The sequence below is a fragment of the Eschrichtius robustus genome, chromosome 10 (assembly GCF_028021215.1).
Source record: "Eschrichtius robustus isolate mEscRob2 chromosome 10, mEscRob2.pri, whole genome shotgun sequence".
Taxonomy (NCBI): domain Eukaryota; kingdom Metazoa; phylum Chordata; class Mammalia; order Artiodactyla; family Eschrichtiidae; genus Eschrichtius; species Eschrichtius robustus.
In genome coordinates this window covers 50,183,094-50,448,526 of record NC_090833.1, presented here as the reverse complement: position 1 = coordinate 50,448,526, position 265,433 = coordinate 50,183,094, and the positions used below count along the sequence as shown (strand labels likewise).

Below are 265,433 nucleotides of genomic sequence, written 5' to 3'. Positions count from 1 at the left end.
TCTAAAATCAGGAATAAGACAAGGATGCCCACTCTCACCACTTCTATTTAACATAGTATTGGAAGTCCTAGCCACAGTAATCAGATAAGAAAAAATAAAAGGCATCCAAATTGCAAGGGAAGAAGTAAAACTGTCACTATGCAAATGATATGATACTATATATACAACCCTAAAGTTGCCACCAAAAAACTATTAGAACTAATAAACAACTTCAGTAAAGTCATAGGATACAAGATTAACGTACAGAAATCTGTAGCTTTTCTATACACTAATAATGAACTGTCAGAAGGAGAATTCAAGAAAACAATCCCATTTATAATTGTATTGAAAGGAATAAAACACCTAGGAATAAATTTAATCAAGGAGGTGAAAGATCTATACTCTGAAAACCGTAAAACACTGATGAGGGAAATTGAAGATGATACAAAGAAATGGAAAGATGTTCCATGTTCATGAATCGGAAGAATATTTTTTTAATGTACACACTACCCAAAGCAATCTACAGATTTAATGCACTCCCTATCAAAATACCCATGACATTTTTCACAGAACTAAAACAAATAATCTTAGAATTTATATGTAACCACAAAAGACCCCAAATAGCCAAAGCAATCTTGAGAAAAAAGAACAAAGCTGGAGGTATCACACTCCCTGACTTCAGACTATACTATAAAACTATAGTAATCAAAATAGTATGGTACTGGCACAAAAACAGACCCATAGATCAACGAAACAGAATAGAGAGCCCAGAAATAGGCCCATGCTCCTACGGTCAATTAATCTATGACAATGGAGGCAAGAATATACAATGGAGAAAAAACAGTCAATCCCTGGCGGGGGAACTAAGATCCTGCAAGCTGCAGGCTGCCAAAAAAAAAAAAAAAGGTGGGCGGGAGTGTTTGCATAAAACCTAAGCACATTCTCCTATATACTATAAATCATCTCTAGATTACTTATAATACCTAATACAATGTAAATGCTATGTAAATAGTTGCCAGCTCCCAGTAAATTCAAGTTTTGTTTCTTAGAAATTTCTGGAATTTGGGGGGGGAGGATTTTTTTTTTCTTGCCAAGCCATATGGTATGAGGCATCTTAGTTCTCCGACCAGGGATTGAACCCATGCCCCCTGCAGTGGAAGCACAGAATCCTAACCACTAGACCGCCAGGGAATTCCCCAGGGAAGAATATTTTCTATTCACAGTTGGCTGAACACATGGATGCTGGACCCATGGATGCATGGATGCTGGAGCCATGGATGCAAACAGCTGAATATATAGTTATTTATCATAAACTGTGTCATTAACATTAATAGGTCATGAGCTTATTATTTCTAAATTAATGAATATATTGAATATTAAATTAATAAGTACATAAAAATTTCTCAGTTTTTATTTTAAATACGGGGCTTCCCTGGTGGCACAGTGGTTAAGAATCTGCCTGCCAATGCAGGGAACACAGGTTCGAGCCCTTGTCTAGGAAGATCCCACATGCCTCAGAGCAACTGAGCCCGTGTGCCACAACTGCTGAGCCTGCACTGTAGAGCCTGAGAGCCACAACTACTCAAGCCTGTGCGCCTAGAGCCCGTGCTTCGCAACAGGAGAGGCCACCGCAATGAGAAGCCCACACACCGCAACAAAGAGTAGCCCCCGCTCGCTGCAACTAAAGAAAGCCCGCGGCACAGCAATGAAGACCCAACGCAGCCAAAAATAAATAAATATATATATAAATTTTTAAAATAATTTAAATATGGTAAAAATGAATAGATATAGTACACACAAACAAAAGCTCTTTGGAATCCTCGATAACTTGTTTTGTTAATAGACTTACCTGGGCCCCCTGCATTGGGAGCACAGAGTCTTATCCACTGTGCCATCAGGGAAGTCCCTAGAGCAGTTTTAGTTTTACAGCCAAATTGAGCAGAAAGTAGAGATTTCCCATAGGCCCCCTGACCTCACACATGCACAGCCTCCCCTATTATCAATATCCCCCAGAGACTGGTACATTTGCTATAATTGATGAACCTACATTGACACATCATAATCACCCAAAATGCATGGTTCACATTAGTTCACTGTCTTGGTGGTGTACATTCCAGTTTTTTGGACAAAATGTATAATGACATGTATCAATTATTATACTGAAGAAATTGAAGACATAACCTAAAATATGCTGCTTTGGCATACTGACTATTTTGAGCTGAAGGTACTTGGAAAAACGACAAATGCAGGGAGAGGCTTTCTTTGAACTCCCCTTATCTGTCACCTCCTTTGGAGGCAAAAGGAATTCACTTGGCATAAATCCCCTCTCCCAGGTAGTTTCACAGCCAGGGAAGATTGGATTTTTATCACACTCAGACAAATTTTGTCACAAACTATTGCTGGGAAGGAAATTTTTTCCTTCTAGTTTCTTCTGGCTGCTCTAAGAATTAAATTGACAGGAGACAGGTTAACAGGGGGAAAATCAAACAAAAGTTTAATAACGTCTGCACATGGGAGACACCCAGGAAAACTGTGTAACTTGCCAAAATGGCCAAAACCCTCCCCTTAAAGTACCATCTTCAGCTAAAGACACAAAGGATGTTGGTGGTAGTGTTTTGGGACTTCAGAGGGGAGGAAGACAATTCACATGGAGATGGAAAAGCCAGTGTTTGGTAAACAAGTGTTTGCTGGGGGTCAAGCACAGACAATGAGACAGAGGGGATTTTCAGCACCAACTGCTAAGTTCCTCTTTGTCTACCAAGCCTGATTCATATAATACTATAGTTATCTGCGGTGATAGTTCCTTTCCTGGAACAGGCTCTCTGTATCAATTATTTTAGGCAGGGGGAAATGTCAAAGTTTCTTCCTGAGGTTTTGGGGCCATGTTTGTTTTCAGCTTGAAATAATTCCCATGCCAAAGAGACATATTTGGGGTGGCAAATTTTGCTCCCCTACATTTTCATATCTCCCATCTATTCTTCTAAGGGCCCATTCATCTTTTCTAAAAATTATTTACTTTTCTCTAAATAGCCTACATCCTCCCAATAAAGATGTTATAACAACTCTCAAATATCACTGCTTTTTGAGGTATTCTCTTTTCTTCCTGTGACGTCCCTGTGCATATGATATTAAAAATTAATACATTTGTATACCTTTTCTCCTGTTAATCTGCCTGTTGTCAGTTTATTTCATAGACCCAGCTCTTGAACATAGGATGATAGAAGGAAAGTCTTCCCCCCCACACCCATAACTGTATCATACAGAGTAGTGTCCTAAAAGTTCTCTGTGCTCTGCCTCTATAACTTTTAAGAGTATAAGAGATCCTGAGATTTTTTTAAGTTTGGGAATCACTTCACCATCCTATCCCACTAGAGATCCGCAGTCCCACCCAGGTTTTCTGAATTTCTGGAATTGCTGTGAGACTCCAATTTTAGACCCTCAAAGGCCTCTCACAGCGTCTCCTAGCCATCGTCCAAGATGGCTCTCCCCATTTGGGCTTCCTATTTTTTCTTCCGCTTTTAAAGGCCTTTTGTCCTTTCATTCAATTTTGTGGTATGTCACCTGCAGGGTCCTGCTTCTTCGAGATCTGACAGCCAGTCCTTTGAAACCCCAAAGGACACATTTATAGGGCACAGGGGGATGAAGGAGGGGAGAAAGTGAAGAGCCTTTTCATTCATCTGCCCTCAGGGTGTGCTATCCACAAGATAATGGGACCTGACTCCTTTCTCCTAACTGAGATGTGCCCAACCCTGGGGGGGAGGAAGCAGGAATCAGAAACGTGAACCTTGCCTCCTGCTCTGGGTTGGAGCTCTCTGGATGGGTAGGGGGCTCTACCCTGCTGTATGCCCTGACATTGCTTCCAGTGCGGATTTCCTGCCTCTGTAGGCTCATAGTGGGAAAAGCCAGAGCAACTCTGGTAGGTGGGGTCTTGCAGAGCTTTTAGAAAGAATTAGTAAGGGGAAAGTTGAAAGACTGCAGGATGCCATAAAAACATCACAGTAGACACCTTTCCAGACACTCACTGGAATGTAAATGGGGCTCAGCCTCCATCCCATCACAACTGACCTGGTCTCATCTTTGTGGTTCACGACACTATGTGACTCTGTAGAAGAACTCCAGCTCTGGTCTGGCTGTTCTTTCCTCCCCCAGGATTTTTCACCAATGTTTACAAAACTTTTGCCCAAACTACGCCAAGCTCAAGGTAAAAAGTGCAAGCCATTCAAAAAGGTAAAATCATCTGACTCTCAGGGAGAGTTTTGTTCACTAAGCAAACTCCTGGACAAACTCCAGGGGCAGAGCAGAGATCTGCATCTCTGACCAACTCCCCAGGGGGATTCTTATGTAAACTGCAATCTCAGAGCAGAAGGAGAGAAATTAAGGGCTTTAGAGATGCTAAGCGCTTATTAGGAAAACCATAGAATAGGGTGGATTCTGAAAGGAGGAGAATCCAGACCTTTCTTTCTGCTCCGAGAGAAGCCTGAAAAGGGCAATTATTTCCTGGAGAAGTAGCCAACTCAGGTGGAAGGAAGTAGCCTGGGCTGGGAAGGGAGGGAGGAAGTTGGAAGCAGGGATTATTAACAACCCCTGCCTCACCCCTCGTCTCTTCCTCACTGTCCCCAAGACTGGCGCCGGGACCCAGAGAGTCGGAGAGGTGGGAGGCTGGGCAGGGGGACACGTTCACTGCCTGGCTCTAGGGGTGCCATTGACAAGGAGACCCAAAAGAAGAAGAATCCCCAGGGCAACTTGAAAAGGAGAGGAGTTTCCTAGGGGCTTTGGGAAGCGAGGTCAATATTGGGAAGGCGGAGACTACCAGCAGAAAGCATTCAGGGGGGCTTCTCTGGTGGCGCAGTGGTTAAGAATCCGCCTGCCAATGTAGGGGACACAGGTTTGAGCCCTGGTCCGGGAAGATCCCACATGCCGCGGAGCAGCTAAGACCCTGTGCCACAACTACTGAGCCTGCACTCTAGAGCCCGCGAGCCACAACTACTGAGCCCGCGTGCCACAACTACTGAAGCCCGCGTGCCTAGAGCCCATGCTCTGCAACAAGAGAAGCCACAGCAGTGAGAAGCCTGTGCACCGCAACGAAGAGTAGCCCCCGCTCTCTGCAACTAGAGAAAGCCCGCGCACAGCAACGAAGACCCAACGCAGACAAAAATAAATAAATAAATAAATAAATAAATAAAATTTATTTAAAAAAAAAAAAAAAGAAAGTATTCAGGGCTGCATTTGGCTGCAATCCTATAAATACATTCTTATCTCAGATCAGACACACGAGTATAGAAGACTGGCCATTAAAAAGATAAACAGTATTAATAATATTAATAATCATGAGTGCCAGTAGTGTTGAAATTTTCTGGAACCCTTTCCGGAGTTGCCTAATGCCCAGAGAAGGAAAATAACAGTGTTTAGTAGACATAAATTATAGGATCAGTGCACATAGCTATCAGTGCACATAGACGATGAGCCAAGGCTTGTAAGTTGGTTTTGTTTTGGTCTAATTAGATGTTTGTGGTGTGTGTGTGTTTAATTTCACGACTTTTTTTTTTTGCCTCTGACTCTTCCTGATTAAAAAAAAACTTTAAAATGGTAGGAAGTGACATACACCCTTGATGGATCTGTGTTTATGTTAAAATATTGGCTTAGTAAATTTAACTGAGAAAAGGAAACTGTTAAAGGCAGTGTTTCTGCCTTTACTTAATGATTCCTTTATTCAACTGACTTTTATTGATTGCTTATTTGATCCAAGCCACGTGCTAGGATACAAAGGTCAATGAAGGCATTCCCTCCTCTCAAGGAAGTCATGGTCTCCTGGAAGAAGTAGAAAAGTAAACGAATAAAATGCATTGTGAAAAGAGTGCGTACTATAGGCATACAGAGACCACCTTATGTTTATCCAAGAATATGTAAGACTGCTTTTTAAAATTATAAAAGGAAAAAAAATTAAAAATAAAATTATAAAAGATACTACATTGTACCAACAGTCCAGCACCTTGTTTTTTTTTTTCTTTGATTGACTGATTGATTCTTTTAATTCAAGTAGTTGATTTTGGGTTTGTGTGTGTGTGTGTGTGTGTGTGTGTGTGCACGCTTTGTTATTCACTGTACAGTGTTCCCTGGAGATGGTTCTATTGTAAAGAAAAAAATGTTGCCTGCCATTCCAGTTTTATAGGGATCAAGCCATTATCCACTGCAGTGTACCTTGGGGGAATTCAGAATAGAGAAAAACAGGAAGCATTCTGTGCTTTGGATATACCAGCCCCTAGATAGTTAAGATACATATCTAAGGAAATTTTTCAATGACCCCAGATTCTTGCATGTTTCCACACATAGAAAAGCACTAAAAAAGAATGAAATAATGCTATTTGCAGTAACATGGATGCAACTAGAGATTATCATACTAAGTGAAGTAAGTCAGAAACAGAAAGACAAATACCATATGATATCACTTATACGTGGTATCCAAAATATGACACAAATTAACCTATCTACAAAACAGAAACAGACTCATGAACATAGACAACAGACTTGTGGTTGCCAAGGAGGAGGGGATTGGGGGAGGGATGGAGTGAGAGGTTGGGGTTAGCAGATATACGCTATTATACATAGAATGGATAAACAATAGGTCCTACTGTATAGCACAGAGAACTATATTCAATATCCTGTGATAAGCCATAATGGAAAAGGATATTTAAAAAAACAGAATGTGGGCTTCCCTGGTGGCGCAGTGGTTGAGAATCTGCCTGCCAATGCAGGGGACACGGGTTCGAGCCCTGGTCTGGGAGGATCCCACATGCTGCGGAGCGACTTGGCCCGTGAGCCACAATTGCTGAGCCTGCGCGTCTGGAGCCTGTGCTCCGCTACAAGAGAGGCCGCGATAGTGAGAGGCCCGCGCACCGCGATGAAGAGTGGCCCCCACTTGCCGCAACTGGAGAGAGCCCTCGCACAGAAACGAAGACCCAACACAGCCATAAATAAATACATACATACATACATACATACATACATACAAAACAAAAAAACCAGAATGTATATATGTGTATAACTGAATCAATTTGCTGGGCGGCAGAAATTAACACAACATTGTAAATCAACTATACTTCAATAGAAAGAAAGAAAGAAAGAAAAAGAAAAAAAGAAAGAAAGAACTTGAGACGTCTGTTCAACAATATTTTTCTGCTTGACTACATGTTTTTCTCAGCAAAAAAGTTCGTATATATCCTGGCTCCTCCCTTCCAGCTTCAGAACAGTTTCCCCAGGCTATAGTTCTCAGTAAGACACTGAAAAATTCTACTTACAGCTCTTATGTAGTGCGTTTTTTTCAAGAGGACGCTACCGAGTAGCTGTGCATTTTGAATAGATTCTCTGGCCCTAGGTGAGTGGTGGGTAGGAGGAAATGGGACAGTGGAGGCTGAACCAGGGAGGAGAGGTAGCCACGGCGGGGCTGTTGCATTTTCATGGTTTGATGCCTGGTTGGGAGTGGAGGGCATCCGGGCTGGTGCTCCATCTAACGGGCACTTGACTCACCCTCTTGCATTACTTTACGGTTTCTCTAGTGGAAGAGAAAAGTGGTGTAACTGCTAGGGCAAAACTGAAAAGCTATTCTATTTATGCTGCAGATATGGTGGGCTAAGTGCTGTGCTGGTGTTCAATAATTATTGTGGTAAATACAATTTACTGTAAGGCTTAAGATCGAGGTAAGTCCATAGGAGGATATTAAGCATATGTAATTTTTTTTTGGGGGGGCGGGGGGGGGGGCAGCACGCCACGTGGCATATGGGATCTTAGTTCCCCACCAGGGATCAAACCCGTGTCCCCTGCAGTGGAAGCGTGGAGTCTTAACCACTGGACTGCCAGGGAAGTCCTGATCTCATCTTAATGTAACTACCTCTGCAATGACCCTACTTTCAAATAAGTTTACATTCTGAGGTACTAGGGGTTAGGGCTTCAATATATTTGGGGTGGGGGGGAGACACACTTCAACCTATCACAACCCCTCCCCCAATATCTAAACAACCCTAATTAATAAATCTTCACTCAGTGTTTCAGACATATAGGAGTTCTAAAACTTCAATCTGTTTTAAAGATTTTGCCATATACATTTGTAATTGAAGCATTAAATAAATAAAAATTTGCCAATTGTAGAATCCTCTGGCTCAGTTTAAAAATGCTTTGTTAGAATTATTTCTGGGTGGTGAGAATTGGGGGTAAATTGTAATTTTCTTTACTTGTACTTTCCTGTATTGCATTGTTTTCAAATAGTCGTATCATTTTTACATTGTGACAATTAACGATGCATCTAGATTTTCAGAGAAATGAAGAAACCCATGTTACTCTGTTTGCACTGAAAGGATAATGGCTGGGAGATGAGCCGATGGGACAAAATGGGACTCGTGCAAAATAAGGTAGAACACGACCAGAGAAGTCACAGTGAGGCCAGGCGTGGGAAGGGCAAGTAAGCTTGGAAAGGAAACTTAGAGATTCTCCATTCCAGCATCTACCCAAGTGAGTCCCAGGGGTTTATGGGAATAAAAGAGTTCTGTGGCCAAGGAAATCTGGGACACTCAGCACTTCTTTCCCTCTTGAAAAGTTACAATGCATACATCTGAGAAGCCCCGCAGTGCAGAAACCTTTCCAGCACAGAATTTCCCAGACATCTGGATTCAAAACCCTTTTTGGGAAAACCTATTAAATCTATTAGAACTGGCGTTTTATTCTGCTCTAGTCCACCTCTCCCATTTTATACATTAGAAAATTGAGGCCCAGAGAGGTGAATCGAGGTCACACAACTAGTCAGAGGCAGAGCTGGGACAAAAATCCAGGATTTGTCCCCATACCCGCTGTTTCCTGAATTTCTTCCTGCTCAGGGTTGCTGAAGTTCTGTCGGGAATGCTGGAGAAGAGAAAGATGAGTAGGACACCTCTGTCGGATTTAGGAAAGGAGGAGTCAGGCTGTAGCTAGAGCAACAGAAGTGTATTTGTTTGGAACGGTTGTTGAGTTTGTTTTTGTTTGTTCTGCTATCTATCATAATTCTCAAGTAACTTAAACAAAATTTTTAAAAATGTTTATTCTCCTTAGTTCATACTCCAGAAATCAGTCAAGTTTTGTGCATGAGTTTTGCAGCTTGCACATTGGTTCTCTAACTTAACTCCATCTAATCTTCCACTGGCCCCTGGTTGGACTCTCCCATGAGAGAGATGTCTGTGGTGACATGACCAGACCATGGGGTTTCCTGCAGGTCAACACGGATTTCTCCCTCCATGCTGCCTCAAAGGTAGAGGCTGACAAAGCTCTGCTTTCCACGGTTTCAGAATCCGCTTATCAGAAGCCCTTTTGTTCCTCTGATGAGATACAGTAAACATCTGCCCCGGTGACTCCCTCGGAAACTCCACCAGGCCTAAGGGCTCAGTCAGGTGGACGCAGACAGGGCTCTCTCTTCTCTCTGCCAGTGAAGTCGCTGTGTTCTGGCATCACCGTGCCCTGGCAGGACACAGCCACCAGCATCCATGCCTAAAGCTGATGGACAACAGCCTCATAGAGGGTCTAGCTGTGGAGAAGTGTAATGTCCTGGAGGCACACGTGACTAGAAGTCAATTCTGACAGATGCGCTTTGAGCACCTATTGTGTACCCTGCCACCCTCCTCTCAAAGTTTACAGTCTGGTCATGAAGAGAGGCAGAGGCATACAGGACCTTGATCGAAACTCAAAATAGTGCTTAATGAGAGGCTTAAAATACCAGATGGACTCAAGGAAGTCGGCAACTGCTTCCTGTCATGGTCCGAACGCGGGTTGGAAAAGAATTTCCAGACGCAAGCCAGAATGTAAAGAAGATAGAACTTATTAGAGGAAAGGGTCACTGCCAGAACAGCGGGCCGACTTCCAAGTAGTCTGGCAGAGTCAAGCCCAAATAATGTGCTATTGATCAGCTTTTATAGCCAGAAAACAAAAGAATGGTCCGAGGTGAAAATTTTGTTTACTGATTGGTCGAGGCAGATATACCTTCCTTCTATAGGGTGGGAGTGGGACAGGCCAGATGCCTTTCCTTATTTGGGACAGGTCCCATCGCCCATGTGGGCTCAGGAATTTCATAACCATCGCAACTTGGTAGGGAGAGCGGTTAAGAGTCCCGTACAGGGTGTAACGCTGAAACTTTTCAGGCAGGGTCGTCCTTTGTCCTTGAAGCACCATTGTCCTTGGAGCGCCACACTTTGATTGGGAGGAGAGGGTCTTGAAGGATGAGCACAACGGCGGCAGGTGGAGAGGGGAAAGGGGTACAAAGGGGTCAGCTGGAGGGGGACGTGGGGACGTTCTGGATACAGGGGAGGTCTGAGAAGAAGGAAGGGGGGAAGAACACGGGTGTGATAAAGTGAGTAGAAAAGTATACTCTTGCTGGGGTGTGGGGAGCACGGTGTGGGAGAGGAACAAATTCCTAAGTTTTTCTGGCTGGTCTGAGAATTAAATTAACATGAGGCAGATTAACAAAAGAAAAATCAAACAGAAGTCTAATAACATCTATACATGGGAGAAAGCCAGGAAAACTAACTCGCCGAAATAGCCAAAACCCTCACCTTAAATATCATCTTCAGCTAAAGACAAAAGAGGATATTGGGGGTAGTGGTTTGGGACGTAATGCACATGAAGATGGAAAAGCAAATGTTCGGTAAATAAATGTTTGCCGGCCGTGCAGAGACAATGGGACACAGAGTGGACGCTGATCGCCAGGCCCTGCCTCTCCACCACACTAGCCCATCATCTTTGCAGATGTCTCTGGTGATAGCTCTATTCTAGGAACAGGCTTTTTCTTTGAATTTTTGATTTTATTTTTTTATACAGCAGGTTCTTATTAGCTATCCATTTTATACATATTAGTGTATATATGTCAATCCCAATCCCCCAATTCATCCCACCACCACCTCCCCTCCCCCCCGTCACTTTCCCCCCTTGGTGTCCATACGTTTGTTCTCTACATCTGTGTCTCTATTTCTGCCCTGCAAACTGGTTCATCTGTACCATGTTTCTAGCAGGAACAGGCTTTTTATGAAAATTCATTTAGGTAGTTAAGGGGAAAGTAAGAAGAAAAACTTCCTGAGTTTTCCAGCCTAAATTAATCCTCATGCCAAAGAGGTATTCAGGGTAGCAAGTTTTGCTCCCCTACAATGGGGTGGAGAGGAGATGGAAAAAGACAGGTAGGGTCTAGATTGTAGAGGCCATGAATCTATAGATAAGGAGTTGGATTACGCTCCTGTATCCCTACTCCATGAAGTGATTTGGGGGAAGGAGAGACATGCTTATAAATTATATGGCTGTATTAATTATTGTACTGGGACTGTTACCTTCAAAGAAATTAAAATGTCATGCCATTTATTAAATTTTGAACTTCTACTACAGTTAGTAAAAAGCCACAGCTGGTTTGGGGAATTTTTTGTTGCTGTTATTCATGGTGTTGGTTTGCTTATGACCTAGTATCTTTGTTAACTCTTATATGAGACTTTGACAGGCAGAGAAACTAGATGATCTAGGTAACATTCTGTGGTTATCACTTGTTATTTCTTCTTCTCCTTTTAGAAATAGTATTTGTTTTTCTTCTAAACATGCAGAGTTTGAGAGCACGGGAATAGTAAGATCAGATCTATGTTTTAAAAAGAAAACCCAGGTAATTCTAGGGTCAATGTCTAAACTGGATTGGATTAGAAGGAGAGAAGCTAGAGATGGGAATACTAGTTTCAGACCTAGCTTGCTAGCTTGCTTTCATTCACTCACTCAGAAAATCTTTAGGAGTATCTACAATGTGCCAGGCACTGTTCTGGGCATCACAAATAAAGGAGTGAATGGACTTCCCTGGCGGGCCAGTGGTTAAAACTCCGTGCTCCCAATGCAGAGGGCATGGGTTCGATCCGTGGTCGGAGAACTAAGATCCCGCATACTTCATGGTGCGGCCAAAAAAAAAAAAAAAGGAGTGAAGAAAACAAATGAAGCATCAGCTCTCCTGGATCATCCTTTCATCTGGGAGAGTATAGATAATAGACATATGAATCTACAGTGCTGGGTATTGATGTGCTAAGAAGGAAAAAGAAACAGGTGGGAAGGATGAAGTGTGCTGCTGGGTGGAGCTATTTTTCTTCCTTTTTGTCTTTTTTTTTTTCTCATTGTGGTAAAATGTCCATAACATAAAATTTACCATGTTAACCATTTTAAAGTTACAGTTCAGTGGTATTAAGTACACTCACTTTGTTGTATAACTGAAACAGGAGGGAAGGGGGCAGGCCACAACCTTTAAAAGAATGACAGCTATTGGGGATACAATATAAACTGGTTAGAACCAACTAGGTCCAAGATGGCAGAAGATTTCGACTTCCAGTAGACCTTGAGCCTCATTATACGCTCATTGTAATATATCAACATGCTAAATGACACACCCACCAGCGCCATGACAGTTCCAAGGCTAACCATAAAGGGCCAAAAGTGGGCGGTGGCCCAATTCCTGGGAAATCTCCGCCCCGCCCACAAAATAGTTGGAATAATCCTCCCACTCGTTGGCTTATGAAATTACCCAGCCCATAAAAACTAACTTCCCCATATTTTGGGGCCGCTCTTGCCTTTTGAGACAGACCGCATTCTGTCTATGGAATGTGTATCTGTGAATAAATCCACTTCTTACCTATCACTTTGTCTCTCACTGAATTCCTTCTGCATTGAGACATAAAGAACCTGAGCTTCATTAAGTCCTGAGAATAGGTGTGCAAGATTTTAATTAAAAGACCGTGGGGGGCTTCCCTGGTGGCGCAGTGGTTAACAATCCGCCTGCCAATGCAGGGCACACAGGTTCGAGCCCTGGTCGGGGAAGATCCCACATGTCGCAGAGCAACTAAGCCCGTGCACCACAACTACTGAGCCTGCGCTCTAGAGCCTTTGAGCCACAGCTACTGAAGCCGGCGCACCTACAGCCCATGCTCCGCAACAAGAGAAGCCACCGCAATGAGAAGCCCGCGCACCGCAATGAAGAGTAGCCCCTGCTCGCTGCAACTAGAGAAAGCCCGCGCACAGCAACGAAGACCCAATGCAGCCATAAATAAATAAATAAATAAATAAATTTAAAAATAAATAAATAAAAGACAATGGGTTCAAGTCCCAGCCCGTGGGTTCAAGTCTCAATATGAGTTGTGAAGTTTCACAACTATAACCACCATCCCTCTACAGAACTGTCTTGGATGGAGCTCTTTTTGCTAGAGTAGTTGGAGACTTCACTAATACCCTAGCATCTGAGTAGCAGCCTCAGCGAAGTGAGAACAAGCTTTGTGCACAGCTTAGGTTAGTGTGTTCCACACCCTGGAAACAGTTAAGACGACATCAATAGCCCAGGTGAGAGTTGATATAATAAGGTTTGGTGTAGCTAAAACCCCACCTCCAGAGCTCAAAGAAGAAGGGACTTGGGAGTCACTTTTCTCCTGGAAGTAATGCATTTAGCAGAGATGTCAACCCAGATCCATGAAGAGACAGACAATTCAGTGCTAAGCACAAGCGCTTTAATCATGAAGAGGATCTTCATATTTTTCCTGGGATCCTGCATCAAAGAACATATGGTGGTTGTGAACACAATTCATGAGGCTGTGAAGTTTACTGAGTTTCCTTTTTGAGTTATAGAACTTTCTTCCATCAGATATGATTGAGGAGTCATGAGTTTCCTTTGGAATGTCCTTTAGCTTGTTGGTACAAGTTTCCCCTGGGCAGGAGCAATTCATCATACATTATTGAGTACATTCCATTTTTCTAGGTACAGAGGAAAACAGGGACATGCCTATATCTCCTCTACTTGGTCACCAGAAATACCTTTAGACCTTAATCTGTTCAGCTAACCTAATAATTTGTCATCCATGAAACCTTCATATGTTCTGCATTCTGCATCCGATTCTTCCTGTTCAATGAAAGATCCAAATCATGATTTCTGACTTAGCTGGATATTTGAAAGATTAACTTGCTGTGCTAATATCATACAGGAGTCGCAACACCAAGCCTTGTGCCATAGTCACATAAAGAAAATTAAGGGATACACAAAAGAAATTGAACATGTTGTCCTCCTTTGAGTTGCCCTTCAAATTTGCTTTCTTTGGAAACTTGCATAGAAACTTAAATATGTTTGCCCAAGGTGGGTGCTTGTTTTCTTATTGATATGAAAAGCAGTAAGAGGAAATGGAGTTGTTTTGCTTGTAAGGAGGAGCAATCCTTGTTAACAGAGGCCGAGTTAGTGAAAATTCACAGTGTAAGAATTCAGGGGGTATGTAGGGACTTCCTTGGAGGTCCAGTGGTTAAGACTTCACCTTCCAATGAAGGGGGTGCAGATTCGATCCCTGGTCGGGGAGCTAAGATTCCCACCTGTCTTGGGGCCAAGAAACCAAAACATAAAACAGAAGCAACATTGTAACAAATTCAATAAAGACTTTAAAAATGGTCCACATCAAAAAAAAATAAGAAGAAGAAGAAGAATTTGGGGGTGTGTATAATGAGTTTGCAAAATTTTCTACAGGGCTGATACAGCGTGCAATAGTTAGGGTTACATATATTGTGTGTTTGGGCAGGGAAAGCAGAGACTCTACAGTTTATAAAGAAGCTGCAAGTACAATGTGATGTGTTGAATAACCTATCACTAACTACACATCTCCCTGGGGTTTAATTTTACAAGTTCATAATCCTTTATCTGAAACTCTTGGGCCATATGTTTTGGAATTCAGAATTTTTTTTCAGAAATGTGGTGCATACACTACATAGCATTACGTGATACTTCCAGCAGAGTCTGGAATTATTTAAACCCATCGATATATTTCCCAGTGAAATGTATGATTATTTGTACTAGGTAGAATAAATAAGGATCATAAACAGACTTACATCAACAGTTCAGGTCAGATTTTGCTGCCAGATTAGTTTGAGCACCGAACCTTTGGTTTCAGAGACAAAACTCTGAAATTTCAGAATTGTGGCTAAGGGATTGTAGATTTATATACCCTTTCTCTGCGTAATTCTGAAAAGCAAGCAATTGCTTGAACCAATCTTATGAGTAGCTAGGATGCTATGAATCAACAATCTGGGTCTGGGCAGGAAGGAATTACTCAGCACCACATCCTTCTACACACTGCGGATGTGTCTGTAACAGGAGGTCTTTTGTTGGGGGGTATTTGGTATATATCAGTGGGACCTGAAAACACACAAGTAAGAACTAATAGACTTTTGCAGGGCGCTTTTTTCTGGCTCACCAGAAGGCAGAAACCCAATGAATCATATCCCGCTAGGCAGGTGCAGGCAACAGACAACTGATATCTCCCAAGTGTGTTTGAAAGGATCTTATTACCTAAGATCCTAAGGGGGTTGTTGCCTTGTTGCCTTGGGAACCATAGGTAAGGATAATGAAGTCAGCTCATTTTAGGCACTCTTCAGTTCTCAATACAGTTTCTCGCAGACATGGCTGCCTAACAGTTGCCAGACCTGCACTCAGGACATATTTCTTCTCCTGGAAGGTTCACGTGGCACCTGGGGCTGCTCCATCCCTGGGCGTGCTCGTGGACCATGCTCTCCAAACAGGCCACACGCTGGACAGCCTCTGGTTTCTGTCTCCTGGGTTTCAGATTAGCTAGCCCAACGCAAAGCAACCTGGACAATGTGGGTCGTAGGATGGCTTGGGAGCCAGGTGAGTAGCTTTTCATTTTTTCCTCACTGTGGGTATTTCCTAGTGAAGGAACATATAGAACTTTCTTGACAGGAGCCTTTACTCATATCAAGAAATTAATATTTTACTTTTGACTTACTATTCAATAAGGAATCATACCTTGATGAGGAGACTTTAATTTTTCAACTCAACACATTATTTTTTATTTTTGGCTGCATTGGGTCTTCGTTGCTGTGCGCGGGCTTTCTCTAGTTGCGGCGAGCGGGGGCTCCTCTTCATTGCGGTGCATGGGCTTCTCATGGCAGTGGCTTCTCTTGTTGCGGAGCACGGGCTCTAGGTGCACGGGCTTCAGTAGTTGTGACTCGCGGGCTCTAGAGCGCAGGCTCAGTAGCTGTGGCACACGGGCTTAGTTGCTCCACGGCATGTGGGATCTTCCCGGACCAGGGATTGAACCCGTGTCACCTGCATTGGCAGACGGATTCTTAACCCCTGCGCCACCAGGCAAGTCCCTCAACACATTATTGAGCACATATTATGTGTCACTGTGCCAGGTGTAAGCGGTATCTGCAAAGAGTTGAGAGGCTAGAGTAAGTGTGTATGAGTATGTGTGAGTGCGGAACTAGGAATAGCCTTAGGAGCTACGTTTGGCTTATGTAAGCACAAAAGCTTACAGGAAAGCTCATAGGCAGACTCAGCTGGTGCAGGCTTTTGCCTACACTATACACTAGATACCTGAAGGTGGAGGAACCATCTTGGACCCATGAAGATCAAAACCACAGGCAAAGGGCTTCCCTGCTGGCACAGTGGTTGAGAATCTGCCTGCCAATGTAGTGGACATGGGTTAGACCCCTGGTCCAGGAAGATCCCACATGCCGCGGAGCAACTAAGCCCGTGCACCACAACTACTGAGCTTGTGCTCTAGAGCCCACGAGCCACAACTACTGAACCCCGCACATCTAGAGCCCATGCTCTGCAACAAGAGAAGCCACCGCTATGAGAAGCCCGCTGCACCGCAACAAAGAGTAGCCCCCGCTCGCCGCAGCTAGAGAAAGCCCGCGCACAGCAACGAAGACCCAATGCAGCCAAAAATAAATAAGTAAGTAAATAAATAAATTTATTTAAAAAAACAAAAAACACAGGCAAAGATGGCAGAGCAGAAAGAATGGGAAAACCTTGTCCCCTGTGTTGTTGTTGGGTTTTTCTTGTCCCCTGCTTTAATCTTAGAATTGCTGTACAAAAACAAACAAACAAACAAACAAACAAAAACGGAACTGTTTGCCTCCAGATATTTCGTGATGTGAAACAAAATAAAGGCCTATCTTGTTTGGCCACTGTGGTTGAGATTCTGCTATCTATAGCCAATTATAATCCTGATACAATGTTCTTCTAGAGTTTTTCCTCTGTGTATGTAGATACATAAATTCTAACACTAACAACAATCTATGAAGCAGGTAATATTAGCCTTATTTTTAAAAGGGAAAACAGGTTCAGGTAAATCCAGTGAGCTTACCTCAGTCACTCAACTGGAAAGTCACCACACTGGGATGTATGCCCGGGTCTGGGGGACTCCATTACCCAATGCTCTTTCTCCTGTACCATGTGCCTCTCTCTAGAGTTCCTGGACTGGCAAAGGAAGATATCCCTCCAAGTCTCTTTTTAAAGTACACATTGTTACAAGACTTGAAGCAACAGATTAACATGCACTTGTTAAAAAGAAAGATGAGTTAGCTGAGATCCCATTGCTCTTCCTGATACTTTCCCTTTTTGCACAATTGTTTTCAATCCCTGTTCATCTGCATGCAGAGCTGCAGCTATTCTATCCATACTACTTATTATTCTGGGTTTTTTTTCAGCTAACAAAAGTAGCTCTTGATGTTTCTATATATCTCACAATATTTGAAATTAAAAAAATACTCAAGACAGTCTGTAAAATGATGAAGAAGGGGGAAAATCATCTGTGCCATTACTATCTCCCAAAACACCACAAAGTTTGTATTTTGGTTTATTTTGTTTCTGTCCTTTTGCCTATGCATTTCATTTTTGCGTTGGGGTACTCCTAGTGTGTGAATTTTGTAGTCAGTCATTTACACTGTATATTATATTGTAAGTGTTATCCAAAAGCTCCATGAGGACAACACTTTCTCCATTTTTTTGTTCATCATTGTATCACTTGTGCTTAGCACAGTATAGTAAAGCTGGCTCAATAAATATTTGTTGGCTGAATAAATATTGCTACATACTCTTCATACTTAATATACATATACCCACATAGTGTTCCTTTTAGTGGATATCCCTTAATTTACCCTACTTTCCCATAATTATTGGATATTTCTGTTGTTTTCATTTTTTGCTCTTATGAATAATATGTTGATGAAAAGTTTTGTGCATATAGTTTTCTCTGCATTTGTACTATTGGCTTAAGATAGGGGTCCCAGTGTAAAATCACAGGGTCAATGATTTTTTTTACAAATCTTTATGCGTGGGCTTCCCTGGTGGCGCAGTGGTTGAGAATCTGCCTGCCGATGCAGGGGACACGGGTTCGAGCCCTGGTCTGGGAAGATCCCACATGCCGCGGAGCGACTGGGCCCGTGAGCCACAACTACTGAGCCTGCGCGTCTGGAGCCTGTGCTCCGCAACAAGAGAGGCCGCGATAGTGAGAGGCCCGCGCATCGCAATGAAGTGGCCCCCGCTTGCCACAACTAGAGAAAGCCCTCGCACAGAAACGAAGACCCAACACAGCCATAAATAAAAATAAATAACTAATAAAAAAAGATTGACACCCAGTGGCCAAATTTAAAAAAAAAAAAAAAAAAAAGAAACCTCTTTAAAAAAAAAAATCTTTATGCGTTTTCTGAAAATACTTTTTAAAACAGCTGGAGCGGTTCACAAAGGTAATAGCAATGCAGCAGGGTCAACACACCCTCACCTGCCCCGGGGTTTTTGTTGTGCTTTTAAATTGTGGCTATTGACTTAAGCAGAAGAATCCCTCAATCAATTAACATGCTTATATAACATCAGTTTAGTGTCACAGGCATTCTATGCCAAATAAATACTCATTAAAATGTGAGCCCATTATTTTGGTCATGTCCCTAATACCCCTACAATTACCCGATGCATAATAAGCACAGGTGCAATTCAACTGTATCTCAGCCTCTAACTTCTATGATTGATCTATACATGTAAATACCAGTTGTAATTATTACAAAACTATTAGTTTATTGTTTTGAGCTTTTTGAGCATCATAGTGAGAAAAATGCTTTTTACACGAGACACTATAAATAATCACATCCTTGTTTTTCTACTAAGTTGTTCAATGAATTTATCCATAGCTATATATATTTCTATCTCCCTGGAAATTCCAGCACCAGGGAAAGTATGCTTTTCATGCATATTTAAAATTAATATTCACCAGAAGCTTAACTAAAACTATAGTGATCTTTGGACTAACAAGTAATCAAGACAAAGTACTATATTTTTATGAGCTGTTTGTCAAAGTCCAAATAATTAACATTGTTGAATGTCATAAAGCAGGCAGTGTGCCACTTACTTGAACTGATATTTTCTTAGAAAAACTTCCAAAGCTTTGGCCATAGGAACTATGAATCTAGAGGTACCTCCTGGCTCTAAACAGAGAATCATAAATTGGATGACTTAAGATGTCATGTCAAAGTAGAGTGACTACAAAGGGTGTTCACGGAGATCAAAGTAATCTTCAACCCAGTGATTGCTGAGCATGGCTCTTGACTTGCTTCTCAACACTGTGACGGGCAGCCACACATGGGGCGTTTACCTGCCCCATTCCTGCCTTTGCCCAGGGAGAAGGTGCGGCTGCTGCCTGCTGTGGCCCCATGGAGGAGGGCCTTGGCCCAGGAGTAACCCTGCTCTCAGGTGTGTCTGGGGATGAGGCCAGGGTAAGGACTGTTGAAAGAGCACTTAGCAGTCCTTTGACCCATGCAATCATAGCCTGATTCTCGGAGCTGCAGCTGGCCTTATTCAATCTTCAGAGAGCACTAGAGCCCCATGACCACGACCTCCCACCAAGTCCCCCTCAAGACAGCTGTGCTCCATCCCCCTAGGATCACTGCAAGTGTCAGTCGGAAGATGGCTGGCAGGTCTTCTAGGCCACCCCATGCATTCATTTTACTTTTGCTTTTAATTAAATTCAAAACAGTACCCCCAAAATTCAGGTCTGTCTTCACCACCATTCACCTCTCCCCCTAAATCACAGCTTCTCCCACTCACTTTTCCAGTTAACCACCGTTGCCAAGATGCAGAGCATTCTTCAGCCCTTTTTCTACTCATTTGCATATAGATATGCATGTATTTATTGCAAAAACAGGTTCATACCATATGTATTGTTCTGTGACTTGCCCTTTTTTTTTTTTTTTAGCAACGTGTCTTGAAGAACTTCGCATATTGGTTCATATAGATTAGCTCACTGCTTTTAACTGATGGAGAGCGCTCCTCAGAGTCGCTCAGCAGAAACAGCTTAAAAAGTTGTGACCCCCAAATCAGACAAAGCCAAGAAAGACATCAGAATTCAATTCAATCCCCCTCCCTCAATGTTTATACAGGAAAAAAATCAAACATACAAAATAGTGGAAAGACTAGTATAGGAAACACACACATAACGCTCCACTAGATTCAACAACTTTTACCACTTTCTCTGGCTGTCATTTTAATATCTGCTAGAGTTGTGTGGTTCTAAGTTGAGAGGTATATGGAAAGAAGCAGGATTCATTAAGTCCCAAGGTCTTAAGAATTAGGAAGAAAAGACATTTACAAATTGTAAGAGCCAAAGAAATATAAAACCTTCTCAAGTGGGTGGAAGGTGCACATTTCTATGAGTAGAAGGAAGAATTAGTAGCCTAGGGATGTGGGCTAGAAGGCTACCCCTTCGTGAAATTCTGGAGTGACTGGCATAAGTATAAATGATGTTTAGTGAGTTCCACCCAGATGCATTTTCTGGTAGCTATGCATCTCTGACATACTTAGGCAAAGTATGGGATGAAATATGTATTTATCCCCAAAGGCAGGGGATGATACATGTATTTCCTTGATGAGTGAAAAGAAGAGTCACTCTTCTTGCCTGCAAATTCTGATGGTCTGAAATGGTCTGAAATCTTTTCCTTAAAGTTCACTAAGAAAGCAATCATCTGCCTAGAGGGTGGGCATCCTTTTATGCAAAGGAAAACCTAAAATCAAATATACAAATGGAATATTATACAGGAATAAAATTGGATGAAATATAGCTATACTCAAGAAGCTGAATAAATCTTAGAAATATAATTTGCAGTAAAAAACAGCTGGTTGCAGAAGACTACATACAGTGGGACTCTATTCTTATAAAGCTCAAAAACTAGCAAATCCAAACAATATATTGTTTAGGAAGATGTACATGTCTTGGTAAAAAAAAAATTTTTCATGAATGCATAAATTAGGATAGTGATTACCTTGAAATGGATGGGGGGGCGAGTAGGATTTGCAAGCATGTGGCATAATCAAAAGCACTGGTAATGTTCTATCTCTTTTTTTAAAATTTTTAAATTTTTTGGCTGCATTGGGTCTTTGTTGCTGCGCATGGGCTTTCTCTAGTTGCGTAGAGCGGGAGCTACTCTTTGTTGCAGTGTGCGGGCTTCTTATTGTGGTGGCTTCTCTTGTTGTGGAGCATGGGCTCTAGGTGCACGGGTTTCAGTAGTTGTGGCACATGGGTTCAGTAGTTGTGGCTCGTGGGCTCTAGAGCACAGGCTCACTAGTTGCGGCTCACGGGCTCTAGAGTGCAGGTTCAGTAGTTGTGGCTCACAGGCTTAGTTGCTCCGTGGCATGTGGGATCTTCCCGGACCAGGGCTTGAACCCGTGTCCCCTGCATTGGCAGGCAGATTCTTAACCACTGCGCCACCAGGGAAGTCCAGGTAATGTTCTATTGATTAATAGTGTGGTGGATCACTGTATTCATTTTATTATATGCTCCCAAGCTTACATAGATGGTACTTATATTATTTTGTATGTATCAAATATAACATAATAAAATTTTGTAGGTGAAAATAAAAGCTAGACTTACAAAATAGAATAATAAAAATGTGTAAAATTAAAGCCTAAAGAAGAACTAGGGTTTGGGATCTGTAACTTTAATTAATTGAATACTCATTTTGGAACCAAAGCAAACCTCTGATTAGTTCATACAAAAAACTACCCTGAAAGGCACCAAAATACATTTAGCACATCATCCAGATGTACCATTGTTTATCTAGCCATTCTCTTAGTGGCATTTAATTTTAATTTTTTGCTATTCTAACACAGAGGAATAAGCATTCTTAAATATATTTCTTTCAATACGTGTGTAAATATTTGTTTTGGGGGGTAGATACCTAGATACCTAGAAATGGAATTGCCAGGTCAAAGAGTGAAAGACTGAAGTTGAGACTCAAGGAAATTAAATATAAATTTGCAGCCTGGGGGGTGGAGCATTGCAGAGGGAATTGGAGGAAGATGGCCAAAAGGTAACTTCCGGTTATATTATTATAAGATATTATAAGATAAATATTATAGCATAAATAAATACTAGGGATGTAATATACAACATGCTAACTATAGCTAACACTGCTGTATGATATACAGAAAAGCTGTTAAAAGGGTAAATCCTAAGAGTTCTCATCACAAGGAGAACACTTTTTTTTCCCTTTTCCTTTTATTGTATCAATATTCACGATGGATATCAATATCCAAGATAATGGACTTTAGCTGAACCTACTGTGGTAATCATTTCCCAATATGTGTAAATGAAACCATCATGCTGTACGCCTTAAACTTATACAGTCATGTATGATGATTATTTCTCAATAAAACTGGAAAAAAGTGCAAAACTCAAGATCACACAGGCAGCAAGTAGCAAAGTCAAAACTAGAAACAAGGCTCTTTTTGGGGCTCGATAATGCACCTATTGCCCATAAAGAAAACACCTATCTCACCAAGGCAAGTGCCCCACTTTAGACTGTGACTTGACCCTTTCCCCATCCTGTCTGTCCAGTCCGCAGGTGAAGCACAGTATTGATTTCAGAACCTCAGGACACAGAACACAAGAGCTCCCTGTCACGAGAGGCAGCAGAATAGGGCTTTGTCTCCCGGGAAGGCAAGACGGTTTCTGTGGGACTGACTTGGTGTCAGTGGTGGGAAGGGAACCTCTGCTGAGCTCTGAGTCAGAACCCAGAGTTCTTGTCCCATTTTTCAGAGTACTGTCCCTGTGGTCCATGGAAGTGTCTCTTTTTTATTTCTAAGAGCAGATTTTGCAATGTTTAGTCTTCAGAGTGGAAATATTTATTACTGAATATGCTGAAAATGCTGTTTTGCTGATTACAGGAAAGCACAGACAACGGCATACATACAGCCCATAACCAGAACGAAAAGAGTGGGTGGGAAAGACAAAGAGAATGTCAGTTACCAGCTGTGCCAGCCAGAGTCCCTTTCTTCCTACCTGAACACATTGAAAGAAAATCCAGAATCCAAGTCTTCTCTGAAATGTTCATTTCATTTCAGATACAGAAAGAAATTAAACAGGTGTTTTATTTTGTGTGTGTCTGTATATGTGTGTGTGTCTGTGTATATATATATATATATATATATATGGCACCCAAACACATGTAGTAGCAACACCAACTCCATATACTAGATTAAATCAGTGGCGTGTGATTAAAATATTTAAAAATTTTCCCTAAAATTTTACTAACTTAGGGACTATCAAGTTTCCCCAAATACCTCACCATTTTGAATCAGGACCCAAACAAGAAATACATGTTGTATTTTATTGGTATCACTTAAGTCTTTTAATCTATACGTTTCTTCCCCCATCATTTTTAATGCCTTGCTACTTTTTGAGGAAACCGGGTCATTTGTCTTTTTGAGTTTCTCACATTCTGGATTTTGTTGATCATGCCCCCTAGTAGTGTTAATACGTTCCTCTATTCCAGTAGTTCCTCTAAACTGGTAGTTGGATCTAGAAGCATGATCAGATTCAGGTTTGCTCTTTTTTGGCAAGAATGTGTCATTTGCAGTGTTGCGTATTTCTATCATATTGCACATAATGTCTGGTGATTTTTTCTATGAGATTAGTGGCCATTGATGACCATTGCCTTGATCCATTATTTTATAGGGTTTTGGAAAATGCTGATATTCTTACTTATTTGCTAGAATAATTTCCTCATCAACTATTTAGTTACCCTGAGATACAGTTTGTACAGGTCTTAGCTTGGGTTTCCCAGGAAGCAGAGTTCTTGAGACATGGGCTTTATTGGAAGCATGGTCCTAGGGAAAGAAGTGAGGGGTGGGGGAAGCCGAGAGAGCCAATTCAAGCCCGGTAGGCTGCGGCTTCAAGCACGTGATTGGTTGATTCTTTGTGACTTGATTTCTGAGAAGTGATATAGACTGAGTTTCAGGACAGTTCGTCCTGGGAGAAAAGGAAGGAATATTTATTTATCAGCTTCTATCCCCCACTGGTCTTAGGTTAGACCACGAAACATTAACTCACCCACCCTTCAGTGTGGTGTATGCATAGGCACCTAGATAGTTTCCATAGATCCCCACACTAGCATTAACAGGGAAGTGCTGGGGTGGAAGGTAGGAGATGAGGTTATTTGGGTTGTTTCTGTATGAAGGTGGAAAGAGCCCACGTAGAACTTACTGCTGCAGCAGTGGCTGCAATAAGAGACAGGTGAGGCAAAGAAGATCTGAAGTGGTACATATGAAGTGTTAGATACAGTCCAGAAGAGGCAGGTAAAATGTGTAATTCTCTCTTGCAATTTACCAGCTTTCAAAATAATGAATTAGTTCTACTGCATCTGCAAAGGTAACCAATCAGGTTTTTTTACCCCATTTTTAAGTATCCTTGTGAATCATGGAGATATACATATTTGATATGTCTCAATTCATTGCAGTTATTTTTCTTACTGATGCTCAAATTTATCCCACTTTAGCCAGTGGGTGCTTCTACGGGTTGGCTTCCGCTTCCATTTCATGTGAACCTATTAGTTTTTGATAGCTTCCTTGCTTTCTGAATTGACAAGATGCTCCAGTCTTATTTTGGGTACTTCTTACCTTTAACCTAAAATAAATCACTTCTCCAAGTAGGTCTAGTTCCTTTTAGGGAAAAATGCTATTTAGAGACTACAATCTGGGATCTAAGAGTGCTTATTCCTACTAGGTTGGTCACTGTTTGGTGGACATTTTGAGTAAAAGACCTTGGAAAAACATTTTTTAAGTAAAGTATATCATGAGTTCTAAATGATAATTCCAATTCAAATTTAATATTGCTTAACTTTGATTTTGTATTTATCTCTTTTATTCTGAAAAACTGATTCTTAAGAACACTAACATAAATTACTAATAACATTATGATTACTGAAAAGCAGTTTATGTTTTGTTTTTTAACATTCTCTTCATCCTTAGGGTATATTCCTAAGGGATGTAGAGTCAAATAATTGTGTTTTAAAGTCACCTCACATAATTTCCCTTTACATGGTTAAGCCACCAACTTGATACCTACATTCATTAGTTGCATTTTGCTTTTTAAATTTTTGATTTAATTTTTCATAATTATGTAAAATTTACATCATTCCGAAGTCAAATCTACAAAATAAGATATAGTCAGAGAAGTCTAGCCTCTATCCTTGTACCTTCCACCTTGTTCCATCTCTCCCAAATAAGTAGCCATTTTAATAATTTATCTTTCCATTTAAAAAATACATAAGCAAATGTATGTATGTGTTCCTGCTTTCTTAGATAAGCAGTAAGACACTATTTACACCTTTATTCATCTTGCTGTTCATCTTTTTAAAAATTGTACTGTCCTCTAGGCTCAATCTACTCACTTCTTGGAATAACTTGTTGATAGGTACCCCCCAAAGTCTAAACTAAATGAACTTTAGTTCTACTTATTCCATTACTTCTGGCAAACGTTTGTGTAAGGGAAGAGGGAAGGGGGGCTTGGCAATCATAAGCAAAGCTGTCTTGAATGAATGAGGGTATGATCTTCCCAGGATTTTTTTTTGGTGGTAAAATACACAACATAAAATTGACCATTCAAACCATTTTTAAGCACACTATTCAGAGGCATTAAGTACATTCACATAGTTGTGCAACCAACACCACCATCCATCTCTACAACTTTTTCATCATCCCAAATGGAAACTCTGCACCCATTAAACAATAAGTCCCCATAACCTTCCCAGGATTTTAAACAAGACTAAATGGAAGCGGCACCTGCTTGCCAGTTGCACGCTTGGGCACTAGGAGGATTCTGCCCTCCCAGCGGAGCAGAGATTCCCGTGGTGACTAAGCCAGCCCTCGGGTTAACGCTCCCGCCCTCACCTATTGTCCCAGCGGGAGGAACCGGTATTTCCGGATTGGGGCCTCAGACCCTGTGATCCGGCTAAGGGTGAGGTTGGTGGAGGAGGGGAACGGAAGCTGATCATATAAGTTAACTTTCCACCAAAATAATTAACCTGCCTTCCCATCCCCCCGCCGCCCCCCCCCGTCAATACCACCAATCAAACACCCACAAGGGTCCACAACGATCCTCCCGTAGTTTTTGAAAGGGGAGCGACGCTCACCCCTTCCTGGCTCACAGCCCTGGAAGGGATCGAAAAGCCGACCAGGTCACGAAGAAAGAAGGCAGCACAGCGAATTCCGCTCGCCCTTGGTGGGGTGGGGGTGGGGGGTGGGGGGCGGGGAGAAGAAAGCTCAGCAGCAGTTTTGCAGAGAAGTAAAGAGGCAGGGGAGTGGGCGCGCGGGCTGGAGTGACCAAGCGGTCCCTGCGGCCGCAGCCCCTACCCCAACGCTGGGTGGCGTGTGTGAGCCACCCTCCGTCCTTCCCAGTACCCCAAAGTAGCGCTGCAATAATCTGCATTTCTCCGCCGGCTCGCGCGCTAGGCACCCTCGGGGGCTCGAAGGAAGCAGGTGACGGCCGCTGCCCACCCTCGTCCCCTCCAGGCCGCCGCTCTCTGGCTCACCGCAGCCCCGATAACCCTGCCCCCACCCTGGATTTTTTTTTTTTTCTTTCTCCCAAACCTCCAAACAGGAAATAGCTTGAGTCACAATAATACACAGGAGCAGCGGCCGAGGCCACTCGCGCCCGCCCACTCCCTGGGCCGCCTCCAGCACTCCGGCTCCGCGAGGCGCCGCCGGCGACGCGCGCGGGGAGCGCAGTGGACACCGGCCCAAAAGCCGGCGCCGCGTCGGAGGCTCCCAGGCGCCCGTCAGAGCCGCCTTCGCCCTGCCGCCGACTGCGGCCGCCACCCGCCTCCAGGCGAGTACCCTCCTCCCTGTCCCTCGCCGGCCACTGAGCGCCCGCGGGCGTCCCGGCGCTGCCTTCCGCGAGGCCCGAGAAGAGCCGCCCCAGGCGCAGCCTGCGCGCTCCAGCAGCGCCCGGGATATCTCCCTCCGGTCCCGACTCTGGCGGGGGAGGGCTTTGCGGGCTGCGGCGGGGCGCTTGCGCCCTGGATCCGTCATGGGGGGCGGGGGTGGGGGGCAGCGTGAGTAAATGCTCTGTCACCCCATGCCCCTGTGGATTCGGGCTGGACTTTATTGGGCATCGATTATTTTCCCTTTCTGGGGATGCTTAACTGACTTTTGCCTCCCCATACCCCCCTCCGGGATGACCGTCACGGGGTTTCTCTTGGGGACTCATCTGGAAGTGGGTTTGGGCGCGCAGCTGGGGCAGCTACAGGTGACTGGAAGCCACCTTCTTTTTCCTACCTGGCCTGGAGCCTTCTCCGCCAAGGGATGGGAGCTGTTTCACTTTCTGTTGAGCTTCTCTTGAACCAGATGAAAAGGGCCTCTGAGTTTCTGTTGGCGCAGTCAACGTTTGCAGTATCTGGAGCGGGCAGGATCTGGGGCCTTGGATTTACGCGGGCCGAGGGAGACCTGGCTAGTTGAGAGCAGGTGGGCGCTGCCTGGGCTGCCGGCGGAGTTTCAGCCGCGGAGCCTGAAAAGTGCGCACACCTGAGAGCCCCGGAGATGCTTGTCAGCCCACGCAGCCTGGGAGCCGAGATCTGTGCTCCCAGCTCGGCAGAGTTCGGGAGAACTTTTTTTTTTTTTTTTTTTGGCACTTTCTGACCCATTTGTAAGGGAGGGGCCGAGCTTGTCAACATGCTGGGTGTTGTCAGTCTTCAGGGGCTACATTGTGAGGTTCTTCTATAGGGAACTCAGTCAAAACTGAGTTGGGGGCTTCCCTGGTGGTGCAGTGGTTGAGAGTCCGCCTGCCAATGCAGGGGACACGGGTTCGAGCCCTGGTCTGGGAAGATCCCTACATGCCGCGGAGCGGCTGGGCCCGTGAGCCGCAATTGCTGAGCCTGCGCATCTGGAGCCTGCGCTCCGCAACAAGAGAGGCCGCGATAGTGAGAGGCCCGCGCACTGTGATGAAGAGTGGCCCCCGCTTGCCACAACTAGAGAAAGCCCTCACACAGAAACGAAGACCCAGCACAGCCATAAATAAATTTAAAAAATTTAAAAAAAAAAAAGAGCTTTAAAAAAAAAAAAACTGAGTTGGACATCTTTATGTTGGATAAAGGCCACTGAATTCCAGGCATTCTTCGAGCTTGAGAAGGGTGTTTTCAAGACTGTTTTGAAGTCGGCTTGAGGGCTTTCTGCGAAACTGCCGCTCTCAATTATCCTTATCAGCTGCGGCTGCTTGCTAGTCCCGGAGGTGAGTGGGTTCTCTTAGAAGGCTCCGTTCAGTCAGGCCTTCTATCCAAGTTTCTCAGCGCACTTTTACAAACTGTGGTTGGTAGGTAAGTTAAGTCCTTAGCCAATTCTTCTGAAACACATGATCAACCCTCCGCGTTTCCCGGTGAGGGGACCGTGGTTCTAAAGGGTTAGATTGATAGGGTGACTGTCTTTACGTCAAGCGCGCTGGGGCCTTGCGGCTTTGAGTGAGGTTCACGGTCCAGCAACAGCGGTATCACCTGGGGGCCTGTTAAAAATACAGGACTTCAGACCTACCCAGAACTGCTCAGTCAAGGTCCCCAGGGGACCCTTTGCATATGATGGCTTGAGAAGCACTGGCAGACGGTTATGTTGGGGTGAAGTTTTTTGTCCAGTTTAAAGAAGTGATTTACATTTCCCTACATGTCCATCCAGTACTACATTTGAACCTTCGTTTTGCCAGACCAGGACAAACACACTACAGCTTTATGGGTCACAGCACCTCCACCCCAGGTGGCAGGCTCCTTAAACCTGTGGGTGTTTTGTTTCTAGGTACTTTTATTCTTTCATCGTTATTATTGTGATAAAATACACACAACATAAAATTTGCTATTTTAACCATTTTTTTTCTTTTTTTCTTTTTTTTCTTTTTTTCCTGCCCCTCTAGGCGTCTTGTGGGATCTTATTTCCCCCACCAGGGATTGAACCCAGACCCTCAGTAATAAAAGCTCAGAGTCCTAACCACCATTTTTAAGAGTACAATTCAGTGGCGTTATGTACGGTCACAATGTTGTGCAACCATCACCACTATGCTTTTCCAGAACTTTTTCATCGTCCCAAACAAAACTCTGTACCCATTAAAGAATACCCTATTCCCCGCTCTTCCCAGCCCCTGAGCTTCCGGATACTGTTAATGACATTTTCTGTAGGGTACAGAAAAGGTTGAACAGGAATGTAAAGTAAAAGTAAAATCATCTCCTCAGAATATGAATAAACGTTTGGAAATTCCTGGGTCACTGGCCTGGTGGACTTGGCATTTTAACTCCACATTCTTAAAGTGCATGTGCTTTCTTTTAATGGAGACAACCTGAGACTATGAGGGCTTCCTCTTTGGTTTGGTTGGAAAGGAATGGAACTACCCAGGGCTCAAACTGCACTAATTAACTAGGTGCAGATGACTGGTAAAATCTCTGTGCTGCTTTTTTTTTTTTTAATTTTTATTTATTTATATATTTATTTCTGGCTGTGTTGGGTCTTCGTTTCTGTGCGAGGGCTTTCTCTAGTTGCAGTGAGCGGGGGCCACTCTTCATCGCGGTGCGCGGGCCTCTCACTATCGCGGCCTCTCTTGCTGCGGAGCACAGGCTCCAGACGCGCAGGATCAGTAGTTGTGGCTCATGGGCCTAGTTGCTCCGTGACATGTGGGATCCTCCCAGACCAGGGCTCGAACCCGTGTCCCCTGCATTGGCAGGCAGATTCTCAACCACTGCGCCACCAGGGAAACCCTCTGTGCTTCTTTTAACTGGCTTTATTTTAGGGGTCGTGTTTACATTGAGTTTAGCATTTTATTTTTGTTTTTTAATACTGATCCAAACTCATTGTTGAAAGTAGTTGAAAGAAAGCTTAAGAAAACGTGTTGTTGCTTGGCGTATATATAGGAGGAAGTCAGAAAGATTTGAAATAATTTTCTAAAAGACCCCAAACTATTTTGTTACTGCTTTAATGTTAAGTGAGTCTAATGGTCCAAGAACATTATTTCTGGTTGTAAAAATGTTTGTATAATTTAGAAAAGCTTTGTTGTTGTTGTTTCAATTGAAGTATAGTTGATTTACAATGCATTAATTTCAGGTGTACAGCAAAGTGATGATTCACTTACACACATATGTATATTCTTTTTTTTTTTTAAATTAATTTATTTATTTATTTTTGGCTGTGTTGGGTCTTCGTTTCTGTGCAAGGGCTTTCTATAGTTGCGGCAAGCGGGGGCCACTCTTCATCGTGGTGCGCGGGCCTCTCACTATCGCGGCCTCTCTTGTTGCGGAGCACAGGCTCCAGATGCGCAGGCTCAGTAATTGTGGCTCACGGGCCTGGTTGCTCCGTGGCATGTGGGACCTTCCCAGACCAGGGCTCGAACCTGTGTCCCCTGCATTGGCAGGCAGATTCTCAACCACTGCACCACCAGGGAAGCCCCACATATGTATATTCTTAAGATTCTTTCCCATTATAGGTTATTACAAGACATTGAATACAGTTCACTGTGCCATACAGTAGGTCTTTGTTGTTTATTTATTTTGTAGATAGTAGTGTGTATCTGTTAATCCCAAACTCCTAATTTATAGAAAGCTTCGTAATACTGAAAGTAATCTGCTTGCATCTGCTCAAAATTATCCAGGTTGTGGTTTGAGAACATGCTTTTCAGTGAGAACAGAAATGTGAATTGGCAAGCTAATAAAAATGGTTTCATTCATGATCTAACAAAGGCATTGTTATAGATCAAGAATGTGGTTCAGAATACATAAGTGATCAGAGATATTGGGAAGATTTAATAAGTAGCTGAATAGTGGCAGATCCTTAAAATTCTTCCCAAATTCTTTTTTCTCTAAGACCCTTGACTTTTCTTGTCTTATGACTTTCATTAGAATGAGGCTATCACCTTGTAGGAAGGAACTTAGAGCTCCCTTTGATTGAAAAGTCTCTTTGAAATGATGAATGAAGATAATTCAGATAGGCAAGATTTGGCAGAAAATTCTTCTTTTTCAGGAGATTCTTGCATTCACAGAATTTCAGAATGTTATTATTATTATTTTTTAATTATGGTAAGGCAAAGAGAAAATGTTTCCCCTCCTCCACTATGTTCTCTTCTGAAATAGCAATATAGTTCAGTGTTTTACTTGGTGAACAAATGCTATTTTGTAGTCCACACAGGAGAAAAAATTCCTAGAAAGTGTTCAGTGAATGGATTTATCAGTAATTCAGTGATGCCTGGAGAATCACTTGGGGAGTTTAATAAAAATGGAACCTCTCCAACTACTCCAGACCTTCTCTGAGTGAGACTCCCTGCATTGGAATCTGTAGGTTTAATAACACCTTGGGTGATTCCGATATATAATTAGGTTTGAGAGTCACACACACACATGCAAACTAAGATGTTGAGAAATTAATCTGGAAGTACAAGAGAACACAATTTTATATTAAACATGAAATAAAATTAATGATGAATTCTTCCTTAAAATTAGGTAGTCATTGTTTCAGTTTGGCAAATCGAATAAACACTTTTTGATGTTGGTCTTCATTCTTGAGATCTGAGGTTCAGAATCCTGAATGTCCCGAAAAACCCCCTGGTCTCCCTAAGGTATCAAGGTATTAGACTATTTGATCCAGCATCAATGAACTTTTGTCGAGTGCCCATTTTGAATTGGACATTTTCATATATATTCTCAATAAATCTTTACAATGACTTTGAGAGAGGTGTTTCTTTTTTTATAATATTACAGATGAGAAGACTGAAGCCAACCTGGGTCTTCCTACTCTAGAATATGGTCCTTTCCATGGTCCTTCCATGGAGAATAATAAATCCCTGCCTACTAACTCCCTTTCACCTCCAAGAAACTATGTATTCATTAATTCTTTTTTTAAAAAATAAAATATTTACTTATTTATGGCTGTGTTGGGTCCTCAGTATTTTGCGTGGGCTTTCTCTAGTTACGGTGAGTGGGGTCTACTCTTCATTGCGGTGCGCGGGCTTCTCATTGTCGTGGCTTCTCTTGTTGCGGAGCCCTGGGCTCTAGGCGTGCAGGCTTCAGTAGTTGTGGCACGTGGGCTCAGTAGTTGTGGCTTGCGGGCTCTAGAGCACAGGCTCAGTAGTTGTGGTACATGGGCTTAATTGCTCCGCGGCATGTGGGAATCTTCCCGGACCAGGGATTGAACCCGTGTCACCTGCATTGGCATGTGGATTCTTAACCACTGCACCACCAGGGAAGCCCTCATTAATTCTTCATTCAAATCTTTTGGAACATCAGGTACTGGCTGCTCTAGGCTTTGAAGCAAATAAAAAATGAGCCCAAACTGAAATAAATTCCAAAAGAGCAAAGGAATCAACAGCAAAGGGTTCTTTCCATGGTACCACAAGACCTCTGATGAGTGATCAATTAGACTATACGTGGCTTGAATGTAGCATTAGCATAGCTAGTCCAGCTCCCAGAAAAAGCAAGTCATGGGCATTCTCCTTACTGAGACCGGTCAGCAGTACCATCTCTGCATATCAACCTGATGGTATTTACGAGGCACCCCAAGATGCTACACAGTGTGGAAGAAAGGGCACAGAATTCAGGTGCAAACGAATTGATATTTACCCTGACCAGCTGACTGAGCGGGAGTAAACCTCATAAACTCGGAGCCACCGTGTCCCTAAATGTAAAATTAGGGAAATAATTATCTCCCTCTAAGATTATAGTAAGGACTCAAAAAGACCTTTTTTATAAAAATGCTTGTAGACTGTAAAATGATAATAAAAATGTCTTACCTTCATTTGGGAGAAATTTACAATGCAAAGGAGACAGAAGAAGCCACACATCTGAGGTACCTCACACATTTTACTTAACTGAGTTTGTTGTTAATTCTCTTCTAGCTTCTAGGTCATTCTTTAAAGAACAGTTTTATTGAGATGTAAGTCACGTGCCATACAATTCACCTGTAAAGTGTGCAATTCATTGATTTTGAGTATATTCACAGAGTTGTGCAACCATCACCAGAATCAATTTCAGGACCTTTTTGTTGCCCTAAAAAGAGCACCATCCCTTCATGAAGCCCTTCCACCCCTTAGCTGGCACCTTCTAATCCCCTACTTCCCCCACCTTAAGCAACCACTAATCTACGTTCTGTCTATAGATTTGCCTATTCTGGATATTTGTTATAAATGGAATTATACAATATGTGGTCCTGTATTTCTGGCTTCTTTCATTTAGCATGTTTTCAAGGTTTATCTACATTGCAGCATGTATCAGAGCTTTCTTCTTTCTATTGCCAAATAATGTTCCATTGTGTTTATCACATTTTGTTTATCCGTTCATCTGTTGATGGACATTTGGGTTGTTTCTACTTTTTGCCTGTCATGAATAATACTGCTGTGAACATTCATGTTTTTATGTGGACATATGTTTTCATTTCTTTGGGGTACATACCTACAAGTGAAAAACATATCTAACTCTATATTTAACATTTTCAGAAACTGCCAGACTTTTCCAGAGTAGGTGCACCAGTTTACTATCTCATCAGCAATGTGTGAGAGTTTCAATTTCTCCACATCCTCATCAGTCTTTTTTATTTTAGCCATCCTAGTTGGTGTGAAGTAGTTTTAATTCACACTCCTCTGATGCCTTATGATGTTAAACATTTTTTCGTGAGCTTATTTATTAAGCCATTCTTTCCTGACCTTTTTTTAAATCCCCTTCTAGGGGAACACTAGATAGAGGAAGAGGAAAATCAATTTTGAATAAATTCCCTAGTTTCAATGGTTTAGAAAAATACTAAAAATGTAAATTGAGCCCTTTGCTCTTTTAAAATTTATTTTGGTTTTGGCTCATCTTTTTATTTGCCTTGGGGCCTAGTACATGTAGTACCTGATGTTCCAAAGGATTTGAGTGAAGAATTAATACATAGATTCTTGGAGGTGAAGGGGAGTAAGTAGGCAGGGACTTACTATTCTATATGCTGATTTAATGCCCACTAAAAAATCATGCACCTCTCAAATGTTAATACACCAAAAAATATGCTTATGCTGATGGTGCACAGTTTATTATTTATTTGTTTGTTTGTTTGTTTGACTGCGCAGGGTCTTAGTTGCTGCACGCGGGATCTTCATTGCTCCGTGCAGGATCTTTTAGTTGTGGCATGAGAACACTTAGTTGTGGCATGTGGGTCCTAGTTCCCTGACCAGGGATCGAACCCGGGTCCCCTGCATTGGGAGCGTAGAGTCTTAGCCACCTGACCACCAGGGAAGTCCCGATGGTGGCTATTTTAAACACTTGAACGAAAATATTGTTTGATATTTTGTTGGTTAACATCTGTCCATTCTACTGATTAAAATATGTAAGAATATACTTTACAAATCATGTTAATAAGTTGTTGATATCTTTTATTAGGGTACTCTTGATTTTATTTTCAAGTACTCCCAACAGGAGGGTAGGCTGATGGACATTTTGGTGTGAGTTTGTACATTTTTGTTCTTTCCCAAGCTGCGTGGCAGTGTTTTTTCTCTAGAGCCATATGGAGAATCATCTTCATGTTCTCCAGTTACAAATCAACCCTGAATTTTTAAAATACCTGTTGGCATTTCAGAGGCCCACTCTGCTGAACTTGGGTTGCGCTGTTTGGATCTTTTATTACTGGCAAATGTCTCTAGAGCAGTAAGAGAAACAGGGAAATCATCTGGATTGAGAAAACGAAAATTACTTCCATTTGAAAATTAAGACAGCCTTAGAATAAGCAAATGGAAGTGTGTGGTTCAGTGATCCTAACACATTGGGCTGTATCTGAATCACCTGGAAGCTTGTTAAGACACACATTACTGACCCCCTGAGTTTGGTTTCTGAGTCAGTCAGTCTGGGGTGGGGGCCCGAGAATCTGCCTCTCTAACAAGTACCCAGGTGGTGCTGATGCTGCTGGTCTGGGGGCCTCGCTTAGAGAACCAGGGGATTGGAGGCATTTGGAAGTGTAGGAGCGGAGCAAGAGTGAGGGAGGGGACGAGGCTAGAGGTGAGCTCACGCATCCTGTGTGTACAGGAGCTTAGTAGAGCTGAGGAAGTAGAGATGACCCAGGCTGGGCTGGGAACTGGGACATAGGGATTCTGTGGGGAGGGGTGGCTGGAAGAGAAGCCTCTGAGATGGGGGAGAGGTGGGGAGAGAGTTCTGAGGAGACAAAGGCCAGTGAGGCCCCCCAGCTCCATGTAAACAGGGGACCGAGGACACGCCTTTTCGCCACTTCTAGGAAGGCCAGCATTACCAGGTAGTGGGATGGGCTGCTTGGGGACAGGGCCAAGTGTGGACTTGCCTTCATAAGATAAGGGGTCCCTTTAGTCCTTCGGGCCACAGTCCTGGAGTCGTGACTGGCCCTCTCCCTCTCGCCTGTTACCATGAATCATAGTCAACCTAGAACCCGAGGAGCTTTGTAAGCCGGAGCAGGAGTCCTTTGTGCAAGTAGTGGCCATCGAGTTTTAGTTTTCTTCCTTTCACACCTTTGCCTGCTCAGCTTAATGGCTTAAAAAATCTGTGCTACCAGGTGTCTGGTCTCCTTAGCATAACTTGGTATAAGCCTATTCTGAGGGTGGATGCTGACAGCCCATGCTGTGAAGGTCAGAAGGTTTGCTACAGAAAAGAAATCCAGGAAGGGCAGCGGCCCACCGCTATTGGGTCCTGTGAAGGTGAGCTGTGTCCCACCCTCCCTGCAGTTTCACAGACGTGAGACAAACATCTCCTCATTTTATTTCTTATTTTTCTGAAAGGAATCCTTATTGTACCTGAGGATATAAAGCACTTCTCTTGGGCTTTGGAACAAGGCCAAAACCTGCCCCACAGTGTTCTGTGTTACCATCTGGGGGCACCTGCTGTCAGCAGAGGGAGAGGGTTTAGTATCAGTGGGTGTTAACCCTGCCCAGCTCTGCCTGTGACTTGCTGCTGAGCTCAGGTGCTGAATAGCCACCGCCTACTTTAGACTCACCTTTGTGTCCTCCATCCCACTCAGCCAGTTGCACAATTTTACATTCCTGTGGGCCCAGGGTGTGCAGTTCCTCTGGTAATGGTCAGAACTGGACAGGAAGTATTTCTCAGTCCTGCTTCTGGGAGAGATTGTGTCTCGGGATATTTAAGGTCACCTCCAGTTTCAATGATTCACTAGGAAGACTCACAGGCTTAGCATGTAGTCATAGTCACCTCTATGATTATTACAGTGAAAGAGCACAAAGCAAAATCAGCAGATGGAAAGAGTACACGATCGAAATCTGAGAAAACCAGGCACAAGCTTCCAAGTATCTTCTCTAGATAGAAGATCTATCTATCTTCTCAGTAGAGTTACGCAGGACATGCTTAATTCCAATAGACCACATGTGTGAAATGTTGCCAGCCAGGGAAGTTCATTAAAGACTCAGTACCCAGGGTATTTTTTCTGGGGACTTATTATGTTGGCATCCTCTGTGGAGCATGTACCAAAAGTTCAGACTCCCAGAAGGAAAGCAGATGTTTAGCCTAAACCGCATTATTTGTGTAAAGAGTTTACGGACAGAGAGCAACTCTAATCAGTCCTGAGAATGGTGGAAGATTCCTCAAATCCAAGTTCCCTGACACCATTCAAGGGCCAGGCTTGTAAGCAGGCCTCTCAAAGGATGTTAATGCTTTTGTGCACAGATGGGACGAGGATGGAAAGCAAGGACGGTGGCAGAAGCCCTTGCACTTGGAGGAGGGGTCCGTCCATGCAGCTTCAGAGGCTGGTTCTGTAGGAGTTTTTCTCCCTTTGACCAAAGCGGCAGAGGGTGGAAGTGAACTTGGGTTTTGCACTCAGATCTTGGCTTTAGGATGATAATAGGGACTCCTTCACTTCAGGGACAGAGAAGGGTGAGAGGGCACATTGGCAAAGAGTTCAAAGCCCTGTTCATTCATGTGTTCATTCATTCTCAGCATGCCCTATTGATGCCATACTCTGCCAGGCCCTGTGGCAGCTGCTAGGGGTACAGTGATCAACAGAGCAAAGTCTCTGCCATCATGGGATCCTAGAGGGAGACAAATCAGTAAAGAGGCAATTCCATTTCATTATCATGGGGACATACCAAGGGCCCCAGGGCACCTACCCAGCCTTAGTGGGTGTCAGAAAGTATGAATTTTGTAATCAGACCAACCTGGGTAGGAATCCCACCTCCACTGCTTCTTACCAGTGTGGCCCCAGGAAAGTTAACCTAGGCATTTGGTGCCTAAGTTTCTTCATCTGAAAACAGGGAGAATTTCCATCCACCTCTTAAGGTCCTTGTGAGAATTAAACAAGGTAATGCCTGTGGGGAGCACTTATCTCGGTGGCTGGCACAGAGGACATGTTCACTATGTAATGGTTCAGCCACATCTAGGCAAGGGGAAGGGTGTGTTAGCAGGAGGGGGTGCAGAGCCTAAGGTCAGAAGGCGTCTCTAGCCCTGAGCTCATGGGTGCACCGCAGGCTTCCTTCCTGCCAGCTCACCCTACTAACCCATCTGAGAACATTCTTCGCTGTTTTGCTTTTCTGGCTCTTGGGGATATTTTTCCCTCTGCCTGGGATGCCTCAGCTCCTTTTGCCGCCTCAGGAATGCCTACTCATATTATTAAGACCTAACTCAAGTACATTTTCTGTGAAGACTTTCCCAAGCCAAGCCCCTTGGACAGGATTGTCCCCTCTCTCCTTTGTCCCATCCCTGTTCCATGGTCACTCGCCTCCCTACTGCAGCATGCTGGGTTGCAGTTACTTGTTGCTCCATTCAACTGGATGGCTCTGGAGGGCGGGGACAGTTTCGTATTATTTGTATGTACAACATCCATCAGAGTGTTGGATAGGGAGCAGCTCAGTGGTTGTCCCAGGAGTGAATGAATGAATGGAGTATCGGGTTGGACTTAGAAAACCCAACAGGAAATGGATACAATGTCAGCAAAATAGGTATCTGCCTTCAGAGCAGAGCTTACAGTCTAGTGGGGGAGATAGATAGTACACAGGTATAATTAGAGAAGTGACACAAGGGAAACAGAGTCTGGCCCAGCAGCAGGTGCAAGGGGAGCGGGAACAGAGAGAAAGTGGCGGTCCAAATGTTGATGCCCTGGGCAGTGTGAGGTTATCTTCTGGATATCTTCTGGAGCGTGGGTGGCGTTGGAGGCTGGAAGGACTGGTCAGGCAGGGAGCCACCCCAGGAGACCCAAGAGTCCATCATGGATCAAAGGATACCAGCACCTCAGCTGCCAAAGGGCAGGAGATCTAAGTGGACACTTGGAAGGTTGAAGTGGTCCACTTGGGAGCATGGAAAACTGGGGTTGAGGAACGCAGGGTTGATTGAGGAAGTGGCACCCGGTGAGCTGAACAACCTGTGGGCTGGATCTCCAACCTTATTCTGCTCAGGCTTCCATAACAAATTACTGTAGCCTGGGGGGCTTAAACAACAGACATTTATTTCTCACATTTCTGGCGGCTGGAAGTCCGAGATCGGGGTGCCAGCATGGTCCGGTTCTGGGTGAGGGTTGTCTTCCTAGCTTGAAAAAGGCAACCTTCTCACTGTGTGCTCACATGGCCTTTCTTAAGTGCATGCGTGTGGAGAGAGAGCCATCTCTCTCCATCTTCTTATGAGGGCGCTTATCCCATCATGAGGATCCTACCTTCATGACGTAACCTAAACCTAATTTACCTCCCAACACCCCACCTCCGATTACCATCATGCTAGGGATTAGGGATTCGATTGATGCATTTTGGGAGGGCACAAACATTTAGTCCATAATAACCTGGGCCAATAAATATTTGCTGAGTAAATAATAATCATGGCTAGCGCTTAGATAGCACCTCAGATGGCTAAGACCCTAAGTGTTTTGCATATACTTATTCAATTTAATTTTCACACAACTTTAATAAGTAGGTGCCATTTTTATCCCCTATATACAGACGAGGAAACTGAGGCCCTGGAGAGGTATAGAGGCTTGACCAGGTCACACAGCTAATTAAATGTGAAGCTGGGATTCAAACCCAGGCAGTCTGGTTCTAGAGAGCAGGGTTTTAACCATTATACCCTATTGCCTCTTAGGAAGTAAACCCTAATATTATTGGGTATCTATCATACGCTGATTCCTGAGAGAGGAGAGATGCTGCAGATACAGGGTTGGGTATGACATCATATCTACCTTCTAGGCCATCATAGAATGCTGAGAGAGACAGAGCTGTGATTTTTGAAGTCAACTGAAATATACTGAGGCCAACAAGGAACTTTGTTTCACCTTTCTTTTGTAACTGTAGTACATAGAACCATTGGCAGAGGCAAGTGTTTTGCTATTTCAGATGTATCTGGTGGCTGAAGTGCTTACAAAATTATATATATTGTTTAGGAAATAGTGGGCTGACTCATCAAATTAAAACTATTTTTTTTTTTTTTTTTTTTTTAATTTATGACTGTGTTGTGTCTTCGTCTCTGTGCGAGGACTTTCTCTAGTTGTGGCAAGTGGGGACCACTCTTCATCGCGGTGCGCGGGCCTCTCACCATCGCGGCCTCTCTTGTTGCGGAGCACAGGCTCCAGACGCGCAGGCTCAGTAACTGTGGCTCACGGGCCCAGTTGCTCTGTGGCATGTGGGATCTTCCCAGACCAGGGCTCGAACCCGTGTCCCCTGCATTGGCAGGCAGATTCTCAACCACTGCGCCACCAGGGAAGCCCAAAACTGACTATTTTTACTAGAGTTTCTGAAGTACTGATAATAATTAAATGATGGTAACACATATCCTAAAATTTATAATACTATCAAGATACAATTTGAGAAAAAGTAGAACCACTTATATGAAAAAGTTTTTTTAACTAAAAATAAATATAGATAATTTAGAAATATTTTACAGGAAAATTTAAGACAAAATGACTTTAAAAACCTTGTGGTGTTTCAGGATCTTGACTATTCGGGAAGCTCATGTATATGTGGAAGCTCAGTAAACCCAGGAGGTAACTCACTTTTATTGTCTGGATGGGGGTGTCCAGGGGAAAACCCAGCCCATGAGGAGGAGAAGGAGGACAGTGACCCCTAGGTGGGAAGCCAGCTTGGTGATGGTTGTGGAGAGGCAGAGCTTCCTGGAGAAGGAGAGGGAAGAGGATGTCTTCTTGCCACAAACTCCACATTTGGATCCCCTGGAAATAGCAGATTTGGGAAAGAGGAGGTGAGGGAAGAGGAAAGCCTATAGCCAAGAGGGGGTTAGAGGGTAGGGGTGAGATATCCTTCTGTTTCAGAGGAAGCAGCACTTCTGCTAGGGATCAGGAAGCAGATGTTCTGTCTGAATCCTCAGTTGCATGGAGGTCCACTCAAGAAGGCACTAGAACAGAGTAGGAAAGAATCAGACGTGGGCTTGAATATCGGCTCTGCCACGTAGGAGCCGTGTGATCTAGGGCAGGTTTCTCAACTCTAAGCCTTAGTTTTCTCTTTGTAAAAGGGAGTCAATAATATTGCCTTCTCCCCGAATTGCTGTGGTTCAGGTTTCATTGCTCTTACGGTTATTTTTTGTCTCACGTCTGCACCCTTCTGTCTTGAGAGAAGGAGGTTTTGTCTAGCCTCCCACACTCAGCCAATGATCATAAGCTCCTTCTGAAGGAATAGAATTTGGCTTGAGAAGAACACGGGGTCATTGCAGCTTAGCTTCAAGGTCTCCAGCTCCTCACAGCCACAGCTCAGCTTGTTGTTTGCTTCAGACCTTTCCACCTCTTGCTCTGCCTCAACAGCTAATATCCCAACAGGCTGCATTTCTTTCTTGTGAAGGAGTCACATCATCTCATTTCCTCTCTCCTGAAGGTTTGGGGCTGCACTTTCACTCGAGGCTTGTTCAATCTGACATCACTAAGATGACCTGTTGAGTCTGCTTTTCTGTTCTCTTCTTCTGCAGCATTGGTATAAATTGATTTTTCTCTCCATCTTGGGTGGTGAGATGCATGCTTGGTTTTGGAACATTAGTTTCCTCCTGGGTCTTCATGCCCGGTCATCAACATTATTGCCATCCCCTGATTCCAATTTATTACCCTGTTCTCTTCTCCAAGAGAAGCTGATTTTTTTTAAAATTTTTATTGAGATATAGTTGATTTACAATGTTGTGTTATTTATATATACATGTATGTATGTATATATACTTTTAAAGATTCTTTTCCATTATAGGTTATTATAAGATACTGAGTATAGTTCCCTGTGCTATACAGTGGGTCCTTGTTTTTTTATCTATTTTATATACTTTATAGTAGTATAAATATGTTAATCCCAAACTCCTAATTTATCCCTCTCCTCCCCCCACTCCCGCTTCCCCTTTGGTAACCATAAGTTTGTTTTCTGTGTCTGTGAGGGGAAGCTGATCTTGAGTCATCAGTCCCACCAGACACTTGATCTAACTCCCCACACAAGCCCTAGAGTGCCGTTTAGAGATCCCAAGTCTTTCTCAGTTGCTCGTAATAGTTTTATATGGGATTTAACTTCTTCCTCTTTTATTTTATTGGATTCAGCTTCCAGAGAACAGATCTTTCTCACGGTATCAGACATTGGCTCATCTTGAACATGACGCATTTTCTTTTCCCAGCTGATTTGCTATAAAGCATGTATGCTGGATCAAATCACAGGCTGGACATGTCCAGGCAACTCGCCTCTTCTGGGCTTTTATCTTTTTCATCTCACTTGATGAGGGCTTTCCTTTTTTTTTTTTTTTTTCCAAGTTTAGGTAGCATTATGGATTGAATTGTATCCCCCCCCCACCCAAGTTCATATGTTGAAGTCCTAACCCCAGTACTTCAGAATGTGACCTTATTTGGAGATAAGGTCTTAACAGAAGTAATCAAGTAAAATTGAATTCATTAGGGTGGGCCCTAATCTAGTATCACTTGTGTCCTTATAAGAAGAGGAAATTTGGACACAGACACGTACAGAGTGAAGATGATGTAAAGACATAGGGAGAAGGTGGCCATCTATAAGCCAAGTAGAGAGCCCTGCCTCATGGGCCTCAGAACTTTTTTTTTTTTTTTTTTTTTTTTTTATTTATTTTATTTTTGGCTGCATTGGGTCTTTGTTGCTGCGCACGGGCTTTCTCTAGTTGAGGCGAGCAGGGGCTACTCATCGTTGTGGGGCACAGGCTTTTCATTGCAGTGGTTTCTCTTGTTGTGGAGCACGGGCTCTAGGCGCGCAGGCTTCAGTAGTTGTGGCACACGGGCTTAGTTGCTCCGTGGCATGTGAGATCTTCCCGGACCAGGGCCTGAACCCATGTCCCCTGCATTGGCAGGTGGATTCTTAACCACTGCGCCACCAGAGAAGTCCCTAGAACTTTGATCTTGGACTTCCATCCTCCAGAACTATGAGATAATAGATTTCTGTTATTTATGGCACCAGTCTGTGGTAATTTGTTACGTCAGCCCTTGCAAACTAATACAGTCAGAATAAGAAATTCTGCCTGGAACCAAGAGAGATGTTAACACAGCAGCTGTCATGCACACTCCACCATCTCCCACTGATGTCCCAGGAGAGCGAGACAGGGGCTCACATCATCAGGTTCTTCTGCCTTGAACTCTGAAGTGTCTCCTGGGTTTGCCAAAAGTACAGCATTGAGGCAGGATGAGGCTCCTCCAGGGGGGCCCATGCACTGAGGCTCTGTGGCCAGCTCGGCCACAACACTGTGATCACTAAACAGGCTCTGCCTGGGAGCAAACCTGTGTCTGACACCCAGGCAGACCACCACTGGGGTGGATTGGGGTGGAAGCCAAACCTGGATCAGTGTAGAAGCCAAACCCACCAACACTGCCCCAGACTCCTTCTTAACCTTTCATTAATCTTCTCCTTCCATGGCCCAGAGGACCCACCCTATCCTCTGCACATGCCTAAACACATAATTTAAATTCATTGTGGTTCTACTTTCTTTTTCTTTTTTTAAAATTAATTAATTTATTTATTTTTGGCTGCGTTGGGTCTTTGTTGCTGTGCACGGGCTTTCTCTAGTTGCAGCGAGTGGGGGTTACTCTTCATTGCGGTGCGCAGGCTTCTCACTGCGGTGGCTGCAGAGCATGGGCTCTAGGCGTGCGGGCTTCAGTAGTTGTGGCTTGCAGGCTCTAGAGCGCAGCCTCAGTAGTTGTGGCGCACGGGCTTAGTTGCTCTGCGGCGGCATGTGGGATCTTTCCGGACCAGGGCTTGAACCCGTGTCTCCTGCATTGGCAGGCGGATTTGTAACCACTGCACCACCAGGGAAGCCCTGTGGTTCCACTGTTGAGAGATTAAACAGAAAGTATTTGAGAGAGAGCAGAAGTAACCTAGCCAAGTCTAGGTGGTTCAACCAAGAAGAGCTTTCTGGAAAAAATGAAGACGTAACTAATTAAGAAGGAAAAGAAAATAACACACACACATGACATATATTTTATGCTGGACATTACATGTGCTAAGTGCTTTACAAGTAAAAACTGATTTGGTTTTTTTTTTTAATTTTCCCTGTTTATTTCTTTTTTTTCCCCTCCAGTTTTATTGAGATATAATTGACATACATACAGCACTGTATAAGTTTAATGTATACAGCATAATGATTTGACTTACATACATCATGAAATGATTATCACAAGTTTAATGAACATCCGTTATTTCATATAGATATAAAATTAAAGAAATAGAAAAAAAAATCTTTTATGATGAGCGCTTTTAGAATATACTCTCTTAACAACTTTCATATGTAACATACAGCAGTGTTAATTATATTTATCATGTTGTACATTACACCCCTAGTACTTATTTATCTTATAACTGGAAGTTTGACCTTTTGACCACCTTCATCCATTTCCCCCTCCCTCTACCCCCACCTCTGGTAACCACATATCTGATTTCTTTTCCTATGAGTTTGTTTGTTTGTTTTTGAAGTATAACTGGCCTACAGTGCTATGCTAGCTCCTGGTATACAACATAGCGATTTGGTATTTCTGTACATTTCAAAATGATCACCACAATATGTCTAATTATGATATGTCACCATACAAAGATATTACACAGTTATTAACTATATTCCCCATACTGTACATTTCATACCCATGACTCATTTATTTTGCAACCTAAAGTGTGTGCCTCTGATTTAGTTTTTAAAAGCCCTATGAGGTCAGTGTTATTATTAGCCCCACTTTACAGATGATGAAATTGAGGCAAAGAAACATTAAGTGACTTGTCCAAGGTCACACAGCTAGTTAGTGGTGGAGCTGGACTTCAGTCCTGGGCAGTGTCATGCCACAGTTCATGCTAAGGAGGTTGGGGGCTGGTGTCGGCAGGTGGGATGTGGGATTATGTGAACTTCTTCTCTCTAGCCACTGGCCACAGACTGCTGGATCTCAACACTTCACACCTTGTGTAGTCCCTACCAAGTTCCAGAGACTCTGTCCCTTTCCGAAAGTTGCAGAGCAGAGGTGACTGATATCCTCTAACCCAATGAATGGCCAAGCCCTTAGTGACTTAAACCAGCTCCTGTCAGTGTTCTAAATTCTGTGCATTGCCACTGCTTATCTGCTCCCAGGCAAGAGACCTGCCAGAATCCTACAACTCTGGGTTCAGAGTAGAAATGGAACATGAACACAGTTTCTACCAACAGTAATAAGGAGTGAATTTCCCTCACATAAGGAGTTGAAAGTTTTTTATTTCTTAGGAATGAGGGTACTTATAGAATTACTATGTATTCAAGTTATTTGGGAGGTACAGTCAAGTGATTTAAATTTTGGCTTTTAATTATTCAGTAGCAGAGATTAAAAATTTGTGAAATATGGTAAGGGAGAACTTCCCCAGTTGGTGAGTACCACCTGAGCTGGGACCCTTTCCTCTGCTCCCTATAGCAGGCCCGGAGACCCTACTTTCTCTTTTTGATGGTTTCCATCATTCACTTCAGCCCCTAGGTTCCTGTACCCTTCAGTCAGTCTCCCTATTTTCCCCACAAAATCACTCACCCTTGGGCTTTTCTGTAGCTGCAGGGGAGGGTCAGAAGTTTGTAAGTACTCCTTGTGCTTGCCTGCAAAGAAATGAGGATTAAGGAAGGTTTCTTACAGAGGTATTAGGAATGGAAAAAGAAGGACAGATGGGAGAGATGGAAGGAAGGGAGGGAGATGATATCCACTGACTAAAAGTACATCATCTCATTTATTATTTAAAGCCACCTCTGCACTGTGGTCTTCTTGCAGCTTTACAGATAAAGAAATAGGCTCAGAAGGGTCAAGTAACTTGTTCAAGGTCATATGGTGTTAAACAGCAGAGGTGGGATTCAAATCAAGTCTTCCCATTTAAACTCAGCTCTTTCCCTGTGTCACGGGTTTGGTATGACTGGGCACCCCAGGAATGTGTGAGGATGGCTTCAAGGTCTCATGCCAGGAGAGCCAGGAGGAGGATGCAAGAAACAGGAAAAGGCAAGAAGCAACTGCTGCTGGGGGCTGGGCAGTGGGTTCCTTCAGGTAGATATTGGGTTGGGTGGGAGGACAGGGTTGAAAGGACAGACTTGGTGACATCCAGTTGAAGGTAATAGTATAAACCCAGTAGTGAGTGCATTTTGAGACTGGCTATGAAGAGAGAAGACTAGTATGAGGTGACCGGGCGTTGGCGGGGGTGGGGGGAGAAATGGGGGTGTGTGTTAAATCTAGGAGATCCGCAACTAATCTTGAACTCTTTGTAATTCTCTTACACCATGTAGTCTGTTTTTCTTACAGTGTTCTAGTGGCTCATCTGAGTAGCAAACATGTAAAGATGTATTCTATATGAAGCTACTGGGGGTGGGGGGTGGGGATGAAATTATGCCTAAAGTCATATAATTTATCTTATGTGCAGTGGAGTTTAAAAAAAAAAAAAAAAAGGACTGTTTCCCCGACTCTTCTACTTTTAGTTAAGGCTTTTTTCAGCTCCCTGAAAAGCAGACCACACCCTGTATAACAGCCTGTTTGGGGCATTAGTTCATTTCCATTTTTATACTTCTAAAGCACAGGAACAGTTAGAATACCCCGTGAAGAAGGATGTCGACTGTTTTTCTCCCGCAGAAATAAGTAGAAATAATCAGTTCAAAGGGAAGGTCAGTCTTATCTGTGAATTTTTATATTCAATTTTGATTATTCAGAAAGAGAACTTGAGCATCCTGACTTAAAAGTTTTTTGGATCATGTATATTTAACAATTTTTAAAAAATAAATAAGTGATTTTTAAATCAGATAGTTGTAGTTATAAAGAATTTCTAGAACTCTAGAAATTGGAATTAACCAAGTTAATGAATATTTCCGAAGATGTTATAGAATTACAAAGAAAATAGCCTTATAATTACATATCTGGATGGAGTGTTTTGGCTAGATTTATTTTCTTCTGTGTTATTGTCCTCATGTACTATTATGAGGAAGTTCATACAAAGATGACAGTTTTTAAAAATAAATAAATAAATTAGAAAACTGAACAATCTTATTTGTGGAAGAAAAGCAAATTCTTTCTAATTACTTGCTAAAGCAGAAATTTTTTCCTAATGAAAGACCCAATTTTAATCTTGTATGACATCATCATAGATAAGAATCACTTTGTAAGAGTTATTACGTTAAATGCATCAGAAATTCCTACAGAAAATGAAACTAATACATGCCGATTGTAAAGTATTGTCACTTTCACTGTAGTAAAACAGCTTCCAACGGATAACAAGTTTAGCTTGATTTTTGTTGTTGGTAACTCAGACTTCATTTCTTGTTTGAGAGGGTTGTGTAGTAATTTTTATCACGTGTCATTAGAAATACAATTTGTTAGAACAAAGACTGTTGTGTAAGTATAATTCCATCGTCCTGTATGATTAAATGAGGGCTGTATTGGAGCTTTTTTTGGCAGTGGCAGCTGTAGCCAACCAAGTTCAGCCCATAAAAGAATTCCTGTGACTAACTGGTACTAATTGTTTGTAAAACAACCAGTGGGAGTAATATCATGAATGCTATGGAAATGGAATATTCCAAGATCAAATGGTTTGTCCTTTGTTTTCACCACTTACTTGTGGTCAGATTATATTACAGTATCCATGGGAGATTCATTCCAGGACCCCCAAGGATACCAAAACCCAGAGATGCTCATGTCCCTTATATAAAATGGCATAGTATTTGCTTACAACCTACACACATTCTCCTGTATACTTTAAATCATCTCTAAATTACTTATAATATCTAATATAGTATAAATGCTACATAAATAGCTGTAAATACAATGTAGATGCTATGTAACTAGTTGTGAGTACTATGTAAATGCTATATAAATAGTTGCCAGAGCTAGGCAAACTCAAGTTTTGCTTTTTGAAACTTTCTGGAATCCTCCCCCCAAAGGTTGGTTTTATCTGTGGATAGTAATCCTCAAATGTGGAGGGCCGACTGTAATTATATAATCGGGCCAAGTGAAGCGGGGGCTTTTAGCCTGTTGCTGGGGTTTTGGAAGATAACTTGGTGTTCATCTGTTCAGGCCTCTAATAAAGAGGGAAATTGAGGCTTAGAGAGCAGTTGAAGTGTTAAGTTACCGACCTTGAAACTTTTTTTGCTCACACACCCCATCAGATTTTTAAGCAGACTCTATAATATATATGAGTATATTACTTTATAAATTATATACTTTGGGAACTAAGATCCTGCATACTTCAAGGCGCAGCCAAAAAAAAAAAAGATATACTTTTATGTAATTTAAAATATACAGTAAGTTCCCTACATATGAACCTTCACATTGTGAACTTTCAAAGGTGCGAATGTGCATTCTCATGCCCAATCATGTAAGTTCGTTCCCATGTCTAGCATACATTGTCACATGCAGCTTGCCCTCCGTCTCCTATTGCTGACGATCCTTCAGCTCTACCATCTCCCACCTCCTCTCCCTCCTCCAGTCAGTAACTCTTCTTGCCTGTTCACTTGATGCCAGCCCCTGTATGCCAGCTGTTGTACTGTACTACTGTACTTTTCAAGGTACTGTACTGTAAGATTAAAAATGTTTTCTTTATTTTTTGTGGGGTTTTTTTATGTATTAGTTGTGTGAAAAGTATTATAAACCTATTACAGTACAGTACTATATAGCCGATTGTGTTAGTTGGGTACCTAGGCTAACTTTGTTGGACTTTGAAGAAATTAGACTTACAAATGCGCTCTTGGAACGGAACTCGTTCATATGTAGGGGACTTACTGTATTAGTTCCTAAAGTAAACATTACAAATATTTAATAACATAAATGCTTAAACTAAAATTTTAATAGACAAGAGACAAAAAAGAAATAGATGGTTTAATATTTTCTTCCCACACCCCAAAGATTGTTGGCATATGCACCTTACTTTGGAGACCACTGATTTAGGTCCCTTAAGTTAAAAAAGAAAAAAGAAACTTGCTGTTAAGGAAAGAGAGAGACTGTGGAAGAAGAGTTCAAGATTTGGGGGAATGTGGAAGGGTTTGGGACACTTATTCACTGTGAATATCTAGGTTAGTCAGAAGTATTACAGGGCGACTCTCTTTGATTTTACTTCCCTTCTGTATATGAGTTTGTTTAGACAAGGAGCAGTACAACTCGTATTGCAGTAAATAGAAAAGAGAAAATAGCTTGAAGAAGTGGTCAGGGAGGTGTATAAATCAGAACTCTTTCAGAGCGACAAAAACTCAACTAAAACTAAATTTCACAAAAATCAATTTATTATCTTAATAAAAGTGTACCTAGGATCTCCTAGGATGACAGTTATCTTAGGCACAGCTGGATCGAGAAACTCAAATGATGTCATCGCATTTCCCCTGGTGCTGTTTCTCAGCAACTAGTGGAGAGCCCTCTCTACCTGGCGGGGAACATGATTGCTAGCAGCTCTAACCTCCTATCAGCCCTGGTTACCAACTGCAGTGGAGAGAGGGCATTTCTCTCTGAATGTCTTATTTTCAGCCCCGGGGAGGACTGGTCTACCCAGGCTGGGTCATGTGGACTGTGGCCCCTTAGGTGGGCCGTGTGATGGACCATCCACCTTTACCCCATGAAAAGAGGGTAAGAAAAGTCCTTACAGCTGAGAGGAGACATTTATAAAAAAGGGAGAGGGGTTCGATTCTGAATATCTCCAAATAGTTATTATTTCCCTGCTAGCAGAGCTCACCTCTGTTGGGTTTTAGAGGTATTTAAAAAGATACTAAAAAAAAAAAAAAAAAAAAACAGAATTGTTTCTCTGTTAATTAATCTTTGCTTTGCAATTGACTCAAGCAAAAAGTTTATAGCATTTAGAAATGCATTGCCATAAATGACAACTGGAACTCCTTTTTCAGTGTCAAGCGCAGCCTTTTAGAGAGAGGTATTTATAGAAGGAGCAGATCTGCTTCTGATTTTAGTTCACCCAGAGGCACGCAGGCTTTTTGGACCAATTATTATTTTATTACTGGACCTTGAGATAAATCTCGTCCTGTGCCGTTAGTACTTGAAGGATTAGTGGCCTCAAGGATTTATGTGTGGATTAATTGGGGATTGTACGTTAGATTGCCGTGTTTAAAACCACCGTCATCCTGCAAATCATTTTCATTAGTGCTTTATTCAAAATCCTCTAGCCTTATATAATACTGACGTCGCAGGGAAGTTTATTTATTTATTCGTGGTTTGGCCTTGGCCTCGCCCCCATGCCTTACCCCCTACAGTGGAGTGTAATAGCTCTGCCTAGGGGTACGCTGAGCGTCTAAAAGCAGAGCAGCTTCCGGTATTGCAAAGATTACTTCATCTGCTTCAACGGAACAGTGCCCAAAATTTACTTGACCTTGTACTGAGAGAGACAAGATGAGGTACAAGAAATATACAGCTATTCTGGAAGCAGCAGTTGGTATCACCCCACTTAACAAAAGAGAACTTCTACCTGAGAGCAGAAGACACGTGAACCTTTGGCAGCACCCCGGGTAAGCAGTGGAGACCAGAAGATGCTTTGTGTGTTTCCGGGGCCTAGATGGAAGAAAGTGTCATCCCTGACATAAGGGTAATAGATGTTGAGTTCTTCGTTGAGAACTTGTTTCTTTCTTTGCTTTTCTTTTTGTGTAGTTAGCCTCCCATTTATTTTAGTTCTTATCAGCATTTTAAATAACATTGCTCCCCAAAGCAATTTATACATTTTATCTCGTTTATCATATTCATTTTCTAAGCACACTACCTTTTTATGGCTAAAGTTAAATTCCATTTCAAGTTCCATCTGAGCTCAGATTCCAAATTTGTGTCATCTCAGCAAATGAGAACTTGTCTCTTCCTGGCAGATATGGCTTTCCCAGACTGAATTAAAATAGTCAGTAATGAAATTCATGGAAATAATACTCTAAGAAAATTCCTGGTCTAGCAGTCAAGAAGATGAAGTAATGGGTGTGTCTAGAGCCCATTTTTACATTCAGATATTTTAATTTCATGATTTTGAAATTTTTTTTACATGGTCTACAAACGTAGCAGTTCTTAAAGATGAAGTAAATTGTGCCTTATTTTTTTTTTCCTTCAATGCAAGTATTTTTCTGACTGAAGTGTACATGCAGACTATGTTTCAGGTAAACACTTCTCTTGAAACAGCAGTCTTTGCTTCACATCTCTTTCTATAGCCCCACTGATTTACCATGTTGAAGAAGGGTTTCTGAGTGGTTAAGTGGCCTCAATCCTGACTTTATTCTCTGAAGTCCTTCATCTGTGTCTTTTATATGTTGAGAAGTTTAACTGAAGGTGTCTGTATGGTGCACAGTATTTTTAAAGACCAAATTCAATTTTTAAACTGAACAAGCCACACATTGGCACTCAAGGACCAACGTGAGGTATCTGTATAGCTAATGATATTTCTTTTTAAAAAATAGAAAGTCACTAGTTCATTTTATCATATAAACAACAGATATTCAGAAAAATAAGGAGGAAAAAAATCATCCATAGTCCCATCTTCCTGAAAGGATTACTGTAATCATTTAGGTCAGCAGTTCTCAAGGGAGGGGGTGCAGTGGCAGGAATTGTCCCCTAAAGGATATTTGGCAACGTCTGGTCACAGTTCTGGTTGTTCCAGCCCTTGGGGGTTGTGCGTGGTACTGGTATCTAGTGGGTAGAGGCCAGGTATGCTGCCTAACATCCTACAATGGACAGGACAGCCCCCGCCCCCCACAATAAAGAATTATCCAGTAAAAAATGCCCATGCTACTGCTGTTGAGACACTTGATTTAGGTAGATTCTCTTCGAATCTAAAAGGTAGTTTTTATTGGAAATAAATTAGGTATTTCTTTGGGAAGTTTCAGAGATGCTTTAGAATGGAATCCTGAGGCAGCATGATGATGACAAGGATGATTTTGCTGTTGTCTTGAAAGTCAAAGGAAGTGAGTATATGCGTAGAGGGTGCAAGAGGTATAGAGTGACCCTAGGAGAGGCATTGTGGGTCAGTGTTTAGTGATGACTATGGAAAACATGCTGTAATGACCAAAATGTGATTCCTCAAGTAGCCCCTAGAGATTCGGCATACCTTAGCCCGGCCCTTTGTCCCAGAATGACAGAAATTTAGAGCTGGGAGGACCTTTTGTAAGGGATGGCAAACAAGTTTCATAAGTCAGGCCAAGGCCTGCTGATGGGTGGACGACTTAGAGGGTCAAGTCAGGGAGGATCCCCAGGCCAAGTATGGAATATTGTGAATAATGAGGGATGTTTGTTCTGGACATATAATTTGGAGAATTGGGAAGCTGCAATACACATGGCTGATATCTTTACCATTCCTTAATTCTAATTTGGTCTTCGAATTTTACAAGTGTGAAACAGCCTCATTTGAGTCATCATGATCAAGGGCTTGGCCCTCAGACAGCAGCTGGATGTTCTTAGTTTCTGGCTCAGGACCATTCATTAAGGGATTAACCCTAAACAAACACACGTGATTCAGATGTGTAAATTGATTGCCACATTCTTTATTTCTTTTTGGAGATAACCTTTTCCGGCCATCAGAATGAGTAAGTACCCTAGGTAGAACCGCTTCTGGTTCTCCTCAATTCCCAAGTCTAGCCAGACAGAAGTCAAATTATTCATTCCAAAGTGATCCTTAATAAGGGAAGTTGAGTGTTCCTTTTTTTTTCTTAAGAGAACATTCCTTTAAGCCTGACGAAATAGCACTGCATCACAGGTCAAGATCTTCCTTATATCTGTAAAACTTTGAGTTCCTTGAATATACATGGACAAAACAGTATTTTGCTGATCCTCATTTTTTGTTTGCTGACTCTCTTATCACCTCACACAGCCTTCCTGTGGACATACAAATATCCCTTGCTGACCTTGTAGTAAACTCTCCTGGTATCCTAGGACGGATTATCTCCTACTGATCAATTTACTTAATGAGTTCTAAATCCTTCAGAGGCACCTTGATATCTTATTTCTCACCCTTTAATGTGCATATGAATCACTCTGTTAAATGCAGATTCTAATTCTGCACATGTGTTGGGGCCTGAGAGTCTGCATTTTAATATGCTTCCAGGTGATACTGTCAGTTCAGGTGATGCCCACACAGTGGATGGTCCAGATGATGCTGGTGCTTCAGTCATGAACCACACTTGGAGGAACAAGCATCTAGAGAGGCACTTTCCATGATATCCTACTTGTTCTCTCTTGACCTCAGAGTTCTCTGATCTTCCTGAAAACTTTCTGTCCCAATACCTTCCCTCCCTGCAGCTGTTAGACATCTCAGTGGTAAGAAGGTAGGTGGTTGGCTGTGCTTCTACAGAGGGAAATCTGCCCACCAGCATTCAGACTGGAGATTTCTATTGAGCTGGTTGACTGAATAGTGGGGCCAGTATTTCTTCCAAGAATTCTATCCCTTTCATACTTTTCAAGAAATATTCCAATTGCTGCAACTTACATATAATACTGCATAGTATTTAAGAGCAGCTCCTTTTGTGTTTTAAAACATAATTGGAAGTCAGGTCATGACTGAGTTTTCAAAACCTCAAGGAATTCTTTCACCACCAACCCCCTCCTCCTTTTAGTACTTTGTCTTGCTGTCTGCAAACAGGCCTGTGCTGGGGCTTCTACTCTGCAAAATGTAATCACATGGTAGGCCAGAATTGGCTGAACCAACCAATTGACTGAATATTGCAAGTTTATTGAAGCACAGATTGGATGTCTTACACATGTGTATATTGACCCTAATGCCCGGCAAGTGACAGGTGCACAGCAAATATTTTGCCAGTGCTTACTTGGTTTTAGCATAGCCACAAATGAAAAAAAAATTTTTTTTAAAGAATTGACATCCATTTACAAAAATACTGAGCCACTTATGGATTTCCCTTTTAAAATTTTGTAAAGTTTTCCAGCACTAACTCCTGTTACCTGATAAAAATTTGCATATTGAACACCAAGAGTATTATTTAGTTTTTTCTTCCAAGCTTATTATTGACAAGGTAGCCCTAGTCAATAATAGTGTATTTCAGAAATGGCTGATTGTTATTGGTGGTTCCTGCACATGTCAAAAACCTCAGGCAATATCATAAAAGAAAGTTAAAATCAGGATGTTGTCAAAATTCAGAAAACTGATTTAATTCAAAAGCAAGCCATTTCAGTAAAAGAAGCAAACTCTCTTTGGAACTGACACCTGTAGGAAAATTTCATATTAAGGCCAAAAGCATAACCAAGCCCACCTTGATCTGCTGGGCATTTATTTATCGTGGGAAGTAATAATAGAAACCATATATGGGCTGGGCTGTAATCCTGTTGCTTGCTTTGTAGGATATCCAGATGGCTCTGCTTTAGCCTGTGCCCACATTTCCTGCTGATCCTTGGAGAAGGGAAATGTGTCCCCTGCCTGTACAAATAGAATGGACACTATCTCTTATTTCTGTTTCATTGTGTAGGGAGTGTTTTGCACAGATGCCACAATATCACTTTGTCTAGCAAACAGAAGAGTGTGTCCAGAACTGGTGAGAAGCCACATTCCTCCTCCCACTGTTAGCGCTCTCTGCGATGCCCCACGTGAGGCTGCCGGGGCCCAGGCCCAGCCCAGAAATGAACTTGCCTCCTTGTGCTGTGTGAAAGGCACATGCAGGATTCATAAAAATGTCCGGAAAGGGTTTTCTCAGGTTTCCTTGGGATGAGGGGTAAAAAGAAAAAAAGTATATGCCATCTTTTCTGATTCGGGGCAACCCACACATAAATATATAGAGACGAGCCAGTATTGTAATTACCTTTTAGTTGAAAATGTTTTTTCTACTGTATATTTTAAAATGGTAAATTTTATGTTAAGTGTATTTTACCACAATTTAAAAAAAGTTTTCTCTAGATGTTTTCTCACCTGCTGAGTATTTTTTTTTTTTTTAACCTGAAAAGTGAATTCTTATAAGAGCTTGATCCTCAGGATGGTCCTCAGGTAGATTCATGGTGGATTCAAACTTCACATGATTACTCATTTTTTTTCTATTTTTTGAAGACTGGAAACATTAGGGGCAGCAATTTCACTCAGAGATATATTTCCAGGAGAAATGAAAACTAGGTCCATGTACACATTTGTGCATAATAGCTAAAAAGTGGAAACAACGAACCAAATGTCCATCAGCTGTAAAGTGGAGAAGTATGATATATCCATACAGTGGAGTGAAGCTCTGACACAGGCTACAATGCAGATGCAACTTGAAAACATTCTGCTAAGTGAAAGAAGCCAGTCACAAAAGGTCACGTATTGTATGAGTTCATTTGTATGAAATCTCCAGAAGGGGTAACTATATAGAAACCCAAATTAGATTGGTGGTTGTCTAGGGCTAGGGTGGGAGAGGGGAGGGAATTGGAGGATTAGGGAGTGATATCTATGGGGTCCTGGGTTTCTTTCTTGAAGTAATGAAAATATTCTAACATGGATTGTGGTTATGGTTGCACAAGTCTGGGAATATATTAAAAGCCATACTGTAAATGGGTAAATTGTACAGAATGTGAACTTCAGTGCATTTCGAAGATCTTGCCAAGCTGGGAATGACTGTGCTGGATTTTTAACAACACTGTCTTTTTCAGGGTGCGAAGTACCACATTATTATCGTCTCCCTGTGAGTGGGATTGGCACCCCAGCAGCACCTCCTGGCACAAGTGCTCCAGGAAACACAGACTAGTGCCGGTTGACAGCCTGCTTTACCAGGTACTTGCTTTTTCGTCTCTCATCGGCCTAGTTACTGGCTTTCCACCACCAAAAGTGTGATGTAAATTATGTCACATCCTAGAAGTCAAGGCCACCATTTTCGATGTTGCTGATAGTGAAACTGTTTAATATACAAGAAAATTTAATTGTAATGGCCTATTTCCCAAAGAACAGAAAGATCTTACCTGCATTTATGATCTGAATTGATAGGTAATTTTGGGCGAATGCCAACTGAGGTGCTTCCTGCTAAAGCATGTAAGTCCAACCCCCGTAGTTCAGAATAAATGCCTAGCAAGGTATTTTGATGTCTAGGGTTATAGGTCATTTTGGTAGGTCACGTTTGTTCTATTAGCTTTGAGGTAGCAGAATTATATAACAGTGGTAAGCACTTTGCTGAAAATAAAAAAGACAGCAGTCACACTGGCTTCTAAAGATTAATTATGTACAGGCTTTTAGCAAAATAGGTGAGTATTATCTATTTACTGATTCAATTTTAAGTACGAATTAAGTGGGATTTACAAGGTATTAAATTTTATTTTGACAGATGCTGGGATGTATTTGTTCTCAGTTACACTTTAACCACTGATTATAGGCCTGACCATGGATGGCAGGAATGGGGTTAGAATTTTTTCCGTGTGCTTGTTTCATAATTCCTGTCTGTTTAAGCTCGAGGACCCTGCTGGGGTGGATTCCAGCTGCATGTCAGCAGTGGAGTTTAGTGGCGTGTGAATAGCAGATAGCTGTTCAAATCCTAGTGTTCCTGCCTTCCGACTCTGTGATCTTGGGCACATCTTAATGTCTGAGAGCCCCAGATCTGTAAAAAGGGAGTGTTAGGGAATTCCCTGGTGGTCCAGTGGGTAGGCCGCTGCGCTTTCACTGCTGAGGGCATGGGTTCAATCCCTGGTCAGGGAACTAAGGTCCCCCAGGCCGTGCAGCGCAGCCAAAAAAAAAGGGAGTGTTAACATGGAGCTGAATGAGTTAACATATAGCAAGCACTGGGCACAAACTGAGGCCTTAACCGAGGCCTTTCTTGGAGTCTAGTTGTCCAAATGGGGACACTTGCGTGGGGAAGTCCTTAGTGTCCACTGAACTGACAGGGCTGGGAGTGGATTTTGTTTACTGAGATGTTCTCTACGGAGCTCGTAAAGGTTCCAAACATAAGACAGATGCTTGCCCAGACCCCGGAAGTGGTTTTCCTGAAAGTAGATTTCTAGGTAGGATCTGTTGCTTTAGTCAAATGACTTAGAGGGGCGGCATGGAGTATGGCAAAGGAGGGGTTGGAGCCGGCATTGTCTTTGGAGGGAAGGATCTTTCTGACTCAAGCAAGCCCTTTCTGATAAATATCTCCCTGGTCTGATTCCCTACACTAGTGACCACATTCCCTTCAACATCAGTTTGGTTTCCCAAGTCAGCGTCTTACTCCAAAGCTCTTTCATGTATAAACACTGAAGCTTGGGTTTCTGGGTAAATTAGCCTCAGGTGAGCTTGGGTGGTGAAGTTTTCCCCACATGACTGTAGTTTCAAATCCAGCAAACATTTATTAGGAGCCTTTGATTTGCCAGGCACTGGGCAAGGTGTTTTCACCCATCTTGTTTATCCTCAGAACATTCCTGAGGAGCTATTGCCAGCTCCCTTTTGCAAATAAGGAAACTGAAATGCAAAGATTTTAAGTGGTTTCTCCAAGATTGCATAGCCTCTGATTCCTAAGTTCAGTGAGATTCCTGTAGTAGCAGCTGTTTTCTATACTAACTTTACAGAGCTTGAAGACTTAACTCCTAAACTAGGATAGTAACAGGTTTTTCTCAAGGGCCAGTTCTGATCAACTGATAGTGGCTGCCTGGAGTTAAGGATTCCTAGGTGCTGTGCACGTTTGTTGAGTAAGAATGTTGTGATCCATAAGCAATGTCTGGTATGGGTGGAGGAGGGTCCCTGTAGAGCACACTCTTGACCTGAGGTTTCTGATCGTCAGCTTCTACCTGCAGCTGTCCTCCTTTACAATCTTGGAGTCTCTGGAGAGCACTATTTGCCTGGCACTTGTTTGTTGCTACTTTAAGGGGCTTTGGTGTTCACTTTTCTGATGTGGCAAAATCGCCTTTGCCTCTTTGCTCTCAGGAAGGATGCTAAGAGTCTGGGCGGAGACTCACTTCCTAGACATGGCTTCTCACTGTTAGGTAATTTAGATGCTTTAGGGTTATTACCAGCTCATCCCATAATATGGGCATAGAAAAGTGAGTTGAAGGTGAAAATTAAAAACTTTTACTTCTGTGCCCCTGGGAGCCCCTCTGCAGTGCCCTCTCCCCTGGGGGCTCCTCATCAGTAGGGATACCTGGGGAGCTCACACCAGCAGCCCAAGCTCTTCATATGGAATTGGAGACACTCATCACAGTAGCTCTCAAATTTTAACTGCATCAAAATCACCTGGAGGGCTTGTTAAACCACAGATTCCTGGGTCCCACCCCACGGAGTTGCAGCTTCAGTCAGTCTGGGGTGAGGCCCAGGAATTTGCATTTCTAACAAGTTCCCATTCAGGCTGATACTTCTGGTTTCCCAACCGTGCTTTGAGAACCACTAACTTGGACGGTACTTTTTTTTTTTTTTTTTTTTAATTTTATGGCTGCATTGGGTCTTCATTGCTGCGCACGGGCTTTCTCTAGTTGCGGCAAGCGGGGGCCACTCTTCATCGCGGTGCGCGGGCCTTTCACTATCGCGGCCTCTCTTGTTGCGGAGCACAGGCGCCAGACACGCAGGCTCAGTAATTGTGGCTCACGGGCCCAGCCGCTCCGCGGCATGTGGGATCCTCCCAGACCAGGGCCCGAACCCGCGTGCCCCGCATTGGCAGGCAGACTCCCAACCACCGCGCCACCAGGGGAGCCCTGGGAGTCTAATTTGGGATCAGTAATTACATTGCTGTGTGAAAAGGGCTGCACTCACCCTATACTGTAAGCAGAAGGCCTGAGGCAGTGATTATCTGACAGGAGGCCTCCTGGGGGAGGTGATATTCGAGAGGAACCTGAGGAGGGAAAGTTGTTGGCCAGGTATGCAAAGAGGGGAAAAGAAACGCGGGGAGCAAGGCTGTGCATCAGGGGCCTGGACATGCTGCACTGAGTGAGAAGAAAAGTTGTTTGTGGTGAGAATTCCATTGTAATTCTGATAGGAAGTGAAGTATCAACCTACAGTAATAAAGATGAAAGCTTTTTGTTTATTTGGATGCTTATTACAGTGTACTTGGTACTGTGCTGTTTTACCTGCATTGTCTTCATTGAAGTGGAAGAAAAATAAAAATAATAAGTGTTTATTTTTACTTTTGAATGTGTTAGTTATAGTCTACCATGTTTTCCAAACAAAAATTAGAGTGCATGGTTCACTTATGAATCAGCAAGACAGACTGGTGGCCATTGGCCTATCTCTGGAAATCTGAGATGTCTGGACATTTTAAGTATAGCACATAGATGAGTAATAGTCCATCTAGGTTCTGAAACATAAATTTAACTATACTCCTGCATGTTTTAGAGAGCCCAGAACCCAAGAATTCAAAGATGACTAGGGGCTTGTGAACCCAGAGCCCCACCTCTCTCTTACTTTTCACAGCCACATTTCTTAAAAGGAATCTGTGTACTTATCACCCTTTTTCCTCCCCACCACCTGCCTCTCTCTTCAGCACTTCATCCTCCATCTATTCCAGACACTCAGGGATCCAGTAACTGGCTTCAGGTACCCTCTAGGCTAAGCACAGCACTGCCTAAGGAAATTTTCATGGACAAGGGCTCTTCCGTGGCTGAGATATGCAGTTGAATTTTCAATCAGCGGTTACATTGTGTGTGTGTGTGTGCTGCCTTTATTGGGCCCCTGGTGCTGTGGCTGTGTGGGAAAGGCTGGAGTAAGCTTATTTTATGATTCCCATTATAATAAAATAATGCAATTAGCCTCTGGCTGGGAGGAGTGTCATCACTGGAGCCCTGATTTTGGTACTTCACATTTTCATTAGTTCAGTGGTTGATGACAGTGATTTTCAGTTCAGCCAAAATTTTGATTCATTTAGAGGTAATCTGATTGTAGGACGAGATTAGACAAAATACTCTGGACAGGAATTCCCCCACCTAATCCTAATTTTATTGATATTTGAAAAAATTTATTGAGTTTTGAAAAAATATACACGATTATTTGATTATAATTATTATTCATATTTGACATTGATATTTGCAATATAATTATTGATAGTCAAAAAATCAAAATAATTATATATGTATGATTATTTTTAGTTCAGATCTTAAGTCTGGTAACTAAAATAACTGTGGCAACACATTTTGAAAGAGGCTTCATAATACATTAAAGTTAAATTTGTCTCTTCTGATGGCTTTAGCTCAGTAGAATACATATGTCAAGATTAGAAAAAGAAACAAAATACTTTAGCAAGTGGAAGATGGCTCCAGCAAAGGCAGAACTAGATCAGGGAGAGAGAAGATAGGTAAAATATGAAATGTCATTGGAAAGAATAGCTATTGGGCTGGCTAAAAAGTTCGTTTGGGTCCAGCTTACGAAAAACCCGAACGAACTTTTTGGCCAGCCCAATGAAACTTTATGTGATTTAGTGTACAGAATATAAATCTAAGAGAGCTTTGAATCTCTTGGAAATAAATCTTGATTGATTTGTTTAAAAACTTAGATAATAACTATGGAGGCAGGAAAAGCTGAAAGCCCCACACATTCCTGAAATTGAATGAAAAATTTCACTCTTATGTTAACCTTGCCCTCATGGCCCAGATGAGCAAAAAATTTGATGTACCTTCTATGTACATAATTGTATTCATTAGGGTCCCCCACCCTGCTTGCTTCTCTCCATTACTCTAGGAATGTGGGAAATACCTTGATATGCAGTCTTAGCCTCCAAGGACACTGCCAGGCAAGCTCTCCCAGAGATTATGAGACAGAAAGGCTCAGACACCAAAGTCAGGTGTTGCAGTCACACGATTTATTCAATTTGAAAACATGCAGTGAGAAGCAAGGGGAAAAGATTCGAACATTTTAACATAGTTAGGTTAGGATATTAATAGGGTGAAAGGTCCATATTCTGGAACCTGTGCTTGCAATCTTTATATGTCCTGTCTCTGTGCGGTGTCAGCTTTCCCCAGCGATGGTGTGGTCACAAAGACCAGACCTGTGGTTGAACAGGGGTCTTAGCAGATAAAAGGTGTCTGAAGCCAGCATAGGCTTGCTCCATCGGAGGGGTGCAGGGCAAGTATACCTGGCCAATAGCTATAGCTCACTAGTAATTTCTCTGCGTTTTGGGGCAGAGTATACATGGAGCCAGAATTGGACATAATGGGTGTCACCAATGGGTGATCAATTTAGGATGATTTAGCTGTCAATCTGGAGGCAACATGAGCTGGGCTTTATTATGTATCATTAATATTTTATTAGATATGGAATATTTATTATTAACAATAATATAAAGTTATAAAAATATATTATTACATTATATTATATCTAAATAAATACAATTGTAAATTAGATATTATTACATTTATTAATATTTTATTCAATATGAATATTTACGATTTACTTTGTCCTTCCATCAGAGCCCTTCTATTTATAAGTGACATTCTTATTTGTTTCATTCTTTTCATCTATATTTAACATAAAAAAACACTCCATTTATTTTGTTTTTTAGCATATCTTACACGTTACTAACATACTACGTACACTATACACATCTTTTTTTTTTTTAAATTAATTAATTTATTTATTTAGGCTGCACCAGGTCTTAGTTTCATGCGGACTTCTTAGTTGTAGCATGTGAACTCTTAGTTGCGGCATGCATGTGGGATCTACTTCCCTGACCAGGGGTCGAACCTGGGCCCCCTGCATTGGGAGCGTGGAGTCTTACCCACTGGACCACCAGGGAAGCCCCGTACACTATACACATCTTATGAATTGTGCCTGAGTCTTACAAACTACTTGCTTTCTCATTGTCTATGGAAAATCTTAGGAGTTTCATCCATCTGATTTTTACCTTGTCCTCTATACCGTTTTTAAAAGAACTTTTAAGTATTTATTCAGCAAATTATGGTATATTCATACAAATGGAATATTATGCAGCTAGAAAAATGATAATATAGATCTATATTGCCATGAAAAAATTAGTCAAACAATATTCCTATGTAGAAATAACAGGTAGCAAAAGAGCGTATCTAGTATAGTCCCAGGTGTATAATGTTATGTATGATATCTACATGCTTACCTGTGCATGGAGGTACCTGGAAGGATGCTCATACAATTATTAACAGTAGTTTGCTCTGGATGATGACACTTTAGTTGTATTTTACTGTTTTTTGTGTGATCTACTGTATGGTTTGTGTAAATAAACAAGTATCATTTATTTAAAAATCACTGAAATCCAAACATATGTGTGTATACAAATACATATGCAAATCAACATACCAAGAGGATTATAAGATCAGACCCTTTCTTTTGTAAACCAAAGACGTTTTGCAAGTAGAGAATTATTTTCTGACCTTCGAAATGTTTTACCTCCCTTCAAAATGGTAACCTTCCTGTCTTGGGTCAGAGGATTGTAACAATGTCCCCTTAGCAGAATGTCCTAAACCTCCCTGATGATAAGACTCAGCCTGGTGGGTACCTGCTAAAAATGTAAATTTCCCCAGGGCCCTTCTCAGATCCACTGAATCAGTATCTCAGGGAGGGACCTGGGATGCCTCAGGTGATTCTGATCATCAGGAAAATTTAGGAAGCTCTTCTTATAGAAACAAATGCTACGAGCCATGTTTCAAGCTTTATCAAATGCCTCTAGGAAGTGCCTTTCCCAGGCCCAGCTTCCTTTGTTTTAAGAGGCCTGCACTGTTTTGTGTGGCTGCCCTGGAAAACTGTCTGTTTGCAGCTTTTTTCTAAGGCCCCTTTCAGGTCTGAGGATTCTTTGACAGTCAAGGAGACACTTCAACAATTTCCATCTGTGTCTATCAGGGTACTGAGTTCTTAGGGCTAGAGGATTCTGGTGATAATTTTTTTAAAAGAAATTCAGGTGTTGCCAGGGACCCCTCTGGTCTCCCTGGAGGACTTGTGTATCACGTGGACAGTCCCCTGGGCCTCTCTCACCTTAGATTCCCTCCCTTGCATGGGAGATGAGGGCATTTTTCCTTAAAAAGGAAAATTATTACCTTATTAAAGTGTTTTTCTTAAGGAACTTATTCTGGGAGAGGGACCGCTGGAATTCTTAGCACCAGAATCATGTTTGAATTGAGAATTCTAATTCCTGGCTCACTGGCTGGAGTCAAACGACATTTGCGGCATTTACCTTTCTAATATTGTACGGGAAGATTTTCACAAATATTCCTCAGCATTGTTTGTTCAGTTGTTGTGTCAGCAAAACCCCTCTTAAGTTCTGTTAAAAGGAGCCAAAAGGAAAACAACAATAATAACAACCAAAGACCTACCTCTACCCCAACCCTGTGCCATTGTTTTATTGCTGTAGAGGCAATGAACTGAGGGGCCGGAGAGCAGTGATGAGAATGGGCTTTGAGTCCAGTAGGTCTGGAGTGTTACCCACCATCTACTCGGTGATGACCTTGGGCAGGCTGTTTTCCTCCAGGAAGTTTGGTTTCCTCATCTTAAAGTAGGGCAATAATACCAAATGTACAGGCGCAATGGGAGGATTTACATTAAATGAATTAAAATAGTGTTTGAAAGATTTGCGGCACACGATGTGCATTTAATCAATTACTTTCTATCCAGGTTTTTTTTGTTTTTTAATGGAGGGTTAACAAGCGGCACCTGTCCCTGAAGAGTGTGGATTTTATATACTCTGCAATGTAAATAGTAATAAAATAATTTTTAAAAATGTCAAAACGCAGAGCACAGTGCCTCTAGGACCCAGGGCACCTTGCCAGGAGGGGAGGGTTCCCCCACAGGCAGAGCGCTCTCTCTAGCAGGGTCTGTCCAGATGAGACCATACCCCAGAAAGTGCTTCTAGGATCTCCAGGTTTGGAGTTGGATTATGCTCTATCTCAACTCCCTGTTAATCAGGCTGAGTACACCTTGCCTTGCCTGCCAGCCTGAGCACACCCAGACCAGCCCCATAAGTCTTCTAGAAGCCTGCCCATTGACAGCCTTGCACCCCAAGGTCAGACCAGAGCCCAGCCACCTCCTTCCAGCCAGAACTCCCCCTGTAACACCAGTCTGGGGCCTCCTCAGACTTATAAGCCATGCAGCTGACTCTGAGTTGCACAGCTAATTCTTTTGACAACTTTGTGGCCAGGTGAACCCATTGCCGAGTTCTTACACAGGGCGGAGCAGGTATGGGGGATGCTGGGGTTTGGAGTTTGTGCCACTGGCAGGGAGAGGAGAGGCGAATAGAAGGCAGCGTCCATTTAGAACTGAGAACTTTCTCTCCCAGTTAAGTCTGATTCCTGATGTTCTCATCCTTTTTGCTCTTACTCTAACACCTTTTCATTGTAGTGATGATAGCAGCAATGCCAACATGTTACCAATGGTGGTAATAATGATGATGATGATGATGATGTTTAAAAAGAGGGGGGCCTTTCTTGGGCTGTTCTCCCTTCCTGCTGTTGTTCCTCTCTGGTCTTCACTTCCCCTAAACAAACCCGCTACTGCCCCCACCCCCACCCTTTCACACCCCTGCACTGGGCTCTCTGAAACTCTTGATTCACAGTAAATGAAACACTCAGCTGGACTCCACCTCCTTGCTTTAATTTAGACTTGGCTTTCTCCTGAGGGCATTGCTTCCTGATAACCACCTCAAGGGATGCTTCCTATTTAGATGGAAAGAGAAATCTAAGCAGGAGCTGGCTCTGTGGTCCAGGCAGAGAAGCTCCAACAAAGGCTCTGGGGCAGGAATGAGCTTGGCAGGGTCTCAAGAGCAACAACTACAAAGAAAGGCCAGTGTAGCTCCAGGAAGTGAGGTTGGGAGTCTGCAGCCTGAGCTGTGCTCGAAGAAGGCAGCAGGGTCCACTCATATAGGACTTGGAGGCTGCCTTAGCGCAGGCTGCTATAACAGAACACCACAGAAAGGGTGGCTTAAACAAAAGACATTTACTTCTCACAGTTCTGGTGGCTGAGAAGTCCAAGATCAAGGTGCTGGCAGACTTGCTTCTTAGTGAGGGCCCTCTTCCTGGCTTGTGGACGGCCACCTTCTCGCTGTGTGCTTACAGGGCCATTCCTAGGTGCACGCACGTGGAGTTAACAGACTTTGAAAGTGAGCAAGAGTAACATTAAATAACAAAATGTGAAGGCATGAGGGGCAGAGCAAAACTTTGAATGCCTCTCTCCTGGATGTTCTTTTAGGGGCTGTGGGTGGCTGCTTATGGAAGAAGGAGTCCTTTAAGTGAATATACACAGTTATTGGTATGGTCCTTTGATTTGGAAAGTTAAGGGGATGCCGGGCCTTGTATCCTGAAAAGTGCCCTTCCCTCAGGCAGAGTTTTAACTGCCAGCACTTCAGTCATACATGTACTTGAGCAATTCTTGTGCCTTGTCATCGTTTGTTTACATGTCTTTCTCTTCATGCTGTGAGCAAGCCCCCTGTTTTATATTGCCTTTATCTTCTGTATACCTACGCCAGGGTACATGCTAGGCATTCAAGAAACGCATATTGAAGGAGAGTGTCTTTATAATTCTAATCTGCCATCCAGTGTACAGGCCAACTAAATTGCTCAGTTAGCCTGGAACTTTTCATGTCAGGTTCCTTTGCTCCCATTTAATGATACTTTATAATCATGTTGCAAATATGTATGTAAGTGCATGTGTGTGTGTGTGTGTGTGTGTGTGTGTGTATCCCCAAATCTTAACATTCTTGAGGAAATCTGATTAAAAGTGTTTAGTTTATTACATTTATTTGAGGTCTTCTGACTATAATTTAAGGATCTTACACTGTAATACATAATGACAAGTGTTGAAAAATTATCTATTGCCCAAACAATAACTACAATTTAAAAAGAAAAATACACACAATCCTATCCATTCATCAAACCATGTTCTCATATACTTTCCAATTCTTTTCTTTTGTAATTTCTTTGTTATTGCCATCAGGATAGATACTTTTTTTTTTTTTTTGGCTGCACTGCATGGCTTGCAGGATCTTAGTTCCCCAACCAAGGATCAAACCCGTGCCCCTTGTAATGGAAGCGTGGAGTCTTAACCACTGGACTGCCAGGGAAGTCCCAGACTTCTTTATATAATTTTAAATGATGGCTTGCTACGCCAATTAAGTTGATTTGCTGTAATTTAATAGCCCTCCATCCTTGGACACTGATGGTTTCCATCTTGTGTTATTATAAATAGGCATACAATGAAGTGCTGTCCCACCTCCCAGTCACCCTCTGCCATCTAACCTCCAGTCCCATCTTGCCATTGAAACAGCACCGGCCAGGATGAGCAGTGGTCCTCTTCCTGGTGCACGTCTTCTGTTCTTATCTTAGTTGAACTCCTCGAAGTTCCATGTTGGCTATTCTTCCCTTCTTGAAATTCATTCTTCTCTTGACTTCTTGGACACCATGCTCCAGAGGATTTTTTCCTTCCCCTTCTGGCAGTTCCTCTTTTATCTCTACTCTGAGGACTTAAGCTTGCCCCTTAAATATTGGCATTCTCAGGGATGGGTTCTATCCATATTCTTCTCCTGCCTCAGTCTTCACCACTTCTCTGAATAGTCTCATTATCTCCCATGACTTCAGCTTTCTTGATACATTGGTGATTTCCAAATCTCTTCCTCCACCTCAAATCTCTCTACCCAAACACTCATCGATACCTGGCATATAGTAGATACTTGAACATCTCCACCTGGAGAACTCACAGTCCTCAAAACTCAGTCAGTCCTTAGTCGAATTCACCATCCTTCCTCAAGCCCCTCTCAAAATCTGCTCCCACTCCTGTGTTTCCTATTTTGGCAAAAGGCACCGTCATCTACTTAGTTAAGCCAGGAACCTAAGAGTCACCGTAGACTCCCTTCCCTCTTCCTTACCTTGCATCTGATCAGGCAGGCACCCAATCTGCTGATTACACTTCCTTAATTTCTCTTGAAGTGGCTCCTTTTGTCTAACTTCATAGCCACATCATCTCTCACCTGCATTCCCACAAAAATCCTTTTTTTTTTTTTTTTGCTCGTCTTGTCATTCTTACTGATGCCCCTCCCCACAACTGCCACCCAACTCATCCATCTTCCAAGAAGCTGACAGAGTGATCTTTATAAAATGCCAGTCTAATCCCACTTCTATTGTGTCACAGTAGAACACTGTCCCTGCTTGCCTGGACAGCCTTACTTCCTGGCACCTCAAGAGCAAGCCCATGGTCTTCCTTCCTTGTTTCTCCACTTGTTATTTATTGCCTTCACCTGGAAAGCTCTTACCCCTCTTTTTGTCTCACAAACTCATTCCTACCTGTCCTTTAGAATGTGTAAGCTACCGCATTTCTGGAAAGCCTTCCCTAAACTCCATACCCCTAGTCTGGTGAGGAACACCTCTCCTGAAAGCCCCCAGACTACCCTGAGTCTCCCAGGAATGTCAACACTTACGTGGTTTCTTATAATTTACTGATTGTCTACTACAATAAACTGAACTCTCTGAGGATAGAGCCTAAGTCTTTTATGAGGGGGTTCTGACTTGACAGAAGGTGTTTGGTAATTACTTGTTGGATAGAAGTTCTTCAGAGAAAAAAATTCTAGGAGTGGGGTTCACATGTGCAAGCCCTCATGTGAAAAATATGTACTACTGTAACTTGTTTTTCCAAAGAGTTGTATTGATTTATACCGCCACCAGCAATGCTACTGTATCAATTGAATCACTTTTTTTCAACATCTATCTGAGTCAGAACTATGTATTGTGCCAGAATATTCGTATTTCTACTGTAAAAGTATGTCATCATTTGGAGTAGTGTGATGCAATAGAACTTTCTGCAGTGATGGAAATATTCTACATCTACACTGTCCAATGTAACCACTAGCCACATGTGGCTACTGATTGAGCACTGGAAATGTGACTAAGAAACTGAATTTTTTGTTTCCTTTAATTTTAGTTAATTTTTTAAAATAAATTTATCTTTTTATTTATTTATTTTTGGCTGCATTGGGTCTTCGTTGCTGTGTGCAGGCTTTCTCTACTTGCGGCGAGTGGGGGCTACTCTTTCTTGCGGTGCGCGGGCTTCTCATTGCAGTGGCTTCTCTTGTTGTGGAGCTCAGGCTCTAGGCACGTGGGCCTCAGCAGTTGTGGCACACGGGCTCCGTAGTTGTGGCTCACGGGCTCCAGAGCGCAGGCTCAGTAGCTGTGGCACATGGGGGGCTTAGTTGCTCTGCGGCATGTGGGATCTTCCCAGACCAGGGCTCGAACCCATGTCCCCTGCATTGGCAGGCGGATTCTTAACCACTGCGCCACCAGGGAAGCCCTAATTTTAGGTAATTTAAATTTAAATGTATTCAATACTCACATGTGGCAAGTGGTTATCATATTGGACAGTGGGACTCTAGAGAGAACAAGGAAATCATTCAGCAGATATAATTGCTCCATTCTGGGTTCCTTTGTTCCTTTTTAAATGCTTAGTGGTGTAAGCTCATGTCACTAAGGTGTGACCAGTTCACAAATGCTGCCATTGTTATTGTTTGCCCGCACTGCCTAATTTGGGAAACATTTTTTTTAAATGGCGCTTTCATCAGGAGAGTAACACCTTACATCAGGAATACAGCCAAAACGTCTAATTCTGGAGACTTGAAGGAAAATGGGAAATGTTACAGTGCTTTTTATTCAGAGGTAGGCACCTAGCCATTCCAAAGGAGGCCAGAAGCCTAGCACTTTCAGAGAGGCATCTGCCGTACTTGTTTTTCCACATAAACTGCCAAACTTGTTTTGATTAGGCAGGAAGTGAAGCAACTTTTCAGGGAGAGAGCCGGGCATCTGTATCTTGTCAGCTGGTCAGATAAGACCTTTTACCTTTTACCTTCTTGTGAGTCTAGGCCGAGTTTCGCTTTTCAACTTAAGAGCAGGATGGGCCATACTTTTTTCTCTTACCACATGGTTTCCTTAAGATTTCAAATCCAAGATTATATTTTTAATCAGTGTACCTGTTTTGATTCTCCAAATAATTTACATGCCCTTAAAATTAGGAAACGTTTATTTATCGTGCACAATTCTTTATACATAGAGGACTCTAAAACGAATAAATGTACTGAGTTGAATTCGATGAATCCTGCCTGATAAGCATTTGTGACCTACTTTTTTTAAAAAAGCCTTTGAAAAGCTGGTGATGGGAGAGGAGTTTTAATCTCTTCACTGGAGTTATTGGAAATGTGCCAAAGAGATAACCTGGAGTATATTTTTCTCAAAAGTCGTGTTTTAAACGTAGGGGTACAGTGTGTGTGTGTGTGTGTGTGTGTGTGTGTGTGTGTGTGCGTGTGCGTGTGTGTGCGTGTGTGTGTGTGTCCTGTAGGCAGGACAGAAAAAACTTTTCGGTTCCTTTTGGAAGAGAACTCGGAAGGAGGTTCTGCAGACCTCTCCAAAAAGGGTTCGTACAGGATGCGCACGCGAGCGTGAGGGAAGAACCCGTGGACAAACAGGCCTCCCAGGGCTCACTGCTACACGCAAACTTGCAGCGCTCCCCCGGCGGGCGCCCGGAGCCGGACCGGCTGCTCCCAGTGCTCGCCGCGGAGCGAACCATCAGGTCCGCCGGTGGGGGGGTTGGGTGTCGGGGCCGCGGGACGCTCTGTCCTCGGGGTCCCCCTGCTGCCGCCGCCCTCTTTCGTCCCCGGCCGGGAGTCGCGCGTGACACGGCCCTCTGCGGGGACCTCGAGGGCGCAGCGCCAGCGAACCCTCCCCTGGGTCGCGCGGGGGTGGTAGCGGCCCATTTGAGAGTTTCGCGGGCCAGGCGGCGGGCGCAGAGGCGCTGCCTCGGGCCGGGGGCGGGCCGACGCCGCGCTGAGGGGGGAGGGACAAAGCGGTGGGTTCCCGCGGGCCGGCACCTGGCTAAAACCCGGCTGCGGGGCGGAGGACTGACGTGCCGCCGGGAGGAGGAGGAGGAGAAAGAACCGGGCCCAGGACCCGCGCGCCCACGCGGGACCCGCGCCCGAAGATGCCGGTGCGAGGAGGTCGCGGGTTTCCACCTCGGCGGGAGATGTCAGGTTGGCTCCAAGTAAGTGCCGTCTTGCGTCCCGCTTGGTTGGGAGAAGGGTCGCGAGGACGGGGCATGGGAGCGCGTGGTGGGCTTCCCATATGCGCATTAGGTGGCTGGGATTCTCCCATCCGGTGGTGGGGTTGAGGGCAGGGAGTAGGTTTCACCGGACAGGGGTGGTGGCTCGTGGCCTCCAGGGCTCCTGGATCCTTTTCTCTGTTCTCTAAAGTCACTTGGATTTCAGGTTAAGTCGCGAGTAGGGAGGACTGTCTTGAACTCTGTCTTGGATTGCTGCTACTTCGGAGGCATCTCGTTGTTCCTGTTGTGTCGCCTGCCCTATGCCTTTGTGTTTTCCTTCTCTGTTTCAAACCGCACTCTCTACTTGATGCAAAATTACAGGCGTGTGTGCGTGAGACAAACTGACAGCTCTCTGGTGACCAGAATCCTCTCTTTCCCTTTTAATCAGTTGCCTCTGCAATGTAAGTAAAAGTTATTTGCAGTAGAGAATGGATATGTACTCTGGTATTATCTTACCTGTCACCAGTTCCTTTTCTTTTATGTCTTCATCTGTAAAGTTTCTGCCTTTACACAGTAGTTTATTTTAAGTTATAAATAATCAGGGTTTTGACTACAGGGTTTTAACATTCTTGAAATGTGGATGAACTTGGGAGTGAATACTCCAGGGCTTAGTAATGGAAAGGAATACAGCCTCCCACCTCTATTTTAGCTTCAGTTCTTAGGCAGCGCTGCTTCCTTGGCAGCTGTCTGGCCTGAGTAATGGTTGTGGTTTCCCTGCAGTTCCCAGCGTAGACTCATCCCATCCTAGAAATTGCCCTCCCTCCCTCCCTCCCTCAGCTAGGGGAATCCCAGCAGAGAAGAGGCCCTTTTCCTCAGATCTCTAGGTGGTCTGTGCTGGGTGTGCTGACAGTCACCTTGGGAGAACAGGTCCACCCGTGTCAGGATTATTCCTGGGAGAGACAGTCTACACGCAAACCTTGGAAGTGGACCATTTTCATTTTAAGTGAGGAGTTACTAGTAGTGATTGCATTTGTGGCAGAGTGCCATTTAATATCTTGCCTGAGAGAATGAAATATGGTTATTCAATAAATTTTTCATGAACAACTTCACTGTGGGGAATATAAATGTTAAGAGTGTGCCTCTACCACACTGTCTTGTTGGGGAAGAATGCAAATAATTAAGACTCTGATGCATTCCAATTAGAAGCATGAACAGGATACTGTAGTTTCCCCTCTCCGGGGAGACGAGAGAAGGAGGGTGCTTTACTAAGGCAACGGTGGCTTTTGAGGTGTTTCTTGAGCTTTTTCAGAGCTGCTGTCAGAGATTGATGAAGGGAGATTGTTTTCCCCCTGAGCTGCTGCTGCAGCTTTTTCAGGACCACGCAGCTAATAACTTAATGAGCACCCACGTGTGCCGGTCCACTGTGAGCAGGTGGGGTAGAAGATAAGCAAGACTCAACTTCTGCCGTCAAGAGTCTGTTCGATCTGAAAATTTTAGATGTTTTTTAAGACTCTGTAAACTCTCTCTGCTGGGATACCTGCGGCTTAAGGAGGGAGTATGCGATACAGATGCACACTCTGCAATACAGAAATGCAACAAAGTGTGGGTTTGTTCCGTGCACACTCCCTTCAGGGTTTCTTTTTGGGAAGAAAGTTTGCCCTTTGAACAGATACCTCACAGGGTAAGCCAATCTAGAAAATGGGGCTAACAACACGTCTCATAAGGCGAGGACTGAGCGGAATGACATAGGGTGCCTGGCTAGTGGATGCTACGTAGACAGTAGCTAGTATAGTCATCCCTCAGTATCCTGGGATGGGGGAAGAATGGTTCCGGGACCCCCCTCGGATACCAGAATCCAAGGATGCTCCAAGTCCTTTATATAAAATGGTGTAGTATTTTCCTATAACCTGGGGGCATCCTCCTGTACACTTTAAATCCTCTCTAGGTTACTTACAGTACCCGATACAATGTAAACATTATGGAAATAGTTGTAAATACAGTGTAAATGCTGTGTGAATAGTTGCTGGCGTGTGGCAAAGTCAAGTTGTGCTTTTTGGAACTTTCTGGAATTTTTTCCCCCCCTGTATATTTTTGATCCACAGTTGGTTGAATCCTTGGATATGGAGGGCCAACTGTAATAACCAAAACAGGTGCTGAAAACCCTTAAGTGCTGGGCTCTGGGTTACTGAGCACAAATAGGAGGTGCCAGGTATGTTAGGGCAGTTGCTGAGGGAAAGAGCAAGAGATGCTCACACTCTCTTGAAAGGCTTTAAATGCCAGGAAGAGAACTTTGAGAAAAAGGGGAAAAAAGTCACAGAAATCCCTAATGTATTAATGACTTGACTTTTCCTATAAAGAAGTGAACCAGTTTCCCAGTAAACAGGGCTACCCTCACACACCCTACACAGGGAATATTACTCTTTTGGGGGCTCTCATATGCTTAAGACCCCACATTTTTTAGCATCACCCCCTGGGGAGTTCCATTTGCAAGGGTTTCTGCCTACGTTTGTTTAACTTTTAATCTGATTCTTTGTACATTGACGAAAGGTCACAGCCAGGCATTGCTCTTATGCTGGAGAAGTGCCTGGGAATTCGAGGGAGATGATTAAATCCCTACTGTGACTTTTGAGCTTAGCAAGGCCTTCTCTTCTGAAGAAGGCTTTCTTTTTAGGAGACAGGTAAGTTTTTGAAACTAGGCGGGGCCACTGTAGTTCTGTGTACTGTCATATGTTTTGTAGTTAAAAGTTATGCAGATTTGGCAGGGGTGCGGCATGAAGTGCGGGAGGGGCTGGTGGGGTGAAGACTCAGGAAGGGTTAGTAAGCACGCTGAAACTTTCAACATACCTCTACCAAGAGTATGAGCCATCCGGGAATTCCTTGCCTAATCCCTAAAACAAATCCCATTGAGGAGTTGTGGCTGCAAACTAGCTTATCGAGGTTGAGAGCTGACACCCTATAAAATGCCTCATTGATCAGACTCTAAGCAGTAATCGGGGCCAACATGTGCTGGCTGGAATGGCCTTCGACCAGCCAGCCTTGGTACTGAGAGGCATTTTCCATTGAAAATTGGGTGGGTGCGGCAGAATGATTATCTCATGTGTTTTACTGAGTTGTTTCTTCATCCTAAATCCAAGGGGCAGGGTCAGAAACATACAGTCAGACAGAGGTCAGATTCAACACCTATTTAGTGGGTTAAAAACTTCGATGTTTTACATGGGCTTTTTTTAAAAAAATTTATTCATTTATTTATTTTTGGCTGTGTTGGATCTTCGTTGCTACGCATGGGCTTTCTCTAGTTGCAGCGAGCGGGGGCTGTTCTTCACTGGGCTGCATGGGCTTCTCATTGCGGTGGCTTCTCTTCTTGCAGAGCACAGGCTCTAGGCGCGTGGGCTTCAGTAGTTGTGGTGCGCAGGCTCAGTAGTTGCGGCTCGTGGGCTTACTTGCTTCGTGGCATGTGGGATCCTCCCGGACGAGGGCTCGAACCTGTGTCCCCTGCATTGGCAGGCGGATTCTTAACCACTGTGCCACCAGGGAAGTCCCTACATGGGCTTTTTTAAGGTTAAAAAAGAAATGTTCCCTAAAATGATTTAGAACCTACTTCGTCCCCACAGGAATTTTTATGACGACCCTTGTGAGAGAAAGCTCGTATAGCTAGCAAATTTATGAGGGTCTGAGGTGGTATTCCCATTAAAAATTTTGCAAAAACTGTATAACAGCAATGGAGAAAAGTTATCAGGCACTCAGTCCTAACATCCAGTATTGGCAATAGCTAGTTCCAGGTTTGAAGGTTACCTAGGAAAGCAGTCGATTAACTTTGTACACTGCTTATGGCACAGTGTGAGGAAGAGAGTTCTGAGTTGGAAAGTACCTGCTTCCGCTTTTGCAGCTTGATTAGGAAATGCCCTTCTTGGAACTTAGCGTCTGACTGCTAGAGCCTGGGCAGGCCTGCCTGGGCCTTCCCATGACGGTGACTGTTTCATTTGGGTTTTTTAAGGGGGCTCGCGCCTCCATCATCCAAAGCTGTGTCAGTCTCGATAATCTGTGAACTCAAAAGGGAGACTCAGGACTGTCATATTGAAAAAATGCCTATTAAATTAAACATTTTCTCTGCCTTTTTTGCTGTCTTCAAAACAGTGTTGTTTCCAAAGTGTGCTGTGCAGACAGATTTACAGGTGGCACAGGGAGGGACATAGCCCATTCTTTAATTACTGTGCATGACCCTTGTAGTTCAGGACTAAAAAAACATAAAGCCGGTCACCAAACTCATTTATTTCATGGATAGATTGCTTAGAATGAGGCAAAAATAAGTATTAAATAAAGCGGTGAGTTCGATTTAAGAAAAATAGTAAATTATCAGGATGAGTGGTATGAGAATAAGGCAAAAATTGTGAAGACAGCCCTTGAAATCTGAGATTTGGAAAATACTCTTAAAATATGTGTGTGATGTTTAGGTATGGAGAGCTAGGTGTACCTCAACCACACCTTCAAGAAAGTCGGACACAGAATGGCCCAGAAAAGCCAGGAAAGTTGAATTTGATGGACTTTGTGTCTTAATGTGTGCATCTTGCTCTTGTCCACCCAGTTTTCTTTTCTGTTGGCTGCAGACAATGTATTCGTGAAGCTATTTAATGTCTTCCCTAAGTCTCATTCCTTTCTTTGCTTCCCGCAAGCCATTCTGCAGTTTTAAAGTCTGTTGGTGTGACATTTGTGGTAGGATAGAGTGAAAAGGGGGGAAATGCCTTGGCACTCCTGGGGGACATCACTCTGTTACCAAGTGCATCTCAGTCACCATCTGTCAGCGCCTAAGAATACAGAGACCCAGGCAGCCTCACATGTAATGCATCTCACTCTTTAAAAATGGAGCTTTTATTGGGTCTGCAAAATAGGCTTTAACAAGGATTGTTGTAGGAATTGGAAGTCTTGAGGTAGGAAAAAAGAAACCCTGCCGTGACCTGGAGAAATGAGCAATTGAAGTTCATGTTCATGATAGGTGAATAAAACCACAATAGAAAACACTTTGCTTCAGTCAGCAAAATCCCTAATTGTGTGTGTGTGCACACTCTTTATGAGAAGTCCTAGGCCTTCAATTAGTAACTTGAGTCATTTAAAATCAGTACAGATATTTCTTTAGTGCCTCTGCCAGATGGTTAAAGTTAAATCAGGTCTTTAACCTTAAAAACATAATGCAGCTTTTCTTAGTCACTTATACACCATTGTGTGTTGCAAACCATAGCAGTATAAATTTCTGTAATAATGAATGTTTATTTTAACTTTCAAACTAAATATTTAGCCTGATTAGAATATTCATAGATTATAGGTTCTATCTGTGTTTCTCTTCCCCCATCATTGTGTGTGAGTGTTGAGGGGTTGGAGAGTTTGGAGGGTGGCAGGAATGGTAGTAGTGGTGAAAGACTCTTGATAGATCCTTTGAGAGTAAAATATTTGTTGGGTGTTACACAGGAAGCTCTACTGACCCCAGAATTTCAAATTATACCATTAATCATGGCAAAGACTTCATGTCACATCCTTGAATACAAATGTTTACTGAATTTTACCCATATGCATATGTAAACATGGATTTCAGAGTTAATGTGATAATTATTATTTGTATTGTAGACTTTACTCAGCCGTATGAAATACATACATTGTGTTCACAAGAGAAAATGACATCATCTTTGAAGACTTTAATTATAGTATGCTTCATCTGACAGACACCCTATATAAGCATGGGACTAAATATATAGCTATATATTTATAGTTAGTGACAATATAGTTAGTGACAAGTCAGAGGCATTTAGAGAGAATATATGTAATACATTGTGGGAGAGAATTATTGGGATAGTTTGCTGGTCGGTAAGAGTTATTAGGCTGTAATTAATAGATAATGATTAGAATCCAGTTGTATCTTTTTTCTTTTTTTGGGGGGGGAGCGGTGCCGTGCCACACAGCTTGTGGGATCTTTGGACCCTGGACCCCCTGCAGTGGAAGCCTGGAGTCCTAACCACTGGACAGCCAGGGAATCCCAGAATCCAGCTGTATCTTTGCCATTGTATGTGTTAGAAAAACCTTTGATAGAGATGAGAGAACACTGCAGATACTCTAGACTTTGTCACTTAGTTGAAGGTGAACCCGGGAAATAATGCATTCTAGTCATCAGTAGGATTTACTGAACTCCTCTTCTAAGACTTGTAGCTTCTTGGACCTTTGTTCTTCGGAGGAGGAAATAATGTTCCAAGTGTAGCTGTTTGTTTCCATTCGCTGCGAGCCATTTCTTATAAGGGAAGTGTTCCAAGTCCTAGGCTGTGGGGTTCCTTCTCTGCCTCCTCTTGCCCGGAGCACCTGAGAGCCTGTGTGGCGGGGAGGAGGGGTAATGTACCTGTGAGAGGCAAGTAGCCTGTTCTCAATCCTAGGAAGGCTGTTCCCAAATATACCTAGCAAAGCAGAATGAAATTCTTTGAAGGAGTTAGTATTAGCAAAACTCGTTGGGACTTCCCTGGTGGCGCAGTGGTTAAGAATCTGCCTGCCAATGCAGGGGACAGAGGTTCAAGCCCTGATCCGGGAAGATCCCACATGCCGCGGAGCAACTAAGCCCGTGTGCCGTAACTACTGAGCCTGCGCTCTAGAGCCCGTGAGCCACAACTACTGAAGCCCACGCGCCTAGAGCCTGTGTTCCGCAACAAAAGAAGCACTGCAATGAGAGGCCCGTGCACCGCAACGAAGAGTAGCCCCCGCTCCCCGCAGCTAGAGAAAGACCACGCACAGCAACGAAGACCCAACGCAGCCAGAAATAAATAAATAAGTAAAAGTAACAATTTAAAAAAACCCATCTTTTTAAAAAAAAAAAAACTCGTCATTTCTGCTTTTGAAAAGAATGAATAGTTTAGAAGAAACTTCCTGGTGAGCTCATTTTTAGAAGTCCAGTTCCTCCCTTACCCTTCTTCACTCAGGCTGAATCAGTTGCCGCCTGGCCTGTGACTGGTTGGTGTACACATTGCCAGTGTTTATTCGAGCCCTTATCACATCTGCCACATGCCAGTCATTTCCCATCAGCCGTGAGCCCCTCCCTGGTCTGAGTCATCTTGGTCACCCCAGAAGCTGACAGGGCACCAAGCACATGCACTACGTGTTGACCACATTGTACTGACTTGATCAGAAGGCTTGTTGCGTAAACTAGTAAGAATGGAAGACATCGAGAACTTAGAAAAGTGGATTCCTGACATTGATATAGTTAGTGGATGATAGTTTGTCCATAAGAAAAAAAAAGGTGTAGAATTTTATACAGACCCTTTCTTTAATGGTATATAAGCTATTCTACGAATTAGCTTGGTGACTTTAGCTAAGGCGTGTAATTCTAGTTCTCAGTTTCTTTATAGGGAAATGAATAGTTAAATTTGATCAACTCTGAAGTCTTTTACAGTGCTTAAGATTCTGAGTGTTTGGTATAAAGCCTAGAGAACATTCTAGGTAATTTCTGTTGGTTCATGCCATCTTTATAAGTGCTACCACACTCCTTAAACAATTTGTGTGTGTGTTTTCTTTCTCTCTGTTTTCTCTTTTAAGAAGAGAGCCAATGCATTCTCTCTGCAAAGCAATTTCCAAAGAGTGGCTGTCTTGTTTAGCTCATGAAGTGCTGGAAAGATCTATTATTCAGTTGCAGCTTAAATAATGTACCAGCTCAGTGGGTGCTGAGTTCTCTTCCTCACTCTGCAGCCCCAAGCCAGCAACTGCAACCGTCTCCCAGGGCTTCCTGAGAATCTTTCTTTCTCCTTCCTCTTTCCCTCCACCCTTCCTAGTAAAAGCTGCATCCTGGGAGCCTCCAGCACCCCTCCTTTCCCCATGGACTCCTCTCCCAGGGACCACATTGCCTGTAGCACGAGCACGGCAGGTAAGGCAGGCCTGCCACTGGGAACCCTTTCTGATTTGTTCTTCACAAATGCGCTGAAGACGAGCCTCCTGGTGACTGTCTCAAGACCTCATTCACTGTTACGGACTGATGTGAAGTCACTCTCCAGCAGCCATGTTTCAGGGTTACCTCAGGCACATCAAAGTTTTTCTGCCTAACTTCAGGGAGAGCACTTCGCCTGCCTTGGCCCGGTCTGTTTAGTGTCTGGGTGAGTTTTAAGAGGGGAGAGAGATTTGTGGCATCTCAGACACCCATTGAAATTTTCCAGAAATGGAACTGGAAACATTCGTGCTTTTCCTTCTGGAGTTATTGTTAAGTGTCTAAAAACAGTCAAGTGGCAACACATTGAAATGAAGAGGCAACGAGTTCATTTTGAACATTAGTGGCCTTCTTTCTAGCAGAACCTAATTCGGATTTTAATCAAAGGTCTGGGAGAAGTATTTGGTCTGCTTATACTGCTTAAGCACACAGTCTGCAGATGTCTTTACTCAAGAGTCAGGAAGAGGCAGGAAAGGTAGACTCAATGTACCAAAGAACTGAGGTGAAAAACATTTGCCTGAAACTGAGAAAAATTTTCCTGTGGGAACAGTGGTATCCCGGGTCTGTCCTCCAAAGCCTGCTTACTCACAATGGAGCTTTTTCTATATTATTATTTTTATTTTTTAAATTGAAGTATAATTTACAGACAGTAAAATGTACAACTCTCAAGTGGAGAGCTTGATTTTTTTTTACTGTAGTAAAACACAATAAGATCCACTATTTTAACCATTCTTTTTTTTTTTTTAACATCTTTATTGGAGTATAATTGCTTTACAATGGTGTGTTGGTTTCTGCTGTATAACAAAGTGAATCAGCTATATGCGTACATATATCCCCTTATCCCCTCCCTCCTGCGTCTCCCTCCTCCCTCCCTTATTTTAACCATTCTAAGCGTGCACTTCAGTGGCATTTAATTGTGCAGCCACCACCACTATCCAGTTGCAGAGCCAGATGAACTTTTACGTGAATGTATTCACCTGTGTGATTACCACCTAGATCAAAAAATAGAACTTTCCATCACTCCAGAAGGTTCTCTCTTGTCACTTTTCCGACTGTTCACCACGCCACCCACAAGGGAACCTCTCTTCTGACATCTCTCACCATCCTATAGTTTTGCTTCACCTTGAGAGGATCTGTATAAATGAAATCAGCATTTGGTGTCTGGTTTCTTTCCTCAGAGTAACCTTTGTGTTGTTGTGCAATTCAGTAGTTCTTTTTTTTTTTTTTTATTGCTGAGTAGTAAATACTCCGTTTGTATGAATTTACCAGTTTGTTTATCCATTCTTTTGTTGACGGATATTTGGGTTGTTGTCAGGTTTTTGTTTTGTTTGTATCATGGATGAAGCTGCTATGAAAATCACCTATGGTTTGTTCTGTGGGTTTACGCACCCATTTCTCTTGTGTAAATTCCTAGGAGTAGAATTGCTGGGTCATGGGTTGGAGGTACGCTTAACTTTCACTCTGTGTGTTTAACTTTCATTTTGTGATGTTGAAGTCAGGCAGACCTGGGTGTGAATTCTTTTTGTCCTGACGCTTGCTTGGCCTTAGGCAATTTACTTTTCTCAGGTTCGGTTTTCTCAGCTGTGACATGGACATTACATACCCTCTGGGTCAGGGTTCAGTGAAGAAAACAGACATCATTCTAGCTAGTTCAAGGAGAATGAAATTTAATGGAGAGAATTAGGTGCCTACAGAGCAAAAGGGCCCATCGCTAGTCTCTGATTTGCCCCCTAGAAAGTTAGAAAGCTGCTGCTGCCCTGAGCCAGGACCTCCAAAAAACCCTTTTACCATCTCAGCCTCTGTAGCCCAGAGGAGGCTGAAATGGTAGGGAGCTTGGAGGTAGCTGCAAAGCTCAGGTCTGGGAAATCAGTTTTTGCCTATGACTGCTGCTACAGGAAAATGAAAACAAATGGCATCTGCTTCCCTTTATCCTTTTAGATCTTAAGTAAATACTTGCACCTCATTGGTACCCTGTTGGCAAGGGGATTGGGGGCTTCTGGTCTCTGGGACTAGGGGAAGCTGAGTGCCAGCAAACAAAAAATGGCATAGATGGCTCCTGGGGTTGCAATGGCAATTTAATGGCAGTGGTTATAATTTACTCGTATCATCATTATTACTGAGGACTGCTCTCTATAATTCGTGTTCAGAATTATAGAAATCAGTCCTTTGACTTTATAATCACCTGCTGGAGTGTGGATGCCACCATAAGTCCTACCTGTCACATAAGGTATTGTTTCTCTGAAGGGCCTCAGTTTCTCAACTGCTCTGTGATTCTTGGTACTTTTCTATATGAGTAAGCTTGAGAAATTATAGTTTGCTAGCCTACAAGTTAATACAGACTGAGAAGTGACTTGATTCTAAGAGCTGCTGCTTTTACGTATAACTTTATGAAACTTGAGTATTTTCTTTTTGAAGTCATTTTGATTTTTTTTTTATTTTAATTTTTAAAAAATTTTATTGAAATATAGTTGATTTACAATGTTGTGTGAGTTTCAGGTGTACAGCAAGGTGATTCTGTTATACATATATATAAATATATATACTCTTTTTTTATATTCTCTTCCTTATACGTTATTACAAGATACTGAGTATTCCCTGTGCTATACAGTAGGTCCTTGTTGGTTATCTATTTTATATATAGTAGTGTGTATGTTTTAATCCCAAACTCCTAATTTATCCCTCCCCTGATTTGTTAGTTTTTAATAAAGTAAAAGGTGATATATAAATCTGGTTTATAGATGGGCTGAAGAGAATGTCCCCTTTTCCTCCCTCTGCCTTCTTTATCTTTTGACAGGTTAAATGGTAAGAGATTCGATCTTTATCCTGTTTTGTGCCTCAGATCTCATGCTGACAGCACGTTCTAGTCTACCAAAACATTGGCAATAGTGTCTGTCCCACTTCTACTTATTTGTGAAGTACGAGCTGTAATGTATTGTTCTTGAAACATTTCAAAATATCGGCTCAATTCTGGCAAAATCCTCCCTGTAATGATGTCTCATGTGGAAAGAACTGAGTTTTTCTTATTTTAGAATGTCTGTGAATCTTCTCTCTCATTCAAATAATTTTCCCTATGACCCTGACTGATTAGGGACCTTACTATTACTGCTTTCAGGTAAGTAGCTAGAAGCAGACTGGCCAAGCAATTTATTGATTAATATTTTATTTGAGGCTTCTATCTACAGTGCTACTTCTGAAGACTCCTTTCAGAGAAATTTGAAGCGATAAGGAAAGCATATATTCTAAGTGCCAAGAAAAGCATGAGCAGTAACTTCATTTCAGCCACTTGTTTAGCAGTTAGAGTGAGCTGGCTCTGTGCAAAGCTTGCTTAAATTTGAATGTGCTAGAAATATATTGACAGAATCGCCTGTTCTATCTCTTTTTCGCCAGACTTATCCAGTCGGCCAGGACTCACAATGGATGTCCAAACAGTTTACAGTGGCTAATACAATGCACAAAGGTTTTCTTTGTTTGGAGAGTGGAAAATAGAGCTGAAGGGGAGCTTCTTAAGGGCACTGACCTAATTCACTCCTTCAACAAAAATGATTGGTTGTAAACATATAGGTATTTCTGATCCAGGTGTCTATAAATATTTCAGCTAGTAGTGTTACAGCCTGAGGAAGGGCCGTGTGGTGCTGCTTTGTGTATTTTTGTAAAATAGCTTTATTTTTATTTGACAGTATCCTTTAAAATTAAGAAAAAAAAAAAAAAAGGTCAAGTTCTGGCATGAGCTGATATTCTGCAGAAGCTAGGGAATTAAGAAGGGCTGCTGGCATTGCATCATCACCCTCCTCAGTCCTTGAAACCTCATATTTGGGGACTGGTTAGTCATCCGCTTTTTTTTTTTTTTTTTTTTTTTAATTTATTTATTTTTATTTTACGGCTGTGCTGGGTCTTCGTTTCTGTGTGAGGGCTTTCTCCAGTTGCGGCGAGCGGGGGCCACTCTTCATCGCGGTGCACGGGCCTCTCACTATCGCGGCCTCTCTTGTTGCGGAGCACAGGCTCCAGACGCGCAGACTCAGTAGTTGTGGCTCACGGGCCTAGTCGCTCCACGGCATGTGGGATCTTCCCAGACCAGGGCTCGAACCCGTGTCCCCTACATTGGCAGGCAGATTCTCAACCACTGCGCCACCAGGGAAGCCCCTAGTCATCCACTTTTTAAAGATAAAGGTCTCTGTGGGCCATTCCTCTATAAAATGTGGGGAAACAGAGCTGGGTTAAAAATAAAATTAGTTCAGGCATTGCTAAATTTTCTGAATTTCTTACATTTCGTGTTTGTGATTTACTTTGTCCAGAAATCATACATCGGTGATGTTTTTATTTGCAGGCAGTATGCACTGCCTTAAAGAATCTCTCTCACTTATTAATAGAACAGGAGCCAAGGAGAGTACACATGCCACTGGGCGGGGGTGCAGAGAGGAAGCTCACTTGGCTTGAGCATAGTAATAAGCTCCAAGGAACAATGGCATTGTTGTTCTCAGTTGTCTTTGATCGTGATTGGATGATCACGTATAAATGTTGGCCTGATTGGATTATATCCCAGTAATGAACTGTCCTGAGAAAACAGCAGTCACATATCATTCCATTCACCAGACTTGTCCTTTTGGCTTTATATTCGGGGTAGTGATTTATGCAGCCAAGTGCCCTGGCAACTGGGGTGCTGTCATGTCCGTCTGTCTGTCTCTTTCATCTCTTCCAACTTGGGTATCTTGGCTCTATTTGTGTAGTCTGCTACATGGATAGGTCATTATCTTCCTGAGAAGCCACATAAGCTTTTTGATTGGGATGAGCTTAGTCAAAATGAATGCTTGGAAAACAGTGAACTGCCAAAAAAAAAAGTCCTCAATTAGATGTAAACTTCAGTGCATGTGTTTATCCTTTCGGAAGAGCAGTGTGTTTTCCACGAGGCCTGGATTCCGCCTAGTGTTGGGAGGAGGGTCACTTTTAATGTGGGGGGTTGATTGTGAGTTCTCAAGGGCAGGTCTGATTCTTGGCATTAGCAGTCCAGGCATAGAATAGTTGCTCATTAAATGAAGGAAGGTGAAAGGAAGAGAATGGAGACGGTAAGTCCTAAAAAACTGAAACGAGATTGGCCTGGGTGTGTTTTCTCTTGCCTTGCTCACTGTGTTCCCCACCCCCTGCCCCTGCCCCAAAAAAGCACTTTGTAGGTAGCTTGGAGACTGTTTGAAGCTGCAACATTCCATTCCATTATTGGACCAACAAATGTAAAATATGCATTAATGGAGTTTGTAGAAGGGCTCTGAAGCTGTGTCCTTGATTTTTGCAAATAGGGGTGTGTTGGGGGTTGGCTCACTCAGCTCAGTTCCCAAGTGTCCATCAGAACTCCTGATGTCTCTGTAAAATGCCTAATCGTGAGGGGGCCCAGGACACAAAGTAAGATGCAGTCAGACTTTCCTGAAGTGAAGTGGTTGATGCAGTGTTAGACCCTTGATACAGATCTCACTGAATCCTCCCAACCAATTGGGGGTAGGTGTTAAAACCCGATTTTATAGGTAAGGACGCTGAGGCTCAGAAATGTTAAGTAACTCATCCAGCAACACATAGCTTGTATGACAGGGAGGGAATCTGAGCCAAGGTCCCTTTAATTTGAAACCTATAGGTGCTTTCAACTCCCAGCCTCTGCTTTTCAGAATCAGATGAGCAGAGAAATAAGAGGGAGAAGCTAATGGCCCTCGGCTGATTTGAAGGATTTTACACATTATCACTGAAAGTATACAGAAATTTTTCCTTCAGGGCATCATGAGTCACAATGAAATATCAATGTTTTTAAGAGATGTTTTCATTCTTCAGTGACCCATGTGTGTCCATTACCGTAAGACGCCCAAAGACGCTGAGGTGTGTAAGACACAGCTTTATGGGGAAGTAGATTTCATAGACAACTAGTTAAAATCATAATTTTGTTATAGAAATATTAAGACTGTCTTGTCAAGTGAGAGAGAGTCCACTGTCTCAAGTCCACAGCCTCTAGTTAGAAATGACTGTGTAATCCCATCCCACAGAAAACAACAATTGTAATTAATGTCAAGAAAAACTCGTTGTGGCTACAAAGCATCTGGGTTGTGGAATTCGAAAGAATGTTCATCTTTGATGTGCTGTGTTTGTGAACTTGCCTGTTCAGGATCAGAATTCCATCACGAGTTTCATCAGGGTCAAAGTACATCTTTTAAAAAAACACCAAGAGGTGTAGGTTACCAGGCACTCACACTTTGGTGGGAAGTAGGTCATCTTTTTCTGTTATCTAGCTGAGACTGAAAGCATTGATACAGTGAGAGTTTGGGTTGGGGATAAAGATAGAGAGGGAATTTGGGAGCCAGAACATTTTGGTGATGGAGCAGACGTTATGTGTTGGGAGTTCACCTTTGAACGCTTTGGGGTACTAGGACGTTGAAAGCCAGAGCAACCAGCACAAGGGGTAGAAAGAGCTAGAAAGGCTCCAGATATAAACTTTGTTTCCTATTCCCCCTGGAGTCTTATTAAGGGTGCTTTTGTCTTTTCCTCATTGCCTCACTGCATGGCTTTCTTCTCCCAGGATCCAGAATTGATGAGTTTGATGAGCTTCCATGGACAGTCTAATAAGGTTGACATGATTTGAAATGCTGATTCTTGGTTCTAAGTTCAGCCATGACACAAGCTGGATATAGAATTCTGACCAGATTCTAAGTCAGACTTCATGGTGGGCAATGGAAACTTCTAGTGTTTTCACGTTCTCTTTAAAAAATTTCTTCTGCAGTGGCATTCGTCTTGGGTTGTGGGTGCCGCATCCTTATTGTCTTTTTGTGAGGGTACACAGACAGCAGCCCAGCTTGAGATCGGGAGCAAAGGTTTTTACTTCTCTGTGTCCAACACATTTCCTCACTCTTGCCCAATAAGCGTGTTGATAATGCTCCCACCTGTAGTTAATCATCCACTTGGAGGATTATCTGAAGCAAGATTTTGTTCTCAGGCCAGTTTCGCCTGTGGGTATGTGATTGGAAATTGTGAACAAGTTCAGATTTTTGTTTAGGTAAAACATAAGCAGAGAAGTTAAGTTGCTACCAAAACCAAGTGTAGTTCACTTTGTTTTGTTTTGCTTTTTAAAAAAATTTTGGCTGCATTGGGTCTTAATCGCGGCACGTGGGATCTTTGTTGAGGCATGCGAGATCTTTTCTTGTAGCGCTCTCTAGTTGTGGAGCGCGGGTTTTCTCTCTCTAGTTGTGGCGCACAGGCTTCAGGGCGCGTGGGCTCTGTAGTTTGCAGCACGCGGGCTCTCTCTTTGAGGCGCTCGAGCTCAGTAGTTGTGGTGCGTGGGCTTAGCTGCCCCCGCGGCACGTGGGATCTTAGTCCCCGACCAGGATGGAACCCGCGTCCCCTGCACTGGAAGGTGGATTCTTTACCACTGGACTACCAGGGAAGTCCCTAGTTCACTTTGAATTGACCTAACTTTTGGATTATGTACCCACTAAAAACTTATGCCTTATTAATTAAAAAAAAAAAAAAGAAAGAAACAAGCAAACAAAACAGGATTATCCCCAAATAGTGACTGGGTGCTGAGTATAATCCTAAGGCTTATTGAGGATAGAAGTGAAAACCAAGGTGAAGGAAAGCAGGAATCAAGAAGTGTGTGCACCTCCCTGTGTGCTGGTTGTGAGCACCTCGCTGGCTAAACATTGTGCCTTGCTTGGTGAACAGACACCTGCACATCTATTACTAGTCAGTTATTAAATTTTGCATAAGTGTGGACTAGGGGTTGGCACACTACAGCCGGTTGGTTGGTTGGTTGGTTTTTTGTTTTTTTTCCCGCCTGGTAGCTAAGAATTGTTCCTACCTTTTTTAATGGTTACATTTTAAGTTGTTATATAAGTATCTATTTAATATCCTCTACTTGCACAGCCTAAAATATATACTATGTGACCCTTTAAAAAAATGTTTGCTGGGCACTAGTTTAGAACTTCCAGAAGCAGGATGTTTGGTTTCTAGGTGGTTTTTCTGCCATCTGGGTATAGGTATGTCAGATGCTGACTTATGAAAGGTTCTGGCTTTATGAGGACACTCTTGTCTAAGGTCCCTCTTGGCTATGGGAAAGCCAGATGCAGAAGAGTGTGGGTCTTAGCACTGAAGGGCTGGTTTGCTTCTGGTTTCAGTCTCGGAAGGTGACTGGTAACAGGCCAGTTGAGAAGTTATGAGTGTAGACTTCCTCTGGTTAAGCAGTAACTTAAGTACAAGAAAGTGTGGGGAAAGTATATGTCAAAGCTCATCTTGGTTTTAAGATGTTGAAAGGCCATAAAACTGAGATGTCCCTCTACGATAAAACATTTGTCTGTGTTTTGGATGTTCTTATTTATGCTCTGGATTTCCAGCTTTGGAACAGATAATGTTTGTCGTATTTCTAAGTTGTTGGCTATTTCATTTCCAAACTATTCATTCTTTCCTGTCGGGGGGAAAACTTCAAAGATACGATAAACCACCATCATGGTCAAAGTCGTGAAGAAATGTAACGCAGAAGAGGAATTAATGTTGTTTTTCCAACTCAGGGTATTTGGAAAGTCTTGGGGCTGATAGATCAGTGACTGATACCCCAGTTCAGTACACATTCACTGCCGTTGTTCTCTAGACTATTCCAGGCCTTTCTATATCCTAAAAAAGGCAACCTTTGAGGGTGGGGACTGTGTACTACGTCGATAGGCCTTTGTTTTCAAAGCCTGAGTCATAGTAGATACTTAAATGCTGAATGACTAAATGCTATCTATTTCCAAAATCTTTTATTAAATGTATACCATACTGCCTTTTTTAGAGTGAGATTTATTTAATATAGGAAGTACCCCTCATTTGTGTGAAACTTTCTGGTTTGTAAAAACTTCCACATAAAATTCCACTTGATCTTCTTAAGAACCCTGTGAGGCGGGTATTAACACCTGAGATGTTCAGCGAACTTAGAGGATTTAGAGCTGCTTAGTGACAAACCAGGGACTCATCCACTGACAAACTAGAACAGCTGGAGAGAGCTCAGCGTGTTGTGTTGTTGTCTGGACCCTGGCCCCAGCCCTCCGGGGAAGCAGAAGCCTGAGTCTTCCTGGCAAATGCAGTAGAAGTCCTAACCTGAATTTTCTTTCAATAGACAGGTTTTGGTTGTTGCCTTTCTTCAGACGGGCACTCTTTTTTTTTTTTTTTTTTTTTTGGCCGTGTCTCGGGTCTTGTGGGATCTTAGTTCCCTGACCAGGGATTGAAACCTGGGCCCGCAGCAGTGAAAGCACTGAGTCTTAACCACTGGACCTCCAGGGAATTCCCCCTGATGAGTGCTCTTGATGGTGCAGTTCGTTCCCTTGGTCCTTTGGCTTATTCTGGTGTCTGCATCCATTTCTCAGAATGCCTGATAAACATTCCTGTTTCCTGCCCTGATAGCAGTTTCTCGCCCACTCCTAAATTATGTAGTTGCAAAGGTGGCTTTGGAACTTGGCTTAGAAATTATGGTTTGCTTTATTCTTTCCTCACAGTATAAGGGGAATTTGGCTGGGGCTTAAACCCTTGGGTGGGCCTGGGGGTTCAGCTGCCCTGAGAAAGCCGTTACTGCCCCGGAAATTCAGTGCACCTCTCCCTTACTTCCTTCTTCCCACCTCTTGTACCCAGTAATCTGCTGGGGCTGTCGACCTAGGCTTAGATTTCTTCCCTGCTTCTCAGTAAAATGAGGAATTTGGACTCAAATATATAAAACTGCAAATCCACTTGTGCCATTGATCTGCCTCAGACTTTTACTTACTTTACTCATAGATGAGACCAAGATCCTTCCTAAGACCCAGGCTCCCCCATCTGCCTCCCTCTTTGTGCCCCAGCCGTGGTGGTGGTCTCTCGTCTTGTCCTCCCTCAGTGGGTTGCATCCCCTATTTCCACGGGGTCACTAAGAAGGAAAGCCTTCCCTGATGTCCCTGGAGAGGCCAGTTCTTCCTATTCTAGACCTTTCTGTACTTGCCCTTTAAAGCACGTGTCACAGTTTTAGTTCTACAGTTGCTGACAGGCTCCTTGATTTACAGCTGGGCCCCCATTAGCCTGTAAGCTCCATGAAGGCAGGACCTTGTTTATTTTCCTCAGTTTAATCTCTAGTGCTCAGTACAAAGCCTGGCATGAAAAAGGTGTTTAATAAATATTTATTGAATGAACCAGTGAATGGACCCCACCTTCTACGTGAAACTCTAAATCCTGTAACTTTTTCTCCTGGAATATGTTCCACCATAACCAATTAGGTCCAGCGATTAACAATTAGAAAGTGCTGCTTTCTACCTTCCAGATGGTTTAAATTGCTTTGACTATCCCACAACCAGAGCAGGGTCAAAAACCTCATAGGGTGTTAATTGATTGTAATATGTATGCTCTAGTGGTTTTTTAAAAATATTAGTGAACGACAACTAAAAGTGCAATTTTCCGCTTTTAGTTTTCTCCCTCGAGTTGCAAATGTACCTTGCCTCTTATAAAAGCTATAATGGCGGGGTTTTATTGTAATTTTTAAAGTTTGTTTCTAATCTCCCCGAATTACGTTTTGAAATTTTAAATTTGAAAGGAAACAGCAATCTCTTTTTTATTTCTGCATCATTGCGCCACCTAGTGGTTTATATGTCTGTTACTATGCAGTGGCCTTTGCTGATTTCCTAATAACCACAAATTCCACAAAAGGGAAATGTTGGGTGCCTTTTTATGCTTTAAAATCACATACAATTTCTGCCAGAAATTTATGTTACTGGGCAAAGACAGGTTTTTTGAGAGGAGCTCAACATTGTTTAATTCAGAATTTAAAAAATAATATTGACCTATATCTGAAATTTCCCATGTCACCAATAAAGGAAAACAGTGGCAAAGAGTAGGGACAGGAGGGTGTCCTGCACATTTTTTTATGGACTGTCCATTTAACTCAGTTTATGTAATAATGCCATACAAGATACTAGATCAAAGAATGTGGTCTCTTTCTAAGTTTAGCAATAGGGCTGTTTCAAACATCAGAACTTTTTCTTTCAGTTTTGTCATGAGAAAAAAAAATTAGAAGCCTAACTATTTTGGTATAACTTGCTTCAATTTCATCTACTCTGTTTTCTTATTAAGTCAAAATCATTAGTAAAGCTTGCTGATGTGCATTATTTTTAATAGCTTGGCTTGGGCTCCCACCTTTCACTGGTATGGGAGCTGGATGTAGGAAACCTCACCTTTCCCCTTCCTGTCTCTAGTTTTTGCTGTCCCCTCCCCTGAATGGAGTGTGTTCTTGAATAACCAAGTGGGTCTTCGTTTTCCTCCGTTGATTCCCTGAGATACAGTGCACACTCATTATGCTGAATGTACCGTGCAAGTACACATTCCACTGTCAAGTTTATGATATTTAAAATGTACAACAAATATACAGCTCAACCACAACAACAAAAAACCCAGTCAAAAAATGTCGGAAGACCTAAATAGACATTTCTCCAAAGAAGAAATACAGAAGGCCAATAGGCACATGAAAAGATTCTCAACATCGCTAATTATTAGAGAAATGCAAATCAAAACTACAATGAGGTACCACCTCACAACAGTCAGAATGGCCATCATTAAAATGTCTACAAATAGCAGGGTGTGGAGAAAGGGAACCCTCCTACACTGTTGGTGGGAATGTAGGTTGGTGCAGCCATTGTGGAAAACAGTATGGAGGTTCCTCAGAAAACTAAAAATATGTAGAATTACCGTATGATCCAGCAATCCCACTCCTGGGCATATATCCAGACAAAACTATAATTCAAAAAGATACATGCACCCCTACGTTCATAGCAGCACTATTCACAATAGCCAAGACACAGAAACAACCGAAATGTCCATGGACAGATGAATGGATAAAGAAGATGTGGTACATATGTACAGTAGAATACTACTCAGCCATAAAAAGAACAAATGCCATTTGCAGCAACATGGATGCAACTAGAGATTATCATACTAAGTGAAGTCAGTCAGAAAGAGAAAGACAAATACCATATGATATCACTTACATGTAGAATCTAAAATATGACACAAATGAACCTATCTATGAAACAGAAACAGAATGACGGACATAAAGAACAGACAGGTGGTTGCACAGGGAGAGGGGGTTGAGGGAGGGATGGAGTGAGAGGGTGGGTTTAGGAGATGTAAGCTATTATATATAGAATGGATAAACAGCAAGGTCTGACTGTATAGCACAGAGAACTTATTTATTTTTGGCTGCACTATGTCTTCGTTGCTGCACGCAGGCTTTCCCTAGTTGCCACGAGTGGGCGCTACTCTTTGTTGTGGTGCCTGGGCTTCTCTTGTTGTGGAGCACAGGCTCTAGGCGCGCAGGCTTCAGTAGTTGTAGCATGCAGGCTCAGTAGTTGTGGCTCGTGGGCTCTATAGTGCAGGCTCAGCAGTTGTGGCACACGGGCTTAGTTGCTCCGCGGCATGTGGTATCTTCCCAGACCAGGGCTTGAAACCGTGTCCCCTGCATTGGCAGGCGGATGCTTAAACCACTGCACCACCAGGGAAGCCCTATGTTGCTCCTTTCTGTGTGAGCTATCCTCTGATGGTGCTTTGGATCTGGGAGGGACAGTTGACCTTGGGTATTTAATACAGGGCCAATCCTGCTGGCAGGATTTAGCTGAGCACACTAATTGGTTTTCTAACCTGCCTTTTGACAAAGCAGTTTATATACCTCGGTACCAGCATGGGTGGTGGTTTGTACGTATGTTTGTTTTTTTAAGTAAAGGTATATTTTAAAGTTTATGGGCTTAGATTTAAAATCATAGAGTAGACAGGGCTGTGTCTGTGTTGCCAAATGAGCTCCTTCTTTTTTGGCTTATTAATGGCTTCTTTGTGATTACAAATAAGAATGGCCTGTTAAATTATAATTATACTTCGTAACTTAATGTAGCAGAACTGTGAACATAGAGGTCTTAAATGTAATTATCTGTTGATGGTGTGTTTTTGTTTTTGCCTCATATCTTACTAAAATTGAACTTATGCAGATCTGGATTCAGATCGTGACCATCCACTTACTAGCTGTGGGGTTGTGTGCGAGTCCCTTAATATCTCAGGATATGTACATATATGTATATATAAAAACATATATATATATGTATATAAAAATGGGTTCCAGGACCCAAGGTGGATACCAAATTTCAGGGATGCTCAAGTAAGTCCCTTATGTAAAATGGCATAGTATTTGCGCATAACCCAGGCAGTTCCTCCTGTATACTTTCAGTTATCACTAGATTACTTATAATATCTAATAATATAATGTAAATGCTATGTAAATAGTTGCTTGCATGTGGCAAATTGAAGTTTTTTTTGTTTTGTTTTTGTTTTTTTATTACAGTATTCATATTTTATTTTTCTTTAGTGAAAAGATACTGGAAGTACAGAAATATAGCATCACTGTGAAGAAATTCTTTTTTTTAATTTTTATTTTATATTGGGGTATAGTTAATTTACAATGTTGTGTTAGTTTCAGGTGTACAGCAAAGTGGTTCAGTTATACACAGACATATATCCATTCTTTTTCAGACTCTTTTTCCATATAGGTTATTACAGAATATTGAGTAGAGTTCCCTGTGCTATAGAGTAGGTCCTTGTTGGTTATCTATTTTATATATAGTCATGTTTATATGTTAATCCCAAACTCCTAATTTATCCCTCCCCCCCAAAGTTTTGCTTTTTGGAACTTTCGGAAATTTTTTTTTTTTTTTAATATATTCAATCCATGGTTGGTTCAATCTGCAGAACCTGCAGATACAGAGGCCACCTGTAATATGCATTAAGGTTCCTCCATGTCTTTTCATGGCTCGATAGCTCATTTCTTTTTAGCACTGAATAATATTTCCTCTGTCTGGATGTGCCACAGTTTATTTATCCATTCACCTACTGAGGGACATCTTGGTTGCTTCCAAGTTTGGGCAGTTACGAATAAAGCTGCTAAAAACCACATGCAGATTTTCACGTGAACATAAGCTTTCATCTCCTTTGGTTAAATACCGAGGAGCATGATTGCTAGACCGTATGATAAGAGTATGTTTAGTTTTTTTAAGAGCCTACCAAACTGTCTTTCAAAGTGGCTGCACCATTTTGCATTCTCACCAACAGTGAACGAGAGGTCCCGTTGGCCCACATCCTCACCAGCATTTGGTGTTGTCATTGTTCAGATTTGGATCTTTCTAGTATGTATGTAGTGGTATCTCATTGTTACTTAAATTTGCATTTCCCCGATGACTTATGATGTGGAGCGTCTTTTCATATGATTATTTGCCATGTGTGTATCTTCTTGGTGAGGTATCTGTTGAAGTCTTTGGCCCATTTTTTAATCCAATAGTTTGTTTTCTTACTGTTGAGTTTTAGGAGTTCTTTTGTATATTTTGGATAACAGTCCTTTATCAGATGCGTGTTTTGCAAATATTTTCTCCCAGTCAGTGGTTTGTCTTCTCATTCTCTTGACATTGTCTTTCACAGAGAAGTTCTTAATTTTAATTGAAGCTTCTTAATTCCTTGTTTTGTGGATCATCAGGCCTTTATGTTTTCATATGTAAAAAGGGAGGAATTCTATAGTTTTTGGAAGGATCAGTAGTCAAGAGCCATAAGGCATTTAGCACAGTGTCTTGGCACATTGTAACGTTCAGTTAATAATGATGTATGTCATGCCCCCTCATTTAAACGTGTGTTCACAAGGGCACAGCCGTTAGGGAACTTATACCTAACTGGTTATTGAAAGAGCCAGAAATAAAATAAAGTCCGACCCTATTCCCTTCCTGCACTCTCTTCTTACCAAGTCACTGAGGAAGAGTTCATAGCTGGGTTGACTGAACCCAGGCCAACTGCTTGAAAGTGACCATCATGCTTTTTAAGATGTTCTGAGTTGTCAGAGTGATTGGATCCGTTGCAGGTTTGGTGCCCAAGCACCAACAACCATGGCTTTTTTTTTTTTTTTTTTTTTTTTGGTTGGTTGGTTGGTTTCAAGGCCAGGGACCAGTCATCACTCATGGGTAGGTTCTGAAAGGCACAATCGCTGTATAGTGAAAGAGGCAACGTACTTCAGTCGAAAGGATACAGGCTTTGTAGCCACACTGACAAGGGTTAGAATCTATCCTCTGCCACCTTTAACTTGTATAATCTCAAACAAGTTACTTTATTTCTCTGACTTCAGTCTCCTTTTCTGTAAAATGAGTCTAATAATTATGACAATGATGATAGCTGAAAATGGCAGAGCATTGGTTGTGTGTGGAGCACCGCCCTGAGTTCTGTACATGAATTACCTGATTAAATTCTCACAATAACTCTAGGGGAGTGGGTCTTGTGACTACCCCTGCTTTACAGACGGGGGAAACTGAGGCAAGGAGAAGTTAAGTAATGGAAGTGGTGGAGCAAGGATTAGAATCCCCACTTTCTGGGAATTCCCTGGCAGTCCAGTGGTTAGGCCTCTGCCCTCTCACTGCTGAGGGCCCAGGTTCAATCCCTGGTAGATCTCGTAAGCCACTAAGATCCCATAAGCCATGTGGCGCAGCCAAAAAAGAAAAAAAAGAATCCCCACTTTCTGATTGCAGAATCCATGATGCATTCTTTAAATTAAAAAAAAAAAAAAAAAGCTGTATTGATAGAGTTCACATATAGTTCACAAAATAGAAGTGTACAATTCAGTGGTTTTTAGTATATTCACAGAGTTGTGCAACCAACACCGTATCAATTTTAGAACATCTTTATCACCCCAAAAAGGAAACCCTGTACCCATTTAGCAAGTCACCCCCCATTTCTCTCCATATTCCCCTATTCCTAGGCAACCACTAGTCTACGTTTGGTCTCTATGGATTTGCCTCTTCTGGACATTTTACATAAATGGAATCATAATATTTTGTGATTTCCCAAAATATTATGCTTCTGGCTTCTTTAATAATGTTTTCAAGGTTTATCCTTGTTCGAGCATGTATTGGTATTTCTTTCCTTATTAGGCTGAATCATAGTCGATTATATGCATATACCACATTTTGTTTACCCATTTATTATTTGATGGACATTTGAGTGGTTTCCACTTTTTTGCTATGATAAGTAGTGCTGCTCTGAACATCTGTGTACGGGTGTTTGTGTGGACATATATTTTCATTTCCCTTGGCTTCCATATGTGTTCTTATTGTAGTTAATCATACTCTGGGAGAGTATGATTTCTTCTGGGAGAAAGAAAACAGTTTCTTCCTTGGGAGTGGTCACCTTACATTGCTGCTGCAGAAATAATGGTGGGGACCTTTACGGAGAGTGGTAATTGTGTGATGAGCACTGGGCAAGGCTCTTTACAAGCATTACTCCATTCAGTCCTCACAACAATTATAATAGGGTAGGGATTTTGAGCTCATTTTATAGATGAGGCAACTGAGCCTCAACAAGCAAACTGCTCAAGGTCACAGAGCTTGTAGAGTGTGTGGGAGATGAACTTGGACCCAGGCATGTGCAATGGCCTACAGGGCTATTCCCACCATGTTATGTGGCTGCCATTGTCCAGGGGTATTTATGACAACCCCACCTCCCCATTGAAGGTCTACTGGCCTGGATTTTACAGTGTTTTTGTGGGAGTTTGCTTCATTTCACCCTGTGAAACAGATGATGATATACTTGTTTTCACCAAGTGGCAATGGAATTGAGTGGGTGCCCAAGGTCATGGGTCAGTGGGAGGGGCAGAGTCTTGGCTGGAAGTGTCTTCCTGGGAGTCTGGGTTCATTGCTTTGTGCCTTTCAGCACAACTGCTTTCAAAACTGCAGATTGCACCCCCAGGAATACTGTCATCCTCTCCCAGTTCTCTATTATTTCCTTAAATGTGCACTGAAATTTTACCTTAGGTAGATACTCTGGTACCCATCAGCAATAACTCTAGAATCTAATCCTGTGAGTCCTGTGTTGAGCTATCAAGAATCCCTCTTTAAACTTCTGTGTGTAGCTTTTTTCTTTAACCCTGGTCACACTCAGGCTTTGTCCACTGTGAGTTGTGTGCTATGAGCACACCGTGCACACTAGTTGTTCCCTGTCAGCGCTCACCTTCATGAGTTGTGAAGGGAGGGTAAGAAGCTAGTGGTGACATTGTAATCGCATTTGAACGTGAAATACTTATGGAATAAACTATGAAAGATTTTTTTTTTGTAAACCAAGAATTACATCAGGGGTTGTTTAACTCACTGCTTACTAGTTTACTGCTACCAGGAAGGGTTTGGCTTTGAAGAGACACAGGCAGGTGCCTTGAAGCCAAAGACTTGGTTTATAATTTTAAAAACTACTCGTTTTAGGAAGAGCAAGAGTGGAGCTCATTTTTTGCCTTTTCTAGGGAAAAGGGGTTCCTGTTTACTTATTTGACAGGTGTTTCAAAACTGGGTCTGGTGAAGAGAATTTTGACTAAATAATTCACAGCCATTAAAATAAGACCAATTTCCTGGGGGAAGGGTGGGGGGAGGGTGAAACACAAAAGCCCTGTTATCAACTAGAGGTAGGTGGGCTATGGTTTGCCCACCCATCCTGAGGCTGGCTGGCTGTTTGTTTATACTCTCTCTTGAGATGCCTTCTAAAATGACATACTGGACACAGCATAAAAGCACCACAGGAATCCTGGTGCAGAAAACCATTAGCCCAGTTTATCCTGGGGGTGGTCTCCCAAGATTTCATATCTGCTGCATGGAGCCTCCTGGGAACCTTGATGATTTCACTTTGTGCTCCTTCTGTCTTATTTGCTTTCTTCCTCTCTCCTTTTATTTCCTTCCTTCGAGGTGTCCACATACCATTTATTAAGGGCTTAGTGTGTGCAAAGTACCCATCACATTCTACACATAGAAAAGGAATCAAATCTGGGGTGGGGCTCCAGCCTCACACCCGTATCTGACAGCGTTAACTGTGTGAATTACGGCTTCAGCTTTCCTGTTCGTAGGATGGAGACAGTCGTAGCTAACTCACAGGGTTGTGGACGTCAGTGAAAAACTGTACAGAGAGCCATGGGCGAGGTGCCTGCTGAGTGTTAATGGCTTCGTTCCGTTCCGGTTCCCATAGCCGTCTGGTCTCCTGTTTCCAGGGTGGCTGTGTGTTTTAAGACTCCCAAGCTGTAATTAAGTTATTTAACACATCTGTCCGTGCTGAGAACGTAGCATCCCATGTGTGTTATTAAACAGCTTACTTCCCAGGCACACCGAGTGCTTGCAGTGTCTTGCACACACCTTACAGGTTATCCCTCCTGCTCCGCCTGCGGTTCCCTCCCCAGGTCATCCACCCACCCGACAAGTTAGTCATCTTTCAGCACTGAGCTCGCGTAGAACGCAGGAGGGCCTCCCCTGCCACTGGGGCACACTTCCATCCACCCCAGACCTCCCATCCAGGTTAATAGCACGCATTCATGCCATCAACTTCACATTGTATATACCTGCCATTACTTCAGGGGTTGCCTTGCTCCAGCCCCATGTAGCCTTTTTTCTTTCATGATTATAAGCTTGTTTCTCACCTCATTGCCTTTGCATCTGCTGTTCCCTCTCCTTGGAGAGAGGTCCAGGTTTTCTTATGAGTCATTCTTTCCAGTGTCACATCCCATGGCACTTACTGCTACTGGAGATTATAATGTATGTTCACTTGTCTGTTATCTCCGTTAAAATCCTCCCTGTGAGGGGAGGACTCTGGCTTGTATTCCCCCCAGCATCTACAGCAGTGTCTGACACGTCCTGGGTTCTTGGGGAATATTCGTTGAATGAATGAGCCTTGTATATTCGTCTGCTGTTGTAGTTGCATTGACTTGTGATTACTGTTTACGTGTCCCAATTCCCCACTGGACTATGGCTGCCTGACGGTAATGATGTAGGGTAATTTTTCTTTTATCCACAGGGCAGGTGTCTAGTTGCTCGGTAGATGTTTCTCGAATATGTGACTATGGAAGTTAGGGATCTTGGAAAAGGTAAATCCCTAAACTATTGAGATCTTCTCATGGAGGCAGCTGTCCACCACAAAGTGTCCTTTTGATGCCACTGGTAGACTAGCTGCTCATCAGAACAGGCTGCAGTGGTTCCGATGGCCTTTTCGCTAGCGGCTCCTCCTGCCTTTCTTTTTTTTTTTTTTTTTTTTTTAAATTATTATTTATTTATTAATTTATTTTTGGCTGTGTTGGGTCTTCGTTTCTGTGCGAGGGCTTTCTCCAGTTGCGGCAAGCGGGGGCCACTCTTCATCGCAGTGCGCGGGCCTCTCACTATCGTGGCCTCTCTTGTTGCGGAGCACAGGCTCCAGACGCGCAGGCTCAGTAGTTGTGGCTCATGGGCCTAGTTGCTCCGCGGCATGTGGGATCTTCCTAGACCAGGGCTCGAACCCGTGTCCCCTGCATCGGCAGGCGGATTCTCAACCACTGCGCCACCAGGGAAGCCCCCTGCCTTTCTTTTTCAGGGTCTTTGTCCTGTGCTGTTCTCTGGGTCCTGCATAACCCCACCCCACCCCCAATTGTATTCATTCTACAGACATCATCTCAATGTCCCTTGCTCATGGGAAACACCTCCCACTCCCCACTCAGCCAAGTAGGTCAGGTGCTAGCTCCTGTCAGACTTCCTGAAGGCAGTGCCGTGTATGATTTGATCTTCATTTGATCCTCAAGGTCTGGCATATTGTACTTGGTAAACATTTGTTGAATGAATGAGTGAAGAATTAGTATATGTGCACACCTCTGTGCATAGCAGCATTATTCACAATAGCCAAGAGGTGAGAGTAACCCAAGTGTCCATTGGTGGATGAATAAGTCAAATATGGCATATGTATACAGTGGCATATTATTCAGCCTTAAAAAGGAAGGTCTGACACATGTTACAAGGATGAACCTTGAGGACATTATGCTAAATGAAATAAACCAGACCAAAAAAGTCAAATACTGTATGATTCCACTTACATGAGATATTCAGAGTAAATTCATGGGAACAGAAAGTAGGATAGTGGTTGCCAGGGGCTGAGAGGAGAAGGAATGAGTTGTTCAATGGGTATAGAGTTTCAGTTTTGCCAGATGAAAAAGTTCTGGAGATTGACAACAAAAAAGTTCTGGAGATCCACAACAACGTGAACGGACCTAACACTACTGAACTGAACACTTAGAAATGGTTAAGTTGATACATTTTATGTTATGCAGTTTTTTTAGCACCATTTTTTTAAAAAGAGTGAGTGATGGCAGAAACTGTGACTTTTGGAAATCATTGAAGAAGAATCTGGAATTCTTAACTTGTAGGATGCCTATGACTTCTGGGCAATATGCATAAATTTAAAGGAAAGAAGTGTGTATTTCCTCATCAGGGAAGCAGGAGTGTTTACCTAAGGGCAGTCACAGTAAAGGAGTGAGCTGCTTTGTGCCCTCCGTCCTTGCCCCTCTGCGCCTGGGGCCCTGGGCTGGTCCTGGCTGGTCCAGGGCTCCTGCTCACGTCCGCACAGCCGGGCTCGAGTCCTGGGCATCCCCTCAGCTTCTAAGGGTCCTGCTTCAGTAGGGCTCCTTTGTCCTCCCTGCCCTCCTCAGTGTAAGATTTGAAACAAACTTTCATTCATTTCCTATCCCATTTTGCTGTCCCAACACTTCTGAAGGACTTACTCTTGTAGAGTCCAAGGGAAGGACGTGAACATTTTCAAGTGCCCGTTCAGCAGTGCACTTTGTAGGGAAAGGTTGCCTCATTCCAGGCTGATATTGGCCCTCCAAGGTGTAGGTGTGTTATCCCCATTTTGTAAAGGAGACAGATTATCCCAGGCCCACAGCTAAGTGACGGAACAGAGATTGCCCCCAGATCGTCTACCTTTAAAACTCACGTCCTTGCCTCCGCTTCAAGTTGCTTCCTATATGGTCTGCATCTCATGGTCCACATTCATTTCACATCTCAACCTTAAATAAGTCAAAGGGCTCACTCTCACTCGCTCTGGCCCATTGGTGTCACATACACTGTGGTAGTGAGAAGGACCACCAGCTCCCTGAGACCATGCTTCCAAAATCCCAAGCCCAACTTTCAAACCCCTGGTATCCCATACAGTCTTTCTTAGCTGTTCAGAAACCCAAAATGTGCTTTTCCACCCCACCACCCCCCGCCAAGTGGTAAAGACAAAGAGAGAAATGGATAGCAGGGCTCTTTGTTATTCTTTTATCTTCAGAATTTACAGAAAGGGGAGAGAGAGGAGGAGTGAGCTGCTGAGTGAGCATTCTGTCCCTGCGGTGGCTCTGAGCTGCACCAACAGCCCGAGTACAGGTTTACTATCTCCAAGGATGAGCAGCTTCTTATCTTCGTGCCTTTTAATTTTCTAGGTAACAGTAACAATTCCATTCTTCTGAAACATTACCAGTAGCTGTTCAGCCAGCTTATGCTTTTCTTGTGTGTGTGTGTGTGTGTGTGTGTGTGTGAGCATCTATGTAAATAAAACTTCTCTACGTGTCTCTAGAATGCCCTACTTACTTAATAATTTCTACTTGCATAGTGAATCATTTTACACGTCTAAAAGGAATATTTACTCCAGTTCTCTGGTTCCCTGGCACAGGAGAGAGGGAGGAAAAGAAAGCCCAAAGAGCGTTGCAAATCCAGACTGCTTTCTTTTCTCCTCACAAGTGGTGCTTTTCAAAGCGTTTGGCATCCCTGCTGTATGGATGTGTCACTGAGAGATGACAACAGGATTTGCTGGGAATGTGGGCCACTATTGTATCTGCCTTACGTAACCACGTGGAGTGATGGCAATGGGTGAGCAGCCTGGGATGTAGGCAGTGGTTTGGTTGCTTAACCTCCAGAGGCCATGAAGACCACTAAGGTCCTCCAGAGGATGTGGATCCAGGCTGTTAAAAAGTTGGGGAGATTGAAAGTCCATGTGAGTCCCTCTATAAGCTCTCCCCCTTTTCTTTCCTGACCTTTCTTTTGTGGGAAGTTGGCGGGGGGGGGAGCCTTCTCACAGTGCTTCCTTTTTCCTCTGATTTATTTGTGCTTCTGGCAGCTTTCAGTAACAAATTGTGAGATTCATATTGTAGTCATTGGTGGGTTTTAAAATACTTGTATTATTTTTAGCAGATGTATGCAAAACTGATAGCTTCTTACGGGGTTTCTGAATCAAAGGCTGCTGTTTTCCATGTGTTGGGAATCTGCAAGCACGATGCTGCTTCCTGGGGATAACTTAATAGTTTGCCTATTAGATGTTTGTTTGTATTTGGGTAATTGTAATTTCTTGTTTGGGGAAAAAACTTTTTGCTTCCTTATCCTGCAGAAATGTATACTCTTATTCTTTTTTAAAATATTCTTATATCTCAGATTCTAAATGATAGAAAAAAAGTTTTTCCCTTGTTCTTTTTTTCCTTTTATAGTTTGAACATCTGTAGCACTATAACATGTATAAGTGTTTACTTTTATGGTGGGTGGGATTTTTATCAAACATGTCCCTTATGGGCAGATATTGATTAATCTTTAGCTTTGGCTCTGACCCTCCATCACTGGGAAGCAACAGTTTGCAGACAGAAAGCTTAAAGATTTCCTGTTGGGGCAGTGAAGACTTTTGGTGTTTGCCTTCTGGTTGGTTTTTAACACGTTTCCATATTCTTTATGTAAAATATGGAATTTACCTGTTTGGCCAAGATTTTTCAAAGGAAAGAAACTTTATAACAACTAGAGAATATTTTTTTAAAAGATCGAATAACTGTTTGTCTTTGTCCCTTTCTCATTCTTCATGTAAATACCTTACTGCTAACACAGTGTTTTATTTATGGTAAAAAAAAAGAAAAAAATTGGCCCCCTTTTATCTTCCTGTGTTGTCTAGGAATGAGTCATTACAATTTTGTGGGGGTGATTATTCACACTACTTACAGGAAAAGTGAAAGTGATGCGGGGAAGCGGAGGTCCTCCCTCACCAAAATGGACCCAAGGTCCCTTCTCACTCCTCTGCCTCATCCCAGGTCACGTACACATACATACACACAAACATCTCTAAACAAAAGATTGGTTTTGTTTGATTTTTTTTCCATTGTAGTAGAAAACACATAACATAAAACGTATCGTTTTAGTCATTCTTAAGTGTACAAGAATATTTTAAGAATGTTCACATTTTTATGAAACAGTGTTTGCTCTTTGAATTATATAAAACTGATAGCACGCTCTATAAATTCTTCTGGGATGTTTCTCACTCCATATTATGTTTGAGATGCATCTGTGTTGTGGATGTGTGGCTCTAGTTTATTTTCATTGCAGTATAACATTGCATTTTAATAGTATATCACAATTTATTTGTCAGTTTTGCTCTTGAGAGATCGTTTGGGTTGTCTCCAGGTTTGGGCTGTTGAAACATTGCTGCTGTGAATACTCTCTATGTGGATCTGTGTGCACATACTGGCACATTGTTCTTGGGCCTCTGCGCAAGAGAGGAATCACTGCGTTGTGAATACGCCTACCTTTACTCTGATATATGTGTGCTTGTAAAGCTCTCCAAAGGCTAAGCAGCTCCCTGCCGGCATTCATGCAGTCTAAATATTGACAGCAATTCTCTGATCTCTGCACAGCCCAGCACAGGTCGGGTGGGGCCCAAGCCCGTTGGCCCAGTTCGAAAGGCCTGATCTCAGCTCTCAGCTGAGTTGCTGCACGTCAGTAGGCTGTCCCCAGCCATGTACCCGGAGCTGATTTTCTGGGGAATATGTGTGATTGTGTGGGGTGTCTGTGTTTCTGGAAAGATCGTATATAGTTGAGGCAGACTCTCAGTGATTGGCTTTTTGGGGCACACCTGTGGTTGGTAAGCTCTACATGGGCTTTGGCTGTTTTTTTCACCAGTGTAGTCCAGGTGCGACAAACCACATGCTTGGCACATAATGGATGCTCAGTAAATATTTTTGAGTGAGTGAGTGAGTGAATAAGTGAATGAATGAATGAATAAAGGGTTTTCTCTGAGACTTTGTAAAAAGTCACAGCTTTGTGGGCTAAATACAGCATGGTGTACTTTTAATTCTCAAAGGCACTATTAAAATTTATTTCACTCTAATTTCCTCACCTTTAAAATTAAGATTTAGAATTTATCACTTAATATATTCTTTTAATATTACATTTAAGTAGTCAGTGGTTTGTGTCACAACCCATTAACCCTAGGTAAGAAGAAGTCACTTATAATCTGACCAGTTTCATGACAAGTTGGTGAAGTCTTTGGCACCTGGCAAGGTCTGATTGATTAAAAATTTGATTCAGTCCTGTTGGCATGGTAGTGGTAAGGGATTCATCCCTTCTCTGCCAAATCGAATTTAAATTACTACTGCAGGCAGCACAGGAATGCTTAAAGACAGTATAATCTTATTAAGGAAGAACAGTGAATTTCAAAAGCCAGGTGCTTGGACAACGTTTTGAAAATAAAATTTTGTAGTAATGCACTTATTTTGTTAAATGATAAAGAATTTTAAATCCAAAACTTTTAATGGAGAGTTTGCTGTTTTTATTTTTGACATATATTCTAAAAGCAATGTACTCATAAAAATATTCTCTGCCATACCACAACTCCTGGGGAAATTTAATATTTTTTGGTATTTACTCTTCCAGTCTTTTCCCTGTATGCTTATAAAAATAAATATATCAGGGAAATAAAAAACAGAAACAAACAATGATGTTTTGTGTCTTGATTTTTCCCCTCAATAGACATTTAAGTATAGATATGTATATATGTAACCAATCTGTTGTTGGACATTTCATTGATTATTAAAAATTATAAGCAGCTGTAAACAAATTTATATGTATATCTTTGTGCACTTGTGCAAATATTTCTGTAGAATAAATTCCTAGAAGTGGAATTGATTGATCAAACGGTATGTAGATTTTACATTTTGAGACATTAGTAATTTGCCCCCTGGAAGGTTTATACCAATTTATATTCCCACTGCTTCTACCAACAGCAGGCAGACCTGAAAATATAAAACAAATTCTCTCTTTCTAATTGAAAACACAGGTATCATAAGGACAAAACTTTAAAAATGGACAGAAGTTAAATGATTATTTCAGTGCCTATGTATTTCATCGTGTTGATTCATTTAACCTAAACATCGCTCTCTTTTTGGACATTGTGCTCCCCTCCACCCTATAGCACTGCCCAGTCCTAGGGGTCATTGTCATGGTACTGGTTCTTTTCTGATGGCTTTTAAATACATTTTTGGGCTGGGGTACTGTGTGCTGTTTTTCTTAATATATGGGAGTATATAGCTATATTCAAAGAGGAGTTGGCAACTGTATTTATTTTACCACAACTTACAGAGTAATTTACTTTGTTGAAATTTGTCAGCTTCAAGGTATGGTAAAGAGCAGAGAAGAAACTTGGAAAACATACATGCTAGTAAGGTCACTTCCGGGTGATAGTGGATTGGTTGTACAAAAGCCACTTTGAAAACCGAAGGTGCCAAGAAGTTAGGAGGTGTTCTCTGGAAATGGAAAGAGATGATCAGTTCTGATCAGCTGGGTTTCTGCTTACTATTTCCCTTTAAGAAAATATTCTTTTTTTGTTGTTTTAAATTTATTTATTTATGTATTTTTTTAAGTCACAATTTTTTTTAAAAATAAATTTATTTATTTATTTTTGGCTGTGTTGGGTCCTCGCGGCTGCGTGTGGTCCTTCTCTAGTTGTGGAGAGCGGGGGCCACTCCCCGTTGCAGTGCGCGGGCTTCTCTTCTCATTGCGGCGGCCTCTCTTGCGGCGCAGCACGGGCTCCAGGCGTGTGGGCCTCAGCAGCCGTGGCACCCGGGCCCAGCTGCTCCGCGGCACGCGGGATCCTCCCCGACCAGGGCCTGAACCCGCGACCTCTGCATTGGCAGGTGGACTCCCAACCACTGCGCCACCAGGGAAGCCCTATCTATGTTTTTATTTTTGGCTGCGTTGGGTCTTCATTGCTGTGTGCGGGCTTTCTCTAGTTGTGGTGAGCGGGGGCCACTCTTTGTTGCAGTGCGCGGGCGTCTCATTGTGGTGGCTTCTCTTGTTGCGGAGCACGGGTTCTAGGCGCGCGGGCTCAGTAGTTGTGGCTCTTGGGCTCTAGAGTGCAGGCTCAGTAGTTGTGGCGCACGGGCTTAGTTGCTCCATAGCACGTGGGATCTTCACCGACCAGGGATTGAATCCATGTCACCTGCATTGGCAGGCGGATTCTAAACCACTGCGCTACCAGGGAAGTCCCTCTTTTTTCAAAAAAAAAAAAAAAAAAAAGAAAACTTTATTAAAATCATCGAAAAGTTGTGTTATACTGGCACAAATTGGAAAATGCTGTTATAGACATAGACCACAAAATTCCAGAGAGGAATGGCTATAAACTATTCGTCTCTGGACACCAGACCACAGGCACCTGAGTTTCCAGCTAACCATCTCAGGTGTGCTATGAAAGAAGCGGAGGGCCACTGAATGTAATAGAAATCTCCTTTAAGAAAACTTGTAAGTAGTAGCAATCAGTGCCTTCATCATACTGATTGGGTGATGAATGAATAGTGTATCCATCTGTTAGTTTATTGAAAAGAAAACCTTTTTGAGTGCCTACTCTGTGTGCCAAACACTGTTCTAGGAGATATGGGACAAATGTGAGGGAGTGAGATATAAAAAGCTCACCTGAAAATCCACTTTCTTTTTTTTTTTTTTTTTTTTTTAATTGAAAAACAGTGGTCATGGTGAACAAACTTCAATAATTGGGGAGATTTACATAATTTAGACAATGACCCTTTTTGAATGTTTACATATTTCATTGTGTTGATGTGCCTTCATTTAACCTAAACATCACCTCTTTTTGGATGCTGATGATCCCGCCATCCCCCCACCATAGCACCCAGTCCCATGCGTGCTAGTAGCACAGATCCTAGTTCTCGCCTTTTCCAGGTACCATTTTTAAAATTCTTTTTAACCCTAGCGGTGATTTGAATTCTATTTTTAAATCTCTGAGAGTTCTTGGACCCAGATGGTATTAACCAGGGAAATGTCCCTAAAGTGAGTACATAGAGGGAGGAGGGAACTAAAAGACTATAAATTCCTCTCAATTTGAGTAATCAGTTATAGCTACTCAAGAGTGGCTGGCTCATCTTTCTTCTCTACGTACAAACAAAATTGCCTTTTCCTAATCCTGTTCTATCAAAGGATAAATTATCTGCTCCAATATATCAGTTGTTAGAATTGCCTTTTGTGCTAAACGTCTTTCCCCCCCCCCCAAGCCTAAGAGTTTGTTAACTGGGTAAAACAGGAGCACATTATCTGGACATGTTTTGATTCTTTTCTTTGTCATTAGTAGCAGTGCAGGAATGGCAAAGTTGATTTTTAAAAAATTTTAATGTAAAGGAATTTAGATAGTTTTTCTTAAATTATTTGTATGTAATAAGTACAGCAAGGCTTTTTATTCATATAATTAGATTCCTTTCCTTGGTGTCCTTATGTTTTAGATATTCTCTATTAAAAAAAAACATGTAACTGGATCTACTTGTTTTTAATCCATCTTGACTATCTGTCTTTATATTTATTGTGATTACTCTTCTATATTCTTCTATATTCATTTCTGCAGTCACAGTTTGTTTTGTATTTGCCCTGCTTTTTCTAAATTTCCCTTTTTGTCTCTTCTGCCTTCTTTTGGATTGACTTTTGTTTTGCTTTGTTTTCATTTTATTTTCCTCTCTGCTATCTTGGAAATTATATACGCCAGAAAATTTAACATGTGGATTTTACTCAGTGAAATTCAAAATTAATCTACAGTTTAACTCTACTCTTGAATAAAGTATTTAGAATAATTAAATCATGTTGAAGTCTTCTGGATTTACATGCTATGTTGCCCAGTGTTCTACTTCTGTCTTATTTAACTCTCACAAATCATACGTTATTATATTGATTAGTTGCATACAGCCAATATATGTCCAGGCTTACATTCCTTCTTGCGTCTTAGGTCTTCCTTCTGGGATTATTCCTTTCTTAAACTTATCCTTTGGAAGGTCTTTTATTGCTTGTAATAACCTTTCCCAATTTTTGTTTTTAAAAAAAATGTCTTTCTGCCCCCTAAATGAACGGATACTGTTTTAAAGATACTGTTCTACCGAGTTCAGCCTTTCATTATTGCTGTTTCAAAGTCGGCTGTTATTCTATTTGCTCTTTTGTAACCTCTTCTACCTATATGCTCTCATCTCTGTATCTTTTTCTACAGTAAGATTACCATGAATTTCAAAGTGTTTTTCTTTCTTTTTGAATTTACTCTGCTTGTGATGTGTAAGGCTTCTTGAACCTGAAAAATCATCAAGTCCTGAAGAGCTGTTGTGACCTTGAGTACTGCATCTCTCCCACACTCTCTTATCATCTCCTTCAGGAAATCTTAGACACATTGTAAGACTTTCTCACTCTTAATTTCTTTCATGTGTCCCACTTTTTTTTAATGCTTTGTGCTGTATTCTGGGTAATTTCTTCACATCTTTCTTCTAATTCATTATTGCCTTCAACCATGTGTTGTATGTGGTTTAATCCATTTTTTTAATTTAATACATTATTGACTGGGGGATTTTTGCAGAAACTAACGCCTGTGGCCATAATATGTCTCCCGTCAAAAATGTGTTAATTTTATTATCATATTTTTTTATTTCTAAAATTTTTTCTTTGGTCATTTTTTTAAAAAATAATTTTATTTATTTATTTATTTATTTATTTATGGCTGTGTTGGGTCTTCATTGCTGCACGCAGACTTTCTCTAGTTGCAGCGAGTAGGGGCTACCCTTCGTTGCGGTGTGCGGGCTTCTCATTGTGGTGGCTTCTCTTGTTGTGGAGCATGGGCTCTAGGCGCGTGGGCTTCAGTAGTTGTGGCACACGGGCTTAGTTGCTCTGTGGCATGTGGGATCTTCCCATACCAGGGCTGCAACCCGTGTCCCCTGCATTGGCAGGTGGATTCTTAACTACTGCACCACCAGGGAAGTCCGGCTTGGTTGTTTTTGATGTTCTCTTGTACTTTGATTATACTTTTAATTTCCCCTTTTAACTTCTTATAATAAGCAAACATATGAAACATTACACATCCTTTTTTCGGTCTATGGTTATATTTCCATGAAACATTATACATCCTTGTTTTGGTCTGTGGTTATATTTCCAATATTTATAGTCTTTGATTCTGCAGTTTTTTGTTTCTTTTAACTCTCACTTGCTTTGTGTGTGTGTTTAAATTGTGAACTCATGTTCCTCAAATGCTTATCTGAGGGATTCTCTGAAGCCTGTGTTTTAGTGTGTTTCTGGGGGAGAATTTCATTCTCCTCCATGTACCTGGGTGGTGCTACCAATGCAGAACCACTTTGAGTGTGAGGGTTTTGGAGGGGGGGGAGGGTGTGGTCACATCTGTAATATGAATTTCAGTCTCAAACCTGAATGAGTACAGGTCTATTGATACAGGAATTCTCCATGGAGATATTTTTAGTTATTTCCACTCTACCCAGAGCCAAGAATGAGGTAGGCGACTGTCCCTGCTGTCTCCATTGCCTGGTAGTGTTTTTGCCCCTAATACATTCACTCTGATCTGATCTCCACCCTGTTTGGCTCCTACAGTTTCTCTCTTTTCCTGGCCTCCTGTTGAAATGCCTGCCTCAGCGCTGCCTTATTTCTCTGGCTTTTTGAGCTTTCTTGGCATTTCTTGCCTTTAAGGATTTCCCCTCAAAGGCAGCCTGCATTTAATGGATTATTATTATTATTATTGAATGATATCCACTGTTTTCAGGTTTGTCTAGACATCTATTTTAGAATATTGTCAGAAACTGAAGCCCAGTGGTCTTTTATGCTGGCATCATCATCTTTCACACCCGCAATACTGGTGGAGAAAAGGCCAAGGGGTCCCACAGATTACACAAATTGGCAGTCTCTGTGATAAGGCCAAGGACTCCTTTAGACATAAAAATCCATAAAACTTGAGTTCCCTGGTGGTGCAGTGGTTAGGACTCAGCACTTTCACTGGCATGGCCCCGGGTTCAATCCCTGGTCAGGGAACTAAGATCCCGCAAGCTGCACAGCGTGAGCCTCCCCCCGCCCCTCCCCCCACACACAAAAATGCATGAAGCTTGCCTAGGAGGTCACCTTTGACCTGAGGAAGGGGGATTTTTTTTTTTTTTTTAAAGAATGAAAATATATCTGTTTGCAACTCTAGATAAGGGCTTTTATCATGACAGTGTTTTGGAGTGGTGATAATAAAAAAGCTTAACACTTAATATTCCATTCGTTCTTTTTTTTTTTTCTTTTTGGCCGTGCCGCACGGCATGTGGGATCTTAGTTCCCTGAGGAGGGATCGAACCCACGGCCCCTGCATTGGATGCACAGAGTCTTAACCACTGGACTGCCAGAGAAGTCCCTAATATTTCATTCTTTTTAGGGTACATCTCTCCCTATGTATTTCACTAATTTTCTAGTATTGTTAAGTTTGCCATTTCATTCAAGGAGAGTATATTTGAAAATATAATAGGTAGTATAATGTTCCTAAAAAATATCCACTCTTTGGTGTGTAGAATGTGTGAGCTGGCCTTTCTATGGAGACATTTTGAATTATAGCTTTATTTCTAACATTGAAATGTTTGTGTTTTTAATCAAATTGGTTTTGATTGTTCTAAAACAGGCCCCAGGCATGGAGGAGTTGATATGGGAACAGTATACTGTGACCCTACAGAAGGTGAGTACTACACATGTCATATCTGCTACAGTCTGTTCTTCAGTTTACAGATCATGGATCTTTTTTTTTTTTTAATTGAAGTATAGTTGATTTACAGTGTTTCAGGTATACAGCAAAGCGATTCATTAAAGACATACACACACACACACACACACACACACGCAAACACTTTTTCAGATTCCTTTCCATTATAGGTTACTACAAGATATTGAATACAGTTCCCTGTGCTGTTCAGTAGGACCTTTATCTGTTTTATATACAGTTGTGTGTATCTGTTAATCCCAAATTCCTAATTTATCCCTCCCTCCCCTTTCCCCTTTGGTAACCATAAGTTTATTTTCTATGTCTGTGTGTCTGTTTCAAGTTTGTAAATAAGTGCATTTGTATCATTTTTAGATTCCACATATAAGTGGTATCGTATGATATTTGTCTTTCTCTGTCTGACTTACTTCATTTAGTGTGATAATCTCCAGGTCCATCCATGTAGCTGCAAATGGCATTATTTCATTCTTTTTTATGGCTGAGTAATATTCCATTGTGTATGTATACCACAACAGATCATGGATCTTATTTATTTTTATGCAAACACAGTTATTGCATTAACAAGGATTTGCATGTTGTTATTTTTTTGGCTAAGGTCTGTATAATATAGAAAATTATGGAGGTTAATTAATGTATTCACCTGTCTCCAGATAGAATAGTTTATGAAAAAAGAGAGGAAAGGAAGGGAGGAATGGAAATAATCTGTTCTGTTTAAGGACGTTGAGGTAGCTTCTACAACTTTTGTAATTTTAATTATAGCATTTATAACTTATTCCCTCAGTGAGTTTTAAGTCCAAACTAAAAAAAAAAGATTTTTTAATTAAAAAAAAAAAAAGTTTTTTGGCTGCGCCACATGCGTGAGGGGTCTTAGTTCCCTGACCAGGGAATGAACCCGTGCCCCTGCAGTGGAAGCTCGGAGTCCTCACCACTGGACCGCCGGGGAGTTCCCCAAACTAAATTTTAAAACGTTAGTTTAACACTCAGGAGACATGGGTTGTAGTCTTTGTCCCACTCCTGATTATATTAATAGGTGCTGAATTAATCAGATTTTAAACAACAGCTCCCTCCCCACAGTGGGGTTGAAAGTAGAAGTAAGATCACATGTAAGTGTATTTTACTTAATTTTTAAAGGTATTTCACAGGTATTGCCCCTCTTGATTAAATTAGGTAATACAAAGAGCTTCTAGTACTTGGAGTCCAGCACATAATCACTGCTTAATAAATGTTAGCTCTGTTCCTTTTTATTCTGACAGCAGAGTTTGAGGTGGGCATGATAGGTGCTAGCCCCGCTCAAAACAAGCGCAGCCACCAAGCGTTTGTAAGTGACTTGCGTGCGGCCCGAGCTAGACATGCACTCATGATCCCAAAGGCTTATTCCATCAAACTGCCTTGGTCAGCATCTAGCTTTTCCTGGGCCCTGCATGGCTCTTTCTCCACTCTGAGTCTCTCCAGTCTCTGTCACCTCTTAGATGGATTGTAAGTTCCTCAAAGGGAGAGTTTTCCTTTGACCGTCACAACCATGAACTTCAACCCTTGACTTCAGTGCAAATTTGGTTCTTGAATAAATGTGTATTAAATCTATCCAGGTAGAGAAACACAGATTGGTGCTCAAGTGCTGAAACTTCTGGAGCAGTAATCATGGTTTCTTCAGTTGAGAGGCTTCCCCCTTTAGGTCTTATTTTTCACCTCTTGTCATCTTCTGACTCTTCTCTCTGCCCTTCCACCACATACCATTTGAGTTTGGACCCTGAACTGGCAAAGGTGAGAAACATTTTTGGCCTGGTATAGAGGATGGAGCTCTCTCTGTGTAAAACCAGGTACCAGGGGATAGCGCTGCCAAATTCAAAGCCGTGTGATTAAAGAACAACAAGCCAGCCTGTCTGTGTTGCTAACTGTTTGTTATCGATTGCCACAGTGGGCCCCACGTGGGAACTTATCTTGAGGTGAGGGTTCTTTCATTCTCTGAGAAGATTTTTGCGTAATGAAACCCGTATTTAGTGTGATAGTCACGTACATGCCCCTGTGATCTGGATGAAATCCGGGAGCTTAGCTTTTTAAACACCAAAATGAACTGGGATTCTGTATTATTTGGGTTCACTGTTATACATTTCTCTATTAATCTTGAATCTAATTAATCTGTATTTCCGTCTTATATGCATGTAGAAAAGAATTTAATGCTTTGCTCTCTCATGAGATCTCAAAACTAAGTTCGTCTTTGGATTTTATCTTTAAAATCCATTTCCTTCTTTTTGACCCTATATGAAGGTGAAACCACTTGCTCCCCTAACTTGGAAGTTAAAGGTATTCTTTAAAAATATGGTTTTAGCATAGATTCAGTTGTGACCAGCCCATCTGGCTCAGGCCTGGATATGAGAACAGGTGTGATTGGTGAATCCAATAACACATCCTTATTTGGACAGAAGATGTAATTTCCCATCCCCTGCCAGCTTCTACTGATAACTACAGTCTGTGCTATCAATCTTGTCCAGCTTTCACAAGGCTGTTTCTTTTAGATAAGGAATTTCCCTTTATAAACCTGTCAGCTAACCATGATGACGCTGTATTCTGTTTCTCACTTGTTTCTCTAAGCCTTCTGTTCCTGAGCTGTCTCTGGTTATTGGTTTGACCTTTATTTTATCGACTGCTTGTAATAAATCCTGAAAACCACTTATAGAAGGATTTTATTTTAATTTTTCTCTTAACCCCAATGAACAGGATTCCAAGAGAGGATTTGGAATTGCAGTGTCCGGAGGCAGAGACAACCCACACTTTGAAAATGGGGAGACATCGATCGTCATTTCTGACGTGCTCCCGGGTGGGCCCGCCGATGGGCTGCTTCAGTGAGTGTCCTAACTCCCTGCCCCCAACCCCTGCCAGCCCACTGGTTGGCCCTAGACAGGGGCCTCTGAGTGGTGTGCACTTTTAAAATTCAAAAAGAAAAGGAACGTTTATATATGTATATTGAAAAGTCTTCAGGCAGTAATGGAGACCATAACACACCATGTTTTAACAATCCCCAAACCTTTGGGAACATCCAGACTTTGAATAGAGGAAAGCAATAATTTCCACAGGAAGATGGTTATAACTATGTATCGTAACTATCATTCCTGGGTTTAGGAATCATTTATGAACATGGAGTGTAAAATTGGCATGCTCTTTTTTTCCCCTAATGCCTACCCACACTGTCTATATTTATTTTCATTTTTATTCATTAAGAATGAGGCTAATCTGCTTAATGATTATCTAATTTGTAAGAGGGATGTAGAAATTGGGAAAATTACCAAATGGAAACCCAAGTTTTCCAACTGCCAGGCTTCTGGTCTGAAGAGAAAATGCCATTGGAAAAGATGCATGTCTGAGTCCCCTTAAGATAATTTCTCAGGGCAGAATCTAAAGTTAATTACACGGCTGCCTTGGCCACATGGCTCCAAAATTTAGCTTCTCTTGGCATTTCATCTCAATGGTCCTCTCCAAGTGAGTATTCTTTCATACAGAGAGCATGGTAGAATTTTTACATGATTTTTTTGGATGAGACAAAGTAAGAGTTAGGGTTCTGTGACCTCAATATTTCTTTAAGAATCTGAGGCAAGCTCTTGATTTCATCCCCTCTAAAACATTAAGTGAATATCAGCCTCCTGTGGGGAGAGCTGTAGACTTGCTGAAGCGCACCGTGTACCATGGGTACGGAGGCCCTGACACACAAGTTCCATTTGTGCTCCAACCTCGCTGCCATCCAGTGCCTCCTGGAGGGACCCCGTGGGTTTGGGTCCTTCTCCCCAGGTGGTTTCCAGGAGACACTGTCCAAAGTGGGCTGAGTGGCTCCTGGGTTCCTTCCTCAGAAGAGCTCAGACCAAGTTGATGGATTAAGCCTCAGGAGTCATTAGACACTGAGCCCTTTAATAAGCATTTTGGGTCAATCTGCCACTTTTATTTGTTCCTAAATAAATGATTCAGAGGGACAAGATGGGAGTTTTTCACATTCTGTTTTTCTGTTTTATTTGCAGAGAAAATGACAGGGTGGTCATGGTTAACGGCACCCCCATGGAAGACGTGCTCCATTCATTTGCTGTTCAGCAGCTGAGGAAAAGTGGGAAGATCGCTGCCATTGTACGTTCTGGGTTTGTTTTCAGCTCACCTCGGTAGGACTTTGTTTTTATGCCCAGAAGAAAATTACTACTTGCTCTTCAGCCCTATCTAGGGACCACTATTTCCATATCCTCAGTACTTTGGGAGGGTGATGTTAAGGGTGATGTAAAGATGTATGTGAGTGATCCCTCCCTGCCTTCTCTTCATCCTACTCGTAACTTAAGACCAGTGCTTCTCTTGTCTGAGTGAATTTGCCTTGAGCCAGGTTAAACAATTATTCCCTAAGAGAATTAACTAGATTGAGAACAATGGTAAAACAACATTAATTTAGAGACTAAATTATGAGCTCAGAAACTCATTTGTAAAGGCCTTCACAGGATCTGTTCTATCTTCATAAACTCCTGTTTCTTAGGAGATACTGGCAATCTGTACCATTCACTCATTTATTAGCTCACTCAGTCATTCAGCAAACATGGTTGAAAATCAAGTTGGCCCTGAAGCAGGTCTGAGATGCAAGGAGTGTTCACTCCAGTGGGGCAGGTGGACACACTAAGCGAGAATTGGAACACAGTGTGTTAGGGGCAGTGCTGGGGGAGATGCATCAGGTGTGTGGTATTTGACTTTTTTTTCAACTTTATATTATGAAAATTTTCAAACAAAAAAGAAAAGTTCAAAGATTAGTATAATCAACACATATATCTTCTACAATGTTAATATTCTGCCATATTCACTTGATTTTTCTCTATGTATATATATAAAGACATACATATTTTTAGTGAACCGTTTGAGGGGAAGTTGCAGACATGACAGTTTAATCCTTCTTACTTCTCAAGTCTCCTAAATAAGGACATTCGTCTACATAATTATACTACCATTATCCTATTTAAGAGAAGTAGCTACAGGCTGTACGGCAGGGCTAATGGCGGTCTCTGGGAGGGCTCACGCCAGTGAGTACGTCCCAGAACTGCAGCTGCCAGTGTCCTTGTCCCCATGGTGGGCCTCAGCTGCCCGCCGCCTCTGCAGGAGACCCTCCAACACTAGCAGGCAAATGAAGATAAGACATTGTCAGCCAACCTAAAACACCTTTCCCTGGGAATTTTGGTCTTTCAGACTACCAGTTTGGTTCGAACAATGTGTTATTCTGGGACTTTAAAAGAGGAGGGGCCTCATTATCTATCATCTACAGCTGTGGCTGTTGCTGAACTTTTGAAGACAATGGCCTGCATTTTATTAGTCTACAAAGACAGCAAATGTAGTCTAAGAGCACTGAATTGAATACTACATGGTGAAATTCTTAACAAACCTATGGAAGCGCTTAAACTTGCTATTCCATCAGGGATATATACTCTTCAGAATAATTTACTCCATGTGGCACTGTCAAATCTAGATGCAGCTACTTATCAGGTCACATATCAGTTGAAAATTCTTACGACTGCATTATTTTCTGTGTCGATGCTTAGTAAAAAAATCAGGTGTGTACCAGTGGCTCTCCCTAGTAATTTTGATGACAGGAGTTGCTTTTGTACAGTGGCCCTCGGATTCTCAAGCGCTTCTTTTTTTTTTTTAATTTTTTATAAATTTATTTATTTATTTATTTTTGGCTGCGTCAGGTCTTCATTGCTGCACGCGGGCTTTCTCTGGTTGCGGCGAGCGGGGGCTTCTCTTTGTTGTGGCGTGCGGACTGCTTATCTCGGTGGCTCCTCTTGTTGTGGAGCACGGGCTCTAGGCACACGGGCTTCGGTAGTTGTGGCTCGCAGGCTCAGTAGTTGTGGCTCAGAGGCTTAGTTGCTCCGTGGCATGTGGGATCTTCCTGGACCAGGGCTCGAACCCGCATCCCCTGCATTGGCAGGTGGATTCTTAACCACTGAGCTGCCATCGAAGCCCCACAAGTGCTTAATTCTAAGGAACTTTCACCTGGCTCACAATTCGTAGGCCTCATGGCAGTTCGCACAGCATGTTTTTCAAGTGGCTTTGCTCGGTTTTACTTTGAGAAAATCTTAAAAGAAACCAAACAATCAGTGTGGATAAGAAACATTCAACTTGGTTTCTTTGGGAGTGTATTTGGATTAATGGGTGTATATGTTTATGATGGAGAACTGGAATCAAAGAATGGATTTTTTCAGGGGTATAACCGGCTGACCTGGATAGTTGTTGTTCTTCAGGCACTGGGAGGCCTTGTAATAGCTGCTGTTATTAAGTGCGCGGATAACATTTTAAAAGGATTTACAACCTCTTTGTGCATAATATTATCAACACTGATATCTTATTTTTGACTACAAGATTTCGTACCAACCAGTGTCTTTTCCCTTGGAGCCATCCTTGTAATAAGAGCTACTTTCCTATATGGTTATCCCAAACATGCAGGAAATCCCACTAAAGCATAGTGGTAATACTATCTTTATCTGGTTTTTCACATTGGTGCACTGGGGATCTCGACATTAATCCTGAACAGAGGACTTCTACAGAGTCTAAGAAAAAATCATCATGCTGAATCTGATTATAATGTTCAAATGGTTTGAAAATATAGAAGTTTCAGGATAAAATATATGTATCTGTAACAAAATGCCCATTGCATCTAGAAATCAAAATTTGAAAGTATTTCCAGGGATTAGAATAATTATCAGAGGAAACTTGAAATCTGAGTTTAAAAAGATTTTATGTTTTTGATTGCTGCAGAAATAACCTATGCAGTCTTTGCATGAGCACACAACAAATGTCAGACATCAATTTTGCAAATTAGATATATTTAATCTTATTAAATGTTTTTTATCTTACTCTTTCTGTACAGATATATCAAATAACATGGATATTCAAAGTTTGAAAATTATAATTACCTATAATTTTGCACATATAAAGCTGTGAAGAAATAGAAGTATGACTTGAAAAACATTTTCATGTATCTCAGATTTTTATAGTTATACTGAAGATTACTAAACAGAGGATTGCTATATGTTGCAAATGTTCAAATGCATAAAAATTGATAAAGTAACACTCTGGGTCTGATTTGTCAGAAAAAAATTCATATTTAAATTTAATGTAAAGAAATAAACACATCTATTTCTCCGTCTACATTTTAAGATCTTTTAGTGCTTCAAAACTGCTGGAAGCAATCCAGTTCTTCCTGTGCTAGATAGTAGCCAGTGACTTTTACACTAATGGAGTTTTGTCCTTAATCTCTTAATTGTATTTCTTTTCTGTAAATCAGATAAATCCTTGTTATTACTTTAAAATAAAAAAAAGTAATAATAACTCTACAATATCATTTAATATACAGTCCATACCCTAAGATGACTTTGGTAGATTATTTTTCTTCCCCATCCAGGATCCAATCAAAGTTCACTCATCATATTTGGTTCTAATCACTTTAGTCCATTTTAATCTTTTATTTTTTTAAAGAGACAGACTTTATTTTAAGGATTTTTACATTGAAGACTTCAAAAAGTGGTAGGTTTGTAGAACTTATTGACCTATATTTAAAAGGAACTGTTGGCAAAGATTCACCAGAAATAATCTGAACAAGCGGGAAAATACAGTTAATGCTACTGAAATCTACTAAAGTAATTCCAGGACATATGGTTTATCCAACATAACAATACCTCTAAATGCTGTCGCTGATATGAAACTGACTGCTTCTTTTCTAAACACACAGTGGTATAATTAACAATATTCAATCACTTCTGTTCTTTTCTGAATATATAAAAATTAAAATATCAATTAAAAAACTAATATATTCTTGTCTTTAAATGTTTCTTACAGATACAATTTCAATATTTTCATTCAATAGTGGTGTGGTTTAAGAGATTTTTCATTCACAAGTCAAACAACAATCCACCCAAAGGGAACTGATAGTCTGTAGGCTCATAGTGCAAATAAAGAGTTCAGGAATGCAGCAACTGACCTTTCTAAAATACAAAACAGATAAAATTCTTAGAAGATACATGCAATAAGCTCTACTAAGCAGCTGGCCGCAGAACTAGAACATTTGATAATTTTCCTGGTGATTTCAGTGGGACTCCAGATGTTTCCAGACTCAACTTGAACTCTCATCTTAGGCTTTGTACTTTGCTTTTCCAGTTTCGCTAATGACACAAACATGATTCAAATCCCTGAAGTATTCATTGTAGTCAAGGGCATATCCTACAACAAACTTGTCTGGAATTTCAAATCCAACAAAGTCTGGTCTATATCCAACACTTCAAGGGGTCCTTTTCACCAGCAAGCTTGAAGCCTTGACCATCTTTGGATTATGCTAAGGAAAGCAAGGTTTGCCTTGTTTTGCCAGTGTCAATTATATCTTCAACAATCAAGACATTCTTTCCAGTTAAAGTTGAGAGATCATCTCCACCAATTACTTTCTTTTTAACATTTTTATTAGAGTAAAATTGCTTTACAATGGTGTGTTAGTTTCTGCTGTATAACAAAGTGAATCAGCTATACGTATACATATATCCCCGTATCTCCTCCCTCTTGCGTCTCCCTCCCTTCCACCCTCCCTACCCCACCCCTCTAGGTGGTCACAAAGCAGCGAGCTGATCTCCCTGTACTTTGCGGCTGCTTCCCACTAGCTACCGGTTTTACATTTTCCACCAATTACTTTTACGTCACCTGTTGACTGGTCATTACAGTAGCTCTTCAGTCTGATAAAATCTACAGTCATAGGTGTAGATCTATCACTATTTCTGTTCAGTGCTTTGATGTAATCCAGCAGGTCAGCAAAGAATTTATAGCCCCCCTTGAGCACACAGAGGGCCACGATGTGATGGCCTCCCATCTCCTTCATCACATCTCGAGCCAGCCGTTCGGTCCTGTCCATAATTAGTCCATGAAGAATAAACACCTTTTCCAAATCCTCAGCATAATGATTAGGTTTACAGAATAAATCTAGGTCATAACTTGGTGCATCATCACTCATCACGACTCTGGGGCTGCGGGTCGCCATAGCGGAGCTGACTGGTGCGCGGGCCGAGGGCAGTTTGGGGAGGAAAAGCCGGGGGCGGGGCCGAACAGAAGGCGGAGGCGCAGGCGCGGGAGGCTGCGCGGCGCGGGAAAGCAGAGTGGTCCGCCCGAGCGCTCGAGCGCTCTTCGCTGCCGCGGCTCAGAGCCCAGGCGCAGGTCCATTTTAATCTTAAAGGATCCCTCTTTTACCTCCTCTCTCCCCTTACCTGCCCCCCCCCCTTTTGAATGACATTGACTTTTGGATGAACCTACGCAGTTGTATACAGAATGGCTCACTTTATGGATTTTCATTTTTGTAACTTAATGATTTAAAGCCCTTTGGTGCTTGTCACACTTTGAGTAGAAGCAGATTTTGGAGGCACTGTGCTGAGAGTGTTATACTCATTGTCTTATTTTATCCTTGACCCCCTGAGGGGTCCTCGTTTTCCAGATGAGGACCCTGAGGCTTAGCGACTGGGTGGGGACACAAGAGTTTTACTGGAAGGAGAACCCGGGCTCTTAACCACTGCATTCTCTATGTTTGGTTGTGATTGTCTTGCGTCCCCACTGTTTGTTTTGTGACAGGTGGTCAAGAGGCCCCGGAAGGTCCAGCTGGCCCCGCCGCAGGGCAGCCCTCCCGTCCACGGGCATGACCGGGCTTTCGAGCTGCTGGACGAGTTTGATGGCAGAAGCGCGCGCAGCGGGTACAGCGAGAGGAGCCGGCCCAGCAGCCGCGGAGGGCGCAGCCGCAGCTGGGAGGACAGCCCGGAGAGGGGTCGTCCCCACGACCGGGCGCACAGCCGGGAGCGGGACCGGAGCCGCGGCCGGAGCCTGGAGCGGGGCCTGGACCACGACGACAGCTATTACGTGCGAGCCCGAGAGCGCAGCCGTGGCCGCAGCCTCGAGCGGGGCCTGGACCACGACGACGATGACTACCGACGAGCCCGGCAGAGCAGCCGCGGCCGGAGCATTGACCCGACCTACGATCGCGCCTACAGCCCGGAGGGGGAGTATGGTCGCAGGGCCCAGCCCGATGCCCGGTACGGGGCGTCCCGGAGCCACAGCCGCGAGCACCTCCACTCCCGCAGCCCCAGCCCGGAGCCACAGGGGCGGCTGGACTCGGACAGGCCCATCGGGGTCCTTCTGATGAAAAGCAAAGCCAATGAAGGTAGTCATGCTTGATGAAGAAAAAGCACTCTAATAGCTAACTCTTACGTGGTACCTGCTATGTGCCAAGCACTGACCTAATAAATGCTTTGCACAGATTATCTCATTTTGTCCTCACCACCACCCCCTGTGGGAGTTAGTCATATCTTCATTTTATAGACAAGGAAACTAGAGGCACAGAAAAGTTCATTGACTTGCACAAAGTTGTATCATCAGTGGCTGAGCCAGGTGGTGGAAATCTGGCTTTAAACTGATAGGCCAGTGGTTCTCAGAGCAGCATAAATATCACCTGGGCACTTATTAGAAATGTAGATTCTCAGGCTCCTGACCAGCCCCCACTGAATCAGAAGCACTGGGGTGGCCCCTGGAGTCTCTGTGTTAACAAGCTCTCTTGGTGAACCCAGTGCAGCTTAAACTGACGAAACCACAGTAGGGGACAATACTCCAGCTAATCTTGATTGAGTTTTTGCTCTATGCCAGGGCCCTCTGTGGAATAAATACTTTCTTATTTAATCCTCACCAGAAGCCTTTGTGGTAGGTAGGAGACTTCATTCCTCTTTTACAGGTGGGTATAGCAAGGTGCAGAGAGGTTTTTGGTGTGTCCACAGATCAGGCAGGCTCTGGCCCAGGCTGCCCGTCCCATGTTGCATGCCTGGAGCACTTGCATACGCTTAAGCACATCCAGATTCACTAAACCCCTGTGTGGCAGCTGGACAGGCGAGTTGCACTTGCAGTTCAGGTGAGGCTTCTGAAACTCAGAGATGGGAGGTGACTTGCCCACATCTTGAAGCTGGTAAGTAAGTGGTGGAGTTGGAGCTCAAACTTCATCTCTTGGAAATAGATGGTAGGAAACAAGTAGGTGAATGAACAGGGATTTAGAGCCCCATGTTGAGCTATTCCTTGCATTGATTCTTGGCTTCCAACTTTTTGAATTCCTGGTAACATATCTTTTATCTCAGCTTGTTCTCTAATTGTCCTCCTTCCAAGAGGAAAAAAGATGAAGAGTACCCAAGAGTGCAAAGTGAAAGACCTCTTGCTTTTTAGGTTGGGAATTTGCATTTTAAAGAGCCTATCAGATGAGAGGGTTTGTTTTCTTTAGTTCTTCTAGAGGAGCATAAGGAGTTGAGTTATACAATTGGGTACCTATTGAAAGGCTATTGAGGTAACTGCAAGGATGCGAATAATGGGATACCTGGAGCCCAGGTCCAGAAAATAAAGGTGAAAGTTGAGATTGTACTATCTCTGAGGAATGTGCATCTTGGGAGATTTAAGAATTCTAGAAAATCTTTATAACCATGGATAATGACATATTAATTCATCAACCCCCAAGAATTGCAGAGTAAAAACCATTCTGCTTCCAGATTGTGGACTGTAGAGAAGTTTTGAGAAAGATAACTTGACACAAGGCCTCCTTCACAGAGGTCTGATGCATGTCCTGTAGGACTTGCACCCAGATTCTTGAGTTCCCCACTGCAGTGCTTTTCAGTATTTTCCTCCTCCTCTTTCTCCTCTTCCCCTCCTTCCTCTTTCTCCTTCTCTTCCCCCTCCTCCTCCTGCCACAGAAAGAACCACATCTTGCAAATAATCGTGGAGGAACCGATATGTGAAAAACTTGGCCAAGTGTTTCATGGAACGGTACTCACTCTGTGTGATGATTTTTGAGAGGTTCTGTTACATTAAATTAAAAAATACTGGTCACAACTCACTAAATTGATTTCAAGACTCACTCATGAGTTGTGACCCACAATTAAAAGGATGTTTGTCCTAAGAAACTGCCCACATCATGCCTGGTCTTAGTAATACTATTAAGGAACAAAGAGGGCTCATGCCCCTTTGCTGATACGACATTTTACGGCTTCTGGGCCATTTTGCTTTTTAAACTTAGAATTCAGTGTTTGCTTGTTTGTTTTTTCCAAAGTTATACTTTTTATAAGATTTTTTAAGCCACCTTTTGCTAAGATGACACAGTAGTTTAGCTATCACTGGCTAGAGCTGCATAAGAATTAATCTTTAAAAATATCTGGCTGTAGGCAAAACCTACATTTGATTAAGAAAAATAGGATCCATTCACATGGCCAGCTTTTACATGTTTCATGGGCATCAGATAGCCTTGTTGGTAAAAGTCTTAGAAGCTGGCCAACTGACTTTTTTTCCTCATTTGAGAGGTGCCCACAAACATACCAATAGCAACCTATTTGCAATTTTACAGTAAGAGTGCAGTTTTTAAGAGGATGGAGGAATTGTTGACACATGAGAAAGAAGTCATTGCTCAAGTTTGTCTCAGCCTTCTGTCCTGGGCTGTGAGGCTGTTTAACCTGTAAGGAATTGCCATCCCTGAAGAAAATGCTGTCTGTCTTACCTTTATTCTTTCTTGAGTATCAGCTCCCTAAAGGGTGGGGGTGGACCTTAACAGCATTAATCCTTGTGGTAAGATCTGAATCTAACTTACTATAAGTCACTTAAAACTTATCTTTAAATCTACTTCTAAGTGGCAGAAAGTTACTTTATTTTGAACTGATAAGTTTTTTTATTGGAGTATACTTGCTTTACAATGTTGTGTTAGTTTCTGCCGCACAGCGCCATGAATCAGCCGTATGCATACACACATCCCCTCCCTCTTGGACCTCCCTCCCCCCCCCCCCCCCCCCCCCCCGCCCACCATTCCACCCAACTAGGCCATCACAGAGCACCAAGCTGAGCTCCCTGTGCTATACAGCAGGTTCCTACTAGCTATCTGTTTTACACATTGTAGTGTATTTAAGTCAAACGTGATCTCCCAGTTCATCCCACCCTCCCCTTCCCCCACTGTGTCCACACATCCGTTCTCTACGTCTGCCTTTCTATTCCTGCCCTGCAAATAGGTTCATCCGTACCATTTTTCTAGATTCCACAAATATGCGTTAATATACGATACTTATTTTTCTGTTTCTGACTTCTCTGAGTCCATAACAATAATAATAAAATTTGAATGTGCCTCTTTTAAAACCTGCTAGGTTTAGGTAGCTTCCTAAAATAACCAAAATTCATCCTTAAAGTGTGTATTTTTACAAGTTTAATAAGTAAAATCAGAATAGTCTGAATAGTATTTAAAATATTTTAAAATATACATACTTAGTAAATACAGTGGTTTTTCTTGAGAGCAATGCAAAGTCCATAAATCCCCAGAGCTATGCCAGTTTTAGTTGAATACTTTATTTGTTGCTTTGCTGGCTTATTTACCCCTTTTCTTCACACAGTGACATTTTTTCAGTGCCAAATCCCACACAATCTAAATTGTTACAGATAGAGGGTTTGCTATTTGTGGTACCTTCCTGTAGGCAACTGTATTGTCAGTAGAACATGCCTGTTAAGATGTACTGAATTGTTTTTTTTTTCTCCCCAACATTTTGTTTTGAAAAGTGTTAATTTTGTGGCAGATAACTCAAATAGCCTTCACCTAGTTTTACCAATTGTTAACATTTTGCCACATTTGTTTTCTTTCTCCTTTTTTTCCCTTTCTGCCTCCCCCATCTTCCTCCCCTACTGCATCTCTCTGTCTCTAAATGGTGTTTTGGAACCACTTGAAGGTAAATTGCAGGCAACATGACCCTTTACCCCTAAATATTTCAGCAGGTATCTCCCAAGGATAAAAACATTGCCCTTCATAACCATAATGCCATTATCACTCTTCAGAAAGTTAGCATTAATATACCTTTTAATATATTATAGTGCAGTTCATTTTGAAGTTGCTCCAAAATAATGTGATCCACCCCTACCCCCCACCTCTACCCCATGTTGGATTGAGGATCTAGTGAAGTTTCATGCAGTGCATTTGGTTTTTGTGTCTCTTTGAATCTAGAACAGTCCCTCTGCCTCCTTTTGTTTTGTAATGACATCGACTCTTTTGACAAGTGAAGGCCAGTGGGCTTACAGACTGTCTCACATGCAAGATTAATTTTTCATACATATTTTTAAATTATCCTAAAAGCCAGCCTTAGTTTTCTGAACACGTTGATGAAATATGTGTTCGTTTGTGTGTTTGTCTTCTAGAGTATGGTCTCCGGCTCGGGAGTCAGATCTTCATAAAGGAAATGACCGGAACAGGTCTAGCATCTAAAGATGGCAACCTGCATGAAGGAGACATAATTCTCAAGGTGGGTGGAAAAGGGCAGAGAACAGCTGGGTTCATGCTCAGCTTCCTAGTCTGTATTTCCGCGTTCAAGTGCCAACTCAGTGAAACTTGGTTGAGATAGGAGTCAATAATAAGACAAAGCCAGGAAGAGCAGCAGAGAGATCGTTTTTATTAGGAAAACCAGACTTGGAGGTTTGTAATAGTGTAGTGTCAGTTTAAAAAAAAAAATCCTGGGGGTTCCCTGGTGCGGTGGTTAAGAATCCGCCTGCCAATGCAGGGGACATGGGTTCGAGCCCTGGTCTGGGAAGATCCCACATGCCGCAGAGCAACTAAGCCCATGCGCCACAACTACTGAGTCTGCGCTCTAGAGCCTGCAAGCCACAACTACTGAAGCCTGCATGCCTAGAGCCCATGCTCTGCAACAAGAGAAGCCACCGCAATGAGAAGCCCGCGCACCACAACGAAGACCCGACACAGCCAAAAATAAAATAAATTAAATAAAAATAAATTTAAAATAAATTTTAAAAAAAAATCTCAACAAAGTCTTTCTTCTTCCCTATTTATTAAAAGCTTAAGCTCCTGTTCTCTAAACGAAGGAAAGATGAGAGGGCAAGTTGGTGGTATATGAATGCTGAATATTTAATAGTTTTTGTAAACCTCTCTAGTCAGGAAACATGTTCCAGTAGTAAACCAAACCATCGTCTTGAGCTTGGAAGTTAAATAAATTAGCAGAGTAACTTAAGTACACTACAGCTTTCTCAGGCCTGTGTTTGGGTTCCAGGCATGCGGGGTTATATTTAGTTTAAAAGATAATTCATTTTTATTCAGTCAGTCATCCTAAAGCGCACATCTGTTTGAGTAACTGAGCAAAGCCTTTAACTTTTTAGAAGAGGAAAATAAGAATTTTCTGTTTTGCTGTGGGTAGTTGTATTGCATGGAACATTACTGTTCTTCATAAACACAGATAAATGGAACCGTAACTGAGAACATGTCTTTAACGGATGCTCGAAAACTGATAGAAAAGTCAAGAGGAAAACTCCAGCTCGTGGTGTTGAGGGACAGCAAGCAGACGCTCATCAACATCCCCTCATTAAATGACAGCGACTCAGAAATAGAAGGTAAAGAAAGGGGAGGCTGTGAGCTGAGCTGGAGGAGAGAGTAAAACTGTTGCTTCTGCATTGTCATCTCTACTTAGCATAGCCATTCACCGGGAAGTTAAATTTCTAACGGAAGCCTCTCTTTTAAACTTTAATTCCAGGTTTGGTTGTTATTTTTCTTATTACAGGGTCTGTTGAAATTAGGATTCCAGTATGAAATTCTGGTGTACTTGTGAATCCCAGTGGACTCTGATTTAGGCCACTGAAAACAAAACTTGTTAGTAAAAAAATGTATGTAGGAGTGGCTCACAGAACTAACCACATACATTTGTAAATTGCTCATTCTTGTGCTTTATCTTGTGATTTTTTTTTGAAGTGACTATTAATATTTCCAACAAAGAGAAGACAATGTAGAGGATAGTTAAACCTGGTAGACACTATAATAGACTCAATCAGAATGGCTGAATATTGTGGTATTCATTGGTTAGCAATCTGTGTCACCTCTTCTCTTATGAAGCTATAGTCGTTTCTTTATTTTTAATTTGAATATGAATTTTACATAAGATAACATTTATTTATTTGGTCTCTCTTCATTTATTTCCACAGCCAAATCCAACTTCTTGTCCTTCAAAATGGTCTTGTGTCTTCTTAGCCCTTTACTTTTTGGCGGGGTAATTGAAGTATAGTTGACATACAGTACATACGATAACATTTTAACCATGTAAAAATTACCAATAAAAATAAGTAGGCATGCTATTTCCTACTTAACCATCTAGTATTGGCTTTGCGCAGAAAAGTTTAGAAAATATTAAGTTCTAAAGTTTAGAAATGGACTTGTTGATTTTTAAAAGAATTACTTGATAAAACCTTAAAACTTGGCTTAATTTCTGTTATATAAAATGTCTAATCAGGTGGTTACTGCTCTGAATACGGGAAAACAAGTAGAGCACAGGAAATAATCCCAGCGTGCTAGGAGCTTACCGGTTATTTCCTTGTTACTCCAAGTGTACTCCTCAGCCCACTAGCAGCATCGTGTCATCCAGGAGCTTAATGGAATTGCAGAATCTCGGGCCCGGCCCAGAAGAGTTGCATTCTAACAAGATCCCAGGTGTTATGTATGCACATTAAAGTTTGAGAAGCACTGGTCTATGTGCACACTCAAAATGAGTGTGTGTGTGTGTGTACGTGTGTATACACACTAATATAGATTCACACATACACACACACATATATATTTTCCCATCATTGGATTTTTGTCTCTTCAGTGTCAGCTTTGATGGAAAGTATGATGAAAGAGGAACATAAAATTCTGGATTTAGAGCCCTCTTTGTTAATTAATGCCTTTCCTTTCAAACGATCAGATTCTTTTTTTTTTTCAACGAAAGACTATCAGACTAATAGCACATTTACTGCCTGCCCTCTCTTCCGTTTCCTCTGTTTCCTTGCCCAGAGAATAGAATAATTTCTGGCACAGGTCTGAAATGTTTTATTAAGAAGTCTTTTCTTATTTTTGAAATCAGATATCTCAGAAATAGAGTCAAACCGATCATTTTCTCCGGAGGAGAGACGACAGCAGTATTCCGATTATGATTATCATTCCTCGAATGAAAAGCTGAAGGAAAGACCAAAGTAAGATGATGAGTATTTTCCCTTGCACACATCCCTGTGAGTGTACGCACATACGTATTTGCAAATCTGTCACATGATGAGACCATTAACATGATGTGTGCTTAAGTTCAAGAGAGGACACGCATAGCAGATGGTCCAAGATGGGCGCCACACCCGCTCCCTTTAAGTCCACTGGGGATATTGCAGCTGCAGTGAGCACAGAGCCCAGCAAGGAACCCACATACCAAGAGGAAGCCCCAGGTGAGGCTCATTTTAAACAGTCATGTTCAGGTGTCAGTGCTTGGTAATTCCAGAGGGTGGCTGGAGAGAGAGAGAGAAATTATTTTAAAATCATTTTTATATATGGAAGAGGCACTCCTATCTCATTTAATATTGAAAAAAATATAAAGAATAACAGCTCTTTCTGTGTGCCAACAGGTTGGTCACCTTTTGTTATATTTCATTAGTCATGGTCCTTTTGTCTCCCATCCCTGATCCCAACCTGAACTGTTTTCTGCTCACAACACTTCTGACACCAACTGTGTGGGTTTTGTCCTCCGCCCAACTACCAGTTCTCGAATTCTCCAGACACCGACCGGGTGTCCTACAGTTCAATTCAGTTCTGACACTGACTACCCAAGTTCATGCAGACCCCACAGGTTAAGGGCTCAGTCTCACAAGATGCCCCCACTGCAGACGCCAGTCACGAGTCCCGGGTTGCCGCCTTCACTTCCGACCAACCAGCTCTAAACTGGCGGTTCCCATGACCCTCTCCTCAAGTTTGATAATTTGCTAGAATGACTCATAGAACTCAGGAAAGCACCTTATTTACTATTACTTTTTTTTTTTTTTTTTTTTTTTTTACAAATACAAGATACAATTTAGGAACAGCCAAATGGAAGAGATGCATAGGGCAATGTATGGGGAGAGGGTGGAGAGCTTTCCTGCCCTCTCCAGGCACGTCACCCTCCCAGCACCTCAATATTTTCACCCACGCTGAAGCATTCTGAATCCCCTTGTTTATGGTGGCTCTGTCGTGTGCATGGCTTCCTCTTCCTGGTGACCAGCCCCATCCTGAGGCTATCCAGGAGTCATCTCTTTAGAACAAAGGATGCTCCCATCACCCAGGAAATTCCAAGGGATGTAGGACCTCTGTGTCAGGAGCTGGGCTCAAAGACGGAGCGTTAGAGCAAAAGATACTCCTGGCACCCCTTTCACTCCAGAGATTATAGGGACTTTAGGATCTCTGAGGGTGGGGCAGAGACCAAACACATACTTCTAATTATGTCACAGTCACATTTTGTCAAATTTGATTAGTTGAAGTCCTTCTATGTCCCATTTCTGATCTCAACTCCATTCCCTACCCCTGCCCCCAACCCCATAAAATTATCATGATTTAAATGCATAAGTATTTATCCATGGAAAAAAACAGCATTATTACATGGCTTTTAAGTTATTTAAAAAATGCTACCTGCTTGTAAATGTGATTATGCACCTTGCATTTAAAAGGTTCATTTTCTTCTCACTTCTTTTGAGAAATCATTGACACCTACTAATGCCTCAGAATTAAACTTAAGACATTTTTGTTTGACGTGATAACATATTTGTAGCATAGGGTACAGACTTGAATTCTTTGTGAATTTTGTGATCTTCATATTTAGAGACAAGACAAAGCCTGTTAGTCCAGGTTGGTAATGATGTTTTTTAATCCACAGCTCCTCCACCAAAACCAGCCCCAAGAACTGTTCTTCGTCCGAGTCCTGAAGATTTAGCAGTATATGGGTATGTATTTCAGTCTTTCTTGCTTTCCCCCTTTCTTCCTCCACACAGCTCTGTCTCCTTAATGGAAATTTGGAAGAATGGTTCTCTTAAACTATAGATGGTGATTTTGCATATAATCAGCTGCCCTTTAACCAACCCCTATTGCTACTGTTTGTGAGAAAGAGAAATCATTTGTAGGACGAGTAAAATGTGGAAGTGAGTGAATGTTAACTTCGTCTGCTTGTCTGCTTACCTGGCTAGTTTTCCAGATGTTATTCTGAATACTTGAGTTTGCCAGATTAAGAACGCCCAGATGGATGAAGTATTGCTTAAGTATGGTGCCTCTGTAGGGGCTATAGTGACAGGTGATCCTGGCGTGTAGAGGGAGGGGAGAAGTGATACAGTACTCTGCACTTGACAGTGAGAACCCCTGCTTCCGTGGTGTTCAGGGGCAGTGGCCTCTGGTTTAGGATCCTGCTTCCCTGGACCCAGGCTGTGTCTCCATTTGACAGGATCCCTATAGGGTCAGCAGGCTTTCCTTTGAAAGAATCCTGAAGTAGGAATCAGATGGCCTTGATTTTTGCTCTAATCCTGCCCATTATTTGCTTTTAATCTTGAATGAGTTTACTTAAACATTCTCTATTTCTGTTCTTCACTGGTAAAGTGGCCTACTGATATTCATCTCACAGCCCCAAGGAAAATAAAATTATAGATTATATGAGAAAAATGAGAGAGAGCTTTTAAAAGGGTAAATCACTCTATAGATAGAATAAATTAAATTGCTCACTGCTAATGTTGGTTTCCCTTTACCCTGCCCCCCCCCAAAAAAAAAATCTCCCATCTTTCTTTCCTGAAACGGAACCCATTGCAGCCCCAGTACCAAAATGGTGAGGTTCAAGAAGGGAGACAACGTGGGCCTCCGGTTGGCCGGTGGCAATGATGTCGGGATATTTGTGGCCGGCATTCAAGAGGGTACCTCAGCGGAGCAAGAAGGTCTTCAAGAAGGGGACCAGATTCTGAAGGTAGGAAATCCCAGCCCTGTTTCTAAATGTTAGTGGGAAAGAGTGGGGTTTTCTGGAGGGTCTTACATAAGGGACAGGAAAGTGGTCCAGCTTGTGAAAATAGACCGACTGCAGGTTTGTTGCTGCCAAGCATCAGGTCTCTGTTTCCTTCGAATGGGTCCTGTCTCCTCAGTCCTGGAACCCAAGACTCATCCCTATGTCTGTGGGACTTTATAGTGTTCAAGACCCTCACAAAGATTTTTATTAGTTTGATTAACAAAAAAATTGAGACTTCAACTAAAGGCCTAGGTGGAAGAGCTTTCAAAAGATCTTGCTAATGGTTGGTTTTTAGTTGTTTCCCCTGCTTGATTGTCACTTTTCAGGCCGTGTGCTGTAACTGAACAAAGGTGGGTATTGGCATCAGATCATCTGATTTGAATCCTGTCCCAGCTTCATATTAGTCTGTGGCCTTGGCTTCGCCTCTGAGACTCGGGTTTCTGTATCCCTTCAATGGGGATAAGCATACCTGCCTCGCAGGCACCCTGGAAACATTAGAACAGATGATACTCGCAAGGCGCCCAGCAGAGTTCTTGGTACAGAGTAGGAAGGTCAGTGTCTGTTCTTTATCCTGTTGGAAACTAACGAGTTGCTGCCACTCAGTGTGTTACTTACATCTAAAATTGTCCAGGAAGGAGAATCCCTGGTTAATCAAATATTGGTACTTTTCAATTTACTATATATATGTTTGTATAATCTATTGGTTTAAAAAAACGATAACCAACTCATCTTTGACATTTTATCATGTATTTTCCACCGACTTCAGAATTAACTTCAAGAACACTGAGTACCTTGTGACTATAAAAATACAGAATGCTGGGGAATTGTCTACACCAGAATTTCTGCTTCTGTAAACTTGCATTTCTTATGCATACTAGGGGGTCTGGTAAGAGCATCTAGCCTCAAAGGAGAGTGGAGAAAAGCAGAATTCCCAAAGGAAGCAGGCAGAGCACAAAAAGAGGTGGTCCTTTTCCTTCTTGGCCCTTGGCCTCATGGTGGTAGTTCAGCTTTCATTTCTGGAGCCGATGAAGAGCAGACCTTGACCATGAGCTTTGCTGAAGCTTTCCAGTGACATTCTAGACCCTCTTTGGCTCTGGACAGGATCCTAGAAGACTAAGTGAACCCCAGGGTACCACATGATCCTAGGAAATACTACTTACCAAGTGCTACCGATAAGAACCCCATTTGAGCGCCAGCTCATACCAATTTACTTGTGGGCTGATGCCAAAGAAGAAGAAGCGTGTTTCCTAACTGATGTGGGACCGTAGGAAGTCAGGTAGGAATTTGGAAGCTTTTGCTCACGAAGGTTCAAGGATGACATATTTTTGTACCCTGGGGGGAAAAGGATTTTCAGAATTTTCATGAAAAAAAATAGTAAATTCACTTAAGGGCTTGACAGACCTCTCTAAGTCGTTAAAGATGAGGAGAGTCACTTCCATGTGTAAAAGTCGTGATACACAATGTTTTCTACTTGAGAAAGTGACTTGTTTCCTGTTATCACCTTGGTGACAAGGAAGAAACTGTGGGAACCAGCTTCTTTTGCAGTAGTCTCATCTGGAGGTCAGGCAGTAGATGGTCCTTATTCTTGGGTGTGTGGAAATTTTCTGTTGACTACAAAATGAGCCCTCAATTCTTCAAAGGGGTGAAAAAGATTGAGCTCACCTACTGGGGCAGAGAAGTTGCGACACAGCCTTAGCGTAGCTGATACAGAATGCTCTTCAGGCTCACAGCAGACACAGCTAGAGCGTGTAGACTACTAAATAGATAATGAAAGAAGATATTTATCGGGGAGGGCTGTACAACCTAACCAAAGTGCTGTCCTGGCCTTTTTTCCTTTAATTTGTTTCAGCACTCCTTTTCATGGTCAAATTGAATATATCAGGGTACAATGTACATACACTAAGCACTTCGCTCTGCTGTGGGTTTTTTAAGTGCAGCTCTTCCTTTTGTAAAGGTGACAGCTTGACATGTGGAACGAAAAAGTGAGTGTGCTGTGGCGAAATATGTGCCTTGTAAATAACAGAAGTACACATGCTTTAGTGCTTGGCTTACCTATCTCTTTGCTTATTTTTTTACCTGGTATGATTGTCATTTCTCTTTCAGAAACTATTAGAGGAAGGGAAAGAGAAAAAAAAGCTAAGTTTGGTTATTAACCATGTGGATTTTAGCTACCATGTGTTGCTTTAATTTTGACCATTATAGTTTTTGGCTTGACAGAAGGTCAGTCTCTGAACAGAGATGGACAGAGGGACCTCCAAGGTCTTCCCCCATGCCCTGTGGCCCTATCTTACTTAAATAAACAAATACAGGCATGTACAGTGCATATAAAAACATACACGTGGCCACATATAGACACAGACGTAGATCTGCAGATGGTGCGCAAGAAAGGATTAATTACCAAAGCGTGAATATCCCTAATTCAGGGACAGAGAGATGGGAATGAGCTGTCTTAAATGCAATAAATATTGTTTCAATGGAAAAGTTAACGTGATTGGTTTAGTAAATCACTCTATTTTAAAAGCACCAAGTAAATTTTAATCTCATCTCTATTTTCACTTAATGGTAAATTCCAACCTTAATTAAATTAGACTCAATTAATGATTTTTTTTTCAGTAGTAAGGCATTACTCTTTGATTAAAGGATTCTACAAGTCCTCAGTGACTGAAGAAAATATTTCAGAGGAATTCTGTATCTTCACTTCTGTAATACATTATTAAAATATTAGGTACTTTAAAATCATTTTTACATTTTACTTAATTGTGTAATTATTCTGTTTTAAAGTGGTTTTCAAGGTACAGGACAAAGATGTCAAAATGTCTTTTTCTTTGTACCACTTTTCAATTTTACTTGCTTTCTAACTTGTCTTCTGAGAGCTATTTACAGTGTACCCTACTCAGTGGGGAATAAATGTGAGCTTCTTGCCCATTATGTATCAGAAGCTTAAACCTAAAAGCCTATAGATTAGGCTAATGGTCTGCCACATAAGACTAATGTTCTTCAATTTCAGGTGCTAGAAGCTGTAAGAGAAAGGTGGATTTGGTCAGAATCCTTATTTGCAGACTTTTATTTGAATCAATTTGAAAAGTATTAATGCCTTAAGCTGGGCCAGCATGCTCATTTACCATAGACCCCACCACTCCTTATTGCATTACAGTTATTGGATTTGTAATTGTAATAATTGTACAGTTACCTTCCTGGCCACCTCTACAGGAGATTCAAAGAAGAGAGGGAAGCGGACACAACTACAAGAAATTCTAACCTGATCCAGTGTTGAGTCCTTGGTGGAATGGCGTAGTCCTAAGGGGTGGGCAGTGTGGGGAGGCAGGAGGGTATGCTGGTGCCCCCAGCCCAGGCCGGGTGCTAGGAGTCCCTGAGTAGGGCACTAAGGACCTCTTTACATCTGAGGTTTGCTCTGGGCAGGCCCTGATGAAAACAAACAGATCAAAAGCAGGTGGCACCTTTTTGAAAACAACTTCTTATTTCTTCTTGGTTTGTTTTTTCTGTTTGCCCCTCCTATCAGGTGAACACACAGGATTTCAGAGGGCTCGTTCGGGAGGATGCCGTTCTCTACCTGTTAGAAATCCCCAAAGGTGAAATGGTGACCATTTTAGCGCAGAGCCGAGCTGATGGTGAGCAAGTTTGGTTATGAGTTTAGTGGGCGGTAGGAGAGGGAGGTAGCTTGGGAGCACAATAGGAAAATCTGGGTATTAAAAATTCGAAGTGGATCCTGACACCTGATCTCTAGGTCATAGGTATGTGGAAAGAATTCGGGTACCATTTAACTTTCTATACACATGTTTTCTGTGCACCTACTGAAAGAATTTCACTAGTTGTGTGATTTTGGAGTAAAACTGCTTTTCTGGACAGAGATCCATCCTTAATTACTGCCTGAAGTTATTATTGAGTTTTTCCATGACAGATGGAAAGGGCCACACCTGCTGGTCAGCTCTAATGTTAACCCGTATCAGTCTGACAAGTTGCTTCACCTTTCCAAGCTTTATTGTTCTCATCTGTAAAATGGGGGTTAATAGAATCTTCTTGTCTGCTTCAACTAATACAGTTGATTGACAACTGTATTAGGGTTCTCCAGAAAAATGGAACCAATAGGATGTGTATGTGTGTGTGTGTGTACATATATATATCTTTCTATACATAGAAAGAGAGAGACAGAGACAGAGAGAGAGACAGGCAGACAGAGAAAGGGAGAAAGTGAGCTATTTATTGATATTGTGAGGAATTGGCTCACATGATTATGGAGCCTGGCAAGTTCCAAGATCTTCAGGGTGAGTTGGTGAGCTGGAGACCCGAAGAGAGCCAATGGTTTAGTTCCAGTCTAAGTCCAAAGGCCTGAGAACCAGGAGAACCAATGGTGTAGTTGCTGTCCAAAGGCGGACTGGCTCAAGATCCAGGAGGAGCCAGTGTATCTGTTTGAGTCTGAAGGCAGGAGAAAAACTGATGTCCCACTTTGAAAGCAAGAAGAGTTCATTTTTCTCTTACTCGGGGGACGGTTTACCTTTTTGTTCTGTTCAAGCCTTCAATGGACTGGCTGAAGCCCACCCAAATCAGGGAGGGCAATTGGCTTTACTCAGTCTGCCCAAGTTAAATGTTAATCTCATCCAGAAACACCCTCATAGATACACCTAGAATAATATTTGACCAAATGTCTGGGCACCCCATGGCCCAGTCAAGTCGATGCATAAAATTAACCATCACAGCAACTCGTGAACTTACTTACTTGTCCTTCTTCCTATTTGAACTATGGTTCACGTGGGGCCTGTGTGCTGAGTTCACTAAATGCAAAGAAAGTAAAGAGGGTGATCAGAGTTCAGAGAGCTGATAACCCTTCCAGAAAAGACCTCTGGCCAAGCTGAGTACCACATGCAATGATGCTTTTGTCTTTCAGTGTATAGAGACATACTGGCTTGTGGCAGAGGGGATTCGTTTTTTATAAGAAGCCACTTTGAATGTGAGAAAGAAACTCCACAGAGCCTGGCCTTCACCAGAGGGGAGGTCTTCCGTGTGGTAGATACGCTGTACGATGGGAAACTGGGCCACTGGCTGGCCGTGAGGATCGGAAATGAATTGGAGAAAGGCTTAATCCCCAACAAAAGCAGGTATCTGAGACTGCACACTCCCACGCAACCCCTTTAAGCCTTCCCCCCACAAGTAAACAACACCTCCCCCCCAAAGAAAGCCCCATATGACTTCATCATTTGTCATCACGACCTCTCCCATCATCCATTTCTTGTGTATGAGGAGACCTTGGAGATATTGCAGGTTTGGTTCCAGACCACCGCAATGAAACGAATATCGCAGTGAAGCAAGTCACACAAATTTTTTGGTTTACCAGCGCATACAGAAGTTATGTTTATATTTTACTGCAGTCTATTAAGTGTACAATAGCATTATGTCTAAAAAAAAAAATGTACATACCCTAATTAAAAATTCTTTATTGCCAAAAAATGCTAACCATCATCTGAACCTTCAGTTAGTCATAGTGTTTTTGCTGGTGGAGGCTTTGAAATTTTGAGAGAATTCCCAAACTATGACACAGAGGCACAAAGCGAGCAAATGCTGTTGGGTAAATGGTACCGATAGACTTGCTCGATGCAGAGTTGCCACAAATCTTTAATTTGTAAAAAAACCGCAATATCTGCAAAGCACAATAAAGCAAAGTACAGTAAGACAGGGTGTGTCTGTATATCAGCCTAAACAGAACAAGCCACGTCATCATGTTCATTACTGAGCTATTTCTGCTGGATTTTATGTGCACCTAGCCTTTCTCTGCCTCCATCCAGAAGAGAAAGGCCCTGTGTTTCTCACCACGTGAAACTTGCTCATTGTCAAGCTGCACCTCTAATCTAAGTCCATGAGTGACATTGACTGGATTTGATTAGTGACCCACACATTTGCGCATTTCCTGGCTTTAGAGCTTTACTTCCCCTGGTTTCTTCTCTCAGAGCAGAACAAATGGCCAGCGTTCAGACTGCACAGAGAGACAGCACTGGGGACAGGGCAGACTTCTGGAGGATGCGCGGCCAGAGATCGGGCATGAAGAAGAACCTACGGAAGAGTCGGGAAGACCTGACGGCCGCTGTGTCGGTCAGCACCAAGTTCCCGGCTTACGAGAGGGTTTTGCTTCGAGAAGGTGTGGAAGCCAAGTGGGCCAGAAAATAATCCGACTGGGCTCAGAGCCTGTTTTTCTTTGTTTTTTAACTTTAATGGTCACATTCCAACTTACCTGTATCACTTAGGCCAAGCCAGCTTACAGAGTTGGAATCATGTTTAAACATGAAATAAGACTTACCAAAAAGTGAGCTGTGCAAACTCATAGTTCTACAATCTCAGTTATTTTTTTTTAATACTACCATTCAAAAGTTTTTATATATTCCGTAGAGCAAAGCTTATCTTTAGTAATAGTGGGAGGAGTGAACTATAATAAAAGAGGGAGCTCTTTTATTTTTCAGAAAAGAGCTAGTCTGAATTGGAGGTGGGAGAACACACAGTTTCTTTCATTTAGTTGTGTTATCAATATATAAAATACTTTTGCTTCTTATCTTAACAGCTAAGGACATGTAGGTGTCTTCATGGCTTTTTTTCTTAATTGAAGTATAGTTGCTGTACAATATTATATGTTACAAGTGTACAATATAGTGAGTCACAATTTTTAAAGGTTATACTTCATTTGTAGTTATTATAAGATATTGGCTATATTCCCCATGTTGTACAATATATCCTTTAGCTTATTTTATACCTAATTTCATGGCTTTTCTTATCTCATTTCAGCTGGTTTCAAGAGACCTGTGGTCTTATTTGGCCCCATAGCAGATATAGCCCTGGAGATGTTGGCAAATGAGTTGCCTGACCTGTTCCAAACTGCTAGTAAGTCTGTCAGTGATATTTTTTTTCTCCACCAATTTTTATTTTGAAAGATATCTAACAGAGAGAAAAAATAATTAACACCCACATACCCTTCACCTGGGGTCACTGTCAACAGGTAACGTTTTGCCATCTACACTCTTTCCCCCATAGACACACACATGCACACACACAGGCGCACACACAAATTTTTATAATTTCTGCTGCACTGTTTGAAAGTTTAAGTTGCAGGCATTATAACACTTCCTACCTCTGTGAATCTCCCAATTCTCCTCTTATACAACCACAATACCATTATCACAGCCAAGAAATTTAACACTGATACAATAATTTTATTTAGTATATAGTCCTTTATTCAGATTTTCTTCAGTTATCCCAATTATGTCTTTCATAGCTTGTTGCTACTGTTTTTTTTTTTAATTCAGAATGCAACCAAGGAGCATGCAGTACATTTGATTTTTATGTCTTTCTGGTCTCCTGCTTTTTCTAAATTAGTTTGTAACGTGATATTTTGAACAGTCCAAGCCATTTGTCTCATAGGATGTTCCCTGTTGGCCTGGCCTGTTTCCCCTGGTTAGATTTTGGTTAAACAGGTAGTGTGGGTCCTTCCCATTGCCTCTCATTAGGAGACAGCGAATGTCAGCTGTCCCGTCCTTGCTGATGCTAGGTTGGTGTACTTGGTTGTCACTGGTTTCTAAAATTTTATTCAGTCCCTCCCCCTCCCTTTTTTTTTTTTTTTTTTTTTGCTTTTGCAGAAACGGAACCAAGAGACGCGGGATCTGAGAAATCCAGCGGGGTGGTGCGGTTAAATACCGTGAGGCAAATTATTGAACAGGTGAGGAAATTCACCAGAAGGCCATGCTGTCAGAAAGAATTGGGTCATGGATTGCTGCAGTCTTTTCAAGAATAGAATATATATATATATATATATATATTTTTTTTTTTTTTTTTTTTTTTTTTGGCTGCATTGGGTCTTTGTTGCTGCACGCGGGCTTTTCTCTAGTTGCGGCAAGCGGGGGCTACTCTTCGTTGCGGTGCGCGGGCTTCTCATTGCGGTGGCTTCTCTTGTTGGGGAGCACGGGCTCTAGGCATGCGGGCTCAGTAGTTGTGGCCCACAGGCTCTAGAGCGCAGGCTCAGCAGCTGTGGCTCACGGGCTTAGTTGCTCTGCTGCATGTGGGATCTTCCCGGACCAGGGATCGAACCCGTGTCCCCTGCACTGGCAGGCGGATTCTTAACCACTGCACCACCAGGGAAGCCCAGAATCTATATTTTTAATAATTATTAACTGTTAATGATAAAAGCTGAATATAAACATAAGCTGTTTCAGTGTGTGGAAACCAGCTGACGTTCTGTGGCACTGATATGTTGGTTCTCTCTGAGTTCTAAGCATTATACCAAATAACCTGTTAATTCATTTTCTCAGAAGTTCTCATAGATTGGTAATATTAAAGTGGAGGGAAGCATTTTCTGCTTTTTGATTTAAATTGGTACATTTTATCTGATGCAGCCTTTACTTATCAATACAAACTCTTTGATGCTATTTGGCTTTACATATCCATTCACATACCCATTTATGTAACTTTTTCCCATTTCTAACAGGAAAAGCATGCGCTCCTGGATGTGACTCCTAAAGCCGTGGACCTGTTGAATTATACTCAGTGGTTCCCGATTGTGATTTTTTTCAACCCAGACTCTAGACAAGGTGTCAAAACCATGAGACAGAGGTTGAATCCATCATCCAACAAAAGTTCTCGGAAGCTATTCGACCAGGCCAACAAGCTTAAAAAAACTTGTGCACATCTTTTCACAGGTAAGTGAAATACAGAATGTAGTCTCTTTGCTCAAGAGTGAGAAACAGAGAATTGTAGAATGGAAGGAATAGGAAAATAATCAGAATGGAGAATAGTAATCTGAAATTCTATTCATGACTCCTTGAAAAGTCGCTAATCCTGTAAAGTGAGTATACTAGACTCATGGCATTTGTACATTTAGCTTTGTAATTTTGACTGTTTGAAAATGATCGTAAAGACCCATAATACACAATACCTGGTCATTTTGATGAGGCTCAAATTTTGGGGTGGGACTACAAAGCTAGAGATTAAGCCTGGTGTAGCACCAAGTACCCATATCTGTTATGGATTGTGTCATTGTTCTCTGCTTACCATCCATGCGTGCGCTGACTTACAAGGTGATCAGAACGTGGTTTCATTATTTTTAAATGTCCTTGAAATAGAAACTTGAACACTCCGGATATTAGGTGATATTAAGGATTTATTACTCCTATTTTTAAGGTGAAAATGATATTGTGATTATGGGTTTTTTTAAGAGTTCTTATTTTTTAGGCATATATGCTAAATAAAATATTTATGGATGACCTAATATCATGTCTGGGATTTGCTTAAATAATCTTAAGTGGGACTATAGGCCAGACTGGCCAAGAGTTGATAGTTGTTGGGTGATGTGTACGTGGGAGTTTGTTAAACTGTTCTCTCCACTTTTGTGTATGTCTACAACTTTCCAGAATTTTTAAAAATATTTATTTATTTATTTGGTTGCACTGGGTCTTAGTTGCGGCTCATGGGCTCCTTAGTTGCAGCTCCAAGCCTCCTTAGTTGCGGCGCATGGGCTCTTTGGTTACAGCAGGTGGGCTCCTTAGTTGTGGCATGCATGTGGGATCTAGTTCCCTGACCAGGGATCAAAACCGGGCCCCCTGCATTGGCAGTGCGGAGTCTTATCCACTGTGCCACGAGGGAAGTCCCATAGAATATTTTTTAAAGTTCCTGAAATGAAGACCTACTGCCTACTGCTACTGTTATTCATGAAAGTAAAATGATTTAAGAATGTGACCTATTTTAGTAACTGAATATATGCACTATCTATGAAAATGACTAGTTCTGTGAATGTGGTATAATTAAGGGTCTAACAGGGTGGCATGAAGTTTTTGGTCATGCAGTTTTGTGGGAGCAACGTGAGGAGACTGTGTGGATGTAATTAATATCCTTAGGGTAATGATAACTCTTTTGAGTTCAGTGCCAGTCATCACCAACCTGTGTCATTTTTAGCTTATCTGACGCTGGGAAGGGAAGGGGAGGGGGTGAATGAATGATGAATGTCCACATTAGACCCTATTTTACTCTTACTGGCTTTTCTTGTTAAAGAGTGAGATGCACTACTTACCACTATGGTGAAGTACTCTAACTGAGAGGTAGGTAATCCAGCCAAATGCAAAGAAGGGAATGGTGTGTCATAAACTGGGTTTTTGTGAATGTAGCGTCTTAAGAGCTTGTGCTTTTGGTATGTTCATATATAATCTTTCCTCTGTTGTTTTTACTACTACTACTATAATTATTATCATCATTACTATTTGTATTATAGCAATGGCTAACAGTGGTACAGACTTCCATGTGCACTGTCTTATTAGGCCATAGGAAAGGCCAGGTGATTTCCACAAGGTCACGCATCAGTGTATGTCTATGTCTAAGCCCAGGCTAACACTGTGGTGTCTCTGACTGTGGGTCCAATGTTCTATATACTTTACAGCACAGACGTATTATCCTAATGCTGAAAGGGGTCATACCGTGCTGTTCCTCCATTTAATAGATAATTTGCCCATTGAACTGAGGTCCATATGATTGCGACTAAGCTAATCAGGAAGTTGAAGGTTTCGGGATAACTAAAGTTGGAGGCTGTGACACTGTGAGTGTCCAGTTTCATCTAGAACTTTGAGGTGATCCACTCTCAGCATAGGCTGGCAGGCTTCCGTGTGGAATTATTTGGTCATCAGGATGGAAGGAGCAGGGTGCCAGGTAACTTATCAAAAGGCCCCGGTTGTCTATGAGATGGCCTTTCGCAGCAATCTTCCAGGCTTCTAAGTTTAACTCTTGAGAGCTGTGTGAATGGCCCCACTGAGCGCTTTCTATGCCTCGTGTCCCACTCAGCCTGGCCAGGCTGTGATTTGATTGTGTGCACCATGGCCAAAATCCAAGGTTTTTTTATTATTCTGAATTTATGTCATCTTAATGAATTAACGATTGGGAAAAATAGAGCCACTATGACGAACAGTAATTCACAATCAAGGCTTATGTTGCAGGTGGTCTCACCAGGCTCAATATCCTTCTTTTTTCCTTGTTGCACAGTAACAAGAAAATCTTGTTTCCTGCAGGTGATTATTTAATTATGACGGTATGAAAATGGCTCTCCTTGAAGTTACTGTGTAGTAAACATGATTGAGTAGAAGAACTGAAGACTTGTAAACTGTTAGTGTGTTGGTAAATTGTTAGTATTTCAGATGTAGGACAAATCAGGGCTTAGTATGATAATAATAGTGGTTACAGGAAAAGCTAACATTGCTAGTGCTTGTTGATTTACCTTTTTTGTACTGATATACTTATTGTTATGTCTTGGTCATTTTTGAAAGGTATAATTTGTTTTATAAATTATTTGGTCTTTTGTTTTTTTACATATGTCCATTACTATTTTTACAATATAATAAATGCCTTTTACCTAAAAAATAAAAACTAAAAAAATTAAAATAAAGTGGCTCTTCTTGCAGACTCAAGATACTTCTTAGTTAAGTGGAGATGACCAGGGAAACTTCATTCTAAGATTTGCCCAAAAGCAAATTAACTTGTCAATGTAAATTAAAATATTAGGCTGCCCAACCCTCCCCCCTCATTTAAAAAATTTTCTTGTAGAATACATTTGCATGCACATGTTGCAAAAATTATTTTTTAAAACCTAAAGTTTAAGTTACATGCTTTCTTGGAATTTCTGAAGCACTCAGTTCATGGTTTAAATACCACGGAAATGGAATTGTGGATTTAGAGACCCACACAGGGCCACCCTTTGTATGAAACTGTGGGATTTTTAAAGTACCAAAGGATAGCACTTTTATCAGTTTTCTCAGATTTCATTAATGTGAAATTTGTATAATTCAGTCCTGAGACTTTGGAAATGCTAAACAAATGCTATTTATTAGTGATACTATTTTACGCTTTTTAAAAATCTTTAAACGTTGCATATTGTAAAAGAAATTTTCTATGCCATAATATAGTGTTTGAGAAAGCCTAGGGAGAGGAGTGAATCATGTACTAGTCAAAAGTACCCAAAACGCAGGAGGCAATTCTTGGTTTCCCAAGGACATGTAGGGACTCTGAGGGCCACAGGAAGCAGACGGAAGTTGCCACACTCCCTGGCCGGGCACTTCAGCTGATGCTTGTCCATTTAGAGAGGGTCCCTGCCACATGAACAGCTTTACTGAAATTTAATTTATATACCCTATAATTCACCCACTTAAACTGTACAATTTAGTAGTTTTTGGTATATTCAGAGATGTATAGCCCTCAGTTCCATCAATTTTAGAACTTTTCCATCACCCAGAAGAGAAACTTCATACCCATTGCAGCCACTCCCGATTTCTCCCCACCCCTCCAGCCTCACGTGTCACCTTTTGCTGTTGCTCTCCATGCTCCCCAACCTCCTTGGGTGGAGAAGGAGAAGGAGCACCGAGTGCACTCATGCGGGGGCTGGGAAGGGACGCCCGTAGAATCCCAGGACTCCCAGCCGAGATGGAGGCTGAGTGAAGCTCCTTTCAGTATTTCACTTTCTGGCGTTCTATCCAAGGGAACATGGGTCTAGTCCAGCGGTTGGGAACAACAGGGATTAACCAGTATTGCTTGTAGTCAAAGAATCTGAAAAAGTTAAGGAGCACAAGCCAATAGTGAACCAAAGGAACTTGATTCCAAGTGAAGGGAAGCATCATAGCTGTGCACCCACCTGTTAAAGAGAGGTCACGTGCATGAGTTGGATGTTACCAACTTAGTTGGAAATTACCTTTTTATGGGGCTTAGGAAATTAGTTACTGTGAAGGTCTTTTTTTTTTTTTTTCATATACTTGACTCAATGTGGGTTCAATAAGAGGTTTCTGACTTTTTTCATTTTATCAGGGGGCATGAACATATTTTCTGCGTTTCACAAATGCCCCTTTTAACTTTAGGTTTTCCTCATGATAAATACAAACTGTACTCATCTCAGATAGCTCCAACATAAAGCTTTAAAAGGCAGCTGAATGTTCTGTATACACTTAGTGCAAATCACTCATTTTGTCTATAGGGTGCCCGATCTCACTTCTGTTACCAAGAGGACAATAATCTTTTTAAAATACCATGATAAGGATACAAAAGTCCAAGGAATCAAGGTTAATTTTCCTTGAGTTGTCCAAGGTATCAGTTTATTCTAATGCTGTAAATAATTAATAACCAAGGAAACTGTAAGCTCATTCAGGATTTTCCAAGGTCAGTGTTAGGACTCTTTAAATGAAAGAACGCTATACGTTACTAGGAAGAAAACCTGAAGCATAATTGCTTATGAAATTTGCTTACTGGTTCTTTTTGGCTCTTTACAAAGAATTATGCAGACTTCAGGATAGGTGGGACAGGCTGCCGAACAACTTTTATCAACAAGTTCCAATTTTCTTTTGGGTGCCACGTAATGCAATACCCCTTAGTAACAGGCCATGGTGGTATAGTTTTTAAAAATCCTAATTTACCTTCAGTTTGTTCATTTTAGGCCCAATTTTGATCATCTGGTTTATCCCCATTAGGTCCATAAATATATATTGCTGAAGAACGAATCACATGTGTTTTACTTGGTTGGTATTTTATACCGGTGCTCTAAATTCATGTTTGTCATGCCGTGGCTAAGACCATAGACTCTAAAAGCAAACTTCTGAGTTTGCATCCAGGCTTTTCCACTGGCTTGGTGCGAGGCCTTGGGCTAGTTACTTTCACTACTGTGCTTCAGTTTCTCACCTGTAAAACAGGGATGATAGCAATACCCACCTTGTGAGGTTTGTTTAAGCATGAAATGAGCTAATCCGTGTAAGGTATTTGGAAAGCTGCTTGGCCAGTCATAGTAAGTGCCATTACATAAGATATACTTTGTTCTGAATAGAAAATGTATGTTCCGTAAATACACACCTGTACAGTTTGGCTAATCTATGTCTATATTCTAAAATGTTTAATCCTATCAAAATGATATTCATTTAAATGTTATCTTTAGTTTTTTATTGGAGATAACATGTACCTTGGTATATGTTTTTCTCACTTATAATGTTCCTGTCTATGTATTGATCTTTAAAATACAGCACATTTATATTTGGTTCAAATGTGTTATCTTTGCCCCTGAAAACACACTGTTTAAAAACATATTTGGGAGTTTCCTGGTAGTCTAGTGGTTAGTATTTGGCGCTTTCACTGCCGTGGCCTGGCTTCAGTCCCTGGTTGGGGAACTGAGATCCTGCAAGCCGTATGGCGTGGCCAAAATAAAAACAACAAACTTTTTAGAGGTAGCTTTTCTGAAAAATAGACATTCTTTAAAGAAATTAATCCATTTTTAGCTTTATAACATCCACCTGTAATGTAAACTCCAACAGCCAGATGGTAATAGGTTTTTTTTTTTAATATAAATTTGTTTATTTTATTTATTTTTATTTTTGGCTGTGTTGTATCTTCGTTGCTGTGCACGGGCTTTCTCTAGTTGCGGCGCGCGGGGCCTACTCTTCATTGCGGTACGCGGACTTCTCATTGCGGTGGCTTCTCTTGTTGCGGAGCACGGGCTCTAGAGCACAGGCTCAGTAGTTGTGGCACAAGGGCTTAGTTGCTCCGTGGCATGTGGGATCTTCCTGGACCAGGGCTCGAACCCGTGTCCCCCTGCATTGGCAGGAGGATTCTTAACCACTGCGCCACCAGGGAAGCCCCAAGATGGTAATAGTTTTAATTACATTCGACTAAAGGGATTTAGTGTTCAAATATTTGTAAACACTTTCTCTTTCATCTGCCAAAGTTTTAACTTAAATATGAAAGGGTAAATTATGTCCAATGGGATTTCTAATAAAAATTTCTCTGGAAATTGAGGCACACCTTTTGGTTTGCCTTTCTATAGCTACAATCAACCTAAATTCAGCCAACAATAGCTGGTTTGGCAGCCTGAAGGACACGATTCAGCATCAGCAAGGAGAAGCAGTTTGGGTCTCCGAAGGAAAGGTATGTGGCACAGATACTCTGCTATGAGGTGAGAGTCCGCGTTCTGAGTTTTTTCTCCAGAGGGTAGTGAATGTAGTAAAACCATGCCCATTTCAAGTGATCCCAACACGTGCATCAGTAGTTCGAAAATTTATAAATTCTCTGAAAAAGTAATAAAATGAAGGGACTTTTACAAGAAAAGCAGAATGGGATATATGCAGCCCTACATTCACTTCCCTTTTGCTTTTAACGTAGTAACTAGTGTTTTGTTCCAAGCACACTAATCAGAGCTTACAAGACCTTGTGTTGAGCTCCACAGCTTATTACAAAGGACTTGGGAAACCCAGAGTGGAGAGGTGAGGCTGAGCTATGTGGAGAACATGGTTAAAAATTAATAGAAAGAAGAAAAGCTAATGGAGTTTGAATCATTGGCTTAGAAAGAAGTTTGGCAGAGAATGTGTCCTAGGGATTTGAGTAGGTGATGAGAGAGCATTGGGTACTTGTATAGGCGCCTAACCTTGGCTCGCGTCTCATCTGTGGAGGCAGTTTACACACAGCCCTACTTCAGGGAGGAAGCAGAGAAACTATAGAATTCCCTGTGGTTCTAGGAGCCTTTGGTGCTGGTATTCTGTGGTCCAGATGAATTGAGGTAGTTTGTGAGACGTTAGAGGTACGATTTTTGTTGCGGAAGTGCCTCCATTACCAATTAGATGGTTGAGCCTACTCTTGCCCTTTAGGAACTGCGTGTTTAGTCAGAGTATCTAGTAGCGTCTACTGAGTGCTTATACCCACTATGGCTTTGTGCTAGCCTCTGTGGTGAGAACAAGTTGAACAGGACATAGCTTCTGCCCTCAAGGATTTGAGAATCTCATGGATGAGCGGAGAGGTGCGCAGCTCAAGGCAGCGTGCACTATTGCTAGGAGACAAATACAACAGAGACAGCTGGAGGAGGGCCAAATTCTGGAAGAAAAGTGCAACAATCTGAGGAAGGCCTGGCTCAGTAGTGGTATATAGGGTGGATGGTGGCAAGGAGAGATAGGGCGGAGGGTTTCTAATCCGAGTCTCTGCACAAAAATTAACATAGTAATTTAAAGCCAAGTGATTTCAGGAAGATAAAGGTGACTTCCCATTCTAGAACAAGTCAAGGTTTCAGTCACTTGGCTGTGCCCTTGGGAATTTTCTTGAGTCCTCACTCCCAGGAGCCATGTCAGATCCCACTGACCCTCCAAAACAAATTCCTCTAGATGGAAGGGATGGATGATGACCCCGAAGACCGCATGTCCTACTTAACCGCCATGGGCGCGGACTATCTGAGTTGCGACAGCCGCCTCATCAGTGACTTTGAAGACACGGACGGCGAAGGAGGTGCCTACACTGACAATGAGCTGGATGAGCCGGCTGAGGAGCCGCTGGTGTCTGCCATCACCCGCTCCTCGGAGCCGGTGCAGCACGAGGAGGTGAGGCGAGGAGGCCATGGGCTGCCCGGCCCTGGGCAGGAAAAGGAGGTTCTGGCGTTTCACTTGAATTCCTCTGGCCAGCTGTTTATTCAGGGTGCTGTGGCAGGTATTCCTAAGGGTTGGAGCGGATGATGTCTAGGGAGCCTCTCGTTCCAAGCCAATGCCTGTATGGTTGCGGACGTGGTCCATGGGGGAGTGGGACAGGAGCTAAGCGCTGGGAGAGCTTGAGTGATCAGCACTCATCACACAGATGCTGTCGGGCATGACGTCATGATATCGGGCCAGCTGTCCAAATTACAAGTGGGACATTATTCTTAAATACAGTATTGGTGTATTTACTTGTAACCTTTGATTAGGTCTCTCTCTGTACTCTTAGGTATCCGTGCTTTTTCTTCTCCACCCTACCTTTAACCTTTCTAATCTTGCAAAAACTCCTGTTTCCCCATCAGTTTCCTTCTCTCTTGTATTTCAATTTTTTGATTGAGTTCGCTGATTAATTATATGTCTGATCTCATGTACTATGCGTCCACTGACCAGCGAATAGACAGCTTCTGTGATCCTAGGAATCACATTGCCAGCACTAAGGACCAGAGCGATTATTAGTTACACCTCAGAGAACATTGGGATAATTACCTTTGTAGACAAGACTCTCCATATATTTGGATAATTAATACTGTGGACTTCTCTTTAGCAGTTTAGCTCATTTCAATGAATGATTTTATTCTTTACGAAGTATAAGTTCCAAAACTACAAGTTGAAAGGAGGAACAGCTCACCATGACAAATTAGTATATACTGCTGGACAAGTTGTAAAGAATAAATTAACTCATGAATGTCTGCAGATACAGCTGAGCTAATGCTTTAAAATGTTAACAGCTGTTAGTGACAAAAGAGATTTTAGACTTTAGGAAGACCTTTTGTTTTCATACTTTAAAGGGAGAGATGCAGCTAAGTTTTGGAAAAATGTATCTTAAGCACTTGCTAATGGGAGAATATGCCTACTATCTGCCTTTTCAGTAAAGAAGCACTGGGTCAGTAGCTCAACTTACGCAAGTTATGCACCTTAACGTCTGAATTCCCACAAGTTCGAAGAACTCCAGCAAAGCAGACCAGTGCTCTCTTCTTTCTGCTGGGATGTTCTTGTTATGAATGAACGTTTATGTCTTGTAGAGCATAAGGAAACCCAGCCCAGAGCCACGAGCTCAGATGAGGAGGGCTGCTAGCAGAGATCAACTTAGGGACAATAGCCCGCCCCCGGCATTCAAGCCAGAGCCGCCCAAGGTACGTGGCTGGGAAGCCCAGGATGGGAAGGAGAAGGAAGCACATGCCCCTGGAGCTCCTCGCATAGCCAGGGAGGAGCACGCACAATAATATGGCATTGGATTCTGGTTTTGACTCACCAGGTTCTCTATTAGAGCCTATCTTTTGGCCTTTTGGGTGAAACCAAAAATTACGAAAAGGTGAAAAAGTAGAATGGAAAGGCAGTTTTAGAAGAGTGTATAATTTTAGGACTATTAGTGTTTGTTTCCTTTTGTTTTGTTTTGTTTGTTTATTTATGTAGAAAGAATAAAAGTTTGATAAATACTGCATGCCCAGAATCACCTGTCTTAGAATCTGTTTTTCTTCTTCTGTCCAATTAAATTTTTCTGTGCACAATCTGATTTAGATGCACCTGAAAAATCCTTCCTGGTGAGTTGCTAAAGAAAACAATCACCACCATTGTTGACAATGCGTCTCATTATGAGGACCATTTAATTTCTTTTTTAAATAAACCATTGTCCAGAACAGAATCAATGCGAGGACACATGGGCGTATGTCATACGATGCTTTACCCCTCTCTGAATCAAAGCTATGACTATAGGCTTTTCCTTATAACCCAATAAAATTTCTCTCTCTAACTCAATACTTCAGATAAGAAGAAAGTAATACTTGATTGAGCTTTCAGAAGTAATTGGTGACCTCCTAAAATAGATCAGTGAAAATTGACAAGCAGGCCTAGGATGGAAGTATGAAGAAAAAGTGGCCATCAGCGTGATATGCTCCCTCCCCGCTCCCCACCCCAGTCTCCTGCACCTCTGGCTGGACCTCCGGGCCAGGGCACGCACCCTCGGTGTGGTGTGAACTCAGGAGCCACTATTCCATCCTGAAGCCTGACTTGTTCTGAGGTCTTCTCCAAAATTCTGATCTCCTCTAGTACAAAGTGAGGTCTGATCCACCTCTAGCACTTGCGGGCCTCCTAGCACGTCCCCAGCACCCTCTTGCTTTCCTGAGCACTTAATTCTCTTCTGTAGGGAGTGAGGTAGGGCTCCGGATGCCAGATCAGTGGCCGTGTGCCTTGCCGTATTTGATTCCTTGTCGGAATGGAATTTGTTGACCACCTTTGGAAACTGATCAGGAAATGGAGTGTATTAAATCACTAATAGAGATTTGAAAATAAACCGAAAGCTCACCGTTAAAACTATGTCATTGCTCTCTGCAGGTCAAAACCCAAAACAAAGAAGAATCCATTGACTTCTCTAGATCCTATGAATACAAGTCAAACCCCTCAGCTGTTGCCGGTGATGAAATTCCCGGGGCATCTACCAAAGGATGTCCACCTCCTATTGCAGCAAAACCCACCTTTGGACGGCCTATACTGAAGCCGTTCACTCCCGTCCCTCCCCCAGAGAGTGAGGAGGTGGGAGAGGGCAGTGAGGAGCACGACAGCGCCCCCAAGTCTGTCCTGGGCAAAGTAAAAATATTTGAGAAGATGGATCACAAGGCGAGATTACAGAGAATGCAAGAGCTCCAAGAAGCGCAGAATGCAAGGGTAATTCTTTTTCAACCACTAGGTCATCTTAGCATGTCATCAGTAAGAAGTTTAAAGAAGTTTCATTGCAGTATAATGATTTGCAGTCCTTTTGCCCCTGCCACAAACATGAAAGGATGTTCACACGCGTGATACAAAGGCACATCCTGTATGTGTGTCATTTCCAGATGGCCAGCTATCAGTGCATCCCTTGTTCTGCCAGTCAAGAAAACCTAACATTGTAGGCGAATAGGATTCTGCCCTTCATACTTCAGAACTTTATATCAGGTTCTAGAATGGGGAAGTGTGACAAGAGAATCAGTGGCCTCTTTGAAATGGTTTTTTGTTAAAACAGTTGATAACTGAGTTTTAATTTGCTCCCAGATTTGCCATAGAAACTGTGCACACCTTGGGTGCTAAAACTGAAAGGCCCGTAGATTGTCCTTTTTGATACTGTTTGAATTTTTGTGCCATATGTGCACAAAAGCCTTTCAGAAGCCAGAGAAAAATTTAAGCATATTGTGCCCAGTGGTTATGGGAGTTTTTTTCATTTAAGTTTGTCACAAGAGTGGCAGTGCTTCTGAGCCTTTTTCTGGTTTTCTTTTTTGTTTTTTTGGTGGTGGGGGCGGGAGAAGGAAGGATTTATTACTCACTGTAAGTAAGGATAACACTGGGGATCTTTTCTCAAAGTAGCGTCTCCCGAGCTGCAAAACCGGGGAGGTTTTAAACTAAGGGTACGTGCATATTCATCAGGGGGCTTGAGCAGAGAATTCAGCATAGAATTGGGGCAGAGCTTGACAGAGTCCAAGCTTTAGCTGATTGAAGTCAGGAGGGTCAACATCCTCATTCCATCCTCCACCTGGCTGGGGGCCTTAGTTCCTGGTGTCAAGACTTACTGAAGCTCATTTTTTTTTTTTTTAACATCTTTATTGGAGTATAATTGCTTTACAATGGTGTGTTAGTTTCTGCTGTACAACGAAGTGAATCAGCTATACACACACATATATCCCCGTATCTCCTCCCTCTTGCGTCTCCCTCCCACCCTCCCTATCCCACCCCTCGAGGTGGTCACAAAGCACCGAGCGGGAAGCTCAGGTTCTTTATGTCTCATCTCAGAAAGAATTCAGTGAGAGATAAAGTGATAGATAAGAAGTGGATTTATTTAGAGATACACATTCCATAGACAGGACACTGTTCATCTCAACAGGCAAGAGTGGCCCTGGGAGAAAACACTCCACAGAGAGAGTGTGGGCCATCTCAGAAGGCAAGAGGCCTCTTTTTTCTTTTCTTTCTTCCTTTTTTTTTTGGTGGTAAAATATACATAAAACTTACCATTTTAACCATTTGTAAGTGTTCAGGGCATTCAGTATATTCACATTGCTGTGAACCACCTCCACCATCCATCTCCAGAACTTTGTCATCCTCCCCAGCTGAAGCTCTGTGTATGTCAATATTAATGACCCGCATCACCTCCTGCCCCAGTCCCTTAACCACCATTCTACTGTCTGTCTCCATGAATTTGACAGCTTAGGAGCCTCATATAAGTGGAATCATACAGTATTTGTCTTTATGTGACTGGCTTATTTCACTTAGCATAGCGTCCTGAAGGTTCAACCATATTGTAGCATGCAGCAGAATTTCATTAGTTTTAAACATTTTTCCTGTTTGACATATACCACTAGGCATCACATACAACCCTGGAAACTAGAGATTTGCTTCTATTTTTCCTCTTCTCCTTGAAATGGGATTGGAAAATGGAACCAGCAGGAAATGAGCAAGCTGACTGTCTAGTCATTCATCCCTCCCCTCTTTTTTTTCTTAATCACCACAGATTGAAATTGCTCAGAAGCATCCTGATATCTATGCAGTTCCAATCAAAACACACAAGCCGGAGCCCGGCCCGCCCCAGCACACAAGGTAAGAGCTGCTCGGAAGGTATAGGTCTAAAAAAGGGGCTTGTCTAGGACTTGGATGCCTAAGAAAGAATTTTTTTCACCTACATTTCGAAGTAACAAGAAGGTTTTTCTTTTTTTTCCTGGTCAACTGCTTATTCAGTCAAATTTAATTGTCAAGATCATAGAGTCAAAATTTTATGGTAGTGTTGATTGTGTGCTAAAACTGACACAGTGTAATCATTGACATTCCAAGTCAGTCCCATTAGACCCATCGGAGCACAGATGTGTTAAATTATGTTAGGATAGCACATGAGCAAAATTCCTGCGGCTTAGATGCCAGTTGTTTCATTGCTAATATTTTCTAGCTCTTAGCCAAGCTCCTTAATTCCTTTGCGTCGCCTAGCAAAGTCAGGCCACTTGTGCTGAGCTGTGGTCTGAACGGAAGATGACATCAATCGACCGGTGTTGGTAAGATGCTTTATGTTTAAAGTGCTACATAAGCACTAGTAATTGTCACAGTGTCTTCCTGTTGAGGTTTTACGCTGGATCATTTCCTGCTTCTGAGAATAGGAAACAAAAGAAAAAAATCACATTTTCTTGCAGCCATTCTGACTGGAAACTAGAGTCTAGTTTTAACGCAACAGAAAACTAGAGGCAGATTTCTTCTTTACCAGTTGAACTGTGGCACAGCCTACCAGGTGGCCCCTGGCAACAGAGGGGATTTGGTATAATTGACTGAAACTGGCAAAGAACTTGCTCTGCTTGTGAGCTTTTAGCCAGTGAGCTTAGGAAGGCACCCACATCCGGCTGGAGAGCTCTTAGGTCAGGGAGCATGTGGCTGGCTTCCCCACTCGCTGCTCAAGTGGGCATTGGCCTTGACCTGTTATTCCCGTCCTCACTCCTACCACTCTGGGAACCTGGAGCCGGGCCAGGAGTGCCCTGGTTTGACAGCAGAGTGCGACTCAGGTGAGCCAGCCATCCTGGGCAGTTGACCACTGCATGCATCACGGGCGGGGAGGCCCGAGCTTTCGGCTTCATGTAACCCTCTCACTTTGTTAGTTCCAGGCCCCCCGAGCCGCAGAAAGGTCCTGCCAGACTTTATCAGGATCCCAGAGGAAGTTATGGCAGTGACGCCGAGGAGGAAGAATACCGGCAGCAGCTGTCGGAACACTCAAAACGCAGTTATTACGGCCAGCATTCCCAATACCGGGACACCGAATTATAGATGCCCGAGGATTGACTCTGGTGCGCCCCGCTGCCGCCCCCTCAGAGCAGCATTCCCACCAACCGTGGGAGGATGGTTCTTTGCAGTTTTGATGCACTGTGGAGATGTAGGGGCACTTCCTGGGGAGCCCAGGGGACTGAGTCTGGGGAGCTTATGGCTTTTGGCTCAGAATTCAGAGAAACACTACCGTCTGATACTGTTACCTGCTTCAGTGGACCAAAATCTGTATTAATTCTGTTTGCGTATTTTTAACATATATATTAAGAAATGATAACTATTTTTCCTCATTAATAGCTGCCTTCCAGGACCGTTTCAATGAGAGACAGAATGTGAAAAAAATAAATAAAAATACTGTCTGACTCAAACTGAATTCAAAGAAGTATTTTATTACAACTATGTAAGTGCCTTTGATGAGAAGTGTCTTAAATTTTCTTCTTTTGAAGCTTTATGCAAAGCCATAATGGACTAAAACATTTTGACTAAATTTTTATACCAGTTTAAGAGCTATGGTTTTCTCCGCACTGTGTCATCTTTTCAAGACATTTGTCTTTGTAATATTTTCCATAAATTCTGACTGTATATATAATAGCTATACTTGGTAGGTTGGCTACCAGTGCTAAATAGCTTGAAGACCAAGAAGTATTTTGTCTGTCTGTTTAAAACCACGTGTTCCACGAAAGCAGATACTTGAGAAAAGCACATTCCCAAAAGTGTGTGTATTGACTGCAGTCAGTTTTATAATTTAATAAAAAGGAGGACATTGTAATCAAGGTGCTTTGTGGTGGATTTCTACACTACTTCCTACTTTGAAGTGCAGCTTTTATTTCAATTACTGATCATAAAAGTGAGGACATTGCTCATCGCTGAACGTTGGAAAATAGAGACATATGAAAAAGAAAATAAAAATTACTTATAACCCCATCCCTCAGATAATTTTGGTGCATTTCCTCCGATTATATATTTGTGGATGTCCATGTGTGTAATAGCTGGGTGTACACTGTGCAGTTCTCTTTCCTACTTTTTCTGTTTGAGCGTTTCAGGTAGGTAAAACTCACGCAACATCATTGCTAATAACTGCAGAATAATAATATATGCCGTGACCGCTGCTGCATAAGTAGATAGTTCTGCTAGTGTTGGCCGTTTGGATTATTTCCTATTTTTTGCTTCTTTTTACATGAGATGCACCTTTTTATATATAATCCATTTTTGTATATCAGTGATCAGCATTCCAGTCCTCTTCTGTAGGTAGGTACTCAGAAATGGAATTACTGAGTAAAAGCAGAGGAACATTTTTAAGACTCTTGATGTTTACTGCCAAATTGCTTCCTAGAAAAGTTGCATCAGTTTATACTCCTGCATTCACTCTTAAAGGCTAAAATATGTTTAGAATTTTAAAAAAACAGCCTAGGAATTTAGGGCTGTGTGAATCAAAAGTACCCTGAATTTAGGAAAGGAGAAGAGTCTTGGTTCCATTAAGGGCTTTTTGTAATATGAATTCACACAGAGATGATAAGCGTGTGTTTAGCCGAGTTGGTAATTCAGCTTACTCATAACTGAGTTACATTATACATTTATCCTTGGTTGTATCTGTCAATTTGGTGCTGTAATTTATATACCATTCAGTGCAGTACCTTGAATTGAGCAGGCTTCAAGGCACTGACTCAGATCTGCATATTTCATAAATAAAAGCCACCTTTTGTGGATGGAGAAAAAAAAAAAAACAGGTTAAATATATGATGGTTTAGTTTGCTTGTGTTCTTTAAATGCAGGAATGAGCCCTTTTGCAAACTCAAGGAAGGGAGGAGAGGAAGCTTTTGATCAGGAGCTGGGCTGTCATCTGGCTCCAGCACTGTTTTGTGATGTGTGAGGTGGTGCAGGCAGGAAGGAAGGACCTCTGTTCCCTAGAATGTCCCAGTGGTGCCCAGTGGACCACCAGTGTCTGCCCCACACCTTTTTAGTTCATTTTCAGCTTTGTCCTAGGGAGGATTTAAGGCTGCCTGCAATGTATGTGGAGTATAAGGAAGAAAAAATGGTGCTAGGCAAATGAGGAAAGGGAAGAATATCAGAATAGGAAGGACAAACATGAGTGAGCATGGTGTTCACTCTACATGGAGGAAGGGGGGGAGTTGTCCCAGAATCCTCTCATCTCCCGCATTCTTCTTATTCTGTGGTGTCTCATTTTGCCTCATGCAATCATGACCACTTACTTGCAAGGAGGATTTTGGAGGTCCATTTCTTACTGTGTTTTTCTTTGTAGGGCAGTAGCATAATTCTGAGGACCATTCAGTAAATGTTCTGGAGAAAGCACCTAAAACTGCAGTGTAGAAACATCGCTCTGACTTCTGATCTAATGCAGAGAGCAATTCTAGAGCCTTCAGGGCCATTCCCTCTCAAATAGCAGCACGACATGCATGAAGCCCCAAGGAAAATGCGGTATCCATCTTTCTGCAGAATCCATTGTACTCAGAGTGGGTGGTGGGTGTTTAAAACACAGGGTAGATCATGCAGCAGAGTGCAAACCTCACACGAATTTGTAGGATAAAATGGGGGACTTATGTAAAGTGTCGTACCCTCAGCAGGTCTCTTTGGGGCACCTTCTACCCTCCAACCTGAGACTCCCCGAGGCTGCATGGTAGTCCTGCTTCATGAGCGGCGTGTTCAGCCTCTGCTGGTTAGAGAAGTGCAGCGTAACCTATCCATCCCTGACTTTACTGCTTCTGTCAACCGTGCTTTTTTTCTGGTGAAGGAAACGGCAGTAGTTGCGGGGTGGAGGCTGGGGGAGATGGCAATTTGGGTAGCAGACCCCAAGATCAGGTTTTGAGTTCAAGTAGTTGGTTTGGGAAATACAAGGAAACTACAATGGGAGACCAGAACTTAATCCCCCCCAGGAAATGCTGGTGAATGGTATGAAACACGTGCCTCAGAGTTTTCCCACCCAAATTGGGGGCAGGGGCTGGGCTGTTTGTTCACCAGCTGGCTTCAGACTTTGACTGAGGGCTGCTCAGTGCAAGTATGCTTGCTTTTTTTGTTGGTTTTTTTTTTAACATCTTTATTGGAGTATAATTGCTTTACAATGGGGTGTTAGTTTCTGCTTTATAACAAAGTGAATCAGCTGTACATATACATATATCCCCATATCTCCTCCCTCTTGCGTCTCCCTCCCACCCTCCCTATCCCACCCCTCTAGGTGGTCACAAAGCACCAAGCTGATCTCCCTGTGCTATGCGGCTGCTTCCCACTAGCTATCAATTTTACGTTTGGTAGTGTATATATGTCCATGCCACTCTCTCTTTGTCACAGCTTACCCTTCCCCCTCCCCGTGTCCTCAAGTCCATTCTCTAGTAGGTCTGTGCCTTTATTCCCGTCTTGCCCCTAGGTTCTTCATGACCTTTTTTTTTTTTTAGATTCCATATATATGTGTTAGCATACGGTATTTGTTTTTCTCTTTCTGACTTACTACACTCTGTATGACAGACTCTAGGTCCATCCACCTCACTACAAATAACTCAATTTCGCTTCTTTTTATGGCTGAGTAATATTCCATTGTGTATATGTGCCACATCTTCTTTATCCATTCATCTGTTGATGGACACTTCAGGTTGCTTCCATGTCCTGGCTATTGTAAATATTGATGAGGGAGAGGGTGTCCTGACCCTCCTCCCTCTCCTTATCCCTCCCCCCGCTTCAGGCAAAGGAATGTGGAGAAATGCAGAGGCAGGCGGTTGACAGGCTGGAGTATGCGGCGGTACAAATCCTGAGGAGCCCTGACTGCTTGTAACGTGATGATGGTTGGGCTATGAATCTACTGAGCCCTCCAAGGCGAGGGAGTTTTTCTGTCTAGTGTCTTAGAATGGGCTTGGAGAACATGAGGACAAGGGAACTATCCGCTAGGGAGAGTGGAGGGGGAAAGCCTACATACCTGTATTAGTCAGGGTTCTCCAGAGAAACACAACCAGCAGGATGTGTGTGTACAAATAGAGATTTATTTTAAGGAATTGGCTTATACCACTAGGGAGGCTTGGTAAATCCTAGATCGGCAGACTAGAGGCCCAGGGAAGACTTGTAGTCTGAGTGCAAAGGCGATGGCCTACTGGCAGAATTCCTTCTTGCTCAGGGAAGATCAGTTGTTCTATATTCAGGCCTTTAACTGACTGGATGAGGCCTGCCCACATTATGAAGGACAGGCTGCTTTACTCAAAATCCACTGATTTGAATGTTAATCTCATCCCCCAAACACACAGAAACATCCGGAATAACCTTTGACCAAATAATCTGGCCACCGTAGCTCAGCCAAGTAGACACAAAATTAATCATCTCGGTATCCTTACAGGCTACCCCTGCAGCTGTACTTCTTGCCCAGTGTTAAAGCATAAGTGAATGAATGAACAAATGAACGAATGACTAAATGGACCAAAAGAAGGAAAATTACATATATTTACACAACTTTATAGATTTTATATGATATTTATATAATCACATATGCATATATATGTACATGTACTTTGTTTTAAATAAAGAAGAGTTAATATTTTAATGAGTAGAAAAGCCCTAAAAGTTAAGAGATAACAGGGAATTCCCTGGCGGTCCAGTAGTTAGGACTCAGCACTTTCACTGCCATGGCCTGGGAGCAATCCCTGGCTGGGGAACTAAGATCCTGCAAGTTGTGCGGCACGGCCAAAAAAAAAAAAATTATGAGAAACAAAATGAATAAAAAGGATTCAAATAATAGAGTTGAGAAGTCCCAATAAAAAAATAGTTGACATTTAAAAATAATATGTAGTGGGCTTCCCTGGTGGCGCAGTGGTTAAGAATCTGCTTGCCAATGTAGGGGACGTGGGTTCTAGCCCTGGTCCGGGAAGATCCCACATGCCGCAGAGCAACTAAGCCCGTGTGCCACAACTACTGAGCCTGTGCTCCAGAGCCCACAAGCCACAACTACTGAGCCCACATGCCACAACTACTGAGCCCGTGCACCTAGAGCCCGTGCTCAACAAGAGAAGCCACTGCAATGAGAAGCCCGCGCACCACAACAAAGAGTAGCCCCTGCTCAACGCAACTAGGGAAAGCCTGTGTGCAGCACCGAAGACCCAACTCAGCCAAAAATAAGTAAATAAATAAATTTATTTTAAAAATTAAATAAATAATAAGTAGTGAAATGAGATTTAAAATAAAAGGCTCAATGGCAATTCAAATATATGTGTGTAAATAGGGAGATAAATACAACCCATTGCCATCCTACCTTGTATTTTACTTTTTTAATTTTTAAATTTTTTTATTATTATTTTTTTGGCCATGTCACGTGGCATGTGGGATCTTAGTTCCCCAACCAGGGGTGGAACCCGCGCCCCCTGCAGTGGAAGTGCGGAGTCTTAACCACTGGACCGCCAGGGAAGGCCCCCTGCCTTTTATTTAAATCATGCCTATATGTACATAGGTATAAAATTGGCACAATCTACATTCCCCAAACTAGTGGTTGCAATGGCAATATAGTATTTTGGTATTTATTGTGTGCAATAAAAAGTGAGATGTGGTTTCATTGCTTCTACATTGTCCTCAGATGCTATTCCTCCTCAGAGAGGGCCAGAGTCCAGTTTCCTCTGTCCTTCTGAGCTTAAGTCTCTCCAGGAAGGATGGTTGGGGAAAAGATATTGACTGATATAAATCATCCTGGGAGAGATGCGTTGAGTTAATGAGAGTAGATCTGTCTCTGAGGACGAGAGAAGAGAGGATAAGAAAAAATGAGGGGGGGGCTGGAGCTGGACTAGAAACTTCCCCAACCCCCTTTCTCCTCCTTCCCAAATCCCCCACTGAATGCTCTCTTTGCTTTCCACAACCCGATCCCCTCCCTCCGCCCCCGCCATTCTAAAATAACTCCATTACGGACTACTGTAAGTATAGATGGACCAAAGAATCTGTGAGAAACAAATGGTGAATACACATAAACCTCATTAGAAGCCCAGGAAGAGGGAATTATAGCAAGATACTTTGGAAGGGTTTGAAAGAGCGGAGGGATGGATTCTGAATCTTTCCATATGAATGCACCTTTGAGCCAAAATATAAATGACTCAAACTTAAGGCATTTTAAAATATCAAAATGATGTTTTATACCAATAAATAAACTGGCATTTTATTACTCAAAAATAGTATGATGGCCAGGATATAAAGTCAATAATCCAGTCCCTTCCCCAAATCAAATGTTAGTTCCCCCCAGAGCTGGTTCCCTCATTATCCCTATCCTGCTGAGGCAGCCCATAGAGGTTATGAACTCAGATTCTGGAATCAAAATGGTTTTATGTTTAAACCCCGATTTTGTCAGGTATTAGCTTAGAACCTTGGGCAAGTTACTCAACTATCTTAAGGCTCCGTTTTTGCATTTATAAAATAGGGATAGAAAATTATAACACTGTGTCATGGGTTTTATGTGGCACTTTAATCAAATGATCTGCATAAAATGTTTGCAATAGTAGCTGGCACAAAATAAATGCTCAATAAAAGTAGCTAGTAATATAATTCTCAGTGGTTTTCCCATATCAGTTTAGAAATCTGAGTGGTGTCTGACTTTCTTACTCTTCATCCAAATGATGACCTACTTTATTCTACGTAAGAACTATTTTTAATTTGTCTCTCTGTCCCTTTTCCCACAGCCACTACCCTAGTTCAGCTGGTTGTAAATTCTCTAATCCTCCACTAGCTAACAGGCATAATCATCTTTCTAACATAGATCTGAGAATGTCTCCCTGCTGCTTAAAAAAACAGTGATGACTTCTCCTTGCCTAGAACGAAGTTTACTTCTTTCATTTTTTTATTGAGATATAGTTGACATACAACATTGCACAAGTTTATGGTGTATAACTTGTTGATTCGATACACTTACATATTGCAATATAATTACCACCTGGGTGTTAGCTAACACCTCTATCATATTACATAATTATCATTTCTTTTTTGAGGTGAGAACAATTAAGATCTAGTCTCTTAGCAACAAAGTTTAATCGTTAATCATGGCATTCAGGTTTTCCTACTATTTGTCTCTGTCGAGTCTGTTCTTCACCCTTCTCTGTATCTATGTTCTTTGCCTTGTGACTTTACAATTCCTTCCTCTAAAGACTCAGAATGTATTTCCCCACCCCTTGGCTTTGGATTGACCATATGACTTGCTGTCCTGCACCTCTGCCATCCTATGCCAGGGAACTCTTCAGGCTACCTGCTGTGTCCCAGGCAGGGTGAGAGGGGTGTGGAGCAGAAACATTCTAACTGAACGCAGCTTAGATCAGCAGATATATGAGAAATATTACACAAGTTTTGTGTTTAGCCACTGAGTTTGGGGTAGTTTGCTTTGTAACAATAGACCCCCAAATCCTTTTTCAGGTAACTTTCTCCTGCAAAGTCATGTATGTTCCAACTTCATAGGGGGACTTCTCCTCACTGCATTTCTTGAATTCTCTGCTGTTTCTTCTGCTGGGAATACCTTTCCCTTTTCTTCACTGTTTTTCAAAATCCTAGGCATTTTTCCATGATTTTTCCAATCAGCTAATATATCACATTCTCTGGCAGGCCTTCTCTGATGCCCCCAATCCAATTTAACACTGACTCCTTCAATAAGTTTCCATAGCGCTTCATCTATATTCTCTGATATTCTAGTTATCAATGTACAGAACTGCTCACCACTCACTTCTAAACTCCCTTAAAAGGAGTGTGTGTGTGTGTGTGTGTGTGTGTGTGTGTGTGTTATTCGTCTATGTATACTCTTCAGTGTCTTGCATATATTCCAGAAATGTTTGTTGGAAAATGGAATGAATGAATGAAGGGAGAAATAAATTAAATGCAGTGTCTGTGTTTTGTCACAAAAGCATGTCAGTGACATAAGATTTTCTAACATTGTGCCCAGTTTAAACTTCAACACTGATAGCTCTGATATAAACTGGAGAACTTTAGTAAAACAAGTTGAGAAAAACTATTAAGAACTTAGTTTGGCTAGCAAAAGACAGGCTAATATCGAAGTATAGTTTTCAAAAGGATAAAATTATGATTCTCATGCAAATATAAAATGAATCCTTGTCAAAGATTTTTTTCAGCCCATTACTTAATGAGGGAACCAATAAGATATTAAGACTGGTTTAAAGAACATCTGAGGAACTAGTTATAGATAAGCAATTAATTAAGCAATATTAGAATAGGAATTCAGAGTTAAATAAAAACTGGTTAATCCTACAGTATAGGAAATGATAACCTTTGTCTTTGTCTTTTCCACCAGGCAGAAATTATTTGCATCTCTACCAGACAAAAATCTACACATTAGCGTGTAATTTGACTCTGTCTGAGAACTTTGATCAATAGCTTTAGCCCTCATCAGTCACTATGTGAATTATTATGCTTCATAGTCACACAAAAAATATTTTGTAGATCCTTAGAAAGATTAGTTCTCTAAATTTGGATTATAGCAGGAATTTCGGTAAGCTAAGTTAATGAAAAATATTTATTGAGTGTCTCTGTGTGCAGATAAACACAGGCACTATGTACTGAATATGAACTATTCTCTGCCTTTCAGAGGTTTACATTGCAAATTACTTTATTTGCCTGAGAAATGCCTAAATTGACAATCTGATCTGTTCTTTGCAACAACGCTGCATAGTAAGAATGGCAGGTGTGGCTATGCCAGTTCTATAAGTAATCTATAACTTAGTTGTATAACTTGTTCAGAATCCTTCAGCTGATAAAACACATGTATAGTTTAGGTTCAAAACAAAGTTTTCTGCTTGTGAATCCAGTCTTCCAGTCTTTCTTTCTAGAGTCCCCTTCTATAGGATCTCTCAAAATAGTTTGTTGATCATGTTGTATTGTCTTCTATTTGCAATTAAAATAAAAAAAGCACTTTGAAGCCGATTCTGCAAATTGCCAGAACCTATGGAACTAATCTAGTTCATAAACATGTTTTGTTTGGCCTGCACAGGGTGATGAAATTTTTTTTTTTTTTTTAATTTAAAAATCAGCAGATTTTACGTACAAGTCCAGATTGGGGGCTTTCCTTTTAAAAATGGTAGATGTGGCAGTTCTGGGCGCACATCTTTGCATGGCAACCATAGGCTGGGGCTGGGTGTTTGCTGCCCCATATAGAACCCACCCAGGCTCATTTACTAATATGACCTTCATGACAGGTGAGGGCATTGAGTCTGCAACCTTCCCTTACCTCTTCCCTGCATCCCTTCCCCACCCTGGATGCTGAGTGTGCAGCGTCCACGCAACTGCAAGGGATGCCGGTGTTCTGAACGTGCAGAAGGAGCTCTGCTGCTCCCTGCCATGGTCTGCAACTTACTCTACAAGACGGGCCAGAAATTTCACCTGGCTCTAGAAAGAACTCATGAGTATAGCTCTTCAGGTCCTGTTCTCTGTGTCTACCACAGTTGAAATGTGTTGGAATAAGAAATAGAGATTTGGGAGAAGGTGACAAATATATTTTTGTTGCTTAGAAAATTAGCTCCCAAAGCTCTGCTGAATAAGGACCAAATGGGATTTCAGAGGGATGGCTGTCCACCTTTGTTAGCAGGATGATTGCAGAGGTCACATTTGTGGAGCCGGTCTGGGGAAATGCATTCTGAAAACTTCTCTATAGAAATAGAATGTAGTCCAGGGCATTACAGGAGATTAGATAATGGTTTTAGGCCCAGCTGCTGGACATGTCCCTGGGCCTGTATTCCTCTTCAGGCCTGGATGAATTAACATTTCCTAAATTAGTCAATACTTATCTATTAATAGATATGGATGTGACAGAGGGGAATGGGAACCAGCTCTCCAGTCTTGTGCATTTGTACTAACTGGACGGAAGGATGGTAACGTTCTTTCTGTGGGCTGGGGAGCGGAGGCAGTGCCTTCTCCCTGTTTGTCACTTTCTTATCTGCTGTACAGATGATTGAGCTGAAAGAGTAAAAGGGTCCTGTGAGAGAGAACCTGAGAGGCTGGGGTGGAGCTAGTCCCATCCATCCTCAGTTCAGAGCAAGGGCTTGTGTCTCAGCTGATCTGGCTGCGGTGCCTCACTGGTCCTGGGACCTGGGGTAAGTTGCCTGAGCCTCAGGCTCCTCATGTACAAAATAAGGGTTGAAGTAGTTCCTTCTACAAAGCGTGGTGGTGAGAATTAAATGAGGAGTCTACCTAAGTGACTGGCCCAGGGTAGGCACTACAAGAATATCAGCCCAAACCTACCACCAATGTATGTCAACTTTCTTTCTTTTTTGACAAAGCCTATAGGGAGTAGAATTCCTCTGAAGGCAATGAATTCACAAAGCACTGTGATTGAGGATGTTGGCCCCTGAGCAGACTACCTGTGTTTGAATCCCTCTCTGAAAACTATTGATTAGCTTTATAAACTCTTTGTTACAGCCTCAGTTTCCTCATCTATAAACTAAGCATAAAAATTGCACCTATCTCAAGAGGTTGATTGTGAGGGTTACATGCTATAATACAGGTAATTTCTTAGCACAGGGCCTGGCACATGGTAGGTGCTCAACAGACGTAAGCCTTAAAAAACAAAAACAAAGAAACCTAGATGCAAAAGTTCTTCTTTTTAAACTGAGGTAAAATTCACATGATATGAAATTAGCCATTTACTATTTTAAAGTGTACAATTCAGTGGCAATTAGTACATTCACAGTGTTGGGCAAGCATCACTCCTATCTACTTCCAAGGCATTTTCATCACGCCAGAAGGAAACCCTGTACCATTAAGCAGTTACTTCCCATACATCCTGCCTCCAAGCCCCTGGCAAACTTGAGTCTGCTTTCTGTCTCTATAGAGTTGGCTATTCTGGATGTTTCATATAAATGGAATCATACAATATGTCACCTTTTGTTTCTGGCTTCTTTCACTTATCATAATATTTTGGAGGCTCGTATGTGAAAGGAAATTGACTGAGGGGCCATGCCTCTTCATCGTGATTCATGCAAGTCTCTTCCCAAACCTAAAGTTTTTCAGCTTATACAAATCAAATAAGATTTTTGAAGCCTAGCCATCTACATCACCATGATCCACTAGCCCACGTCAAGATCTCTGCAGATCAGATTGCTGACTACTGATCCACTCTGCTCCCTGTTACCATAGGCATGCCCACCATGTCTTTGAGACTTACCCCGGGATCCCATCATTTCCCTCTCTGAGAAGCTCACCAACAAGGAAAGGACCAGAAATTGCACTTTCTAACCTCAAAAGAATGTCTGAAGGCTCAGATATAGATGTCTGGATATTGATAGAATATAAATGTGTGGGTTAGTGCTCTCAATCTATTTTATTTATTTATTTATTTATTTATTTATTTATTTATTTATTTATTTATTTATTTATTTATTTATTTATTTTTGGCTGCGTTGGGTCTTTGTTGCTGTGCACGGGCTTTCTCTAGTTGTGACGAGCAGGGGCTACTCTTCTTTGCGGTGCATGGGCTTCTCATTGTGGTGGCCTCTCTTATTGTGGAGCACGGGCTCTAAGCACAGTGGCCTCAGTAGTTGCAGCACACGGGCTCAGTAGTTGCGACATGCGGGGCCCTAGAGCACACGGGCTTCAGTAGTTGTGGTGTGTGGGCTCAGTAGTTGTGGCTTCAGTAGTTGTGGCACATGGGCTTGGTTGCTCCGCGACATGTGGGATCTTCCCGGACCAGGGATCAACCCCGTGTCTCCTGCATTGGCAGGCGGATTCTTAACCACTGCGCCACCTGGGAAGTCCCTATTTTTTTTTAAAACCTTCCTTCAAGTCAGTAAGGAAAGTTGAAAGCCCAATAGAAAAATGGGCAAAAGATAAAGTTTCCTTAAAAAGCGATACATATAGCTAATAAAGACATGAAAAAATATTCAACTCCACTAATAACGGCATGAAAAATAAGACAACAAAGAGTTACTATTTTTCATCTGTGGGGAAGGAAGTGGAGCCTTAGAGTCTCATGTTTTAAAATTGGAGTATAAATTGGTACACATTTTTTTGCAGGTCGACATAGCAATATACATCAAGACCCTTCAACATGTTTGCCTTTGCTCAGCAGTTCCACTTCAAGAATTTATACTAAGAAAATAATAAATGTACAAAGATAGCTGTTTTTATGAGCAGAAACTTGGAAACAACCTAAATATTCAACATAGGAACTTGCTTTAAATAAATTATGGTATATACATGAAATATTATTCAGGCATTCAGTCATTCATTCAATAAGCACTCACTGAGCACATACGTTGTGAGAATATCATTGTAAAATCTAGGGATACAGATATCTCTTTTTTTATGGACCTTACATTTTAAGGGTTGGTGACCTGGAATAAATAGATAAAAACTTTTTTAAGCTGGGTTGTGTAAGTGCTATGATGAAAATGAAAAGGGTGTTGTGATAAAAAGTGATTAGGGATGGGGGTACTTTAAGTAGGTCAGAGGAAGCCTGACTGAGATGACATTTAAGTAGAGCTTTACATGGCAAGAAGGACATTAGAAATCACTATTATGTAGGCCTGTATTTCTCGGCCTGAAAAGATATTACAATCCCTGTTTTTTTCATAAAGCCATATGTGTGGGAGTAGGGTTGGTGTGTATGCCAGAAAGAAGTCCAAAGAAACTGACATTGATTAGGATACTTTCCCAACTGCTAGTAACTGAAAACTCAACTCAAAGCTGATTTAATAATGAAGTCAGTTGATTCCTGTAATTGAAAAGGCAGGGTTGCCAGGGGCTCAGTGACATCCCGGAGAGCCTGGTTTCTTTCTGTCTCTCTCTTCAGCATTCTGTGGAGTTGCTTCTTCTCGTATGATCCCAAGATAGCTGCCAACGGTCCCTAGGGCTACGTTTCCTCATTCACTTCCAGTAGAACATAGAGAGAATCTTTGTTTGAGTGTCCCAAGAGAGTGGGACCCAGAGTGAGGCAATCCCTAACCACCAGGCTGAGAACTAGAGAGAACAGGTGCCAAAGGAATTTGGGCGGATTTTGCCCAGAGAAAGAGAGAAAGTTCTGGGTAGCAAATACCAGTTGTTTATGTACAACAAAAACAACAGCAAAACTCACCGTAAAGTGAATAGTGTTTGTATCTCTGAGCTTTAGATAATGGAATTACTGCTGATTTTTACTTTCCTTTTTATTTTTTATTTATTTATTTTTATTTATTTGCCCAGGTCTTAGTTGCGGCACTTGGGATCTTGGTTGCTGTGTGTGGGATCCCTTAGCTGCGCATGAGGGATCTAGTTCCCTGACCCGGGATTGAACCCGGGCCCTGTGCATTGGGAGCGCGAAGTCTTAACCACTGGACCACCAGGGAAGTCCCTACTTTCATTTTTATACTTTACTGTATGTCTGTGTTTTTTGTTTTTTTTTTTTTTTACAGTGAGAATATATTGATTTTATAACTACAAGACAACAAAGTTAATTCCATGTTTTAAATCTGGCGAAATGAAGGAAAGGCGTTAAATGAATGAAGACTTTTTTTTGGCCTTTGTGTACTAGCTCTCTACTTTGAATTTACTTCTTCTCCCCTAAAGCATTGTTTTTGCAACAAAACTGGCTATTCCGGCCTTTTCCCTGAGTGAAAAGAAAGGCCCTTTGACCCGGCTCTCAGCGTCCACAGAATCTCCCTCCTCCCCACCCAGTTTCACTTAACAATGTAGCAGCGTGCCTGCTGGCTCTCTCTTCCAGGCTTCAGATGTGCTATTCTGAGCCACTGGAATTATTCAGCCAGTTGAGAGTTCTCTTCGGTGACCACTGAGATACCTCAGACTAAGAATAGGACTGTGACTGATGAAGAAGGGCGACAGCGATGGGGCCACGAGGAGCTTTGCTTGCTTCCTGCCAGGGATTCCGTAAGACCTAAAACTCAGCTTTGGTCTTTGCTCCTAGGTTTTCCATCGGTCTGTGGTTTTGCTGTCCACCTGTTTCTGTGAAATCTTGTCAGCTGCATCATCACAAAAATAACATGGGCTGGAGAGGCTTATCAAAGGTCTCAGAGAATGTTCCTTCTCAGGTCGCCTTGCAGCTGGGAGCCCTGGGTGTAAATGTGCCAGACAATTCCTGTTGTACACTTGGGGACTTTTTCCTCAGAGGCCTTTTGATTTGAGGCCAAAAAAGATAATTTTGCATTTTCTAAGAGCTTCTGAGAGAGACCAGTGAAACTCTCTGCCCTCTTTGCACAGTAGAAGCGGTTCTAAAGAGGCAAAAGATTTTAAAGTTAGAGGGTGGGACTCCACCTTTGCCTAGCTCTGTGGCCTTGGGCAGTTTAAGATTTTTAAGCCTCAGCTTGGTCATCCATAAAATGGGGATTATTAAAACCCACCTCACGGTGTTGTTGTGGTGATTAAACTGTGTTTGGAAATACGTAGCACAATCAATGCCCAGCAAATACTAGCCGATATTATCCTACAGTGGAGAAATTCCATATGCTTCTCAGGAAGTCCCATGGAATCACGCTCCACGATCTAGAGTAGCAACTTCAAAAATGTACCCTTTTATTGGTTTTTCCTCCTTGCAGGTCTATTCTCCCCTCTCCTTCACTCTGGCTCCCTGGGATCTCCTACCACATAGACCACCTGCACATAGGTCCTTGTCTTGGGTTCTGCTTGGGGGACCCAGGGTGAGATAGCTACAGATGAATAAAAAACAGCAGAATGTACTCAAGTGGTTTGGAGTTATACTTTTCACAAGATTAAGCATTATTTGGTCATAACAAAGATAATGCTGACAACAATGTTGACAATGATTATGATGACTGGGGATTATTGGGGGGAGGATTGCTGATGGTGCCACCACTATTGGGTATTCAGCTCATTAAATTCCACAAATTCTGTTTTTAGCAAACTAAGCAATAATGAGTAGATGCGTATGAACGGGAGAGAGGGTTTGGAGGAAGCCAAAAAGCTGGAGGTAATAAGGCCCAGGGGAATAAAATGATTCAAAGCCCCACTGCCCATATATCTTTTCTTCTTTCTTAAAAAAAATGGGGTAGGGGTGACTATAAAATGCCACTGCCAAAAATAGAGTTCTAGCAGACACAGCATCAGGGTTAGAAATGGTCAGGCTTGGGTAAATTACATTCTATACACTGTACAGTCAATTCCCAATTATTCTTTTTTTAAAAAAATAAATTATTTATTTATTTATTTTTGGCTGTGTTGGGTCTTCGTTGCTGCACACGGGCTTTCTCTAGTTGCAGTGAGCGTGGGCTACTCTTCGTTGTGGTGCGCAGGCTTCTCATTGCAGTGGTTTCTTTTGTTGTTGAGCATGGGCTCTAGGCACGCAGGCTTGCTTCAGTAGTTGTGGCACGCAGGCTCAGTAGTTGTGGCTCGCGGGCTCTAGAATGCAGGCTCAGTAGTTGTGATGCACGGGCTTAGTTGCTCTGCGGCATGTGGGATCTTCCCGGACCAGGGCTCGAACCCGTGTCCCCTGCATTGGCAGGCGGATTCTCAACCACTGAGCCACCAAGAAAGTCCCCCCAATTATTCTTATGCTTCTGCAGGTCTCTTCCCATTTTTCATGTCTTTGCCTCCCTCGTGGCTGAGCTGTCTGTGGCAGCAGAACCCTCCCTGTGGTTACCCCTCCAGTCTCGGTGCATTGCTACTGTGACACAGGATGAGTAGGAGTCTGCAGATGCCAAGGTAAGGACCTTAGAAGGTTTCACATTTTATGCTTGGTTTGCTGTCCTAGTTACTCTGGCTGTCTAATAAATTACCTTAAAAGTACGTGGTGGAAATAGCCACTTATCATGCTCATGGATTCCGTGGGTTAGGAGTTTGGACAGGTGCAGCAGGGACAACCTGTCTCTGCTCCACAATGTCTGGGACCTCAGCTGGAGCCCTTGAAGGCTGGAGGCTGGAATCATCTGAGGGCTCATCCACACACACATCTGGCAGTTGATGCCGGCTGTTGGCTGGAGCCTCAGTTCTTTTCCACTTCAAATTTCCCATGTGCTTCCTCTGTGAGAGTTGGCTTGGACTTCCTCACAGCATGGCGGCAGAGTTCTGAAGGCAAGTGCTCCAAGAGAGGGAGCCAGGAGGAAGTTATATCTCCTTTTCTGACCTAGCCTCACAAATCATGAATAATTTCTACCACATCCTCTTCACTGAAGCAGTCACAAATCCCATTCAGGTTCAAGGGGAGACTAAATAGAATCTGCCTCTTTTTGGAGAGAGGCAACGTTCTAGAAGAATGTGGGACTGGAAATTTTGCTGTGACCTTTTTGGGAAAATAGAGTCTGCCACACTTACATACAGGTCACTAAGGGAGCTTATACCAAGGTGCTGCCAAGACTGGATAATTACATTTTGAAATATGGAAAGGTGATGATGTTGGGAAGGAGTAATGGCTGGCTCTTCTGTGACAAACAAGGATAGATTTTTTTTTTTAACCTTTTAAAATTAATTTTTATTGGAGTATAGTTGATTTACAATGTTGTGTTAGTTTCTGCTGCACAGCAAAGTGAATCAGTTATACATATACCTATAAGGATAGATGTTTGATCTACTTTTCCTGCGAGACCCCTGAGAGCAAGTCCAAGAAAAAGGAGGGCCAAAGCAAAGAGTCTAGGTAAATAGTGGTTACCAGATTGGTTGAAACACACTGCCCCATGACAGGGACCTTAAGTTTAAACAGTTGAATCTTCTGACAAACCTGAAGGACAAAGCTCTGTGAAGGCAGAGACTAAGTCAGCCTCGTTCTAAGATGTGTTCAAAGAGCCTCACACATACAGCTCTGGCAACGTGTGTGGACAAGGGGGCCCTGGGGAGGGCTGGGTATTGGCGAAGATCTGGGAATAAAGATTGTGTCCCTAGCTTGACGAGTAGGGTTACATTCTGAATGTCCTAAGGGAGGACTCGTGCTGTCAATGTATTGATATTCCAAAGGTGGCAAAAGGATTGCAGACCTCTGAGGTGCTCTATGAAGAGGACCCTCAAGACTTGTATGGACTTTGGGGCCCAATTCTTCATTCATGCCCATTTCCTCAGGAAGGTACCTGAAAGTTGCAGAGGATTTCTTGAGATATTCAGTCCTTGCTGAGAGGGAACAGGATCAATTGCCTCTATTTGCATACTCTGAGGGGATTCATTGGGTGACTGTTAGGCACCAGATGTTGGATACAGGTAAGATTGTGTTTTACTGACTCTGTAGCCCGAACAATGCTCTAGAGTCTGATGGGGAAATGCTAAACAAAAGAAGAAAGAACGAGAGACAAGCAGGATGGGGGAGAGGTGGCCCGAAGGAGAGGAGACTGAGGCTGAAGCTTCTGCTCCCTTCCTTTTACTAGCACTTCTGGGCTACCCCTTAGTGAGGAGTCCACATGGAAGTACCCTTCTGGGTTCCCAGCACTGTGCCTCTCAGGTCGCTATCTGCTGATACCATCCAGGACCTAATAGTAGATGAGAGTGGATGGCTGGGGAAAGGGTGCTTCTCTCCTGGAGACCCAGGCTTTGCAGACTTTTCCTTCCCTTCCTTTAACAAGCATATCCTCCTCTAGAAAGTCAGCTGGTACCTGCCCTTTGCTCCCTCTTCATTCCTTCCTTCATTCCTAGAATATGAACATGATGTCTGGATCTGAAGCTGCTATATTATGCCATGAGACAAGAGTCATGTACAGAAAATAGCAGAACAGCAAGATCAAACAAACCTACATCCCTGATGACTTTGTGATGCTATCTACCCATCCTGTACAGGCTGCCCCTGGAATTCTTTTATATCTCAGAGAAAAAAACTTACAGTTTGTTGAGCCAATGGTATTTTGGACTTTCTGTCAATCATCAAGAGCACTGAAGATGTAGTACTTCTTAAAGGAGTGCTAAACTATTGTTTACAGGAATTTTTGGCCAAGTTTCTGACACCCATTTTGAGAAGTTTCTTAGTATGTGATGGGCAATTCTTCTGCATGCATTTTAGTCACAAAATATAACACAGTGTCCTCTAGTCCTTTCTTAGGCCTCATAAAGCACAGACCTGCAAGGGCATATCTATCTAATCAAGGTCATTTCTCCAACAATGAAAATTTGTTTAATATCAATTTTCTATGCAACTGATCTGTTTCAGCACCTTTCTCTGTACACAATAACTTTTCATTTCCATGCTGAATTTTAGTGCAATCTTTTTGAAGATCGCTTAACTCAACACATGCATACAATAATGCATTCTACTCAAATGAGGTGATGATACTGCGAACAGCCATGACCAAGTTCAGTCTTTGTGAAGGTAGCAACAAATATGTCCTGACTGCTGCCTGGTGAAGAGTAATTCCACAATGTCATAAGTTGTTAGATCCATGCAGCCTAATTTCAAAGATAATAAAGTGTGTCTTAGAATCAATGACATACAGTAAGTTTTGATGTCTAACAAAGAAAAATCCTTCCATCTTGATGGTTGTTGTTTTAAGTTACAAGATTTTGGGGGTGATTGTTAGGCAACAAAAGCTTAGTGATACAATCATTTATAAGAATAACCAGGAAGTGCATCTGTCTCTAAAATTATACAAACTCCTCATTAAATAAAAGTTAGACATGTGTGCAGCTTCAATTCTTGACACACATTTTCTGTGCTTATGATAAAAGGAGAAATAACTTCTTAGCCATTGCCTTTATTTAAATGTCAACTTGTTCTTTCTGTGAATAACCATCTACGTTGGAAAAGTCTGAAAGTCACCCAGATTTAGGCCAAGGAGGAAAGACAAGTGAGCTCAGATAAACCACGAATCACATTGTGGCCGAGAACTCAGGCTGATATTTATGAGCATTTATAGCAAAGATTCAGTCATTTAAAAATATGTGCTTAAGTGATGAGTAATAAACCTTTCGAGAATTAAAAGGGTTCTTCTTGCTGTCAACTCCATTCCGATTCCTGTTCTCTCCTCCAGAGGAATAAGAGTCAGATTATCATTTGAGCAATCTTATGCCTACATTTTTAAAAGGAGTACCGTTTTGCTACTGACAGCCAGTGAAGCTGGGTGATGGGCACATGGGGGTGCCTTGTTCAATTTTCTCCAGTTTGTAGTATGTTTCAAATTTTTTATCATAAAACATTTCTTTTAAAAGGCTGCCACTTTAAACAAAGTTCCAAACAATGGTTAATATTCAATAAGTATTTACCCATATTGGTATTTGTAGTTAGGTGCTCACAATGTACATTACTCCCTTAAAAATATCTAGATCATTTCTGCTAGAAGTAGACTCTGAAGTATTTATAAATGTAATGACAGGTGTCTGGGGTTTGCTTTAAAATAATTCAGTAGTAAAGGGCATAGAGAGCATGGATGCAACAAGATCGGCCATGGGCCAGTAGTGGTTGAAACTGGGTGATGGCTACATGGGGCTGCTTATAATGTCCTCTCCACTTCTGTGAATGTTAGAAATTTTCCATAATAAAAATACTTTAAAAAGATATGTCTAGGGACTTCCCTGGTGGTCCATTGGGTAAGACTCCGTGCTCCCAATGCAGGGGGCCCGGGTTCAATCCCTGGTCGGGGAATTAGATCCTGCATGCGTGCCGCAACTAAGAAGTCCACATGCTGCAACTAAGAATTTGCATGCCGCAACCAAGACCCGGTGCAGCCTAAGTAAATAAATAATATATGTTTATGATCCGGCAATCCTGCTTCTAGGCATATACTCCCAAAGAATTGAAAGCAGAGACTTGAACAGATATTTGTACACCTATGTTTGTAGCAGCATTATTCACAGTAGTCAAAAGGAGGAAGCAACCCAAAAGTCCATTGATGAATGAATGGATAAGCAAAATGAATTATATACATATAATGGAACATTATTCAGCTTTAAAAAGGAAGGAAATTCTGTCATATTGTACAACATGGATGAACCTTGAAGACATTATGCTCAGTGAAATAAGCCAGACACAAAAGGACAAATTGTCTGATTCTACTTATATGAAATATCTAGAGTATTCAAATTCACAGAGACAGAAAGTAGATTTGTGGTTGCCAGGGGCTGGGGGAGGGAAGAATGGGGGTTATTATTTAAAGGGTATAGAGTTCAGTTTGGGAAGATGGGAAAAACTGGGGAGGTGGGTGGCAGTAATGGTTGTACAACAATGTGAATGTGCTTAGTGCCACTGAACTGTACACTTAAAAATGGTTAAAGTGGTAAATTTTAACCATTTTTCATATATATGAAACATACATATTTCACCACATAAAAAGACATGCCTAGTTTTAAAAAGTGTTACTAGGGAGAGAGAAGTAGAGAGGGAGAAACAGAAAGTATATGTGAATGTCATAAGCATTGCCTGATCTCTAAAAGCAATAGTAGGGACTTCCCTGGTGGTCCAGTGGTTGAGACTCCTCGCTTCCTCCACAGGGGCGCAGGTTCCATTCCTGGTCGGGGAACTAAGATCCCACATGCCACTCGGCCAAAATAATAATAGTAATAATAATAATAAAATAAAAGCAATAGTAACCCTTTCCATCCTCATACATACCCATCCATCCGTTCCTTGCACAGATGCTCTGGGTTACTATCCTGCTCTGCCCTTTTCCCCCAAAGTCCCGGTGCTTCAGAATCAGGAGGTGAGGTGTCACACAGCATCAGTCACAGATGAAACTGTGCAAGGGCGCTCTCCTCCACCTGCCTCTCATCCGTGCTTTCCCTGTCCTCCCAGAGGGTGTTCCGGCCTCTCCCTGCCTTTCTCTCCTCCTCACCAGACAGAACCACTAGGCAACTCTCCTCATTTCTCTGAGGAGAAACCTGAGGCCAGGAGGAGGAAGGTGGCTCATTCACTGTGGCCAGAGGAAGGAGGCTGTGGGGAGGGACAGACCAGTGTGACCTTGTCCTACTTTTTGCACATCACACACGTGACGTCAGACCTCTGGTTTCTTCCCCTTGGCTGTGCTGACTTTCACCACTGCCCAGGTTTGCTGGTGCTCCCTGGATAGCTAGAAGTCTGTTTTGTCGTGGAAAACACTCCCAGAATGCTCTAGCAGAACTCAGTAGAAGCTCCTTATGGCACATCGTTTGGAAGAAGACCCATCATGGGAATAAATTCTTCAAAAGTTAAAAATATCAAGGTCATTTAAAATCACATGCTACACCTTGGTATGGAAAATGTTGGTTTGTAAACAGAGCTGTTGAAAGACAGGCAAGGCAAGATTACCCAAAAAAAGGGAGGTGAACGTATTTTAAAACAAGTTGTTTCTGCCAATTACCAGTCTGATTTGTCTTTTCACTTGTTCATACCTTATCTCTCCCCTACAGGGTGTTTAAAGTGGCTTGCAGAGATGTCACAGTAAAATACGATTAAAAAAAAAGTTGACACCATCACGCTGAAGAAAGCCTCGTATAGGAAAAAAAAAGATGTTCCCAGGGATGACTCGGGTATACACATTTCATGCCATGGGATCCTACACTCTCTGCTGGTGGTACAGTACCAACTGGATTCTGAACTACTTGGCAGCCAAAACAAAGTGGGCAGTGCCATCGATAACAAGAATCATACAATTGCTAAAACAAAAATAAATCAGCTATTCGGGAGAGGCAGGACTTCTCCTGGAACTTCCCTTCCTACAACTGCCAGGAAGCCCTGCGTGATATAAGGGACAGTATCCTCATGATCAGCCCCGCAGCAGAAACAGTAGGCAGTGTCAGTGTGTCATTGAAACACGTCCTGTGTTTCTGTATGTGTATTCCATGTGAGAAAGGAGTGACACAGAAGTAAAAGTTAAGGAACCTCCAGAAGTGGCCAGAAGGGTGCAGTCCAAGTGTTTAGCTCTCAGATGACCAGACGCAGTTGAAAGTCAAGGTTAACTTGTGGCTATCAAGTGGACTGCAAATAGTGTAACATTCCTATTATTCCCCATAATAATACCCTTGGCAAAACCTGGACCACAGGGAGACCCATCTGACTGACGCAGGGACTTGTCTATGGAACCCGCACTTGCTCCTCGTCTGGACCCTCCCTCTGGGTGTGGAAAACCTTACATACAGCTTCTGTGACCTGGTTCTCTTTCTTGCACGCTGTACTGTCCCAGGCCCCCCCACACCCTGTGGGGCGAACCCTCATGGACCCGAAGTCCTGTCCCTGTAGCGGTCCTGGTGCTGGCAGTTCTTGCATTGCCCTGATCCTCTGTTGACTAGATATTCAAAGACACTTCCCAAAGAATGCTCAGCCTCTATAGCCCTTGATTTGACAAAAAGGTTTGTGCCAAGGTCGAATCTACTTCCTCCGCTAGGCTCTAAATTGCTTTGTTATCTTCCCGGCAGTGGAAGTGATAAAAGAAAAGCCTTCTGATTGGGAACCAGAGCAGATATGTTTATGGCAGTGATAAACTATAGAGGTTTTTTTCTCCTACCACCTTCATCAATTTAAACAAAAATGTTTACATGCAAAATCCAGAATAGAAATAATAGTTTGTTTTCAATTTTGGTTTCATTGGTGTTTTATAGATCAGTAGTCATTAGCAAAAGCTCAACACAGGGCCACACTTGGGCACTTTGTTCAGCCCTGCACACTTGCTATTTTTATGGGCCTGATCCTGTGTGTCCCATGTGGGCTCTGAGTGGTGGGGAGAGAATGACCAGATACCACCCATCACCAGGAGGCGCTTGAAGCAATAGGCTCTCTGGGTGCCAGGCACAACGTAGGAGGAACATCTTCCCTAAAGAATCCTGATCCTGGATCCTAAGTAGCCCAGACCAGAGAAGGCTCATCAACAGGCATTGCCTCGTCTTTGGGACTTCCAAGAGTTGAAGGGAAGGTCTCAAAGGGGAGCTTTGCCTCCCCTACAGCAGATATTGGGTCTAATCAAAGAACACACAACTGACTTCTGGCAAATGCAATGGGCTTACGGGGTCCCTCACAAGGACTGTGGGAACCACACTATTGGTCCCCTCTCAGCCCCTTCCCGAAGCTCTTGGATATGGGGACCTGCCCCTCGTTCTTTGGAAGGGAGGGTTGGGGGTGGCCAGGAGGGAGTTGTGCAGATGAGTCTGTACACAATGTTGACTTAAAAAAAACATGCACAACGTGAGAGTTGCAAGTTAAGTTTTATTTGGGGCAAAATGAGGACTGCAGCCCGGGAGACAGGGTTTCAGATAACTCTGAGAAACTGCTCCCAGGAGGCAAGGTGAGGAGCCAGGATATATAGGAGTTTTGCAACAAAGAGCAGGTAATTGGGAACATCAAAAGATTATTGTTGGGCTTCCCTGGTGGCGCAGTGGTTGAGAATCTGCCTGCTAATGCAGGGGACACGGGTTCGAGCCCTGGCCTGGGAAGATCCCACGTGCCGCGGAGCAACTAGGCCCGTGAGCCACAACTACTGAGCCTGCGCGTCTGGAGCCTGTGCTCCGCAACGAGAGAGGCCGCAATCGTGAGAGGCCCGCGCACCGCGATGAAGAGTGGCCCCCGCTTGCCACAACTAGAGAAAGCCCTCGCACAGAAACGAAGACCCAACACAGCCAAAACTAAATAAATAAATAAATTTATAAAAAAATAAAATAAAATAAAATAAAAGCTTAGTGAAACAGAAAAAAAAAAAAAAAGATTATTGTTAAATAAAGAAAACCAGATATCTCAAGTTAAGGAATTGAGCGCTTTTCTATGTATGGAAAGATGCAAGAGTCTGGGCTTACTGAAATCATTCCTCTGATGTGCACCTCAGCTATCTGGGGCCAGTATTTTCACAGCCTGAGTTTCCTCAGGGCTCACCACAGGGAGTGGCTGCAGTCTGATGGCTGCTAGTTGGCAGGTATTCTTTTCAGCCCTGAGTTTCCTCAGGGCTCACCAGCTCACGCTGGAGGGCTGCAATCACTGGTGACTCTGACATCCTTTGTTTATTGATATGGCAGGAAATATTCCATTTATAAATATTCCATTCCATTTATAAATATTCCATTTATCAACAACTTACCTCAACTCTGTGCATGGATGCATCACTTCAACGTTTCATTGTGGTAACTTCACAAAACCACCAGTTTTCAAGAAAAACCATTTATTTGAACACATGAAAATTTTGGTACATTTGCTTTAAAAATCTGTAGTCACAATCTTCAATATATTTAAACAGGTACAACTCTGATTAACTTGCTTCATAAAAAAAGTTGACTTTTGATATACAACCTTACTATTTTTCCATCTTTATTGAGGTACAATTGACAAATTTTAAATGTACATATTTAGGTGTACAACTTGATGTTTTGATATATGTGTACACTATGAAAGAATCACAATCATCCATCACCTCACATACTTACCATTTTCTTTTTTTTTAACTTTCTTTTTCCCCTTGTGTGTGTGTGTGTGTGTGTGGTAAGAACACTTACGATCTATCCTCTTAGCAAATTTCAAGTATACAATGCAGTGTTATTAACTATAGTCACATTGCTATACATTACATCTCCAGAAGTTAAACACTTTGCACAACTGACTCTTTGTACCTTTTGACCAATTTCCCCATTTCTCCTCTTACCAGCCCCTGGAAACCACTATTCTACTCTCTGCCTCTATGAGTCTGACTATTTTAGATTCCACATATAAGTGAGATCATGCAGTATTTGTCTTTCTGTATCTGGCTTATTTCACTTAGCCTCCAGGTTCATCCATGTTTAATGTCCTCCAGGTTTGTACATGTTGTCTCAAATAGCATAATTTCCTTCTTTTTTAAGGCTGAATAATATTCCATTGTGTATATATTGATATATATGTGTGTGTATATATATATATATATATAAAATCTGCATACTGTGTATCAAAATGCCCATTGTGAGTATATATACACACATATTCATATACAAAAATATATACGTATATACAATGTATATATAACGTGTGTCCATTCATCGGTCAGTGGACACTTAGATTGTCTCCATATCTTGGCTATTGTGAGTAATGTTGCAATGAACATGGGAGTGCAGATGCCTCTTCAAGGCACTTACTTCATTTTCTTTGGATATATACCTAGAAGTGGGATTGCTGAATCTTAAGATTGTTCTACTTTAATATTTTGAGGAAATTCCATACTGTTTTCCATTATGGCTGTAACTATTTGCATTCCCTTCAACATTATACGAGGGTTCCTTTTTCTCCACATCCTCGTCAATATGTGTTATCTTCATACTGTTAATCAGTTTCTCCCTTCAGATCTGTCAATATTTGCTTTATATATTTAGGTGCTCTAATGTTCAGTGAGTATATATTTATAATTCTTATATCTTCCTGTTGAATTGACCCTTTTATCATTATATAATAGCCTTTTTTGTCTCTAGAGAGCTTTTGATTTAAAGTCTGTTTTGTCGAAGTGTAGCCACTTCTCCCTTTTTTTGTTTTTTGTTTGGTTACCATTTGCAGAGAATATTTTTTTCATCTCTTCACTTTCAGCCAGTGTGTGTCCTTAAATGTAAAGTGGGTCTCTTGTACACAACTCATCACTGGATCTTTTTTTTTAGTCCATTCATCCATTCTTTTGATTGGGGTGTGTAATCTATTTATGTTTAAAGTAATTATTAATAGGAGGACTTACTATTATCATCTTGTTAGCTGTTTTCTATCTTTTTTGCAGTTGTTTTGCCCCTCTCTTCTTCTTTTGTTGTCTTCCTTTGTTATTTGTTTTGTTTTGTTCTTCCTAGTGATTTGCTTTGATTCTTTTCTCTTTGTCTTTTGTGTATCTGTTTATAGGTTTTTTCTTTGTAGTTATCCTGAAGCTTGCATTAAAATATCTTGTAGTTATACCCATCTATTTTAAGTTGATAACAACTGAACTTCAATCACATACAAAAACTGTTAAATCTTGGTTTTTCTGGGGAAATGAGGTCTGGGACCTCCTAGTCTACCATCTTGCTGATGTTACCTCTTTGATATGTGACTTTAATTTCCTAAAGTATTTTGACACTTTCTGTCCAATCCTACCTCTCCCCTGCTGCAAAACACCTCATGATAATTTATATTGTGGTCATTATGTCTGTCCTTCTCATGTGTTTATTGGTCATGTATATATCCTCTTCTGTGAAACCTCACCTCATGTCTTCTGCTCATTTTCTAATTGGATTGTTTGTCTTTTCATTGTTGAGTTTTGAGAGTTCTTTATGTATTCTAGATACAGGTCCTCAGTCAGATACACAATTGCTCCTCTGTCAGATACACAATTGCAAATTTTCTTCTCAATTCATAGCTTATCTTCACATCCTCTTAACAGCTTTTTGCAAAAGTTTTTAATTTTGATGAGGTCCAATTTTCAAATTTTCTTTTCATATATTGTATGATTGGTGTTAGAACTAGTAACTCTTTACCAAGATCTAGATTCCAAAGGTTTCATCCTATTTTTTCTGAAAGATTTATAACTCTAATATTACGTATAAACCTGTGAACTATTTTGGATTAATTTTTGTATAAGGTGTGAGGTTTAGGTCAATGCTCTTTCTTGCTTTCTTCCTTCCTCCCTTCCTTCCTTTCTTTCCCTTTCTTTCTTTCTTTCTTCTTTCTTTCTTTCTTTCTTTCTTTCTTTCTTTCTTTCTTTCTTTCTTTCTTTCTTTCTTTCTTTCTTTCTTTCTTTCTTTCTTTCCTTTCTTTCTTTCCTCCCTCCCTCCCTCCCTCTTCCTTCCTTCCCCAGAGATTTCCAATTGATCCAGCACCATTTGTTTAAAGGATCCTTACTTTTATTTATTTCTCATTCACAAACAGGAGAGGAGACCAACAGACAGAGAAACAGATTTTAATGACATAATTGGATCTAGGCTGTGGCAAGTATAGGAACACTGGATAAAGATGATAATTAGGTAAGAGGGAAGGATTGCCCAGGGAGTAATTAGCTTAGTTACATGCTGTTAAAAACTAAGGAAAATAGGGAGACATTTGATCTATGTGTTTTCCATTTTTAAGGGGGGAGGAAGATTGGTGGGAAAGAGAATGGAAAAAATCGATCTGCATCTTTGTCCCTAGGTGAAGTAGCAAAGCTGAGCTGTCGTGTAATTCTATGGAGTGAGGAGGAGGGTGAGGAGTAAAACAGGATAGCATCCAGGTGGGTGTTTGAGGAGATTGTATGCAGCTGATTAGAACCTGGAGAAGACTCTGTTTCCCTCCAGGTAGCCTCCAGGACTGTAGCGGTGGCAACACCTCTTGCAGAGCACCCTAACGTCTCTAGGGCATGACCAAACTTGGTATCTCCCTGGAGAGGACTGCCAGGGCTGCCTCTGACCCTCTCCTCACTGCATTTGTCCTCTTCAGCTTCCTTGTGATGTTGGAATGTAAGTACTTAAGGGCTCAAGAGCCTTCCACAAGAGACAGGAAGGTTTTGCATTCCAATGCTTGGTTCCCTGCTATGTAACCGGCTCCAAAATTTTCTGTTATTTTTGGAATGAAGAAACCAAACGCGGTACAGCTTCTTTGGAAAAGCAAGGTGATTGCTCTTCAGCTTGTTTTCAGAAAATAGACGCTCTGGAGGGTTCTTTTCAATAGAGATTTAAGATTCAAGAAGAGTGAGGCTGTAAGGAAAAAACTATTTTGAAACAGTTAGTTCTGTGTGTGCACTTTGTTAGTGGTTGTAGTGAAATCTGGAGCAGAACATAACCAAACATTTTGGCACTTATATGGAGGGAGCAAACAATAGGAAGGGTGATATAACTCACTTAAAATTTTTTGTTAAAAAAAAAAAAAGAAAGAGCCACCTGGCTAACTGATTAGCTCTGGGATTCTTCCAGCAGGAGCTATTAACATAAAAGAGGGGAGGATAGGACTAAGTGGTAATGGTTTATTTTCTGTCTTCATTATACACCGAACTGGGTTGCACCTGTAACATACATTCATGCCGTATGATTCTTTCACAGCTTTTCTTAATGTAATTTCTTCACATTCTCTCTAACACTTGTTATTGCCTGTCTTTTCTGTTCTAGCCATTCTGGTAGGTGTGAAGTGGTATCTCATTATGATTTTTCCCCAATGTTGAGCATATTTTCATGTGCTTATTGGCCATTTGTATATCCTCTTTGGAGTAATGTTTATTCTGATCATTGCCCATTTTAAAATTGAGTTCCTTGTCTTTTTATTATTGAGTTGTAAGAGTTATTATTGAGTTCTTTAGCATACCAGTCAGATGTATAATTTGTGAAAATTTTCTCCCAATCTGCAGATTGTTTTTTCATTTTCTTCATGGTATCCTTTGAAGCACAAATTTTTAAAATTTTGATGAAGTCCAATTCATCTATTTTTTCTTTTGTTGCTTGTCCTTTATCTAAGAAACCATTGCCTGACTCCAGGTCAGGAAAATTTACTCCTGTGTTTTCTTTTAGGGATTTTATGGTTTTAGCTCTTACACTTAGGTTTATGAGGTAATTTTTGTGTATTGTGGAAGTTTAATATTCTGTACATGACAAGCAGCTTAAATACAAGTTTCCTTATTGCAGAATTTCCCAAGGCTCTTCATTAATAACAACTTGGTGATATTGACTATGACACAACTCTCCCTCTGTGAGCTGGGGTTCTCCTGCTATACAGCTCTTACCTGAATTTGTCAAGGTCCCTGGGAATATTGAAATGTTTGTGTTGCCAGAGGGAGAAATCTAAATCAAAGTAGCCAGAAAAGGCGATTTTGTTGGGAAGATATCAAGGTGTCTCATGTAACGGAAGGAAGAGTTGAAGACCCTGAATGCAGGACGTCTGAGGTGCAGCTGGTCCTGAGGAATGGTTGGAACTAGGACTTGAATGCCACTAGGACAATTCTCTCTCTTGCTCTCTCCCTTCCTCTCTATCCTTCCCCCCTCTTCTTGCTCTCACTCTTGCTCTTTCTCTGGGTCTTACTTACATTTCTCTCTGCCCATTATCTCCACTCTCCATGCAGGCTGGGTTCCTCCATGAAGCCCACGACAAGACTATGGGCAGCTCACAAGACCCTGGACTCCAAGCTCACACCAGAGACTCTTTTTTTTCCCCAGTTCCAGTTTGAAAAAATTCTAGGTAAGATCTCTGATTGGCCACTTGGGGTCATGTGCCCCTCTGGACAGTCAGTGCAAGCTTTCTGGTAACACTGAGGGTGGGTTTTATCTGTGGAAAAGACTCTTCAGAAGTTTACTTTGGGTTTAAACAAGTTGTTCTCAATGTATTATAGCTCTAGTTCTTACAGAACTTTTAATTCTACTTATCATCTTGCAGTTGTTAACAACCACTTTTTAAGTGCTTGAAATATCGTTTGGTCTGTTTGACAACTCAATTAATGAAACTGTTTCAACATTTCAAACATCCTTTATCAATTTAATATATTTGATTTTCTTTTCAAGTATTTTAATTGCTTGACCAAACAAGCCAATCTTCCTGAAGAGTTAAATAACTCTTATAAATGCAGTAAATTAGCCTTATAAATAAGGGAAACGTAAAATTCTCATAAGTGTTCCAGTTCTGTGCCTGAACTTGGTAGGATTTCAACATAATATCTTAAGTCTAACTTATTCAATTGAACGTTTTAAACTGGAGTTAACAAGGCTGTCACTCTAACGGAACAAATTCCCTTCAATATTACAAACATATAGGATATCAAATCTATTTAGAGTCTTTCTAAACACCAAAGTATTAATACCATGGTTTTGATCCCCTTAAAAAAAATTTTTTTTAAATAAATTCTTTTATTTATTTTTGGCTGCATTGGGTCTTTGTTGCTGCGCACGGGCTTTCTGTAGTTGCTGCGAGCGGGAGCTACTCTTCGATGTGGTGCAAGGGCTTCTCATTGCGGTGGCTTCTCTTGTTGCGGAGCACAGGCTCTAGGCGCGGGCTTCAGTAGTTGTGTCACGTGGGCTTCAGTAGTTGTGGTGCGCGGGCTCTAGAGCGCAGGCTCTAGTAGTTGTGGGGCATGGGCTTAGTTGCTCCACGGCATGTGGGATTTTCCTAGACCAGGGCTCGAACCCGTGTCCCCTGCATTGGCAGGTGGATTCTTAACCACTGCGCCACAGGGAAATCCACCCCTTAAAAATTTTAATGCTTAATTTAAATCTTCCCAGAATTAAAACCTGGTACTCACTAAGGAATACTAATAGAATTCCAGAGAGCTCAGAATATTTAATTCTTAATCTTCCAGTGTTAAAAGATGCTCATTCACTAAGGAAATTTCATCTTATTCTAAGATGCACTTTTTTTTTCTTCCACATTTTAATGTCCCTGAAATTGGGATGTGTCTTACAATCAATGGCACCTTAATTGGCAGTAGTTAGTCTTTCTCAATGATACTTGAAATAATGGTGTCTTACATTAGGCGAGATATGGTACCATCTCAGTTAATTGGGATTACTTAAGACTAGAAATGAAGGCTGTGTTGAGGCCTGGAGCTGCAGACATCCAGGGCATTTCTTCTCACCCACACCACTGTCATGTTGAGGTTGCCTTTTTTGGTTTTTGTGATATGACTTCCAAACTTAAAAAAGAAATGTGGCTTATGTAGACCACTAGCTGGATTCAGTTTATCCAAATACTTGAGTCTCTGCCTGCTCATAAAATCCAGGAGTCCCACCCCAGATGATTACTTGATTGGATTTGCACTTATCTGATTTTAGCGTACGAAAATGTCTTTTTTCCATCCAGCCTCAAAACTGATGGGAGCCTATGCTATTTAAATAGTTTTTAAAATTTAACTTGAAGGATATTTGAATGTGACAGATTCTTTTATTCTTTCATGTTCCAGATATTTAAGGTTATCCTACTTTGTCCAGGTATAAATCATGTATTTGAAATCATAATAATTATTATTTTTTCAAATATTTGTCATTGCTTAGCTAGAAAGCTAGAAAGTGGAGAACATGGACATTCTTAATTTTTTCTAAAGTTAATGAAACTGTTTTGTATGTTCTTGATGATGATTTGAGATAGATATGTTAAGAAATTATGCCATTTATTTTATTAAGAGATTAAAAAATCATGAATGGATTTTTAAACTTTATTGAGATATTGTTCACATACGCATAATTCACCCATTTAAAATGTGCCATTCAGTCATTTTTAGTATATTCACAGATATGTGCAACCATCACCACTGTCAGTTTTAGAACATTTTCATCACCTCAAAGAGAAACCTCAAACCTTTTAACTTTATCCCCATTCCCTCCCAACTCTGGGCAACCACTAGTCTACTTTCTTTCTTTATAAATTTGCCTTTTCTGGACATTTTATGTAAATGGAATCATATAATATATGGTTTTTTTAAATTTTTATTTATTTAATTTATTTATTTTTGGCTGTGTTGGGTCTTCGTTGCTGTGCACGGGCTTTCTCTAACTGTGGCGAGCGGGGGCTACGCTTCATTGTGGTGCATGGGCTTGTCATTGTAGTGGCTTCTCTTGTTGTGGCGCACAGGCTCTAGGTGCACGGGCTCAGTAGTTGTGGCTCGCGGGCTCTAGAACGCAGGCTCAGTAGTTGTGGCTCAGAGGCTTAGTTGCTCTGCGGCATGTGGGATCTTCCCGGACCAGGGCTCGAACCCGTGTCCCCTGCATTGGCAGGCGGATTCTCAACCACTACGCCACCAGGGAAGCCCTAATATATGGTTTTCTGTGACTGGCTTCTTTCACTTAGAGAAATAGATGCTGAACTTGATCAAACATCTTTTTAGGAAATATTAGAGGGATAGCTTACTTTTTTATTTGGACGTTTCATATGGATTTGTCTGACTTGCAGTCACAATGATGAGGTCGTTCTATTGAAATGGACCAACCAATTGTGGTCCTGAGAGGCGGTGCTGGGAGGGTCCCCTCAGATCTGGTGCCTGCCCCAGACCCAATCTGCAGATGTGGGTGGAGTCAGGCAAGAACATGGCAGCCCTGACTGGGAACGCATGGTTGTGGTAAAGCAAAGAACAGTCAAAGGAGGACAGAGAGAATTGAAGATGGCTTCCTTAATTCAGCTCTTTGTGGGCCCTCTCTCATGTTTTCTGAATCATCAGTAATGTTGTGCACAAAATATTGCTGTGGCAGACTGAGAAAGAGACTGAATTAAAAGTCAGAGGCCTAGGTTTTTCCTTTGACTTTGCAGTTTGACTTGAAGGAAATCACTCTATATCTCTGAACCTCAAGTTCTTCATCTATTTAAAGAGTGAAAATTTACTACCCAGCATGGCTGTTGGTGTATTATGAGATGATGTGACTGAAAGATGTGCACAAACATGAGACGTATGAGTGTCCAGTGTCTGTCTTCTCACTCTCTCTGATTCTTGGTATCCTGCAAGGTTGCTCCATAGCCCACTGCTTCCTGGAGCTGTTTCAGGTTTAACTCTGCTTAAGTGCAGCATCTACCCGTCCACTGCATGTTGCCATCGGGGGTCTCTGTTTATAAGGCCCATTATCAGTGGCCTCTGGGGTCCTCAGAGGTTTTCCCCAGGCTGCATCCATCCACACTTCCAAGAACACTGAAAACCAGGCACCGCTGCCTCCCACCCCACTCCCACTTTAGGTCTCCACTCACCCACTCCATCCCAGCAAAGATGGTTTGGTTGTTAGTTACGTTAGTCCCCTCAGAGGTCTATCATAGCCAAGCTCATCCTTAGTCATATTCTAAGCTGCAAAGCCTATGAGTTGAAGAGGGGCACAGCTCCTGCTCTCTGAGCTAAGTTCTGAGGCTGACACATAGCATAGCCACCACAAGTGGGACACCTGATATGTGGGTGGCAGGTAGCCTGACACCAGGGCTGTGGGGCCCTGGCCTGTCTTTCAGCTTCATTTACACACACACACACCTTTCTTTGTAGTTTCCCATTGAGATGATTCATAATCAGGATATTCCTCTTCAAAGGAGACCAAGGCACCTGGAGAAGAGAGAAATTCTACATGCTTGAATTTAGAATTATATGTCAGAGCTGGAAAGAACCGTGTACATGATCCAGTACACTAAATCCCACCCCATCTCTATCCCATCCCCCGTTAATGGAAAAGACTGAAGCTCATTGAGGTGATGTGACTTGTCTAAGATCACACAGCAAGTGAGAGAAAAAGCAAAGATCATTCATTCTTTCAAAAAAGTTTATTGATTCCTATTTACCAGGCACTGCTCTAGGAGAGGAGAATATAGGCTTATTCCATACCAAGTCCCTCGTGGAGCTTACATTTGTCATATCTCCATGGAGGTAATAAACAATGTAATGTCAGATGGTGTTAAGTACCAGGAAGAAATCCAGAATGTGAAGATAGGGAGTGAAGGAGGAGGGGAAGTGCCACATTTGATAAGAAGGTCAGGGATGGTTTCCCTAAATAGTGAATAAAATAAGAGAACAAGACATATCTGGGAGAAGAGCATTCCAGATAGAACAGCAAGTGCAAAGGCCCTGGTGCAGTAAGGAGGCCAATAAGACCAAGATGTCTAGATTCGCCATCCTGAGCTCCTTCATCAAACCACACTGCCATTGAGTCAGCAGGGGTGTCCCAAGGGACTTCATGCCACATAATGTGTCCAGGTTTGAGAATGACTATATAAACCCAGAGTCACCATGCTGCCCGGGTTGGAACAGAACTCGTGTCCCCCATGTGTACAACATTGACCCAGTACCTCAGTGTAACATAATAGAAACAGCTCTGAGCTGGGGAGCAGACCTGTTCTATTGAGTGAGTCATCTAGGGCAAGCCCTCTTGGAAGATCAGATTGTTGTTTTTAAAATTTTAATTAAAATTTAATGTTTAGTTTTAAAATGAGTGCGTACCCAATTGTCATGTATCCTGACCTTTTTTTTGTTGTGGTTGTTATAACTAAGTACAGAGATGTACACAAAACTTAAATGCACAGCTTTATGAATTTTTATGTATGTATATATCTGAGACTATCACCCATATCAAGATGAGCATTCCAGTGTCTCTGAAGCTTCCTTTATTATGTCTTCCCCCATTCCCCTCCACCCCCGATACACCACCCTCCCCTCTGGCAAAGATCACCATCTGACCTCTATCAGCATATATTAAGCTTGTCTGCTCTTAAACTTCGTGTGGGAGGGCTCATACAGGATGCACCTTTTTTTTTAGTGGGCCGTGGTGTGTGGCTTGCGGGATCCTGTTCCCCAACCAGGGATCAAACCTGAGCCCCCTGGAGTGAAAGTGTGGAGTCCCAGACACTGGACAGCCAGGGAATTCCCAGGATGTACTTTTTTTCTGCCTGTCTTCTTTCACTCAGCATTGTGTTTTTGAGATTCATTCATGTTATTGAGAGTAGCAGTAGCTATTTTTTGCATTGCAGTGTAGTGTTCCATTAGATGAATATAACATTTTATTTCTGCAGTGTCCTGTTAATGGCCATTTGGATTGTTTCCAGTTTGGGGCTCTTATGAAAAACTGCCATGAACATGCTTGTGCACATCTTTTGTTTGGAAAATAAGCACTCATTTCTCTTTTACTTAGTGTTTATACTTAGAGTTGAATTGTCTGAGCTTTTTTTTAAAGTTCAAGTATTTCTCAGAAAATCATATGACAGTAGCTATTTTTAGTATCTGTTAACCCTAGATCCTGGAGTCATTATGCTTTTAATGACTTTATTTTATTAATTATGAACATACCTGTGTACCTTTGGAAAAATATCCATATGAAACATTATTTATTCAGTCTTCAGATAAGGCATGGTGTCCAAGTGGTTCTTGAGCTACAGGTGGGGAATCATGGCCTTAGAGAATGACTAAAGTGTCCTTGAGACATAATCCTCTATGATTCTAAAAGGCAGTGTTCCTAAAAGTACACATATATTTTGATTCTCAATAGAGCTTTCTCCTCTTGAGCTGTATGCTGGTGCTTAGAAGTGGGGCTCCAGGACTTTCTTGGTGGCGCAGTGGTTAAGAATCCACCTGCCAATGCAGGGGACACGGGTTCGAGCCCTGGTCTGGGAAGATCCCACCTACCGCGGAGCAAATAAGCCCTTGCGCCACAACTACTGAGCCTGTGCTATAGAGCCCGTGAGCCACAACTACTGAAGCCCGTGCACCTAGAGCCCGTGCTCTGCAACAAGAGAAGCCACCTCAATGAGAAGCCTGCGCACTGCAACGAAGAGTAGCGCCTGCTTGCCTCAGCTAGAGAAATCCTGTGTGCAGCAACGAGGACCCAACATGGCCAAAAAGAAAAAGAAAAAAGAAAAGAAAAGAAATGGGGCTCCATGCTGAAATTGTGTGGCTGTTTGACTCACAACATTATTCTAGCATTGAGTGAAATATATGTAGTATCAAGTATCTTCTTTTCCTTTCATCAGGGACCCACCGTCCCCCAAATTAGAGTCGAGAGTGCCATGGAAAGGTCCAGCGAATACAGTATGCTAGTTTATTCTTGGGGATCAGCAGGGAGTAGGGGCCCCTAAGACATCCTGTGACCAAGATGACGGTTTGTCAAGGGGTAATGTGAAGGTTTTGCTGCAGGAAGGATGGACGGCAAACCAAAATGACAGCCAGATGGGTTGTGGCGAGGTTTGGAATGAAGTATGGGAGCTACTTGTTCTGTCTGTCTAGCGCAGTCCCTCCTCTCTCCATTCCTAGTACAGACCCTACTTCCTAAACTAAAGTAGGAATGTGACCCAAGATGGCCGATTATGGTGCTCTATTTTCCTGGCCTCAGGGATTGCTCAAAGAATGGGCAGAGAAGCTGGGCTGCACCAATCATGATCCTTCTAAGGACTCTTCTCGCTAGAGAGATGGGAGGATTCTTCTTTTCTTGGATGTAAGCTGGAAAGATGAGATGCCAGAGTTCCTGTAGCCATGTCTGCTGTCATGGACACAAGCCTGGTAGAATGACAAGAGGTAGAGAGGTGGTCCTGGCAGGTTGCATCCCTGTTTCTTGTCTCTGATGGCCAAAATACACCCCCTTGCTTTTTTTTTTTTTAATAAATTTAATTAATTAATTAGTTTATTTATTGGCTGTGTTAAGTCTTTGTTGCTGCACACAGGCTTTGTCTAGTTGGGGCGAGCGGGGGCTACTCTTCGTTGTGGTGCGTGGGCTTCTCATTGCGGTGGCTTCTCTTGTTGTGGAGCACAGGCTCTAGGCGCACGGGCTCAGTAGTTGTGGCTCGTGGGCTCTAGAGTGCAGGTTCAGTAGTTGTGGCACACAGGCTTAGTTGCTCCGCGGCATGTGGGATCTTCCCGCGCCAGGGCTCGAACCCTTGTCCCCTGCATTGGCAGGTGGATTCTTAACCACTGCGCCACTAGGGAAGTCCCTACATCCCCTTTCTAGTCAAACTAGTATGGATTAGCCTGTTGAGCTTTGGTGGAAAGAATCTGAACAAATACACAGCCAACTCCTTCATAACCAAACCTACTACTTAGTAGATGGTCTGGGTGGATTTAGTCTTGAGAGCTGGCAAGAAGGGCACACATGGCTGGCTCTTCATTAGGTAATCACTTCCAGGGCTGAGCAGAAACAGAAGTCCTCCCGTGTTTCAAAAATTATCCTGTCTTGACCATGCCACAAAAATATGAGCTACCTTTCTGAAGCGTCTCCCACATGCAGAGTCTAGACAGGAATCTAGACAAGATGTCAGGCAATCACAATATGGTGTGGCGAAGACCATGCTGGGAAGTAGAGAGTGAAACAAGCACAAAGCAGGCTCACCTTACCTGGCCTCTGGGGAGCCTCATGGGGGTGTCGAGGACAACTTTCCGGAGCAAAGGAGCTCCATTCTGTAACTAGAGATGAGTAGGAGAGTCCTGGGAAAATGTTATGTAGGTTGGGCACCAAGGAGGTAGGCATGCAACAGTATTTTTGGCAGAGGGAACAGCACATTTAAAAGCCCCAAAGTAAAAATGAGCCTGGGATAAAAGACTGATGTATGTCAAGATACCAATTTATAAAATCAGAGCAAGGTGCGCAAGCAAGCATGTGAAAGGCTTTCAAATGCACAGAACTCACATCTGCTATCAAAGGCAGCCTGTTTCTCAAATTAGAAGAGGTGGGAGAGTGATTTAGTATCATACCATTTCATGGAGAGCGACTTTATTCTCGTGCTATGTACTGTTGAGAGACAAACAGTGACTATGAGCGCAAGCGGCCCAAAGATGAATAGTTTTCCTTTCGTTTCTTCCTCTTCTTTTTTGGCTCAATTCAGCCAAGGAGCTACCTCATAGAGATGTGAGTATTACAAATAACGCACGCAAAGCCTGGTCATAGCAGACTGCCAAGACCAGTAGCTAGCGTTACGAGAAGGTTCAGAGAAAGCACAAGGTTGCTCCATTTCCTGCATCTTAAGCTCCACGTTCCTCATTCTCAGTTCCTGTCCCAGGTACATCCTCTCACAGGATGGCTGACGGCAGTGGTGCCCTCTCCATGCGGGGGAGACCCCACCTCTTTCTCCCTGGGTGACCAAGTGGTCTTCAGTAGGTCAATGGCTAACGCATTTTAAATCCAGTGACTCTGTACATTTCCCATAGGTAGTCAGTCTTGAAAAACCCAATATGTGGGGACATCCACAGCTCCGTCTACATGGGCCGATGCCAAGCCCAGGCCAAATCCCTCTCGTCCTCTCTCCTCTGGTTTGATGGGCAGGAACGCCCATCCTCTGACTCTCTTTGGGGGCCCAAGGTTTTGTCTTCTGTGGATAGCTGCTAGAAAGAAGAGAACACGCACACACACACACACACACAGATGGAAAGGTATATTGGTCTCTGAGATGTATCTTTTGAGGGCATCTCCAACCTCTGGGGAACTTTTACTAAATAGATATGCATGGGCCTCACCCCAATACACACCTCATAAATCAGTATCTCTGCAACTGGGGGCTTAGAAATTATATATATATAATTAATTATTTCTTTTTTGTTTTTATTGAAGTACGATTGACTCATAATATTATATTAGTTTCAAGTGTACAACATAGTGATTCAATATTTTTATACATTACAAAATGATCACCATGATAAGTCTAGTTATCGTCTGTCACCATGCAAAGTTATCACAATATTATTGACTCTATTGCCTGTGCTGTACATTAGAGTCCCTGTGATTTATTTATTTTATAACTGGAAGTGTGTACCTCTTTTTTTTTTTGGCCACGCTGTGTGGCATGTGGGATGTTATTTCCTCGACTAGGGATCGAACCCCTCCCCCCGGCATTGGGAACATGGAGTCTTAACCACTGGACCGCCAGGGAAGTCCCAGGAAGTATGTACCTCTTAATCTCCTCATCTATACAGAGGTGGTTCCAGAGGGGAAGGGGAGACGTGGGATGAGTGGAATAGGTGAGGGAGAAGTTGGATTTTTTTTTTTTAATTAATTAATTTATTTATTTTTGGGTGTGTTGGGTCTTCGTTTCTGTGCGAGGGCTTTCTCTAGTTGCGGCGAGCGGGGGCCACCCTTCATCGCGGTACGCGGGCCTCTCACTATCGCGGCCTCTCTTGTTGCGGAGCACAGGCTCCAGACGCGCAGGCTCAGTAGTTGTGGCTCACGGGCCCAGTTGCTCCACGGCATGTGGGATCTTCCCAGACCAGGGCTCGAACCCGTGTCCCCTGCATTGGCAGGCAGATTCTCAACCACTGCGCCACCAGGGAAGCCCTGGATATATTTTTTAAGCTCCCCTGGTGAGTCTGACAATCACCCCAGACCAAGAGCCCCTTAGTGGAAGATATGAACTCTGCTCACATCTGGCAAACACAGCCTACCTTGTTATCCTGCAGGATTTTCCTAAACATCTTTGTTCCTAAAAGGTCTAGGCTTCACATTTGCGTAACTAAAAGTCTTGTTCAAGAGATTTCTTTAAAACAAAGGAATGGTCTCGCTCAAAGATGAATTAATTACAGCTTTGACTTCTACAGAAACTTGAACCTGCAGGAAGCTCTGGTATTACAAGGTTTCACACACACACACACACACACACACACACACACACACAAATACACAAGTTCTCTCTCACACACACACTTATAAAACACACTTTATTACATATATTTTTGTAGCTTATCTCCCCTAGAAAGCTATAAGCCATAAATAATTTTTACAGAAGTTGACTTGAATTGTATTTTGTGAGATTTGCATTATAAGAAGCTCTTCAGTATTTAATTTCAACAATGTGAAAAGTATGGCTGCAGCCCTTCCGTTTAACAAGTGAATCTGTCTTGGGGCCGGTGGCGTTAGAAATCCTTAACAACCAGTCTGCACCATTATTTTCAGAAAAATGGGGTGCCTGGTTTGCCCAGCTCTGCTCAGGGTTACTTTCTTTTCTTCCATTCTCTCTCTCTCTCAATTTAAAAAAAAAAAAAAATCCACAGCTCTTTCTTTGCGAAGTGAATTGTTATTATGGAAGTTGCCACTCCATTTCCTGGACACAATCCTTGTACAAAATTGTACCTCATGGAAAAACAGGAGACCATGGAACTGGAGGCCTTAAAGTTTAGAATGAAGGACTTTTCATTTTGCCTGGGTATTTTGGGTCTGAAAGTTTACCATTCTGCACCCCAATTCACCTGCTTTTCTTGGTCTCTGCTCTCTTGCTGGTGACCTGACAAATCATGGTGATGAGAATGGCTTAATTTCAAAATGCAGGCCTTGGGGATTCCATGTGATTACATGGTCCAGCCTCAGGCAGATGAAGCCTCACAAATTTGCACTTGACAGATGAAGCAGTTGAGGCTAGAGAAGCTTGGTGCTGCTAAAGATCACAGAGTGGAGGAGGGGCTAGGGCCCTGGATGTCTGGCTCCTAATATGGTCCCCTTTCCATTAGAACCCAGTGGTCTAAGTCCTTCCTGTGCATTAGAATCACCTGAGCAGCAGTGCCTGCCTGGGGACCAGCCAAACTCCTCCCTCCAACGTATTTACATCTCAGTTTGTCTTCAAGCCAAATCCTCTGCCTTTCCCTTCCAACTAGTTTGCTACTTCAGGTCCCCTCCCATATAAAAATCCCCATGTAAAGATTCTCGAGTCTGGCTACTACCATCCATTAACATTTTTAAAAAATTTGTTAAAATGTAGGCTCCCAGTCCTCTCCAGAGTGTCAGATTCCGTGCAGGAGGAGGAAGCCCGTGAACCTGCATTTTGACCTGCTTCCGGAGTGGTTATTTAGTCCTTGGACCAAACTTTGCAAAGCTGCTCCAGAGTAAGCATATTAAATGAGGACTTCTAGATTCCATTCTGCCTTACTCAGAGAAGCTCTTCTCCTTGTAAAATGCAAGCACTGGAGGCAGGTTGCCAGGGAACATGTTTTGAGGAGTTTCTGCAACAGTTGTCACTCTAACGGGGAATAACCTCCTGTAATTAGCTGACAGGTTGGGGCTTCTGAGAAATGGTGGGGAGAACTGAAGAGTTTGTGTAAAAGTGTCCAGCGTAACCTGAGTGAGAGAGCCTGAATTCCTGGGAGGTAAAGTCTTTGAGTTCAGGGAGTGGAAAATGAGGTACAGGGAAGGGAAGAGTTGATGGAAATTTCTCCTCCCCGGATTTGGCTTTGATATTGAGGAAAGCTGGCAGCTGGGTTCCACCCAACAATACACTACTACCGTTGTTTCCTTGAACTTTTACCTGCGTAATGAAATGCCTGGGCAAATTTTCCACGTGTTCTTCTTTTATTATTTTTAATATTTTTTGGTAAGGGCTTTATTGAGACATAAAGATAGATTCACATGTAATCTTTATTGAGATACAATTCACCCATTTAAAGTGTTCGATTCAGTGGTTTTTAGTATATGCACAAAGTTATGCAATCATCACCATAATAGATTTTAGAAGATTTTTTTCACCTGAAAAAGTAAACTGACCCTTTAGCTATAACCCTCCCCCAATTCAATCGTCTAATACACCCTCTCTGCCCCCGTCCCTAATCAACCATTAATCTACTTTCTTTCTCTATGGATTTGTCTGCTCTGGAGATTTCATATAAACGGAATCATATAATATATGGTCTTTTGTGACTAGCTTCTTTCACTTAGCGTGATGTTTTCAAGGTTCATTCATGTCGTAGCATGTTCCAGTACTTCACCCTTTTTTATTGCTGAAAATACTCCATTGCATGGCTATCCTGCATTTTGTTTATGCAGGATAAACAAATTCATCCATAATACCACATTTTGTTTATTCATTCATCCACATTTGGGTTGCTTCTACCTTTTGGGCTACTGTGAATAATGCTAATTGTGTACAAGCTTTTATGTGGATATGTTTTCACTTCTCTTGGGTATACACCTAGGAGTGGAATTACTGGGTCAAATGATAATTCTATGTTTAACTTTTTGAGGAACTGCCAGACTGTTTTCTAAAATCCTCACTTAATTTTTTAAAGCCAACCTGATATCAATGGCTCTGAATCATCATATAAGAATTTAGTCACATACAACTCAGCTTGATCATGTATAAGTAAGGACTTATTGTAAGCAACTGCTTGGCGGATGCAAAGAGTCAAGCTTGGGTTATAAAAGCCAAAGCTCAAATACTCAAGAGTGCTATTTGGTATAATCTTAAAGGTTGGGGCAATTTTTTATGGATTTGTGTTTATGAAAAAGAATCTTCACAGCTATAAATGTGGCCAATAACAACAACATAAAATAAAATTACTGCATAACAACTCTTAATTAGCAGCTTAGAAAAACGTTTAGTGGCCTGAAAAAATAAGTAAAGCTATTGGATAAAACTATCTATGGATTTTAATTACCCTTGGCTATCATCGTTTCTGTATAGGGAAATAGACAAAAAATTTAAGAATAAAGGACTTAGAAATACTTTAAAGTGTTTAAATATAAAATGCAGAGAACTGCACAAAATGTAGCTCCATAAATTTTCTCAAAATGAGTCTCACTCATGTAACTGGCACCTGCAGCAAGAACCAGATGGTTATCAGCTCCCCTGGAGCTCTCCCTTTCCAGCCATTAACCATCCAAAGGAAAAGAGGATATCTGACTTCTAGCACCAACCTACCCAGACCCAGAGAATACATTTTTGACAGTACATTTCAGGTGTCAGGGACTGACCAGAGGAATAGATTTGTTAAGCTGACAGAATTTCTCAAGACTCAATCAGACTTTTTATATATTTCACAATATAGTAGAATCTTAAAAATTAAATACCTTTAAGCTTGTGCATAAAATAAAATGTACAAACTAGCACACAAGAAGCTTTCAGTTTAACATCACCTGCAATTTAAGAATATGTACTGTAAAATGTTTTAAAGTGCATGAAACAACATACTTTAAATGTTTATTTTAAAAGACAGGTCCTTTTTTTTCTCCAGGATTTTAAGTTTACTTTCAAGAGGAGTTTGTAAAAGAAGTCCTTGGGACTATTAATCACAGGTGCTTTATTTATTTTATTTTATTTTTTAACATTTTTATTGGAGTATAATTGCTTTACAATGCTGTGTTGGTTTCTGCTGTATAACAAAGTGAATCAGCTATATGTATACATATATCCCCATATCCCCTCCCTCTTGCATCTCCCTCCCACCCTCCCTATCTCACCCCTCTAGGTGGTCACAAAGCACCAAACTGATCTCCCTATCACAGGTGCTTATTCAAAAAGTGTACATGTAAACACACATGCACATTGGCAATGCATCACACTGTGGGTTGAAGTAAGTAATGACCAAAATAAATGTAGCCTTTGCAAGCAGAGCATAAAAACGGATACACATTTCCTTTGGTTTATTGGACAGGAGGATATAAAATACCCTCACCTTACTGATAAAAAGAGAAGCCTAATACAGAGGCTGTCTTACTGCAGAGCGACACTGCTCTGGTTCTTAACCTGGAAAAAAAAATCTATTATGATCATTTTCTGTATACGAACACTTTCAACACATAAGAATTCTTCCGAGGGAAGGGTAGACTATTAGGAAAAATCATTTTACAAAGGCGAGTCGGTTTTTTAAGCTCTAAATGTATCTTATAAATTACCAAAAACAGATTAGGATTTTATTAGGCTGTTTCTTTGGAGGTTTGGGATTCTACGTTCTACCAGGTGATGCCTAATACAGCTCATGATGAGTCAAGATGAGTTGGCCACAGAGTGTAACCCTTGCCACGCGCTCCGGGCCGCCCCCGCTTCTTTCTTTCTGGAGGCGGGATACTTCCAAGGTAACCTTGGGCTCCTGCTCGCTCCTACTCTGGTGCCGGGAAAGCACTCCCACGCCCCGCCACGCCCCAACTTCCAGGCGGAGGGGCCGCAGCACAATGTCAGCGCCCGGAAGCCCCACGCGAACGGTCACTTAGCTCTGCGTTGTCCTTCCCCGAAGCCCTGAGCCTTAGACTTTTCCCACCAAGTCACCCACAGCTCCTCTTCCTGCCATCCTCCCTCCCCGGGGGAAAAAGTTTAAAGCCAGGCTCCCTTCGTGTTAAAGGTTGCCAGAGTCGCTCTCTGGGCTGGACCTGAAGGGGCCGAGGGTCCACAGCGCTTCGGCGGCGCTCCTGTCCCGCCCCAGCTTGGCGGGTGGGAACAGCCTCAGACCGTCGGCTGCCTGTACCTCCGCGCCCAGACCGCCGTTCCCTCCTAGCCCGAGGGACCAATTTTAAATATTGGGGCAGGGCACCTTTCCTGGAGACCCGGGAGCGAGCGCGGGTTCGGCCGGACCCCAAAGGGTGGCGGCGCTGCGCGGCGTGAGCGAAGGGCGCGCGTGGGTGTGCCCGGGTGGGAGTGGGGCGCGCCCGGTCGGCCGGAGGCGGACCCGCCGGCTGGCAGGTGGGTGCGGCCGGCGAGAGTCGGGGCGGCAGCGGCGGCGGCAGCAGCAGCAGCAAGTGGTTGGGCCGTGCGCATTTCCTTCCCTCCCCCTGGGCCTCGGAGCCCGCCCGCTCGCCCAGTGCGCGGCGCCCGCGGCTCCGCTCCGCGTCCTCTTCCCGCCGCCACCGGCCGCTCCTTCCCCGCCCGTCCATGTCCCTGCCCGTGGTGCTCCCGGGCTCCTGCTGCCCTGTGGCTGGGCTCTCGGGCGGGCCGCAGGCCGGGGGCCCGGGCGCCGCGGCCGCCGCCGCCCAGGAGCCGCCGCTGCCCCCGCTACGGCCGCGCTGGTCCCGGGCCGCGCTGCAGCCCCCGGCGCGGCCTCGCTGCGCGGCCACCGCCGCCGCCGCCGGGGTGCTGGCCCCGCCGCCCGCGCTCTCCTACCGCCGGGCCGCCGCCGCCGCCGCCGCGGCCCCGGGCTCGGCGCTGCTGCCCGCTCGCCCGCTGTTGTCGCTCGGTCTGCTGCAGCTGATCCTGGGCTGCTGCATGGTGGCACTCAGCTTCGGGGCGCTGTCGCTGAGCAGCTCCCCGCAGGTGAAGAACTCGTGCCCGTTCTGGGCCGGCTCCTCGGTGAGTGCCGCGCGTGCCCCGCTCGCCTCGGCAGGGCCCACCCGGGGAGCAGGGGGCTCAGGCCGGTCGCCTCCACTGCCCCGTGATTGATCGCTCCAGGGCTGCCTTTCGGGAGCACAGCCCCTCAGGCCAGTTGAAGTTTTTGGAGGCGTTGAGGCGGGGGGAAAAAAGGGGTAAAGAGAGAGAGGAATTCGGGGGTGAATGGGTTGCACCTGGACAGTGTCTATTCCTTGTAGGCTAAAGGGTTTTGTTGTTCCTGTCAAACTAATAGAATAAACCCGATTTCCGGCTCTTTGGGAGATGGAAGTATGGGGGTGGGTGACAAAAAAGCGGGAAGAAAATGAGTCAACTTCTTTCAGCTATTGAGTATTTACTTCGCTGGCAACGTCCGCACGGGGAGGGCAAGGATCTTGATCTGTTTTGTTCACTGATGTATCAACAGTGCCTGGCACATAGTAGGAGTATTTGTGGGATGGATGAAGTGACAGGTTGGCGCACGTCCCTTGTTTTTATTCCGCACTAAGGCACAAGTAAATGTTAAGTGTCTGGTGTAGGGTAGCTCCACTGTATCTGGGGGCGAGTTCAGGAGGTAATAACAGGGTGTGTGGACGCACCCACGTACTTGGTCATTAAAGGAGGGCCCTAAGCCCGCACTAGGTTCCTGGAGCCACGCAGACTGATAGGCAGATTTAATTCTCCAGAACCCGAACCCATCGTGGATGAGCTTGCCGAAGTCCCAGCTAGCCGGAGATGTCTGCCCCGCTCCGGTACAGGCCCTGCCGGCCCTGCCGCCTCCGACAGGGAAGGCTGTTTTGGGGCAAAAGGCTGCTGCCCTCGAGCGTTTATGGAAACTGGTGGCTACTCATCCCTGCCTCCTAACGATTTCACAGCTTCCAAGGCATCCTGCGTCTTGAGGTTTGCTGAGGATTGAGAGACCTGGAAATAGGTTTTCGTGGAATGATTGTGGAAGATGAATATTTAAAGTAAACGGCCTTTCTCTAAACTAAATCTAAAAGCCTGGCAATGCCTATAGTTTTTACTAAGATCTGTAATGAATGTATATTTTGAATGGCTGAAAATTGTCCTTGCAGGTCCACACAAATCCAGATTCAAGACCAAATTTTAAGAATATAGGGAGAACTAATTGAACCCAAAGTAATTGTTTGAATAAGAACTGTTAAGACCATTAGGTACCTAGAGCCTGGCCTGACATTTTATACTTAAACTGATGCCAGTTTGTTCTTCTTTTTGAAATACTTTGATGCTGGATGATCTTACTGCGGTGGGTGGAATTCACAATCTGTGCATCGTGTAAAAGGAATCCCACCCTCCTGGCCCTACCCTTGGGCTCTCCCACTGGCCTCTGGGAGTCCTTTAAAACTTCGGAAAGAGGAGTGTTCCCAACAGGGTAGGGATTAGATCTGTTACGCTCCTTAGTCCACTTGTCAGACTAAATTCAGCCAAATGGTGGCTGCATTTTATTTCTCTAAATACCGTGGGCCAGAAGTGACTCTTGCATACATTTCTAGGGATTTGCTCTTTGTAAAATCATAATCTCTTGTCTTCTCAAAGATAGCTAGTTTAGGATTATTGAAAACTATTTGTTCCCTCCTAAAATTAAACCCCTAAATCAGTGTACTATTGTGAATTATTTCAGAGGTAAATACACTTTAGATGTCAGTCAAGCCATAGTTAGATTTGATGAACTATTAAAAAAAAAAAAAAAAGAGGAATCAGCCAGAAGATAAAGGCTGCTAGCTTGGGCCTGCTGGCTGAGCACATCCTTGTCTCCGGGACCCAGCAAACCAGAGCAGGGAAAGAATGACTGATTTGGAACTAAATCTCTTCCACAGGGTCCTTTTCCCACACTGTGCCCCCAACTCTATACGCAAACTTGCAACTGTTTGTTATTCTTATTTGTTGTGGCCTGTTTCTGAGGTTGTCCTCAGAATTTGCAAAGTGACCACAGAACCAACAGACAGTACATGTCCAGAACAACTGAATAGGATTTGAGAATGGCATTAAGCCCCCTGACTCTCCTGGTGTTGCAGGAAAAAAGTCTCAGCAGTAGCATACCTTTTGAATTTATGTGTGTGAGAGAGATGGTTTTTTTTAAACTCTGCTTTATGGAAAATTTTAAATTTATTCAAACAGTGTACAATGAATCTTCATATACCCCTCACCCAGCTCTAACCGTTGTTTTATCTCCTGTACCTCTTTCTGGCTCTGCTGCCAGCTCTATGTGTTCTTTTTTTTTGGCTGCACCGGGCAGCTTGTGGGATCTTAGTTCCCCGGGCTCTCGGCAGTGAAAGCGCCGAGTCCTAACCACTGCACCACCAGGGAATTCCCTCTATGTGTTCTGATAACTCCAGAAGGATGGGTGTTCTAAGCAGGGTAGAAATTAGCTTCAGCATGCACTCTAGTCCATTTGTCAGATTCACTTCCCACGTTATTTTGAAACAAATCTCAGACATCACATCATTACACCTGTAAATATTTCAATACATGTATGTTTTTAAAAAGAAAATATAAGTGGACTAGAGAGACAGCAGAGAAGTGACCAGGAAGTCTTAAGAACTCCACTCTACCTTTAAAATTTTATTGTGAAAATTTTAAATCTCAACAAATATAGAAAGAACCCCTATTGACCCGTCATCCAGCTTCAATAGTTATCAACATTTACATGGTCACTGTATACTCACACCCACTCCCCCTTGGTAACACCCACTGGATTATTTTAAGGCAAATCTCCAGTATTGTAGTTTCAGCATTAAATATTTCAGAATGTATTTCTAAAAGAAAGGGGCTTAATAGTTAAAAGGAAGGGGCTTGATAGCACGTTGTAACTAATTTAAAGACAGCTTAACTAAAGTTTTTATGAGAAAAGCTTAAAAATTATGACTTGAGGACTGCAGAATTTTTTTTTATGACAGCTTTATTGAGATATAATTCACATTCCATTTAAATCTACTTATATCACCCATTTAAAGTGTGCAGTTCAATGATTTTTATTAAATTCACAGTTTTGCGACCATATCCACAATCAATTTTAGAAAATTTTCATCACCCCCCAGAAGAAACCCTGTACCCATTAACAGTCATACCCCATTTCTTCCGTACTCCATTATCCCTAAGCAACCGTTGATCCATTTACTTTCTGTCGCTATGGATTTGTTATTCTGGCCATTTCATGTAAATGGGACCATACAACAAATGGTCCTTTGTGACTGGCTTCTTTCACTTGGCATAACATTTTCAAGGTACATCCATGTTGTGACATGTATCACTACTTCATTCCTGTTTATGACCAAATGAGATCCCATTGTGTTGCTGTACCATGTTTTATTTATCGCTCAGAAGTTTGACTGGCATATGAAAGTAGGTAGTTGAGTGGCAGTGCCAGGTTAAGTCTAAGGTTACTTCAAACCCACGTAGGAACACAGTAGAAGGATATCCTCATATTTCAAGCTTTGAATGACCATTATATGCCTGAGTCTGCAGTATCAACTAAGTCAGCAAATCTTTTGGCTGCAGTAAAAATTTTGCTCATTAAGGGACAAATATATTCATTTGAAAGGACTATTTTGTTAAACACACTATAGTTCAAGAATATTTTTCCATATATACCGCTGTAAGTGTTATTCTCACCTTGAGCCCGAGATTTGGAGTCTTCCTTCACTTGTCTGAACCTTGAAGGTGTATTTTATCTATTGTAATATATGTTTGAGAATTAACAAGTCCTATAAAGACTCTTTTCCCATACTTTACATACTTACTTTCAACAACGTGAAGGGAGTGTTTTTAATGTGCTCATTGTTTTTGAGCACTCTGTGATCATTTATTTTCTTGCTGGTGTCCTTGGTTAATGACTCAATCTATTATTATTCCCAAAGTTCATGAAACTAACAGAGTAGACACTTTAAAAACATGCTGAAGTTTGACTCAGGTGAGGGCAGAGGGAGGATCTCCATGTCCGTGTTCAAGCCACGCTATCCTGGCTCCTGATTTGCAGGCGTAGTTAGTTAATATTAGTTAGATTCTACTGGGACTACGGGAGACCAGCCTACCACACTGTTTTAGATTAATGGAAGAGTAGAGAGAGTTGCATTGGTTTGTGTCTCCCTCAAAAAAGAAAATTCCTGACTCTGATGACGTATATGATCCTTGGGAGATATTTCAGGCAAGTGGTAGAGAATTAGTTATTGTTTTTTGCTCTTCTCTGGGGGCCCTAATAGCCTTTATCATCTACATACATTCATGTCTCTCTGTTGAAGTCACTGACCTGAACTCATGGTTCCCCCTCCCTTGAGTCTGTGATTCTTTGGCAAGATTCCAGTTCCTTATAAAGAGACAGACAATGGTGAACCTTAAGGTAAACCTATTAAAAAAAATTTACAATGACAGAATGTAAAAAAAAGAATGAATGGTCCAGAGCGGAAACTAACACAAAAATTCTAAAGTCTCTACCAGTTAAACAACAGTAAATACATTTTTTTCTATCATAATCATCAAATACTACTTTAATATTGAAGGAGTATTTTTAAGTATAACTTTTGAGAGGAATTTAATTTTCTTTGGTCCTTTATTTTACACAACAGCAGAGTCACATGATAAGTTCTTTTTTTTATTGGAATATAATTGCTTTACAATATTGTGTTAGTTTATACTGTACAGCAAAGTGAATCAGCTATACGTATACATATATCCCCTCCTTTTTGGACTTCGTTCTCATTTAGGTCCCCACAGAGCATTGAGTAGAGTTCCCTGTGCTATACAGTAGGTTCTCATTAGTTATCTATTTTATACATAATATCAATAGTGTATATATGTCAATCCCAATCTCCCAATTCCTCCCACCCCACCCCCTTTCCCCCTTGGTATCCATATGTTTGTTCTTCTCTACGTCTGTGTCTCTATTTCTGCTTTGTAAATAAGATCATCTATACCAATTTCTTCAGATTCCACATATATGTGTTAATATATGATATTTGTTTTTCTCTTTCTGACTTACTTCACTCTGTATGACAGTCTCTAGGTCCATCCATGATGATAAGTTCTTGAGCAAGTCATTGAGCCTCTCAACCTCAGTTACTCATCTGTAAAATGGGTGGGATGACTCTTGCCTCAGAATTGATTTTGTGAGAGTGTAATTAGAGAACATTTAGGAAAATGCTTCGTTGCTGAGCCCTAGCCCCAGGCCTGGCACATACTAGAACTTCTATCAATGTTTTTTAAACATCCAGGCAATATTTAAGTAAGGTAAGGTGAACAGGCTAGTTTTGTTTGTTTGTTTGTTTTTGTTTTTGTTTTTTGGTGGGACATTGTGGTAACCAACAAGCATACATGAGAAATACCCAGTTGTCCACTTTGTCAGATCTTTTACTGAGTTACCCTGGGCAGATACAGAATGATACATGCACACATACATTTAAAAAATATATCCAGTGTAAAAGCTATAGGGCAAGATAGGTTATTAAGAAGTGTGAATATTGTAAATATGGGACACCTATAACCTGGCTCTTTTTAACTCTATGTTTAGATACGGCAACTTTTGACAAACAATTCAGAACATTTTTGCCCTAAGGTGTGTTAATGGATTAACACAGAAAAATAAGGTAGTAGAATTATATGCTTTTGACTTTAATGATTTGATTTTTAAGCTGGAAAGTTAAGGCACATTCACCACATATGGTGGGTAACAGTGATTCTTGCCTGGAGTATCTTAGAATCCTTCTTTGCAATATCAGAAAAAAAGAAAGGCCTCGCTTTTCCCCATAAGCTACAAAGAATGGGTCACAAGTGAGTGAAACCAAAATTGTAATAAACCTCATTATAGTGATATAGAGATAATTTGGTGTTAGAAAATAGGTTCTCACCTGTTTATTCCGAGCAAGTTGCATCTTGCACTGGGTGGAAAGAATGCTGATGGAGTTGCTTTTTGCTGTTGATGTACTCTTTTAAGAAGCACAGGAGTGAAAAATATGTTTAGGCTTACATAGTCATCTTTGAGCAAGTTCATCTCCTGTTTTTGACCTTCATTCATTCATTTATTCATCATCCATTCAGTTGTTCATTGACTCTTGCCATAACTAACTGAGTGCCTCTAGGAGCCTTTAGTGGTACTTGAGTGAATATTCAGAGATCCGAGCCCTCATGAGATTGCAAGTGAGTGTAGAATACAATTGAGCAAGTAATAGCATTATGGGGTAATGGAAGGCCAGTGTTAAGGGATCTTGAGTCCCTTCTGATGGAGCTCCAGCTGCTGCTGCCACTGATGGAAGCGGAGGCATTGAATACTCTGCCTCTTCCTCTTTCACTTCCCCATCCTCTCTCCCCAATCATGAATTGCACACCCCTCCCCGAAATGTGAACCTCCGTTCCCTTCAGTCTTGAGCTCTCAAAGGATTCATCCCCAGCTGCAGCACTTTTACTGCACATTCCAGAGGCTTCCTACTTCCTCTGCTTCCCCTTCTCTATCTCACCACTCACGGGGTTCCCCAAGTGTGTTGGGCTTACTTAATCTTGAAGAATGGGAGAAATTGAGTAGAAGTTGGTGTGTGCCTTTGTTGCAGGGTTCAGGACTGAGGTGGATGTAACTACAACTCCCACCTACAACTAGAATGTAGTTTCTTGAAGCATCCCTATAAAGAAGGGTGGTTTACAAAAATCCTGTTGAAATTTAACATTTGTGTGTGCTGAGTCTACAAAACAATTCAAATGGAAATGATATCTTTAAGTATTTTGTCTTCCAACCCATGAATGTGGTATATGCCTTGATTTATTTGGGTCTTTATTTAATATTGCTCAATAAGCTTTATATTTCTTCCTACTGAGGTCTTAAGTTTCTTTGTCATGTATATTTTGAGATTGTTGATATTTCTTTTTTTTTTAATCTTATTTTTTATTTATTTATTTTTGGCTGTGTTGGGTCTTCGTTGCTGTGCGCAGGCTTTCTCTAGTTGCAGCGAGCAGAGGCTACTCTTCTTTGCGGTGCGTGGGCTACGCATTGCGGTGGCTTCTCTTGTTGCGGAGCATGGGCTCTAGGCACGTGGGCTTCAGTAGCTGTGGCACGCGGGCTCAGTAGTTGTGGCTCACGGGCTCTAGAGCGCAGGCTTAGTAGTTGTGGTGCACAGGCTTAGTTGCTCTGCGGCATGTGGGATCTTCCTGGACCAGGGATCGAACCCGTGTCCCCTGCATTGGCAGGCGGATTCTTAACCAGTGCGCCACCAGGGAAGCCCCTGTTGATATTTCTTATATGTCAAATACATTTTGTACATTTTTAACAATTTTTTAAAAATTATTTGGCTACGTTGGGTCTTCACTGCTGTGCGCGGGCTTTCTCTAGTTGCGGCGAGCAGAGGCTACTCTTCGTTGTGGTGTGTGGACTTCTCATTGCGGTGTTCTCTTGTTGTGGAGCATGGGCTCTAGGCACGCGGGCTTCAGTAGTTGTGGCTCAAGGGCTCTAGAGTGCAGGCTCAGTAGTTGTGGCGCATGGGCTTAGTTGCTCCGCAGCATGTGGGATCTTCCCGGACCAGGGCTCGAACCCTTGTCTCCTGCTTTGGCAGGCGGATTCTTAACCACTGCGCCACCAGGGAAGTCCCAACAATTATGTTTTAAATTTAGTTTGCTCATATATGCAAAGTCCTCTCTAAAAAGAAAGGGAGGGAGGGAGGGAGGGAAGGAGGGAGGCAGGAAGGAAGGGAGGAAGAGAGGGAGGGAGGGAGGGAGGGAGGGAGGGAGGAAGAAAACTATCTAGCTTAGGGGACTTCTCTGGTGGTCCAGTGGGTAAGACTTCTCCTTCCAATGCAGGGGGTGCAGGTTCGATCCCTGGTCAGGGAGCTAAGATTCCACATGCCTCGGGGCCAAAAAACCAAAACATAAAGCTGAAGCCATATGGTAACAAATTCAATAAAGACTTTAAAAATGTTCCACATCAAAAAAATCTTTAAAGAAAAAAAAGACTCTGTGCTCCCAATGCAGAGGGCCCTGCTTTGATCCCTGCTCAGGGAACTAGATCCCGCATGCCACAACTAAAGATTCCGCATGCCACAACTAAAGATAATGCATTCCAGAACTAAAGATTCCGCATGCTGCAACTAAAGATCCCGCATGTGGCAACGAAGATCCTGCATGCCGCAACTAAGACCCGGCGCAGCCAAAGATAAATAAATAAATAAAAAATAATAAATAAAAAAAATAAAATTCTTGAGTTTAAAAAGAAAGAAAGAAAGCTTAGTTCCTTCGTCCCAGAGACCCTTCATTTGAATTGATAATTGTATCTGTCATGATCTATTAAAAACATTTTATTTATTTATGTACTTAGTATACACATGCCCCTTTCAACTTAGCAATGCTACTCCTGGGACTTCATTCAGCAGAAATAAAAAGCACTTGTTTGTAAGGATATATGGCCATGATGTTTACTGCAACATTGTTTGGGGGCAAAAAACGGGAAGAAGAGTGAATACCCATGAATATGGAAATGATTGAATACATTAGGTAGTGGTTGTACAAAGGAATATTATGTAACCATTAAATGGAAATGAATGAGAGCTAGTCCAGTAAACATGAAGTGATTTCCAGTGAAGTATTTGTTGAGAGAGAAAAAGAAGAGGAGGAAGAGTATCTTTTATGATTCGTTTTTTTTTTTGTAAAAATCATACCCCTGTGCATGTGTGTGTATAATCCAAAGCCAAGTAAGGAACCTGGACCCCAAGATCTCATGGATTCCAAGTTCCAGTTTGTAAGTAGACGTCACCCATACCCTCTAGACAAGCCCCACCAAGTGTGTTTCCAGGAAGAAATCGTTTAGAGGAAGGAAATATCCTATTGAATGATGAAAGGATATAGTGCCCAGTGAGCAGGCAGCTGATAGTATGTTTAAACATAGACGTGATACAAAGAAATTGTCTCCTGTCTGCCCATATATGTTTTTTGGTCCTTGATATAAATGGGTAGACTTGTCCTCTACTGGTTTGTTGTGAAATGATTACCCTCAGTCAATAAATGGAGACTGGAGAGTATCGCAGGTAGGCCTGTGAGCTTTGGGTTTCAAGTAACACTGTAATCCTTACTGATTTGTAGTTAAATAAATAGTTATTGTGAAATGGTGCATTTGAGTGATTTTGGTGAAAAGTGCACTTGAAAGAAAATCCTCATAACTGCTTTCAGCAGATGCACTTTATTACGTACACAAAGGTCATCAGAGTGACCCTGGGCTGAATAATTACTTTGCTTATCCTTTCCTAACTGCTTAGTGAACTGTGTTATTCAAAAGGCTGATGTTGTCTTCCAGATTACGTTTTGGCAAAATGCTGGTTCTTCTTTACTGAGGATTTTAGGTTATTGTTTATTGACGTGTCATTTTGCAACATGAGATATTTCTCACTGTAGTCCCTCCCCCTTTGAGGAATAAAAGTTCAGGAACATTTACTAATTGCCAATCATGTGAGAAGCACTTTGCTAGGAGCTGGGGATTCAGAGAGACAGGACAGGCATTCACAGTCAGTGGGCAAGACAAAAATGCAATGAGTTTTTTTTGGGGAAAAAGTTATATGTAGAGGGCTTACAGAAGTGTGGGGTGTTAAGATTAATAAGGCTTATCAGAGGTGATGACTGTGTGTTGGGGCCTTGCAGAATGCATAGGAGTTCTCAGGCAGCTAGGAGGGGAGTTGGGAAGAGAGGACTCTGTGACAAAGAGAAGCACAAAGTCCTGGAATATCTAGAGCCTGGCCAGTCTGAGGAAGGACAAGTATGCCTGGAAGGAGGGTGGGTCAGGAGTACATGGAAACCAGGCTTGAGAAGTAGGCAGGGGAAGATCCTGGAAGGCCTTGTTTACCATTTTGAGGAATTGACTTGTCCTGTGAAGGATGGGTACCCACAAATTAAGGGAGGGTTGCAGCCAGACATTCTTTTTATGAGGCTGACTCTGGTGACAGATTAGGTGCTACTGGGGGCAGGAAACCTGGATAGGAAATACTGATTCCTTAACTCAGAGGATAGGCTAGTTTCTGTTTGTATGTTCTTAACTGACCTTAAGAAAAAACATACGCAGTCAGTGAAAAAGTTTCAGGAGCTTGGACAAGAAAGATAGTCTAAAACCGTATACCAGGGCTCATATAATCAACAGGAATATTAAATGTTTGAGTTCGAAGCCTTTGAAATTTCAGTATTTAAAAAAAAAATATACTTCAGAGACTGGGGATTAGTTTATTGGAATTGCTCCCTTTTCTAGATTTATGATCCTGTTTATCCTTGTAGGTGATACTCTCTGGAATCATAGGATTAACAACTTGGAAACGGCCTATGATACTCCTGGTATGTACTGATCTTATAAATTTTTACCCTTTGTAAAATGTGCTGTTTATGAAGTCTGTTGAAATAAATTGAGGAAATGCTAAAGCTTCCTTGTTCATTAAAAAAAGAAGTTAACAATGGACAATATTAGAAGCCAGATGTTCTCATGACAGTAAAGTAAGATGATAATTTTGCTGCTTTTCTGTTGCACTTTAAGCTTCTTATATACCCAATTCTATACATGTGTTTCAAGTTCCAGGATTAGATCTATTGTAAAGATATAACAAAAGCAAAGCAAAACAAAACTAAATGGCTGGGACTTCCCTGGTGGTCCAGTGGTTAAGAATCTACCTTCCAGGACTTCCCTGGTGGCGCAGTGGTTAAGAATCCGCCTGCCAGTGCAGGGGACACGGGTTTGAACCCTGGTCCGGGAAGGTCCCACATGCCGTGGGGCAACTAAGACCATGCGCCACTACTGAGTCTACTCTCTAGAGCTCTCAAGCCACAACTACTGAGCCCACGTGCCACAATTACTGAGCCCATGCGCTGCAACTACTGAAGCCCGCCCACCTAGAGCCCATGCTCTGCAACAAGAGAAGCCACCACAATGAGAAGCCCGCGCACTGCAACGACGAGCAGCCCCTGTTCACTGCAACTAGAGAAAGCCCGTGCGCAGCAATGAAGACCCAACGCAGCCAAAAATAAATAAATTAAAAAAAAAAAAAAAAAGAATCCGCCTTCCAATGCAGGGGACGTGGGTTCGATCCCTGGTCAGGGAACTAAGATCCCACATGCCGTGGAGAAACTAAGCCCGTGCGCCGCAACTACTGAGCCTGTACACTCTGGAGCCTGCATGCCACAACTAGAGAGAAGCCTGTGCAGCGCAACGAAGAGCCTGCGTGCTGCAAGTAATAACCCAAAGCAGCCAAATTAATTAATTAATTAATTAATTTTAAAAAATAGTCTTAAAAAAAAAACACTAAACGGCTTACTCTGGGCATTTTGAACATATACAAAAGTGAAGGGAATGATATAATGAACTCCCTGTACCAATCATCCAGCTTCAACAATTATCAATCCTTAGCCAATCTTGTTCAGTTAGACCCTTACCCATTCCCCACCCCTTCCACATTCGTTTTTCCTCCACATTCTTTTAAAGCAAATCTCAGCTTAAATCATGAATACATTATTTTTTATTGTTACAGTACTTTGGTTGGGCAATCTCAGAATTTCCTTGCTTAGATTTCCTATATTCTCTCTTTATCACACCTATATTATATTTTCATCGTAATAGAGACATATATTGTTGACTTTATCCTTATTTTAGTTATTCAGGTAAAATTCACATAGTATAAAATTAACCATTTTAAAGTGTACAATTCGATGGCATTTAGTAAATTCCCATCCTTTATTTTTATTTGTTATGTCCTTTTGATTCAGGGAATACTATAAAAAAACAGACAAATGCCAATGGAGAGGCCAACTTACAAGGATGAGGTAGAGGATCTAGAAAATTCAATTTGAAATATGCTTTAAAAAATTTATTTTTCTGTATAGCATCTCTTATTTTTCTCCTATCCATTTTGAAATAGGGTTAAATAATTTTCTGAATTCATTCCATTTATATACATAACGCAGCCAGGCTGTCCTTCAGACCACTGTTTGCTAGGTAATGGGTAACAAATATAAAACTAGTTAAATTCTTAAATACAAGGAGATGAAGCACATTTCAGGATACAGTCAGAATAATGGAGCCCAATACTGTGTTGACGATCTTGAAAAACTGAACTGAAGAGTTTTCAGACCCACAAGACAATGCAGGCAACATTTTACAGGTCCATCAATTATTGCATTTGGTGAAACTTTGTTAATATTTCCAGAAGGAGTAAATGATTGATACAGCATTTTAATATATTAGACAGCAGGATAGAAGAAAATGAGGCTTTGGATGAGTCTTACGGCATGTGTTATGCGTGCTTGGGGTTTGTTTTACAACAACTCTCTAGGTTTACAGTCACTGCAGAAAAATTTTTAATGGTGTTCAATGTTTATACTAATATTTGGTTATAGACGTCATCTTTGCACTGTCCTTTTCCATTGGGTCAATATTGAAGTGCTCAGTAATATGAACCTTAGGTATTTAAAATCAGAAAACTAATCTAATGCTATTTGTACTTTTAAAATTTCAAATGGTGAAGAGAATATGAGTGCTTGTTCTAGATAGATATTAAGAAAGTCTACCTTTTAAAACATTTCTTTCTTTAACATTGTTTTCTTTTGGAAAGGTGCCCTTGTAAATTTATTATGTGAGCTCAAGCAACTTTAAATGAAAATGACCTTAATAAAAATGTATTTCTCATCCTTGTTAAGTGTATGTACTTTGTCACAAAGTTGTAACCAGTTTGTACATACCATGTTGTGCTCTGCTTTTTCTGTTTAATATGAAATTAAGTTCACATCAGTAGCTATTATGTTTCCCTGTACAAGGAGTCCACATGCCTATCACTTAGAATTGCTATGCAGCATTTTGTCATATTTCTGTATTACCATCAGTCATAAGCCTGTTGGACATCTGAGCTTCGAAGTTTTGACTATTATGAATTATATATTTAGAAGGTCATTTAGTGATCATTTTGAAATGTTAATTAACATCAGTTTATAAAGAAGATAAATTAATTGGCAGGAATTGTGCAAGGGAAAACTTTCTGAGTATATCAGTAGGTCATTTGAGCCTTAGTCAATATCATAGAGGAAAAAACAGTCCACGGGAATCTTAGTAGTATATCATTATAACCTCTGCCAAATGCTTTTGTTATGTTAAAAAGCCAGATGAAAGAAACTGACGCACCAGTCAGACATTCCTAGTTTGAGTCCTCGTTCATTTACGGAAGAGCTATGTCACTCTGTGCAAGCCACCTAGCTTCTCTGAGTCTAGTTTTCTTTTCTGAACAGAGGATAATCTAGTGACCCTCAATGGATACTTTACCTTTTTTTTTTTTTTGTTCCCCATGCATCCCCCTTTCTGAGTTTAGGGAATCTGCCATCAGATGATTTGAGTGGGAGGCTGTGTTCATTACAGAAGCCAGAAGTGCCCGTGTGTTTTTGCAGACCCGGGCTGGGCTGGTCAGAGTCACAGCCCTACCGCCATTCACATCCCACACTCTACCTACAGGGGCGCCTTGTGACTCTGACACAGCCAGGCCGTCCTTCACAAACCTAGGACCTTCTTTCCCTAGCTGTTTGCTTGGCTGCCTTCTTCTCTTCTGGGTCTCAGCTCAGCAGTCATCTCAAGAGAGAGACCTTCCTTGAGCACCCTGATTGCAGTGACCCCTCCTCTGTGCCCCTCACCGGGCCCCAGCACTGAATACTGGCTTCATCTTGGTCTGTAAGTAGCCTGAGTGCGCCTCACCTGTCTCCCCCAGTAGATGGTCCGTCAGTTCTGTGAGGACAGGGGTCTCTCCCCAGGACCACTGTGCTCAGGACACACTTACTTTTGAACGGTGGCATTAATTTGGCAAACAGTAAGAAACTCAGATCCTGGGTTAGTTCTCAAAGTTTCTGTTTTACATTTGTCTTAAATTTTTCTCACTTGTTTTTGTTCTCTTGAACTTTGTATTTACCACCTTTTAACTTCAGGGTGGTTGGAGAGTATTTTGGTCGTGGAGTTGGGGAGGGGGCTGGTTGGTCTCTTTAGGGGCTTTCAAGAGGCAAGCTGTTCTCATTTTGAGTTGTTGGGTGCACACCGGTCTAGAATATTTGAACACTTCCTTTTGAGAGCGTTTACATTTGTGCTCCCTCTTTGTGTTTGCTTCAGTGATTACATCAGGTTTATACTGGTTTGAACAAAGAAGGTCAGTTTGACCTAGTTCCTTCAAACTCAAGTTTTCATGGAAACTCAGAGTTGGAAGATTTCATTCACTGCGTCCTCTTCTTTCTACTGATAGAATACTCAGGTGTCCAGAACAAAATAATAATTTTGGGAGACACTTTGTGAATGTTTGTAGCTATTTTGGGCTGTGTCTGGGATTAAGGTTGGGGGTGTGTGCGTGTGCATGCATCTGTGTGTGTGTATATGTGCGTGTGTATGGTATTCTATCAAGAATACTTGTGTATTTTCCATCAAGAGCAAACATTTTCCATTTTAAAAGAATGTCCTTTTATTTTCTAGATATCATTCAGTTTTCATTCTAATAAAATGTTTTAGACTTGTTTATAAATCACAGACTCAGTGCTGGGAATGACCTCAAAGATTGCCTTACTTAAGCACCTCAGTTGGAAAACAGAATTGTCTTGATAAGATAGTTACTGAATTGGTGGACTGGACCCGGGCTGGGGTCCTAGCCGGGGTGGAGACCCCCTGTCTCTGCCAGGAAGGTTCTTTCTCCTATTGGATTTGCACAGCCAGTAACAAAACTGATGCTGAGACTGGAACAGCACAAGCTTTTTTTTTTTAACTATAAAGATGTTTTTATTTTATTTTTTTTTCACATCTTTATTAGAGTATAATTGCTTTACAATGTTGTGTTAGTTTCTGCTGTATCACAAAGTGAATCAGCTATATGTATACATATATCCCCATATTCCCTCCCTCTTGAGCCTCCCTCCCACCCTGGAACAGCACAAGTTTTATTCGATGGCCAAAGGATGGAGAAGAGGGAATCTAGTTCTCAAATCCACTTCTCAACCCAATTTGGGGGAGAGACACCAAATATATAGGAGGGTCAAGGTAAAAGAAGGGAGGGAATTAGAAGGAGTGGGAAGAACACTCATGAGTTATTCGAGAATCAGAGTGTGGTTTGGACCTGGAACTGATGCAGCTCTCCTTTTCAGTCGTTGTGTGGGCTTTTCCAGTTGTTGTCATGGCAGTCGTCAACTGTCATGGTGCTGGTGGGTGTGTCATAACCTGCTGATGTATTACAATGAACGTGTAATGAGGCTCAAGATCTACTAGAAGTCAAATCTTCCGCCATCTTGGGCCTATTTGGTTCTAACCAGTTCTTTTTTTTTTTTTTTTTTTCTTTGCAGCTTCCTCCTGAAGCTTAGATTAAGACTAATTGGTTTCTATTTGAGGGAGGGGCAGGGGTCTGATTGTGGGGCAACAGCCTCGGTAACAAGATGTTTTCCTTTGGTGGTACATTTGGTAAGAATTGCCACTGTGAAAGCCCAGCCAGGCATTCTGCCTACGGTTTTGGTTGCTTATGAAGTGGTAATTTGAGCTATAGTTATTTTTATTTTTCTTGTCAGTTTGCAACAGAGGGGAGGAATATGACCTTCAAGCTGATAAAAGACAGCTTTATCCTTTAGCACCAAGAATGAAGGTTCTTCCCTGGTGATGTTCTTGGGTCACGTATGTGGTTTATTCTCAACTGCGGGTCCTGTTGATCTGAACCCTAGACTAGGAACAGAAGAGGTAGATGAATTGGCTGTTTTTCGAAAATGATCCATCAGTTTCCCTTCTAACTTCAAGATTATAGTATTTCGGGTAAAGCCTCCCTCATTCCCCAAAGAGACTAAAAAGTGGCATCAGTATGATATACAGATGTCTTATTACCCCTCAACTAACAGTTCAAGTAGGCTAGGCTGGTAAGATGGTCCTGCTCCACGAAGCCATTCGGGGATCCAGGTTCTTTCCATCTTATTGTGCCTCAGAGGGAGGGTCATGAAATGTCCAGACACTTTGTCAAAAGAGATTGAGGAACTAGTCTCACCAGATAGTCAGAAAATACTTATAGGTGGGTTATGCCGTGGGACAGATGGTGGCCCTTTCATTCCTGATGATAAAAGAACAGGAGGGGGGCAGAATACCTAAGCACAGTTTAGGAATCTGTACATTTATAGAAGGAACTCTGAAGCTCTGGCTTGTGCAGTCTGGTTCTTTCAGGAATATTTCATGGTTGTCAGTCATTTGGAATGAGCTCCCTGGTTTGAGAGTTCAAGAAACCTGCACTTTAATGCTGACACGTTACCACTAATTATTGGATGGTCTCAGGGAAATCTCCTGATTTCTGCAGGTATAAAATGAGGGGTTTTTTTTACCTGTAGTATTTGTCGCATCCCCTTGTCTTGAATACCACTGTTGATTCCCTGAAATCCCGTTGATCAAACAAAGCTAAGTTTATTGGACCTGCTGAAGTAAGGGAGAACACCTTACCGGTAGTTCTCAGAAGGAGTGAGTCTAAGAGAGGATATTGATAGAGTTTTAGGACCCCAGCTGGGTGATTTTAAGGTGAGTCTTGCAAGATAGGGAATTGACTGGACTTGGGCAGAACCTATGAGATAATAGCTTTGGATTGGTGGGCAAATGGAGGGGAGGGCCTGGAAGCAAGATTTGATGAGTAAGTTGTTAGTTTTGATAACTATTTTAGTTGGTTCACAATCTTACCTTTGAGGAGCAAGTATTTCTTGGAGCAAGTAGCTAAGTTATCTTTGCTTGTTCTCAGTATTGTTTATTATAGGGTCAGAAGAGTATGGCCAGTCACAGAATTAGCACAGGGACTGGAAATTATGTTGGTTTTAGTTCTCATCGTAAATTTCATGGAGGACCCATTCTTTTTTTTTTTAACATCTTTATTGGAGTATAATTGCTTTACAATGTTGTGTTAGTTTCTGCTGTATAACAAAGTGAATCAGCTATACGTATACATATATCCCCATATCTCCTCCCTCTTGCATCTCCCTCCCACCCTCCCTATCCCACCCCTCTAGGTGTTCACAAAGCACCGAGCTGATAACCCTGTGCGAATCAGCTGCTTCCCACTAGCTATCTATTTTACATTTGGTAGTGTATATATGTCAGTGCTACTCTCTTACTTCGTCCCAGCTTACCCTTCCCCCTCCCTGTGTCCTCAAGTCTATTCTCTACGTCTGCATCTTTATTCTTGTCCTGCCCCTAGGTTCGTCAGAACCATTTTTTTTTTTTTTTTGGATTGGAGGACCCATTCTTAACATCCATTATGCTAGTTAAGCAAACAAATAATTTCATCAATCGGACAACTTATTTCCATTGTCATTCTGCTAATTTAGCAAAGCTGCTGGGATGCTGTTGGGAGATAAAGATAAAAGCAGCAGCTTCTGGAATATGGCTTTTTTCATAAATGCTGAGTATCCTGGAATTTGAATTCTTAATCATCCTGAGGGTGTAGCTTGGACCAGTCAATATGTACATGATATCACACTGTGCTGAAGTGTTTGGAAGTGTATTTCAGACATACTGTAGTATGTGTGCATCTGGGTTGCTGAAGGGCCTTCTGACCATCCTGCATCCAGGCTTTCTGAGCCCAACAGGCCATAGTGATCAATTTCTGAATATGACTCTGAGACAACTACGTGGACTGTGAATGATTTGGGGCAAGGGAGGAGACCATTTTGAATCAGGGAGCATCTTAAAATAGATGTCATGTGAAAAGTTGCAGAATAATGTGTATGGTACCCCTTGTGTTTTTTAAAAACATCTGGGGGATCATACGTGTGTTTGTAGTTACATGAAAAATTCTTGAAAAGATATACAAGAAACTGTTTACAGTCGGCACCTCTGTTGAGTGCAGTGGGAATGGGAAGGAAGGAGCCTGACTTTCCACTTTATGTCTGGAGAGGACATGTGTTGTGTGAAGTGGAGGATGTTTTAGTTTCCCTATTTTGTTTGGGTTCTGGCTGCCAGTACCTACATATCTGAACTCTCTTTCTGGGGGGTTTGTTTATCTGCCCTTGTGTGTCCTGATGAGAGACAGGATCCTGTCTCTGGCTGGAAACTTCTCAGGCTAGATGCTTACACTCCTGAATGCCGGCAGCCAGGGTGTGAGCCGTGACCTCCCCCCACTGAAGCTCCGGCCCAGGACTTGGAAGCTGGAGCCCTTGATGCAGAATAGCCGGGGCAGCTTAGAATTCATTAGGCAAAAGAGGCAACCTGTGTCCAAGGCTGGCATCCAGTGAGCTGGCTTTCCTGTGGCATGACCTTGGTAGAGGTCCCAGCACCCAGCTTCCCTTGGCTCCTTCCCAGATTTCTGAGCCTGGTTCCTGTGGATTCTATGAACTACCTGATAGCCTGCTTGTTTAGTCTGAGTTGGTTTCTGTTGTTCATAACATAATCGGGAACTCCGACTGCTGCGGGACCATGATTTTTTTTCTTCTGTGAATGTTACTTTTACAAGAATTTTTAAAAAACTAGTTCAAAAATAAAGAGATTCATTTTAAACATTTGCTCATTTATGGTAACTCAATTGAAGAACAAGAAATCCAGTGGGTGCTCAAGTTAGATTGATTTATGGTTTGTGCTTGACTTGGGTGGAAAGTGTTAGGTAGAGGAGCTGGGGGGGGCAGTTGTCGGGGGTGGTGGTGGTGGAATCGGGTCTGACTAGCTGTCATTTCTCAACGAGGATACAAAGGGTTGCCTTGTAGAGCTCTTTAGTGAACAGAAAAGAATAATTTATAAACGGACGTTATGTATTAGCAGGTATTCTGCACGTTGATGGAGTGTAGATTTGAGTCAGACCTGGATCTGATCAGGGTCCCATAATTAGATGTATAGTTTAGGACATAATAAATAAATCACCTCTCTGAGACTTTTCCCCATTTATTTCTATATCTATAAGATATATTTATTTATATATGATATACATACATGACACAGTGTATGTATATATATCAAACATATGTGTATATATGATATATACACACACATACATAGACACCATATATATATATTTCAAACATACCACTGTGACATTGTGACATTTTATAATTTACTGAGTGCCTTTTAAGAGGAAAAAAAATTTTTTATTTAAAAAAGGGGGAGCTCATTAGCCTTCTTACTCTTATTGAAAGTAATAATTAGACCTCTGTGCATTTTTCCCAGCATCCAAACCTGACCACACTCCCCCAAATTAACCATTTTAATTTCTCTCTGCTTTTAGTGCCCCTGGCAGTTGTCTCCATCTCACTAAAAGGGAGGCATGGGTGACACAGTCTCTCCTATTGAAGTTATTTTTATTTGAAAATAATTTTTATTTCTCTTATTGATGGCTTTATAATTTTAAATAATATTATAAAGTTCTGTTTCTTAATTCATTAACTTTGGACAGTATCTTTTGATTCTCTCTTTTATAAGATGAAGAAATTAGCAGTTAGCTCTGCTTCTTTCTCCCTTTTACCTCCTGTTGATGGTAACACCATTCATTTCCTTTATATGGTCAGTGATTTAACGTTAACATTTTACTCTTAAACTATATCATACTATTCAGATTTTGTCTGTAAATTGTTTCTAAAAGAGTGAAAACCGATAATAGCATTTACAGTATTTTCATTATATGAATGTGATTGAAATAGGAGGTTAGAATTGGATTCTTGCTTTCCAGATTCACCTGAGGCCAAAATACAACCGATGCCAACAGCTCCCAAGTTCCAGTGTGTGTTAGACTATCTAAGCAGGACTTGCAAAGCTTCTGGGTGAAACCAGCTTTGCAGCCCTTAGCTGATCTCCATCCCCCAGCCTATAAAAGGATTAGGGGTTAAAGAGACAAAAGTTTGGAGAAAGTTACTGAATTGCTGTGGCATTTTAAGTTCCACCTCTGCATGGGGGAGGGGAGCGGTGCTTAAAGATAAGCACTGGAGAGCCTGAGACTGGTCTCACAGTGGTTGACTGGGCTGGTGTCAGACTCCTGCCTGGGGAATTTAAAGGGCTGGCTGGAGTCCTTGTGACCTGAGAGTTAAAGACTGCAGTTGGGAAATAATTGTTTCACAGACCAAGCCCAAGAAGTGTACTTCCAGCTGACCAGATGGGTGGGCCCTGTAAGAGAGAGTAGGCCTGGGGTGAGCTTATATCCTGCCCCAGGGAGCCCCTTAGAGGAGTGAGGGCACCAGAGCAGAGAGAGGCCAGGCTTGCACTGACAGATGCCCACATTAAGGGAACTGCAGTTTCAAAAATGGGTATCTCAGAGGAGCCAATGGAAGCCTCATTCAGGAGAGTCTCCTGTAAACACTTGCCAAGGCCAGTTGTGAACAATCGAGGGAACTCTTCCTGCCCCCCACCTTGTTTATGCACTTGGCCTGGCCTCCCCCTTGCTCCCTCCTCTCCAGAATGGCAGAGCTTTGGCTGGCAGGCTCAGGAGAAGTGAACACAAAAAGCAAGGAAATAGAGGAGATTATATCTTTTCACTGCCTTTCCCACTGCAGACGTGTTTGCTCCCTACAAGAAGAAGCCTGATGAGAAGGAAAGAAGCTGAAATTTAAATGCAGTTTCAAGTTTTGACTGGGACACATGTCTGGACATTTTAATTACCAAAATGGGCCGTTTTGTGACTTGAAGTTACTGGAGGACTTTTTGTATCTGATGTTGACCAGAGGAGTCATGGGCCCAGCCTCAGATTTCATCTGAGGGATCAGGAAGACCTAGCCCTACAAAGTGGGCGTGAACAACATAGCCGGGGTGAGGGTGGAAACAAAGTGGTTTTCTGTTGATGCCCATGAGTCTTGCTTGTTCAAAGGATCAGCTGCATTATTTTCTGTAGCACCAGGAAGAGTGACTGGATCTAGAGAGAGAACAGTTTCAAGCAGCCAGGTCAAATCTATTATTCTTTTTTAGTCTCTATCATTTGCTCAGCATCATGTCATATTTTAGTTTGCTTCAGCTTTGGACCATGACTGATGTATAGAGTGACGTTTTTCTTAGAGTTTCTAAATGACTCTTCTTTTTCTTCTTGGCAGAAAAGGTACCTAATCTCAGAGATCATGTAGCTTCTTCTTGTATTTTTAAACAGCCTTATGGAGATGTAATTGGCATACCAAAACATTCACACATTTAAACTGTACAGTTCAATGGCATGTTCACAGATATGCACAAACATCACCACCATCAATTGTAGAACATTTTCACATGACCCCAAAAAGAAACCCTGTACCCGTTAGAAGTCACTCCTCATTTCCTCTCAATATTCCCACCCTAGGAAACCACTAATGCACTGTCTGTCTCTATAAATGTGTGTATTCTGGGTATTTCAAATAAACAGAATCATATAATATGTGATCCTTTGTAACTGGCTTCTTTCACTTAACATTTTTTTTAGCACAATATTTTTAAGGTTCATCATATTGTAGCATGTATCAGTACTTTTCCCCCTTTTTATAGTTGAATACTATTCCATTGATGGATATACCACAGCTTATCTATTTATCAGTTGATAGACGTTCCCACTTTCTGTCTACTACGAATAATGGTGCTGTGAACGTTAGTTTTTTTGTGGACATGTTTTCATTTCTCTTGGCTATATGACTTGGGGTGGAATTGCTGAGTCATATAGTAACTCCATGTTTAACATTTTGAAGAACAGTTTCCCAAAGCAACTGTGTCATTTTACATTCCCATCAGCAGTGTATGCGGGTTCCAATTTCTCTGAATCTTTGCCAATACTTATTATTGTATTTTTGATTATAGCCATCTTTATGGGTGTGAAGTGGTATCTCATTGTGTTTTTGATTTGATGTTGAGAATTTTCATGTGTTTACTGGTCATTTGCATGTCTTCTTTGGAGAAATGTCTATTCAGATCCTTTGCCTCACCATACCTCACCATAGTAACGTTATCACAACTAACAAAATTATCCAATTTCCCTTTTCAAGTCCCTTATCAGATATGTGATGTGCAAATATTTTCTCTCATTCTATGGGTTGTCTTTCAACTTTTTCGATGGCGTCATCTGAAGCACAGAAGTTCTTAATTTTCATGAATTTAATTTTAATGAAGTTCTTTTGTTGCTGTACTGTCATATCTAAGAAGGCTGGTCTGATCTAAGGTCATGGAGATTTACTCCTATATTTTCTTCTAGGAGTTTGATTGTTTTAGCTTATACTTAGGTCTATAATCTATTTTGAGTTAATTTTTGCATACGGTGTGTCAGTGGTCCGAGTTCATTCTTTTGCAGGTGGATATCCAGTTGTCCCAGCACCACTTGTTGAAGAGCCTGTCTTTTCCTCATTGAATTATCTTGGAACCCTTGTTGAAAATCAACTGACTCTAAGTGTGAGTTTTACTTATCTAGCTTCTTTTTTTTTTTTTTTAATTAATTAATTAATTTTATTTATGGCTGCGTTGGGTCTTCATTTCTGTGCGACGGCTTTCTCTAGTTGCGGCAAGCGGGGGCCACTCCTCATCACGGGGCATGGGCCTCTCACTATCGCGGCCTCTCCTGTTGCGGAGCACAGGCTCCAGACGCGCAGGCTCAGCAAGTGTGGCTCACGGGCCTAGTTGCTCCGCGGCATGTGGGATCCTCCCAGACCAGGGCTCGAACCCCTGTCCCCTGCATTGGCAGGCAGATTCTCAACCACTGCGCCACCAGGGAAGCCCTTATCTAGCTTCTTATTCATACTTTTTGCTAGTTGTTTCACTTTCTCCTTTGGACATTTCTAAGACTATTAACTTCCTATTCCAGTTTGGACTTAATTGTTTTCTAGGTCTCCTATACAGATGTCATCTAAATATTTCTTTTCTTGGTATTCTTGGATTAGAGCCATTGTTTCTTAGATCTCAAGCCTCATGCATTCTTTTTTCTTGAATTCCTTTTTCATTTTGCCAGGGAATATTCTCAAATAAAAGTTTTCATGAAGAATGTGAGGGAAACGAGCTCTCTAAGGGTTTGAATGTCTTGCTGTGTCTTTGTTTTGCCCTCCCACTTGAATGATAGTTTGGCTACATATAGAATTTTGGGTTCAAAATGATTTTCCTTCCAAAATTTGAAGGCATTGCTTGATGACTTCTGTCACTGATGCTGACCTGATTCTTGTTCCTTAGTGGGCAGCCCCTTTCTTTCTATCTGGAAGCTTTTAGGATCTTTTCTTTATCTTCGTATTGATAAAGTTTAATTTTCAAAAAGATAAAATCATGACTCTTAGGCAAATATAAAATGAACACGTGTCAGTAATGAGGGAAAACTTGTTCAAAGCACATTTGAGGAGCTAAGTATTTATAGGTGATGTTAGGAGGAGATTGCTGGGATAGATACAAAAGTGGTTGATGTCCAGCAGAGCCATAAACAGTAACTTTTGAGGTTTTCTGTTCCATTGGACAGAATTTTTACTGAAAAAAAAATCTGCAACTTAAACTCTGCCTCCACAGAGTTATAAAATAGCCAATCAAATAACTAAAGAAGTAAATGGAATACCCAATAATCTCTTTTGCCCATTTCCAAGTTTCAGATAATTTTTCTGACAGTCTTCTGAAATTACATGAAGGTATATTCAGGTGTGGGTCTTTTTTCCTTCATACTTTTTGACTATTTTTACTATTGAGTATTTGAGTTTTTAAAAATTTGAAGACATGTGTCTCTCTTCAATACCAAGCAATTTTCTTTGCTGTTTCTTTGATTATTTCCTTCCCTCCATTCGCTCTGCTCTGTTTTTCTAGAACATCTAATAGTCAGATGTTGGACCTCTTGAATTGATCATCTTTGTTTCTTAACTCTTCAAAGTCTTATACTTTTTATTTCTTTGTCTTTTTCTTTTCTATTCTCTGAGTAATCAATGTTTTCTCCATGGGGGTCAGTAGTTCTGGTTGACATCTTGGTCCTTCTTGTTTGGTGCTGTTAAATTTTTGAATGTCTGTTGTTCCTTGATAATTCATAAATTCTAGTTGTGACTGAAGAACTAGGTTGGTAATATTTTTAATGTTTGTAATAATTTGTAATAATAAGAATAGTAATAATAGTAAACACATAAGTAAGATGCATGTATTAACCCACTAATCCTATAAGATGTTATTAGTATCCTCATTCTGAGGAAACCAAGGCACAGAGAGGTTAAGTAATTTGCCCAAGGTCACACAGCCAGAAGTGACAGAGTTGGGTTGCAATTTCAGGTGGTTTCTATCTAGAGTCCATGTTCTTAATCACTACCCTTGCTTTTGTGGGTCTGTTTCCACAGCAGGCTTGTCTGTTAAGGGATGGGAGGGTTGCTGGGAGCTCTGTGCAGCTGAGCGGGCCTTCTTGATGGATAGGCTTTATTTTAAGGTGTGCTTGAGAGAAGTAGATGACTCTGTTATACCAAAAAGAAGACTTGACTTGGACTATTCCACCAGGACCCCTGTATCCCCAGGCACATTACTCTGCTCTTTTATAAAGAAGTTCATTAGTAATAGCTGGTGGGCACATGCTTCTGCTTCTTGTTACTTTTGCACCTACAAAAGCCTCTTCAATATTTTTTTAATGTTTTATTATGCAAATTCTCAAACTTACAGAAAAGTTGAGTAAATAATGAATTCTCATATACCTGCCACTTGGATTCAGTAGCTTTTAATGTTTTGCCTTACTTGCTATGTTTATATATAAATATTTTACATTGAAGTATTTCAAAGTTTCAGACTTCATGGTACTTCACCCCTGTATGCTTTAGGAGGCATCTCCTAAAAATAAGACATTCTTCTACCTCACCATAATAACATTATCATAAGTAAGAAAATTATTTGTAATTTCCTAATGTCATCTAATATTCAGCCCATATTTAAACTTTCCCAGTTATTCCAAAATGTTATATAATTTTTTATTCATCAAAAAGCTTTTCAACTGAAGTATGATTTGTGCATATTTGTGTATGTATATGTGTACAGCTTGACGGATCATTCAAAAGTGAATACTTCTATGTGACCCTGTTCTGTTCTTCAAAATCCAGGACCCAGTCAAGGTTCAGTCATTTTATTTGACTATTCTGTCTCTTTAGTCTTCTGTATTCTAGAGTACTCTTCCTGCCACTTTTTTTTTTCTTTTTCCAGGAATTGACTTTGTGAAGAGATGAGTCCAATTGGTTTCTTTATCTTCTCTCCCTCCCCATCTCCTTCCCTCCTCCTCCTTTTCCTCCTTCTTCCTCTCCTTCTCCTCTTCCAGTTTCTCCTACTCCTCCTCTTCCTTCTTCCTTTGATATGGGAAATTTCAAATATACTCCTAATGTGAGAGAAACACAGCAACCCCCCACCTTGTACTCATTGCCTAGCTACACATGTTCAAGCTTGTCCCCCCTACACCCCTAACCATCCATTTCCCTTCTCCCTTACCCCTGTGTTGTTTTCACATAAATCCCAACCTTCACATTTCCTCCTTCAATATTTCAGTACATATATATAAAAGACACGGCTGGGAGCCCAGCAAGGGCTGTTGACTAGAGCATGAACATGTGACCTCCTCCTGTAACAGCCACCCGGCATGGAGACTGGGTTCTGAGAGGGACTGTCTGTAATGAGTGTTCCAAGAGGCCCAGGTGGCCCAGGCGTCATCTTACTGTCTAGCCTGGATGTCCCAGAATGTCACTCCTGCTGCATTCTCTTGGTCAAACAAGTTCCCAAGGCCACCTTAGAATCAAGGGGAGGGGAATTGGAAATTGGGCTCTACCTCTTTTCCTCTTTTTTTTTTTCTTTTGTGAGTAAAATCTACATATTTTAAATTTTACAATTTTAACATTTAAAAGTATTACAGTTCAATGACATTAAGCACATTCACAACGCTGTGCCACCGTCACTACTATCCATTTCCAGAACTTTTTCATCATCCCCAACAGAAACTCTGCACCCATTCAACCATAACTCCCCATTCTCCCCTGGTAATTACCATTCTGTTTTCTGTCTCTATGAATTTGATGACCCTAGGGACCACATATAATTGCAGTCATACAATATGTGTCCTTTTGTATCTGGCTTATTTCACTTAGCATACTGTTTTCAAGGTTCATTCGTGCTGTAGCATGTGTCAGTACTTCCTTTTTAAGGCTGGATAATATTCCATTGTATGTATTAGTCTTCACCTCTTGACGTGAGGAACAGCCTGTAAAGTACAGAGGGAAGGACTTGATGGCAGCTGTCTTTGAGGACTCTTGGCTCTGGATAGTTTCTCAAGAGCCTTGACCTTCATTGTTCAGAAGTCATAAGCACTGACTCTCTAATTTGCTGAACCTTGAGAAGCTAAGAGCAGTGGAGAAGGGGCTAGAAGCAGGGAAAGAACGAAGAGTAGAGATGCACAGATGAAAGAGAAGAATAACTTCGAAGGAAAGTGAAGTCTTAAGAATCATAGATCTGCCATTTTGCTTAAAACTTTCTGCTGCTTTTCTTATCCTCAAATCCAAATTTACTTCTGCCACCTTATTCCCCAGGGGCAGAGCAGACCACGTTCCTGACCCTTTCACCTTGTTCAAAGAGTACATCCCCTGTGTCATGTCATCCTCTGATTATTTCTCTCGAGACTCTCATTAGGATATTTTCCTCCTGGTCATGTGCCACATTCCTGACGAGAATACGTTAATTTAGAGTGGCAGAGCTGCCTAAGTTGTACCAGGGAATTATGGAGCCAGACACATGATGAGGACACCCCTTTCTCTGCTACGCCCGATTGCTTGGGTCATGAGAAGAGTCACTTTCCTGAGAAATGAGGGGTGCAATGTGCTGAAAGGCAGCCCTGGGGGATGGGGGATCTGCAAGAGAACAGGGCAGGGGAGGACCCCAGGTAAGGCAGAATTTCCTCTCACAAGCTGGACCCTTGAAAATACCCTGAGATTTGTATATTTTCCTCAGGAATTTGCACCTCTCAGTTATAAGTGCTTTTAGCTCACCTCGAAGCTGTGTCCCAAACTAGTGAAACTGTGTGTCTCACTCCGGTGGGGAGAGGAAGAAGCCCTTCGCTACTGTTGAAAAAGGAGTTCAAAATAAATGTTATTACACCTTAAATATTTTATAGAAAGAACATCTGAGATAGCCGTAACCTGAGTAAATCTGACACTTAAACATCTCTGAGAGCAAAGAGAGACAGCTGGTTCTGTTCACAGCCACGGGCCTGCGTTTGGCTTTTTGGCAGGGAGAACCAGTCTGGACATTGGTAATATACCTGCCAAGCTTCTGGAAGAAGCTTAAAAGATGTCAAGGGAGTGAAGCCCAGGAGCAGGTTCTCTGGGGATCTGAGGATGAAAGGCGCCCTGGCAAACCAAGTCAGCGCGTGTCTGAGCTCCCCAAACGGCTTTAGAGCAGCAGGAGGCTGGGCTTTGTGAGTCGCTGTGATTTACTATGTTTTGTTGGTTGCCATGGTGCTGAGCGGTCTATCAGAAGATTCATTTTGCTAGACTAGTTCAGAAAGGTTTTAGTCTGGTGTCTTGTCTTCGACTTGTTTTCCTGGTGTCTTTGGTGTTGTATTCAGATAACTTTGCTCATGATTCTACACCTTTGTATTAAAATGCTTCTCCAAACTGAGTTAAAATTGTAAATGTTAAGAGTCAAATAAGTGGTTATGTTCATTGTCATGGGTCCCATGACATTCGTCTTATTAACCAGTGACTGATCAGTGGTTTGGAGCTTGGACTTCTTGTCTCTGAGGACATAAATGTTAGACTGTTGGTCACGTTCCCAGCCAGATCACAGAATGTTCTTGTTTCAATGGGAACATGTAACCTGAATTCTAAGGACTGGGTGCTTTGTTCTTCCACCCACTCACCCACCACCCCCACTCCTTCCTACAAAGTGATGGGACAGGAGTCCCAACGCTTCCCATCTTCATTCCCCAGGAAGTGGTGAGTTCCCACCAGGAGCAGTAGTGGTAGCCATTTTCATGCAAGCAGTGATAGTTAGTATGGTGTTTGCCTTTCAGGGCCTGTCTGTATATGTTGCAGAATATTAGTAAGGATGCATGATACCTCCATATAGTGTTTATAATAAGAATCAATTTTCTTTCATTTGTTCATTGATCGATTGATTGATTCATTCATTCAGTAATATTTAAGACCACCTATGTTTTTGTGCCCCACTGGAGAAAAGTGTATTCTGTTTTACGTTTATTTTTGAGCAGTATCAAAAGAGTGCCTGTGGCGGAGAAAAGGCATAGTGACTAAATGGGTAGCAGTGATATTTTCTTGGGAAATTAAAAGAAGAAAGAAAGTGTGAAAGAAAAGGATTCTGAGGCAGTAGTAGTATTTTTTGAATTAAAAGTTTTTGGAAAAAAAAAAAAGTTTTTGAGAAGTTTCTAAAGGAAAGAATTTGGCGAGCTTTTGATATTTAAATAGAAAAAAACACACACACACATACACAAGTTCACTAATCCCATTCATGAGGAATAAATTCTGTTGTTTTGGCTTTCCTCATTGCTATTGTAGGATTCAGTTTTCTCAGGACCACTGAGTCAATTTATGCTTGCCCATTGACTCTGCCCTCATGACCTAATTACCTCCCAAAGGACCCACCTCCTAATGCCATCGCTTTGGGATTAGGATTTCAATTTATGAATTTTGGGGGACACAAACATTCAAACCATAGCAGTGGGTTTTATTTCATTTATGAGTGTACTACAATTTGTTCATCTGTTCTCCTATTCTTAGACGCTTGGATTGTTTCTAGTTTTTGGCTATTATGAACCAGTCGCTATGAATATTCTTGTACATGTCTTTTTCTAGGCATATGCACTAATGTATATACCTAAAAATGAATTGCTGAGTCATAGGGTGGTAGATATTTAACTTTATTAGAAACTGCCAATAGTTTCCCATAGTGGTTGTGCCATTTTCTAATTGTTTCTTAGACTCACAATCAGTCCTTTTCTAGCCTCACTTTCATATCCAGAGGTATCTGCTGCCACCCATTTCTGAACATTTGGAGATTCTGAGGAATAAATTCTGCTGTTTTGGCTTTCCTCATTGCTGTTGTAGGAGATTGAGTTTTCTCAGGACCACTGAGTCAATTTATGCTTGCCCACTGGTTTTCTAACTTCTAAAATTTTACTGCCGTTTTTCTGTTCTCTCTGTCCTTATGGATTTCTACATTTAAAATATTTCCTTTATTGTCATTTTAATGGGTTTTCAGGAATTAGTAGAACTAAATGTTTAAGTTCAAGTCACTAAACTCATTCATTTTTAAGCTACTCTGCCTTCACACAATTACTGGAACTCTTTATTTATTTAAACATACATAGTTGACTTTTCAGATGCATCTTGAGCTTGGAGCAGTAGGGAAGTAAAAAGCAAAGTGGAAGTCCTTAAGCAGCAGGGAAATGTCAGTCTATTTAGAGAATGAAATCTTGTATCAAAAAAGGCACTCAACAATACCAAGCTGTGATAGGCATAATTATCTAATGATGTTATGTGATGGAGATTATGAGGAACTTTCTTAGCAGGTAGGAATGGGCAAACTGAAGGTGATGCTTCTTCTTGGCTAGCTTCAGGTTCCCCAGACATTCTTTTATTGGGTCACTTAATTGAGACCTGGAATGAACTGGGGGCACAGTTGCAAGAGGTCAGTGCCAAGGTGAATTCCAAATACTCAATTGAAAAACATACCTTTTGTGTCAAGCTACCTGGTATATAAGTATCAGAAGATACTCATGATTCAAGTTAGTAACAATAAAACCAAAAACATAAAAGGCTTTAACTCATGTTGCCTGTCCTTGTGAGAGGACCAGCTCTTTGGATCCTGGATTTTGCATTTTACCCTTAAAAGCCACAGGATGCAGTGAGGCAAGCTCTCTACTTTCTGAGTCCCACTGTCTTTCATGTCTAAAGTACAGGTTCTAGGAAGACATTTCTCCATCAACTCTGGGCTTTTCTTTTTCTTGATGGTAAAACCCAGTGATGAATTGGCTTCAGTAGAATTCAGGTACTGTAACCCATGGGGTTCACTTCATTGAACAAGTAATGTTGAATTTGAAGTGAGAACAATAGGAGCTAGGCTTAAAGAGCAGAAAAAAATTAGGTTAAATGTAAGGAAACATTTTATAGAGAAGTTGTTATTAGTCAAGGTCTTGGTAAAACACAGATGACAAAAAAATTATAACTTGGGCTTCCCTGGTGGCGCAGTGGTTAAGAACCCGCCTGCCAATGCAGGGGACACAGGTTCGAGCCCTGGCCCGGGAAGATCCCACGTGCCGCTGAGCAATTAAGCCCGTGAGCCACAGCTACTGAGCCTGCGCTCTAGAGCCCACGAGCCACAACTACTGAAGCCCGCGCACCTAGAGCCTGTGCTCCGCAGCAAGAGAAGCCACCACAATGAGAAGCCCGCGCACCGCAACGAAGCGTAGCCCCCGCTCGCCGCAACTAGAGAAAGCCCGCGCACAGCAACAAAGACCCAATGCAACCAAAAATAAATAAATAAATAAATTAATTAATTAAAAAAAAACCTATAACTTGACAAGCAGTTAATTAAGGGCCTGTTCACAAAGGTCTGTGCAGGGTATAGGGGACAGTGAAGCTGTTACCATCCCTAGTCCTGACGGGAGAACGATGGTCAGAATCCGGAAGTCGGGATCATGTACAGAGGACCCCTTGAGACCTTGAGAGGACCTGTGGCTTTTCATGAGGGACACAGCCATCCTGAGGCTGCAGAGAAGGAACCAGGAGAATAACACCCCAGCCTCACTCTCCTCCCTCCCTTGGATCTTCTGCCAGACCTCCCCATTGCCTGAACCAAACCAGACACCAGAGGGCAAAGGAGCCCCAATGATACGGTCTGCGGGTCAGTCTCCCTGGGAGGAGGGGATGGAGTGAAGAGTAGAGAGAGGATCTGGAGGGACCAACAGGAGACACCCCGCACATGTGACAATGGTCAGCGTGGTGGAGTGGGTTCCTAAAGCAGGTCGCAGAAAGAATTATGGAAAAGTTTTGGAAACAATATACCTACAGATCATTCTTACAGTTTGTATATATCCTTTCCAGCTGCCACAAATTCAGGTGCATCACAAGTGTAAGATACAAGGTGCTGGTATCAGACCGAGTGAAATTCATTTTATAATAAAAAGCTGCTCCCCTAAAGAGGAAATGCCTATTATTAGTAATAGTAAAACTGGTTGCCTAGCATTTTGCAGGATACAGAAGATTTTCATGTACATCATTTTGTGTGAGTCTCTCATTAATCTTGGGAGGTACCTAGGATGATAGACCTTTTTTTTTTTTAACCTATTTTGTTGAAGTATAGTTGATTTACAATGTTGTGTTAATTTCTGCTGTACAGCAAAATGATTCAGTTATACATATATATACATTCTTTTTCATATTCTTTTCCATTATGGTTTATCATAGGATATTGAATATAGTTCCCTGTGCTATACAGTAGGGCCTTGTTGTTTATCCATTCTATGTATAATATTGAGTTTACATCTGCTAATCCCAAATTCCCAATCCATCTCTCCCTCCCCCTCGCTCCCCCTTGGCAACCACAGTTCTGTTCTCTATGTCTGTGAGTCTGTTTCTCTTTCGTAGGTAAGTTCATTTGTGTCATATTTTACTTCACTTTATTTTATTTTATTTTATAAATTTATTTATTTGTCTTTGACTGCGTTGGATCTTCGTTGCTGCTGCAGGCTTTCTCTAGTTGCGGGGAGTGGGGACTACTCTTCATTGCGGTGCGCGGGCTTCTCTTTGCTGTGGCTTCTCTTGTTGCGGAGCACATGCTCGAGGCATGCAGGCTTCAGTAATTGTGGCACGTGCGCTCAGTAGTCGTGGCTCATGGGCTCTAGAGCGCAGGCTCAGTAGTTGTGGTGCGTGGGCTTAGTTTCTCCGCAGCATGTGGGATCTTCCTGGACCAGGGCTCAAACCTGTGTCCCCTGCGTTGGCAGGCGGATTCTTAACCACTGAGCCACCAGGGAAGCCCTGTGTCATATTTTAGATTCTACAGATAAGGGATATCATATGGTATTTGTCTTTCTCCTTCTGACTTCTGGTAATCTCTAGGTTATCCATGTTGCTGCAAATGGCTCTATATCATTCTTCTTTATGGCTGAGTAATATTCCATTGTATATATGTACCACATCTTCTTTATCCACTCATCTGTCCATGGACATTTAGATTGCTTCCACATCTTGGCTATTGTAAATAGTGATGCTATGAACATAGGGATGCGTGTATCTCTTCGATTTATAGTTTTGTCCAGAATATGCCCAGGAGTGGCATTGCTGGATCAAATGGCAACTCTGTTTTTAGTTTTTTGAAGAACCTCCATACTGTTTTCCATGGTGGCTGCACTAATTTACATTCCCACTGACAATGTAGGAGGATTCCCTTTTCTCCACACCCTCTCTAGCATTTATTGTTTGTAGACTTTTTGATGATGGCCATTCTGACCCGTGTGAGGTGGTACCTCATTGTAGTTTTGATTTGCATTTCTCTAATAATTAGCAATGTCGAGCATCTTTTCATGCATATGTTGGCCATCTGTATGTCTTCTTTGGAGAAATGTCAATTTAGGTCTTCTGCCCATTTTTCAACTGGGTTGTTTTGCTGTTGTTGTTAAGTTGTATAAGCTATTTGTTTATTTTGGATATTAAGCCCTTGTCAGTTGCATCATTTGCAAATATTTTCTCCCAGTAGGACAATAGACCTTTTTAACAGATGAGAAAAGTGAGTCTCATAGAGGTTGTCTAAGATATCACAGCAAGCAAGGGGGAAAGCCTGATCCCAAATTCAGGTGTCTTCCACAAAGAGAAACTCAAATCACCTGCAATGATTTTTTTAAAGGCAAGAATGATGACAATAGAAGAAAATATAAGAAATTCTTCCCTTTTCCAGGTATAGCTGTGTGGGCTTTGTGACTGTGATGTTCTTCACCAGTAGCTGATTTTTCACTGTCTTCTGTTTAAGGGGATGCCATCTGGTGATGGTTCGGATGGATATTTGAGTCCTGGATGTTATACCATTATAACTAGGTGAAAGCCAGAGGGGTCCATTCTGAAGGTCCCTGTATATCCTGAATCCCTTATAGCTCCAATATTTTGTATGGTTGAGCCTGATCCAACCTCTGAAAGAGATATGCTTGGTATCCTAATAGCTGCCATGTCTGCTATATACCACAGTGGTCTACGCTAGGGTACGGTAAGTCCCCTAGAGTACGGTAAGTCCCCTACATACGAACCTTCAAGTTGAGAACTTTCAAAGATGCGAACATGCGTTCAGGCATGAGTGAAATTGTAGCTTGCCCTCCATCTCCTATTGCTGACGATCCTTCAGCTCTACCATCTCCCACCTCCTCTCCCTCCTCCAGTCAGTAACTCTTCTTGCCTGTTCACTTGATGCCAGCCCCTGTATGCCAGCTGTTATACTGTACTTTTCAAGGTACTGTACTGTAAGATTAAAAATGTTTTCTTTATTTTTTGTGTTGGTTGGTTTTTTATGTATTATTTGTGTGAAAAGTATTATAAACCTATTACAGTACAGTACCATACAGCTGATTGTGTTAGTTGGGTACCTACCTAGGCTAGCTCTGTTGGACTTATGAACAAATTGGACTTACCAACACGCTCTCCGAACGGAACTCATTTGTATGTAGGGGACTTACTGTAAATAGATGACCATTTGGCCAATGTTTGGCCAGAGTTTTAATAATAGTAATAAAAAAGCCAAATTTAGGGATAAATTTGGGGAACAGTGCATGGCTATTTTGTACACAGCCTGTGTGCCTTGGCCCAGGTCCTCATTCTGGGGTTTGCAGGGTGGCATTCTGGTGATGTGGCTTTAACTTCTCATTAGCAGCCCCTCCAGTGTAGGAGAGAAGCCAAGCCCACCAGACAGTGAATCCCTGGGGCCTTCTCTCATCTTGTTTTTGTTGTTCTGACATTTTAGAAGTAGATCATATTCACTATATGATCTCACACTCCTGTCTTGGCAGCTGGACTCAGGATTTTCTTCCTTATTTAAAAAATATATATTAAATATAATTTATATAAATCCCAGATCATAAGTGTTCAGTTAGCTAAGTTTTAACAGTTGGATACACCCATGTAGCCAATATCCAAAACAAGATATAGAACATTTTTATCACTCAAGAAAATTCCCTTATCTCTTCCCAGTCAATCCCCTCACTCCACGCCTCCTCCCCAAAACAGGCAACTACCCTTTTTTTTTTAAAAAAAAGCTTTTTTATATATATATATATATATATATATATATATATATTTATTCATTCATTCATTCATTCATTTATTTTTGGCTGCATTGGGTCTTCGCTGCTGCGCGCAGGCTTTCTCTAGTTGCCATGAGCGGGGGCTACTCTTGGTTGCGGTGCACGGGCTTCTCATTACGGTGGCTTCTCTTGTTGCGGAGCACAGGCTCTAAGCGCGTGGGCTTCAGTAGTTGTGGCACGTGGGCTCTAGAGCACAGGCTCAGTAGTTGTGGCGCACGGGCTTAGTTGCTCTGCGGCATGTGGGATCTTCCCGGACCAGGGCTTGAACCTGTGTCCCCTGCATTGGCAGGCAGATTCTTAACCACTGCACCACCAGGGAAATCCTGTATTGATTTCTTAATGGTGTCCTTTGATGAGCTGGATTTAAGATTTTAATGGAGAGATTTGGGGTCCAGTGTTGGGTAATGGACTCTCTCCCATTCTATATCTGATGCTGCTAATTTTCAGTTATGAAGATTAGTGGTGGGCTGGTAGGCATAAGGATTATAACCATGTTTTCTTTTTAAGGTATCTGATATTGCATTAAAAAAAAATTTCTAAAGGCAAGTTCAAGACTTCCCGATAGTAACAATAATTGTGTTGCTGGGTGTGAAGATTCCAGGTGTATTAGGTCTCTTTGAGTAGCAACTGCCAGGGCATAAAGGAAGCCCAGGTTAGAAGACCATGTCCTGTCTTTTGCCAATTATGCATTCTCATTTTCCAAAAAGCTTTGGCAGTGCAAGAGGGGGCTCTTGTAAGGGGGCACAGTGCAAGTCAAGTACTACAGACATGGAAATATCTAGCCTGGGAAACAGTAACACAATAGCCGCTTCCAGCTTTTTCCTCAAGATTTGATGACAGGGCACATAGTCCTTTTACAAATTAACAAAAAAGGAGAGAAGCAGAAGCCAGATTCCTCAGTGAAAAACGAGTCGCCTTGTTTATTGGTCAGGAAAGAGTCTTCAGTCAAGTCCAGCAAGGGTCTGGATTCCTGGAGTCACTCGGTGTTTATAATTCATAAGCTCCTCATGGAGAGGAAGGAGGAATTCCTCTTAAAAAAAGTGGCATCATGTGATACTAAATATTGACTCATAACCTGGGTCTGGGAGATACTTTCAAGCTTCTTGGAATACCAGCAATAAAGGATGAGCTTTCTGTAGTAGAGTTCACATGTGAACTCATTTGCCAGCCAATTCTGACATATCAGCTACCTGAAATGATGCTTGGTTCTAACACTGATAATCATTAGCTCCAATCTTTTATATTTACATTAAGGTTTGATTTTGACAATAATCAGAGTTCTCAAGCTGAAAAGCCTTTGTAGTCTCTAATTTGCACTAAGTAAATACTGGCTTCTTGGTTGATTTCTGTCAATTCTTAATCATTTAGGGTAATATTTGTAATATTTAACTTTGGATACAAGTACATGGAAGATCACTGCACACCGTTTCTTTAGTACCAACACTGTTTGGAACTGAAAAAAGACTCATCTTTATTTTCACACGTACTGTGATTTCTGGCTGGTAATGGCTCTGGGCTCCTTGATTCTCCTGGGTTCCACTTATATTCTAGAATTCTCCATTTGTCTAGTTACCATGATCCTGTAAAAGTCGGAAAAAAATAACAGTGGCTCAAGGAGGAAATAGCCATGGCTTAAGGTAGTGTACAGCTAACAGAACTCCCTCATTTGCAAAGAGCAAGAAAAATAGGCACTTGAAATTGAGAAGACTTGAGGGTCAGGGGCATTCCTCAGCACAATTTAAAACATTCTAAAAAATGAAAAAAAAAGTTTGTACATTAAAAACATTGTTCTGACTTTTTTTAATGTTTCCTCTAGGGAAAGAATATGAGTTTTTTTACTCAGACAAAACTATCTCTGAATTTAGCCACTGTCTTTTTTCTAACTGCCTCTTTTCTTGCTGTTTCAGGTGAACCTCTTTGTGCTGCTGTCTGTGGTGTGTGTCCTCCTGAATTTAGCCGGATTTATCCTAGGCTGCCAAGGGGCCCAGTTCGTGTCCAGTGTGCCCAGGTGTGATCTGGTAAGCGGTTCTGAATCATCACTGTGCACCTGGGCCGACCCTGGCCTGCCCGGCTTTCCCGGGTGCCAGCGTGTGTCTGGCAACACCCAGGGCCAGGCAGCATCTTAAAATGAAACCTGAAGTCGGTAAAAGGAAGCGGGAAAACAAAACAAAGAACTTCCTGCTAAGTATTTTACTCAGGTTGTCAATTTTTTTTTTTTCCAAAGCAGGGACCAGCCAGAAGAACCCCAGGACCACAGTAATAAAATGCATCATTAGTTAGTGAATAGATGGATCAGTTGTCCACAGTCAATATCTATCTGCTCTCATCTAAAGAGGAAAAATGGGTATTATCAGAATTTAGGTCAGCAGTCCTTTATCTGAAACCTTTGGAGGCCAGGTGTGTTTCAGCATTCAGAGTTTTTCCAATTTTTAGAAGATAAATGTGACGCATATACTGTTTATTCTGTAGCATCCCAGTGGGGTCTGGACAACAGAATGTAATCCTGAATTTTTGGTTTCCAGAGCTTTTTGGATTTCAGAATTGTGGATAAGAGGTTATGGACCTGTACTATGTCAATTTCTATTTTTCCTGATTTTTAATTGTTGTAGTAATATACCCGTAGCAAAAAATTTACCATCTTAACCATTCAGTAGTGTTAAGTACACTCACATTGTTATGCAACCGATCTCTAGAACTCTTCCCATCCCCTCCTCCCCCTGGCCTCTGGCAACCACTCTTTCTGACGCTGTGGATTTGACTGCTCTTGTTACCAGATATAAGTGGAATCATACAGTATTTGTCTTTTAGTAATTGCTTATTTCACTTAGCATAACATGCTCAATACGTATGCATGTTGTAGTAGGTGTCAGAATTTCCTTCCTTTTTAAAGCTGGATAATATTCCACTGTATATAGAGGACACATTTTGTTTACCCTTCATCCATCGGAGGACACTTGGGTTCTTTCTACCTTTTGGCTATTGTGAACAATGTTGCCATGCCAATGGGTCAGTTCTCTGGAATATATGTCTGGAAGGTGGAATTGTTGGCCATCTCTGAACTTTTTAAGAGGACTTTTCTGTAACAAATATCTCCCTGTGGCACAAAGCAAAAGAAGTGGACTCTTTACAGGTTGTAGTAAACCTCATCTATTTGGAACTTGGTTCCATGGCAATCTTGCCCTTTCAAAACCAGCAGGATGCAAGTGAAGAAGGCTGCCACGTTTCTCAAAACACTGTGACCAGGTCCTTGCAGTGAAACTCATGGCCTTCCCAGATAGGAAGGCTCCTCCTGGGCTCACTAAAAACCTATTGCTCTTCCTTAACAACCCTTCACAGTTTCTTTGATTTTTGTCATTCCCTCGCTTAATAAGCGTAAGTTTTGGAAGCACAGGCTCACAATGTTTTCTGGTTTTTAAGGCCCCGTATCATTTGCCCTCATCCTGCTCTCCTGCTGAAGCAGCTCACACTCCCTGTAATGGAGCCCAAGCCCGCATGTCATTACCCAGGCTCCTGCCCTACTTTCCTGTTTCTGACAATGCTGTCTCTCCCCCGACCATTCCCTGTCCCTTACTTCCCTGTTCATCCAAATGGTGTCAGCCTTTTAAAGCCTCATTCAACGATGATCTTCTTAAGGAAATAGTCCCTGATCCCCAGGGTACAGGTAATCTTCCAGAATTCCTCTCTGTACATCTCTGAAGCATTTCTCTTTCCTTTTTTGGGCTAAAGGTATTCATATACCTGTCTTCTCTCTTCTACTGGTCTGGAATCTTCCTGAGGACAGTGTCTGGCTCTGTATTTTCTTGGGAATTTTCAACAGCACCTCCCACAGACTTCTTTACATACATAGAGTGCCCAGAAAATAAATTTTAAACAAGGCTTGTCCTTCCTGTTACTAATCACACGGAAAATTGGAAGGGGCAAAGAGAACAGACACAGGCTAGAAGTGAAAAGTCATGATATTTTAAAAGACAGTTCGATAAAAGAGTAGCATCTATTATATGCAAGACCCCATGCTAGAAACTGCAGATAGTAGAAAGAAAAGTCAGACATCGTTTCTGACCTAGACGTTTATCACGTAGCAAGACGAGTGGGATAACCACGGCAGGTGCTTGATCAGTGTTTGTGGAGGGAAAGAATAAATGCCCAACTGCAAAGCAAGGGAGGCTGTGATCAGCCCTCGGAGTGAGACACAGCGCTCTGGGGGTGCAAAAGGAGAAGGACTTCTACTCTTGGGAAGACGGGAAAAGGACACCTGGAACGTAGGTATTTGAGAGGGCCTTGAACAATAAATAAATAAAGGGAGTGGGTCGAAGCCAGGAGAGGAGAGGATTCCAAGGGCAGTGGTTAGTTAGTAGTTAGTTAGCCTGAGTGGTTAGGTCACTGTTGGCTCTGGAACAAACAGAAGCCAGATTACAAGGCGTAAGGGTCTTTATGGTTGACTTTTCTGAGAAATTCTGTGCTTCTCTACCCTGACTCCCTGTTAGAATCACCTGGGGGAACTTTTTAAAGAATACCCAAACTTGGGCCCCATACTCAGAGATTCTCAACTGCCCTGCAGTGGGGGTCTCGGCATCAGTATTTTTTTAAGTTTCAAAGTGTATTTTTAATTAAAAAGTTTTCCCACCACAAAACCAACTCTGGGATTGTTTCTGATTATATAATTGGACAAGCCATAAAAGTGTAGGATGGAACTTAAAAATCTCACTATTTGGGGACATCATAGTTAACCATTTGACAGGTTTTTTGCATGTCTTTATGGATAAAAACACACCTAATTTTTCATCAACAGGACCATATCGTAATTGTTTCTCATTAGGGAACGTATTTGGCAAGTGGAGTCTTTCTGAGGAAGGGATGCTCTCCTTCCCTCTTTGCCTCGCCATCCACACCAGTCACCCTGAATCCACGGTAACAAGCTGGGGGATTTCCTTTCATGTTTCATGCTCATGTAACCTTACGTAGATGTGTTATGGGGTGGGGTTATTCACGACTTATTCTTCAGAAATGGGATCTTTTGTATCCACTTCCCTGCATATTGTTTTTCTCACTTAAAGATCTATTAGGTACAGCTCTAACACCCTTTTTTCCTTTGAACAAGTCAGTTCTCTATTTTCTTGTTGTCCGTTGTGGTTTGGGTTTTGACAGACAGAAGCAGTGCTGCTATGAATACTATTCTGCAGATCTCCATCCGGGCTGTGACCTAAGCGGAGTAGGCTCCCAGGACAAGGATTGTTCTTCTGTTTGTCTCATTTTTTTTTAGAGCACATTCAGCCATTTGATGATTCTATCCATTTTTTAAAAAACTGAGATAAAATCTATAGCTAAATGACCAGATCTCAAGTGTGCAGTTCATTAAGTTTTGACCAAAGTATACATTCATCATGACAAATACACTCATGTATACACCCCAGACAAAATCTAGAGCATTTTTATCACTTTAGAAAGTTATTTGCTGTCTTCTTTCAGGCAGTCTCAACTCTCTCATAGGCAACCACTGTTCCAGTTTCTTTCACCATAGATGAGTTTTGCCTGTTCTTGAACTTCATGCAGGTGGAGTCATGTGGTACCTTTTTGTGTCTGACTGATTTAGCTCAGCATGATGTCTTTGCGATTCATCCATGTTTTTGGGTCATATCAGTTGTCTGCTCTTCTTCTCTCTCTCTTTTTTTTAAATCAGGGCAATATTTCATTGTATAAAAATAGCACAATTTGTTTTATCAGTTCTCCTGTTGATGGACGTTTGGGTTGTTTCCAGTTTGGAGGTGTTATGAACAAAGCTGTTGTGAACATTTTTGTATAATGTTTTTTGGGGGGCCTGTTTTCATTTCTCTTGAGTAAATACATAAGTATGGAATTGCTGGGTCATGTGGTAAATGTATGTCTAACTTTAAAAGAAACTGCTCAACAGTTTTCCGAAGTGGTTGGGAATAAGTATATTTAATTTAAAATGTATGGACAGTTCCTTTATTAAAGAGCTTTAACTTCCATTTCTACCAGTAACCCTCTACCTACAGCAAGTGTTACTCTCTAATTTTTTGCCAGTCTGATGGGGCTAAGTCGAGATCTCATCGTTACTTTAATTTGCAGTTCCCTAGTTGCTAAAGATGGCATCGTCATTTTTGGGAAAACTTCCCAGAAGATTCTAATGTGCAGCTAAGATAGAGAGCCGTAATAGTGATTGATGACGGGAGGAAGGAGAGGATCTGACAGCTTCAGGTAATAGTATCAAGTATGAAAGAGGGATGTTTTTCATTTAAGAATGGGGAGATTCGAACAGGGTTGTTTGCAGATGATTAAAGACATTGAAGAGAAGTTAGAATAAGTTTTCAGAAATATTGGGCAGAGATGGGATTAAGAAGGCAGGTGAAGGATCAGGAACACAAAAGGCATGGTTGCCTAGAATCATCTTGTACGAAGCCTCAGGGCTTTCCTATATCAGCTGGGCACAGTGATAGATATTCATTACTGTTTGCATAATGATGAACTTTCAGATAAGATCCTTTGTTTAAAGGGATTAATTATCACTTATCTGGAAAATTTTGCCATCCAAAGTTTCCAGAGAGAGAGCTGAGGTTTCTGTGTATTTGGATGTCCGGTGTTGTGTGACTAATGCAGCCGTGTATGTGCAGCCCACACAGGATTGGTTTCTGTCTTAAAATAATGCCTTGGATTAAGAATGGACTCATGTGGGAAGGGAGTACTTTGTAAGATGACACCTAGTCTTACTTAAGGGAGGTGAAGTCCTCAGGTAAGATCTTGAGGCTTATACAATATAAGAAATGGAAATTGCCCCGTGTCGCGTTGAAAAACGTAAGCTTGGTTCCTGCTTGGTGAGAGAGGGCCTTGTGTACATGAACAGAATGGAGACATGAGAAGAATGAATCATCTCTATTAGCTGCTTCTTTGTTATACTAAATAATGCTGTTAGTATTAAAACAGGAAGTTCTCAGCAGGAGACTTTCAAGGAGGAAGCCCATTGGGAGTAATATTTACCTTCTGAATTTAGCCTGGTGTAAGGATATTATTAACTATGGAAGAGCAGCCAAGAGAAAGTCAGCGATCCCTGAGGGGAAAGAATAGTTCCCATTCCTTCCCTAGGACTGCCTAGGGAAGTCCTGTCTGAATGGCCACAGTAGTTTTCCTTTAGAAGCCAAGAATCTAGATATTAGCAGCAGGATGTACCTTCAAAAATGTGAGACAATGAAAGAAAAATTCAGATAGAAACAGCCTTGTGCCTTTGTGTGTGGAGTCGTGGATCTAGGTGTGGGGACGTTGCTGAGATAACAATCTCTGTGGACAAACCAGGAAAAGACAGAAACCAAAGTGGTTGTGAATTGATAGATTATGGAGGCCATCGAGGTAACTCTAGTTGTAATTCTTTGTATCAGAGGCAAAATTTATATAAAATCTGGGCATCAGTGTTTATTTTAGTAATGCATCCCTTTCAACATGATTTAAGGACAAGGAATAAAAAATGTTCTAGGATTCATGGAATTCTGGAAGAGGCAAAACTAATCTATATGGAAAAAATATCCAAACAGTGGTTGTCTCTTTGGAGGGTATGGGCAGGGATCGATAGGAAGGGACATGAAGGAATTTTCTCTGGTGATGGTATGTTCTGTATGTTGTTAAGGGTTTGGGTTACAGAGATGTATGCATGGCTGTAAATTCCTTGAGTGGTATGCTTATGATTTGTGTATGTAAATTGCAGTTCAAAAGAAAAAGAACATGGAAGCAACCTAAGTGTCCATCATCGGATGAATGGATAAAGAAGATGTGGCACATATATACAATGGAATATTACTCAGCCATAAAAAGAAATGAAATGGAGGTATTTGTAGTGAGGTGGATGGAGTTAGAGTCTGTCATACAGAGTGAAGTAAGTCAGAAAGAGAAAAACAAATACAGTATGCTAACACATATATATGGAATCTAAGGAAAAAAAAAAAAAAAAGGTCATGAAGAACCTAGTGGCAAGACGGGAATAAAGACACAGACCTACTAGAGAATGGAATTGAGGATATGGGGAGGGGGAGGGGTAAGATGTGACAGGGTGAGAGAGTGGCATGGACATATATACATTACCAAATGTAAAATAGATAGCTAGTGGGAAGCAGCCACATAGCACAGGGAGATCAGCTCGGTGCTTTGTGACCACCTAGAGCGGTGGGATGGGGAGGGTGGGAGGGAGGGAGATGCAAGAGGGAAGAGATATGGGAACATATGTATATGTATAACTGATTCACTTTGTTATAAAGCAGAAACTAACACACCATTGTAAAGCAATTATACTCCAATAAAGATGTTTAAAAAAAAAAAAAAGAAAGAAAAAGAAAACCAAACCAAAAATTGTGTAATCCGGTGGTACAAATTTTTCCCTTTGGCTTCCTAGTCAACTTATATTAGAAGGAACTAAGTTTCCTCCTGATATGGAAAATACCATGAAATTTTCCATATGACTAGAGGGTAAGAACCTTAATTCAATGAGAAAAAAGGCTTTTTTTTTTTCTGTTAAGCAACAAAAGCATTGTAAATGTTCAGTCATTCTTAAAGGTTCCTGAAGAATTTTGCAGCTAGTGAAGTCAAAGCTGCCTATTTAATGTAACGAGTATGAAAGAGGTGTGGCCTTTCTTTTCAGCCAAAATAGAATAGCCAACTTTAACAGCTCAAGCTGCAGAGCAAGTAAGAATGAACCTCTGCTCCCAAATTATGGGTCTTATTAGCCCAAATCAGCTAGTACATATGTTCCCAACCTGACTCAACGGAAACTTGGAAAAGTGACCCAAAGTTTGCAAAGCATCTCACTAAAAATATATGAGATTACTCATCAGTCATGGTATCACTTCAAATAGAGAAAAGAAAACTTCTACTAGAATCTATGAACACACTGAAGATGTGAACTAAGAGATCTGTTTAAGCCTACATGGTTTAGGGCTACTGTTCACCAAATAGACCTTGTGCTTCTTCCAGGCACATGGTAGATTGAACTTCCTTGCCCTCTTGGATTAAGTGGAGCCATGTGATTTACTTTGGAAATGAAATTGAGCTCATGTGATGAGTGTCATTTCCAAGAGGAAGATTTAAACTAGGGTGACCAGATTTAGCAAGTGAAAACACAGGACACCAAATTAATTTGAATTTCAAATAGAGTAATAGTTTTTTACTATAAACATATCTCGTGCAATATTTGGGACATACTGACCGTAAGGAATGACCTGTTTATCTGAATTCAAATTTAACTGAGTGTCCTACCTTTTACCTTGTAAACCTGCTTTAAGTGCTAATGTGCAATTCATCATGTGCTCTCCATGTCTCTGGCATAGTGACTCTCAATCCTCAGATAGTGGATGCTCTATCAACTTCGGTCCCTAAGGAATATGATGAGCAAAGCCCTCTGCTGACCTGCAGTGGACATGTAGCATAGTCAAGAAATAACCTTGGTTGATTAAGCCACTGAAATTTTGGGGCTGGTTGTTACCACAGCATACCCTAGGCTGTCCTGACTCACGTAGACGTTGCCTGACACTGAACCCTGCCATATCTCATTCTGTAGGATTGGTGTTCCATGGTGTGGCCTGTGTATTTTTACTTAATAATTAAATTGTTGTTCTGCCTTTTCCCCTTAAGGTGGACTTAGGTGAAGGCAAGATTTGCTTCTGTTGTGAAGAATTTCAACCAGCCAAATGCACAGACAAAGAAAATGCCTTGAAACTCTTCCCAGTTCAGCCTTGTAGTGCTGTTCACCTTCTACTCAAGGTATCTGGAATAGATTCCACCCCCCACCAGTAACTACACCACAGAGACCCCAAGGAAGGCAAAGCTCCCTGAAATATTCCTCCTCTTTTACCTCCTTCAAATAATCCTGCTGAAAGCAGATATGAGAGACTCCTTATCAGTGACCTAGAGACAGAATTGAGAACCCACAGATTATTGTGTTTCTCTTAAGTTATGAATGGATAGCTTCTTTGTGCTCAAGAATTACAAGCTAGTAAAAAATGTAAAGGAGCCTAAATGCATACACATGTATATGTGTATGTATGTATGTGAATTTACATATACATATACATGCACACATATGCACACATACACACCCATGATGTAGCTACACATATAAGATGTAGTTTTAGCAGAACCTCTAAAGTCCATGCCCATTTGTTATTGTTCTAATGCTCCTTTGTTGGCTTAAATGAATCCTGTAGGCTGTTGAGTGCTGCCGTTCTAAAACACATAGACTAAGGAGATGTATTGGCCAGAAAATACAAGAGAAATTCAAGACACTACCTCTTGTTTAATAGGCCGCAACTATACTAAGCAAAAGAGATGAAAAACAAATGATACCAGCTGAAGAGAAATACAAAATTAACCTTTATTAGGGAATTGGATAAAAATCATGTCCTGACTTAAGGTCTGTTAGCCCAGTGAGTGACAAGCTCAGTTGGTGAACCCTGAGATATTAGCTTTTGGATGGTCCATCACTGATGGCTTTCTTTAGATCTTTGTTTTGGGTTTATTTTCTTGTGGGGAAGAGGAGTCTCTAAGCAAAGAGAGAGAAGCTGTCAGCTCTCTGAGTTTTGGAGGATGTGAAAATGGCCTTCTTTCTTTGGCTTCTGGATTTTTGGTAGCTGAGTCACTCCCAAACTTTCTGAGCCAGGACTTTGCTTGGGGAAAGCCCCGCTAAGCAGCCAGGACTGTGGCAACAGCAACTTTTGGAATTGGCTTTGCTGCTATTTTGAGACATGTGTTTAGAGGAGACAAGCCCTGTTGACACTCGGGCCGGCCTGCCCCCTGTGTTGTCCTCATTGGGTGCCCGGGCCAGCTCTGCCAGTGGCTCCTGAAATAGAATCAGTGGCCACGGAATTAAGCAGTGTGCTGTCCTGGTGGAAGTCTGTGGGAGGGGGGAGGTTGGGATTTGCTATCACTGGGGACACCGACTTCAGAAGAGAAATTCAGTACTTTCCTGGAAGGGATATTTCCAGACAGGATTCTGATGCAAAAAGAAATATGGTAATACCAGGTCTGCCCGGGACAGGAAGCTTCTAAGATAAGTTTTTAAAATTAAGAAGTACACACTATTGCATGACAGTGTTAATAATAACCAGCGTTTGTTTGGCACCTAGCATGAGCCAAACACCATCTAAGTCGTTTACATGCATTTTCTCATGGGAATTGTCTTCCTTGGAGCAGTATTATTATTATTTTTTAAAGTTTTTATGTTGCATTCTGGTCCTCAGTTTTGAGGTACTCAGGTGCGTCATTGTTTCCTGGTTCCAGAAAGTCCTTTTCGCCCTATGTGCCTTGAATGCCCTGACCACCACCGTCTGCTTGGTGGCAGCTGCCCTTCGCTACCTTCAGATCTTTGCAGCCAGAAGATCCTGCATCGTAAGTCCATGCAAGGTGGCAGGGTGTCTGTGACTCCACCGATCCCACCCTCGGACCTTTTTGTGTCATCCGTTGCTTTTCTCCCCGAGCCTTTGTAGTGAAGGCTGTTGACTAACCGAGGTGCTGTTTAATTAGGATGAATCCCAGATTTCTGTGGAAGAAGTGGAGGAACACAGACGCATCCCAGACCCTGAAGACTTTGTGCCGCCAGTGCCTCCCCCTTCCTATTTCGCCACGTTTTACTCATGCACACCCCGGACGAACCGCAGGTATCCTCCCTACATACCCCCACCCAGGTCTCTGGGCTGCTCTCAGTTTTGAGGCCCAAGGGTCTCCAGAACTCACAGCATGGGCTCTGACTTCTCTCCAAAATCTAGACATTGTATTATTTTCCAGGGTCGTCCGGTTTTTCTCTCTCTTTTTTGGTCTGACAAATTGCATGAAACCAAAGAAAAGTCAAACCTTGACCTAAGGATGTAGTTTTTCAATTTCAATTAGCTTCTTAGGAAAACTGACACCCAGTGAGTTAACTGCTGTAATTTGACATGATTGAAAACTGCTGTTGCCCTGGAAACGCTCTCAGTCGGGCCAAATCGATATTCATTGTAAACCATCAGTAGGTCCTCAAATCATGAAATTCTTCCCAGCCATTAAAAAAAGATTAATTATTAATTACATCTCCTTGGTCTAGAAAAAAAATAGATACCGTGTTTATTCTCCTTTTTCAAATTCTAGCTCGAAATTTGATCGTCTGTTTCTTAAATCTCAGAAATCATCATTTGTACGATGAAGCGCTGCATGCATTCATTTGGTTGTTAGCCACTTCTAGAATTGTACCGTTCTGAAGAATGACTTCATTTATTCATTCAACAAACATTTAATCCATCCTCTGCTGCTTACTAGTCACTGTGCTGGGTTATTGGAATTCAAAATGAGTCATACCAACTTCCTCCCCCTATCAAGGAACTCACAGTCTAGGTCATTAAAAATGAGTGTGAAAGGATCACAGTAGTACTCAAAAGGGAGATTCTGAGTGCAAGAGGAGGACTACCTAACCTAGACTGGTGAGTGGGCTGCAGAGAGCTTGAAGGAAGAGTCAGCTGGTCAGGGTTGGCTTCCAGGATGAAGTGATGATCTTAGTCCGAATTTAAAGGCTAAAGCAACCCTACATTTAAACTTCTAAAAAGCAAATCTCTCAATTCTACAAGAAAGACTAGTGTCTTTCCCTTGCTGTTGAGAGGGCCTGGAATTTCTACTTTTTAACCCTGAGGTACCTGTGGAGAGTTGTCAAACAAATTTGGTGTCAGGCTTGGGGTTTTTGGAAATCCCATTTGCTAGTGCTCACGGCAGCCGCATGTCATTTTGAAAGGGGTCATCAGTGGGAGCTCCCACCCAGACACTGTGAATGTTCTTTTTCAATGGGTTATCTTCCTGACTTGTCCCTCAGAATCGTATCTAAACCCCACTCTAGCCCCTCCCCTGCCCACCCACCTCGGCGGAAATAAGAGATGACCACAAAGCTGGAAGGGACGTCAGCTGGCTGGACAGAGGGCCTGGGGGACAGCTCAGCCTCCCTGTTGTACAGAGACTGGTGGGCTGGAATTTCGAAGCTTCAGGGGCCAGGATGGCTTCACTAGTCTTTTAGGAAATGAGCCAAGAATTACAGAGGCCAGGGGGACATAGCAACAAAACACATATTCTTTGTGTACCATAGGACACGTTTGCTAAAAACGTAGCCCAGTCTCAGGCTGTCTGCAGAGTGCACATTGAAGGACAGTAAAAGGGCCTGTTACTTCATGGCTGGGGAGAGAAATGCCCTCTTCAAGAAGAGTTCCTTGGCTCTGTGAGGGTGTGGGTGAGCACTTGGTTGACCTAAGAGGAGGCAACAGACATTTAATTTCATGCTGTGGCAGAAAGGGAAAGTAACTCATGTGGGTTTAGAAGTAGTGCTGACCTGTGGGATCCCCCGTCCTTCTTCCCTCTTTCCTTTCTCTTCTCTGCACCTCCATAGTCATGCTTATCACTGTGGGTCTTTGAGGATCTGGGTGCATCCCTGGAGTTGCCCCTCTGAGCTCTGAGCCAGCCCCTGGCCAAATCTGAGTTGGAAGAAGACAGACAAGCTTGTCGTCAAGGGCTCTACCAACCAGAACTTCCCAGAGGAACATGGGGGAGGGGGTTATGCAGAACACCCTTGAGAGAAAAAGAATGCTTGGCCTAAAGTATATACCTGGAGCACTAGCTCATATCTCCAATGGGCAAATAGCCTCATTTTCTAAAATTCTACCAATATCTGAGTGCAGCCCACTTTCTTTTTTAACATTTTATGTATATTTTTAAAATTGTAGTTGATTTACAATATTATGTTAGTTTCAGGTATACAACATAGTGATTCAATATTTTTATAGTTATATTCCATTTAAAGTTATTACAAAACAATGGCTATATTTCCCTGTGCTGTACAATATTTTGTGTTGCTTATCTATTTTATACATAGTGGTTTGTGTCTCTTAATCCCATGCCCCTGTCTCCCCCCCTGCCCCTTGCCCACTCTCCTTTTTTAAATGGCTAAATTTATTCACCTTTAGATACATATTCTATCAGAGATATTTTTAAATTTGACTGACTTTGCTAGATTCTCAGTATAAATCAACATCAGAGACACTAGCTGTTTAACCCCAATTGGTAATTTTCTTTCTTATAAGCAGGCAGGCAAGAATATTAACAAATGTTTTCATTAATATTTCCACAATCAGTTATGTTAAGAGTTTTCATGCAATACAGGCTCCCCTTTTCCTGTAAGGTATTAGGACCTCTCAGAAGAGATTTATTTATTTAACTTCTATAAATACAACCATTTCATGCATTGGTATCTCCTTGAAAAAGGGCTTCTCAAGTTACTCTCATAAATAGAAGCCTGATTGCAGTCAAGGCTTCTATCCAAAGATGGTTGTCTACTTTGTGAATCAATTTGTAAGTACAGGAGGGGGCTGTGTACCCCATCTCCTCTACTCCAGGGAGTCCCCCAGTCTCAGAAATTGGCTTGAGCCAGTAGTCAAAAAGGAAAGTCTCCAACTTATTTCGTGAATGTGGACCTGGTTATACTGTGGGGATGTTACCTGCTAGAGAAAACTGAAGATGAGCGCATGGGAGCCAGGTTGACCTGGGCATTTCTTAAAGGTGAAAGCAACAAGGCCCACCCAATTCCTTTCCAAACGAACTTCAAAACCCAAACTCAAGTGAAGCTGGGCTGTGCCTAGGCTTGACTCTGTGCTCAGCTGTTGGGCTGGGTGACCCTGCCTCACTCCCCACTCCCACACCCCTACCAACATGTGCCCCGTGGAAAGGCCAAGCTTTCTCAGCACACAGAGGAGGATCGTTCTTTGGTCAAGGTCATATTAGTTGCTCCATCAGCCTCGGATAAGTTCTCAGGGCCTATTTGTAGCATCAAAGCAGAATGTATTTTGCATGATCTGTTTGGGTTTCCTGTTCATCTTCAGATCTCATGAGCATGAACCAGCGAAGGTTTCCTAGAGACTTTGGGATGAATTTGAATAAGCCCAGGCTCTGGAGTCTCTTAAAAGGGTCACCTTGGGTGGATCTCTTACCATTTCTGAGCCTCAGTTTCCTCATTCACCTGCCTTGTCACGTGACTCCTGAGAGGATAGCTATGAGATAATGGGCTAAAAAGATCTTTCTAAAAACAAAAGCTTAGACCGTGCTCTACCATTGTTAGTTGCATGGTTTCAGATGTTCTTGGCATGTTTCTTACTCTTAAGAAACATTTAGCCCTTAATCTTACCCCCTACCTTATCAGGCAACAGTTTTCTAAAGACACTCATTTTCAGTAAAAGTTTGATCACCTTTCCCAGATATAACAGGGTTTTGATTTCAGCCACCATAATCCATTTCCCTTAGCAGTGGTCTCAGTCCTGGCTGTGCCTTGGAACCGCCTGGGAGCACTGACAGCATACAGATACCTGGGCCCCACCACAGGCAACTAGGGCAGAGTTTCTAGAGGTAAGGCCTGGGCCATGCCCAGTTTAGGAACCCTCCTGGGTGATTCTCCTCTATAGCTGGGTTGAGTACCATAAGGGATCACGAACAAAACCTGTAGCAAACAGACCTATTTCCCTCCATGGATCCTTATTTACCCAAAAGCGGTACAAATAAGGAAAAGTGGCTTAATAGGAAAGGAACTTTCCCTCTACATCAACTCTAGCAGCATCTTCCATCTAAATGAGGTTTTGCTGGTCATTGTAATAACCACCATAGAAGCCATTCATTTTGCAGCCAATTTAGATAAAGTGTACCCCCTTTCTCCCCCCAGTTTTCCTTCTTGAAGAGATTCTGTAGTAGTTTGGGATCTAAAGTGGAGCCCGTTCCTCCCACTTCTTGGCCCTAAGCAAGCCCTCTCTCTTCTACAGGAACACACAGGTAGCCAGTGGGTTGGGAATATGAAATATACAGCACCAGAGCTAACGAGCAAAGCTGGGGGATGAACTTCCCAGGCAAGGACACTGCAGTGAAGAAACGCATGGGGAGTTGGCTGAGGGGGGACAGGCAAGGGTTTGTAAGTGCCGGAAAGATGCTCACAGGATTATGCTAATTAGGGATTAAAGATTGGCCCTCTGGAGCCGAAGGAAGGAGTGCATAGGTCTCAGTGAGTAAAACAAGTTGCCTTGTTCATTGGTCAGGAAAGTCTTCAAAGTCAGGTCCACGAAGGCTTTGTATTCCTGGAGTCACTTGGTGTTTATAGTTCTTAAACAGCTTCAGCTGGAATGGAGAGCTGGCGTGAAACCCGTGGGCAAGTCCTCCTCTAAGGGACAAGAATATCCCTTTCTTGATGACTTTACCAGAACCCCTCCCAGCCAGGCTAGGGAGGGACCATTCCTGCAGGTGCCTCTCCTCAGATGTGCTGAGCCTGCACGCATCCCTGCCTGGGGTGTCAGCACATGACCTTCTCCTTCCCTCTCAGGTCAAGCACGAGCTGAGAGTCTTGTTTATGAATAAAGATGCAGGAAAAAAGGGGAGCACTTTCTCACTTTTTCATTCAGGCTGTAGGAGTCTCATCCTTCTAAACCCCAGAATTCCAGAAGTTTTATTGTTAGGAAGACAGAATATCACATCTTTTTCAATTTTTTTCTTCCACCAATTGCATTTTTGTAAATGGGCACAAATGAAACAAGCATAAATGCAGAGAGCACCTTTCTAAAACAAAACAAAACAAAAGAAAACAAAAGCAGTCCCTTGTAGGCAGCTGGCCCCAGAATTTGTCTTTTCATCAATCTCCTTTAGTTTATGTCCATTTTTGCATTTCAAGAACAAATGTTAAACTTTTGCTATTATCTTTTTTTTCATTCTCCAACACTTCATGGCCTGAGTACAGTTTTTTATGGTCTTCTGTGTATTTTTTAAATTGTGATATAATTGACATATAACATTGTATTAGTTACAGGTAAACAAGTAATGATTTAACACTTGTATATATTGTAAAATGATCACCACAATAAATCTAGTTAACCCATCACTACATATAGTTACAAGTTTTTTCTTTTCTTGTGATGAGAACTTGTACGACCTACTCTCTTAACAACTTTCAAATACACCATGCAGTATTATTAACCATAGTCACCATGCCATGCATTACATCCCCAGGACTTATCTGCATGTATTTTATAACTGGAAGTTTTGTCATAAGGTACAAACTTTCATGTATTTTTAACTGGCGTTTTCAAATTTAGGTTCTTTGTTACCTAGATAATTTGTGTGTGTGTGTGTAACCTTCTGTGAATGCGGGCGGAATATCTTGTGGGTTTTTTGTTTTTGTTTTTTGCTATCAAAGGTCTCTCACCCACAGGCCAACAGCCACAGCTACAGCAAGCGCTCCATCAGTGTTTGTTGAATGACCACCTTTAGGAAGAGGCACTCTGTGATTCCTCCTGCAGCATTGCTGCTTTGTCTCTGAGCTGTGATGTTGTTCACTTTTTTTTTGGAAAATGTATTCATTATTTCAAACATTTATTTAACAAATAGTGAGTTTCTACCATGAATCAGACATGAGGGAAACCCAGGCAAGAAACTTTTGTCATGTACTAATGTAACAAATAATTGAGTTTCCCTGAATCCTTAGTTGGTTTTTTTTTATTGAGGTAAAATTCACATAACATGAAATTAACCTTTTGAAAGTGTACAACTCAGTGGCATTTAGTACGTTCACAATATGGTGCAACCATCACTTCCGTCTAGTTCTAAAGCATTTTCCTCACCTCCAAGGAGACCCCGTACCCATTAAGCGGTCACTCCCCGTTCCCCCCTTTCCCCAAGCCCCTGTGCAACCACTAATTCGCTTTCTGTCTCTTATGGATTGTTGTTTGCTTTCTGACTAGCAAATTTAAAAGGAATGATGGTATTGCGTTTTCTATGTTGTCACTTGCCTAAGAATTCTGGGCACTCCATCAGAGAGCAGCTTAGGTTATTCCCCTGCTCCTGGACCAGGAGGTTGTAGCATGGAGTGGCGAGTGATTTTCCCCATTGTCAGTGGATAACCCTCTAGAGGTAAAGGCCAGTATGCTGGAGCCACTACCATCAGATGGCCAGACATGCTTCCTGATGCCAGGATGCTCTTCCTAGGATGGTTGGTCCTGATGTTATACCACTGCCGCATATCTACGGAGCGCGAATCAAAGGCGTGGAAGTGTTCTGTCCCCTGGAACCCCCGCCTCCCTATGAAGCTGTGGTGAGCCAGACGGACCAGCAGCAGGTACTGTCCATAGAGTTTCTCTTTGGTACATTGACGGCAAGTAGGAAAAGCAGCCACACAGAGAGCGGGGTGGGGAAGGGAACATGCCCTGTAGATCTTTTCAGGTTCACTCCAGTCCAGATGATGGTTGAGTTGAATATCAACAGACAACCCTCTTTTTTCCTTGTTGCAGGGATCTTCATCCCAAATGCCAGAAGGATCAGAAGCTGCCACCAGCCCTTTGGAACCGATCTGCATGCCAGTGACTCAAGGTAATAAATACATTATTGCTGCCCAAACTCATGATTCAATAGACTAAAAATGGTAAAATAATCACCTGTACGATATTTTGTTGGAGGTCAAATAATCTTGGAGCAAATGGTTCAAGCTATATCCTTTCTTCTGAGTATAAAAATATTGTCAACTCTTAGGCCTTACAAGTAGGAAATAATATGTGAACAGAAATAAAGATATCTTTAGAATCTTTTATTAATAACCAGACTTTTCAGAAATGGATTACCGAGTTTAATTTGGTTTTCCTGTGTTTTCTGATCTAAGATTTTTTTTTTCTCCTGTTAAAATAAGATAAGCTCTTGTAAAGGCACAAAAAGAGTTTTACCTATTGCAGAGTGATCTGCTCATTTATAACCAAGGACCCAGGTCATACTGCCTTCACATGTACTGAATGCTGATTTGCAATCCTGCATTAAATACTAGAGTCAGTTTACAGTTATCCTTGTAACGTAAGGGAACATTGTTACCGCTTTCTCTCTTTGGAGAGGTTTTAAATGGCCCAGAGAACTGTCCACCGGACAAAATTGCAAATGGTGATAAATAATGGATCAACTTTCAGCTATTTTAGGTGGAGGTAATTTTTCAGCAGCACCATTTAGAATGGGTTTCTGCTCTGTTCACCTTCCATCTTAAGTAGAATTATGCAGCAGGGTTCTGTTTCCTAAGTATGTTTTTAATTCTTCCATTTCTTAAAAAAGTTTCCCAAACCACGAGTCAGGCTCACAAATGATGGGACTTTATTTTCCTGAACAGCAGTCATCCAATTCCAGAGTGGTTTGACTGATTCATTTAGTGGCCACTGGCTCTTTAGCTTGGCTTTCCGGGAGTTTCCCAGCCTAGCCCGCAGACACACCCTCTGCCTGCATTTGGCCTGCAGCCCCAGGCCAGCCACCCCACCTGTACCGGTATTACCGTCCACCTAATCAAGGTCAGCCTGAGTTGTCAGAAAGGGTAAAACGGCTAGGACCTTTCCGGTGCTGCACCAGGCTGCTCCCCTGGAGAACACGCTAAGCACCTTTAGGCATTTTAGCATGGCTGCTTCTTCTGCTCCTGGATTTAAAGCTTTTTGTTTGTTTGTTTTAGGTGTGGAGGGGTAGTTTGAGGAGGCAGCATTTCCCACGGTGCTGCAAGATAAAAGCTTACTGGGCCCACAGCCTAAGCAAATATTATGAACTGTACTACCCTTGTCCCAGAAGGTTTGGGCTCACAGGTGTTTCCTGCCCAACATTTTGAAGGCTCCAGCTGAACAGAAATGATTTCTGTTTCTCCTCTTTAAAAAAAAAAAAATCAGGTGGGGACATTCCTAACACACCTGGAGAGGAAAGCGCATCCATGTCAACTCCCAGCTCCAGCCAGCTACGTCCGGCGAGGAGCTGGAGAGCCCTCCAGCCCCTGAGGACAAGATCCAAGAGTGACCCTGTGCTTCATCATTCTGCAGAGAGAGGTGATGTCATTTCCCAAGTTCTTCGCAGGGCGCTGTGCTTGTTTGCCTATAGGTGCCGAGTGGCTCTGGCCACCCAAGGCCCTGTGGTTCAAGAGAGAGCTTGGAGGGAGCTAACACGTCTTGGGAAAATCAGGTATTCTGCGTGCACGTTAAGGATAGACATCTACCATGTCTTTTAAGGCTGGTAAGAATTTTTCTTGTCAAGTCACTGTCATCAGAAGCGTTTGGTTGCACGTGATACTGTGCTGGGTACCACACGAAGAAGGTAGTGCAAACCTAGTTCCGATTCCTAGATGCTCACAGTCGTGTGAGAATGAACATTCTCTCTCCAGGAAAAAGTCAAAGGGGTGAATTTTTTACCCCCTCTTCTATAATTTAACACTAGTTATCTTTTTACTGTGTATGAGTAGATTGAATTATTTAAATCGACCTTGCTTTAAGAACTTTGGATAGAGTGACGCTCTCACACTCCATCTCTCTCCCTTTCTGTTTTGAGTTTGTTTGTGTATAGATGTTATTTGAATAATTTTAAATTTTAATAGTTACAATTTTTTTATAAGGTACTATGTACAGTATCTTTGTTATAGTATTTATAATTCTCACTGCAATTTCTTATTATTTTTTTAAATTAATTAATTAATTTATTTAATTTTGGCTGTGTTGGGTCTTCGTTTCTGTGCAAGGGCTTTCTCTAGTTGTGGCAAGCAGGAGCCACTCTTCATCGCGGTGCGCGGGCCTCTCACTGTCGTGGCCTCTCTTGTTGCGGAGCGCAGGCTCAGTAGTTGTGGCTCACGGGCCCAGTTGCTCCGCGGCATGTGAGATCTTCCCAGACCAGGGCTCGAACCCGTGTCCCCTGCATTGGCAGGCAGATTCCCAACCACTGCGCCACCAGGGAAGCCCCACAATTTTTTTGATTAAAAAAACTTTTAAACTGAAAATGACATTGAATCTTCTTTTCTGAATATATGACTGCCTGAACATCTTCAAATACCTCTTCCTTGTAGAGAATTGTAAAAAACAGAGGAAATAAAGGAAGAAAATGAAAGTCTGTAATCCCACCAGGCTTCTTTCGGTGACCTGTTCTAACAAGTTGCCTATGCTGTCTTCAAGCTCTATGCAAACACAGCTTTGCAAACCCTCTGGTCCTGCTCCGTCCTGGGCCCCATGTCACCTCCTAGTTGTATTCTGTCCCCCTGACAGCCTGTGTTGTTTGCTACAGCTCTGGACTGACCGTGTGGGAGCCAGAGGGAACACTCCTCTTGTCTCTCCAGCGGCTTCTGAGCGGGGAGGAGTCCTGCCCGGGACTGACCGCCCTCTGGCCCCTCAGCTCCCCGGACCTGTCTTCACCGTGGGGTCCTCTGCCCCACCTGGCAAGCTGAGGACTCGGGATGGCCACCTGCAGCTTCCACAGGAACTTGGCTGTCTACACAGCTTAACGAGATCTTTCCAGAACCCGCTCCCCTTCTGCAGCGCTGTAGGGGCAAGGATGACACGTGTTTACCCGTTGGAGCCCTCTGCTGTGGAAGGGACCAGGTCGCCTTCAAGTGACAGTGGAGTCCCTGACTCTGTCCTCACACATGAGTGTCTGTAGTGAGTGTTCCCCGAAGAGTCAGGTTCTCTGTGATGTGCACGTGGCAGCCGAGGAAGACGGCTGCCAACCCCTGTTTAGAACTCCTCATGCCTGCCTTTCTCCAGAGGAAAAGGAATGCTCCCCTTCCTCCACCTGTTTTCCTACCCCCTGCCTCCCTTCTTCCTTGAATATCTAAATTCCTGCTTGTCAGACCTTCACAGACTGAAATCTCCAGTGTCGTGTACACTGAAGGCTGCTGGCTGGCTTATGAACATGTGGAGACCAGGCCTGATTTCACTTCACCCATCTGCCAGTGCAGTAATGTTCTGCCAGTCCTTATACCCTTGCTGAAGTAGTAGTTGTGGAAATTAGCCTGTGGTGGATTTCCCAGGCCCTCTGTTGACTTCCAGAATGACGTGTACTTTTTCTGCACTAGATTTCTCTTTCTGTAATAGTCAGCCCTAGCGCCACCTCCCAGCCATGGTGTGACATCGATACTATAAGTCAGTACAGTGCCCCTGGGGATGTTTAGGACAAAGGTACAGTCAATGTGAGCAGAGCATTCCATTCATCCCACAAGTCTCGTCTCTCCTCAGTTCCTCTCTTCCAGTGGCTTCTTCATCCTCTCCCCGGAACATTCTTCCATCAGTCAACCGTGTTTTTTCTGCCTGCCCAAACCATCCCTATATATTGGTGATCACCCCATGAAACCATTGCTCCATCATGATTTGCATTCTGGATGCTCTGCTCTGTCATCTGTCTCTACCTTGATTGTCGTGTTTTATGTGGCACAATAAAATATCTGGGGGACGTGTGCTATTGAAATTACACTTCATGGAATAAGCTCGTGTCATAGTTGTTGGGGTTTTTTTTTTTTTTTTTTCCTCCTGCAAGAGGAAAAGCAAGATGTGCATGGCCGTCAGCATTTGTCACATGTTTTCCACATGGAGTTTCGTGGTTTGTGCTGTTGCAGGTACAGATGTGTGTTCACGGGGCTTGGCCAAAAGGTACGTGTTGTTTGTCTCTGCCCACAGCCGTGCCCGTGCTCAGCTGTGAAGCCGCGACTCAGACTGAGGGAAGACCAGACCTGGCTGCGGTGACCTTGAGAAGAGGGTTGAGATCTCGAGCTTTGAGATGCAGACCGAGGTCTTTAATAGATTACAGATCTTACATGGACACCAAGCTGCTGGTGGCGAGGTTCCTGGAGCAGTCCTCCTGCAGCATGACCCCGGACATCCATGAACTTGTAGAAAACATTAAATCTGTTTTGAAGTCCGATGAGGAGCACATGGAGGAAGCCATCACAAGTGCCAGTTTTCTAGAACAGGTAGTTTTATTATTAATATCAGGCATGAATCAGATGACTTGTTTCCATAGCAGCTGAAGCTGCTTCTCTGGTTTCCTGTCAAAGGCACAGAAAGTTCATGGTCACAGTATCAAGGGGAATGGGGTTAAGAGGTCTGGGGAAGGAGAGGAGGAAGTTGCGTGCTTTCTTTTCACATGTGGTGACTTTGCCACTGCCTTCTTGGCCCAAGAGAAGAGACACCGATTTTTCCGAGATATGGAAGCATGCTTGGAAAAAGAAAAGGGAGCAGCCCAGGGATGAAAGCAAGGGCTATGGGCAGTGTGGAGTACATTTAACATTCCATTGCCTAAGTTGAACGTTTCCCTTGATCTGGCATGTTTTTTCAGCCCTTCGACAATGATGGACATACGTGAATTTTAATACTGGCGAGATTCTGGGAGCCGTTCACGTTCCCATGAAATGTTTGGCAAGATTAGCTAAGCTGATAGACTTAAAGGAACAAACATCTTTTCCTTTCCATTTATTAAAAAACACACGGCAATCCCCAAACAAGTAGCCTGTGAAAAGATAAAACCGGGCACGTAAATATTCCACTTGCGTGTCAGGTTTCTCATCTTTAAAGTGAAGTGTTGGACTAAGTGGTCTCCACACCCATATCTCTGAGTGAATGGAATTTCCCTCTGATGAGAAGTGGGAATGGGTCGCAGCTTTCCTCACCCACCTCTTTCAAAAGCAGCATTTACCTCTTGGGTGTTTGCTCTGTAGCTCCATGTCTGTGGGGTGGCCTTTGGAGACCTCAGTATACAGTGGCTCACGGGTGTTACTTGGCTGTGCCTGTGGGTTATTACGTGCCCATCAAATACTTCTTGCGTTGAGTTGGCCTGATTCTCAGGGTCATTGCCAGATACTGGATCCTAGGAACGTTTTTCAGGCAGATTGAACAAATCCCCATCTCACTTTCCTTTCTGTTCCCCTTCCCACCTGCTGGCCTCTTCTTACAGAAGCCAGAAGCCAGATTCTGTCCCATCCCTCAGGGGACCGTGGGGAGCAGAACAGTCTGATTACTCGTGTGAAGAGGTACATGAACCATGGGCCCTTTTGTTGTTTGCTTTCTAAAAAAGTGGTCAACCAGTAGTCCTAGGTCAGGCTCCGGTTGGTAGCCTGTGTAGGAGAGAGATTTACACGCACATGTCCCTGGTCTCCTCCAGATGTCATTCCCTGCCTCCTTCCCTCTGTTCACCCCAATTGCCTGATAAACAGAAGCAGGTATTTGGAGCTGCCAAGTTCTGGTGAGGTAAGAGCTGGAGCATCTGCAGAGCTGTTGGTCTGGACCTTCTGCGAAGTCTTGCTTGATGGAAAATAGCTTTGGGGAAAAAGAACAAGCACTTATAGTTCAACAGATGCTATCACTATAAATGTTTGCTAGGTCTTTGTGCACAGACTGGACCAAAGTTCAGGTACAGGGATTGTTGCAGTAGACTCTGGGCCATCTGCCGGGGCTTCCAGAACTGGATCCCCGTGGTGAGGTATAATGCCACACCATCCCCCAGACAGAAGGAGGCAGGGACAAGGGCAAGGGAGCTTTTATTTCTGACTCTACCCAGCTTTGCACATTTTCACCTTCTCTAGTATTATTGGGATGTGTTCTTATATCCATTTTAATTTTTTACCAATATCAAAACCGCTCGTCCTAACTTACCATGTAATAACAGTAGACATCTATGAATGTTGGCATTTTCTTCTTACTCAGGAAACAAAGACAGCCTTAAAGACAAATATAATAACAAAGTGTTAGAAAAATTTGATGTCCCATCTTTTGGGGGGATTAACCTTTTAATGACCTTAAATTCTCAGAATGGTGGAAACTAAACAAAAAGACATCCCAGTGATTGTTCTGTGATGTTAGATGGTAATGAAGCACTTGAGTTTTTCCCAACGTGCTAACAGCAATATAGGTCATACAGACATGACTGTGTAATTTTAAAAACTGTATGTACACAGCAGTTCTCCTCTTATCAATCTCAGTTGGATTGGGGATTGCCCATTTTTGCTGTTATGTGATATATTTAAAGTTACGTATGTGCTGCATTGCAAAATAGATCTAGCAGTAGAAACATTCTTAACAGCTTTTACAAATAAATTAGCCTAGTCTTTATGTTGTTTATCATGTTTTTTTTTTTAATTGAAGAGTTATCAGATCAATTAGAAGCATCATTAGTTTTAGCTGACATTTTATAACTTAAGCAGACCAGTGGTTATACAATTTTCAAGTATATCTGGATCACCTGAGTTCTTGTTAAAAATACGGATGCCCAAGCCCCGTTCCAGATTCCCATGTCAGAATTGCTAGGGGGGAGCAGGGCATCTACTTTTCTGACAGGCTCCCCTCCCCTCTCGTGATGTGCAGACCCAGTGAGAATCACTGGCTTAGACCACAGGGAAATTGGGAAAAAAGTGATGAGAAGAATGTAAAATATAAAGCAGGAAATTGCAATAGACAAATAGTTAAGCATGGTAGGTCTACAGCTGAAACAATAGAAAATTTGGGGTATTTCTTAGGAACTTCAGAAAAGAGCCAACATGTTAAAGAGACTCTCTGGAATTCCAAGTGGGTTCCATCTTGGGAAAACACCCTTTTTTCTTTCCCAAGGCAACTAAACTAAATATTACATGGATAAATGTAGGAGGCAGGTCTGAGGACCACATCTGGTGAAGCTTAACCTCTTTGTCACCCTGTTTATTCTCCCAAAGATCATGGCCCCGATGCAGCCCAGCACTTCCAGGGCCCTCGTGCTGCCCTCGAGGAGACAGCCTGGCCTGCTGCACCTGCGGAGCTGCGGAGATCTGAGCACCTTTGTCCCCGCGGGGAGGCCGAGAGCCGAGAGGAGGCCCCGGCGAGCGGAGGCTGAGAGGCCACACAGCCTCATTGGCGTCATCCGAGAGACTGTCCTGTGAAGCTGCGGGGCCCGGGCTCCTGAGGAGCAGGAAGAAAGATGGGCCCTGGAAGGCACTCAGGGCCTCTGAGGGGATAGATCCCCTTCCTAACCCTGTAGTTTCCTGGCTGGGAGTAGGGGTCCCCCTCTGGGTACTCCTCTTTCTAGGGGGGCACTCTGGAGAACATTTATTCCCGCTCTTCGGCTCCGCTTTCTGCCGGCCAAGGGCACTCGAGGGGGAATGACAAGTTATTCCGGACCCATTTGGCTTTTGGACGCCCGAGTTGGAGGCCGTGAATGAAGCCGCATCTCCTTCTCTGCCCGGGTCTGCCCTGCTGTGGGCGGAAACGGCTCAGGATTCTGTGCCCGCCGCACCCCTCGCGGCTCCCTTCCTCACTGAGTTCTTTCCCTGGCTGGAAGGGCAGATCTGCTGGGTGGCTGTTTATTTGCTGCCAAGTGAGAGTGGAACTGGCACGGAAGCAGGATGATTAACCCTGATACACTGCGATGGTCAAGCCTCATGTTAGGTCACTTTCAAATCACACTCTCTTTAGGAAAAACAGGAAACTTGTTTGGTGACAAATTTTATTGAAAGACGTTTAGGGAGAGAATTCTTGTTGGTGCCATTTATTCATGCTTGCAAAACTAGAGACAGCGAAGGCAGAACTGAGAATAAAAGTGTTTACCTTGGACTTCCGGGCTCACTGTGCAACATTTGTTTATGCATAGGTGGCCAGGCCTTACAATGGGTTTGGACTTGCAACAGTGGTGGCCAGGGGCTCAGGTCCGGGCAGGCCGCCAAAGCAGCTTAATCTCAAAAGCATCCAAGCCCCACGGATAACAATGCATCCTTCACCCATTCAGTCAGTGCTTGGCTTCACTGAGCTGCCTTCTCGTGGGGTCATGAGCAATAAATCAGTAAAGTGATTACAGATTGGGGATTAGTGCTAAGGAGGATGGGGCCATTAGAGAGGGCTTCTTTGAGGAAATGACATTTGAACTGGACTGGACTTTGAGGGTCAGGGAAGAGTGTTCCAGGCAGAGGGAACGGCCAGTGCAAGGACCGCGGTAACTGCAGCCCCGAGCGAGGGGAGAGGTGAGAGGAGCCTCAGGCTGGATTTTTTTGCTAACAATGAGATATGATGGAAGAGTTTGCAACAGAAGAGTGCAGATTTAATTATGTTTCAGATGATCACCATGCCACGTGGGGACTAGTTTAGGTCAGGATATGGGATAAAGTGGCAGTGAGGCGCTAAACAAAGAGGCTGGCTGTCCTTGTCGGGTACCGCCTGGGCTCCGGGTACTGTGCTGGGGGCTTGACAGTCTCATGTCACCCTCACAACAGCCTAAGAGGTGGAAGCTGTGATTGTCCCCATTTTAAAGATGAGGAAAATGAGGTTCAGTGACTTGCCCAAGATCACTCGCAAGTTAAGCGCTAGAGACGCCATTCTCACCCAAGCCGCCCATGTCCAGAAAGCACTCCATTCCTCGACCTCCCAAATAGTAGCAGTTGGCCATTTCACGTTTCTGTGAGAAAGTGGTTGCTGAGACTTCTAGCTTGGTTCGTGGAAGCACAGACTTCCCCAGCGCCAAGACAACAAACAAGGCCAGAGTGGGAATTGGGGTGAGGGTCAGGGCACTGAGTAAAGAAGAGGGGAAAGACCGGAGGCACGGAGCTGGGGTGCAAAGTGGGCTGTGGAAGTAGAGCTGGAAATGAGGGAGAGATGGGGGGGGCGGGCTGCTGTGAACAGGCTGGGGTCTGGCCCAGTTTCCTGGGGCGGGCTGTGTTTATGAAGGAGGTTTATAGAGGCCTCCCAGAATGACAGTTTCTCCGTTCCCATCGGCTTGTGCCCAGGCACTGAACTCCCCATGCAAGTGAGCAGCCTTTCCTAGAAGCCCTCGCTGTCAGCACCATAGCTGCCCACTGGGGCCTGGCCCACTTCCCTGGGGCAACCCCTGCCGTCTTTGAGGGTCTCCGCTGTGTTGCAAGCCCCACGCCTCCCCAGGCTCACTATCGCTGTAGACTGCCCAGGTAGCTCTGTCTGGTTGCTCTCCTCCTTTACTGCTGTTTACTCTCCCCAGCCTAGTGTCTCCAGGTGTGGCCCAGGAGTGCTCACCCACCGATTTGCTGCTCCCCCACGGCCAACGAGAGAAGGACTGCCTTACCCCTCTCAGCGTGGCTGGCCTCTCTCACCTTTCTAGGCTTATGTGTTTTTCCCACTTCGGGAGAACACCCCTTTCTATCTTCCTTCTGAAGTCCTTACCACTCACCTCTGTCTGCCACCATCGACCTCCCCAGATACCTGGAAGGCTCAGGGAAGGTAGGTGAGGGCTGCCCGTATGGACAGTGTCTGCTTATAGCCTTAGGGGAACAATCACAGGGGTGGTCCCTGCCATCCTGAAGAAAGGGGAATGGCCAGCAACAACCGGAAGAGGAAAGGGGAACACAGAGACTGAGGGCATCACCTGCTGCCTATCAGCAGGAAGTGAAGACCTATCTCAGCTTTGAAGAATTGCCCCTCAGCCTGAGGATAGTCCCATGTATTTCCATGGTCTGAAGGTATTGGTGAACTCAGATAACTGACTTTTGTCTTCAAGGAATATTAAAGTAAAAAATATATATTACAATATATATTTGCCCTGGGAGGGAACTTAGAGGCCACGCAATTCATCTCCCTATTAGTTTGCTGGGTGTAATATACCTTTAAAAAATATTTATTTTATTTTTATTCTTATTTATTTTTAATTTTAAAAAATTTTTTAATTTTACTTTTTTATTGAAGTATAGTTGATTTACAATGTTGTGTTAATTTCAGGTGTATAGAAAAACGATTGTTATAGATTTCTTTTTTTTTTTAAGATTTTTTTCTGTTGTGGACCATTTTTAAAGTCTTTGTTGAATCTGTTACAATATTGCTTCTGTTTTATGTTTCGGTTTTTTGGCCGCGAGGCATGTGGGATCTTAGCTCCCCAACCGGGATTGAACCTGCACCCCCTGCATTGGAATGTGAAGTGTTAACCACTGGACCGCCAGGGAAGTCTCCTTTATTTATTTATTTATTCTTTTTTAGATTCTTTTCCCTTTTAGGTTATTATAAAATAGTATAGTTCCCTGTAATATACTGTAAAATACATAGGCATTAATAATGTGCTATTTATGTGTGTGTATAACTGAATGTACCAGGGAGGGCAGCTCTTTTGCACTTAGAGCACCTTAAGAATCCAGTCCAGACGTGGTAACAGAACATCTCAAAGGTACTTATCAAAATTACACCAGAAGGTTGATTAATTGGCATGAGAGGTGTTTGGGATACGTTTTCACTGGGGAAGTAAGTGATGTTCGAGATCTTGCTAGCTAGAAGCACTGGACAGTCAGTGTTACCTCTGCAGCGGTGCAGAGTGAGAGGCTGGTCCCCACTTCAGGAGACTGTCATGGCATGGAGCAGGACACAGCCTGCTCCTCCAGAATGCTGTTGCCTCTGCCTCAACCTTTCACGCAAGTTGTGTGTCCCAGTGTCCTCAGACAGAGCAAGACTTGCCCAAGCTTACAAGCTGTTCCGTGCAGACTTGCCAGTGAGCGTTTGTGTCTGGCTGGCAGAATTTCCCCAAGACTTGCTTTCTTTGGAATGTCCCAACGAACAGTGAGGGTTAGGGAAGGGGTCCATGACCCCTAACTGCCTGAGGTTGCCCATATTTACCGAAAGAACCAGCATTTGCTGAACAGCCACATTTGCTAGGTCTGGTCACTCAACCCCTTCAGTTTGCAGATGGGGAAACTGAGGCAGAGAGCTAAATACAGAGCAGCAGCAGGAGACCAGTGCTTCCGGCTCCTGGACTAGGGCTGTTGGTGCAGGTCAGAGCTTCTCAAACTGTTTGGGATGAAGAATCATTTTTTTCCCCTCCAATCTGTCACAGACCAAAAACTTTTGTAAACTATAACAAACTGACTAAAAGCTATCTTAGCTCAAGCTGCTAAACAGCATACTGTAGACTGGGTGGCTTAAACAACAGAATTATTTAGTTCTCACAGTACTGGAAGCTGGGAAGTCCAAGATCAAAGTGCTGGAAGATTCAGCATCTGGTGAGAACAGTCACCTTCCTGGCTTGCAGACAGCCACCTTCTTGCTGTGTCCTCACCTGGTGGAGAGAGAGGGCTCTGGTCTCTTCATCTTCTTAAAGGGCACTAATCCCATCATGGGAGCTTCACCCTCATGACCTCATCTAAACCCAGTCATTTGCCAAAGGTCCCACATTCAAAAACCATCACACTGGGGATTAGGGCTTCAACATATGGATTTTCAGGGGACATAAACATTCAGTCCATAGCACTGATTTGCCAGGAAAAAGAAATAACCGTAATATAAAAAAAGACAGGGGCTTCCCTGGTGGCGCAGTGGTTGAGAGTCTGCCTGCCAGTGCAGGGGACACGGATTTGAGCCCTGGTCTGGGAAGATCCCACGTGCCGCGGAGCAGCTAAGCCCGTGAGGCACAACTACTGAGCCTGCGCGTCTGGAGCCCGTGCTCCGCAACAGGAGAGGCCGCGACAGTGAAAGGCCCGCGCACCGCGATGAAGAGTGGCCCCCGCTCACCGCAACTGGAGAAAGCCCTCGCACAGAAACGAAGACCCAACACAGCCATAAATAAATAAATAAATAATTTATTTAAAAAAGACATACAAAATACAACCCACCCCAACCTTGTATTAAATAAACTATTTTTAAGAGCAGTTTTAGGTTCACAGCCAAATTGAGTGTTCTCATAGACCTCCTGCCCCCACACAAGCACAGTCTCCTCCACAGTCAACATCCCTCACCAGAGTGGTACATGCGTCATAATCCAACCTACACTGATGCATCATTATCACCCCAAATCCATAGTTTACACAAGGGTTCACTCTCGCTGTTGTATATTCTGTGGGTTTTAACAAATGAATAATGACATGTATCTACCATTATAATATTATACAGAATAGTTTCTCTGCCCTAAACATCCTCAGTGCTCCCCCAATTCATCCCTCCCTCCCTGCAACCCCTGGCAACCACTCGTCCTTTTACTGCCTCCATAGTTTTGCCTTTTCCAAAATGTCATATAGTTGGAGCACACAGCAAAGAGCATCTTCCGATTGGCTTCTTGCACTTAGTCTATATGCATTTGTTTCCTCCATATCTTTCGGTGACTCAGTGGCTCATTCAACCCCATTATTAAATTATTAGATTCAACAGTCATAATGGAACTCTACCCAGTTAACATTTCAAAACACCCTCACTCTGAACTTGCTCTTGTTAAGGACCAGGAACAAAGAGTTCTTGGCTCATGTGCAGCCCACACTTGAGTGGTTCTGGTTGGGGTTCTCACTCTAGCCTGAGTTTCCCAGTTCTGTGTGATTCTGTGTGGACATTGATGGAGGGGGAGGGATTAACGGACTGGGAAGGGGAGGGCAGGAAGACACCCTTCCCTCTGCACCCAAGTGTCTCCAAGGGTGCCTGACAGCTAGGGCTCCCCGCACAGAGAAGCCCACACAGAGAAGGTCTCAGGCTTTGGTGAACCCCTCAGGATTAGGAAGAACTGGCAGAGGAAAGGGGCAGCTGTTGCCTCCACCCAGCAGGAGAGGAATTGGGGAAGCAGAATAAAGGAATGCATCTCCACCTCCCCCCAGGCACGGCTGGATACAGAAGAGACCAACGAAGGGGGGGTGAGGCTAGGGGCCTGGACAAGGGCATCTTTGTTTACATGGTTTTCATCTCTGGGGTTCTGCAAGGGAAGCCAAGTCTGGGGCCAGAAGGTACCACATTTCTTCCATTTCTCTCTCTCTGCAGGAGCTTTCATCCTGTCATTCATTCAGCTGGTATTTATTGAGCTATGGAGTAGCAGGCAGTGAGCCAGGTGCTGAGGAGAGAATGCTGAGTGGTGAGAGGGGGACAGACCAATAATAATAATAATAAATGCAAAGTTACATTTCTCCTGACTGCTTCTGATAGCGCTCTGAGGGACTGTTCCAAAGAGGTAAGGGAGGGGCCAGGGTATATATGAGTTTTTGTTGAAAAAAACATGTAGTACAACATCAGAAGATTACTACTGACTGATCACAAAAAAACAGACATCTCAAGGTAATGATTTTAGTGTTTTTCTATGAGAAGATGCAAAGTTCTGGGCTCATTGACAGCATACCCTTAGATATGCATCTTAACTATCTAGAGCTAGTATCCTGTTTTCCTCCACCCTGAATTCTCCTCAGTGCTCACAATTAGGGGCGGCTGCAGTGACTGATGGCTTGACGGCGGGCAACATTCTTTGTTTACTGAAATGGCAGGCAAAATTTTTTTTTTGTCTGCAGAACTATGGGAAGGTAAAGGAAACACCACTGCAACCCACGGGAATTGAAACATTAACACCAGTGTATCACTGCAAAATAGTAATCATGACTAACATTTATTATGAGCCCTTCCAGAGCTATCTTACTAGCAGGTAATCTTCACAATAACCTTCATAATTCACCAGTGTATGGTCAGGCCACCCAAGATGGCTGTTCTCTTGCTCTCTGTATAACCCCTGCTTGCCCAGTGCCTGCTTCACCTGTACTCCACTCACCTGACTGATCTTTTTACATACTCGCCCCAGGCCCCAGCTGGGGATTGTTCTTATCCAGGGGGCAGTGAGGGGCGTGCCCTCTGCCGGTTTCCCTGGTAACCAATGAGCGCACCTGCTGGCAGTTCCCCTATAACTAGCAATCTCCCTCCCCATCCGGGAGCGCAGTCTGCTTCCGTCCTGCTCGCTGTTGGCCGCACACGGTGCGGTGTCGCTCCAGGACCTTGCTCCAGACAAGTAAGCTCCCCCATCGGTTAAACCATCGATATCTCTGTCGCCGACCCTGGGCTCTTTCTTCGGTCTTGAAGCTGGGCGAGTACAGGCCTTGTAGGCCTGCGGGGTGCAGCCCATTAATTGGAGGAGCAGCCAGGAGACCGAGGAAGCTCCTGTGAGCGCCGAGATGTCGGGAAATACAGGACGGGGAATGGAATGTTGCAAGGGCCGTCCACTAACTCCTGTGGCCCGGAAGTTCCAGGGGTGATCCTGAAAGTTGCGGGGGACGTCCCAGGGTGGCCGTCCACCAGTATGTGGGGCTTGCGGTGGCTCTCCTTGCGGAATGGGGTCTGCCAAGAGCTCTGGAGAACAATGGCCCCTAATGGCTCTGCTATTGCATCCAAGTGAGCCTTTTGTAATTGGCTTAAGTAATTGGCTCCTCTCTAGAAGAAACTGGTATTTCTCTTCTTGTGCCTTTGAGATGTAAATGACTTACTGGGCTCTCAGGAACTTTAATCACGTGTGATCTCTAAGAGTGAAGGGGGAAAAAAGAGCTTTTAGGTAAACTCTACAGGAATAATTATGTTTTGGGAATGTCTATCTAAAATAATCTCTCCAGATTTTGGAAACTTGAAACTAAGTTTTTGTTTTTGTTTTTTAATTGACTTATAATTTACAATGTTGTGTTAGTTTCAGGTGTACAGCAAAGTGATTCAGTTATACATATATACATTTTTTTAAGATTCTTATATAGGTTATCACAGAATTTTGAGTAGAGTTCCCTGAGCCATACCGTAGGTCCTTGTTGGTTATCCATCTTATATATAGTAGTGCCTGTGTGTTCATCCCAAGCTCCTGAATTATCCCTCCCCTCCACATTTCAGCTTTGGTAACCATAAGTTTGTTCCCAATATCTGTAAGTCTGTTTCTGTTTTATAAATAAGTTCATTTGTATCTTTTTTTTTTTTAAGATTTAATTTTATTTATTTTTGGCTGTGTTGGGTTTTCGTTGCTGTGCGCAGACTTTCTCTAGTTGTGGCGAGTGGGGGTTACTCTTCTTTGTGGTGCTCTGGCTTCTCCTTATGGTGGCTTCTCTTGTTGCGGAGCACGGGCTCTAGGTGCGCGGGCTTCAGTAGCTGTGTTGCCCCGCAGCATGTGGGATCTTAGTTCCCTGATCAGGGCTCGAACCCATGTCCCCTGCATTGGCAAGCAGATTCTTAACCACTGTGCTGCAGGGAAGCCCTGTATCATTTTCTTTAGATTTCACATATGAGTGTTATCGTGTGATATTTGTCTTTCTCTGCCTGACTTACTTCACTTACTGTGATGATCTCTAGGTCCATCCATGTTGCTGCAGATGGTATGATTTCATTTTTTTTATGGCTGAGTAATAGTCCATTGTATATATGTACCACTTCTTCTTTATCCATTTCTCTGTTAATGGACATTTAGGTTGCTTCCATATATTGGCTATTGTAAATAGTGCTACAATGAACATTGGGGTGCATGTATCCTTTCGGATTATGGTTTTCTCTGGATATATGCCCAGGAATGGGATTGCTGGGTCATATGGTAGTTCTATTTTTAGTTTTTTAAGGACCCTCCATACTGTTCTCCATAGTGGCTGCACCAGTTTACATTCCCACCAACAGTGTAGGAGGGTTCCCTTTTCTCCACACCCTCTCCAGCATTTATTATTTGTAGATTTTTTGATGATGGCCATTCTGACCGGCGTGAGGTGATGGCTCATTGTAGTTTTGATTTGCATTTCTCTGATAATTAGTGATGTTGAGCATCTTTTTATGTGCTTTTTAACCATCTGTATGTCTTCTTTGGAGAAATGTCTATTTAGATCTGCCCATTTTTGATTGGGTTGCTTTTTTTTCTTTTTTGACATAGAGCTACATGAGCTGTTTGTAAATTTTGGAGATTAATCCCTTGTTGGTCGCATCATTTGCAAATATTTTCTCCCATTCTGTGGGTTGTCTTTTCATTTTGTTGATGGTTTCCTTTGCTGTGCAGAGGCTTTTAAGTTTAATTAGGTCCCATTTGTTTATTTTTGTTTTTATTTTCATTACTCTAGGAGGTGGATCCAAAAAGATATTGCTGCAATTTATATCAAAGAGTGTTCTGCCTATGTTTTCCTCTAAGAGTTTTATCGTGTCCGACCTTATATTTAGGTCTTTGATCCATTTTGAGTTTATTTTTTGTGTGATGTTAGAGAATGTTCTAATTTCATTCTTTTGCATGTAGCTGTCCAGTTTTCCCAGCACCACTTATTGAAGAGGCTGTCTTTTCACCATTGTATATTCTTGCCTCCTTTATCAAAGATAAGGTGACCATATGTGTGTGGGTTTATCTCTGGGCTTTCTATCCTGTTCCGTTGATCTATATTTCTGTTTTTGTGCCAGTACCATACTGTCTTGATTACTGTAGCTTTGTAGTATAGTCTCAAGTTCAGGGAGCCTGATTCCTCCAGCTCCGTTTATCTTTCGCAGGGTTGCTTTGGCTATTCGGGGTCTTTTGTACATACAAATTAAAAAAATTTTTGTTCTAGTTCTGTGAAAAATGCCATTGGTAATTTGATAGGAATTGTATTGAATCTGTAGATTGCCTTGGGTAGTATAGTCATTTTCAGAATATTGCTTCTTCCAATCCAAGAACATGGTATATCTCTCCATCTGTTTGTGTCATCTTCAATTTCTTTCATCTGTGTATTATAGTTTTCAGAGTACAGGTCTTTTGCCTCCTTAGATAGGTTTATTCCTTGGTATTTTATTCTTTTTGATGAGATGGTAAATGGGATTGTTTCCTTAATTTCTCTTTCAGATCTTTTGTTGTTAGCGTATAGAAATGCAACAGATTTCTGTGTATTAATTTTGTATCCTGCAACTTTACCAAATTCATTGATGAGCTCTAGTAGTTTTCTGGTAGCATCTTTAGGATTTTCTATGTATAGTATCATGTCATCTGCAAACAGTGACGGTTTTACTTCTTCTTTTCCAATTTAGATTCCTTTTATTTCTTCTTCTTCTCTGATTGCCATGACTAGGCCTTCCAAAACTATGTTGAACAAAAGTGGTGAGAGTGGACATCCTTGCCTTGTTCCTGATCTTAGAGGGAATGCTTTCAATTTTTCACTGTTGCAAATGATGTTAGCTGTGGGTTTGTCATCTGTGGCCTTTATTATGTTGAGGTAAGTTCCCTCTATTCCCACTTTCTAGAGACCCATCATAAATGGGTCTTGAATTTTGTCAAAAGCTTTTTCTGCATCTCTTGAGATGATCATACAGTTTTTATTCTTCAGGTTGTTAATGTGGTGTACCACATTGATTGATTTGCAGATATTGAAGAATCCTTGCATCACTGGGATAAATCCCACTTGATCATGGTGTATGATCCTTTTAATATATTGTTGGATTTGGTTTGCTAGTATTTTGTTGAGGATTTGAGGATTTTTGCATCTATGTTCATCAGTGATATTGGCCTGTAATTTTCTTTTTTGTGGTATCTTTGTCTGGTTTTGTTTCAGGGTGATGTTGGCCTCATAGAATGAACTTGGGAATGTTCCTTCCTCAGCAGGTTTTTGGGACAGTTTCAGAAGGATAGGTGTTAACTCTTCTCTAAATGTTTGATAGAATTCACCTGTGAGGCCATGTGGTCCTGGACTTTTGTTTGTTGGAAGATTTTTAATCACTGTTTCAATTTCAGTACTTGTGATTCACCTGTTCATATTTTCTATTTTTCCTGGTTCAGTCTTAGATGCGTACCTTCCTAAGAATTTGTCTATTTCTTCTAGGTTGTCCAGTTTATTGTCATATAGTTGTTTGTAGTAATCTCTTATGATCCTTTGTATTTCTGTGGTGTCAGTTGTAACTACTTTTTAATTTCTAATTTTATTGATTTGAGTCCTCTCTTTTTTTTTCTTGGTGAGTCTGGCTAATGGTTTATCAATTTTGTTTATCTTCTCAAAGAACCAGCTTTTAGTTTCATTGATCTTTGCTATTGTTTTCTTCCTCTCTATTTCATTTATTCCTGCTCTGATCTTTATGACATCTTTCCTTCTACTAACTTTGGGTTTTTTTTGTCCTTCTTTCTCTGGTTGCTTTAGGTGTAATGTTATGTTGTTTATTTGAGATTTTTCTTGTTTCGTGAGGTAAGATTGTATTGCTATAAACTTCCCTCTTAGGACTGCTTTTGCTGCAACCCAAAGATTTTGGACTGTTGTGTTTTCATTGTCATTTATCTCTAGGTATTTTTTGATTTCCTCAGTGATCCATTGGTTGTTTGGTAACATATTGTTTAGCCTCCATGTGTTTGTGTTTTTTACAGTTTTTTTTTTTTTCCTGTAATTGATTTCTAATCTCATAGCATTGTGGTCAGAAAAGATGCTTGATATGACTTCAGTTTTCTTAAATTTACTGAGGCTTGATTTGTGGCCCAAGATGTGATCTATCCTGTAGAATCTTCCATGCGCACTTGATAAGAAAGTGTATTCTGCTGCTTTTGGATGGAATGTACTGCAAATATCAATTAAGGCCATCTGGTCTAATGTGTCCTTTAAGGCCTGTGTTTCCTTATTGATTTTCTGTTTGGATGATCTGTCCATTGATGAGAATATGGTATTACTATTATTGTGTTACTGTCAATTTATCCTTTTATGGCTGTTAGCATTTTTCTTATATATTGAGGTGCTTCTATGTTGGGTACATATATATTTACAATTGTTATATCTTCTTCTTGGATTGATCCTTGATCATTATGTGGTGTTCAT

At 42.2% G+C, this 265,433-nt stretch overlaps 2 protein-coding genes and 2 pseudogenes across 9 annotated transcripts; 3 read left to right on the top strand and 1 right to left on the bottom strand.

Moving 5' to 3' along the window:
- The first annotated feature begins 26,769 nt into the window (after positions 1–26,769).
- TJP2 (tight junction protein 2) lies at positions 26,770–150,689 on the top strand. 8 transcript variants are annotated; one of them, XM_068551818.1, is made up of 24 exons: positions 26,770–26,927; positions 55,004–55,124; positions 107,740–107,793; positions 110,551–110,675; positions 111,840–111,942; positions 117,442–118,024; positions 122,053–122,156; positions 123,099–123,252; positions 124,752–124,860; positions 124,967–125,100; positions 126,555–126,621; positions 127,472–127,622; positions 131,179–131,287; positions 132,562–132,772; positions 133,619–133,806; positions 134,445–134,540; positions 135,293–135,372; positions 136,138–136,348; positions 142,480–142,580; positions 143,804–144,016; positions 145,186–145,296; positions 146,495–146,824; positions 148,635–148,720; positions 149,758–150,689. In XM_068551818.1, the coding sequence occupies exons 3-24, from the start codon at positions 107,749–107,751 to the stop codon at positions 149,921–149,923; spliced, it is 3,477 nt and encodes a 1,158-aa protein (XP_068407919.1). In that variant the 5' UTR covers positions 26,770–26,927; positions 55,004–55,124; positions 107,740–107,748; the 3' UTR covers positions 149,924–150,689. The 8 variants fall into 8 exon arrangements, with proteins under 8 accessions (XP_068407919.1, XP_068407921.1, XP_068407923.1 ...); XM_068551822.1 differs by lacking the exon at positions 26,770–26,927 and adding an exon at positions 45,402–45,439; XM_068551821.1 differs by lacking the exon at positions 26,770–26,927 and adding an exon at positions 45,462–45,484.
- On the top strand, positions 112,518–114,246 carry LOC137770437 (UDP-N-acetylglucosamine transporter-like; annotated as a pseudogene).
- Positions 115,935–116,860, bottom strand: LOC137769821 (hypoxanthine-guanine phosphoribosyltransferase-like; annotated as a pseudogene).
- A 42,758-nt stretch (positions 150,690–193,447) lies between the features above and the next one.
- On the top strand, positions 193,448–254,553 carry ENTREP1 (endosomal transmembrane epsin interactor 1). Its single transcript, XM_068552457.1, has 11 exons — positions 193,448–194,015; positions 204,276–204,332; positions 230,104–230,214; positions 237,824–237,952; positions 239,468–239,575; positions 239,711–239,844; positions 246,206–246,335; positions 246,508–246,586; positions 247,900–248,052; positions 250,657–250,949; positions 253,680–254,553. Exons 1-11 carry the CDS (start codon positions 193,602–193,604, stop codon positions 253,881–253,883), a joined length of 1,812 nt encoding a protein of 603 aa, XP_068408558.1. The 5' UTR covers positions 193,448–193,601; the 3' UTR covers positions 253,884–254,553.
- The last annotated feature ends 10,880 nt before the right edge of the window (positions 254,554–265,433 follow it).

Excerpts from the sequence above, each read along its gene's own strand:
- TJP2 (XM_068551814.1), top strand. The coding sequence starts at position 49,805 with ATGAGGTACAAGAAATATACAGCTATTCTGGAAGCAGCAGTTGGTATC. Across the intron at positions 107,794-110,550 it reads ATACTGTGACCCTACAGAAG|GATTCCAAGAGAGGATTTGG; the intron begins GTGAGTACTACA and ends CCCAATGAACAG. Across the intron at positions 118,025-122,052 it reads GAAAAGCAAAGCCAATGAAG|AGTATGGTCTCCGGCTCGGG; the intron begins GTAGTCATGCTT and ends TTTGTCTTCTAG.
- ENTREP1 (XM_068552457.1), top strand. The coding sequence starts at position 193,602 with ATGTCCCTGCCCGTGGTGCTCCCGGGCTCCTGCTGCCCTGTGGCTGGG. Across the intron at positions 230,215-237,823 it reads GTGTGCCCAGGTGTGATCTG|GTGGACTTAGGTGAAGGCAA; the intron begins GTAAGCGGTTCT and ends TTTCCCCTTAAG. Across the intron at positions 246,587-247,899 it reads CTGCATGCCAGTGACTCAAG|GTGGGGACATTCCTAACACA; the intron begins GTAATAAATACA and ends AAAAAAAATCAG.